Source organism: Dasypus novemcinctus, chromosome 12, assembly GCF_030445035.2.
Source record: "Dasypus novemcinctus isolate mDasNov1 chromosome 12, mDasNov1.1.hap2, whole genome shotgun sequence".
Lineage (NCBI taxonomy): Eukaryota > Metazoa > Chordata > Mammalia > Cingulata > Dasypodidae > Dasypus > Dasypus novemcinctus.
This window is the reverse complement of record NC_080684.1, coordinates 80,233,996-80,513,693: the sequence shown is the minus strand read 5'-3', so window position 1 is coordinate 80,513,693 and position 279,698 is coordinate 80,233,996. Positions and strand designations below refer to the sequence as shown.

General features: G+C 39.6%; 2 protein-coding genes across 6 annotated transcripts; one reads left to right on the top strand and one right to left on the bottom strand.

The window, feature by feature from the left end:
- The first annotated feature begins 60,131 nt into the window (after positions 1-60,131).
- Positions 60,132-157,818, top strand: CDK17 (cyclin dependent kinase 17). Of its 4 annotated transcripts, none has more exons than XM_058308569.1 (18): positions 60,157-60,729; positions 105,788-105,875; positions 106,209-106,355; positions 111,345-111,509; positions 120,111-120,244; positions 122,407-122,532; positions 137,001-137,057; positions 138,095-138,209; positions 138,831-138,925; positions 139,608-139,670; positions 141,800-141,923; positions 148,460-148,580; positions 149,962-150,059; positions 150,581-150,686; positions 152,617-152,659; positions 153,662-153,752; positions 155,514-155,591; positions 156,118-157,818. In XM_058308569.1, the coding sequence occupies exons 3-18, from the start codon at positions 106,238-106,240 to the stop codon at positions 156,153-156,155; spliced, it is 1,572 nt and encodes a 523-aa protein (XP_058164552.1). In that variant the 5' UTR covers positions 60,157-60,729; positions 105,788-105,875; positions 106,209-106,237; the 3' UTR covers positions 156,156-157,818. The 4 variants fall into 4 exon arrangements, with proteins under 4 accessions (XP_004464188.1, XP_058164552.1, XP_012382876.1 ...); XM_058308570.2 differs by lacking the exon at positions 60,157-60,729 and adding an exon at positions 60,989-61,060; XM_004464131.4 differs by lacking the exon at positions 105,788-105,875 and having other exon boundaries at positions 60,132-60,729.
- Positions 157,819-161,649: 3,831 nt separating this feature from the next.
- Positions 161,650-239,645, bottom strand: ELK3 (ETS transcription factor ELK3). Of its 2 annotated transcripts, XM_004464127.5 has the most exons (5): positions 239,234-239,645; positions 208,518-208,726; positions 182,055-182,849; positions 169,737-169,859; positions 161,650-164,211 (listed from the first exon to the last, which is right to left on the bottom strand). In XM_004464127.5, exons 2-5 carry the CDS (start codon positions 208,722-208,724, stop codon positions 164,113-164,115), a joined length of 1,224 nt encoding a protein of 407 aa, XP_004464184.2. In that variant the 5' UTR covers positions 208,725-208,726; positions 239,234-239,645; the 3' UTR covers positions 161,650-164,112. The 2 variants fall into 2 exon arrangements, with proteins under 2 accessions (XP_004464184.2, XP_004464186.2); XM_004464129.5 differs by lacking the exon at positions 169,737-169,859 and having other exon boundaries at positions 239,234-239,606.
- Between the last annotated feature and the right edge of the window lie 40,053 nt (positions 239,646-279,698).

Here is a 279,698-nt window from a genome sequence, read left to right as displayed (position 1 = left end):
TCTCTGCCTGAATTTCATTCTGCTCATAAAGGAGTCCAGTAATAGGATCAAGACCCACCCTGATTGGGCTGGGCCAGGCATTAACCGAAGAAACCTCATCAAAAGTTCCTACTTACAATGGTTCACACCCACAGGAATGGATTAAGTTTAAGAATATGTTTTTCTGGGGTACATACAGCTCCAAACCGCCATATTATATCTCAGATACATCTGAATTTCCCTCCCCAAATGTGTCAGTTTATATTAGCCTCAAAATACATGAGAGTGACCCTTTTCCCATACATTATGTATGAAGTCTAGTGGAGAAAGATGGAGAGGTAGATAAATGATTATGAAAATATTCTCCTATATTTTCTTATGGTACCATGGTCCTTATGATACCATAAGGACTCCAAGGACCTAAGGTGGGGCCAGAGTGACAGAATAGAAAATCCTTGGTTCCCAAAATGATTCCAAAATGACCAGAAATTCTTGCATTGACCTTTGAGGTTAGAGAGAAATAACCCCTTTATTCTATTAAACCACTAAAGTTTGGTGATCTGTTATTTTAGGTAATATAGAGATGCTGTATCACTAAAATCCAGTTAGGATTTTAATTGGGATCACATTTGATTTATAGATTAGCTTAAGAAGAACTGACACTTTAACAATAGTAAGTTTTCATATCTGGGAGAAATCACATCTTTCCTTTTATCCTAATCTTTTTTATATTCTACAATAAAAATTTGGTGTTTTCTTTATGTAGATTCGAACATTTCTTGTTAAGCTTATTCCATTATATTTTACACTTTTATTGTAGCAGCAATCCTTTTTCTGTTACATTTTCTATTTGCTTATTATAGATAAAACATTCATTTTTATAAGTTGGTTTTCTTTCACCTTACAGAATCTTATTATTAGGACCCATTATTTCATTTGTTTCATTTCTTGAATTATTTCTATCAAATAATGACAGTTTTGCCTCTTCCTTTCCAATATTGATAACTTAGTTCTTCTTATGTTATTACATTAGCTAGAATCTTGAAAATAATATTGAAAAATGAGTGATAGTATCCTTTACCTGTTCCTCCCTTTAAATAAAACTCTTTATTAGTTAATCATTAAATATATTTCATATTAATGCCTTTTATCAAGTTATGAAAATTACCTTCTATTGCTACCTTTAAAAAGTTAAAAATGTAAGAATTGGACTATAGTTAGTAGTAATATTTTGACAATGCTCTTTCATAATTTGTAACAAATATTTCACAACAATGCAAGGTATTGGTGGTGGGTGGTAAATGGGAGAACTGCATGATATTACACATGTTTGTTTTGTAAGTTTATAAATTTTATTGTATACTTACTGTTTATGTATGTTCATGTATAAATTATATACTTCAACAAAAGTTTTTTAAAATTAAAAAAAAAGTTGAGTTTTTTTCACCAGGGTGGATTTTAAATTTTATCCAAATGTCTTTCTTCTCTCTAATTAGTTTACATAGTTTATTTTCTTTCTTTCTTTTATATTGTTCACCATATTAAGATATTTTCTAAATATTAAAACACATTTGCATTTTTATGGAACCCCTCCTTGGTTATGCTATATATCCTTAATGTATAGCATAATTCAATTGTTAGTTAATTTGCACCTACATTGATATCAGAGATTGGTTAATAATTGTGTACATATGCCTGTACAATTTTTGTTAAGTTTTATCATCAGGAATAGTCTACCCTGTAGAACAAAGTTTGAAGATTCCATCTTTTTTTTTTTAAGGACCTATAAAGTTAAATATGAGCTCTTCCCTGACGATTTGAAAAACTCACTTGCAAAATCATCTAAGAAGAGTATCTTTTGGTGGAGAAAGCTCTTCTTTATTTTCCATTTTTTCTAAAGTTACTGAACTATCTAAATTTTCTACCTCTTTTTGAAGTTTTTACAACAGTTTTTACTTTCCCAGAAAAGTATACTTTCCATTTATATTTTCAAGCCTTTCCTTTTTAGAGAAAGCTATATGAATAATCTCTTTTCATTGTTCAAAGTTTCTTCCACTTCTATGACTATGACCTTTTCATATTTTTAACATTGCTTCTCTGAATCTTCTTTCTCCTTTCCTGATTTGATAGTACAAAGTTTGTCTATTTTATTGGTCTTTAAAAAAAAAAATCAGCTATCTGTCCTAAAGTTCAAAAAGTGTGAAAACACAGGAAAAATCATGTACTCATGATTCATTGTGTTAAATTTGGAGGTGCAGCACCTGGAAAAGTGTCTGGAGTTCAAAGAAACAGATACTGAACACCTTAATTGAAGTTTATCTTATGTGCATAATTTTATCCTGTGTGTCTAACTGTTTGGGCATTCTGTATATTAGAGTTTCTGGATTTATTTATTTGAATCTTCCAAGCGCTTATTTTTGGTTGCTTTACAAGCTAGTTTTGGAGAGTTATGTTTAAAAATTCTCCCCATTATTTAGTTTCTTCAAATTCAAAGACCAAAATGGACTCTGCAAATTAATTTTTTTTTATATTCCAGAAAGGAAAAGACTGTATTTGACCAAAGATTCACATTGCAAAAAAGTAACCACTGTTAATTAAAGATAACTTTGCATCAGTACAAATGCTCTGAAAATTAGCCAATGAGCAAGAGTCTTAATCTAGTAACTAGGCTTCTTTTTTTTTTATTTTTATTATTTTTATTATTTTATTTAATTCCCTCCCTTCCCCCGGTTGTCTGTTCTCTGTGTCTATTTGCTGCGTCTTGTTTCTTTGTCCGCTTCTGTTGTCGTCAGCGGCATGGGAAGTGTGGGCGGCTCCATTCCTGGGCAGGCTGCACTTTCTTTCGCGCTGGGCGGCTCTCCTTACGGGGAGCACTCCTTGCGCGTGGGGCTCCCCGACGCGGGGGACACCCCTGCGTGGGGGAGGCACTCCTTGCGCGCATCAGCACTGCACATGGCCAGGTCCACACGGGTCAAGGAGGCCCGGGGCTTGAACCGCGGACCTCCCATGTGGTAGACTGGAAGTCCTAACCACTGGGCCAAGTCCGTTTCCCTCCACTGGGCCAAGTCCGTTTCCCTATGCTTCCGAAAGCAATTCAACAGATCAGTGACAATTCCACTCTTCTACACAACAGCCAGTTAGTAAGTGCCTCATTCCAGTGACCAAGTTTCTGAAAATCAGCCGGTCAACAGCAGCCTTCCACCAAATGACCACAGAAAAATAGGCAGTCCCAAAGTTCTCCTGCTTCTGAAATCCACCAGTCTGTGAACACCAGGCTTCCCAAAACCTATGTAAGGTCAAATTTAGCTTTATTGGGGGAGACTTTATTTATGCCTGTCTAGCAAAATTCTCCTTTGAAGGAAAACCAGAAGGTCCCCTTTTTTTTGCATTAGCTCTGAAGGCCAATGTATTATTAGTTCACAAATTCACAACCCTTTCAACAGTTCAACCCATAGTTACATGAGGCACTTGAGGCACATGTAAGATTATCAAGTTCAATATTTTCAATTCTTACAATGGTTCCTATTACCTTTTTTTAATTCATCTTGTGCATGTTGGTGCAAACCCAAGTGTAAGTTTGTGATGAATTTCTGATCAAATATCCTTTTGAAACAGTCTGTAATTGTTCACTCAATAAGACAAATACTGGAAAGGCAGATAGAAACCAGTATATATGAACAACTAAACATAGAAATTTATCATTTCCTCAACTATTACCAAGGAAAGTGATAAAATAACAATTTTTTATTTGAAGAGATAAAGAAGATATAATAATTGCAGCATGAATATTCAATAGTGAGCTTCCATAATGTATGTCAGTGTCAGTCAGCTCAAACGACTGAGCTGAGGTACCCCATTACTTAAAGGAAATTGTTGAATTGTGTTAAAGAAATAATCAATGAAATACTTATCCCTTTAAGTGTCAAGGCTCTTCTTAAAAAGGACAGCATTACTTATTGACAGGAAAAAGAAATTCTACCTTGAAGAGGATAATTATTACAGTACTCAATATGACTATCTTTTGAAATGGATTTCATCCCTTGAAGAACTCTTCTTTTTCATGGCTGTTACTAAATACCCTTCCTCATGGGAACCAGTGGAATCATCATTGTGTAGTATCTGAGGGGAAAAAAAGGAAATAAAAGTGATGGCAATGCATTTTTTGTCAGTGGACAATGTTTTAAAACGTCATTGATCAAGAGATCACAAAGTAATCTTGAAGAATGGAAAAGCAGTTATACTGTGAATTATGGTATTATGTGCTCCAACATATCAAATTTGAAGAGCAATTCTCAGAGTTTTTAACTTTATGCCAGTACATGTTCAGGATACCCACTTATAATGCTAATGTGGAATGTACTTTTTAATTAATGAAAGTTCAATGGACAACAGAATGAAATAAGTTGGATGTCACCACAGGAGAAGCTATGCTATGAAATAGAATTTTATAAACCTAACTACAAGGAATTTTATATGCAAATTCTGCAAAACAAAGAACTCTTAGGGAGAACCAAGGCATCAAGGAAGTATAAAGAAAGAGGTATATAATTTAGATATTAATAATGTATTTCAGATAAAGAATAAATAAGTTTTTAGTGTATGTTCCATGCAATATTTATCTTCTATCTGCATGTACATATGCATAAGCAATTTGAAATAATTAAAATTTAATTGGGTGTCCTTTATTTTTATTTGTGAAATCTGGCAAACCTAAGGGAGGGACAATTATTTTTTTAATTTCCTAGAACTTAGATTGCTTCTTTTAAAAATAGCAACCTATTCTTATTTTATGGAAATAATAAATCCATTTGGGTCTCTCTGCTTCCTTTCTTTTTCCTCACAGGAACTATCTTTTGTTTCTATAGTGTTGTGTCACTCATGCTATTGGTTTTCCTCAAATGTTTGGGGATTCTCTTATCTATTCACATTTATGAATTCAGGCTTCAATTGATCCATTTAGGTAGCCGGAGCATTTAAGCTTATGAAACAACTTGTTTTCTTGATAATCACTAGGATGTCTCAGTAGAGGAGAAAGATTGTGTGGCCAAGTGGGCTTTCTTATAGGGGGCATGTATAGCTTGCTTTCTGTGAACAGGTGCTCTCTCTCCCTTATGGCCAGGGAACCAAGGTCCTGGTTTGCCTGGACCTGTCCCAAATGGCACCATTGTCCTGACATAATTACTAATAGTGCTCATTCACACTCAAGAATATTCCCGTTTAGGTAATAAATTGCGTGTTCATCCTTCTTATGACAGATGGAAGTTAGTTGGGATGCAGTCTCATTTTTTTCTGTAAGCCCCAGCACTCACCTTGGGATCCCCTGACAGCAGATATTTCAGTTAATTTAGGGAGCAGAACTCATGGCTTTAACCTGGAGGGCAAGTGTTGCTACAAGCACCTGAAGAAGGAAAAACTGATACAATTATTCCATGGAACTATAATTAATGACTCAACTAAGTGCCCCATCTCTGCCCCTATTAGTTAGGATCTTGGGTTTCTTTTCCAGGGGTCATCAGAGCTGTTATATTTCATCTAAATCTGATTGTAGGGTTCTCATCCCTGGTGGATGTCCATCATCCATGACCCACCTCATCTGTTTTAACATTCAAGAATAAGCCTATAATAGGACCTATAATATCATACCAAAGTATTATCACATAACAGCAAAATAACAATAATTCTAGGTGATATGTGAAAATGTATTACATGAGGTACTATTCAAAGTACTTCACTTGTATTAATCCCCACAGCAAAACTATGAGGTAGGTACTATTGTCTCCATTTTCTGGATATGAAAACTGAGATATAGATAGGGTAAGTAACATCCTAAGACCCAAAGACCCAAAGAAAGTAAGTAACTGACCAAGAGTCCAGCAACTGGATTTCATGGCTTATGTTCTTTCTTACCACCTAAATCCTTCATGTCAGACAACAGCCTTCTTCCTGAATTTCTAGAGCTGCTTTGGATTTAGTATTTCTATATTTCTTCTGTCTTTTCAGTAATATTTTTGCGAGGAAAGGGAGATTAACTCATGAGCTCAATTAACTATTTTGAACCTGAAGCCTATCAAACTGTTCCATTCAAACTCGGGTGTTCTGCCCTAAAGAAGGGCTTCTGATCTAAGTGATTATTTGTTGTCATGTCACGTCTGACAAAACTTTCTATTAGCCAGGGCTTGTTAATATGCACAAACATTCACACACTATTTCCCACTGATTTAACAATCTAGAAAGCAGGATGAAGATACAACATGAAAGTGGGGAAGTTGCCATGGAGATTTCTACACAGCCTCTGCACCCTGGGCACATGATGGACCACCTCACAGTCATAGTAGGGGGTCCCTGTATAGCATAAAACCCCAAATCATATTATGCAAAATCAGAAAGGGTCAGTGACAAACTAGCCCATTCCCATCATTATGCAAATAAGAAAACTAATTCCCAAAGCGATCAAGTGACTTACCCATCATCTCACAGATAATTAGTGTAATTAGTGACAGGCCAGAACTACCACCCTGATGTGTCCTAATTAACCCTGAGTTCTTTTAATTCTGTCTCACTACCCCTTTCTTGGTTGCTTTGGGAACAGAAAGGGAAAATCATTGACTTCATGTTATTGCATGCCTAGAAATGACTTTTATATGTAGGTTTGAGCTAAATGCTTTGGACCTGTACTTTTGTATGAGAAAAAAAAGCTACTATCTCAAATTTGAGGGAAACCTTTAAAAATTGTTTCCACATCTGTCATAGCGCTCTACATTATTTTTGAGGTTTCTATGACATGCATGCTAGTACAGTATACCATGCTTCTTTTTACCCCCCAGAATAGCATTGACTCATATTTATTCAAATATGTTAATATTTTCATTTCAACTGATTCACTTGGCAAGAACAACAAGTTTTCAGGCCAATGCCTTGGATGACACATATCACCCCCTGTTGGATTAAAAAAAGAATATTATCGTACTTTGAAAAATGAAAGCTTTTCTTTTTCTTGTACTTCCTAAGAGCAGTTGCCTTTCTGGGTTACACATGCGTTACAGAAATTGCAGCATTAGAAAGATTAAAGGCGGGGGCACAGGATCTCTCAGAAAATACCAGCGACGCTGCAGAGGCCAGCGATCATCCTACTTTGGCAGCGCAAGCTGCCTCAGGAGCTATTCTGTAGCTGGAATTAGAGCTCCATTTCCCAAAAACAGGCGAGGAAGAAATGTTGAGCGCTGATTTCATCTACTGATTAGTAAATTCGGCTGGCTAAAGTATAAACTTAAGAAGAGCTAAAGTTTGAACCTCTCCGAGCAGGAAAGAGGCCCCAACTTTGACTCCACATCCAGCATAAGGGGAAACCGGGCTGACTGAAGATCACAGTGACAGCAAAGACCGGTTTCTTTCACCCAGGTTGGCTTACAGACCTAGCCTAGGCTTCAGTCCCACCTCTAGCAGGGAGGAAACTGGCGAGCCCTGCACCAGCCTCTCTGGATAATTTCAGGTATATTTGACTGGCACAGATTGAATAGTCAGATGTCTACTGGGGCAACTGCATCATCTCAGACCTGCATGATACAGATTGCTGCCCATACCTGCAACTCCACCCCCACCCCAGGTAGGAGAAAAAAGGATGTGACACTCATCAGTCTGTCTGAGTAACTACAGTCTAGGCCTGCATGACTTGGATTATTCCACACAGCTGTGGCACTGTCCCTACCCCTGGCAAAGGAGAAAGTTGGGTCAAGCTTCATCACTCCTTGGGGCAATGAGGGCAGCTTGAGTCTCCACAGCTTAGAATACCAACCACATTCTTGGCTCCTACTGCACAACCAGCGGGGAGAAAGGGCAGGAAGCCCTAAACTAAAGAGAAAACTGCACCCAGAATAAATACTCTAGTAAGCCAGATGCCATGACACCAACAAAAAATTACAATCCACATCAAGAAACAGGAAGATACGGCCCAGTTAAAGGAACAGGGTAAGTCTCCAGATGTTATAAAGGAGTTTAGACAATTAATCATAGATGTTCAAACAAATCTTAATAAATTCAATGAGATGGCTAAAGAGATTAAGGATATTAAGAAGACAATGGATGAGCACAAAGAAGAATTGAAAGCACACATAGAAATATAGCAGATCTTATGGGAATGAAAGGTGCAATATTTGAAATTAAAAATACACTGGAATCATATAATAGCAGATTTGAGGAGGCTGAAGACAGGATTGGTGAGCTTGAAGAAATGGTCTCTGAAAGCAATCATACAGAAGAACAGATGAAGAAAATAATGGAAAAATTGAACAAGGTCTCAGAAATCTAAACAACAGCAAGAGACATGGAAACATACATGTCATGGGTGTCCCAGAGGAGAAGCGAAGGGAAAAGGGGCAGAAGGAATATTTGAAGAAATAATGGTAGAAAATTTCCCAACCCTATTGGAGGACATATATATTCATGTCCAAGAAGCACAATGTGTTCCCATCCAAAGAGAGCTGAATAGACCAACTCTGAGACACATACTAATCAGAATGTCAAATGCCAGAGACAGAGAGAATCCTGAGAGCAGCAAGAGAAAAGCAATGCATAACATACAAGGGATACCCAATAGATTAAGTGCTGATTTCTCATCAAAATCCATGGAAGCAAGAAGACAGTGGTATGACATATTTAAGATGCTTCAAGAGAAAAAATTCCAGCCAAGAATCTTATATCCAGCAAGATTGCCTTTCAAAAATGAGAATGAGTTTAGAATAGTCACAGATAAACAGAAACCGAGTGAGTTTGTAACCAAAAGATCAGCTTTGCAGGAAATACTAAAAGGTATGCTACAATCTGAAAAGAAGAGACAGGAGAGAGAGGCCTGGAAGAGAGTCTAGAGATGAAGATTATATAAATAAAACTAACAGACAGTGTCAAAAGAGTGGTGAAGATAAAAAATGACAGATAAAATCCAAATATTCAGGAATAAACTTAACCAACGAAGTAAAGCACTTGTATTCAGAAAACTGTAACTCATTATTCAAAGAAATAAAAAAAGACCTATATTGTTGGAAGAACATTTCATGCTCACAGACTGGAAGACTAAATAGCAAGATATCGATTCTACCCAAACTAATACACAGATTCAATTCAATCCCAATAAAAATTCCACCAGCATTCTTTAAATAAATAGAAAACACAATTATCAAATTTATTTGGAAGGGTAAGTGGTCCTGAATAGGCAGAAACATCTTTAAAAGGAAAAACAAAGTTGGAGGACTCTCATTTCTGGACTCTAAATCATATTACTTAGCCACAGTGGAAAAACAGCATGGTACTGGCATAAAGACCGACACATAGACCAATCGAACCAAACTGATGGTTCAGAAAAAGACTCTCACGTATATAGTCAAATGGTTTTTGACTAGCCTGTCAAACCCACCTGGCTTGGGTGGAACAGTCCATTCAACAGATGGTCCTGAGGAACTAGAGATCCATAGCCAAAAGAAGGAAAGAGGACCTCACACCTTATACAATAATTAACTCAAAATGGATCCAAAACCTAAATATAAAAGCAAGAACCATAAAGCTTCTAGAAGAAAATGTAGGAAAGTATCTTCAAGATCTGGTGGTAGATGGTGGATTCTTAAAGGAGAGATGACTGGATAGACTACTGATGCTAAATGTACATAGAAGTTTTAATTAGCTTTACTGTAAAAGTGTACAAATGTATAGAGTTGATGGTAACACATTATAGTGAGTAACAGCTAGTTTATAAATGGGAATGTGACTAAAAATGCTGGTCTAGGGATGTAAATGCCAACTGACAGAAAGCTAGAGAATAATCTAGGGAATGAATAGCACAGTAAACCCAGAGGTGGATGAGAATTGTGGTTGATGACACAGATGCAAGAATGTCTTTGGTAAGCTAAAGCAGATGTACATCACTATTGCAGAGTGGTAAGAATGTGAAGAAGCATGGGAAAAATACAATTGGAGTGACCCATGAACTGTGATTAATAGGAATAATGTACAATTCATGCTTTTATGCCAAAGATGTACTGTTTTGATAATGCGGGAGTATGGAAAAAGTATGCCAAATGTATGCTATGGACCAGGTAATAATCTGATGATATTATCTCATAATCTGTAGCAAATGTTCCACCATGGTATGATTTGTGGATAGAGGGGTGTTGTTTGAGAATTCTACAAATGTGCATGATAGTTTTGTAAGTTTACAACTTCTGTCATAAAAATACATTTAAAAAATAATAATAGGGTGGGTTGGGGGGAAAACAGACCAAATATAAGATAAAGACTATAGTTAATAGTAAGATTTTGATGATATTCTTTCATAATTTCTAACAAATGTCTTACAACCATGCAAGGGATTGGTGGTGGGTTGATGTATGGCACTCCTGTATGTTATGCATGTTTGCTTTGTAAGTTTACAACTTTTACTATACATTTATTATTTATGTATGTTCATGTATAAATGATATAAAAATAATAATAGGTGGGTTGGGAAAAATATTTTGGTTAGCAGTAATATTTTGAGAATGCTCTTTAATCATTAGTTAAAAATGTTTCACAACAATGCAAGGTACTGGTTGTAGGGTGAAGTATGACAGCCCTGTATGATGTTATGTATGTTTGTTTTATAAATTCACAACTATTACTATACATTTATTTTTTATGTATGTTTATGTATGAGTGATATACTTCAATAAATTTTAAAAATAAATAAATAAATAAAAAGGGGGGACAGGAGGTAGGGAAAAGGGGAGATTAAGAGGTATTTCACATTTTGTCAGAGATTAATGTTTCATATTTGGAAAGAAAGAAAAATGGCCTTGTCCAGGACCAAAAGGAGATATTGTAGTAGGTAGGGAGAAAGTTAAAAAATAAAATAAGCTAAATTTTTTTTTATCTTGTCATAAGGGATAAATACCTACTGATACTTAATCTCTGTTTAGAAACAGAAACTAAGTTTTAAAAGTTTGTTGCTCGCAAGCCATAAATTAAGATAAAAAGCAATAATTCTTGTTAAAGTATACCTCTATCTTCTCTCCTTGGATTTTATCAGCTAAGAATGTAACAGCTGGAAAACCCACTACCACTATCTCCAGTTCTAGCAGGTTCCAGGAGATGCTGGTTGCTCATAATTCCTTGAGCAGATGCACTTCCTTGGAATCAGTAACCCCGTCCTCCCTTCCTTCCTAATTACCTGGTCTACCCTTCCTGTTAATACTAGCTAAAGCAGCTGCTTCCCTTGTTTTACTTTCTTGTTAGAACTTTTAACTATCCAAAATTGTCTTATCCATTTACTTAGGTGTTGTAGCAGTTTGATATTATTGATGAATTCCAAAAAGAAATATAGGATTATGTTTCCCTCTGGGCATATTAGATTATATTGGATTCAGACATTTGCTTGATTAAGTAATCATGTAAACCTCTTGTGCCAGTAGGGCATTGAGTTATGGGTGGGGACTCACAGATAAAAGGCATGGCAAAGGACAGAGTTGGGGACTTTGAATGTTGGAGTTTTGATGTTGGAGTTTGATGCTAACGCCTGAAACCAGAGCCCTGGGAAGCAAGCAACCCTGAACCCAGACAGAAGCAAGCCCCAGGGAGGGAGGAACCCAGGAAGCCTGAACCCTTGCTGACATCGGCCGCCATCTTGCTCCAACATGTGAAAATAGACTTTGGTGAGGGAAGTAACTTATGCTTTATGGCCTGGTATCTGTAAGCTACTAAGCCAACCAATTTCTGGTATTTTGCATCAGCACCCCTTTGGCTGACTAATACAGGTGTTGTACACATTGTCTGTCTCCTTTCTTTAGAGAGAATTTTGTCTATCTGTTTTATTCAACATGAAACTCGAGTTTCGAGAAAAGTACTTAGAAAATACTTTATAAATATCTGTTGAATGAATAATTCTATTTGGTTCCCTTAAAGCATTACCTCTCACAGCTCCACAGCTGAACTTAGTAAAAAAGTAGTTTATACCCACTAGCTGGATTTCACCATGTCCCATGCTCCCTCGACCTGGACACTCTGACATGTATGCTTAGCACTTCACCAAAACAGTGATCACCAAGGTCACCATCCCACAATATCGTTAGATTAAAAAAAAATAAATAAAGAAAAAGTCTAATGCCAAGTGTTGGTGAGAAAACTGGAACCTGCACTCCACTGGAGTGAAAACAGTGGTATAACCATTTTAGAAAAGAATTGACAATAGCCAGCTGATGAAAATATAAATTGCCAATAGCCTATTGCTTAGAGAAACTCTCCCACAGGGACACAAAAATGTCACAGCATTGAAATGTTTTGGAAATCACCTAACTGTCCATTGTGGTAGAGACTTCTAGTTTTCCCCCAAAATTCGCCTTTGCCTTCCTCCTCAGTAATAGAACAACTGCATTGTAGGCCTGGGGTCACCTAGAATAAAGAGTCCTTTCCCAGTCTCCCTTACTGCGGTGGCCATGTGATTAAATTCTAGCTTGTGATATGTAAACAAAATTGGGGAATGAAATTTCCCTTTCTTCCCTCTGTTGTAGAAATGGAGATATATTTACTAGAGCAGGGGAGGCCCCCTTGAGTTTTGATGTGGCCTGTCTGTAAAGGCCCTGCACAGTGGAGGAAGCCTGAGTCCCTGAACCTGTGGTACTCTATGCCATCCCTGGACAGCTACCAGTGGATTCTACACAAGAGAGAGGAAGAAACTAAACTTGTTTAGGATTCTTGGGGTTGGGGTTTTTAAATTTTGTGTTGTTTTGTTTTGTTTTTTGTTTTGTTTTGTTTTGCTTTGTTTAGGGGGGTCAACTTTAGCCAAACTTAATCCAAACTAATTAATCAAAACAATGTACTCATGAAGTGGACCCCAGTATAGCAGTAAATAAACAAATAAGCAAATGAGAAATCTATCGACATGGTTAAATCTCAGAAACATATATTGCAGAACAATACATACAAAAGGATGCATTTGTTTAAAACTAAAAATGGAAAACAATATATATTCTTCATAGGTTTGCATATATTTAATATAAAATACAAAACATATGTGGAAGTGATTCATACAACTTCAAGATAGAAGATCTTTAGAGCAGGCAATTTTTAAATTCTTCATTGATCCATCACCTGCATTGTTGATTACCTTATCAGCCAAGGCCATCAAAGTCAAATCAGTTAAGAGCAACTCATGTTGTCCTGTCCAGAGTTTTCAGGACTGATCTCCAACACCCCCCTTTCCCCCAAAACCATTGCCACTGAAATAAAGCCCTGCTCTTCAGGACTTAGGTCACTTCTGCATAACTAGGAGTGAGACATGCTGCTTCTAGGACCCAAATTTTTGAAAACTAAGCTAAGGAGAATATCCTGCCAAGTCTCTCTAAAACTGTAGCAGGAGAATATAAGAAAGAGTTTTGGCTAAGTGGCTGCTATGGATTAGTCACCATTCATTTATATTCATATTTATTCAATCACTCTTTCCCATCTCTCTGCTTAGTTAGGGTTATGAATATTGACCTTGCAAATTAATGAGAATGAAACAAGAGGTAATTATATTATTTTTTATATGCGGAGGAAACCTGAGCTTAAAATGAAGGGGAAAATCAAGAATTTAACTATTTTCAACTTTCTAATGATTAGAACAGTAACCACCATTTATCAAGCACTTACTATGTTCCTGATATATTTATGTATATATATATATATATATATATAGTCACTTATTTAAAATAATTGTCCCTATAACCCTAAGTGGTAGGAATTATGACTCAAATATAATAAACTTAAAAACTGAGAATTACGAATAACTAGTGGTCACATAGGTAGGCAAGGGTAGAAACTGGATTCTATTTAAAGAGAATATGATGTTAATATAGAATCCAAAGTCTATATTTTTTAATACTGTACTAAACATTTTTTACCACTAATAATATCTACTTTCATGGATCAATTTCATGCACAGATAAACCCATCAGTTATTATATTAAGCAATTAAAAACCATGAAGTGAGGATTGTGGGAAGATGACTGAGTAGAAAACTCCAGTAATCTGTCCCTCCACTGGAACAATTGTTGAACCGCCAGGAATTGTCTGAATCAACTATTTTGAAACTCTGGAGTGTAGTATAACACTGTGCAGCATCCAGGGAAGAGGGGGAGGAAGAGGCTGATAAATTGCAGTAAATATAGGTAGATCTCCCTCTCCATGCTGCCGCTACCATTCCTCAATCTTCCAGCCTCACAGCAGACAGTAGTGGGGTCCTCAGCTCCAGTTCCTGGTACATTTCCCTGGCTGCAGGGTGGGATATAAAGAACTAGTTCCCAAAAATGTGGGAGTGTAAAGTCTGATCACTGATCACCTTTTCTGATCAGCTACTTCAGATCCCTGCTGCCCAGCTCTAAGGACAGTCATTGTCCCAACTCACCTTGGGCAAAATTGGCAGAGGAGTCTTCAAAAACAGTATCTTTCCTCAAAACTATGAAAAACAGTAAAAGGGCTGCATTTACTGGGTGTCTTTGTTTGCCACAGGGCTGCCGAGGCGAAGTACCAGAAATGGGCTGGCTTTTACAATGGGAATTGTATTTAGGGTAAAAGCTTACAGTTCCCAGGCCATGAACTATCCAAATCAAGGTATCAGCAGAGATGATTTCTCACCAAAGTCAGCTTCTGGTGAGGTTGGGGTGCTACCAAAGCGGGATGGCCTCCGATCTCTGCTGGGGCCCCTGCCTTCCCCTCTAGAATCCACCATCTCCCAGAACTCAGCTGTGGGTAAGCAGGGATAGGGCTCATCTCTTCAGCCTTGAGCTGATCCATAGTCCCAGGCTCTTGGGAGCTTCGTGCTTAAGCTTTGGCTACTAGCAATCCTCGAGTCCTTTCTCACATGGGAGGAACAAAAATGGCAGTGCTCCCTTTTTCTGTCTCTCTCTTTCTCTCTGTGCCTCTATTTATATAAGACCCAGCAAGTGTGGGGACTCAACCTGACCAAGGATATCTCTCTTAGGACTTGCTCCACCCCAGAATTTGTCTTCCAGGGAAAAGCAGCTTGGGACAGCTAAAGAAGGGTAAGAAATAAGTAAGCTAAATAGCTTGGGGTAAAGACTTCCCTTCTTTAAGTCCAACAGTAAGGGTATCTGGGAGAGGGAGATGCTTCCTAGGGAGTAGAATGAGTGTTCAAATTCCTGTAAAGAGGGAACTCCTAAAGCCACTCGCAAGCACAAGCCCAGGATAGGACACAGGCTCAGAAAAGATGGGGAAAACCCTGAACTTGACATTTGCCTTGGGCTGACCTTCTTGTTAGGAGGGAGGAATTCTGAAGGAGAGCGCTGGCCAACGGAACGCCAATTTGAAAAGACGGCAAAAGTGTTTGGATTTGTTAGATCAGGCTGTGGACATACCATATGAAGCTTTAAAAAATGATCCTCAGTATGTTCAAGGAGATGATGGAAAACACAGAGAAAGAACTAAAGGATATCAGTAAAACACTGAATAACAATATGAGAGTCTTAATAAAGAAATAGAAATTTATAAAAGAGACCAAACAGAGCTACTGGAGTTGGAGATGACAGTAAATATAATACAAAATTTCTTAGAGGGCTGCAACAGAAGATTGGACTGGGCAGAAGAAAGACTCCATGAACTTGAAGAAAAGACACTGAAATGATTCAGCCTGAGTAGTAGAAGTAAAAAAGAATGAGAAAAGGGGAAGAGACCTGTGGGATACCATAAAGCCTACCAATATTCACATGACTGGAGTCCAGAATGAGAAGAAAGAATGAAAGGGGCAGAAGGAATATTCAAAGAAATAATGACAGAAAACTTCCCCAAACTTAGCAAAATGCATGAATACACATATCTAAGAAACTCACTGAAAACAAAACAGGATAAACTTGAAGGGAAATATGCTTAGACATAAAGTAGTCAAAATGCCAATGCTAAGTACAAGGAGAAATTTGAGATCTGCCAAAGAAAAGCAACATGTTATGTACAAGGGAGACCCAATTAGATTAAAAGCCAATTTCTGATTAGAAACCATGGAGGCAAGAAAGCAGTGGGATGAAAGACTTAACATGCTGAGAGAAAACGAATGCCAATGAAGAATTTTATATCCAGTGACCCTTTCTTTTTGAAAATAAAGGAGAGATTAAGACAGTCCCAGATAAGCAAAAGTCAAGGGAGTTTGTCACCACCAGAATTGCCCAACAAGCAATGCTAATGGGATTTCTTCAGAGTGAAAGGAAAAGATACTAGATAGTGGATAAAAGCAACATAAAGAAATAAAGAAATCCAGTAAAGGGAGCCATATGGATAATCATAAGTGCTAGTACTATTGTATTGTATTGTATTGTATTTTAGGTATGTAACTCTACTTCTCACTTCCTACAGATGCTAAAATGCAAATGAATAAAAGAAAAGATATATCTATGGTTTTGGATGTACATTGTACAGAGATATAATCTGTAACAAGTACAAAAAAAGGCAAGGGGACAAAGCAATATAGGACCAGTGTACATATCTGCTGTTGAAGTTAAGCTTGCATCAAATTGAATACGATTGTTATATATTTAAGATGCTAAATTTTAGCCCATGGTAACCACAAAGAAAGTATATGAAAAATATATCCATAAAGAAATGAGAAGGGACCCAATATGGTGTTATACAAAAAAAATCAAATAAATATGAAAGTAAGCATTAACAGAAGAACTGAGGAACAAAAAAGGTGTAAGATTTACAAAAACTAGATAGCAAACTGGCAGAAGAAAAGTCCTGCATTATCAGTGGTTACTTTAAATGAAAATGGATTAAATTGTCTAGTCTAAAGGCAGAGACTGGAAGATTGGATAAAATAATATCTTCCAACTATATGCAATTTAAAAGAGACTCCCTTAAGTTCAAAGACACACATAGATAAAAAGAAAAAGGATGGGAAAAAATGCATACCATGTAAGTAGTAACCAAAAGAGAGCTGGGGTAGCTAAATAAAATCAATAAAATAGACATTCAGTCAAAAGCTGTTACAGGAACAAAGAACATTATTATATATTGTTTTAGCCTGTTGAAGAAGGCTGCTGATAAAAAATACCAGAAATGGGATGCCTTTTTTTTTTTTTTTTTGCTTTGTTTTTGGGTTTGCTTTTATAATGGGAATTTATTTGGGGTAAAATCTTATAGTTCTGAGGCTGTGAAAATGTCCAAATCAAGGCATCATCAGAGATGCTGTCTTACCAAAGATCACCTGCTGGATCCTGGATTCCTGCCATGTGGCAAGGCAGTCTGCCAGTCTCTCTCTCTCCCTTATCTTCCAGGCTCACTTTCTCTGTGAGCTTTGAGCTGCTCCACTGGCCTAGCTGATAGGGGGCCTCATTGCATCAGCTTCTCCACTAATTCTAGCCTCCTGCCTCTCTCTCAGCCTCTTGGGGTTTCTCTGTCTTTCTGCAGCTTTAGGCAATCCTGGAGTCCTCTCTCACATGGAAGGGTAAAATGTCAGCTGTCTTTCTCTGTGTGTTTCTGCTTTTGTTCTCTGCCTATTTAAACTCCAGCAAGAGGACCAAGAACCAAACTGGGTCACACCTAACTGAATACGCCAGTCAAAGGCCCTAAAATGATCTAATCAAAAGGTCCCTTGGGAGCAGATATGGCTCAAGCAGTTAAGTGCCCACCTTCCACATGGGAGGTCCCAGGTTAGGTTCCTGGTGCCTCCTAAAGAAAACAAACAAACAATGAGTAGAGAACAAGCAAAAACAATGAGCAGACAATGAGCAAAAACAAATGAGCAGGGAGTAAATGTGACTCGAGCAGTTGAGCACCTGCCTCCCACATGGGAGGTCCTGGGTTGGTTTCTTGGTGCCTCCTAAAGAAAAAACAAACAGACAATGAGCAAAAACAACAAGCAGACATGAGCAAACAACAAGCAAACAGATGAGGGAGTCAAAAAATAAAAATAAAATTTAAAAAAAGTTCCCTGAACTGAATCTAATGTGATCAAAGGCTCCCACATTCACAGAAATGGATTAGTTCCAAGAACCTGATTGTTTCTGGAATTCACAAAAGCTTTAAACTGTCACATAAACTGATAAAGGGGTCAATTCAACAAGAAGATATAATGGGTATAAATATATATGCAGGAGAGCAGATGTAAGTCAAGTGGTTGAGCACCTGCTTCCCATGTACAAGGTTCCAGGTTCAATCTCTGGTACCTCCTAAAAACAAAAAAACAAACAAACAAACAGAATGAAAACACCAACTCTCATTGGGGAGCCGATGCAGCTACTTCCCATGTACAATGTCCTGGGTTCAATCCCTGGTACCTCCAAAAATATATATTATATATATATTATATGTATATATATACATTATATATATGCACCTAACAGCAGAGCCCCAAATTATATGAAGCAAATATTGACAGATTAGAAGGGAGAAATAGATGGTTCTACATTAATGGTAAGAGACTTCAATATACCACTTTCTATACTGGATAGAACATCTAGACAGAAGAGCAATAAGGAAATGGAAGACTTGAACAATACTCTAAACCAACTAGACCTAAGAGACATCTATAGAACATTTCACCCAACAGCAGCAGAATGCACATTCTTCTCTAATGTGCATGGAACATTTTCCAGGATAGACCATATATTCGGTCACAAAACAAATATCAATATTTTTAAAAATAATGAGTTCATATCATGTATCTTCTGACCATAATGGAATGACATTAGAAAACAGTAACAGGGAGAAAGAAAGAAAAATTTGGCCCAAGTCACAGTTTAAACCAGTACCACCCCACGTATCCACCAACTACCTTTATCTGATTTTGGACGGAAGGAAAAGAGAGGGCAAGTAAGTAGTTGGCTGGGTGGGTGCCAGGAGCATTCTGCCTCTGTTTGGGAGAGTGCCTGCTCAAATCACTAGAAGAGCTGGAGCTCTGATTTCTACTTCCTTTTTCCTTCAAGCCCATGATCTGAGGAGGCAGAAAGGGCTATTTTGATAATACAAAGAGAGGCTGCTGTGACAAGAGCCAGAAGCTTCATCTGATTCACTTTCCAGCCTCATCTCCTTCCCCCACAATATCCCCATCAAGGCACGCAAAGCTCTAGTGACAAGAAACCCCTGGGAGGATCTCATCTTCAAGCCAAAATCAAGCACCCTGTGGTCCTCACCCACTGGTCTCAGTTATTACCCCTGGAGCCTCTCCAAAGAAGGCAAATCTCTCCTGCTCAGAATCACCTTTCACGTATCTGAAAAGCCCTGATACTAATTTTAATTTTTAAAAAAAGACAACAGAAGAAAAATAATAACAATTTTAATAGCAAACACACATAGAGCACTATGTGCCAGGCACTATTCAATAGGCTTCACTTGTATTAGTTCATTTAACTTTAACAACAACACTAAGTACTATTAACGTTAGCCCCATTTTACAGATGAGAAAACTGAGGGGGATAGAGGTTAAGTAACTTTCTCTGCTCTCACAGTTAGTAGGAATACGAGCTAAGATGTGAGTCCTTTCACACAATCACTAGGCTACACAAATTTTTTTTAAGATTTGTTTTATTTATCTCCCCTTGCTGCTTGCTTGCTGTCTGCTCTCTGTGTCCATTCTCTGCGCGTTCTTCTGTGTCTGCTTGTCTCCCTTTATTGCGTCATCTTGATGCATCAGCTGTCCGCAGGCGTGGGCCGTCAGCTCTCCGCGGGCGCGGGCCAGCTTGCCTTCACAAGGAGGCCTTGGGACAGGAACCCAGGGCCTCCCATATGGTAGATGGGAGCCAAATCAATTGAGCCACATCCTCTTCCCTGTTACACAAATTTTCTTCCCTACTTCTCGCTTTCTCTTCAGCCCCTCTTCATATGAAATGATTCTTCATACTTTCACCCTTTCCTCTAACTCACACTCTAATTGGTCAGTGCTGTTTTTAAACGATATCACAGGTCGAGCTCATTGGGAAACAGGCTCTGAGACAAAGTTTATTAAGGAAGTTTATTAAGGAGCACCTGTGGAGCCAATACCTTGAAAGGTGAACAGGGTGGGGGTGGGAAAGTGCAGAGCAGATCTAAGAAAGTTTTATAATTTTTCTAGTCTTATTAAAGTGTATGTTGGGGAAGCAGACTTGGCCCAATGGATAGGGCGACCGCCTACCACACAGGAGGTTCGCGGCTCAAACCCCAGGCCTCCTTGACTGGTGTGGAGCTGGCCCATGTGCAGTGCTGATGTGTGCAAGGAGTGCCCTGCTACGCAGGGGTGTCCCCCATGTAGGGGAGCCCCACGCTCAAGGAGTGTGCCCCGTAAGGAGAGCCGCCCAGCATGAAAGAAAGTGCAGCCTGCCCAGGAATGGCGCCGCACACGTGGAGAGCTGACACAAGATGACGCGACAAAAAGAAACACAGATTCTCGATGCTGCTGATAAGAACAGAAGCTGTCACAGAAGAACACACAGCGAATGGACACAGAGAGCAGACAACTGGGGGGGTGAGGGGGGCGAGGAGGGGAGAGAAATAAATAAAAAATAAATCTTTAAAAAAAATAATAAAGTGTATGTCATAAAATACTCATAGATTACAATGAAAATGTAAAATATTTTCAGTTAACTGGATATAAGATCAAGTCGGTTGGAATTTTGCCTACATTAATTTAATCATATGCCCTATGCTTGCCCCAAATTTCACCTAGGCAGGTTCACCCAGAACCCAGTAATAAAATGGGATAGAATGGTGTTTATTAATGATGATAATGAAAACCATTTTACAGATTCAAGTTAATTAAGGAAAAGATTCTGGGTATATTCATTGCCTTAGAAACATGATTTATCTTTAAAAATAAAAAGTTACCTTTTCCTTTAAGTGTTAATACAAAATTTGCACCTTGTAAAGAAAACCTGCCTTGTTCTTCTGTGAAGACAAAAGGGTTCCCTGATAAAGATTACCACGTCTGTTATTTGTGTGCAAGTTCTTTTGTTTGTTTGTTAGTTTAATCTTGCTACTGCTGGTTGATCAGCCAAGTTGTTTTTAAGAAATCCACAGTATTTTAGCAAGTCTGCAGAGTAATAGATAATTAGTCCCTAGGGGGAAAAAAAAAAAGCAGTAAAATGCCACAGCCCCCGCAAATCTGTTACTTGTCTGATGCCTATTACTGTGGCTGCTCCAAAAGCTATTAAGTTTAAACCCTGGATTCTTACCTTATTTATTCTTATAGTCTGTTTATCAACTGTTCATATTTCAGCACTCCATACATTTGTATCATTGTTTTTATTATACTACCAATTTCAGCAGCCTTGACTTAGCTAGGGGAATTTGCACATTATAAATATTTAAAATTCTACAAATGCATATAAAAGGAAATTGTGGAAATATTATTTTAATAATAACTATGATATACAGAAATTAAGGAAATTTTCAAAGAGAAGTTACAAGCAGGTAATTCCTAAAATAACAGGAAGTAGAACGTGATGAAGAAAAATGGTCCAACTGCTAAATTTATATACTCTCATTCAATGTGAATTCCAATTCAGTATTGTTACTCCACATTGTTAAGTTCACTGAGAAGATAGTTTAAACGGGAACTCCCATTTTCAAGTTGAATTACTTCTATAAAGCAAGTCAGTCAGATTCCTCAGATGCCAGATTCTTAGTCATATATCTTTCGCAGGTTTTGGCGTTTCCCTCTCATACCCAGGAAAATTCAGGTTACCTGCTAAGACACAAGACATGATTTATTGTCCTTTGGAGTAGTCCAACTCGGTCTCTTTCACTATACTAACTGGGTTCCTTTGTTAAATTTGCATAGATGTTCTCCATGGAAACGGCTCCTTCTTAGTCATACTGAGAAAGGAGCAGAAGAGCTTGGCTACTGGATATATCAGTTGGAATTATGATTATGCTTTTTTATCCCCTTGAACTAATGAGTTTGGTAGACATCAAAAAAGAATAAAAACTTATCAAATAAACTGTTTTGTATGGGTAACTTTCCCATAAATGAACCCAACATTTCCTATAAAAATTACATACTATGTGTCACTCTCTTTGCCAAAAGTTCTTATCTTGACTATGATGTAAAGTGGAGCTGCAAGAGAGAAAGAGTTCAAGAGAAAGGTCAGTTAGAGGCCCTAAACCAACTTTATAGCTGCAAAGGGAAATTGACTAATCTTAGAAATTTGCTTTTCCTTCCTTGATCCAACTGGAGGAAACTGGTATTTCATGGTTTTCCTTTACAATAAGCTGTGAGCAAGATGCAGAGGAAACTAGTCGGGTCAGAGCAGAAAGGAAACTGCCTAGCACCTTCGTCAGCTTCCTGTTGCCTCTAACTGATAGCAGAAAAGAGAGGATGTGATGTTGTAGGTGCTGGCTGTGGAGTCCTAGATGCTGCTGATAAATGCCACCTCCGTTCATTCAGCAGCTAGTGATTCACTTTTCTAACGGACTTAATCTACATTCAGACTTCAAGCCTCCTAAGAATCCATTAACTGCCCAGGCCTTTAAAATATGTATGCTTTGTAAGATATAGAGTGCCAAAGTTAAAATAGTTTCTTTACCTTGCTCCAGAAATACACAAGGCCTATTTCCTTGAGACTTCGGTCAGTTCACCACAAACAGTTTTGTGGGGGGAATCAATGTCTTCAATTTAGTCAGAGGTAGGGGTGTGTTAGAAATATTTTGTTAGAAGCTATTTCCCAAATACTCCTAAGAGGGCACATGACTACGGTACTTCAAAAATGCCATTGACTTTCCCTTTGTTACAGGATAAAATTCTATTTTCTTTACAAAGAATTCAAAAGCTTTGCACAAGGTAGTCTGAACCAACCTTTCTGGACTTATCTCAAACTATCCCACTGTTACTTAAAAGAAAAAAGAGTCAACACGTGGTTCCCAAGCTTCACAGTTGGGCTTAGGCCAGGCTATCATCCAAAATATCCTCACCATTTCTGATCTCCTCAAGTGTTGTCCATGATTCAAGTTCAGTTCAAGTTGCTGCTTCTCCATCACATCTTCTGTTGACTACTCCAGGTACGAAGATGTTCCACAAATCTTATAAAATTGATTATCTCTGCTTCTCACTTGGCCATTCATCACTTCACTGATGGAGCATGTCTTGTGCTGTTTTTGTTGCTTCTTAATTGTTGCATTCCTGTCTAAGTTTTTGCATACTTCAGGGGGAAGATTATATGTTTTATTTCTTCACCATCCAAAATAGTGTCTTCAATTCAGTAATTCACATTTTAGATTAATGTATTGAAAGAGCCTGGTGTTAAGTGGGAGCTAAGCACAGTCACATGTAAACTTATGATCGCCATTGGTTTGGGGCATTTAAATTGGTTAGGTTTTACCTCTCAGATTTGTAGTTTTATAGCAAATACCTTGACTGTTTTAACAAACCAAACTATCAAATAAACAAAAGCAAAACAAACAAAAAGACCTTTTTGAGCACCTACTGTATTGAATCTACTTATGCATCACACCAAGGTGCTGAGCAATACCTGGTCCCCACCCTCAAACCTCGCCTTTCTTCTTTGTGATGGCTTATGTTGTTCCTTCAGTGGTAAAGCCCTGGCTTCTTCTGCTGCCACTACCACTGCCACCATCAGTGGGAAAGAGGAGTCCCTGTGTCCAGCATCTACTGACAAGGAGGGACTGCTGCACATTGGCTGAGCTGGACCCCCGGAGGCTGTGCCTTCAGCAGATGCTTCCTGGAGTGGCTGGAAAACAGGAGAACAAAGGAACCAATACCTCCACGGGTGGGCTTTAACCAGTGAGAGGAAGAGACGGGAGAACCCAACAGATAAATTGGCTTTCTTTCCGTCCTTGGATACACTTTCCTATGGCATCTCTGGACAGCAAACCATCAGTTATGTTTTGTTATGAAGCTGAATTTGCTCTCCTTTCTTCCCTGACTCACTCCCTTTTCCTCTTCATTCTTATTTCCCTGGGATTGCACCTCTCCCTAAAACAATGGTATGTAAGCTGTTGCCTCTGACTCTGTTTTCTAGGAAATCTGAACACCTATCAATTTCAAACACTGTGCTAAGTGTTAGGGAGAAGACATAGTGTTCTCTAGTTATAAATGCTCTTTTTTTATTTTGTTGTTTTGTTTTTTAAAAAAATAGGTATTGCATTTGCATGGTTCAAAACTGTAAAGATACAAGAGAATAAACAGTGAAAATCTCCCTCCCACACCTGTCCCTTACCCAGTAACATAACTTGGAAATTGTTTCATATCAGTATGTAAAAAGCAACCACAACATTTTTGGCTGCATAGCATTCCAACAAATGGAGGTACCATAATTTATTTAAGCATTCCACTATTGGTGAAACTTTAGGTTGTTTCACCTGTATTCTAATAAAAAACAATACAGAAATTAATAACATGGTGTGTTACTTGTTTTGTACATATACCTGCATATCTATAACTTTGAGAAATAATATTACTGAGTCAAAGGGCATGTGCATCTGTATGAGGGTGTCTCTTATTACATATCCTTGATATGTTATCAGAGTTTTTGCTTTTAGCCTATTTGGTTGGGGAAAAATGGTATCAGCATATTTTTTATTTGACTTATTATGCGTGAGGTTAAATATAATTTCAGATGTTCAAGAGTCATTTGTTTTCCCTTTTCTGTGAGCTGCTTGTTTTTGAAGAAGTCTTCACCAAGGGAACAAACCTCAGATGCTCTATTTTTAAAACCCTTTGTACCATGACTCAAAGCAGATTAAATCGAGGACTTTAACACAACTCTCACTATCACTGCTTGAGATACTGCAATTTATTTTCATCTCCAGGTTGCAAAGTCTAGTCTCCACATTCGAGGAGTTCACAGTCTAGCAGTAAAGAAAGACAGTGGGAAGAAGGGAGTAATCAGCCTAAAGATACCCAGCTGTCCCAATTATAATGCTAAGGAGGTATAACAGATTTGGCTGATGAGGGCTGATATTGGTACCCAAAGGTTCAATCTGGCGGGTGGGGACCCTGAAGCTGGGACCACTAGGCAGTATCAGGGCTGACACGGAGATTGATGGCAGCATCCTGGTTTTAAGAAGAACACTGTAGGTGAAGCTAGACTTTTAGCCAGCAGTGGGCATGGCTGGGTAGGAAGGATAGAGTCAACATTACAAGTACTAGAGGAAAGCTGTATGAGACTAAGGAGAATAGGAAGGGCTTAAATATTCTCATTAGGCAGGACACAAGGGAGGTCTAGAAAGGTCTCATGCTGAGATGACTTTTGAACAGGATTTTGAAGGATGTCAGGATAACCAGGCCACGATGGTCCTTCTAAGCACAGGGAATGTATTGAGCGAAGATGTGGAGATCAGAGGCCTTTTTTCCTTCTGTGTGTGATGACTTATCCAATGTGGCCAGAGAACATGAAGAGCATGTGTGTGTGTGTGTGCGCGTGTGTGTATAGGAGAGGGGTGGGTAAGATGGGCAGAATGAGAGAAAATGCAGTCACTCTTTAATTGAAAGCTTTTCTTCCTTATAGTTCTCAACTGAGCTCAAATTTTCTTATCAATTTTATTTTGCACAAAAGAAAAGTCCTGGTATAAATATGGCTAGGGATGATGCATAAACAACACATTTTAGGGAAAATAGAGGGAGAAGCCCACCAGGTCAGAGAGAGAGGTGACTCCTACTAATCACAGACCTTCTCATTCCTCAAAAATCAAAAATAAGTCCCAGGACATGAAAACTAACAGATATGTTTATAAGGACAGTGCGACACAGCACTGAGGGTGGAATAAAACAAATTCTTCTAAAAGAATAAAGAAATGTATATCCCTATTATATTTATGGTAATTAAAACTGTAGGAATAAGGAAAAATAAAAGGGCGGATGCAAAGAGAGGTCAGGGGAGTGAAATTAGCTACATTACAGCACTCCTATGATACACACTTACTATATGCCTAATAGATTTTACTAATGAACACTCCAGAGTTGTAACCACTTAGAAATCATCTTGGCTTTAGCAACAACAAAAAATACATGGTAATTATCTTTTCAAAGAGACGTTGCCAAGGTTTATCCATGCCAAAACGTTGAGGGAAATTTTAGTGTGAGATGAAGCACAGAAAAGAGATGATAATAAGCGAGAGGCTTACAAAGGCTTTGTTATCTGCAGACACATTGGCATTCTCCATTCTTTCAGCTTCTCCTAATCCTCGATGTTTATATTACCATGCCTTTAAAATCCAAAAACTTGACATATTCCAGGGATTAAAAACAAAAGAGCTAAATTCCCAAATCTTCACATATAAGGTAAAGCTAGTAACAGAGGTTCAAACAATCTTACTAATAACTGTAGTGTCATTCAGCCTACTAATATCTGTAGTGTCATTGCATACAGGCAATGGCCATATCCAGTCAATTCTTCTTTCATAATATCTACATCTTGCTTGTTTGAGAACTCAGGACTAATCAAGCCAGGAAACACCCATTGCAATGATAGGGAGTGGGCTGGACCCCATACAATTATGGACCCCATACAATTATGTTCTTAAGCTAACACATTCCTGTGCAGGTATACCTATTGTATGTGGGACCTTTGGTTAGTTTCAGTTAGATCACTTCAATTAAGGGCCTTTGATTAGATTGTGGGACCCAGGGTGTGTCCTAATCCTTTCTGACTCCTTTATAAATGGAGGACCAAACAGTCCTGGACAAAATAAAATAAAAAAGGGAGCAGATGTGGTTCAAGCAGCTGAGTGCCCACTTCCCACATGGGAGGTCCCAGGTTCAGTTCCTGGTGTGTCCTAAACAAACAAATAATGAGCAAAACAATGAGCAAACAATGGGCAGAACAACAAGCAAAACAGTGAACAAACAATAAGCAAACAGATGAGGGAGCCAACTCAGGGGAGCTGATGTGGTTCAGTGGTTGAGGACTGGCCTTCTATATATGAGGTCCTGGGTTCAATCCCTGGTCCTGGTACCTCAAAAAAAAAAAAAAAAAAGAATAAATTAATAAAAAAGAAAAGAAAGGGAAAATAACAATAAATATAAAAAGCCACAGACACACAGATGGAAAGCTGCAGAGGCAGAGAGAAGGAACCCAGGAGTTCAGAAAGGAACCCAGAAGAGAGGAAGCTACAGACAGAGCAGCCAAAAGCTGAAGCAATGAGACCTCCATGTGCTTGCCATCTGAAAGAGGAGTCCAGGACCAACAGCAGCCAACCTCTGGTGAGACAGCATCTCTGATGATGCCTTGATCTGGACACTTTGACAGCCTCAGAACAGTAAGCTTTTAACCTAATAAATTCCCATGATAAAAGTCAACCCATTTCTGGTATATTGTTCCCAACAGCTTTTGGCAAACAAAAACGAGGAGATAGATACAGTAAGGCTGGGAGTTCCAGGAGAAGTGATTGGTTACTCAAGGCAAACTGAGATAGGCTGAGGCTCTGCATTCATTAGGCGTGACAGTCACTCTGAGTTGCCTACTGAATTGCCTTTCCCCTTCTTGCCTGCCAACCAAGCCCCAACTTCATTCGGGAAAAAATTGAACATGTAGGATGAATGATGATTGGTCTAAACCAATCATAGTGAACCCATTCTTCCTTGCCAGTGATTGGTCTACAAGTGAGCACATGACCTAGACAACTGATGCAATGTAAGGAGAAGTTGCTGAGGGTTTCAGGAAATATTTTTTCTCTGACAAAAGAAAGGAAAGGGTGAAGAAACCCCTTTTGCCTGCCTTCTCTTGCTTCCAGCTTGAATCTGTTATGTGTGGAGAGTTTCTTAGACCAGCTGCAGCCATCTTGCAATCACAAGGGGAGACATTGCTGACTCATGAAGGGAGTAGGGCAGAATCACCTTCTTTTTTTTTTACATAGAATTTTTTTCTTTATTTTCTTTTAAATGTTACATTCAAAAAATATGAGGTCCCCATGTACCCTCCAACCCCCTCCCCCCACTCCTCCCACACCAACAACCTCCTCCATCATCGTGGTACATTCACTGCACCTAGAGAATCATCTTTTTTGACAACATGATTGAATTACCAAACTAACCTTGAGAAAGTCTATCTCCACGTTTCTGATTAAATAAACAATAAATGTCCTAATGGTCTTAGGGCACTATTTGTGAGGTTTTCTGTTTCTTATAGCTGGAAAACATCCTGTACATGGTAGATACCAAATTAATAACTAGGAAAGTCCAGGAGAGTGAATCCAAAGGGTGAAGTAAAGCACTAAATGGGAGGAGGGGATCAGGAGCATGTCAGAAGGCAGTGTGGGAAATAGGTTGGGAAAATGTTCAGAACTGAGAGTGTTCAGGCTGAGAGTCTCCCAAACCCAGTATTTCCTTACTTTTTTCATTTTCATAGCACAACTTAGCCTAGATCTCTGTTGCCTCATGCTTGGAATCTTTTCCTAGTTGGTCTCCTACCTTTGGTCTCTTCATCTTCCCACCTTCCTGAATATGGTGGGATTAATCATCAATCATGTGCAAAATTTGAAACCTTCAATGGCCCCTCATTTTAGAAAGCAAAAAATCCAATTTCCTGGGACTTATACTTTACCACCTTGCAAAGGCAAAGGAAATAGGTTCACCATGATTGACTTAGACCAATCATCATTCATCCCATATGCTGTGCATTTTTTCCTGAATGAAGTTGGGCCTTGGTTAGCAGGCAAGAAGGGGAATGGAAGTTGAGTAGGCAACTCAGAGTATCTCTCATGCCTGGTGAGTGCAGAGTCTCAACCTGCCTATCTCAGTTTGCCTTAAGTAATCAATTACTTCTCACCCAACTTCCTGGAAACCACAACCTTAGTGTATCTATCCCCTACCTTCTATACCTCTTTAATGGGCATTTCTTGGCCTAATTCCTCATGACTCCTCAAGCAAGTGAGACAGTAAGACAGCAAGTAGGCATTCCAAAAGAACGGACAGGAAGTGGCCATTGCCTGTGTCCACAGGGCAAGGCAGAATAACACTCTAGGATATTAGCAAGGTCATTTAAACCTCTGTTACTACTAGATGGTAGATTGTTCTTAGATTGTAGGAACACTACCCTTATGGTCAGTTCCATGTAATGATTTACATAGTGCTAAGAATAATTTATATGCAGTAATTATCAATAATTCTTTATTCATAGATAGATTTTTACCTTATTTCTTACCTTGTTCCTTATATATTTTAGAGAAGTCTGTAAATGATGGTTGGATAATATGACAGTATCTACTGATTATATCAATGAATCATTTTATAGATAAGCACTTAATAGTTGTTATTCTTATAAATTCTGTCTAGATTAACATTTTCCCATGCTAATCAACTGTTATTTGTATAGCCTTAAGAATTTTTCATGATAACAAACACCATTAAGAAATAGTTTCCAAAAAATGATCTTTTTGTGCTATAGTTTTTAATAAATTAGCTAATTTGGGTAACTATATTTTGAATTTAAGTTTCTTTGCTATAATTATTTTTAAACAACAATTTTAACTACCTTTATAATTTCATGGCCAGATTTTTTTTTAATTGCAGAAACAGAACTTTATTCCTCAGCAGCCTTCCTTTCCTTTTCCCTTGGCACTGTCATGGTTTATAGCATTATCATATCACACTTTGACCATTGCAATAACCCATTTAGTATTTTCATATCTTTTACATATTCTTGATTCCACCACTTTTGTTCTTCATCATTCTTCCCATCTACAGTGGTCTCTTGTCTTCTCTTAATTGAATCTTAAACATTCTTTAAAGTTAAGTTCAAGTTCCACATGTCATGCAAGGCCTTTCCTGATTACTGCAGTTCAAGTTTTTACTGCACTTAATGTCTACACTACTCATTATGCATTTCTCATATATTGTCTTGCACTGTTAAGTCTTCTTTTAAATGTACATGTAACCCAAATATTTCTAGGATCTCTACTCTTCCTTTTAGTACTAAATAGAATAAACCAAGCTCTTACTGCACATATTTCTGCTTTCCTGAGAACACTTGAACTTACTGAGTCTCACCTCTTATTGCAATCCTCTACTCCCTGTTCAATTCTTAAACCTTTTCACCATCTCACCTCTGCAAGTGTTGTCTTTTTAACCTTACTTTTCCCAAAGAAGGCACATGACTGCTTCTCCTCCATTTCTTAAGGTACTACTAACAAAAGCCTATTTCATGTAATGGATTTTTAGTAAATATTTGGAATAATAGACAATAATTGAGCATAGACCTAAAAATGACTAAAGTTCTATATCAGACATAATCAAAATAATTAACAATTATTGAACACTTATTATGTGCCAGATACTGTGCCAAGTATTTTACATGATTATTTCATTTAATGTTCACCACAACCCTATACCTACTATTATAAAGCTGGTAAGTTAGGGAGGCGTGATTCATAGCCAAGTCCTCCTGGCTCTAGAATCTGCAATAATCATCATCTCTCCTAAAGTTCATGGCCCTCAGAGAAGCCCTTACTGTGTGTAGAAGATTGTGTTTATTGTCTACCCATTGATGACTCCATTTTTCCTTTTTTCTTCTTACAGAAACTTGATTTGGTTCAGGAATTCACCCTCCTCCATGTAACCTTGTGCTCAGGCTGTACCCTGATTAGTCTTTGCAATTATTTGTCAGTGATTGGTTTAGGCATGGGCATATGATACAGTTTGACCAATTAAAATGTGAAAGGAAATCTAGGAAAGGTTTCTCCCTTCCCAAGAGAGAAAGAGATAATCTCTTCCTCTGAATATTGTTCTCTCCAGAGGTGATACATCTATCTTACAACCACAAGGGGCTTACCCTTGGGACAAAGACAACACAACAAAGAATACAAAAGGAAAAAATAGAACCTGGTCTTTATTATTACTTTTGTCTCACCAAAATACTTAGTCTTGCTATCTCTGGACTTGTGAATGATAGTTTTATCATTTATGCCACTGTGAGTTCAGTTTCCTGTTACTTAAAACCAATAACATCCTAATGGACATATTGGCTTCTTGTGCCTTAAACTCTGCCCTGCTTCCCTTGCAAGGACTCACTCTCCTAACTCTATAGCTTTTGTTAAATCCAAGGCTCCCTAAAAGTCAGAGAACAATTTCCAGAATCCTACTGCTTTATAATGAAGAACAATTTAATTTCCCTTTTCTCAAAACCTCTCCCATCTGACCTCCAGGGTCCCCATACTTACTTTCATTGCCAAAATGAAAAATGCCCTACTTGGTGAGTTTTCCTGAAGAATTCTTCCCCAGAGATAAGATACTGAAGACCTTAATTTTGAAGAATACTCTCTGAGTTTGAATCTCAGCTCCATTTCTTACAAGCTGTGTCACCTTTGATGAATGACTTGATTTTTGTAAGGCTCATTTTTGTCTTCCAAAAGGGAATAATAATCAGATGGTTGTTGTGAAAATTAAACAATGTCATCCACATAAAGTCTTTAAAACAGTATTCAAAAAAAACTACTGATTGGAAACAAAGGAATGATAGCCTAGCTGGATCACCAGGCCCAGAAAAGACAAGGACCAGAACAGCCCTAGGATCCAGAGAGCAAATAGGAAGTGAACTTTTTTTTCACTTGTTTGTTTGTTTCATTTTTCTTTTTTTTGGGGGGGGGGAGGTTGAGTGAACTTCTTTAGTCTTTTTGTTTCTCTGTTTGAGATTCAAATTCCTAGGATCAAGTATCTTATTGGCCTGACTTAGGCCACATGTCCACCTCTTGAGTTTGACTGACAAAATACAATTAAGTATACCAGCAGACTATCTCTAATAGTTCCCCAAAGCAAACTTGGAATACTATTACCAGAAGAAGGGACAATGCAAGGAAAATAATTTCACTACATTGGTTACTCTGTATTTGCTACATTACATTTATAGGACTAAGATTATGTTTTATCTACTACATTGTCTAGTATCTTAATACAACCATTATTAATATTCAAGGTTTGCTGGTTGGTTTTTCTTCTACAAACTGACTTGTAACACAAATCATTTGCATTTTTAAGGTTCAATCCCAAAGAAAACACGTTCCTTTTTTAATATTTTTAAGCTCAGCAAGTCTGTCAATGATACTTACAAAGAGATATAACAAGGCTATATTTGGAGGATGGGGGAAGCAGAGTAAGGGTGAAGTTGCTATGGACCAAAAAAAAAATTGATATTTAAAAAAAACAAGGAGAAAAATATGTAAAATTGAGGACTTAGTTGTCAACTTGTCTTCTCTACCCTTCCCTGAATTTTGTACAGATTTGACTAGTGGATGAAGTGAAAAGGGAAAAGAGATATCTGTAGGAAAACATCTCCATGGTTTCTAATTAGGGCTCTGTTTAATTTTCAGAGGCAGTCTTCTTTTGACCTCAAGTATTATCGAAAGATTGCATGTTGCATCCAAGGCAAAAACCTTACAGAAAGCATTAGCTATACTGTTTGTTACTTCTTTGCTCCCTATCTCTTCAAACACCAGTTTGTGCCAATTTTTCCTGATAAACATATTTTTCCTTCCAGTACATTCCTATCATTAAAGACAGCTTGGATTCCAATCACCTTGTGGCTGAACTGCCACCTCAGTCTGTCTCCCAATAGCTTGTCCTTCCTCCATTTTTTTCTGTGAAATCACAGCTCAAGTTAACTTCCTCCAGAATTATTTTGATCTCATGCCTTTCAAATCCTATTTAAACTCCTGATCCAGATGTAAGAGAAGTCTGGCTGAGACGTCTGTCGCCCCTTTGCTCACCAGCGTTGACTTTATTGTTCTATGGTGAGGAAGATATCCCCTTCCTTCCTCCCTGCTCCATGTGCATCCCTCTCCTCTGAAGCTGCACACGCAGAAACACTGGCATGAAAACAGAAGAGAGGCCATGGCTTGGGGTGAGATTGCCCAAGGAAAGAGGAGAGGGTAAGAGGAGAGGGAACAGGGACTAAGTTTAGGGAATGCTATCATTGAATGGGCACGTGAAGGCTGAGCCTGAACATAGCTGAGAAGTGGATACTGGGAGGTAGAATGAAAACCAGGAAAAAACGTGTTGTGGAAGCTGAGAGAAGAGGGTCTCAAAAATCAAAGAGGACACCAGAGTCAGATGCTGCTGAAAGCCTGAGTATCAAGAGGGCTGAATCTGTCCCTTGTGTTGAGAGCATCATGGAAACTACTGATGACAAGTACAAGAGGGATCCAGCCTACATTCTGGGTGACATATCCATTTGTATTTTCTGACTCATATCTGATTTTTGGTAAAAGTGAGTCACGATAGACTCAGACCATCTCTGGTTCTATAGCTAACCTCTTCTTCCTCTCCCTTTCTCACTTGATGCATTCCATTCTCCCTGCTCACTATATCCCACATATTTCACCATTTTCTAAAAAACAAAAAAACAAAAAAACCTCACTTAAAGGTCCTCTTTCCCTATCATGCCTATGCTTACTCTCTTCCAACTTTCATCTCCCCTGCTTCTAAACTGGTGAAACGTTCCCTTTCTCCAAGGCCCTTTCCTAGATAAACCTCATCTGGCTTCAATAATTCTTACTTACTATTATATTCTTCTCCATTATCTACATATAGACCACTGAATGATTTTTTCTTACAAAAAATGGTAGAAAGTCATTTGCCATCCAGCAACAACTGTTGGGATAATGTTCCATGAATATTTATAAAGCCTCTCCTATATATAGTAGGCACTGTGGCAATAACTAGATACACAGTTCCTGTCCTCAAGTAGCTCACAGTCTGGTGAAGGAAAATTTATCTTCTACTGGGTCTTATACCAAAAAGTTTTTGTCTTGAGATTAAATTTAAAAATTTAAATAGCCAAAGAAAAATATCCCTCTATAGAAACATTTTACAACTTTTTGGGAGAGGGCAATATAGTATTACAAACTCAGTAAGAAACTCTTGCCCATTGTTGGTGAAATTAAGTATTGCTTAAATCCACCACCCTGGCCCTGTTACATGCATACAGCAGAAATTCAACAACAGAACGTTCCAGCACTAGCTTCCTCACCTCCCTTAAACATAATCTTTGTTCCAATAAAACTAAGCTACTTTATTTCCCCTTGTCTAAAATGTAACTGATAATTATAAGACACACTATCAATTAAATAACATTATAGGGAAAAAAGAAACAACCATAGCACATTCAGATAGTGATTCTAAGACACATGCCATTACACCACTTGAGAAATGTCAAAATAGGGGAAGGAGAAGAAAGAGGGTAAAATGTGCATCTTAGATTCAAAGAAATACAGTGTTTGTTGCTCTCAGAAAAATGCTTTGCATTTCTTAGGCTCCAAACCTTTGATTATGCTTTTCTTTCTGTTTGGAACATTTATTATCCCTACCTCCAGGTCCAACCTATACTGATTTTAAGGTTCCCTTTTTCTCATTAAGCCTATACTAATCCCACCAACCGTTTGATTTTTGTTCATCTTTCATTCATTCAACAGATATATATCGATGCCTACTGTGGTGACTTGGAGTTATGTACCCCAGAAAATGTGTTCTTAATCTTACTCCATTCCTGTGGGAGTGAATCCATTGTAAGTAGGACCTTTTGATGAGGTTACTTCAGTTTAGGTATGGTCCAAATGAATCAGGACTGGTCTAAATCTTTTTTTTTTTTTTTAAGATTTATTTTATTTATTTCTCTCCCCTTCCCCGCCCACCCCACCCCCCACCCCCACCCCCACCCCCACTCCCCAGTTGTCTGTTCTCTGTCTGCTTCTGTTGTTGTCAGTGGCACGGGAATCTGTGTTTCTTTTTGTTGCCTCATCTTGTGTGTCAGCTCTCCGTGTGTGCGGCACCATTCCTGGGCAGGCTGAACTTTCTTTTGTGCTGGGCAGCTCTCCTTACGGGGCGCACTCCTTGCACATGGGGCTCCCCTATGCAGGGGGCACCCCTGCATGGCAGGGCACTCCTTGTGCGCATCAGCACTGTGCGTAGGCCAGCTCCACACGGGTCACGGAGGCCCGGGGTTTGAACCGCGGACCTCCCATGTGGTAGACGGATGCCCTAACCACTGGGCGACGTCTGCTTCCCTGGGCTAAATTTTATTACTGGAAACCTTATAGGGAAGACTACAGAAAGAGAAGCCATGGAAAAAGCAAGAGACTGGAAGTCAATAGAACCTGGAAGAGAAAGGAGAAGATGCCACCATGTATATTACCATGTGACAGAAAAGCCAAGGAACCTCAAAGATTGCTGGGCAGCCTGAAGATACTGACCCTGGGAGGAAGCAAGCCATCTAGGCCCTGAAACTGTGAGCCAATAAATTCCTGTTGCTAAGCCACCCCATTGTAAGGAATTTGTTTTAGCAGCTGAGATACTAATATACTGACCATGTGCTGGGCACTTTTCTAGGCATGAGGGATAAAATGGGAAACTGACATAGTACTGCTTTCATAGAGCCTATGTGCCATGTTGGGAAACTGATAAAAATCAAGTAAATGAACAAATAAAAGAAATAATTGTAAATTGTAATGAATAGTATGAAAACAAAACAAAACAAAATAACCCCAAGGGGTTGAGGTAGAGATTCATGGAGAGTAGTCTCATCTATGACAGTTAGGAATGTCAGTCAAGGGAGGTAAAACTAAGACCTGTAGGGAGAGAAATTAACCATGCAAAGTAGGGAGAACATTCCAAGCACTGGGAGCAGCATGTGCAAAAGCTATGAAGTAGGGCTGAGTTGATGTGTCTGAGGAATAGAGCTTTCCTTCCTTTGAGTTGCTCAAGCATCTTATATCTTTTTTGGGACTTACATTAGTTTACTTGATTGTAGTTCATGTTATCATTTTCTTATCCCCTTTTCCATTCCTTAGTAATTGGTAAGGCAACTTGAGGGCAAGGACTGCAGCTAATGCAACTATGTGTTCCTTTTCAGTGTCTATGACAATACCTGGCACAGACTAGATGCCTAATAACATTATTTTAATTTCCATAGGACTACAAATTAGGGCCATATTTACTTTTAGTCTGTTATATAATTTCTTATTGAGTTACATTTTAATGTTATACGTGGGGATTTTACGAAAGGTTGCTATAACAACTATATTAAATCCATTGCAGTACTTGCTATAAAATGTTATTGAAGACATTATTCAATACATTATTCAATGTACCCTCTGTGAGTTCCTTCTGGAATACAGTGCTAGCAAAATTTTAGTTCTGAACCGATATGCTTCATCCCTTCTAAACTCAAGATTTGAGATTGTATTTCAATTTCAATTACTGTTAAGGATGCTAAGAAACTCAATCAATTTGGCTCTGCAATGTGAACAATTAAAGCAACATGTTTTTCCACACGGTTATAATATTTGTATTTTTCTTTTTCCCAGATTCTGACTTTTCTTTGTATATTGTTTGACAGCAGTGTTTACAGATGGTGTGCCAAAAGCTCTACATGAATTATCTCATTTAATCCTCACAACAATCCTGAACTTTACAGATGAAAAAACCAAGCATAGAGTAAGAGCAAACAGAGAGTTTTGGGTCCAGGCTGTCTGACTGAGATATTTTAAGATCTCATCACGAAGGACATTATAAGTCTCTTAAAATAATTTGAGAAAAGAAAAGGAGAAAAATATATACATATGCTTACATATATATGTATATCTGCATTAAATTATTTGAATTAAAAATAAAATACAGTAGATGTTGAACTCTCTTTATCATTACATTTGGTGGCCTTAATGAAATATACCAAATATACTCTAACCCTTTGATGATTTAATACAGATAAGTAGGACTGAAGTGACAGTGTATTTCTATGCAGTTTTAATGCACAATTAAATCAAGGATGTAAGAAATTTTATTTTAAAATTCCATCAAGAATATGAATTTAGATAAGGAATCCCTCAAGTTTTTAAGTTCAAAATGTAGCCCTGCACACTGCAGTCAATTTCAAACCGTTCCCAGCTGCATTGCAGTAAAATTCCTTAAATAATATTTGTGATGTTCTAATATAAGATTGGCTCACAGTAGGGAATTGGATCAGTGGATTTCTGGCTTTTCTAACACTCCAGTTGAACTCATCAAGAGAATTTTATATTGTTTACCACTTAAATAACTGCATTCTCTGTCAACCAAGATTATTTCTGCATTTTTATAGGGACAATTTGTAGAGAGAAAGAAATTACTGGAATTTATTCCCAAAACAATTACTGTATGTTAAGGTTGTAGTTAAGCCTTTTGTTTTTGTTTTTGTTTTTATTCATGACTAGAGTTCTCACCAACATTATTAAGAAAATATGGCTATTAATATATGGAGAACTGAAAAACTTTCCAGCAATATTTATCTACCTTCACCAAAGCTACTGTGGTGAGAAGACTCAGTAGGAGAACCTGTTTCAGGAACAAACAAAGCCACAGAAGGAAATCCTCCCAGGGTATTCAGACCCAGTTAGTGAGAGCAATAGCTTTTCAGTTGCAGGAAGAACAGGTGTTTCCCCAGGAAAAAAAAACAACAAACACACACACAACAAAACCCTGCAGAGTCACCTTGCAGAGCCAACAGATGATTAGAAAATGGCAAAAGCTGGATTACTGAGGTGCAATTCTAGAGGAAGGTACAATATCTGCACATCTACAGCATAGTATCTTTTTCTTATTCATCGTTAAGATTAATGATACTATCATTGGGTATTAGGGAGGGGGAAGAAATTGTTTGCAACCAATAAGAAAATTTAGCTCTTTTATCTTTTATTTTAGAAGGAATTAATAGAAAAAGCACAAATTGACTGCAGCACATTATCAAAGTGATCAGAAATCAAATAAACAAATTACATTTGGCGATGTTTAGAATCTGTTGTCTCAATTTGCTGAGTCCTTCAGAATCTATTAAATAATTTTCCATTCAGCTGACATTTAGTGGGGGCTCACTAAGTGCTAAATTCTGTGCTAGGCTGGGGAGATGACGCAAAGGCTAATAAAACAAGAAATTCAGAAAAAGATCAGGTCTTAGAAAAATTGTGTCATACTGCTCAATCCCCCAAGAGGCTGTTTGACATGTAAGAGATCCGTTAGTTTACAATGGAAAATTTTAAGGATCTAGACTGTGAATTGGGACACCGTTCCTGATAAACATCCACTTGGGAGCCTAAATTGCAGATAATCCTGAATCGCATATGGAAAGACTCTTTGAGAGTACAAAGTTAGAACAAGTGGAGATGGGTTTGATTGAAACACGATTCTGCAAAGATGATTTTATTCATTTCTCTTTCATTCAATCCTGTCCCCGACCCCCACTAATATTCTGTATTTACCTTTAGTTAAGAATTCTGCTTTCTCTGCTTACACTGATTTTCTCACCTACACCTCTGATCCATTCCCATCAGTGAAGTAATTAAGAGCACAGGCTTTGGAGTCGAGGACCTGGGTACCATTTTGATTTAGTCACTAGCAGTTGCTTGTCTTTTCTGAGCCTCAAATTCCTCATCTGAAAAATGAGGACAATAATAGTACCACTTTTTTCATCTGCATGTCTCACTTTTACCAATATCCTATTTCATTTCAATAGGTAATTCATTTTTATTCTAAAAATAATATAATAGCATTATGGAAAAAAAATGGAAAATAGAGGAAAAGAAGGAGTAATTTTATCATTCTAACACAACAATTAAAAACATCTTGGTATATTTCAGTCTGATTTTTGGTAAGATTTATTAATTTATTCCCTCTTACCCACCCACCCCACCCCCCATTGTCTGCTCTCTGTGTACATTCTTCTGTGTCTGCTTATCTTCTTTTTAGGCAGCACCAGAACCCATCCTGGGACCTTCCAAAGTGGGAGAGAGGCGTTCAATCTCTTGCACCATCTCAGCTCCCTGGTCTGCTATATCTCTTATTATCTCTCCTCTGTGTCTCTTTTTGTTGCACCATTTTGCTGTGCCAGCTCTCTGCTCAGGCCAGCTTGCTGTGTGGACCAGCACTCCTGTGTGGGCCAGCACTCCACTCAGGCTAGTTCACAACATGGGCCAGTATTCCGCATGGGCCAGCTCTCTACTCGGGCCACCTCATGGCACAGATCAGCTTGCCTTCACCAGGAGGCCCTGGGAATTGAACCCTAGACCTCCCAATTAGTAGATGGGAGCCCAATTACTTGAGCCACATCTGCTTCCCTCCTTCCAATTTTCTGTAACAAACAATTTTTTTACATAGTTATATATTTATTTTTTAAACTTTATTTCATAAGGATTTTTCCCATTTCTGGTCCTGCTATATTGACTAGATAGCATATGGTAGGTGCTTAATAAATATTTCCTTAACTGAATCAATACATTTTCTTTTGAAAATTGCCTGTGTAAAGAATATTTTTGTGTAACAACTTAATTTAATAAGATAATTTAATAAGAATTTAATAAGATACATTTACAAATGAATAGTAGCATGGGCTGCTGACACGCACAAGAAATAATTATACATTGTAATAGCTCAAATAGTGCTGTGTTGATAAGAATTAAAGTTATTCCTGATATTACATTTATAGGTATATGTTTATATTGCATCAAGTTTAAATTGAAATAATAACAATAATAAAAATATGCTTCTAAGCTTAGGTATCCTTTGGTTTGAGATGCATTACTAGGAGGTAATGGGATGTGAAAGCCATTGCTTGCTGTGTGCAATGATTCTGACTCATGGCAGCAAGTAGGTAAATTGTTGAAGAAGCACCTTTATGTCTCTTTATCCTGAAACTATATGCATTAGTTTGGTGGTTTTTGTTATTGGTGTTTGGTTGGTTGGTTTTGTTTTGAGAAGAAGATTTAATTTGGAAAGGCTAGAATTTTCCAAAAGCTTGATTTGCCCCAACATTTCCTGTCTGAAGTCTATGACAAGGCTTCTAATTGCATTGCTAGGCCGAAGAAGCCACACACAAGCCTTGTGCTTTCCAAATGGTCAAGTTAGAGTATGGCTTAGAATAAAGAAATGGAATCAATGCCTTCACTAAATGACATATTTTACTCTGGATTTATTGACTGTCTATTTTTATTTTTTTACTTTTTTTATTACAGAAGTCATGAGTTTACAAAACAATCATGCATAGCACTCGAGGGTAATGTGTCATCTATTGTTTTGAATCAGAACATGGAGTAATTTGCAATTATGCCATTTCTCTTCACTGAAAATGTGTCATAGTTCAATGACTTGTTTTATGATTTTATCTGTCATATATGTACTAAAAACGTTTAAAAGTTTTATTTTGTCAGCTCCTTTTAGAAACTTCAAAGGCCTGAGATTCTTTGAAATGTAGGGTTTTTCTTCAAATAAAAGCTCCTATGGCAAACAAAACTTTGGAACTATGGTTTGCATGCAGTATTTGGCAACACATCTGGTTTTTCTGCTTTGATTAAGAAGGGAGCTCAACAGATCATCCTGAGTCACGGCTTTCTACATCACCTTGCATAAGCAACAAAGACCCTGCCAATTATCCTAAAAGAAGTTTTGCCTAATACTGTGAAAGTCATCAATTTCTCCAGATGAAGGGATTTGGCATTTAAAGAGATTTTGTCAAGAAAGGGAAGCAGAATATAAAGTCATTCACAGGAATTTCCTCCTAAAATAATTTCATAGGGAAAGTCATTTATGGTTTGATATATTTTATCACATGAAAAAGGTAAGGTGTTTTTTTGTTTTGTTTTGTTTTGATTCTCGTTTTCGGCTTAAGATCCTGAGGTTGCCATTTTGGAAAGTGACTGAAACAAACAAAAATTCCCTGAGGCCTTTTGGCCATGTTGTCACTGTGGGAGAGGAGATTGAGAACAAACAAATATGAACAACCTTTCCTACACTGGAGGTTATTCTTCTGGCTCCATTCAAAAGTGATGAAACTTGTCATTTCTTAAGAGGCAGACATTTACAGACACCTGGAAACACTGCAGAATTTCTCTAAAGATTATACTTGTTTGATCTTAAAATTGGACTGTGGATTATTTAAAAATGATCATCTCCATTCCCCCCATCCCCAGATGGCTCCTGCATTTGTTTCTCATTGTTTTTTGCTCATTGTTTGCGCTAATTGTCTGCTCATTATCTGTTTTTCTTTAGGAGGCACTGGGAACTGAACCTGGCACCTCCCATGTGAGAGGCAGGTGCCCAACTGCTTGAGTCACATCTGTTCCCTGCTCATTTGTTTTTGCTTATTGCCTGCTCATTGTTTTTTCTTGTTGTCTGCTTGATGTCTGCTTGCTGTTTGTTTGTCTTCTTTAGGAGCCCTGGGAACTGAACCAGGACTTCCCATGAGCGAGGAGAGCACTCATCTGCTTGAGCCACATCCACTACCTGGAATGTGTGTTTTTAACCATTTTCTCAGAGACTTATATGGCATTGATGGTGAAGACTTAGCAAGATGACCAGTTTCACTGATCTGAGGACAGAGGAAATGATGGAGCTGTATCAGCTTGAAGAATCCTATAGAAATCTAGGGTTCTTATCCATATGCTACAACACACTTTTGTTAACCAGGGTTTTCTTTCATGTGCTGCTATCAAAATTAAAAGTCAAAATTGATAGATGTCAAAAATGACATTGCCGGCAAGTGGATTTGGCCCAATGGATAGGGCGTCCACCTACCACATGGGAGGTCCAAGGTTCAGACCCAGGACTTCCTGACCCGTGTGATGAGCTGACCCATGTGAAGTGCTGATGCACGCAAAGAGTGCCGTGCCACGCAGGGGTGTCCGCAGCACAGGGGAGACCCACACACAAGGAGTGCACCCTGTAAGGAGAGCCGCCCAGCACAAAAAAATTTGCAGCCTGCCCAGGAATGGCACCACACACATGGAGAGCTGACACAGCAAGATGATGCAACAAAACGAGACACAGAGCTCAGGTGCCGCTGACAAGAATACAAGTGAACACAGAAGAACACACAGCAAATGGACACAGGGAACAGACAACTGGGGGTGGGAGGAAGGGGAAATAAATAAATAAATAATAAATCTTAAAAAAAAAAAAAGATATTGCCATATAAAGGCCACTCCATGGTTTCTTCCTCTTTAATTCTAACAATAGCAGCTTTTTCATTGAAAGAATAAAAGAGGAAAATTTTATGTAATTTATTTTCTATGTGAAGGAAATCAATTTCTAATGCAATAAAAAGTGTACCAAAATTTGAGAGGTGTTTATGTCCATTTTTGTGAGAGAATAACCCTCATCTTTCATCAGATCAAAAGACTGAATGACCACCCAGAAAAGGATCAAGAAACACTCATCTAATACAACCTTCTACTTTTACAGGTGAATAAGTGAAGACCCCAGAACATTGACTATTTGCCAAAGATCACATAGCTAATAAATGTTGAGACTGGAATTAGAGCCCAGTTCTTCTGCATCTGAGGCCACTGTATCATATTGCCATTACATTTCCTGAGTGGGGCATCCCACAGTCACATTAGAAAGTTCTTTGGAGCCAAACCAAACTAACAAACTTAAAAGACCTATAAAAATGAAGCCTTTTGTTTCAAATGTGGTACTATCAGACTTTTCCAGTCTTGATTCCCTACCTGTCTAGACCTGTGTGGATTTCCAGTTGCTTGTAAAATCCATCTCCCACCTACCCCATCTTGTTCCTGCCTGTTTTTCTTCTTTAATGACAGATGTCCCAGTTTCAAACCCACTTGCAGACTTAAGTATCTTGAATAACCAATACAGCTTTCACCTGGGTGTATACCTATTCTCCAAACCCAAACCTTGGCTCTCCTTGCTGTATTGTTTTGTCATTGCTTGAATTCTGTATAGAATACCTTATACTATAATTTAGTGAGTTCTGTAGTAAATTTCTTGTGACCATATGCTAAAATGCACCCTTTACTTTAAAAAGAAAGAGTGGAAAATAATTTTAAAGGTTTTTCATTTTTAAGTAAACAAAAATTTTATGTATTTTTCCCAGTTATTTCAATAAAGTGAAATGCTTTCTAAGCAAATATTTTTTTTAGTTCAAGAACGTTTCTTCATTTGCAAACACAAGCAACAAAACAGTTTGATTTTTTTACTTAGTCACTAGATCTTGTCTGCCATTTTGAAGAGGGGGTAGAGCATTTGAATTGTCTGCCTTTAATATATGAACAGTAGTAGCAGTATTAATTATTGGTATGGTACTGCCAGCTGTACAAGCTGGGAGCTGTACAAGCATGCCTCAGTCCGTACAACCACTCTGCCAAGTGGAAAATATCATCCCAATCTGTGGTAGCGGACAGACTGAGTGCAGCCTGCCACCTTTCCCTGTGCCCCACAAATAAACCCTGTGCTAGGGACTAGAAATCTTAGCCTGGTGCCTAAGGATGAAATGTGGGCTGCTCCCCTCTTGGCAGTGCCTTGAGGTGAAGCACATCACCAGCCTTTCTACCAAGCATATGTAAGCATCCAGTGCAGCAAGGTGTGCAGACTTAGCTTACCTGACAGGGGTAGAGAAGAGGAATCGGATGATTTATGTGGTAGCTAACTAGACAGGAATGCAAGTGAGACATCCTCCTCTACTCTCTCCCATTAGCAACTCCCAGGCACACTTTGGGGAAGACTTTGTTGAGAAATTGGACGGCTCATGAGACACTGGTCTCAGAGTATTAGGCAGTCAATAAATACAATAATCATGAAGACTATAGCAACAGGCAGAAGTGTCTATGATAATAAGTGAGAAATGTGATACAAAATAACCTGTACACTATGATTAAAACATATATGAAGGAAAGTGGATGTGTTCAAGAGATTGGGCCCCTGTCTACCATATGGGAGGCCCTGGGAACTGGACCTTGGTGAAGACAAGCTGGCCCATGCGGCAGAGAGCTGACAGCCCATGCCCACGGTGAGCTGGCACAGCAAGAAGACACAAGATGACGGAAGCGGATATGGCTCAACTGATAGAGTATCCGCCTACCATATAGGAGGCCCAGGGTTTGGGACCCAGGGCCTCCTTGGCCTGTGTGGTGAGCTGGCCCATGCACAGTGCTGCCGCGTGTAAGGAGTGCCATGCCACACAGGGGTGTCCCCCTGGAGGGGTTCCCCATGCCCAAGGAGTACACCCTGCAAGGAGAGCCACCCCATGTGGAAAAAGGGCAGCCCACCCAGGAGTGGTGCCACACACAAGGAGAACTGACACACCAAGTTGACGCAACAAAAAGAGACACAGATTCCCAGGGCTGCCTGACAAGAATGCAAGTGGACACAGAAGAATCCATAGCAAATGGACACACAGAGCAGATAATGGGGGGGGGGGGGGGGGGGGGAAGGGGAGAGAAATAAATAAAAGCAAATCTTTAAAAAAAAAAGATGACACAACAAAGAGGGACAAGGACCAGAAAAACACACAGCAAGTGGACACTGAGAGCAGACAGCAAGCACAAGCAGCAGGGTGGGAGGATGAATAAATAAATAAAATAAATCTTGAAAATAAAATATATATGGATATGAAGTAAAGACTAGAAAGAAATACTCCAAAATGATAAAAGTTATTGTGATGGGGTTGTGGATTAACAGGTAATTTTCTTTCATTTCTTTTCTAAACATTTTATTTCTTTCATTTCTTTTCTAAATATTGTTATATTATAATTTTTTAAAAATCTACCAAAAAAAGGTAAAAGGAGAAGAGAAAAAATTAGTCAGCACTTTGTAATCTATAAGAAAAATAGATATTTTAGATATTTCTTTTGTCCTTCCTCTGTCATGTTTTCAAAGTCTGCCCTCAAGTTGCTTCTCATTCCAATTCATTCCCTGCTTTAAATAAAACATTTTGCTCCCTCTCAGTCAAAATTATTACAGAGTCGATACCTGTTGTATGTTGCTGTTGGAAATATGTGACCTGTAGAAAAAAATCTGAGACATCTAGTTTGTTTGAATCAGATACAAAGGGACAGATACACACTGTCTCTCAAGTGAGCAAATTGGAAACTTAGATGCCAACTGAGAAGAAAGGTTGTTTTAGACTGGGTAACTGGAAATTGATTCTAGGGAGAGAAAGAGATCACTTCACATTTAATGGGCTTACAATAAACAAAAAATATATTTCTGAAGATTATTTAAAAATAAAGTTGCTAAGGATTTATAGTATGTCTCTGTGGTGAAATAAAGTGCTTAGCCTTCCTAAGAAAAGTTAGTACTCATCTTAATCTTGCCATGCATAAATAAACATTAGACAAAATTTGGGAGCAGATGTAACTCAAGTGGTTGAGTGCCTGCTACCCATGTTTGAGGTCCCGGGTTTGATTCCTGGTAACCCCTTAAAAAAACAAACAAACAAACAAAAAATGAAAAGATCCAAATTTTATATGATTGTATGGTCAAAACTTACATGTCATTGTGGTGGTTTTGAACTGCATGTGTCCCAAGAAATCCTGTTCTTAAAGTTAATCCATTCCTGGGGTGGTAAAACTATTGTAAATAAGATCTTTTGATAAAATTACTTTAGTTAAGGCATGGTCCAGGGTGGGTCTTAATCCTCTTACTGGAGTCCTTTATAAATGGGAGAAATACAGCAAAAGGGAGAGAGAACATCACAGAGGCAAGAAGCTGAAAGCAACAAAACCCAGAAGAGAAGAGAGAGACCAGCAGATGCTGGCATGTGCCTCACCACGTGACAGATTAGTCCAGGATGGCCAGCAGCCAGTCTTTGTGGAGAAAGCATCTCCTAATGATGCCTTGATTTGGACATTTTTCTTGGCCTTGAAAATGTAAGCTTTAAGCTAATAAATTGCCACTGTGAAGAGCCAACCCATTTAATGGTATCTTTTTCCACAGTCTAGCAAACTAAAACAGTCATTAACTCTTTAAAAACTATGGTCTAGTTGGTTACCAAATAACTACATTTTTAGTTTTCAAAATATTGTCATACAGCCAAGATTCATAATGACTGAAGTACCTCATGTACAATTTGGCAAAGGAATAAAGGTTACTTCAAAATGTCCTAATTTTCTTTATTTTTTTTCATTATCTATTTATCAAACCACTCACATGTCTCCCTATATAATATATTCCATGTTTTCTGAGACTGAATTACTCTTCATAACTGAACTACTATTAATAAATAACATCTGAAATAACTTAAATATATGAAAAGTTATAGAAAGAGTAGAGGTATCCTGTTTACCTTGCAAATAATCTGTGATGTTAGGATATTTGGTCAGACTGCATGCTGTGCATTCCAAAAGGCCAGGGATTATCACTTAAGTTGCTTCTGTATTCTCTACAACATTCAATGCTAGGATCCTAATTAGTCACCAATAAATACGTATTGACTTGTCTTATGTAGGCAGGCTACACTGCTTGAATCTCTTCTCCCAGCTAGAAGTCCTTCTTGTGCCCTGAGCAGCTTATATGAACTGTTACCATATGCCCTTAGCTTCTCCTACGGCCAGCCAGGCTATCATCTCCCCTGATAGACACTTTGGGGGCAGAGATACCACCCGCATCATTTTTCTTTTTCCATCAATGTTGGCATATTGCAGACACCAAACACATACTGTTTAGAGGAATATCTGAATGAAATGGTAGTTGAAAAGTAAATTTAAAAGATGGAAGACTGGAAGACTTCTAGCCCCCATCCTAAATTTGCTCAAGAATGTCTGATAAAAACAAATTGGGGTTGATAGTTTTACTTGTAAATAGAAGGTATGGAAAACAGATAAATAAGAATCTGTCCTCATGTATTTTGCTCCCCTTAGAGGAAAATCTTAGCCGATCATAAAATACAGGGTTTTTACATAATAGTTATTACTGACCCTTCACACTCTGAATGTTAAGTACTATGATGAATAATGTACTAAGATATAAATGTAGTTTTTCTAAATGGGACTGCTAATATTTCAACAAAAAAAATGTTTATTTTTCTTCATTCTATTTTTCTAAACATTGGTCCTCTTCTTATGAAACATTATTTCTCTTGAGCAATATAAACTTAGATCCTTGCCTTCTTTGATGGATTTTCATCAGAGAATTTTTCCATGACTTTTATAGGCATGGTGTGCAGGGAGTGGAAGAAAGGACACTAACATTTATTCATTGCCTGTTTTTTGCCAGATATTATGTTACACACTTTTCAGTTTGTTATCTCATTGAATCCTCTGAAAAGTCCATGATACATGCCCATTTTACATATGAAGAAACTGAAAGATCAGGAAGGTTAACTATCTTTCTGAATGTCACATCGTGAACAGTGGAGTCAAGATTCAAACCAAGGTTCATTTCACTTCAAATCCTTTAGTTTTTTCTACTGCATCATGCTAAAATTTTTGTGACCATTTATGCAAAATAAATGAGGACTGGAATATTTTACTACATCATGCCTCACAGTGGATAGAAAGTAGTGAGGAATAGAAGCATAATGACAAAGAGATTTACTGACTACCCTAACAGTGGGGCCATTTATAATGATATGAATTATTCAAATGTGTGAAATATCTTTAAATGTATTATATACTAAAATGTTTAATCAATATAAAAATTATCTTTTAAACAACAAAAGCAGTCTTTGGTAAAAAGTCTTTGCATTTCTTGGTGTATGAGAGGTTAATACTGAAATATTTAGCATTTCTGACACCTTCCACTCAAACTAGAATTTGAGGTTAGTTAATTGTTATGAGCCCTGGAAAACCTTTCCTTTATCTATATATCTATCCATTTACTTGTTGATGGGCATTTGGGTAGTTTTTAGTTTTTGCTATTGCAAATAAAGCTGCATGAACATTTGTATACTTTCCTTTGTGTATGCGTATGCTTTTCTTTGGGTAAATACCTGAGTTGAGTGGCTTAGTCATATTGTAGCTATAGGTTTAATTTTTTTTCTTTAAATATTTATTTTATTTATTTCTCTCCCCTTCCCCCCTCCCCCCATTGTCTGCTTTTTTGTGTCCATTCACTGTGTGTTCTTCTGTGTCAGCTTGCATTCTTGGCAGCACCAGGAATCTGTGTCTCTTTTTTTTGTTGCATCATCTTGCTGTGTCAGTTCTCCGTGTGTGTGGCGCCACTCCTGAGAAGGCTGTGCTTTTATCATATGGGGTGGCTCTCCTTGCAGGGCACGCTCCCTGTGCATGGGGCTCCCCTACGCAGAGGACACCCCTGCGTGGCATGCCACTCCTTGCACGTGACAGCACTGCGTGTCAGCCAGCTCACCACACTGGCCCTGGGTTTGAACTCTGGACCTCCTATATGGTAGGCAGATGCTCTATCAGTTGAGCCACATCCGCTTCCCTGGTTTAATATTTTAAGAAACTGGCAAACTATTTTCCAAAGTGGTTGCTGTACCATGTTACATTCTTACCATTAGGGCCCCATTCTTTTTTATTCATATTTTAATCTTGAAATGACTTTTAGGTGATCTGGATATTTACCTCTCTTGCTATTGAGAAAAGGAGAAATATTTCTATGCCCCAGTAGTCTTATCTTCAAAATGGGGATAATGATAGTGTGCCTTTTAAGGTTGTTTTGAGGATTAGTGAAGTAATGCATATAAAGGCACATATTTATTCAGAAACATTTTACTGAGGACCTGCTATGTGCCAGGCTCTGTTCTAGGTGCTGGGAATTTCTCAGCAAACAAAATACACATAATCCCTGCTCTCATGAAGCTTATGCTAAGTGTAGGAGATAGACAATGAGCAAATAAGCAAATAAATGTATCAAATGATGTCAGGTACTGACAAATAAAATAGGCCTGGGGAAAGAAAATGGAGTGTAGCACTATTTTAAAGAGGATAGACAATGAAATGTATTAGGTTTCAGTTCAACTGCAAATAATAGTAAATCCCAAAACAGGGATTTGTAAACAAGACAGAAGTTCATATATCTAAGTAAACATTCAGAGATAAGTAATCCATGGATGGTGCTTTGACTCAACTCCATGAAATGAAGGAAGAAACAACAACAAAAAAAGGGACCGAGGGCATGCATTTGTTATATCTTAAAGAACATTCCAGGAGGATGTTATATGAAACTTTTTTTTTTTAAAGATTTATTTATTTCTCTTCCTTCCCGCTCCCCGCCCCCCCCCCCCCAGTTGTCTGTGTCTATTTGCTGCGTCTTCTTTGTTGGCTTCTGTTGTTGTCAGCAGCACAGGAATCTGTGTTTTCTTTTTTGTTGCATCATCTTGTGGTGTCAGCTCTCCGTGTGTGCGGCGCCATTCCTGGGCAGGCTGCACTTTATTTCTCGCTGGGCGGCTCTCCTCATGGGGCGCACTCCTTGCGCGTGGGGCTCCCCTACTCATGGACACCCCTGCGTGGCAGGGCACTCCTTGCGTGCATCAGTACTGAGCATGGGCCTGCTGCACATGGGTCAAGGAGGCCCGGGGTTTGAACTGCGGACCTCCCATGTGGTAGACGGATGCCCTAACCACTGGGCCAAGTCCACCGCCCTGAAACTTAAGCTTATAGCCCATGTTTTTGTTTTCCAGACCTGCTATGACAAATACCACCATTTGGTTGGCTTAAATAATGGGAATTTATTGTCTTACGGTTTCAAAGACTAGAAGGCTTGCATTCTATGCTAACTGCTGCAATCCCTGGGGTTCCTTGGCCATGTCCTTTTCTTTCTCTTCTGGATTCCTAATGACTTCTGGCTTTTCCCTGTGGCCTTCTCTGACCCTGGTCTCTGGTTTCTTCTCTTTGTAAGACCTCCAGTACTCCAGATTAATACTCACTCTGCTTCAGTTGGCCAAACCTTAAATAAAATTAACAGCTTCAGGAGGTCCTATTTACAATGGCTAAATTGGGATAATTCAATCTACTACAGTCTATTAGCCAGAACTTCGGCACATGACCATGCCTGTCTACAAAGACAGCCATGTTCCAAGAAACAGAAAAATAGTAGATTGAACATTGGATACAATTAGCCATCGTTGTCTCTTGGAAGAAATGACATGTGAAAATGGGCCTGAATGAAATGAGGTAGCAAGTTATATTGTCATCAGGAAGATCAGCATTTCAAGTAGAAAAACAGCAAGGTTAAGGGCCCTAAAATGGGAATCTACCTTACATGTGTAAGCAATAGCCAAAAGGTTAGCTTGGATAGACTGGAATACAAGAGGGTAAGAGTGAAAAATGAGATTGACAAGATAGTCAAGGCTCAGACATTATGGCCTTCCAGGTCAAAGTACGATTTGCATGGTTAAAAAACAATTGACTACTAAAGGAAAACAACTTAAAGGGAACAATAGTAAAAACAGGAAGATCATTTAGAAGGTTATTTTAGTGATCTAGACTAGAGAGGACAGTGTCTTGGACTGAGGTAGTAGCAACAGAGGAGTGAGAATAGCTGAATTCTACAAATATTTTGAATATTGAACCATTAAGACTTGGTGATAGGTTGGATATGGGGTATAGAAAGAAATCAAGGATAACGCATAGGTTTCTGACCTGATCAATTATGTGATTGATAATGCCATTTATTGAGAAGGAGAACACTGAAAGAAAAGGAGTAGATTAGGAAGTACGGAACTGAATCAGGAGGTTGCTTTTAGGCATATAAGTTTGAAATACCTATAAACATCCAAGTGGAGATGTCAGGTAAGCAAATGGGTAAGGAATTCTGGAAGGAGGTTCGTGAGATAAAAGTCTGAGAACCATCAATGGATGGTATTTAAAGCCACTAACTGGATGAATTCACTAGGTAATGAAGAAAGACAAAGGCTTGAGCACTGAGACACTTACAATAGGTAGAAGGAAGAGGGTCTAGTCAAGAAAAGAAAGTGCAGTCATTGAGAAGGGAGGAAGATCAGGAGTGTGTGGCATCTGGGAAGTGAAAGTGTTTTGAGAGGAGGGACTGACTGATAGTGTTGAATGTTTTTCAGAAATGAAGTGAGAAAAGAGTACATATTGACTATTGAGTTGGGCAACATGGAGGTCATTGGTGACTATAAGAAAAGGAGTTTTAGTGGTGTAGTATGGACCAAAGTCTAATTGGAATGGGTTTAATAAAGAATGAGAGGTAGGGAAGGTGAGCCCATGAGTATGATTAGGCAACCCTTTTGAAGAAATGTGTCATAAAGTGGAACAGGGAAGTTGGACAATAATAGAGACATTGGAGGGGAATGTGAAGTCTAGGAGCATGCTGTTACTGTTGTTTTATATGATGGAAGATATTTGCATATAGCCAGAAATGAAAGATATGGATGAGAGGGTGGTAATTACAAGGGTGGAAATAGGATCAAATTCACAAGGAAGGGCTGACTTTGAACAGATGAATTTATTCATTTTACAAGAAAGAAAGTAAAATGTATTAGTACCAATGCAAGTGGATTGATTATTTGGAGCTAGGAAGATGAGGGTTGGCACATATAAGCATTACACATAGTAAATGCCCAATAAATATTAACTGCTGTTATTATCATTTAATATTTCATTATCATTCTTCATATGAGAATGGTAGTATAATAAGGTTTTTGAGGTCACAGTTTTCAGAGTCAGATACTGGCTCAATTCCCAGTCCTGACTCTTATCATTTTAAACTGATACATGGTAATTAATTTCACCAAGCTTTTGTTTTATAATAGGGTTATTGTGAGGATTAAATGGAGTAATAAATACACAAAATTTAATAAAGCCCTTAATAACAATTAAGTCTATTAAATATATAAATATATATGTACACACACAGGGAAAGAGAGAAAGAATGAGCATGATGTAGGGGAATATTTTGCAACAAACTGAACCTTGGCAGGGTCATTTGGGATGCTACTTTGCTCAAAACCACCTGTTTGATGTATTCATAGTTTAGATTCTTTTTTTAAAAAAATGGCAATAGTGAGTGAATTCTGCCTTGACACACTATTCATGCCAACATCTTCTTGGCTATATGTTATGGTAGAGGACTCTGAGGACTTGATTAATCATTAATTAATTCAAGCACTAAAAAGACCCAGAATTCTTTTCTGAAAACACTTTGCCTATGGATACTCTCCTGATGGATCTCCGACTGTTAGACAATGATCTTGAAGAAAAAAGGGGCCTTGTCCAACTTGTTTACCTCTGTACCACTAATGCCCATAATAGACACTTATTAAATATTTACTGAATGAAATGAAGGAAAAAATCCATCCAGCCAAGAATCTTGGATAGACAACTTAAATTTCCACAAATGGTAGTCAACTTTGCCACTTGTTCCCTTTACTCAGGGAGAGTTAAACTTACTTCATAATCAATAATGTAGAATTTTCTACCTAGATCCCTTGTCAGAGTGCATAACCTCAAATTATTTGCAGACTACTTTTCTTTTTTAGGAAAAGTGATACCTCCAGAGGATCATTTGAAAAGTATCCAGTTCATCCATCCCTTTATATACTGTTTGGTCTATGTATTAGGTCATACTCCTAAAAAGTTTTTCATATGCATAATATCTTGCTCTCTTCTTGGTTCTCCTGCCCTCCTTACCAAAATTACTTTCTCTTTTTCACAATTTCTGATTATACCCTTGACATTTATCCAGGTTTAGTGGACATCTGCTGTTTTTGGCTGCCTAGCATCCCTTCCCTAGTTCTTCTAATAGCAACCTCCTGTCCTCTGGACAATTGCATCTTCCATATTCCACATGGTTCTAGTGGGACCCTTTTGATGAGATGCTGGGCAACTATGACCCAGTTCAAAAGTCTTTCCTTAGAATGTCCTGCATTAACCTCCTTTCCCTTTAGGAACCTGAGGTTGTGATTCTAGAGCATCCAGTCAACTTGAAAAGGTGCCAGAAAGAATGAGATTGAAGCCCAGATCAGAGATGGAGCAAACATGCTCTGAGGCTGAATTCCTGGGTCCCGCTGAAGATGAATCCAGCTGAGTCCTGGTTTTCTACATTTAAGTTAAGTGAGCCAATAATCAATCTCAATCTCTCTCTCAGCTCTCACTATTTTGTTTGTTTGTTTTGGTAACTTGAGAAATAGCTGTACAAAATCCATTACTGTTTTTGTGGCTAGGATGCTGCTGACAACACTGCTCACTGCAACTCTCAGGGTCCATTACATAACGATACTTGGTGTGAAACTTTTCTCTTAGATCCAAATGTTAGGAAAATCCTTGCTTCATTGGTGTGACTAGTTTGTTGTTGCTGTTGTTGCTTTGCCTTATGGATGTTGGGAACTAAGGATCTAATTGTATTTTCCTTTTCCTTTTAGAGATTCCAGTCATTTTTTTCCAACAATAGTAAGTGTATAGGGTGTCAAGGCCTCCATATCTCCTTTCCCTCCATTAATATTGACCTAGTATTTTAATTTTTACCCACTAAACTGATAGTATATATTTTATTTCTTCTTATTTTTTACTGTTTTAGTCTAGGTATTTCATTAAATACCTTACAAATCCCTGTAGAATAATTTTGAGATATAAAAATAAAATAAAACTTGTCAGTAAAATCATGGATAAAATAAACTTATATGCCTATGGTAGGCATTTTTTTTTTAAGTTGGCACTGGGGATTGAACCCTGGACTTCATACAAGGAAGCAGGCGCTCAACCACTGAGCTACATTCACTTCCCAATGAAAGCTGTATTGGTTTTTTTTTTTTCCTGTTTGTTTGTTTGTCTTTAGGAGGTATCGGGGATCGAACCCGGAAGCACGGAAGGAAGAAAGCTCTCATCCACCTGAGCTACATCCACTGCCCTATGGTAGGCATTTTAAACCTCTTTACAGAGAGGTAAACAAATAATTATCTCCACAAATTTACTCAAATAGATATATAACTAAAGACATGAATAATATCATCATTAAACATTTCTGGAGTACTACAAACCATGCACTGCGCATTGTGGTGGACCTTGATTTTTCTGCCCTGTAATCATTACCCTACTTGTGGTAAATGTGCCTCCATTTTGTTTTGAGGGAACCCATGTGATTTGGGTGAAGGCGACTGCACCCTGGCTTCAGGGATAGAACACATCTCCAGCCTTTAGTCAATCACTCAACCGCCTTGGCACAGTGCCAGTTCAGTGATTCAAGTCAGGCTAATCAGAGCTACTGTTTGGGATACTGGGGATATGGGCTCCCTCTTTTCAGAAGTACTTGAAACTGAAGCCACCTTTTGACCTAATGGCAGATGAACCAAGTCTGCCAAAGGCAGAGCCAAAGGAAGGAGAAAGAGAAACTAGGTTCTGATGACATCAGGTGGGCTGTTGGCTAAGGTAGCCCTGAAGCCTGTGATTCCTCTGGACTTTACAGTTATGTAAACAATAAAATCCCCTTTTTGTATAAAGTAATTTGAGGCTGGGGTTTGTGACACTTGCAACAGAAAAAGTTGTGCTGCAAGTGTTTTATATTCACTATCTCATTTAATTCTTAAACTTGGCAGGTTTAAGGATTTTTACAACTTTACATATGAGGAAATTCACCCTTAAGTGCCCAAATCTCAAAGTAGCAAAGCTAGGACTCCCATCCATTTCAACTGATTACAAAGCTCACTCAGTAGGAATACTACTTGAGGGTCAGAATCTTTACCTTCTTAGCTTGGTGTTTTTATATTTTATTGCATGAAGTTTAACATTATTAACAACTGAAGCTTTCTTATTGCCAAAATAAAAAGATATTTATAAGGTTTAATTCTCCTTTTCCTTCTCTTCCTCTTTCTTTTCCATTGCTTACCTTTTGTTTTAGTTCGCTTAAGGCTGCCAATGCAAAATATTAGAAATGTGTTGGTTTTTATAATGGGCATTTATTGGGGTGAAAGCTTGTAGTTTCAAGGCTACAGAAATGTCCAAATCAAGGCATTGTCAGAGATGCTTTCTCACCAAAGGTCAGCTATTCGTTGGATCCTGGGCTCCTGCCACATGGCAAGCAAAATGGCTGCCTCTGTCTGAGTCTCTGCTTTCTCCTCCAGGCTGCTTTCTCTTAGAGCTCAACTATGGGTGATCAAACCATGACAGGGCTCTCTCTTCAGCTTTGAAGTGCTCTGTTGGTCTAGCTTCTTGGGGGCCCTTTTTCCATGTGTCTGTGCCCTGCTAATTTACAGCATAACTGCTCCTGACCTCTGGGCCTTCAGTTTCTCAGAGCTCATTTGTCTTCCTGCGATTCTACAGGCGATTCTCTCTCATGTGGCAGGGTCAAAATAGTGGCTTTCTTTCTTTGTGTGTTTCTACTTCTAGTTTTCAATTTATAAAAGACCCCAGCAAGAGGGTGGAGACCCACCTTGGGTCATACATCACTGAAGTAGTCCAATCAAAAGCCCTAATGTGATCTAATCAAAGTGATCTGGGAAGCGATGTGGCTTAAGCGACTGGGCTCCTGTCTACCATATAGGAGGTCCAGGGCTCCATTCCCAGGGCCTCCTGGTGAAGGCAAGTTGGCCATGCAGTGAGCTGGCCTGAACGGAGAGCTGGCCTACACAAGAGTGCTGGCCTGCACAGAAGTGCTGGCCCACATGGAATACTGGCCTGTGTGGAGAGCTGTTGCAGCAAGGTGACACAACAAAAAGAGACACAGAGAAGAGACACAGCAGACCAGGGAGCTGAGGTGGTGCAAAAGATTAAGCACTTCTCTCCCACTCCAGAAGGTCCCAGGATTGGTTCTCGGTGCTGACTAAAAAGAAGACAAGCAGACACAGAAGAACACAGTGAATGGATACAGAAAGCAGAGAGCAAGGGCAAAAACAATGGTTTGCAGGGAATAAATAAATCTTTTTTAAAAAGTGATTTAATTAAAGTTCCCTTAACTGAATTTAATCAAAAGGTCCCATCTACACTGTGTTTATAGGCACAGGAATGGGTTAGCTTAAGAATATAATATTTTGGAGATCACAAAGAGAAATTAAGACACCTTTCTTGCCCATTTTCTTCCCTTTTTCATTTAATTTTCTTTTAAATTTTTGCACTTTTCAAGTATCTAAATGACAAACATTTGCTCTAGTCCCCATTCTCAAATGGTCCTGGAATTCAGTGTTGGCTTGGGCAAGGCAAATTAGTTTATTGAAAACTTTCCCTTCTGAACTAATAGTTAAATGACTAGAAGGAATAGATCTATAAATCAGTCTGATCAACATCTCTAAAAGCAAATCAGTGGGCCAGATATCAAAGATGACTAAACCATAAAGTCACTGCTACTGCTTCCCTTCTCTCATGCTTTAAAAGGGTGAAAAATGTTGATGGGCCACTAGGCCCTGGGAAAATGGCCAGTTGCCATGTCTTCCTTAACATGTTTAAGATGGAATACCCCTTACTGTTCTAGCTCCCTCTTTCAATGTTTAAGAAAAAAAAAAAAAAAGGAGGAATGTGTTAAATCTTAAAGGTGGCTTCATGTTGTGCTTAAATTTTTAGGAAACTCAGATAAGTTTAAATCTATTTTATGTGATTAAGAGCCCACCTCTGTCTTTTCCCAATTTAGTTAAGAGCAGTTATCATCCCAATATTTAAGAAAGAAAGGAGATAAAAACTTTTTAATTCCTTCTTAGTTACTTAATAGAACCTTGTTTGTAATCTTACTGAAAGCCTGGAAACTAATACTCTTTAAGCATTTTGTCAACAATGAGGGAACAATTTCATTTTCAAATAAAATATTTGAAAATTAACTCCTCTTCAATTGCCAAATTGAATGTGGTTCCTGGATTCATTTTCTTTGAAAGGACTTATGACATTGCTCTCCTGAAAAATTTTTATAATGCTCTGTACACTGTGTCAAATATGTTGGATGCTATCAGACCTCTACAGTTAAGCCCAATATCCTGAATCTGAACTTTTATATATAAACAGGGAAGAAATTTCTCTTCCTAAATTTTTAACTTCTAAGTCTATAGAGATATGCTTATGATAATTTTAAATAGAGCGGGTTCTGTAAAATCTCTACATGATGGTCTACGTAATGGTATAAAGTTGTTTTGCAAATGGAGGGATGGTACAAGCCATTTATGAAAAATAAATGTTAGGGTGAGGCTAGACATTTTGTTTTCAAAGCAGGTAAATAAAACCCTTGACAATGCTATTTTCTCACCTATAGTTTCATTTTTACAAAATATAACATTATTCTGAACAAGTGATATTAGGAGGAAGACAGTTGATTGCTGCCCTTTGTATTCTAGTTGAAAAAAGACCTTATATGGTACAGTCTAGTAAAACAAGGAATGGAGTCAGATAGAAAGTATTGTTAAATTAACTACTGAAATTTCTTTGAGAACTTTTTACAATTACTAATAATTATAAATGGCTCAGAACTTTAGGCATGTGGAAAAATTGTTTTGTAAATAGATAAATCTACGTATTGATGTTATACAGAGCAGTGGTTCTCAAACTTTAGTGTGCAGCAGAATCCTCCAAGACTTGCTAAAATACATTTTTCTGGACCCCACCCCAGAGTTTTTCTGATACAGTTGGTATATGGGGTGGGGACTGATAATTTGCATTTCTAAGAAATGCCCAGGTTATATTGCTGTTGCTAGTTTAGGACCACAATTTGAGAACTACTGATAGAGAGCAACTGAACACCAGCTGAAGTGTTTCTTTTCTGTTTGTAAGTGTATCTTATCTGGATATGTATCACATTTGTTTCCCGGCTGTGCCACTCTCAAAGTGTGACTCACAGTAAAGGTTTTCTGGCCCCATCCCCTTAAACTCTGTTCCAAGTTCAAAGGCTTTCAAATTCTCCCCTTGTTCAAGGACTCTCTCTGCCCCAAGCTGGAAGATTAAACGCCTGATGCCACAAGAAAGCAGTTTCCGAGACTTTATTTCTCAAAACGCTGTCGTCCCAATATTTTCACACATGTTCTTTGATAAACCTATTCTATGGTCAAAACATTTTGGGATACATTGATTTAATAAGAAAGAAAACGATTTTTAATCCCATAATTTCTCAAGATTTTAATATATAAATATGCATTGTAAATTTCCAAAAGAGAGATAAAGAATATGGCATTTCTCCTGTGGATTTGATTTTGGAACCATTCCTCAGCCCCTCCTCCCATCCTTTACCATAGTGCTAGAAAGTATCTATTAACTTCAGTTTGGGAAATGCTCTAAGTAAGTAATTGTTATAACTTGACTTGATTTTGCAAGGTAAAAAAGGACCATATTATGACCTAGGAGAAAAGGCCAATTAACATGCCACAAATACTATGTGTGATGTTTAAATTAATTTAGGGAACACATTAAATAAATGCATACAATCATGCTTTTGATTGCTATATGATCTTTTCTTGAGAAAAATAATAAATGACTGAGTTATATAAAGGAAGACCCATGGCTCCTTACCTCTGTTCAACATCAGGCCTTTCCTTACCTCACCACCTAAAGTACCCCGGCCCTCTTCCAATTTCTTTGGCATTACTATTTCATATTCTTCATAACATTTTTCATGAGTATAAATTATCTTAGGAAGTCTTTAAATTTATTTACCTGCTTATTACTTGTTTTCACCACTAGAATACAAGTTCCATGAGGGCAATACCTTGTCAGTCTTTTCACTTCTCTATCTTCAGTGTCTAGAACAGTACTTGGCAAATAACATACAGTCAGCAAATATTTTTCAAATGAAAGACTAACTAGATCAATAAAATAATCACTAATTTCTATGAAATTTATTACAGTAATAAAAGATGGAGGAACAGGAGAGGGTGCTCTAGCAGCTTTTGCTGGAGAAATGAGTACAATCATATGGTATAAAGGGGAAATTGTTGCTGCTGACACTCAGGATGCCATTTTGTAGACTCACTTTTATGATTTTTATCATACAATTTTAAGCACATTTTTCAAAATAAGTTAAGCATGAGAAAATTCTTGGCCCATAAATAGACTTTGTATAAATATAATTTTTTCTTTCATTCTAACTCTAAAAGAATCCTGAAAATGTTGCTGCTTCTTGCAGTAATATAAATTTCTTTGACTTAGAAAAATATAAAAAATATCATTAACAATGCTTTTTTAAAAAAGCACATTTTTTCTAAAGGAAAGCTTGTTATATATATTTGTATTCCTGTATGAGAAACCAGTGTTAAATATGTGTTAGAGCAGGGGTTCTTAACCTTTTTTTTCCATGGACCCCTTTACCAGTCAGGTGAAAACCACGGACCCCTTCCTAATTCCACACTATTGTGTGTATCATTTTATAAATATACCACACCTACACCAACCTGTCCCCACAAGAATGATGTTTTTTAGAAGTTCAGTTCAAGCTCACAGACCCCTGGTTAGAACAAATCTCTTGTGTAGAGCATAAACGTTGCTATCGCACAGTAATTTTAGAGGCATGGAAGAAGTCTGATTGACATGTATCATTGCTGGACATTATAGCAGATACGTTAAATTCTGCCCAACAAAAAAAGGGAAATAAGTCAGCAGGCTGTATTTTTAGGAGGAAAGGGTTCATTCAGGAATCCAAGATGACAATTGTCAAAAGTCCTTAGTTCACATGATTTGAAACTGCACTATTAATGTATTAATTTTACTCTTGGGTATTAAAATGGAAAAATATTTATAGCTCACATCACCAGGCCTTTTATGTGGTTTTAAATTTTTCTCTTGTTTAGGTTGCCTACATCCGGTCCCCATTCTCTTCTTTAAATTCTCTCATTATCTTCCTCTAGGGGTTGATGGTTGTTTTTTACTTTGTTTTTATCCTTAATAGTGGGGAAAAAAACAGGCTAGTATTACTTCAGTTTGTCTTCACTTTCACCGTGCTGTTCATTACTGAACTAGCTTTTAGCCCCTGGAAAAGAAGAAAAAAGTAAAAACATTTGCAGAAACTGGGCCAACCTCTCGGGGAGAGTCCCCCTCCTTCAAGAAAGCAAAACTTAACCTACTGCAACTGTAGTTCCTCTCTGTTCTCACAGTATCTTGTTTCCACTCTCATAACGCTCAGTATTTTATTATAATTGTTGAATGCCTTTCAGCCCAGCTAGACTCTAGTTCTTCGAGGACCTAGCATGTTGCCTCGTATATAACAATATTTAAAATTTGTAGTGTAAATGAATAAATGATGCACGCATGAGTGACTGTAATGCACTAATACCCAGCCACACAAGAAGAAAAGTTGCGGCAATCAACATGTTTAAGTGCGGACCCTTTGATATCAATTCTCTAGAAAGCCAGAAGACTGCGGCATTGATACCTTGTACAATAATTACTTGGATACTTTGAGGAAGAGTTTTAGTTTTGTTTGGGCGGAGGGGGGGTGCCGAGAAAGGGGCTGCATTACTTAGGTCATTTTTTCCCCAGTCGCTGTGGACCGGCAATGCCTAACCTCACGCCGGAAGGGTCTCCTCACCCCTCCCGCCACTCTCCCACCCCTCGGGGAGCGAGGCCGGGTCCTCCAGGCTGGGGGTTTCCCGGGGATCCCCCGCCCGGCCCCGCCCCGGGCCCGCCGGCCCCGCCCCCCGCCGCCGCCAGCAGGGGTCGCGCTGCCCCCGGCGAACCGCGCAGGCGGGGGTGGGGGACGCTCCCGCGGCTCGGTCGCCTTTCTCCGCCGCTGCTGGTTGGGTCGTTTCAATAAGTCTTTTTTCTCGTTCGCTCGCTCGCTCGCTCTCCTCCGGGAAACAGGCGGAGGCGTCGCTCCGCAGCCGCCGAGTGCGAAAGCGACGCACACGCAGGGAGCGAAAGCGGCCGCCTGCGGTCTGAGCTCCCCACGGTCCGGCGCCAGAGCCCGGCGAGAAGAAGGCGCCCGCCTCAGCCCGCCGTCGGCGCCTCCCTGCGCGCCTCGTCGCCGCCCGGACTGGTGCGAGGGGATTAGTGGGCCGCCCTCGCGGCTCGGCGGTCCGGGAGCCATGTTGTCCAGGGGGCTTGGTAACGCGTGAGGGACCCGCGGCCCCTCCCGGCGGCCCTGGGCTCTCGCCGAGGGCCGGAAGGCGGCGGCGGCGGCGGCGGCCTGCGCCTCGGAGCACCTCGGTCTGCCGGCCGCTGGGACCCGGACCTGCATCCGGTCGCCGCGGGCGTCGGCAGAGCGGCTTTCCCTCCGCCCCTCGCCTCGGGACGCGGCCCCCGCACTTGCTGGTGAGTTCGGGGCCGGCCACCGCGCGGGGCTCGCCGCTGCTGCCGGGCGATCCCAGACCGAGAGGGGCAGGGGCGTGCGTGGGAGGACGGGCCGGGGAAGGGGCTGGGGGGGCCCCGGAGGGGCACAGGCCCGGCCGGGAAGTTGAGAGAGGGACGTGAGGCGCGGGGGTTTCGCGAGTGTCTGTCGCCCTGCGGGTCGCATTTCCGGGGGTGGGAGGGGTGTGGGTGTCTGACGGGCGTGTTCCCTGCGGGCGCCTCCGGCCGCCGCCGCCGCCTCCGGTGCTTGCCGCCGTTTTGGTCTCCAGGGGAAGGCCGGTCTCCCTGCGAGGAGGTGAGGGGGAAGAGGCAGCAAGTCCCCAGAGACGTCCACAAAGGTCCCCTCGGCGGGGGTGGCGACGGAGGTGGGGCTGCGCCACCCCCGCCGCGCCCCGGAGGGGAAGGAAGGGGCGCCGGTCTGCGGGAGGTGGGCGAGGAGGCGGCGGCCGCGGCGCTACCGGCTCCTTGGAGACGCCGCGGCTCTGCGCGGGCGGGGAGCGCGGGGGAGGCGGAGGCGGAGGCGAGGAGGCGGCGGCGGAGGAGGAGCCCTCGCGTGGGGAGCGCGCGGAGACAAAGATCAGGGCAGCTTCCCGCGGGCGGGTCACGCCCCTGAGTGTTGGTCAAGAGCAGAGGTGGAGGGAATGTGGGAAACCGAAGACGCGATGAGGAGGGGAGAATTGGGGACTGCCAAGTATTGTCTCTGTCGCAGTTGCTTTTCTCAGCGTTTTTGTGTTGGATGCTTTTGCTCCCCAACTCAGCTGGATAGCTCCACATTCCCTCCCTCTGATCACTCCCACACTGCCACATTGACTCTCCGGTGGTTTACCCCTCGTTTTCCCCCTACTTTTCACCCACTCCTTTTCGGGGAAGCAGTATTTTGCTTTCAGCTTGAGGAACGTTTGCTAATGACAGGATGCCTGAGCTTGTTTTGACCCTGAACTGCCTTGAACTCCTCTTTCTTCCTCCCACCCTTTCCTTTCTGGGATCTATAGTGTCACGTGGCCATTAACAATTAGCTTTTCTTCTGCAAACATGGTAAAAGCATTTGACTGAAATCCCTGGCGCTCCTCCTTTATATCAATATGTCCACCGAAGACACGTCGTTGGTCCTGTTTTATCATCTCTTTACCTAGTCAGATTAATTTTCTAGGTACAAAAATGGGAAATTATGTATTTTTGGCTGCCAGATCTTCTTTTCATTTACCAGGAAATGCTTGACTTAAAGATAGACAGTTCTTCCTTCAAACTTGGCTTTTTCTAAGTCTTTGTTAAAAAATTTTTTTTTTCCAAAAAAAGGTGCTTGGATAAGAAAGTCTCAAAGTAACAAACCTGTGTTATTGTATTTTAGACTTAATTTGTTAACCATTGGGTAGAAGGAAATAAATGGGTTTTTAAGACCTTCGCTGTGCCTTGAGTAGATCAAAGCCTTTCTGGAAGCTAGAAATAAGGTTAAAACATATTTTAAGATTCCCAACAAAAGACTATGGTACTTTCTTTGGTTTTTTGTTCTTTTATGAGTCGAAGGAGTTGACTTATTTATTAAATGTTGGAGTACCACTTCGTTAATGAAGTCTAGTCTTTGTAATTCTAACATCTTCATACTTCCATAAACAGTAAGGTGGAACAAAAGGCACAAAATTTGGTTATATTAAAGAAATATTCTTTATATCCCCTTTTTTTGAAATTAGGAGAGAGAATTTTGGAAGATAAAGAGTACTTTCCTTTTATCTACTCAACCAACTCATGACTGCAGGGCTTCAAAGAAAATTGCCAAGTCTTAATCTACTTTGAAATTGCTATGCAAATATACTTTATCATTATTATTTGAGAAACTGAAATATGAATGGAAAGAAAAAAAAACATTAAAAAGCAGTTTGTTGTACGGACCTCAATGTTGATATGACTGTAACAACAGTCATATCTTGGTGCTTGTATCATTAACATTTGACACAAAAAATTATTTGTGACAGGGATTTCAATTTAGGGATCAGTCTTTGAATTATGGTACTCCCTACCACATCTTTTAGAGATCTTCCACCTACCACATCTTCCACCTACCACATCTTTTAGAGATCTTTGTGAAACTAACAGGTCATATTATTAGTAATAGATGTTTTATATAACAGTTGAAAGACTATCATATTAAAGTACATTGATTCTTCCCTCCCAAACCCCCTCACTCCTGTATTTGTTAGTGTCTAATTAGATCATCAAAATTTAAGTCTCACTAGCAGAAAATCTACCATATGTTAATAAACGTTTTTGGATGGTGACATTTATAGGTGTTTAAAAACTACATTTCTTCATTTTACAAATTTTCACATTCCTTTTACAATCAGAAAAAAAAAGTAAATATTAAATTAAAGTCTTGTTAATGTCTTAATTTGCCCATTATTTTTAAAAGCTTCTATAGAACGTATAATTTATTCTCATTCTTGGATTCAGGCCTAATAAAATAACTTTTGGTGTTATGTATTTAAAGAAGTACAGTCTGCTATATGTTACCAGAAAGAAAGAGAGAAACATAGTAGGAAAAAATGAAATCGGAAGAATGGATGAAATTAGAGGAATGGGTTCAGTGAATGGCAGCTTTGCACACCAGCATCTTGTTCTAATAAATTATTAGGTTTACAAAAAAAAATAGAAATGTTAAATTTTCTTTTGTCTGTAGCACAGGATTCTCTACATTAACTAAGCAGATTTTAATGTATATATTTGTTCATAAGTTTAGGTTTCAGTATTGGTTCAGTCCTAAAATTATGGTGGAAAGAAATGACATAAAATTGTTTTTATTCCTTTAAAGCTTTTGTTTTTTCCCTTTTCAGCAATATTTGTTTCTCTCTGCCTTCATTGGTGAAACAGTACTAACTGAGAAACAGTGCAGATATTTTATTAGGAACAATGGAAGCTATAATAGCAAATGAGGTAGATATTGAAGTAATGCTCCCTAATATTTAAAAAATTACCTGTGAACCTGAAGTTTTTGCTCTACTGTTTTCTTTGTTACTGTCTAATAGTGCTGAATATTTATGCGACATTACATTTTCAGTCTTTGTTTCTGGTCCCTGGCCTTTATATATAAGACTATTCCCTAGACTTTATATGTAATTATAGCACCATGTCCTGGCATTCTTTTTCATAGTTTTTATTCTTCCATGGTGGATAATTATTTAGTGAATATATTGCTGTACTGTAAAAAAGTATAAATGCTAAACCCAGCTATAAAACTATTCTATTGAGTATTTCATCTATTTTAAAAATTGTCTTTTGTATATGCAAAGGAAGAATAGTTTTAGGTGTTCTTGAATTTTGAATGGATAGTTTTTGCTTCAACTTTTTACTAGGAGATAGTTATTTAAAGTACACTATAATGTTATAGCAATTTGTATTTTAAATGCTGAAAATCAGCAATCGGCTTATGACATTTAGAAGCGTGCTTGATAAAGTGTTTGTGAGGTAAAAACTGCCTTCAGTAGAAAACCTGGTATAGTGGATTAACATTGAACCTACCATGTAAGCAATTTCTTCAGAGTGGTGGAAAGAGTACTTATTAGAGGGGGGTTTGTTTGTTTGTTTAATTGCTATGCTATATTTACAATATTACACCAGTAATGTCATTAGTGGGTTCTTTATTTTTTCTTAGCTGGTGGTTACTTTTTAATATCTGCACAATATTCATCTGGAAAGAGAAATTGCCAAGGGCCAGAAAAATGTATTGAATATACTGGAGTGTAGTTTACCTTTCCTATTTCCTAGCCTGTTTCGTTTCCTATTGGCAAACTTGGAAAATGCGTAGACATCTACTAGTAAATCTAATAGGTGGGGTGCCTATTGTAAATAAATAATGTTATGTTCTACAGTAACATGTACATAATATGTATACATATTGAATACTGTGTACAAGAAGCTAGAGGTACAGATCTTTGGCATTTTGGAATGAGGTGAAAATTTAATTGCACTCCAAATTCCTTTTTAAAATGTATTTTTAAATGTAAGCTATATGAAAGAAATTAACCTTAAATAATTACTCCTCTGCCAGGCACTATGCTAAATGTTATTTTTGTTTAATCCTCAAAATAAGCTTGTGATATAGGTATTGTGCCTTTTTTAAAAATGAGGAAACAGAGGCCTTACTAATTATCTCCAGGGTCCTATCACTGTGGTGAAGCTGAGATTCCAGCTTAGACATTTAAACCACTATGGTACACTGCCTCTATGATGATGGAATTTGTAAACAGTCAATGTTAACCTCTGCTGTATAAACAGTGGTAAATTGGAAAAGCTCATCAAACTTAGATTTAAATTCCATTAATGTTTTAGAGAATGGTTTTGCTACATAAAAAATAGAATTATTTAATGGCGTAAGATAGGACATATTTATTACTCAAAACTAAAAAGATACTTAAAATATTTGTGAATTTATTTTTACTCCTTGATTTATCAAAGTTTTGTGTGCATAAAATAGAAGTCAATATGGGTCCAGAAAGCAAAACAAAAAATTATACTTGATGTTGTGATGCAAGTACATTTACTTTCATTTTTACATACTTATTTATTTTGATTATACACGTGTTAGAATTAGTTTGCATTATTTGAGTATATGCTATCATAGCTCATGTAGCTGTGTCAATTGCTTTAGTATTGGCTGAAAGTTTTGCCTTAAGGTAAATATATATATATATTTCTTTATAAATTCTCCCTATAGAGATCTATAGCTAAATAAGTTAATATATATAAAATTAATTGAAAATTGCCTATTGGACATTGGTATTGGTATTGCTTGCTTTTAATTAAGTGTAAAATTTAATGTATTTTTATTTTATATGGCTGTATATCACTGTACAATGGTCAGATCAGGATTGTACTCTTTTGTAATAACTTTATATTGAAAACTGACCCTTATAGATATAAAAATCACAAATTATTATTGTTAATATATATCTTATCTTCCGTTTGGATTTAAAGAATAGAAAATATTATTGACTTTTTTACCTGAAGGTGGTCCATTAAAGTGAAAAACGATGCTTTATTTCTTTTGTTTCCATAAGGTTAATTAAAAAGTTTTTAATTGCACATTTTTGTTTCTTTTCATGCACTTGCTAGTGTAAATACTTGAAAGAATACCCTAAATTTTGTGTGCTTCTTTTGTAAACAATGGGAGAAAAGGGCCCAAGGATAGTTTTTCTTTGGCTGTATCCTACATTAGTCACTCACTTTGGTTTTCTCAAGTCGTATATTTAATCCTGTTCTTAAAATGATGGCTGATATTTGTTATTAGTATATGCAAATAATGTTCTATAATACAAACAAAGGTTGGTTAAAATTGATTCTATTATTTCTGTAAATGATCAGGTAATAAAGAAAGCTCTTATTCCCAATTTAGGGGCATTCTCCTTTAAGTTAGTTAATACGTATTTTTACTCTTATTTTTAAGGTAAACTTTTCATCGAGGTATAACAGTTTCAGCTTTTAATATTTTATATTACTGACTTGTATTGTTTTTTTTTCTTGTACAAAGGCAGCCTGTCATTGACTCTGAGGTAAATTTTGGATTCCTTCCTTAAGCAGAGTTTAATCCTTTGAGCACATCCTATTTAATGAATTATTTTAAAGAAGTGATCCTTTCTTTATGGCTTTTATTTTACTTAATAAGTTTTATCTTTTAATTAATTTAGGGATATAATCAGTAAGTACTTTTAAAACATTTGTTAAATCCTCAGCATTGTATTAATATTAGGCATTGTATGTTTATAAAAATATAATTTAATGTAGCCTCTGCCCTCAGCAGGTTTAGTTGTCCGGGTACTACATTGTAGCACGTGAAATAATAGCAACATTGCTTGTCTGGAATGTTCTGTCCACCATTCTCTTTTGTTTTCCATGTTTCCTGTGCAATCTCAACCCATTTAGGGCTTTGTTTTCATCACCTATATGCTGATTACCGTCACATCTTTCTTTCTAATCCAGACCTTTCTTTCTGAATTCAATTTTTGTTTACCAGAAGTTGCCTCTTATTGGCCCCTTACCTAAACTGAACTCTTATTATTCCCTACTACTGTTCCCAGTCACGGTGAATTAATGGAATCACGTCAGCCTTATCAGTCCAGAATTCTTCCCAAAACTTTGGCACCTTCTTCTATTTTTTTATTATGTGTGTGCCCCCCCCTTAAGTCACTTCTCACCACATCCTGTCTATTTTACTTGCTAAATATCTTTTAGACTTATCTTTTTCTGTTGTCACTTTATTATGTAAAGATTTTAGAATGTCTTATTTGTTTATTACCTCCAATATTGGCCCATTTTAATCTAACCCTTTCTCCCTTTCTCTCTCTCTCTTTCTCTGATTCATTTTCTCTCTTTCCTCCTGTCTCTCCCTGGCTCACTTACTCCTGTTCTTTCTTCCCTACCTCTTTCCTCTCTTCACCCACTGTTTGAGTGCCTGCCTACTCTTTACTGGGCATGTGCTAGATTAGGCAACCATGATGAGGAAACCTGATACTACAAGGCTGTGATGTTTACATGAAGAGAAATTTCGCATGTTTAAGGCCAAACATCACTTACTCTGACATCTTCAATCCATTCTTACAGAGTTGTGGTGTTATATGGTCCTAAAACATTAAAATATTTCATACCAGTTAAAACTTTAAGGTCATGATTTATTTACTTACAGTTTATCATTTCAGAAACAGTAGAGTCAGCATTGTATTTTGCAATAATTTTTGCCTGCAAGTTTGTGAACATGGATTTTTGTTTTCCTTCCCCATCTCTAAATGCTCATATTTAAATTTCCATCTTAACCCTTTTCATCCCAGGAAGCTATAAAATGGATGAAATATTTTTAATTTTAAGTACTATTTTTGGTTAAAAAAAACACCTTCAACCCTATGTTGTATTTTTTAATCCTTTTCTTGTTTTGTTTTTTAACTTAGCATTTATTGTATACCTTTGAATACTGAAAAATTTTATCCCCTTTTTTTTTTTTTTTAAATATATTTTTTATTTATTTCAACCTCCCCCTGGTTGTTTGCACTCATCGTCTGCTCCCTGGCCTGTTCGTTTGTGCTTGTCTTTTTTTTTTTTAGGAGGGCACTGGAAATCGAACCCAGTACCTCCCATGTGGGAGGGACATGCCCAACCACTTGGGCCACCTCAGATGAGTCACCTCCATTCCTCTACCTGCTGCATCTCTCATTGTGTTTTCCTCCTTGTGTCTTTTTCTTGTGTCATCTTGCTGCACCAGCTCACTGTCTTGCTGGTCTTCTTTAGGAGACACTGGGAACCAAATCCGGTACCTCCCATGTTGTAGGCGGGTGCCCAACTGCTTGAGCCACACCTGCTTTCCCCCCCCCCACTTTTTTTCTTATTTTTTTGGAGGTATCAGTTATTAAACCCAGGACCTTGTACATGCAAGGCAGGTGTTCAACCGTGGAGCTTCGCCTGCTCCCTACCCTTTCTTTTTTAGTGCTAAGGTTTTCTTCCCCCCTCCCTCTCTTCCTCTTTCAACAGTTCCATGGTCTTAAAAAAAATTTTTTTTTTCCTTTAGCGTATATACTACAACCCAAAATTTCCCCTTTTGATTGCCTTCAAATATACAATTAAGTGGTGTTAACATTCATATGCTGTTACCAGCATCCATTACCCAAACTTTCCAACACCCCAAAAAGAAACCCTTTACCTAGTAAGCAATAACTCCTCATTCCCTACCCATACCATGGGCCTTGGTAACCTGTATTGTACGTTCTGACTCCTTATGAATTTGCATATTCTAATTATTTCATATCAGTGAGATCATATGATATTTGTCCTTTTTTTCCTGGCTTATTTCAGTCAATATTACATCTTCAAAAGTTCATCCATGTTGTAGCGTGCTTCAGAACTTCATTCCTTTTTACAGCCTAATATTATTCCATTGTATGTAAATATCGCATTTTGTTTATCCATTCATCTGTTGATGGACCTATCGGTTACTTCCATCTTTTGATAATTGTGAATAATGCCTCAGTGAACACCAGTTTGCAAATATTTGTTCAGGCCTCTGCTCTTTAATTCTGTTGGGTATATACTAAGAAATGGGATTTCCAGGTTATATGGCAATTCAATACTTTTCCTTAGCTGCTACATCATTTTACATTCTCATCAACAATAAATGAGTACTTCTGTTTCTCCACATCTTCTTCAACACTTGCTATTTTCTTTTTTTTTCCCCCAAGAGTATCCATTCTAGTGGGTATAAATTATCATCTCATGGTTTTGATTTGCATTTCCCTAATGGCTAATGATGGTGAGTATCTTTTCATGTGCTTATTGACCATTTTATATTGTTTTTGGAGAAATGTCTACTCAAGTCTTTTGGCCACTTATTTTGTTAGGTTTGTCTTTTTGTTGTTGAGTTGTAAGATTTCTTTATATATTCTCGATATTAAACCATTATCGGGTATGTGGTTTTCAAATATTTCCTTCCATTCTGTAGGTAAGTCTTTTTATTTTCATGATGAAGTCCTTTGCATAAAAATTTTTAATTTTGATAACGACCCATAATTAATTTTTTCTTTTGTTGTAAAGTCTAAGAAACCGTTGCTTAATAATGTCTTGAAGATGCTTCCCTGTTTTTTCCTCTTAGGGGTTTTATATTTTTAGTTCTTACATTTAAGTTTGGTCCATTTTGAGTTAATTTTTGTTGATGGTGTGAAGTAGGGGTCCACCTTCATTCTTTTGCTGGGTGTTAAAAAAGGGAAGGGTGAGTCTTCAACTTTGTTCTTTTTCAAGTTTTTTTTTTAATTTTAAATTTTTAGTTTATTGCTTATAACAAAACAAAAGAGTACCCTACCTTTATAGAGTCTTGGTAATATCTAGATGGGTTGGGGAGTGAGGAGAGGGAAGGAGGAGTAAAGTGGTACGCAAAGTTGAGATATTATGAGGGTTTGGAGTCTGTTTTAAGGCAGTATTTCTGTAGGGAGGTCTTGATTGGAATTAGATATGGATCATAATATAATACTTTAGGGTTGATGGAGGCAATAAATCTCATCTCAAGGGGTTTGAGTTGAGATTTTCAGTGAGTAAACAATCATTTGCTACCATTTATTTAAAAAGCTTGAATAGTATAATGTTCATTTATATGGAATTTTTGGTAAGTTCCCGAAGTGAACAATGAGGTTATTTTCAACTTTTATCTATCTGGGCAAGAGTTTCCTGGAATAGTAAAGTCTTGTGGAGCAAGACAGCTGAACAGTCATATTAATATAGAGTATAAACTATGGGTGTAGATGGTTTCAGTTCTCATTGCCCATTCAGAGCCACAGTAAACTTGAAAATGTTTTTATGAAAACTCTAATTCTTAGGTTCATCTCTGGAGATTTACATTCTCTTGGGCTTTGATTTTGAACTTCCTTCCTTGAAGAACAAGGCCTAACTTCAAGGTGTCTTTGAGAAGCCCATGTAGGCAGTTAGATTTATGAGACTGTAGCCCAGAAAAGAGTTCAGGATCAGAGATAGAAATTTGAGAGTTACTGAATAGATGCTGTTGAAGCCATGGACAAGGACTCATAACAGTAAGAAGGAAAATGCTTGGACCTTAAATGTTCTAGTAGTTAATGGCCTTCCTGAGGTAGAAGGGGATAGGGAGAAGGATAAACCTGCAAAGGAGTGGCCAGAGAGATTGGATGAAAACCAGGATATTGTTATGTCAGGGAAGCAAAGGAGAATGTTTTTACAATGGTGAGAACTGTTGAAACTCAGCGTAATAGGGAAGGAGAGGTGAAGATATTGGTATAGGGACATTGAGGAAATTTTCACCTGAAGGCTTCTGTTCTTTCCTTGAAGTGGGGGAAAGGAGGGGAAAGAGAGGCTGTAGTGGTGGTATGTCAGGGAAGCAGTCATGTAATTGTAGATAGTGGAGAGTGTTTGAAATACGATTTTGGGGAGAGTGGGAGGCCAAACTCAACAGAGAACTATATTAGGATTGTTAACCTGTCGTGAGGCCTATGTAGGTTTACTTATCAAAACTGCTTTGTGGCGTATCTTTGTTCCATAGTACTGATAAGAACTTGGGTGCAGATATGGAGAAAACCTTAGGTAGATCAGGGTTGAGATGCATAATCATGTATTTATTTATACATAGAAATAGACCCAAGTATATATACCGTCTTGCTCTCTGCCTTGGAGCTCCTGCAGCTCTAGGTTGCTTTGCTGTGCTCCTTCGTTTCTTTCTCATGAGTGTCCTCTCATGTCCTTCTCACCTGTCCATTAGCTTCTTTTGTGTTTAGCCCCTCTGAACTAACTTATTTTGACTTTTATGGACAAATAAAATAGTCCCCTCCTCTCCTTTCTTTTCCCTGGGTCTTGACCCTTGGTAATCTTCCTGGGAAGGACCAATTTTAAAGGGGAGTTGTAAGAGTTTGCCAAGAGGACAGGGGCTAGAGTGGAGAGGGTTAGGAGCTAGGTTGTTCCTGGTAGAGGCATGTGTAAAGCAAAGAGACCTGAGCAAAACATTTTAAGTGAATAGAAATTACAAATAATTTAGTCAAGGAAATGATGCACGCACTAGGAGTGATCTCTGGAGCTGTGGCTGAAGAGTAGCGGGGTGAGAACATGAAGCTGTAGAAGCCCAGGTAGAGAAAGAGCTGTCAACCCCAGTGATGAATTTTCACTTAACAGTTTTTCTGTGTGTACAAAATATAAGCTGTGCACAGAACTATTCAATCTGTCATGACATTCTTCACACAAGCATTGTCTATTGGGAATTTGTTTGCAGGGTAATTATTTGAAATTGAAAATATTTTCTTAGAAATAATTTAGCAGTTTGGCTGCCATGTTTCCTCATAAAGTTATTTAACCTCTTATTTTGGCTGGTTGGGAAAAGGGGTCAGTGGGTATAGCCTATAATTTTAAAATATACTATAAATGAAAAAATATATATATATTATAGTACCTACACCGTAATTTGGAAGTGCACACCAGGTAAACTGATATCTTTTGAGTTGAATATCTACTCTGTGCTTGGCACTGTACAGACATTGTAATTTGGATCTCATATCCTTTTGAGGTAGTCATTAGTTATTCCTTTTTTCCAAAGAAGAAACAGGTTGCTGTTGCACTCTCAGCCTTCTTATTGGAGGAATCAGGATTTGAAGCTAGGTTAGGTTTACTAAATTCTTAGTCTCAGTTTCTGTTACACAAAGTGGATTTTCCTGTATACTGTAAGCTCCTCATCACTACAGCCAAAATTGCATATAATTAACATTTCCCCACAGGTGTTAATTAAATGTAGGAGTTTGCTACCTCAGCTTTTGAGGATCATGACTGAACAAGTAGTGCACAATAATGAAGCAAAGAGAAGATAATCTAGGCGCAGAGAGTCAATCTTTGATTAACTAGAATCTGTTTAATTCCAGTTAATGGAGAATTCAGGTAGCCAGCACAATATAGTGTTTGTCAGAATCTTGTTAATTCAGGGATTACTGTTTTCACATGTTTCTTTATCCTCTTAGGAGACCTTTCTTTGAATATTTAAAGAAATAATAGTCTCGTTTGTAATGTGTATGCATATTTTACCTTTTTCTCCATTTCGTGTTAATTTAAGTTAGTACTTTAATTTTTCTAATATATGCTGAAGTTTCCTGAATAAGTAGATTTACTAGAACAGAAAAGGCTAGAAATAAAATTTAAACCTTTGGAATGAAGAGTTGGCTATGTAGTTTAGTCAGGTACAAATTTTCTTTTTAATCTTTGGTTGAAATTCTTTATTCTGATTCAACTATAGCTCTTGTAAAGTATGCTTATTAATTGACTCTTTGTTATGCTTCTCTATTTTAGGATTGGTATGTGAGCAGTTTCTAATTTTCTATTTGGCAAGTAATATGATGGAAGATTAGGGCTTTTTTTTTCCTCCAAAACTGAAAAGCTTTTCTAAAGGTGATGATAGTTTTAAAGTTTTTAGATCAACTATAACAGTATATGATTCAGCCATGGGAAGACATTTCCAATATTCCAAACTGTCAGACCATGTAAAAGAATGATCTTTTTCTTAAACAGTTCCTCCCTTCCCAAAGAAAACCTTTACTAGGAGGTTGAAGAGTCTTGGCATTTTTAATATGTTGCCAGTTCTTCCATGGTAGGAAATTTGGCCACTAGCCAGTAGAATTTGTCTTATAAAGTCTTGAATTAAATATTAGTTTTTAAAATGTAATAAACAGTTATTTCACAAATTACAGAATAACGAAATAGCACAGTTCAGATGTCTTTGGAGAGAAAAGCTAGAAAATTACCTGCACATTCTCTTTTTTAAACATGATGAGCAAATTCCTATTTACCTTGTACCAAGTATGCTAAGAACATTCTCATTGAAACCACATGAATATTTAGAAAGTAGGAGATTCTATGAGTCTTGTACTTTAAAAATATATAAAAGACAAGTGTAATATGGTATTTTGTAATTTGAGAATGTGTCATGTGATATAGGATTGAAATATATTTGAAAGGAATTAAAGTTGCTTAGTAATCATAAGAGTGTACCCTTTAAAATATACTCTAAATGTATATTTTTACATAGTTGTTTCTATTAAAAAGAGGTCTCTAAATTTTTATTTCTTACTGTTGTAGTTAGGAGGTGGTTTAAAGAGTGAATAAGAGTTTAGCTGGGCCTCTGTATATCTTAAGATATACATAAAGATAGTATATCTTTATGTCAATGGGGTTGTCGTGTTACCAGGTGGACAGGTTTGATCTCAGCTTTGTAGTTTGACACTTAATATCATTTGATGTGATGTGGTACTGTAGAATCTTTTAGCTGATTAGAGGGCAAAGTGGTGTTTTAATTTAGATACAATGAAAGATGATCTTGCTTGATTTAACAGTTGTTTTTTGGATGTGAGTGATGTGATGGGGATAGGGTGGGACACAAATATTTTTAAAAAATTTTTGTTCTTGAGGAATTTATAATGTGAAACCCAGGAATTTGTTCATTTACCTGACCCACTTTATTCTGGTTAGTAAATCAGTTTAGAAGACAAGATTTTAGATTTGAGGATTAGTTGAGAATAGTTTTAGAGCAGCAGTTTCCAATCTTTTTGGTCTCAGGATCTCTTTATACTTTTAAAAATTATTGAGGACTCTAAAGAGCTTTTGTTTATATGGGCTGTATCTATATTTACTGTATTGTAAATTTCAAAGTAACTTAAATTATTAACTTAAAAATAACATAAACATTACATGTTAACCTAAATAACATATTTTTGGAATGAAAAATTACTACTTTAAAAAAATAAATGATAGTAGCATTGTTTTGCATATTCAGAAATTTCTTTAATGGTCCAGCTTAATAGAAGATGTTAGAGATGTTAGAGTCTCACATCTACCTTGCATTTGAATCTGGTGAAGAACTGGAGAGTAGTTTTTAGCCAGATTTTAACTCCTCAAGTGTCTAAGTTTCTTTGTAGGTAAATTGGGGATAATTTTAGTAACCTTACAGGTTATTGTGATGGTTAGTAAATTAATTAATATAAATTGCTAGAATAGATTGTCATATGATACTCTTATATTAACTACTTTTCCTACATAAAGTACATATTAAAAGAAAATCACACTTCCTTGAGAATATTAACTTCTAGCAGTCTCACAGTGATCTTGTTATATTTAAAAATGAATACTGAAAAATATATAATGTGAAAAAGTTAATTTTGTGTTTTTTGTTATTGCTATTTAAAGCACATTACGTTACTTTGACTTACACAATAGTAGAAAATCAATAAAGACCAGATCTTTTAATAGCTAGGATATATATGACCTAAAATCATATTAATGATTTTTAAAGTATTTTTTCCCATGAATTTATATGATGTTTCTAGCAAGCAAGTTAACATAATTTAAATCTAGGGACACATTAGAATCTTCTGACCTCAGGATAACCTCTCATTTCCTACCTTTGAAAGAGGGACTAGTTCCAATCACTTCCTACTTCTGACTACAAAAGTGTGTGGGGACATATAGCCACATCTAAATATTATGACCCCTTGACTTTCTTTATCCTTTTATACAGATTGATTCAGATAAAGCTCTTTGGTTTTCCTTTGGAGTAAAAAGAACTATAATCTTCTTAACATATTGTGCCATGTTGAATAGAGAAATAATTCCCACCACCCCTGCATACTCATTTTTTCCTTTTGAAATCTTCCTAGAACATTCCTATACATGCAGCATAGATGAGATAGACCTGAGATTGTTTGTAAACTAACACTTTTCCTAAAAAAAAATCAATGTGACAGCTCTTATCTGTGTTAGATAGTACATCAGTGTTTCTTAATAAAATATACTGTTTTGATAAATCTAGACCTCCCACTATTCTTTGAATATCTCTACCAGTTACTAAAAAGGTTTTTGTTGAGCTTTATTTTCAGAAGATTTCATCTTTTTCTGCTGTGACTCATATGATTGGCTTGATGAGTTCAAATATGAGAAACTGTAAGGTACTATATATATATATATATGAGAGACTGAGAGTTGTGAGCAATTTTCAAATCTAAGCTGTAAATCCACTTCTCCCATTTGAGAAGGCATCTTAGTGAGAGTAATTTATTAAATGAATAACCCCAAATCAGCTTGAATTCATTAAATATAATTCACATATTTCTTACTTTAACTGTTAGCAACAAATTCAAATGCTCCCAGTGTGAGCAAAAAGTATTGGTTGAATGAATTAACTGCAGAGTTGAGAACTACTGTTTTACTATATAAGTCTTCTTGGTACCAAAGTCTATACCACCATGCTAGAAGTTTCTGTGCTTTATACTTTGGAAGATATTTTGAGTTAGAGCGAAATGAGAAAGAAGAGCAGAACTTGTTACAAATGTCATGAAATGAGGAAAGAAATGAAATGAGGCAAAAAAAAAAAAATACTGCTTGGGTGTTTTGTTAGTAATGAACCTTTGTTGATTTATGTAGTTAATACCCTTCTAATTAGGAAAAAGAAAAGGACTCAGATCTAAGCAAGGTCACATATTCTTGAGTTGTGTTCCTTCCTGATAATTGATGTCCTTCTGAGTCTTACATAATCTTGGCAAAATCTTCGCAAGACTACTAGTATGTATTTACCATTTTGGATTGTCCCAAGTTACAGGGAAGAGAAATATCCAACTCCAGCCCCTCTGGTATTCATGCCTCATGTAAGGGGTTAAAAAGAGAGAGAGAAACACTTGTGAAGTTACAGACTAGAGGCCCAAGTTCACTAAAAGACCAAGACCTAAACAGGATTGTAGAACTCTTTCTCTTCCTCTACATCTTACAGCCACATCAATAGGGCTACAGTATAGGGAATTGCAAAAGAAAATAACTGTAACACTCAGACTATATATAAGAAGGAATCTCTAAGGAAACCCAAAGACAAAAGGGAAAAGAAAAACAAGGACACCAGAATAATTTTGCTGCTGTCACCTTCAGCTATAGCAAATAGTAAATTCAGCCTAACTTTAGCTAGATAAACATAAAACCCCACACTAAAGGCCTGCTTACTTTAATTCTTTTTACCAGATACATGTCTGCTTTCAACAGAAAATTGCAAGGCGTGCTAAAAGACAAAAAAACTGTAGTCTGAAGAGTTTGGGTAAGCATCAGAATCAGACTCATGTTACAGAGATTAACTATGAAGACTGTGCTAATGGCTCAAATGGTAAAAGCAGACAGCAAAAACAGGTGGGTCCATGTCAGTTGGCCCTACTTTGGAGTTTGTGGTCCTGAGTGTGATGGAGTTGAACTCAGGTGTGATCTTTGTTCACAAGCCTCTTCTGTCACTTTTACCAGACCTGTGGTTGGTGCTCGGGTTTAATGTATACTCAGGGGACTGAATCTCTGGGTTGTCCATGTGATAGCCAGGCCCTAAGCCTCAACAGACTTGCAACTCCTACCCTCTGGTTTATTGGACTTACTTCAGCCAGCTAACAGGGAGGCGAAGGTCAACCACCACACCAGAGATCCAAGAGTGCCTACAACTGCAAACAGGAGAATTGCATCCATCATCCAAGTGGAATCAAAGCACCTTCTCGATACAGAGGTGGAGCGGACATAACCATCCCAAGGTTCACAGAATGGAGGAATAGAGTATAGATTAGAATGGACTTACCGATACTCTGTTCTGGAACTAATGTGATTAGTAATGGAAGTAAATGTAGCACTGAGATGGAGAAAGTGGACATAGTAGCTGCTGAGGGTGGGAATGGGAAGAAGAGATGTGATGTGAGGGCATTTTCAGGATTTGGGGTTGTCCTGGGTGGTACTGCAGGCAGTTACTGGACATTGTATGGCCCACTGGGTGGACTGGGGGAGAGTGTAAACTGTAATGTGGACCGTTGACCATGTGGTGCAGCAGTGGTCAGAGATGTATTCACCAAGTGCAATGAATGTGCCATGATGATGGAGGAGGTTGTGGCTATGGGAGGAGGGGGTTGAGGGGGATGTGGGGTATATGGGGACCTCATTTTTTTTTTAATGTAACATTAAAAATAAATTTGAAAAAACAGGTGGGTAATGTAATGGAAACTCTTAAGAAACAATCAAAAGGAAATGCTAGAAATAAAAAACACTAACAGAAATGAAGAATGCCTTTGGGCTCATTAGTAGACTGGACACAGCTGAGGAAAGAATCAGTGTGCTTGAAGATATATCACTAGAAACTTCCCAAACTGAAAACCAAAAAGAGAAAATTGACTGGGGAAAAAAAAGCATAGTATCCAAGAATTGTGGGACTATTGCAAAAGTTGTAAACCAAGTGTAACGGGAATATGAAAAGGAATTGGAGAGAAAGGAACAGATGAAATATTTCAAATAATAATGGTTGAAAATTTTCCAAAGTTGATGGTAGACACCAAACCACAAATCCAGGAAACCCAGAGAATGCCAAGCAGGGTAAATACCAAAAATACCTAAACCTAGGTATATCATATTCAAAATGAAGAAAATCAAAGACAAAATTTTCAAAGAAGCCAGAGGGGAAAAAACACCTTAAATGGAAACCAAGAATAAATAATATATTGGACTTCTCTTCAGAAACAATGCAAGCAAGAGGAGAGTAAAGTGAAATACTTCAAGTGCTGAAAGAACAAAAACCAATTTAGAATTCTGTAACCAGTGAAATTATCCTTCAAAAGTGAAAAAGGAATAAAGACTTTGTGAGACAATATTTGAGGGCATTTGTCACCAGTAGACCTGCCTTGTAAGAAATGTTTTAAAAAAAAAGGTTATATTCAGAAAGAAAGAAAATTATATTCAGAAAGAAAGAAAATTATAAGGGGCAAAACTTGAGTCTACATAAAGAAAGGAAGAGATTCCGAGAGTGAATAAAGGTAAAATAAATTCTTTTATTTATTGTTTGCTGCTTTAACAGGTGATAGTTTGTCCACAATAATGATAGCAACAATATATTAGATGAATGTAGCTTATGGTTAAGTAAAATGGATGACAGCAGTGTTACAAGAATGGGAGGGAAGAACTGGGAATATGTAAGATAACCGCACTATCTGTGAAGTGGTATACTGTAGACTTAGAGTAGTTGTAAATATATATTGCAAATTCAAGGGTAACCACTAAAATAATTTTTAAAAATATGTGTAGTTGATATGTTAATAAGGGAGATAAAATGGAATTATATAAAATGCTCAATTACAACAAAAGAAAGCAGAAAAAGAGTAGAAGACCAAAAAGTAGGGCATTGAATAGAAAACAGTTGCAAATGTGGTAGATATTAATCCACTCTTATTAGTCTTCTCTTTAAATGTCTAAATACACCAATTAAAAGACAATACACCAGCACTGAGCAATCTGAAAAGGAAATCAAGAAAACAATTCCATTTACAGTAGCAACTAAAAGAATAAAATATCTAGGAATAAATTAAATCAAGGATGTAAATGCCTTGTATGGAGAAAACCACAGCTCATTCCTGAAAAAAATTAAAGACCTATATAAATGGAAAGATATTTTGAGCTCATGGATTGGAAAAGTTAGTATTTTTAAGATGTCAACCCAGGTGATTTACAGATTTACTGCAACCCCAGCTGTATTAGTGTCTGCTAAAGGGTTGCTGATACAAGTGACCAGAAATCTGTTGGCTTTTATAAAGGGTATTTATTTGGAGTAAAAGCTTACAGTTACAAGGCTCTTAAAAAGTCCAACTCAAGGTTGCTTTCTCACCATAGTCATTTGCCATGTATTGAAGCAAGATGGTCGCTGATCTCTGGCTGGTCTCTGCCTTCCCCTCTTGTCTTCCTCGTCCTCTTGAGGCTTGGTGGGCCTAGCCTCTTGAGGCCTTGTACTTCAGTGATCCTGTAGTCCTCTCTCTCTTGACATAGGGTTTGTTACTTTCCGAGCTTCCTATATCAGTCTTGGTTGGATTGCTTTAGTCCCAGTCTCAGCTGTAAGCTATCAGGCAAAATGTCTCATTACTCCCTAGGGCTTCAGTTCTTTGAGCTGTCTTCTTTCTGTCACATAGCAAGATAAAAAATGACAGAGCTCTTCCTTCCTGTGTGAATGTCAGTACATAAATATCTATCCATGTCCCTACTTTCAGTTCTTTTGGGGATATACCTAGAAGTAGGATTGCCAGGTCATATGGTGGTTCTTTGTTTACTGTTTTGAGGACTACCAAACTGTTTGCCACAGCACCTATGTCCATTTTACACTCTTACCAACAATGTAGTAAGGTTCCTATTTCCCTGCATCCTCACCAGCACTTGATATTTTCTGTATTTTAAATAATAGCCATTCTAGCAGGTGTGTGATGATACCTCATTGTTGTTTTGATTTGCATTTCCCTTAAGGGGAGGGATGTTGAGCATCTTTTCATGTTCTTATTGGCCATTTGCATATCTTCTTTTGAGAAATGTCTATTCAAGTCCTTTGTCCATTTTTTTTTAATTGGGTTGACTTTTTCTTGTTGAGTTGCAGTACTTCTTTATATATTCTAAATATTAGGCCCTTATCAGATATATGACTTCCAAATATTTCGTCCCATTCTTCTGGTTGTCTTTTCCTTGATAATGCCCTTTGATAAAAGTTAATTTTGATGAAGTCTAGTTTATCTTATTTTTTGTGTGTTCATACTTTCACTGTAAAGTCTTTAGGAATCTATTGCCTAATACAAGGTCCTAAAGATATTTCCTGTGTTTTCTTCTAAGAGTTTTATAGTTTTAGCTCTTATATTTAGGATATTAATCCATTCGGATTAATTTTTTTGTGTGTATTGAGTGAGGGAGGGGTCCACTTTCATTCATTTGCATATGAATATTCAGTCATCCCAGCAAAATTTGTTGAAAAGGCTTTCCTTTACCCATTGAGAAGACTTGTCAAATTCAATTGGCCATTAATGTGGAGGTTTATTTTGGTGCTCTCAATTTGATCCATTGATCTAGAGATCTGTCCTTGTGCCAGAACTGCACTGTTTTAATTACTTTTGCATTGTAATATAAGTTTTGAAATTATGATGTGTGAGTCCTGCAACTTTGTTCTTCTTTTTCAAGATAGTTCTATTTGGCGTCTCTTACATGATAATGAGCTTTTCCATTTTTACAAAGAAGGTTGTTAGAATTTGTCAGGGGTAAAGAAGAGCATTATGATATTAGGGTTTGTTATTCAGGAAGACATAATCTTGATTGTATATAAACCTAACAACAAAGCCTCAAAGTATGTGAGTCAAAGCTGATAGAACTCCAAGGAGAAATAGATTAATCCACTTTTATATTTGGAGACTTCAGCACTTCTCTTTTAAGTTATTGATGGATATAGTAGAAAACCAGTAAGGATATAGTTGAACTGAATAGCACCATCAGTCAGCTAGCTAATTTATAGATTACTTCCATCCAACAAAAGAAAATACACATTCTTACCAAGCTCATATGGAACATTTACGTAAACTACATCCTAAACCATAAAACACACCTTACTAAGTTTAAAAGCACAGAACTCAGATTCTCTCAGAACACAATGGAATTAAAGAGAAATCAATAACAGAAAGATAGCTAGGAAATACCAAAATGTTTAGAGATTAAACAACACACTGTATAGATCAAAGAAGTCTCAAGAGAAATTAAAAAATATTTCGGACTTAAATTCAAGTTGTCAAATTTTGTGGAATACAGCCAAAGTAGTCTTGAGAGAGAAATTTGTAACATTGAATGCATAGATTAGAAAAGGATAAAATATAAAATCAATAATCTAAGATTCCACCTTAGGAAATGCAAAAAAGAAGAGTAAATTAAATGCATTTAAGCAAAAGAAAAGAAATAGTAAAAATTAGAGCCGAAATCAATGAAATTGAATAGAGGAAATTAATAGAGAAAATCAGTGAAACCAAAGGGTGATTCTTTGAAAACATCTACAAAATTGACAGACTGTTAGCCAACCTAACCAAGAAAAAAAGGGGAAATACAAATTACTAGTATCAGAAATGAGAGGCCACCATACCTTAATCTCATTATTATTAAAAGAATAGTAATTGAATATTACTAAAAACTCTATGCCCACAAATTTTATTACTTAGCTAAAATGGATCAATTCCTTGAACGACACAATTTGTCAATACTCAAAAAAGGAGAGATAATTTGCATAGTTTTATGTCTACTGAAAAAATAGAATCTTCCAACACGGAAAGTACCAGGACCATATAAGTTCAATAGTGCATTATACCAAACATTTAAAGAAATGATGCCAATTCTCTACAGTCTCTCCAGGGAAATAGAAACAGAGGGAACACTATGAGGTCAGCATTACCCTAATACCAAAACCAGGCGAAGATATTCCTAAGAAGGAGCTCTGCAGGCCAATGTCTCTTGTGAACAAAGATACAAAAATCCTCAACAAAATTTTGCAAATTAAGTTTAATAGCTTATAAAAAGAATTGCTAAATCTAGAGAGAGAGCTTTTTAAATAAGTATTAAAAATCCACACAAGAATGCTTTAGGTCATAATTTAATTTACAGCATTTTTTCCTTAATGGTTTGTACAATAATGTTTTCTATAATTGATGGCATCTTAGATTCGATGAAATGTTAGAAATAATGTATTAGTATGTCACCTATTAAAAAGAAACTCAGAACATTTCAGGTAATAAACATATTAAAATGAATCACCAGGAAAAGATTTGATCTTAACTAAGGAAAATGCTACTTATGTTTGAAAGTAATGAAATAGCAGTCAGCTAAAATCTTAGCAATTCAGACCTTTCACTAATCCACATTAATCTTTTCTTCTCATGGTTTTTGAATAGGTGAGAGTTAAAGTTTTCGTACTGACAACAAATTTGATCCTTAAGATGTTTTCCAACTTTTAAGATTCCCGTTTTGTTTTGTATAATAAGATCTGTAGATTGTCTGATTTGTGTTCTTTCAAAGTCTGGAGTATTAAAATAGGGACCCTTATTCTGTTATTGGGTTTTATATAATTTCCTTAGAAGTCCTGAGAATAATCAAACAATCCAGTTTAAGTAGAGTTTTGTAACTAAGTATTTTAGAATATACCTTACACATTTAGATTAGGAAAAAAATCATACTTGGCTGTTGAGCTATTTATCTTTTACATTCAAACCCACTTTTGAACTTTACTATGTTGTATAGGAGCTGGGACCCTACAAACTAAATTTTTCTTGCTCCCTGTTATGTTCTGCCAGTAGGAGCAGAAGATGGCAAAGAAAGAAGAGGAACTTTGTTTCCTCTTCTTGTCAGTATCTCCATAGCAACAGGACTTCATTCTAGCATGAACAGTTGATTCTAGGAGTGACAAATAGTTTCAATTTGCAGTTTTTCTAGGAAGCATTCTCTTGTCCCTTTAGAGATATCAACATCACTTGGCAATTTCCTCTCCCTCAGACTTTGCAGGACCCCTCCTCAAGCTCTTGGCACTTGGTGTCCTCTTCAGCAGAGGTCTGAGTTCCAGTTTCATAGTTTTTTGTTTTCTTTTTCCTAAGTTTCTGTGTTTTAATAATTATTCTCTCAGGAAATGGCTACTTCCTACAGTTACTATCTGCTTTATGACCTCTATCAACCTTTTGCCTTTTCAGTTCTCCATTCTTGGTTAACAGTTGATACTAAATTCTCTCTGTTAAAATTGCTGGTGTCGTTTCTGTCTTTCAACTCAACTGCAACTAACACTTGTCAGTATGGCCTTTGCAAACCAAAGTCTTGGAGATGACCAAGAGCCAGTCTTCATTTAGTCATTATTAAACCTCTGCAATTTGGTGGGCCTTTCCCTGTTTTCTTTCTCCTTTGTCAGATGCCCTTTTTTGTGGTCCCAGACCTGTTTGAGCTTTACATTAATACCCTGCTATATTATTATTGTTTGCTTTTCTGTATTTCTCATCTCAAGGCCAGGGATGGTGTCTTTTGCCTCTCTATCCGGAGTTCCTAATATAAGGTTTTTATATACTAGGTGCTTACTGAGTTTTTGAATTAATGACTGTGCTCATAGAGATTGGTTGAAAATGGCAGAGGTCATTATTAAAATGATCTGATGAAGGGGGAAGAATCTTACTTTGATAATTTTTGGCATCTGAATTTCCTCCAATTTTGAGATGTTTAAAGCAGATTTTACTATGGCATCAGAGTTTTGTTTTTTTTTAGATTTGTTTATTTGTTTATTTCTCTCCCCGCCCCGCCCCAGTTGTCTGTTCTGTGTGTCTGTATGCTTCTCTATTCTTCTTTGTCCGCTTCTGTTGTTGTCAGCGGCACGGGAATCTGTATTTCTTTCTGTTGCATCATGTTGTGTCAGCTCTCCGTGTGGGCGGTGCCATGTTTAGGCAGGCTGCACTTTCTTTTGCGCTGGGCAGCTTTCCTTACGGGGCGCACTCCTTGCCCCTGGGGCTCCCCTACGCCCCTAACCGGGGGACACCCCTGAGTGGCAGGGCACTCCTTGTGCGCGTCAGTACTGTGCATGGGCCAGCTCCACATGGGTCAGGGAGGCCCGGGGTTTGAACTGCGGACCTCCCATGTGGTAAATGGACACCTTAATCACTGGGCCAAGTCCGCTTCCTGGCATCAGAGATTATATGGTACCCGTCCAAAAATCACACACCTGAGCTTGATTGGACCTTTCAGGTTCAATTGTTCCTATATACTCTGAGATTGAATAAGCCTCTTTTTCACCAGCCCATCCTCCTTGTCAGCTCTTGTAAGACTGTTTCAGGGAACAATCTATATCTATAATGATACTGTTCAAATTATCAGACCTCTACCTATCATACCTTACTTTTAGGTAAGCCTTTAAGCTGCTCTTTCCATTCCACCTCTAATGTGCCCATAGAACAGACTCTATTTTCTTCAGTGTGTTTTCATCACTGGTACTTAAGTGTATGTCAGATGCGGGTTCATCCAGAGGGTTTTCAAGTCATCTAGTTATGTTGATTGCTTTAGACTTTTCTCTTCAATATTTAGTAGCATCACCTTGGCCAGTATCTCTCCTGTAATCATGGTACACCATGTCATGCCTATTGTAATATCCTTTAGCACAAGCTGCCTCCCTCTCAGCATATTAAATAAATAATTTCAATATGTAATTATTATTTTCTAAAACCAGACATTTGGGGACATCTTTCTATTCCTACCTTATTACCCTGTAGTGGAACATCTTTTTGTCACATAAGTATGAGTAACTTAAATGTCTTAGTCTAAGAAAATGGGATTTTAGGGGGAAAGTAAATTTTTCCTTGAAATTTCTTTATATTTGTTGAGGAGTGTGTCTTATTTGTATTCTTATTTTTCAGAGTTTTGATGGGGATTTAGTTTACATTTGACCTTTTCTTTATTTCTTTATTTGAGTTTTTATGGTGTTAAATCTCTTAAAAACCATGTGTTAATTATTTTCTAATCTTAAATTTTTAATATATCAAAGTTTGTTAACATTTTATTGGTTCTTTTTCTCATATTAAAACATCATGGAATTGTGAAAATTATTCATGTATGTTCTGTGTTTTAAGTTATGAAGAAAATCTTGTGGAATAATTAGCTAGATGCTTTATTTGTGGGTAAAATAGTGGCAAGTATTAGATTTATTGGTGGGCTAGGAAAAGAAGGGAAACCAAGGACAGAATGATACATCTTCCAAAAAAAGGTCAAATTTAGTATCTGATAACATTAAATATAGGCTATTTGTTTTAGGAGGGGAAAAAAGGTCAGTTGTAGAAACTCATTGGTAAAGTGACTTGACTTAGATTATTTAGCTACTTTGTGGAAGACTGGAAGAAGTAATCAGTCCTTTTGGCTTCTAACTCTGTTCTTTTATTATTTAACAGGTTTCACTTATTCTTTTAAGATTTTTCAATCCACACTGTATCTTTTCATTCTTAATGCTGTTTTTGTTTTCTAAACTTAACATTTTTCACCAATTTGCAAAGAATTGTGTTAATCATAATTCTTGGCTCATGATAGAGTATCCTCACTAGTCCAGGCATGGTCTACTTATCTGTATGTGCATGTATTTATATATCAGTAAAATAATTAACACCGGTGAATCCAATTTCTTAAACACTGACAGTAACTTAATGTCTACCAATACATTCTTGCTTCTCCCTGAATGATTACCAACGTCCTGAATATTGAATTTTAGTCCTTTGAGTTTTACGAAAGTTGTATTACATTTATATATACATACCTAAATAATATTTTGCTTGCTTTTTTCTTGTTTTTGTTTTAATAAAGAGAATATCATATTATAGATGTCTTTTTACATTTTTTTAATTTAAAAATTCTTTTTGAGTTAATTTTTTATTTTAAAAGAAGCTTTTTAGATTACATAAATGTTACATAAAAAATATAGAGGATTCCCATATACCCTTCCCCCCCACTTTCCCCCATTAACAACATCTTTCATTAGTGTGGTATGTTTGTTACAATTGATGAACACATATAGAAGTATTGCTACTAACCATGGTCTATAATTTACAGTATGTTTTACTCTTTGCACCACACAATTTTATAGGTTTTTACGTAATGTAATGACTTGTATTCATCATTGCAGTATCATGCAGAACAATTCCAATGTCCCAAAAATGTGCCATGTTACAATGATTCTTCCCTCTCCCTTCCCTGAGACCTTCTGGTAACTACTGTCTTTATATCAATGTTACATATTCTTCCATAACTAGAATAATAAGCCTACTTTAGCCCATATTCATTCCTCTACCTTGAGGATTTGGGGATGGTAATGCCCACTCTGCTTCCAATTGAGAAGGGGCTTAGATCCCATGGGGCAGATGGATGGGACTGTTTTGCTTGTAGTTGTAGATACTCTGTTTTTTGGAATGGGCGTTGTCCATCATCCTCCTCTTGTTAGTTATCCTGGGTGAATCTGATGAACAGGAGAATAGGTGTTGGCTGCAACTTTGCTGAGACTCAGAGCTCACCTGGCAAAGAACATCTGGAAGATTTAAATCCCTGGGGGGACAAATATTTATGGGTATAGTCCTGTTATAGGCCCAAATAAATGGGGCTAAAGAACCATGTGTAGGAAGATTATAGATGGAGTCTAACTCTGATACGTTGAGGAAGATGGGTTTTATATATTCCAAGGTAAGGCAAGGCCCACTGATGGGATGCCAATTTCCTGGGGTTGTCTGCCCTGCCCATTATGTCTAGATGTCTCTAGAACCCTCAGGAGCACCCTTATTTGAGGCACTGTTTACTGTGGCAGTCAGTGAGATCCTCCTGAGACATGCGTAAGCATAACCTCTGGAATGACCTCCCAACTCACTTTGAAATCTCTTATCTATAAAAACTCATTTAATATTCCCCCCTTTTGGGTTGGATCTTTTTCCAAATGCATTTAGTTGGTGCTTGGTATTGATCTCTTGGTGCCACGGAGGCTCATCCCCAGGACTCATGTCCCACGTCGGGGTGAAGGTAGTGAATTTATATGTTGGCTTTCACTTTGAGAGTGGCTATATTTGAACAACAAGGATACTTTCCAAGAGGTAACTCTTCAGCAATATTTATTACTGACTAAGTTTAGATTCACAATTTCATAAGAAGGTACTCTAGAGATCCTTGCTGCTCTATTAGAGAATGTAGCAGGACTCCCCAGGATGGAAATTCAGTTTTCTGTGGGTTATTCCATAGGTCTCCATCCACCAAGACAGTACCCCATGACCATATGAACACATTCATATTCTGTGGAGGCATGCCCCCAGTGTACCCGTCCCCACACATCCCCTCACCACCAATATACTAGACCAGTGATCCTCTCCTGCCACAGTTGCAACCCTTCTGCAATTTAAAAGCTCCCCCAAAACACAGCCAAGAACAATAATGATAAAATTAAAATTAAAAATTAAAAAATATTTTTTGCATTGTGCCTTTCATCACCATAAGATCTCTTATCTCTTTGTATATTGACAATTTCTTCTGTATGTTCCCCAGTTCCCACAGTTTCTGGAGGAGCATTGCCACTTGCCATTTCCTATTCTGCCATCTTGGAGCTCTAAATGTAGTTTTCTGAGACATGCTTTTTTGATTAACTATTATGTTACTAATATTCTTCCTTGCATATGGTTATAGTTCTTTCATTCTTTACCATTATGAGGGTAATTTGCTGAACAGCAAATTTACCATAATTTATTATGCTATTTATAGACATTTGGTTGTTTCCAGCAGTATGCTGTGACAAACATGTTACCATGTACATTTCTTTTCTTATATCTTGGTAAACATCTGTTAAAGTTTCTCTTGGATATGTGTCCAGGATTGGAATTTCAGAATCATTGGGTATGCAGTGTTCACCTTTACAAGATAGTACCTAACTAATTCCACTGTGGTTATAATAATACTGTTCATTTATGTGGGTTTTCCCCTTGATCAGGATTGAGAGAGGTTTGTCAATTTTATTAATCTACTGAAAGAACCAGGAAGACTAATTACTACTTGTTGCAGTAATTCAGATAATATATTATCATGACTTAAACTAAGGCCTTGCAGTAGAGATAGACTATGATGGGATTGAGAAATATGAGGAATGTGGTAGCAACAGGATTTGACTTGATGACACTTCAAAGTTTCTGGCCTATAGATGAGTTAGGGTTGTAAATATAGTCACTTTTTCTGGCCTTGCAATTGAAAATCGCCCAGATTGGTTTTGTTTTGTTTTTCTCCTTTCCTTCTGTGCCATTATTTTCTGATTTAAAAATAAAGCATTACTAATGATAGTGGAATACTGTTTTTCTCTACTAATGCTTGGGAAACATAAACTGCTTTACCTTCCTCAAGAAGAATCTGAAACTATTGTCTGAATATTAATATTATTGCTAGTTTGCATTTCACCAAATAAAATAAGCTGGATTACTCTCAAAGAGCTATCATGGATCCATTTAAAGTTCAAAGTTGTAAAAATGCTAGTTTTTAAGGGACTAAGTTAAGCAGTTTGAAGCCTAATATTAGCTTTCCTATAGTTATACTTTGAGAAATATAGTATTTGTGTGTAAGTCTATGATTGGAAAAAAGAAAGTATTATCAATTACCTGAGATGAAGAATGATAATTTGAATTGACTTTGTTGCTTTTGAATTACAGTGAAGGAATTTAGATTTTATAGAGTAGCGATGTTTCACTAGCCACCAGCAATGATTGATTTTTCAAGTATAGGAGATAATTGTCAGAGCAACTGTTTTAAAAACAGCTGTTTGTATTCTTACTGAACTGTGGTTTTCACAATTTAAAGCTTTTATTTTTAAAATCAGACAAAAATTAGTCCAGCTAAATTTCTTTTACCAAACTCTTTTAAGTGTTTGATCCAGTTTACAAAAGAATAGGTAAAAATTAATGGCCTGACATATGTTTTTCAGATACCATTTTGTTTTCCAAATCTTTGCTTTTTTGTTACGAGGATTTCTTTTTCCTTTTGTATATAACCATTTGCGTATCAAAATGAAGCATTGCCTCGAGTGGTGACAGTTGCTCTCTCGGTTCTGCTCTGAGTGAGACCATTATTATCAATAGCATCAGATGACATCTCTAATGGAAGACTGTCTGAATTCACTGAAGCTGAACAGCTGTTTCAAACAAATGCTCTTTCTGTAGAACTGCAAATCAATTGATGAAATCATAACAAAAGTATCCACATTTTGGGTGATTTTTTAAATTAGATTTTTGTCATATTTTGAAATTTAACTTATTGCCTAACATATATGCAAAAATACAAAATAATTAAAATAATTTTTAGTGGGAAAATATTATTTTCTAAAAACCAGAATATTTGGAGGGTTATTTATACCAATGAATGTGTGGAGAAATAACATTTAATATGCCTTTTAGTGGCTTTGGTAATTGGTTTAGGTTTTAGTTAAATTCTTGTTGAATCCAAGGGATGGTGGGTGGATGTCATTTCATGTACTGTAGGGGTTCCAGGGTAGTGAAATATGTGTCTTGATCCCTACAGGCTTAATAAAGTTAGCCAAATTAAATTTTCCTTGTTATTAAGTCGGTGAAACAAAATTACAATATGAACATTATATTTATTTGTTATATGAATTGCTTGGCCTTTGTAAGAATTATAAAACAAATGTTGACTGACCTATTATATTAACCTGGAGTAATACTCATTGACATTATTATAATTTCATTATTCTGGAAATGATATAACATCTTCCCAGGACTAAGTTTCTTGTGGACAGAGTTCGTATCTGTTTATTTTCCTTCCCTCATTACGTCCTCTTATATTGCCTGGGACATGGTAGGGCCTTATTTTGAATGTTTGCTCAGTAAGTAAGACTTTTTAAGCTTCTAGGGATAACTTAAGCAGAGCAGTCAGAAGGACACAGTAATCTAAAAATTTGCCAATTAATAGATTAATCTTGACAAGAGAAAATTCAGATTATAGAAGATGAGTAATCTCTAATATTTACTATCGTTCATTCATTTAACAAGATATGAGTGCTAGATATTGAATGAGTGGTGGGTAGTATTGTAAATGCTGGGGCTACGGCAGTGAACAAAACTACCTCAGGAGATTACATTCTAGTGGAGGAATCACCCACCAGTAAACCAATATTTTCTTCTTGATGTATGTCCCTGATTCCAGATATAGGGGAAAGATTTGCTTCCTAACTCTGGAAATTTAGTACCATGGAAAGAAAAGTGAGTTGGGATCTCTAAAGTAGAATTTTAAGACCTGACTCTCTGACTTTGAGAGACTTAACCAATTATTTCTTTTCTTTTTTTTTTTTTTTAACCTCTTTGAACTCTGTTTCCTTAACCATAAAATGAATTGTTGCCCTAGATGACATGTCTGTAAGGTCCCTTGTGTTGTTACAATTTGTGTTTCTTTCCATTTTTTTTCAGAGTTGCTCTGGTGACTTCTTCAGCCACTTGTTAATTATAGGCATTCCTCAAGTTTCTGACTTTCCATCTTATTATTATATGTTCTCTTAGTTTGTATAGTATAGCTCTCAAATCCGCACTGTAAATTGACTTTTTTCTAAGCTTTAGATTTGTTTAAATCTAAGCTTTAGATTTGTTCCCATAGGTTCAATCCTGAATCCTTTTTTCCTCTTAAGTTTGCTTCTATGCTCAGCAATTGGTAGCTATGTTAAGTATGATTATTACTGTTATTATTAGCTGGCTATTATTAACCTTTTTTTTTTTAAGGTGAAGTCTGCTCTTTTTTTTTTTCTTTAAAGATTTATTTCTACCCTCTCACCACCCCCTCCCTACTGTTGTCTGCTATCTGTGTCCATTCACTGTGTGTTCTTCTGTGCCTGCTGCTATTCTCATTAGGTGACTCTGGGAACTGAACTGACCCTGGAACCTTCTGGAGTGGGAGAGAGGCTGTCATTCTTTTTCACACCTCAGCTGCCTGATCTGCTGTGTCTTACTATCTCTTCTCTGTGTCTCTTTTGTTGCTTCTTTTCTGTGCCTATTCTCCACATGGGCCAGCACTCCTGCGCGGGGCAGTACGCTGCGCAGGTTAACACTCCATGTGGGCCACCTCGCCTTCATCAGAGACCCTGGACATCGAACCCTGAACCTCCTGTATGGTATGCGGGAGTCCAGTTGCTTGAGCCACATCCGTTTCCCTTAACCTTCTTAATGAATTATAATAAGGGTGTACAGTTTACTAAGATGGGTTAATTAAAATTAAGTTGGGAAACTAACCTAGCAGATCTTTAAGTGTGATCTGTGACCATGGGAAGCTCTCAGGCGGCCCTCCTTTAAAGGTTAAAACTTAATTTTCTTAACAATAAAACATTTTTTGCCTATTTAAAAAAAATTTTTTTTTACTGTGTTGACATTTGCTCTGATGGTGCATATACAGTGTGATATATAACTTGTTCTTTCTTTTGAACTATGGTGGCCTCAAAAAATGTACTCCAAATCATTAAATTTTTCACTTACATGTACTTGTAGGGGAAAAGACCCAGAAAGTTTCACTTAAGAATATTCTTGATGAAGCAGTAAATTGTATTATTTTATCAAATTTTAATCCTTCTGTACATATCTTTCTAATATTTTGTGTGATGAAATTGGAAGCATAAAAAACATTTCTGCTGCACGGTCAGCTATACAGTGAAGTATTAAACATCCATTTAAAAGGATTATGTATAGCTACATTCATTTATATAAATTAATCTCCATAACATGGGGAAAAGCTGAAATTTAATATTTGATGGGAAAAAAGCATATGAAAGAGCATGTATGGCTGGTTCAGTTTTTATGAATTTGTGTATGTTTTATAGAACGTGAATGTTTTGTAAAGTGATAATTGTTGATGTATGAACAGATACATTTGGAGTGTCAGTACTCATTAGTATATTAAGTCTGCAAAGTTTCACAGTTTTTTATTTTTAGCTTTTTTTTTTGTGTGTGTGTGTGTGTGAAGAACATATTTTAGTATCTTAAAAGACACATTCCATAGATAATTGCATGAACAACACTGATACAAAGAAAGATGAGTATTTTGTTGACCAAACTGTTTTAATAGAGGTGGGTTAGGTGGTGATTTTACTTTCTTCTACTTTCTCTTGTTTGAATTTTGTTCATCCCTTATGATATCTTTTTAAATGGAAAAACAAAAGTACTCATTACCAAAAAGCTGTGCCTAATCCAATTAGGTTATTCTATAAATTCTCATGCTTAAAAAGTATTATCTGTCATGAACTGTAACAGATGTACAATACTAATACATAGTGTTAATAATAGGGGGTATATGGAAAAAATATGCTAAGTATATTCTATGGATCATAATTAGTGGGAATATTCTGATCATGTTCTTTCATAATCTGTAACAAATGTTCCATGACAATGTGAGGTATTCATGGAGGGGTGATGTATGGGACACAAAAATTAGGCATGATTATTTTATAAGTTCACAACTTCTCTAATTAAAAAAATTAAAAGTTTCATCTGTTTGGGTAGCAAAACAAAAGCCATCATTTGAAACTTACTACATCTTTGCTCTTGATTATGGTTCACATTTCCTGATGGTAGGTATGCCTTATTTTTCCTTGTATGGCAGATATCACATATAAAGCATACTATAGACTGAAATATTCTGTCATATCACTAGTGTTGGAGGCTGAGTTGATCTAATTTAGATTGGGGCTCTAATGTGACTTGTTTAGATTTAGTTCACCACTGTTATCAAATGTTTTTGAGGGTACAACCAGGACTCTTCCTTCATCGGGCTTGGAATCTGAGCACCAGTGAGACACAGGAAATCTCTCCATGCTCTATGGCCCCGCTAACAGCTTGCTGGACTGTGGGAGAGTGCTCTCTGTTTTATAGCCCAGTTGTTTGGCATTTTGAGCAGCTGTAATACTGTTCCCCCCCTCCCCCAGATGGCTCCTCCTCTGCTCGTTATCTCTGCTCATTGTCTTTTTTAGGAGGCGCTGGGATCCGATCCTAGGACCTCCATGTGGGAGGCAGATGCTCAACTGCTTGAGTCACATTTGCTGTTTTCTTTTTTTCCCCTCCATCAACATCCCTTGGCCATTCTCATCTCTCAGTGGAGGTGCCTTCCTGTGGTGGGCATTGCCTTGCACTTGCTGAAGGCCCTGTATCCCATGGGCAGGGTTTTCTTTCAGCTCTCCTGTCCTGAATCCCCACACACACTGGTGCATTTGTGTGTGGGGGAGTGGGGGGGCAAATGAGGGGGGTTCATCTGATAACTTTCCTGTTCCGTCTTTAGCATTAATGTATTGCTGCAATACTTGGAAAGGGCTCTTTAGGGAAGCTTTGGCCAGTGAATGCAAATTTGCTCCGTGAATGAGACTGGTCAGGATTTCAGTCAGTTCTGCCAGCATCTCCCCCCACATTCACCCCATAAAAATTTGTTGAAAGCTGAGCTAGTTTCCCCTTTCTACTGCACTTCACTTTTCCTTTTACCATGAACCCTACCATGAAAACAGCTGTAAGACTTTCCTTTCCCAGAAAGGACTTGCTCTAATTGTTCTCATTGTTAAGGTGGTAATAACAACAGTTTCTACCTCCTAACCAGAAGCAGTAGTCCTAAAATCTTGTTCAACGTATTTGATATAGGTTGGCCACTCATACTGAAATTTTTTAGCCAGTTGTTTCAGCAGAGTTCTACTAGAATGGGCTATTGTCTCTGTAGGCTTGATGAAAAACTGACATTAAGGCTTGCTGACACAGTAGTCTTATATTTCCTTTCTGAAGTTGGTATTTATGAATAGAGGAAAACCCTTTATAGGTTTGTTTTTTCTGATTTTTGTGATGAGTATCCATACTATCAAAAGAAAAAAATCAGCCTCAGATACGAGTGCACAAACAATTAAGATTTTAAAGGTTTTGGATAAAAAACAAACCCTATAAGCATGATTGAAATTTTAATTCTGTGCGTCCTCATTATTTTGTCAATCTCTTTGTTTTATACAAATAACAAAATGTCTTTGAAAGAAACTTAATTTTTAAATGTTATTCCTCATTTTATAGTATTAGTCTTATTTATCATTATTTAATCACTGTGGAAAAATAATAGAAAGCTAAGAGACCAGTTAAGTGTGAATGAGTTCACCTCATTTCCTACACTATAGGTTTTATTTAAAGCCAAAATCATTGCAGAAAATGTTTTAAGCAATAAATAGAGCTATCTTTAGTGTGAAGTCATATTCTACTTGATATTTAGGAAAGATTGACAATAGCAAGATAAAATAAAAAAAACGTTCTCCATCTCAGTTTTAGATTTTAATCTTAACTTTAAAATTCTAGATTTGTACTACATGTACATTTTGCTTCTTTACATAAATTAAAAATCATTTCAGCATTGGGAAAAAAACAAGTTTTAGCCTTTCTTCAACTTTTTCTGTAATTATTAGCAAAAATTTGTCTTAAGAATGTGTCAAGGGAAGCAGATTTGGCTTTACTGATAGAGTGTCCACCTACACATGGGAGGTCCAGGGTTCAAACCCAGGGCCTCCTGACCCGTGTGGTGAGCTGGCCCATGTGCAGTGAGCCCGGGAAGGAGAGCCGCCCCGTGTGAAAAATTGCAGCCTGCTGAGAAATGGCACCACACAAACGGAGAGCTGATGCAACAAGATGATGCAACAAAAAGAGACACAGATTCCCAGTGCCACTGACAAGAATCCAAGCAGACACAGAACAACACACAGCAAGTGGACACACAGAGCAGACAATGGGGGGAGGGAAATAAAAAAAATAAATAAATCTAAAAAAAAAAAAAAATATGTCAAAGCCATAAGCAGAGGACCATAAACAGCCATAATCATTCTTAGTATCTTCTCCCTTCCTTTTTCCTTTTTAAATTTAATCTAGCTATGACAAAAAGCTAGAAGTCTTTTTGACATGTAAAAAAATGTAAAAATTATTTTGCATCATATGTACATATATACAATTATATGTATATCTATGCATGTATTCATGTATATTTATATATCAAAAGTTGAGTTCACACGATCTGATCTGCCTCCTTTTCTCCACGGTACTAACATGTTATTTGTGAAGTGCATGAGGATAGGGGTTATGTAGTAAAAGTTGGTGAGATTACTAATGACATAGCTCACAGAATTAGTATTTAGAGTATTATTGATAGACTGGTATATTAGGTCAACCAACACATATTAAAATTCAGCAAAAATTTATAATTCAGACTGTAAAAATCAATTACTCAAGTGTAGACTAGATGAAACCTGGCTTAAAAAAGCCATTTATGAGCTAGAAGGGCTGATGTTAGGCATTATATATAAATTGACTGCTACAAAAAAAGTAAAATGAATGCAGTCAGACTGAATAATGTATAATAATAGCATTTGGTACTGCTAATGACCTTTGAATTTATTTACAATTATAGTTAAACGACTAGTTCCAGATGCAACATGTTAAGAGAAATACTGCAAGTTTGGGTCTCAGAAGATAAAATAAGCTAATATTAAAACAAGGTCTAGAAGTCAAAACCCACCAGGAGGGTTAAAAACCAAATTTGCTGAATTAGCATAATTGAAGAATTGAGTAAGATATGGTGGTTTCACATAGGTAGGAAAGGTCACAATATATCATTCCTGAAGATTGAAACATTAGGGTAACAGTTGAAGAGGCAGCCTCTGACTTTGAGTCTGGCTTTTAATGCTGACTAGACCTAGCCAACAGTGGAGATGTTGTACCATAAACTTGTTCTCTTCTATTTAAAATATTTTAAGCTAACAGATTATTATCTGTAAGACAATGTTATAAAAGTAAGATTTTGTTGTTTTGGAAGTTATATTAGGTGACCTCCAGTTTCCTTTTAACTAGTTTTATAAAATAGTCTCACAGCATGACCAGGATCTGAGGACTTTGGATCCTCTAAGATTATGTCATTGTCCTTTTGACATTAAATTGTAGAAGACAGACAATAAATAACAGTACTGTGCTGGGAACTGATAAGTGTTACGAATAAAAATTATGTGGTATAAAGGGGTAGAGTCAGGGAAAGGCCCTCTGAAGAGTAGAGTAACATTATGTCAAACCTGAGTACTTAAAATAGTTTACTATATAGTTAAGTCTTTAAAATATTAAATCAGTCGTGGAGTTCATTTTAAATTATTTATTTTTATGGTAAAATAGCTATTTTCTGTAGCACAAATTAAAGATAAAACTAATTAAAAATTTATTCATAGTGTCAATCGGTCTGCATGTTCATGAAAATGATAGTGTGAAGATCCTAAAAATCCCAAAGAGGATTTTTTTCAGTAAACTACGTAAAATGTTTTATCCAGACGCTTAGAAGATTTTGATTTTAGGAAATCAATAATTTAGCATTGCTTTATTACAGGAAACAATATAAAGCTAATGTAAACAATTTTTCTTCTGTAAAGGTGTTTTTATTTTAGCATTGTATGTTTTTGTCTTGTCCTTAGCAGCTGAAGAAAAAAGTTGATATGTATAATCCTACTTAACTAGAAATGTCAAGGAGTCTATTAAATTTGGGTTATTTTTTCATTAAAATGATTTTGGCTGTGGTAATTATTTTAACATCTGTGTTTACTAGTCATTATGACTTAATTAAAATGTTGGAGTTATATCACTGAAGATAAAAAAAAATAGGGCCCTTTTGAACATGTGATTTTAATTGAAAATTTTGTAGTAAGGCTTAGCTTTATAAAGAAGTATCTTTTTCTCTTGTTGTTTTGAATTAAAAATGTCTTTCTTATTCCTGAAACAATTGAGAAAAAGTATGGTTAAAATTATTTTATAATCCAGAATTTTCTTCATTCTTAGATACTAAAATAAATGTAATTTGTACCATTTTGAGTTATAAGCTCTCCTAAATGCTGTCCAAATCCACTGTATGAAGGAATAGTTAAGGTTTGCGTGATTATTATTTTTTTCTTAACCACTTAATACCACCAAGATCAATACTTGCATTCACTGGTAAAAATATAATGTAGAGACATCTATTTCTTCCTTCAGCTTTGCCAGTGTGTGCTGCATGTATCTTAGGGCACTGAGGTTAGGTGCATAAATATTTAGAATAGTTATTTCTATTTAAAATAGCTCTTTTTGATTACTATTTGCATGGAGTATCTTTTTCCAACCTTTTACTTTGTTTTTTGTGTTTTTTTTAAGGATTTATTTATTTTTTTACTTATTCCCCCCTTTCTCCCCGGTTGTCTGCTCTCTGTGTCCATTTGCTGTGTGTCCTTCTGTGTCCCCTTGCATTCTTGTCAGGTGGCACTGGGAATCTATTTCTCTTTTTGTTGTGTCATCTTGCTGCATCAGCCCTCCATGTGTGTGGCGCCACTCCTGGGCAAGCTGCACTTTTTTCTCACGGGTGGCTCTCCTTGGGGGGCACACTCCTTGCGTGGGGGACACCCCTGTATGGCATGGCACTCCTTGCTTGTGGCAGCACTGCCTGTGGGCCAGCTCACCACAAGTCCCAGGAGGCCCCAGGTACTGAACCCTGGACATCCTATATGGTACGCAGATACTCTGGCAGTTGAGCCACATCTGCTTCTCTCCAACCTTTTACTTTTAACTTAGTTGTTTCCTTACGTCTGAGGTTGTGTCTCTTGTAGACAACATATAGATGGCTCATATTTTTTAATCCATTCTTTCAGTCTGTGTCTTTTGATTAGGGAGTTCAAGCCCTATTATTAACTAAATATATTATGTGAAATATAGATATGTGAAATATGAATATGAATAAGATTGCATATATAAGACTGTTTTTCTTTGAAGCTGAACAAATATAATAGTACAAAATGTTAATATCAGACCAAAAAAAACATTATACTAAGTGAAGGAAAGCAGCCACAGAATACTAAATAATGTATGATTCCATTTATATAAAATATAAACAAAAATGAATTTATAAAGATGAAAGGAAATTAGTGGTTAGATAGGTCTGAGGAAGGAATGCTAAGGGCTGTGGAGTGTTTTTGGAGTAATGAAATTGTTGCTAAAATATGTGAGATGATGAACGTGTAACATTGTGATTATACTAAAAGCCATTATTGATACACTTTGGGTAGAATAGCCAGAAACAGCAGCCCTGTACAGTGGGGAAACATAGAGGATTGAAAGATGAGGGAAGCAGACTTGGCCCAATGGATAGGGCGTCCACTTAACCACAGGGGAGGTCTGAGGTTCAAACTCTGGGTCTCCTTGACCCGTGTGGAGCTGACCCACACGCAGTGCTGATGCGTGCAAGAAGTGCCGTGCCATTCAGGGGTGTCCCCCACGTAGGGGAGCCCCATGTGCAAGGAGTGCACCCCGTAAGGAGAGCCGCCCAGAGCGAAGAAAAGTGCAACCTGCCCAAGAATGGCACCGCACACACGGAGAGCTGACACAACAAGATGATGCAACAAAAAGAAACACAGATTCCCGGTGCCGCTGATAAGGATAGAAGTGGTCACGGAAGAATGCACAGTGCATGGACACAAAGAGCAGACAACTGGTGGGGGGGGGGGAATAAATAAAAAATACATCTTTTTTAAAAAAAAAGAAAGATGAGGAATTTTCTTGTTTGTTTTTTATTATTATATTGAAATAATGAAAATGCTCTAATGATGATTGAAGTGATGCATGCACAACTATGTGATTATATTAATAGCAAATACCATTGATTGTACACTTTGGATGAATTGTATGCTTTATTAATATGTATCAAATTGATTTGTTTAAAATGTATATAGCGTAAGCCACATATGTAATTAAAAAACATTTTGTAGCCATGTTTTATTTAAAAGTAAAAGAAACAGGTGTAATCAACTTTAGAATATATTTTATTTAACCCAATATATCAAAAATATTGTTTCAATATGTTATCAGTCATTTTAATTATTTGGATATTTATCCATTCTTTTTGTCATGCTAAGTCTTCCAAATCCAGTGTGTAAATTAAATTAACATTTACAGTATATCTCAGTTTAGAACTCTTTTCAGGTGCTTACTAGCCACATGTTACCATTGGCTCCTGTTTTTGGAGAGCTCAATTTTGTACTGCACTTGATACTGAATCCATATATGTTGTATCTGTGTTACAAATATTACTGTTATATGAATTAATTCTGTAGTAGCATTTCTCTTCTACTTTATTTTCTCCTTATGTGTTATTTAAAACAATAGACAGGTACCATGATTAGCAGATGTTCAAGAACCGCTTGCCAGGATTCTTAAGTGGTGATGTCTATATTGTTGGATAGATATTGGTGACCATATGATTGTGTTGGAGAAAGTTGGAGTCTGAAAAGTTGGTAGTCAGCTACCAGCTCTTTGGAGTTTTGGTTTGGTTTAAAGGGCTGTGGTTTGAGGAGAGTGGTTCTCTAGGACCGTTGTCAGTTCAGTGATTTGCTAAAAGGGCTCTCAGAATTAAGAAAAACTATTGTATTGACAGGTAACAATTTATTGCAATGAAAGCTACAAATTAAAAACATAAAAGGGAAAAAGGCCACTAGGCTGAGTCCTAGAAACCAGGTAAAAACCTCCAGTTGTGCTCCGCCTGAGTTGCAGACGGCACTTAATAACAGCAACTGTGTGACATATGCAAAGTGTTGCCAGCCAATGAAACTTCTGAGCATTGGTGTCCAGGGTTTTTATTGGGGGGTCAGTCATTAGGCATGCAGTGACTTAGCAATTGCTCAGTGTCCAGCCTTCTCTTCTTCAAAGGTCAGACTGATAGAGTGTGACTCTGAGACCCAGGCATACAGAAACAGGTGTTTACCATAAATTACAATGTTAGCATAAACTGTCTGGCTGGCCCAAGGCCTCAGGTATCAAAGGTAGTCTTATCAGGCAGGATAGTCCCTGGGTTCAGAGGTTATCTCCCAGGAGCTGCTTAAAGAGACCTTTCTTTATACAGAGTGAATCTGGTACCTTATAAAGTGGGTGTCTCTATTGTAATGTCTTACAGAAACAAAAGGATAGATGAGATTGGCAGTAGCTCAGTTCACTATAAATATCTAACAGTTTATTAACAAAAATATTAAATGGTTTTGATTACTATCAAGCTAGAGTTATATAAAAACTGACTATGAGAAGTGAATAGTCTAGTATGTGAGATAGCCCTACAGTTAACAGGTTTCTTAGTTGGAGTCAACTCTTAATAGTTTATTTACTGCCTCCTATAAATTCATCTTGCTTGGTGAAATATGTGTATTGTCTCTTCTAACTCATCAGAACCTCCATTTCTACCTATGATGGAGGAATTTGTAGCAGAATAAAGCTCCTGCTGAGAAAAACTAGATAGAGAAGGGGAAGAAAATCAGTTTGAAGGCATTAGAGTCAGTTCTAAGGCAGCCATGACTTGAGCCAAGATTCAAGAGAGAGGGGAGTGGATGTGGACACACAGTTGAGCACCTGCCTCCCACATGGATGGCCTGCATTTTGTTCCCCATGCCTCCTGAAAAAACAAACAGTAAGCAAAACAAACAAAAAACCCAACTCAGGGAAGCAGTGTGGCTCAGTGATTGAGTGCCTGCTTCCCACATGCTAGGTCCCAGGTTTAATCTCTAGTACCTAAAAAAAAAGAAAAGGAAAGGAAAGGAAAGAAAAAGATTCAGAAGAGAAGGGAGTGAGGCATGTTCTGTACTGGGTTTCTTTTTGAGGGGTTTTCCAATTCTTAAACTTTGTTGGACACAGGAACAAACGGTGAGCATGCAAAGAGGCTAAGTGAGGAGTCAAAGAAGTTGAAGTAGTTGTATATATATATATATTTTATTTATTTTTAAAAGATACTTAGATTACATAAAATGTTACATTAAAAAAACAAGGGATTCCCATATATCCCAATTCCCACACCTCTCACTTTTCCCCACATTAACAACTACTTTCATTAGTGTGGTACATTCATTGCAATTGATGAACACATTTTAGAGCATTGCCACTAAGCATGATTATATTTCACACTGTAATTTACACTCTCTCCCACTCAATTCTGTAGGTTATGGCAGGATATATAATGGCCTATATCTGTCATTGCAGTATCATTCAGAACAATCCCAAGCCTTGAAAAATCCCCCCATATTATACCTTGTATTGAAATTTCAATAGACATTTTGGTTCTGGCCCTAAATTCACAAATGAATTCCTTGTGAGGCCATACCTTAGAGTGGAGACAAACCAGAGATAAGCCTGTCTTTACAGTGTGACCCAGTCTTTGATTAGATTGAGGTGTTCTGCTCCTTCTCTGACTACCTGTCAGAAAATGAAATCTCTGGAGAAAGGTAACGTTATCCAGAGCTTCTACATTTTTCATACTTCTTTTCATATAGTTATTTGCGAACAGTGTTTGTCATTCAATCAAAAATTTGGCTTTTCAACAGGATCAAGAGAAAAGGAATAAAAAAGATTTTGTAGTTATAGACAAAAGCTTTAATGTAAATAACATGTTCATTAAAATTGATGCCAAGTTGGAGAACTGGAATCTATAGAAAAGAATCAAATGAAAATTCTAGAACTAAAAAATATAGTAACTAAAATTAAGAAGATAATAGATGAGCTTAACTGCAGATTGGAAAGAGGAAAAAGAGGTTTAGTGAACTGAAAGATAAGTTAGAAAATATATAGCAGCATGGATTTGTCTTTTTGGTATTATGACCAAATCAATCTAAAGAATAAGAGCTTTTATCTGTAATAGTTGATCCCAACAAAGCACATCTCTTATTTTAGAATTTATGGGTTAAAAGAGTCCTTATTAGAGGGTATTTGCCCCCTTGCTATTTTAATGTGTTGATTCTTTTTTTTTTTTTAAAGATTTATTTTATTTATTTATTTCCCCCCCCCTTTGCTTGTTCTTCTGTGTCTACTTCTCCCCTTTGTTGCATCATCTTGCTGCGCCAGCTCTCCCGGGGTGTGGGCCTTCAGCTCTCCGTGGGTGTGGGCCAGCCTGTCTTCACAAGGAGGCCCTGGGAAGTGAACCCAGGGCCTCCCATAGGTTAGACGGGAGTCCAGTCAGTTGAGCCACATCCATTTCCTGTGGTGATTCATTTTTAAATATAGTGAGCATATAATAGAAGTGGTAAGATATTAAATTGCGATTACTTATAAATTTCTACTCAATACTCATCCCTGACCTTTGAGCAAACAAAAATTCCTAACTAATGCCTTATGCAGAGGTCACTTTTTCAGCAAATTCACGCCACTTAGGAAAGAGCCTTAAAATGAGAAAATAAGCAAAATACTTATTATAGATACAAAATAGATATCCCAGAGCTGAATAATAAAATTTATGCATTTTACCTCTATCATAGGGGAGCCATAAAGCCCTTACACTTAGTTGGGCTAATAGTTATGATATGCTTGTTGATATGATAAGAGTTTACAGCGAACCAAAAACAGTGAATTAGAAGGGAAGTTATGGGTAAATTGTTGAAAAATTGGTTTTGGCAGCAAGTATCTTGTTTCATAAAGTCTAAGACTCCATTGAGTTGTATGAGTAACATAATTTCAGACTTTACAGGAGTTGCAAAAATAACACAAACCTTATGCAGAGAACTCCAATATACTTCCACCCTCGCAGACACCAAGATCCACCAGTTTTAAAATTTTGACATATTTTTGGCATTTGACAGTTTGAATATAATTTGTCATGGTATGGATCTATTTGGTTTTATTCTATTTTTTTTCCCTCTTCCTTTTCCCTCCTCCATTGTCTGCTCTCTGTGTCCATTTGCTGTGTGTTCTTCTGTGTCTGCTTGTATTCTTGTCAGTGGCACCAGGAATCTGTGTTTCTTTTTTGTTGTGTCATCTTGCTGCGTCAGCTTTCTGTGTGTGCGGTGCCACTCCTGGGCAGGCTGTGCTTTTTTCACGTGGGGCGGCTCTCCTTCTAGGGTATACTCCTTGCATGTGGGGCTCCCCTGTGCAGGGAACACCCCTGCGTGGCATGGCACTCCTTGCACGCATCAGTACTGCACGTGAGCCAGCTCACCACACGGGTCAGGAGGCCCTGGGTTTGAACCTTGGACCTCCCATGTGGTAGGCAGAAGCTCTGTCTGTTGAGCCAAATCCACTTCCCTGGGTTTATTCTATTTGAAGTTCGTTGAACATCTTGGATGTGTCTATTCATGGTTTTTTTGCCCTTAAGTTTGGGAAATTTTCAGATACTCTTCCCCTTTCTCTCTTTGTTCTCTTTGTGTGACTCCCACAATGCATATATTGGTACACTTGCTAGTATCCCACACATTCTGAATTGCTGTTGAATCCCCCTAGGGAATTTTAAAATTTCTGTTACTGTGGTTTTTAGCTCTGTTTGGTTCCTTTTCATAATTTCTCTCTGCTGATTATCTGTTTTCCTCTGTTGTTTTAATAATGGCTCTTAGTTTTTTGTTGATATTTTCCTTTAGCTCTTTGAGTATTTTTAGGGCCATTTTTAAAAAGTCTTTGTCTGCTCTGTCCCAAATATGATTTCCTCATTTTCATTTGCTAGTACTTTAATAGTCTCCTTTGTATTAGCCATTGCCTTCTTTTTTTTTTTTTGTATGTTTTTTTATCTTTTGTTGAAACCTGAATATTTTGATACCTAATGTGTTATTGCTGAAATTTAGACCCTGTTCCTTAAGGTGGTATACAGTAAGTGTTGTAGCAGAGATTTCCTTGAATGCCGGGAGTTAAAAAAAAAAAAAAAATAGAAGGAGAAGAAAACACCTTTCCCAATCTTCAAAGATTGGCCTTTGCAAATGCTCTCCTTCGGGCTTGTTTCACCATACAGTGAATTTGAAGAATAGCTTCAGGCAAAGCATGGGGTCTTTCCTGGTCCTTTCTGTGTATGTATTTTGTTTTGGGCAAGCACTTGTGGCCCTTGGAATTCCCTTGTTTACATCGATATGAATGTCCTCTTTTCCCTAGGAAACAACATCTCCTTATAGTCCCAGGAACTGCACTTTATGCCCCCATCTTGCTGGTCCTTGTCAGAGGCCTCCACGATTTGATTGCTCTCCCACAGTATTCTGTAGGAGAACTCTGTGAGCTACCTCTACACACATGGCAAGTTCTGGGATGGCAAGCCTGCCATCAGTGTGCTGGGTCAGTCCGTCAGGCTGCCACCAGACAGAATGGGCCAGACATACAAGCTCCCAGTATGTGCAGAGAGTTGCCTTGCTCCTTCCAGAACTGGAACCAGGGACTTGTACTGGGAATGCTGGCTGACTCTGAGGCAAGCCAGTGGAGGTGGGGGAAGGGCCAGCCATAGATCTATGAGATTCTACAGTTTATTGCAGGGATTCTCAACCAGGAGTCCACAGACCCAAAAATTTCAGGGGGTCTATGCGCCTGAATTGAAAATATTCAACTCGATTAGATGTCTAACATGATAATGTGTGTTGTCTTGTCAAATAATACATCACAGTTTGATGTTCTTATTCAAGATAAACAGCAGCAGTTTGCACATTGACATGTCTTTAAAAAATGAAATTTAGCTTTAACTTGCCTATATTTTTTATATATTGGATTCTTATTATGTTAAGAAGCAAGCACATATATATAGTATTATATCACTTTTTTTAAGATTTATTTTTATTTATTTAAACCCCCCCACCCCCCACCATCCCCATTTTCTGCTCTCTCTGTCCATTCGCTGTATGTTCTTTGTCTGCTTCTATTCTCAATAGGTGGCTCCAGGAACCGATCCTGGGGCCTTTTTAGAGTAGAAGAGAGGCGCTCATTCTCTTGTGCCACCTCACCTCCCTGGTCTGCCGCATCTCTTATTGTCTCTCCTCTGTGTCTCTTTTTGTTGCGTCATCTTGCTGTACCACCTCTTCATGTGGGCCAGCACTCTGTGCGGGGCAGCACTCCTGCACGGGCCAGCATTCCGCATGGGCCAGCTCTTAGCTTGGGCCAGTTTGCCTTCACCAGGAGGCCCTGGGTATCAAACCTTGACCCCTATATGGTAGACAGGAGCCCAATTGCATGAGCCACATCCACTTCCCTATACCATATGTTTTTTATTTTAGTAGTTCTTTTTCAATATAAGTAACTGATAACCTTTGTAATTTTATTCTATACATTTAGAAACATTCTTGTGGGGATGTTTTGGTGTAGGTGTGATATATTTATTAAACAATACACAGTATAGTATGGACTTAGTATGATTTTTATTTTGATTAGCATGTTCTGAGTGCAGTAGATAACTGCCTGAAAAAAGGTTGGTAACGCTGTCAGAGATGGTTTTACAGCGCTGTGAGAAAACTCAAATTTCTAAATGTTTGGTGAAAATGACCAGTTGAACAGATGTTGAACTGTGTTAGGTTAGCAGGTATTGAAATTATGGGAGTCATAAAACGTAATTTTGAATAATCTTAAAATTTAATTTAAAGACATGCTGATGTTGCGTGTCAAACCCATCTGCCACTAGTCTGAGAAGGAGTCTGTGGGGAAAAAAAATGTTAACAACCCCTGCTTTATAAGATGCCTTTTCCTTGATTTGGCACATACCCTGTTACTGCAATCCTTTAACTGTTTTCTGGAGCCTTGAGAAAATTTTTTCTCTAATTTCTTGTTGCTTGTTCAAATCTGTGGAGTGACAGAACCCTGGAGTATCTCATTGTGCCATCTTGATTGGGGCCACAGTTACATCTTGACACCCCATTAATTGTAAGATGCATCCTAGTTTCAGAGATGTTCAAGTGTGTGTGTGAGGGGGGAGGTAATATAGTAATTTGTTTCAAATCTCAATTCTATCATTTATTATTTGTTTGACTTGGGTCATGTAACTTCTGATCTTCTGTTTCCTCCATTGTGAAAATGGAGATAGTATAAAGTTAAGAAGACAAAATGAATTAGATCTGAAAGTGTCTGGAATTGGATCAGCATTTGATATTTGCCAATTTGGCTTTCTTTTCTTCCTTCTAAAACTTGGCACTGTTAAGATAACAGGAAGAGATCCCTGACAGTCTTCCAAGGAAATAAATAAAACAAAACCCCATATCCCGTTTATCAGCTATATGAGAACTTAAAAAAAAAAAGTCCTGGTTGGAGCTGTTTAATAAAGTATCAAACATCATCTTCATTTTCCCACTCCCTTACATGGTTTTTTTTTTTTTTTTTTTTTTTAAGATTTCTTTCTTTCTTCTCACACACCTTGTTGTTTGCATTTGCTGTCTGCTCTCTGTTTATCTTCTTTTTAGGAGGCACCAGAAACTAACCTGGGACCTCCCATTTCGAAGGAAGGCACCCAATTACTTGAGCTACCTCTGTTCCTGCACTCCTTATATTGTAAGATAACACTGACTGGTTTCAATGTGATGAGTAATAGTGATGGAAATTAAGCATTAAAATAATGTATTTTCACTATATTGGTTTTTTTAAAAGTACCTTAATTTAGGAAAATTTCCAAATCTTTCTTATGTTGTGATGCTTTAGATATCAATCTTTAGTTATGATGATGCCATATAAATATAGCATTAATCAGAGAAGGTGGGTCTTTTTAATGAAGAGGTTGGATTTTGTGATATTTGGCAGAATTGAGGATTCCTCATTATATCCCTATTTTTTCTTGAGAATTAAAATATAATAACTTTAATTTGTGTTCATTTTGTTCTCTTTCAGAATTTTTCAAGTCACATTAAATTGATAGGATGAAAAAATTTAAGAGAAGGCTATCGCTGACGCTTCGAGGAAGTCAGACTATTGATGAATCATTGTCTGAATTGGCTGAACAAATGACGATTGAAGAAAGCAGCAGCAAGGATAATGGTAAATACTCAGGGGAGGGGGAGATTCCCCCCCTTTAATTACTTTATAAATAGAATTTACTTTCCAGATAAGTCCATAATAGCTTCCTTCTGTTTATTTCTCTTTCTCATTCCCTGGTTTCTAAGGAAACAGAAGACTGTATTATTTTTGCTTGCTTACTTACTAGAATATTCCATTCTTACTCCTAACAGTGTTACTGTACCTGGTCTCCAACCCTGATGAATTCTCCTATCTCATTTATCTTTCCTTTTTTCAGTATTTCTTAAGTAAAAAAGAATACATTGCATACTAACTATATAATATTATCCTAATTGTTAATAACTATTTAAAAATTAACATTTAAGTATCATTGTTATTCTTAAAACTTCAGCTTAAAAGTACATAAAAAGTTTGTGAAATTCCTGTTTCTGGCTTCATCATAGTTTTATAGAATTCTATATGCATTTTGACTATCCATATAGATGGTAAGTTTCATCACATGGGTGAATCTTATTTTATATTTACTATAGAGGTCTATCCATAATATTAAGTTCACTTATAGTAGACAGGCATGTAATGTTTTACGTATTTGAAAGTATTTTTTACAATGTACAGTAGTAGGGCAGCACATGTTAATATAAAATAAAAAGTACTTGTAAAATCGAATGGATTAAAAATCCTGATGAAATTTATAGAACAAGTCTACATATGCAAAACTAAATAGCCCTTGGAATGTCATAATAATAGCGAAGAAGGAGCTTACAGGAATGATTGTCAGTCTCTTAAAATGTCCAGATTATCTGGCAAGCCTTCTTGTTTGTGCCTAAAATTCTGCTGTTAGAGATTTGTCTTGCCTAAAATTAGGAACATCCCCAACCCCTCCCACTGAATGCAAATGCCTCAGGTATGAGAGAGGAAAAGGTATAGTGGAAAGGACTCTGGACTTGCAGTTAAAAGTCACGGGTTAGGATTTGAGCTCTGCAAGCTGCTAACTGTATGGCTCTGTTGAGTCATTTATTCTACCTGAGCTTTAATTTCCTTATCTTTTCCTCAGAAGGGTCATGATTCAAGTTTACTTGGCTGTTTGTTATCAGAGCCAGTATGTTAGAACCCAAGTTTCTTTATATCTAAGTCCCAAGTTTATTTCAAAGTCTACAGCATTACATCTTCTCTGCTATACCCTCTTCTTTTGTTAAGGTTATGTACAATTGTTTTGTGTCTTTTTTTAAACATTGGTGAAAGAGAGATAGACCCAGAAGGAAATTTAATTGAATATGACTTAGTTATATAAAGGAGGGAAGAAAACTGCATTTGGGCCAAGTCTCAAAATGATTTTTGTAATGTCTTAACTTACTTTTTATTCCTCTTGTCAGAGGATCTCTGCAAGATAACATGGGGCAAAATCCTTAATTCTCTCTTGTTACTCATCTCTCCTCCTTGAATTCTTGGGCTTAATTAAGCCCAGCATGCCCATTCTTATGATAAAAGAGGCTTGCCAGTATGTTTGCCCAGGGTATTCAGGGATAAAAATAAGTACAGTATACATATTAATGAATGGCTTCTGGAATGTGTTTTTAATGGGTATTTGACTGCAAAACAAACCTCTCCTTTAAAAATAAAAGAACATGAATCAAAATAAATATACTTTTTAGGGAGCTAATTAATATTTTAGATTAATTACATATTTTCTGAAATATTTTAGTATTAACTATCTTAAAACCACTTAATTTGGGAGGATTTTTCAAGTAGTATATATCATTTGCTTTATTAAATTTCCTTTTATTATAGTAATAACTTAGACAGCAGGAGAAAATAAGAGTTCTGTTGAGTTTCCTCTTGACCTGAGTTACTTGAAATAATACTTAAAGAAGTCATAAGAGACTTTGATTACTTTTGTGTTGCAGAGATTGCTGGTAACATAGACTACCTCTGAGTTAAAATCAGCTTTTGTTTATTCCTTTTGTGAACAGCACATGGATTTAACCAACAGCTTTGACAGAGATTCTGTACCTTTTTGGATTCCTATCAGTGTCTTATAGTTGTTTCCAACATACTCTTTCCTTACAGAGTTTATTTTAGAGCATCAAAAGCTCCTAAGTTAGGTATATAAATAGTCGAAGTCTATTTGTTACCTAACCATATGGTTTAATGAATGGGGAATGATAGACTTTAATTTTTGAATGATCGTCTCACACACAATATAACCAGTTTATTAAGCAAAAGTCATCTTTGCTAATAGCCAAGTAATGACAATGCTAACCTAAGGAGTAGGAGTAATAAAGTTTATAATTTCCCTAAGTAAACTGCCTTTGAACCAATTTTTGGTCTTCCATCTCTTGTTCAGTCACAAGCATGAGCACCTTATAGAAGTGATGATTGTACAACAGTGTGAATGTACTAAATGCCATTCAGTTGTGCACTTTAAAGCAGTTAATTTTATGTTACATGAATTTCCCCTCAATAAAAAAAAAGATTAGTTCATCTGAGAAATTATACCTTTCCTTCATAGACTTCATTTGCTTATTGAAAATCTTAATACTATTTTAGACACAGCATAGAAAGTTAATATATTTCAGAATCTTGTCTTTAAAGTAGTTGACCTGGAACTTATTTTTCCTGAATGAGATTATTGAATTTGATGGGGAAGATAGGTGACAATATAAGTCTGAAGGAGAGACTGGAGAAAGGCAAAAACAAGGTTTTGTTTATATACTATTTGGGGCTTCCAGGTGCAACTACAGTAAAAGTTACTATTGTGACAGAACTGAAATTCTTCAGCTAATAAAGTGAACTGAAAGTTTTCAGGAGGTATGATAGAACAAATTTAACAGAATATCAATTCTTACGATTATTTAGGATTGGAAGTAACTATGAAAGGCAGATTGAAGTGATCAGATTTTCCAGAGATTCCAATTTTTTGTCCTTGTTCTTCATTTTGTATACTGGGGCAGTTCCCCATGTTGCTTGGAATCAACAAATCCCAGCATTGTAGATATCATGAACCTTTGTCTTAGTCCCAGGTTTCTTCTTTTCTTCTACTAATCTGATACATTGTAGCAGTGCTGGATAGTTTTTGACAATAGTGGATAACACAGGGTTTGCAAGTAGTGCTGGATCCTACATATAGCACAAGGACTGTAAGAGCTTGAGATTGACAGTATTAACTTCATTGCATGTATTTGGGGTCTGGAATTGTATCAGATTAGTAGTGATATTTGAAAGAGCAGAATTGGGAGCAGGGAATGGGTAAGGTGGCCAAGAAGTTTCATGATCCTGATCATAGAAGCATGGGTAATCTGAAGATCCTGAGAAATAAGATGTCAAATAACATTTCTCAGTAGAATTATAATGATTTCTGAGTTATGGTGTCAAAAACCATCGAAAAACCTTACTTGAAAGTAAGTGCTTTGTAGAATAAGAAAGATCTATACTTTTTCTATAGGTTTCCATTGCTTTATAAAATACGTAGTAGTATCATCTTATTGAACTGGCTAGTTAATTGCTGTCGTAATCTTGAAATGTTAGAGTCTAATTTTTGAATATCATGGGCCACATTCTTTTCTTTTTCATTCCCCTTGTATGACTTCATCCAAACCTATGAATTTCAGCTATCTCCTCATCAATCTATATATCCTGTTAAGTGCTTTGTCTGATATCCACATATTTATATCTAAACACCTACTTGGCTTCTCCACAGAGATGTCTAATAGGTATCTCACACTTTTTTTGTTGTTACTTAGGTTTCTGCAGTCATTTCCTTCTTTTGCTGTTGATTCCAATAATATATTCTCCAACAGTAACCAGAGTGATTTTTTAAAATGTTATTTTCAATTATTATAGATTGAAGGGAAATTGAACATGATAGTACAGAGTGGTCCGTCAGGCAAATGTTCTCTGCTACTGTTATAATAGGTATTTGCCCATACCTTCAGTCTGGTGTTTTACTCTTATTAGATGGATTAAACCTTGTGTGAGCACTGAGTACCCTTTTGTCTCCTCCTTCCTTCCATTTTTGGCAGCCAGTCAGTAGAGGTTGCAGGCCAAGTGACCTTCTTGGCCATTTTTCCTAGACCCATATCTTCGTCTTGTACTGTGGGTCTTAACATTTACTGGGCAGGAGAAGCCTTCTTATTTAAAGCTTAGAGCCACTTCCTCCCTGCCAGTTTTGCTTTTGTGCCTGATAAACCTTTGAGGGATTCCTGTGATCAGGAGGTAACATTAAGCCTAATTGGTGTATATGAGTTTTACAGGAGAAAAGTTTGCTCTGTTTAGAGGAGAAGGTATTCAGAACAGCCAAGTTCTTTTAAAAATTCCTTGACTACTACCAGTAAAAACTTAATTCTAATACAAAGGACTAATTGTGTATCACAGAAGACTTCATGTCCTTAATGTATATTAGAGTTCTTTATTTGAAGGTGGAAAGGAATCATGAGAGTTTCTGTAAATATTAGAAAATAAGGAAATTTTCCCTCTTTATAAATCCCAAATTGAGGGGAATAAATTTCAGAACCTCTATATTCTGTACTTAAATACTTCTGTTTTATTCACCACTTGACATAACCTTTTGAATGACTGGCAAATAGGGATATGTGCTCCCTATTTTCATGTCTTCTTTTATATTACAGTATGCCTCATCATAGAGGTAGGCACATAGTAGGAAGTCAGTAAATATGGAACTAGTATGGAAACAACACTGAAGATAAAATAAGCAAATTGATTAAAACTCTTTGGGTTATATTTTTAGTTTTATGATTACTAACAATTTTGATTATATGAGAGATGTATAATTAAGTTATTAGACCAACTTCAGCTATTTTAAAATGTTTTATTTTGTGTTTTTTCTTAGAAATTATTTTAATGCTGATACTTTGCACAGATAACTGAAGAAATGAGGTTACTGTAATGCTCTCCATTATAACGTTTTGCTTTGTTTTGTTTTCTCAATCCTTCTCATATGATCCTGGATCTTGGACTATTATTGGAATGGTGTTTGGATACCGTGAATCACAGAGCCTATTGTGAAGAATGGCAGGCCTCCAACATCTCACAGTATGCATTCCTTCCTCCACCAGTACACAGGGTCTTTTAAGAAGCCCCCATTGAGGAGACCACACAGTGTTATTGGAGGAAGCCTTGGCTCCTTTATGGCAATGCCCAGAAATGGAAGCAGATTAGGTAATTTGCTTGTCTTTTTTATTTAACTTTCTGATCATTGGTCATTTATATAGTTAGGTTTTGGTTGTATAGAAGTCATCCAATTTTATTATCTTATTTCTCTTGTCAGATAAAAATCAAGTTGAAAATAGGATGGATAACAGAAAGAGGAGGTAGTTCTAAAGAGTAGTAGTGCTGACACTACAGAGAAATAATATTTGGAAACCTATTCACCTGAAGGAAACAAAAACCTGTAAGAGATAGGTGGGAGATTTCAAGATCAATGGCAGCTTGGGATGGTGTTTAATTTAGTGTCATACCTTTGTACCCCTTCACAGCATCACCATGTTATAGCCCAGTACAATAATTGGGGCACATTATTATCCCCTGAGTTGTTATTCCTGTGTCATTATGTGCTTTTAAATATCCAAGAAAAATAATTATTTGCAAGTTTCTGTTTATCTCTCTGTTCTTTTTTTTTTATGGTGTCTTATTTATAATGCTTTCATTTTTTAAATAATTTTAAACATAATTATTTTACTCATTAGATAATTTCATTTCTTGAAATTCCTGTGGGTTTTATTCTGCTTTTTGCTTTGTCTGCTTACTCTTGATTTAGTAAATTATTTTCTCATGTGTTTCATAATTTTGAGTGTGAGCTTATTTTCACTAAGGATTTAGCAATGGGAAACCTACATTGTTTGTATCCTTACAGGTTTAACCCTAGAAGAATAGTGCGCTGGAGTTGGCTCAAACTGGTTTGTGAGAGACAGTTATTAAATTTTCAGGAATTTTTCAAGCTGGTAATTAAATGTAGTGATTATTAACATTTAAATTCTATAAACTTACAATTAAGTTAAATTGAAAACATAAGTTACTCAAAACTCACTTCCTAGGGAGCAGATGTAGCATAAGTGGTGGAGTATCTGCCTCCCATGTATGAGGTCCCAGGTTCAATCCCTGGTACTTCCTAAAACAAATGAAAATACCAGGGAAGTAGACTTGGCCCAACGGATAGGGCATGGGAGGTGGGTGGTCCAAACCCCAGACCTCCTAGACCCATGTGGAGCTGGCCCATGCGCAGTGCTGGTGCACGCAAGGAGTACTGTGCCACGCAGGGGTGTCCCCTGTGTAGGGGAGCCCCATGCACAGGGAGTGCGCACCGTAAGGAGAGCTGCCCAGCGCGAAAGAAGATGCAGCCTGCCCAGGAATGGCGCCGCACACATGGAGAGCTGATAGAACAACAAGATGACGCAACAAGAAGAAACACAGATTCCTGGTGCCGCTGATAAGGATAGAAACAGTCACAGAAGAACACACAGTGAATGGACACAGAGAGCAGACAACTGGGTGGGGAGGAGAGAGAAATAAAAAATAAATCTTAAAAAAAGAAAAAAGAAAAAAAATACCAACTCTCATTGGGGAGTGGTTGTAGCTCAGTGGTTGAGCACCTGCTTCCCATGTCCGAGGTCCTGGGTTCAATCCCTGATACCTCCTAATAAACAAAAATAAAACTCACTTCCTAATTATTTTACTATATTTATTGTTATCTGTAATCTTGGTGTTATTTCAATTGTATCTGTTAAAATACTGTGTAATGGTGTGTTCTTGTACATTTATTCCCTACTACATGTTCAGTGATGTCATGTTGGTAGGTAGAAATTGGCCATGGATGGAGTATGTACAATACAAAAATCAGAAAACACTACAGATCAGGGCACAACCTATTGTTTATCGATGGTCTAGACCCAATGTTGGCAAACTTTTTCTGGCAAGGGCCAAATAGTTAATATTTTAGACTTTGTGGGTCACATATGGTCTCTGTTGCATATTCTGCTATATATTTTATTCACTTAACCTTTTGAAAATGCAAAACACATTTTTAGTTCATACAAATGTAGTTCATTTAGTTCTTACAAAATTTAGTTCATTTTTAGTTCTTACAGAAACAGGCCACATTTACCATCCCTGGTATAGACTTACAAAAGTGATATTGAGAATATTAGTAGTGCAGATTAAATTTAAAAGTGTCTGTCAGAATGTGGTTAATAGTCCATATCACAATTGTCCTTTTTGCATGAGATTTGGCAATGTAAACTGCTATTCATAGCTTGGGTAAGTTCCAAATTGCTGTAACAACTAATGAATCAGCTACGTGGTGTTATCTTAGGTGCAAGTTGTAAAGCAAAATATCTGTATTCTGCTTGGTTAACAAATGTATAATTGTAGTCCTTTCATGCAGTAGAATTGATGAATGATGTTTTAACTTAAGCCTTCATTGTTTTACTTTCGTCTTGTTAATGGAAATGAAAATATCAACCAATAGTCGTGTTGGAACTAATACTACTAATACTTGTTTGATAATGACATAAACTGTTTCTTATTTGAATCAGAATACATTCAACTATTTATTCATAGTGTGAGATTAATAGATTAATAAACTGCCTTCTTTGTGCAGTAGGGCAGACATATATATGTATGTACATACATATATATGTGTGTGTGTGTATATATATACATATATAAATTATGCCCTTTATTGAAAATGTAGCTCTTCGAGAGCAGTGCCTTTATATGGGAGGGTCTCATTTCCTTACCCTGTTAAAGGCTACATCTGTTACCCCAGTTGTGGCTGCTAAGCCCAAACACCTTCTTAGCAAGATCACAACTCCCCCCAAAAAAGTGACAGAGTCCATTTCTATGTAACAGTTTTGGGTTTTCCGTTCTCACTTTGTTTTTGCCTTTTGGGGGATTACCCACACTTTGTTGCAAATTCTCCAATTCACTTGAAAATACTAATTTTATCGAACATTTCCTTGAGGAAGGAAGATTTTCAGATTTTGCTAGAAAATGGACATGGTTAAATTATCTTTAACATTTTAAAAGTGTGGCCAAAAAAAGAATACATGGCCTCACATGTATTTTTATTTATATATATATACACACACACCAAATTTTAACAGGTGAGGAATCAGTCACAAACTTACTTTCACTGGCTAGTTAATTTTTTGCTCCAGTCTAAGCGTAACATTTCTCCAGAAATCTGCTTAATTGAAGTGTATTCATTTTCTATATTGAGCGATTGAAAAACATTCCCATTAGCAACTACTTATCACTGTAAATAAGAATTTTCTTAGTATTAGTTTACCAGGACAAAATAGAGAAATTTGAATTCTGAGTCTGATTTAATATGGACCCTTGAGTTCAATTTTTTGTTAACTAAATAGTTCTCATTTTGTTTTTATACATAAATGTTCATTGAAAGTTTAAGTTTGTACACATAAAATATGAGTATTTTCATTTTTTATATACTGATATTTCATATAACATCTCACTTGAAAAAGGGGTCCAGTCTAGTCCATTTTTTAAAATTTTAGTTAATGTTCAGTTCATTAGAATATTTGTTGAGCACCTTCAAAGTGCCAGGCACTTTGATAAGTTCTGGTAATGTAAAAATGAATAATGGACAACCAGCAAGATGGTGGCAGAGTAAGGAGCTCCTGGAGTCAGCTTGTGCTACAGGGCAGTTGGTAATCACCCTGAGCTATCTGAAGCACCTGTTTGGACGCTCCAGGAGACCAACAGAGCATCCTGCAACATCTTTGAAAGAATGCAAGGAGGAGACTGCCCATCAGCATGGAAGATTCATAAGTAGAGCGATCCAAGCCATGGAGGCCAGTGCCCATCTTCCATTGGAGGCACAAGCTGCCTCGGAAGCTATTCCTCCCCCAAAAACAGGAAAGGAAGAGACAGCTGGGCACCAACTTCAACTACTGATGAGTAAATTCGACAGGTTAAAGTATAATCCTAAGAACAGCTTAAGTTTGAACCTGTTCAAGTCAGAAAGAGGCCAGTTGCTGCCATCTTAACTCCACACCTGGTACATGGGGAGGTGGGGCAGACTGAAAATTACAGTGCTGGTAGGGACTGGCTTCTTTCCATCTAGATCAGATTGCAGCTCTAGCATAAGCCCCAGCCCTACCTCCAGCAGGGAGAAAGCTGGGGGGACCTGCGCCAGCCTCTCCAGGACTCTACAGGCCTGAGGAGACTGGTGATCATCTTACTCTGGCAGCGCAAACTTCTCCAGGAGCTATTCTGTGGCTGGAATTGGATGCTCCATTTCTCAAAAATAGAGGAGGAAGAGACAGTTGGTCACCAGTTTCAGATGCTGATTAGTAAATTCGACTGGCTAAAGTATAACCCTAAGAACAACTGAAGTTTGAACCGGGTACAAGTTGGAAAGAGGCTAGTAGCTGCAATTTTGACTCCACCTCCAAAATGAGGGGAAGCCAGGCTGACTGAAAATCACAGTGATGGTAGAGAACGGTTTCTTTCGCCCAGATTGGCCTGCAGCCCTAGCCCAGGCTTCAGCCCCACCTCTAGCAGGGAGGAAACTGGTGGGCTGTGTAGCAGTTTATCCAGGTAATTGCAGGTGCATTTGGCTGGCACAGACTGAGTAATTGGAAGTCTACTAGGGCAACTGTGGTCATCTTGGACCCACGCTGCATAGATTGCTACCCACACCTGCAGCTCCACCCCCACTGGGATAAAGGTGTGAAGCGTCATCAGTCTCTCTGGGTAACTGCAGTCTAGGCATGCATGGCTCGGATTATTCCACACAGCTGTGTCTCTGTCCCTATTCCTGGCAAAGGAGAAAGTTGGGAGAAGCTTCATTAGTCCCTGGTGCAATGAGGGCAGCTTGAGCCTCCACAGCTTATAATACCAACTACCTTAGCTCCTACTGCCAACCAACAAGGAAGAAAGGGTTGGAAGCACTAAACTAAAGAGAAAAACTGTACCCAGAATAAGTACTCTAACAAGCCAGATACCAAGATACCAACAAAAAATTATAATCTACACCAAGAAACAGGAAGATATGGCTGAATTAAAGGGATAAGATAAGCCTCCAGGCGACATAAAGGAGTTGAGACAACTAATCATAGATGTTCAAACAAATCTCCTTAATAAATTCAATGAGATGGCAAAAGAGATTAAGAATATTAAGACATTGGATGAGCACAAAGAAGAATTTGAAAACAATACATAGAAAAATAGCAGATCTTACGGGAATGAAAGGTGCAATATTTGAAATTAAAAATATACTGAGATCATATAACAGCAGATTTGAGGAGGAAGAAGAATTTGTAAACTTGAAGAAATGGCCTCTGAAAGCAAACATCAAAAAGAATGAGAAAAATTCAAGATCTCAGAGAACTAAACAACAGCAAGAGACGTGCATACATATGTGACATGGGTGTCCCAGAAGGAGAAGACTAGGGAAAAGGAGCAGAAGGAATATTTGAAGAAATAATGGTAGGAAATTCCCAACCCTGTTGGAGGACATAGATATCCATGTCCAAGAAGCATAATGTGTTCCCATCCAAAGGGAGCTGAATTGACCAACTCTGAGACACAATGCCAAATGCCAAAGACAGAATTCTGAGAGCAATGCATAACATAGAAGGGATACCCAACAAGATTAAGTGCCTATTTCTCACCAGAAACCATGGAGGCAAGAAGACAGTGGTATGATATAGTTAAGATACTGCAAGAAAAAAACTTCCAGCCAAGAATCTTACATGTGGCAAGATTGTCTTCCAAAAATGAGGGTGAGTTTAAAATATTCACAAACAAACAGAAAGTGAGGAAGTTTGTAAACAAGAGACAAGCTTTGCAGGAAGTACTAAAGGGAACACTACAGCCTGACTATAAAAGACAGGAGAGCAAGGCCTGGAAGAGTCTAGAAAAGAAGATTATATCAATAAAAGTAACTAAAAGTGTCAAAAGAGTGGTGAAAATAAAATATGAAAGATAAAACCCAAATATTCAGAAATAATGATGTAAAGCACTTTTATTCAGAAAACTATAGCTCATTGTTAAAAGAAATTTTAAAAAGACTTGAAAGAACATTCCATATCACAGATTGGAAAACTACATATGTCATTTCTACTCAAATTGATAAACAGATTCAATCCAATCCTGATAAAAATTCTACCAGCATTTTTTAAATAAATGGAAAATATGATTTATCAAATTTATTTGGAAGTATAAGATGTCCTGAATAGCCAGAAACATCTTAAAAGGAAAAGCAAAGTTGGAGGACTGTTGTTTCCAGACTATATCATATTACCTAGCCACCATGGTACTATGCCAGCATAGTACTGGCATAAAGACAGACATGTAGACCAATGGAACTGAACAGATGGTTCAGAAACAGAATCTCATATGTATGGTCAAGTGATTTTTGACTAGCCTGTCAAACCCACCCAGCTTGGGCAGAACAGTCCATTCAACAGATGCTGCTAAGGAACTGGATATCCATAGCCAAAAGAAGGAAAGAGGTCCCCTTTCTCACACCTTATACAGAAGTTAACTCAGAATGAATGAAAAGCCTAAATATAAAAGCAAGAACCATAAAACTTCTAGAAGAAAAAATGTAGGACATTATCTTCAAGCCCTGGTGGTAGTTGGTGGACTCTTAAAGGAGATAAGAGGAGAACTAAGATGGAATACTGATGTTTAACATTTGTAGACGTTTTAATAGCTTTACTATAAAAGTGTGGAAATGTATAGAGTTGATGATATCACATTATAGTGAGTAACAGCTGGTTTATCAATTGGGATATGGCTGAAAATGGTAGTCTAGGGATGTAAATGCAAATTGGTAAAATGCTGGAGAATAATCAGCAGACTGAATAGCACAGGAAACGCAGAGATCAATGAGTATTGTGGTTGATGGTACAGATGCAGGAGTGTCCTTTGCGATCTAGAGCACATGTCCATCGCTATTGCAGGCTTGTGGGAATGTGGAGAAGCATGGGAAAAATACAACTGGAGTGACTTATGTACTGTGGTTAACAGTAATAATGTAATATTTCATCTATGCCAAAAATGTACTGTATAGATAATGGGGGAATATGGAAAATATGTGCCAAATGTATGCTATGGATCTGGTAATAATTGGATGATATTATCTCATAATTTCTAACAATGTTCCACCACGTTGTGGTGTGTTGATAGAGGGGTGGTGTTTGGGAATTCTGTAGTTTACAACTTCTGTCATGAAAATATTAATAGGGTGGGTTGGGGGAAAAATACACCAAATTTAAGATAAGGACTATCATTAGTAGTAGGATTTTGACAATATTTTTTCATGCTTTGTAGCAAATGTCTCTGGACAATGCAAGGTGTTAGTGGAGGGTTGATGTATGGGATTCCTATATGATGTTTTGCATGTTTCCTTTGTAAGTTCACAACATTTACTGTATACTGACTGCTTATGTTCACGTATAAATGATATAAAAATAATAATAATAGGGTGGGTTGGGGGAAAAATACCTTGGTTAGTAGTAATATGTTGAGGATGCTCTTTAACATGAGTTAAAAATGTTTAACAGCAATGCAAGGTATTAGTAATAGGGTGAAGTATGAGAGCCCTGTATGATGTTATATATGTTTGTTGTGTAAGTTCTCAACTATTACTATATACTTACTGTTATTATATGTTCATGTATGAGTGATATACTTCACTTAATTTAAAAAAAAAAAGCTAGGTCCTGCCCCCAAGGATTTCATAATGCAGTGTAGAATCACATGGACCAAAACATGCTCTTTACTACAGCAGGTACATGCACAAAGCACCTGTGTCTAAGATTAGAAAACGCTTCATGAAGTGATGATACACAGCATAGTTTTAAAGAATGAGTTTGCCAGGCTGATAAAAAATGAGGAAGGGCATCTCTTATGGATAGAAAGAGAGTGTTTTAAAGTACTGCAACATGAAACAACATGATGCTTTGGGGAATGAATACTTGTATATAACATATACAGAGAAATAGTGACAAGAGATCTGTTATAAATCTAGCATTTGTTTCTGGTGTACTATTATTAGATGAATTAGAGAATGAGTCACAAATGCAAACATATTAGCACCTACAAGTATACAAGTTTGTTAATTGTTAGGAATTTTTTTAACACTTTGGAGTGGGGAGAAAAAAGCATTAACAGCTTAAAATTTTTTCAAAGAATATTCAAACAACTGATGCCAATTGGTGTGTAGAAGCAATGGTACATTATTTAGTAGAAGGAATACTAAACTAACTAAATAAGAGTCAGAAAAGACTAGATTTCTATTCCAGTTCTGCTTCTAAAAAGTTATTTGACTGAGAGCTGGTATAGCTCAGTGGTTGAGTGCCTGCATCTCATGTACAATGTCCTGGGTTTAGTTCCTAGTGCCTCCTTAAAAAAATGTATTTGACCTCTTAAGATCTTAGTTCTCAGATCTGGTAAAATGAAGAATTGACTAAATAATCCTCAAATATTATCTTCAGTCTGCTTTTTTATTCAACTCTTGATAATTACTTAAATGCCAGTGTTTTTCCCATAGTTTTTCATAATCTTGTGTGGAAGGATTTCCTACTACTGTTGTAAGACACGTGCATTATATTTTGATCTTTTAACTGCACATTTATGACACCCAGAATGTAAAAGATAAAAGACTCTTCTATGCTATGATTTTTACATGTCAACTGTCTAGATCTTATGTGAAGTCATAATAAATTATGTGGTTAGTAAGATATATACGTTTTTTTTTTAAGGTAAATGTTTTGTTTTCTGATACAGATATTGTTCATGAGAATCTAAAAATGGGATCAGATGGTGAGAGTGACCAAGCTTCTGGGACATCATCTGATGAAGTCCAGTCCCCTACAGGTGTTTGTCTGAGAAATCGTATACATAGACGGATCTCAATTGAAGTAAGCATTTAAAAATAAATATGCATATGTATGTGTGTGTTTGTGTGTTTAAATAAACACATTATATATCAACTAGAGTAAATGCCCATGAAGGCAAATAACACTTCCAAGAGAGATGTTTCTTTGTATTAATGAATTGTAGTCTGTAAATACTTACTTTTTTTCTAATTATCAGCTGTCCCAAGGCAAGAATACATTAATTATGTTTGTTTATATTCTATAAAATACAATTTAGGTTCTCTATAAAGAAAATACGAATTTTAAAAACTGCAAAAGTCTAGAATGCTGTATTAGCAAAATCTTTTCAGAATGTAAGATTTTAATTCTATTTTGGAGATTCATCTGGGTATTTCATATTGGTTTTACTTCAGATTTTAAAATGTAAAAATAAACACCACTTCCCCCCCACCTTGTTTTAAAAATGAGTATAATTTTCTCTGAATCATTGTTACCTATTTATCCCTATAACCCATGTAACTTATTTCTCCATGTAAAAAATGAAAGTTCATTTCCTTTTCCTTTTTAATGTTATAATAAAACCTCAAGAATAGAAGTTGATTATGAATGTCACCATTTCGTTATCATTTCAGTCTATGCTGTAAATTCTCTTCTCAAAAAAAAAATTGAACGTGTTTTGAAAGACAAGTATTGTTATTTTTCCAGTACTCCTAAGTTGGGTCTGTGATGATCAGAGAATCTGTCCTATTGAATGATTGCATTTTCATAATTAAAATTTGATTCTTACTCAGTTATGGAAAATAATCAGTTTTCTAAATGATAAATTAACATTTCAACTCTTGAGATGAGTTCTTACCACTGTGTATTAATTATGTCACAATAATGATAAACAATAAAACTAATATTCTTTATTCTTCATACCGTGGTTGTAATTTTCTTTATCATGTTTAAAAGTTTCATTTAATTAGAGTCTATATCTGGACTTTCTCATTCTTTTATTGAACTCTTCTTGTTTCTCTCCCCCCACCCCCAGGTGATTTTTTTTTGTTTTTGTTGTTGTTGTTTTTAAAGATGTATTTTTATTTATACCCCCCCTTGCCGCTTGCTTGCTGTCTGCTCTCTGTGTCCATTCGCTGCACTTTCTTCTGTGTCTGCTTGTCTCCCTTTGTTGTGTCATCTTGCTGTGCCAGCTCTACCCTGGCGCGGGCTGTCAGCTCTCCCCCAGCGCAGGCCGGCTTGCCTTTACAAGGAGGCCCTGGGAAGTGAACTCAGGGCCTCCCATATGGTAGATGGGAGCCTGATCAATTGAGTGACATCCGCTTCCTGATTATTTTCTTTTAATCTTTTAATAGCAAATTTTAATATCTGGGAAGAATTCCCCCCTTTGTACACACATATACTCTTATTCATTTTAGAATGTTCTTTGATAATGTTTTCCTATTTATTTTTCTAGATAGATTTTAGACATTTTGTTTCATTCCAAGAATAATGATAGTGGGATTTGTTTAGGGTTATGTAAAATATAAAACTAATATGAGGAGAACTAGTGTTTTCAATATTTAGTCCTACCATTAGGGAACATGGTATGTTTCTATACTTGTCTTATATTGCTCAGTAAGTATTTATACTGTTCCTATACATCTCTATTATGTTTAATTATTTGATTACTATTATGAATGGGAGGGAATTCTTTTTATAGGATTTATATTTCTTGAAGTGGTGATATGGGTAAGGTTGCCTTTCATGTTTATCCCAGCTCAGTATAATGAAATAGAAATACCTTTTACTTCTTTCCATTGACATAACAGTGACTCAAGAATAAAGTATTTCAATTCTCTTTTCACTGCATTGCATACAAAATGTTACAGTATCTCTTTGCTTAGTTATTTAAACTGTGTTTTTTGGTAGTTTTTACTTATTCCTGCTGTATGGTATAATAATGTCAAAGTAAATTAGAAGTTGGATTTACCAAGAGAAGAACTCAGAAATAACTGGGTTGGAGAGGACTGTTTTTGTATTACATGCCTTTGCTTTTAGTAAATATTTTTGCATTCTGTATATTACATATAATCAACATAGTTAACTTTGTAACTGCAGTAACACTTTTCAGTTACTTGTCACTTAATAATGAGAGATCCCATAAATTCAAAAGACAAATGCCTTTTCGTTTCTATTTGTAATTATGTATAAATCTATTTTTTCAGGATTTAAATAAGCGGTTATCACTGCCTGCAGATATCAGAATACCTGATGGATATCTCGAGAAGTTGCAGATAAACAGTCCACCATTTGATCAGCCAATGAGCCGACGATCTCGTAGAGCTTCCTTAGTAAGTTTTTAGTCCCCTCTACCTATACCATGAAATCTGCTTATTTGATTTTCTAGGTATAAACATTTTTAGTTAATTAAGAAACAGTTGTTTTTATTAGAGAAGTTGTGGGTTTACAGAGCAATCATGCATAAAATACAGGATTCCCACTTACCCCCCCCAACACTTTTCATTGGTGTGGAACAGTTGTTGCAATTGATGATAGCACTTTTTTATAATTGTACTAATATTTTTTGGCAGTAGTTACCTTTGTTATAGTTGATAAAAAATTATTAAAATAGTGCTATTAGCTATCATCCATGGTTTACATTAGGTGTATTTTTTTTCTGTATATCACCCTATTATTAACACCTTTTATTAGTTTCACACATTTATTACAATTCATGAAAGAAAATTTTTGTATTTTTACTTAAACTATTGTCAGTTATCTGCAGTAGAGTTCACTGTGTTATTCAGTCCTTTGCTTTATCTTTTTTTTTATTCTAGTAACATGAACAACCTAAAGTTTCCCCTTTTAACTATATTCATCTATATAAGTCAGTGCTGTTAATTATACTCACAGTAATGTGCAACCATCACCACCATCCATTTCCAAACCCATACAATTGACATAAATAGAAATTTTGTACAAATAAGCATCAACTCCCTATTCTCTAAACTAAGTCTATCCCCTAGTAACCTATATTCTAGATTCTAACTCTCTGAGTTTGCTTATTATAATTAGTTCATGTCAGTGACATTATACAATATTTCTCCTTTTATGTCTGGCTTATTTAACTCAGCATAATGTCTTCAGGGTTCATCCATGTTGTCACATGCATCAAGATTTCATTCCTTTTTATGGCTGAATAATATTGCATTGTATATATATCACATTTTGTTTATCCGTTCATCTGTTGATGGACACTTGGATTGTTTCCCTTTAAGTTAATTTTTATATTTAACTCTCAAATAAGTAAATTTTATTACATTGCCTTCTGAATTTGATAATTTTTCACCTTTAAGTGTTTAAACATATATTTTTGGGGTAAATTTTATTGATAGATGCTAAATGTACAGAATATATACTAGATATTTAAACATTTATTAATTTATACTAGATAGACAAAAAAGTGTGCAAACCATAATTGTATAGCTCATTGAACTTTGCAACATTAACATACCTATATAACCAGTACTCCAGTTGTTAAAAGAACATTCCCAAAATTTTGGAACCATTAAATACTCCTGCCACTTTTCTATTCACTCTCCTCCTACTTCATCAACTGTAGCCATTATCCCTCCCTTCTAATGCCATAGTTTAGTTTTACCCATGTGTCACACATTTAGATATTATTTTTATAGTATGTTTTAATATCTGGAAAGACTTTTTATCCTCATTCATATACACATTCTTATTTATTTTAAAAATGCTTTTTTAATATTCTTTTCTATTATTAAACTTTTTGAACTTTACATAATTGTGGTATATAAATACATTAAAATGCATTTTATACAGATATGTATTTATATAAATTATCTGTCTAATACAGTATGTATGCCAAAATATATACAATACATGTTCTTTTTACAGTTGGCTTCTTTTCCTCATTGTTTTTGTGAGTTTCATCCATGTTATTGTATTTCGTTTGTTCTCATTATTGCAGAGTATTCCATTGTATGAATGTACTATACTTTATCCCCCCTGTTGTTAAGCATTGGGGTTATCAGTTTTTGGCTTTCAAATAGTACTTCTATCCCTATTCTTGTACATGTCTTTTGGTTAACATGTGTAATCATTTCTGTTGGGTGTTAGGAGAAGAATTGTTGGATAATATGCTCTGTGTATGTTCAGCTTACTTAGATACTGTCAAACAGTTTTCCAAAGGGATTGTACCAGTTTACACTCCTGTCAGAAATGTATGATAGTTCTTCTTGCTCCTCTTGCCAATTCTTGATACTGTTGCCTTTTTAAAATTTGTATTTTAACTTTCCTGGTGAGTGTGTACTGGTATCTCATCATGGTTTTATTTTGCATCCCTGGTGGCTGAGTTGAACACCCTTTTATATGTTTATTAACCATTTAAATAGCCTCTTTAGTGAAGGAACTTTTCAAGTCTTTTACCTATTTTCTATTGGATTGTATGTCTTTTTTCTTATTGATTTATGGGAATTCTTTATACATTCTGGATAAAGGCCCTTTGTCAGTTATATATCTTGGAAACATCTTCTGGTATATAGCAGTTGACCCAGTACCATTTATTGAAAGGACAACTTTCTCTTTTCCAGTGTCACCTTTGACATACAATCAGGTCATTACAAATGCAAGGATTTTTTTTATTGGACTCTATTTTTTCTGTTACTCAGTTCTTTTTTTTTTTTTTTTTTTACCAATACCACACCTTATTTTTTAGAACTTTATAATAGGTCTTAATATCTGATGGTTTAAATCTTCTATCTTTTCTTCTTTAAGATTGTCATGACTGTTCTTGGCCTTTTCCATTTCTTTGTAAATTTTAGGAGTAGATTTTTTATTTCCACAAAAGCACCACATGGTACTTTGATTGGGTTGTATTTACATCTATTTCATCAACTTAGAATTATTGCTTTGCAATATCAAGTCTTCATCCCATGTGTAACTCTTCCATTTGAGAGGAATCTCCTTTGATTTCTCTCAGTAATATTATGTAGTCTTTAGTGTAAAGGCTTATACATCTTTTAAACCTTTTTGCTTTTTAATGGTATTTTAAATTATATCATTCTTAAAATTTCACTATAATTTTTGATGATGACATGAAATATAGTTTATTTTTCATAATGACCTTTATTGAACAACCTTGTTATATTCATGTGCTAAGTCTAATAGCTGTCTATAAGAATTTTGATTTTCAATAAAAATGATCAAATCATCTGCCACTTTTGGATTGGCATCTTGAATTTTCACATCTATATTAGTGAGAGACTTTAATGAGTTTAATTTATAACTTACAGTTAATGTTTTTAGGAATAGTTCAGTTTCTTTAATATTTGATTATTCATATTTTCTTTTTCTTCTATGGTTTTGGTAAATTGTTTAATGTCACATAGTTAATAGTTGGCATGGCTTGGATTTGAATTTAGAGCTGTTCCCAAATCTGTGCTCTTCTATCCCAAATAGACTCTGCTTTCAAGGATTTAAAGCTTTAGACAAGGAGACATGTAAGAAATAAATACAGTATAGTAGAATTACTATAGTCCTGTAGTAGAGGTACATACAAAGTACTGTGGGACAATAAAAGAGGCTGGATAGGAATTTGTTAGGCTGACATTGTGTAAAAGGGTGTTCTAAGAAGGGAAAGTTTCGTGTATTAAAATCCAGAGGTATGAATGTAAATGTTTTATTGGGGAAATTATAACTGATGTAAAAGATAAATGTGTATTAATATAAAAAATAGGGCTGGAAAGAATAGGGTGGATCCAGACTGAAAATGCTTCAGAGGACCAAGGCCAAGGAGTCTGGACTTCATCTGAAGTGGTGGGAGGATATCAAAGGTATTTATTTTAACAAGGGCCAACATGATCATATTTTTGTTTCATAACAGTATCTTTAGGAAAGGTGTAAACATTGAGTCAGAGGAGAGAAAGATTAGTGACAAGGAGATGAATTAGGAATTTATTAAAAATGAGGGATGACCAAGTCAATTATGGTGGAAATGGAAAATAGAATATAGACCCTAGAATATAGATCCTAGGATTAAATACATAAACAGATCTTTTCCTAGCTGGAAGTTGTATCTGAGGTAGAAGCTTTTTGATGATGACTCTGATGTTACTATCAGGATAGGATATATAAAAATAGGATATTTTTCATATCATGGATATTTTTATTCACCAAAACCTCTATTTTGGTTAGTTAATCTAAAGAATTGTTATTTGATATTCACTAATACGTAATATAGTAAAAGTGTAATAGCAACTTGATTTTAGTATAACTTTAAGATCATATTTTTGGATTACTTCTTAAGACATTTTTATTGGAATTATTTTTTCTTTTGTCCAGTTAAAATATTCCTTGCCTATCAATTTTTATCAAGGATGATAAGATGTGGAGTTATTAAATGTTTAGAGCGAGACTAAAAGTATGATTTAATCTCCATGTAATTCTTAAAGTTATCATTAAAGAGCTGTGTTTCGCAGTCTGTATGAAATTAAGGAAAACAGTGCCCTCTAATGAATGTTTTATGATTGAAGTTTTTTGTTGTGGTTGGGTGTTCCTCCCAACCTCTCCAGTTTTTTGACTCTAAAATGACCTACAGATTTCAGATTAATTAGGCCAACTGTGTTTTGGTTTCCATTGATTCCATTATTCATTACCTTTTCATATTCATTACCTTACCAAACACATTTTCTTTTGAAATGCTTTAGAAAACTTCTTCAAAGTAGAAATCTGTATTTATCAAAAAAGTTTATATTCGAAAGTGACTGGAGATCTCCATAGATAATATATTTTTATTTATCTAAACATTTTTTTCAAGAAACTCAAATATAAAATTTTAGCCTTGTCTTTCTAAAAGTCTAAACTTATGTTGTTTTTCTATTTTCAAGTAGTAATATGTAATAAGTAGTTAAAATAACATAAAAGCTTCCATTGAGTAGGATCTAAGAAACAAGTCACAGAATTTATTTATGTTGGAGAAAGGCATACATTAGGGGTGACTGACACTACTAGAAATTCATGATCATCAGCCTCAAATGGACCCTCAGTACTGTACTATCACTTATAGCCATTCTGTTCTTTCCTTCTTTTAATATTGAGAAGTTGTCCTTCTGTCCCATCTTCTTGGGATACTTAGAATACCTTATATCTCTATACGCTCATATACTATAGCAGTCTCCCTCTCAACTCAATCCTTCCATTAACTTATTTAAATAGACCTTTTATTTTAGAGTAATTTTTATTTGTTTGTTTTGTTTTTGAGGTTCCAGAACTAGGGATTGAACCCAGGTCCTCTTATTTGGGAAGCCAGCACTTTACCACTGAGCCACATCAGCTCCCTAGAATAGTTTTTAGATTTGCAGAATAATTGTAGAGATGTAGAAAGATGTCCTATATAATACATAGTCCATTTTCCCCATTGTTAATGTCTTATACTACTTTATACATTTGTCACAACTAAGGAACTGACATTGGTTCACTACTGTTTGCTAAACTCCGCACTGTCTCTTTCATTAGTTTTTTGCTAATGTCCTTTTCTTGTCCCAGGAACACATCCAGATGCCACATTATATTTAGTTGCCATATCTCATATTAAAAAATATTGGTTGTTGGATTGGTTAAGTGTGCTTTCTTATTCATTTATAGTTGATAAGAAATGTTCTAACTCTAAATGTGAAAAGAATTTCAATTATTTAGTTAAAATTTAGACTAAGAGAAAAGACCACGTGCAGATATAGTCAGTATTCACTAGGGCTTTGTTACATTTAAAATCATGACACACCCAGCGGATGTTATGAGAGAAGGTTAAATGCAACTATAATAAAATGAAAGTGTGTGTGTGTGTGTATATATATATGTATGTATGTATGAAAATTTGTCTCATAATTACAAGCGATGTACGTTTTAAGAGTCTGTTCCTTTTTAAACAATAAGAGTTAGATTCCCTCATTCATGTCTTTATCAGGAGAGATCATTTGTAGTCCTTTCTTATTTCTAGCAGTAGGTGAGAGAATAGGGTATCAAGTCTCTTAGAAATAATAAATACATTATGGAGTGTGGAAGTTAGGTTTGAGGTCCACCTATAACTTAATTTAATACTGATATATACAGGGTTAAGGTAGTGTCAGGATGATAATTTTTGTAAGACAAAATGAGTAGAATAGAGATACTCAATCTCTTTTCTGCCTCTCTGCCTCTGCATCCCGACCTCAACGTATCTAAAGGATAAAACACATTTTTAATCAATAACAGTAACCCAGTAATTCTCAAGAGAGAAATGGATGTTTAAAAACTTCTCTATGGCCCCAGTCCTTTATATATACACACACACTTCTACAAAGACATTTATAGAATCTCTTCACATATTTCATTTGTTTTGAAGCTCAATTAAAACTGCATTGCCAGCATGTTTTTAGCACAGCTTTATAACGGTGATAAACAAATGCAAAGTTAAGATGTCTCCGTAGCTCTTGATACCAGTTACAAGTTACTGAATTATAGGAAAGTTGTTACAAATTAAGATTTTTTTGTTTGTTTTTAAATTTCTATAAGGTTATGCTGAAAGAGAGTCATCTGAACAGGAATTTACTAGGGACTGTCAATAAATCAGGTATTCTCTTGGAACAGTGAAGTATCAGAAAAAAAATTACCTTTATTTGTCTAGAAAGCATAATTAGGTTAAATTAAGGGACTTTATTAAAATATGAAGCTTATTGTGCCACTTATTTAGCTGTTATTTCTGTTTATATAAAGCTTTCAAACTTTTAAAATATTCCAAAATAATCTAAGATGGAGCCCACTCTAGATTGTGAGTTCATGAAAGCAGGAATCATTTCTGTCTTCTTTGCTGTATCCCTAGCCACCTATCATTGGGTTTGGTAAATGTTGAACAATGGCTTTGTCCTTTGTCCTCTGAATAATTTCTGTAGGAGAGTATGTCAACAAGCTAGTCATTATATCTATTGTTAATCTTGTCGTGTTCAGCATATAAAATGCAAGGAAAATTTTGTAAAAGTTCCATTTAAAGATCCAGTAGGTAACGTTTGGATGTAATTAATTATTAAATCCTTAAGTTTGGAAATTATTAAATCAGGGAGTAGGAGAGTGTACTTTACTCATTGAACTAGGTTATGATAGATGGTTTACTTACTTAACTATGCCTTTTGTCTGAATTCTCTGTCTGCCGGCATGGGTAGACTTCAGTAGCACTGTTTATTTTATAGACTGATTATTCAAATTTAAATTTAATTTCATCATTATACTACAGTATTCTCCTTTTTTAAGAATAGACTTTCAGAATATTCTTACAATGTTAGTAAATTTCACTGTCTGAAAAATGTTTATATTAAATTTTTTATAACCGTTATATACTTTATCTCATATAGTACAATAATCTATAACATTTTTATCTCTACAGTCTTTAATTTGTAGTCCATCTGCATACTCTTTATGGCAAGCATTTTTGTCAGCCACAAAAGTGTATTTGATGTCTTCAGGGCATACTTCACTCACAATAAAGAGATTATTAAGAAAATTTGCTTACTGCTAAAAAGAAAAAGTTCCAATTATACAGTCATATTTTCCCATGTTCTTCCCATTATTATGAATTATGACATTTTCATTTTTAGGGGTTATTCTTTTGTTCATACTGGCTTCTTTCCATTCTTAGTATAGTTTTTTCCCTCCATAAAAGATATGACCTAAGACTTAAAAATCATGGCAAAATTGCAATAGTCCCATATTTGCGAATTTAAGCACCTGAATTCCAGGTAGTTTGAGAAAATACATGCACGGTATCATTATTCTTGTGACTTTGTCAAATTATCCTTTTTATTTATTTATTTCAATTTTTTTGTTTTTGTTTTTTGATTTTTGGGTATTTTTAAAGATTTGTTTTTTATTTATTTCTCTCCCCTTCCTCCCCCCCACCCAGGTGTCTGCTCTCTGTGTCCATTCCCTGTGTGTTTTTCCGTGACTGCTTCTATCCTTATCAGTGGCACCGGGAAACTGTTTCTTTTTGTTGCGTCATCTTGTTGTGTCAGCTCTCCGTGTGTGTGTGTGTGGTGCCATTCTTGGGCACGCTGCACTTTCTTTTGCACTGGGCGGCTCTCCTTACGGGGCGCACTCCTTGCACGTGGGGCTCCCCTACGCGGGGGACGTGGCAGGGCACTCCTTGCGCACATCAGCACTGCGCAGGGACCAGCTCCACACGGGTCAAGGAAGTCCGGGGTTTGAACCGCAGACCTCCCACGTGGTAGGCGGACGTCCTATCCATTGGGCCAAGTCTGCTTCCCAAATTAGCCTTTTTAAAAGGTATTTATTTATTTAAGAAAATATGTATGTGAAACATAAACTAAAACTTTATTTAGAATCAAGCGATCATGTATCAGAAAGTAAGTTTGCCACATTTTCCCTACTTCGATTGTATTTGGAAAATATTATCTATTATAGTTTAACTTTGCTATTCTCCATAGTTATTAATGACAATAGATGGTGTGTGCTTATTCCAAAACTTAATTTTTCCATTTTTTGTGAAAAAAATCGTGTATAGAAAAAGTCATGCAATACAAAAAGAAGCAGATGATCTCTAGTCATTCAATAATAACACCTGTGACCAAAGTTTTTATTTCTTTAGCAAAATCATAGCAAGTAGTGTTGGATATGCAATTCTCCAAATAGTGCTTTTTTTTTTTCTTTCTTAAGGAAGTATAAGTTTTGAACCTGGGACCTTATACATGGGAAGCAGGCTCTGAACCACTGAGCTACACCCACTCCCTCCATATGGCTTTTTTTTTTTAAATTGAAGTATATCATTCATACATGAACACACATAAACAATAAGTGTATAGTAAAGATTGTGAACTTGCAAAATAAACATACATAACATCACACAGGGGTCTCATACATTACCCCTCCACCAAATCTTTGCATTGGTGTGAAACATTTGTTGCAAACTATGCAAGAGCATCGTCAAAATATTACTTCCAACTATATTCCTTGTCTTACATTTGGTGTATTTTCTCCCCAACCCATACTATTTTTTTTTTAATGTATTTTTGTTGCAGATATTGTGAACTTGCAAAACAATCATACAGATATGTCGATTTCCCATACAACTCCAGACCCTGGTGGAACTTTTGTTATAGATTGTGAGATAATATCAAACTGTTACCACCAGTCATGGTCCATAGCATACATTTGGCACACTTTTTCCATATACCTCCATTATCAACACAGTATAGCTTGGCATTAATGCAAGAATATTATAGTACTGCTGTTAACCACAGTCTGTAGGTCACCCAGTTGTAGTTTTCCCATGTTTCTCCATATCCCCATCACCCTGCAATAGTGATGTACATCTGCTCTAGCTCACAGAAGTTCTTTCTTGCATTTGTCCCCTTAACCACAATTCTCAACCACCTCTGGTTTCACTGTGTTATTCAGTCCCTAAATTATTCTTTAGCTTTCTTTCTGTTGACATTTACTTCCCCAGACTACCTTTTTCAGTCACAATCCCATTTATAAACCAGTTGTTACTCAATATAATGTTACTATCAACTCTATCCATCTCCACACTTTTACAGTCAAGTTAATTAAAACTTCTATGTACGTTAAGCATCCATAGTTCTTTTCAACCCTTCCCTTATCTCCTTATAACCTATACTCTAGGTTCTAATTCCATGTGTTTATTATTTGTATTTAGTTCATATTAATGAGACCATGCAATATTTGTCCTTTTGTGTCTGGCTTACTTAGCTTAGTATAATGTCTTCAAGCCTCATCCCTGTTATCACATATGTCCCAATTTCATTTCTTATTGCAGCATAGTATTCCATTGTACGTATATACCACATTTTGTTTATCCATTCTTTGGTGGATGGACACTTGGGTTTTTTCCATCTTTTGGCATTTGTGAACAACGCCACAATGAACATTGGTGTGCAGATGTCTGTTCGTGTCTCTGTTTTTAGTTCTTTTGGATGTATTCCTAGTAGAGGAATTGCTGGATCATATGGCAGTTCTATATTTGGCTTCCTGAGGAACCGCCAAACTGTCTTCCACAGAGGCTGCACCATTTTCCACTCCAACCAACAATGAAGGAGTGTTCCTGTTTCTCCACATCCTCTCCAGCACTTATTGTTGTCTGTTTTTTTTTAATAGTGGCCATTCTATGTGGTGTTACATGATATCTCATTGTTGTTTTAATTTGCATTTCCTTAATAGCTAGTGATATGGAACATTTTTTCATGTGCTTTTTGGTCATTTATATTTCCTCTTTGGAGAAATGTCTATTTAAATCTTTTGCCCATTTTTAAATTGGATTGCTTGTGCTTTTATTGTTGAGTTGTATGATCTCTTTATATAGAATGGAAATCAAACCTTTCTTGGATAAGTGGTTTCCAAATATTTTCTCCCATTGACTGGGCTGCTTCTTCACCTTTTTGATGAAGTCCTTTGAATCACAGAAATGTTTAAGTTTGAGGAATTCCTCTTTATCCATGTTTTCTTTTGTTGCTCGTGCTTTTGGTGTAAGGTTTAAGAATCCACCGCCTACCACCAGGTCTTGAAGATGTTTCCCTATATTTTCTTCTAGGAGCTTTCTTGTACTTCCTTTTATATTTAGGTCTTTGGTCCATTTTGAATTAATTTTTGTATAAGGTTTGAGGTAGGGGTTTTCTTTCTTTCTTTTGGCTATGGATATCCAGCTTTCCCAACATCATTTGTTGAATAAACTGTTCTACACCAACAGGGAAGTCTTGACAGGCTTGTCAAAAATCACTTGGCCGTAGATGTGAGGGTCTGTTTCTGAACCATCAGTTTGGTTCTTTTGGTCTGTGTGTCGTTTTATGCCAGTACCATGCTGTTTTTACCACTGTAGCTAGGTAATATGATTTGAAGTCTGGAAGTGAGAGTCCTCCAACTTCACTTTTCCTTTTTAAGATGTTTCTGGCTATCCAGGGCCTCTTACTCTTCCAGATACATTTGATAATTGTGTTTTCCATTTGCTTAAAAAATGCTGGTGGAATTTTTATTGGGATTGCATTGAATCTCTATATCACTTTGGGTAGAATTGACATCTTAATGATAGTCATCTAATCCATAAGCATGGAATGTTCTTCCAATTATTTAGGTCTACTTTGATTTCTTTTAGCAATGCATTATAGTTTTCTGAGTATTAGTGCTTTGCATCCTTGGTTAAGTTTATTCCTAAATATTTGATTCTTTTAGTTGCTATTGTAAATGAAATTTTTTTCCTGACTTTCTCCTCAGATTGTGCATTATTACTGTATAGAAACACCAGTGATTTTTGTGTATTGATCTTGTATCCTGACACTCTACTGAAATAATTTATTAGCTCTAGCAGCTTTGTTGTAGATTTCTTGGGATTTTTTTAGATATACAATCATATCATCTGCGCATAGTGAAAGTTTTAATTCTTCCTTTCCTATTTGGATGCCTTTTATTTCTTTTTCTTGCCTGATTGCTCTAGCTAGAACCTCTAGCACTATATTGAACAAGAGTGGTGACAGTGGGCAGTCTTGTCTTGTCCCTGATCTCAATGGGAAAGCTTTTAGTTTTTCACCATTGAGTACAATGTTAGCTGTGGGTTTTTCATATATGGCCTTCATCATGTTGAGAAAATTTCCTTTAATTCCTAGTTTTTGTAGTATTTTTAGCAAGATAGGATGCTGTATTTTGTCACGTGCCTTTTCTGCATCAATTGATAAGATCATGTGATTTTTCTTCTTTGATTTATTAATGTGGTGTATTATGCTGATTGATTTTCTTGTGTTGAACCAGCCTTGCATGCCTGGTATAAAACCCACTTTATCATGATGGATAATTTTTTTAATGTGTTCTTGAATTCAGTTAGCAAGTATTTTATTGAGGATTTTTGTATCTGTATTCATTAGAAAAATGGGTCTGTAATTTTCTTTTTTTGTAATATCTTTAACTGGTTTGGTATTAGGGTGGTATTGGCTTCATAGAATGTTTTGGTTGCATTCCTTGTTGAATTTTTTGGAAGAGCTTGAGTAAGATTGGTATTAAATCTTTTTAGAATGTGTGGTAGAACTCAGCTGTGAAACTGTCTGGTCCTGGGCTTTTCATTTTAGGGAGCTATTTGATGACTGTTTCAATTTCTTTACTTGTGATTGGTTTGTTGAGGTCTTCTGTTTCTTCTAGTATCAGTGTAGGTTGATTGTACATTACTAGGAAGTTTTCCATTTCATCTACATTGCCTAGTTTTTTTGCATAAAGTTGTTCATAGTATCCTCTTATGATCTCCCTTATTTCTGTGGGGTCAGTAGTAAGGTTCCCTTTTTAATTTTTTATTTCATTTATTTTCATCTTCTCTTTTTCTTAGTCTAGCTAAGGGTTTGTCGATTTTGTTTATCTTCTCGAAGAACCAGCTTTTGGTTTTGTTAATTTTCTCTATTGTTTTTCTGTTCTCAACTTCATTTATTTCTGCCCTGATCTTTGTTATTTCATTCCTTCTACTTGCTTGAGGATTAGTTTGCTGTTCTTTTTCTAATTCCTCCAGCTGTATAGGTAGGTCATTGATTTTAGCTCTTTCTTCTTTTTTAATGTAAGCATTGAGGGCTATAAATTTTCCTCTCAACGCTGCCTTTGCAGCATCCCATAGGTTCTGATATGTTGTATTCTCATTGTCATTTGTCTTGAGATATTTACTGATTTCTCTTGAAATTTCTTCTTTGACCCACTGATTACGTAAGAGTGTATTGTTTAATCTCCATATATATATGAATTTTCCCTTTATTTGCCACTTGTTGATTTCCAACCTTACTCCCTTATGATCAAAGAAAGTGCTTTGTATAATTTCAATTTTGTTGAATTTATCCACTGCTTGTGGGAACTGGAGCTTCCAGCTCCAGCCATGAAATAGCTCCTGAGGCGGCTTGCACCCCTAGAGTAGGATGGGCACCAGCCTCTGCGGTGTGGCTTACAGCTTCTCAAAGAGGTGGTGCAGGTCCCCCTAGCTTCCTCCCCGCTGGAGGTGGGACTGGGCTTTAGGCTAAACCTGCAATCCAACCTGGGTGGAAGGAAGCCAGTCCATACAAGCACTGATTGTCAGTCAGCGCTGCTTCCTCTCCTGCCTGGGGCAGAGTCAGAATGGCAGCCACCGGCTTACCTCTGACCTGGACATGGCTCAAGATTTAGTTGCTCCTAGGATTCTGCTTCAGCCCACCAAATTCACTAATCAGTAGCTGAAGTCAGTGCCACACCGTATTTTCCTCCCATTTCTATTGGGGGACGTGGAACTTCCAACTCCAACCACAGAATAACTCCCGAAGTGGCTTGCACACCACATGCACTGACCTCCGTGGCGTGGAGTGCTCTACTCACGATTTCTCTGTGCAGAGGGGTAGTCTCTTCCTTCCACACCATCAAGGATGTTGCAGGGTACTCCTCTGGTCTCCTGGGTCCTCCAAAAGGTGCTTTTGGTAGCTCTGGTTGACCACCAACTACCCTGTTTCAGGAGCTGTCTCCAGGAGCTCTTTACTCTGACACCATTTTGGCTCTGCCCCTCCCTGTGGCTTTTAATATGACATATGTCACAGTAACAAAAGAATAAAAATACCTTTTGAGGAACTTGTGCTTCTTTCAGTCATTCAACTTGGGACATTTTATCCTTATTGTTCAAAGTGGTAAGCGATGCAGGGTCAAATATCATTTTCATTTTATTCAACATCTCTAGAAAAATTGCATAAATGGACCTCCATAGTTTGACTAAAAACAGTATTTAATGATCTAGCATAATTTATTCAGCTTTGTAAACTTAGGTTATATATAAAAGAACTTTATTGCCTTTCACTGGCTTCTTTTTATTTAAGGGCACCAGCACCACGCTAAGCAAAAAGTGAGTTATTTCTCTGGATTATTATGCTTTTATCAGTATCTAGAAAGGGGTACCAGAAAGCAAATTTTAAGGAAATTCTTATTTCCCTCTTCTGTTTGCTTACCTTTTTTCTATTTTTGTTCTCTGTCCCTTACTTTCCTTATGTTTGCTTTTTCCTTTTCTGAAATCTTTTGTGTTAGAATTTTTGTTTTGTATTACTTGATTTTAGTTTTTAAAATTGACTTTGCATTATGTATTTAGCTGTATTCCACATTCCACCTACCTCATTCATAGACACTATACAAAATACGCAAACAAGGTCAAGGTTTAAAAGCAATGAATTTGAGAACTCATTTTACCACAGAATTAGACCTGGATTGCTTCTTCCTGGTTTGCCATTTTCTGTACCATAGCAAAGTGTGACCATCAGCTGTCTTCCTCATTACGTTTGTTTTTTGTTTTTTGTGGGTTTTTTTCCATCATATTTTGTTTGGAAAACCTGAAACATAGTATTTCGTTGCTTGCATGCCTTCCTAGGGAATTTTAGGATTGGTGAAGAACAATATGTAGGGAAATTATTTTGCAGTTATGTTAAAAAAGAAAAAAGTCATTTTTCATAAGATTCTTTGGTATCTTAAAATGCTTATGGTGTCTTTATAAGTTCAGGGTCTTAAGTTTTTTTTTTCATGGCAGAATGTTAACCAATCTATATAAAAATTAAGATGGATTGATAGTAAAAAATTGTTGAACTCTGATGTTTTTGAACGTTTGAATGTTCTAAGATAGATATATTTTAAAACTTGACAAATATTCAAAATTTTTATTATAATCAGATTTTTCTATTCTAACACACTTTTTAGAAAAAGAGTGTTTTAGATATTGAGGAAGAGATGAATTGAATTTGAGAAAAATGTTAATTTGCTTTCTTTATAGTCAGAAATTGGGTTTGGGAAAATGGAAACCTACATCAAATTGGAAAAACTTGGAGAGGTAAGTGAATACTTTTTTTAAGTAAGAATTTTTTTCCTTGTTCATTATCTAAATTCCTCTGTTAAGCCCCAATTTTTGGCAATCTAAATAAAGTATGCATTATTTTCTGAAAGCTTATTATTTGGAAAAGGCAACAACCAGATAGAAGGGGGAAGTAGGGAGACCCTCCAGTTCTTGAAGTTATCCCATCAGTTTGAAAGGAAATGTGTTTTTTATTAGCCTTGCATTGAAGTATTAAGGTATTGTGCTTTCTTGATTGCGAAATAAGCATCTATTTAAGTTCCTGTCAGTCTGCTTTTTGTGCTACCATATGCGAAATAACATGAATTCAAACCTGTGAAAAATCAAAATACTATTCTTTAAAGACAAGAGCACATCTCAAAGAATGTTAAGGAACTTCTTGGCTGATAAGGCCTTGGTTTCCTTTAACTTGCTAGTAGTTCTGACTGATTTTGAAATAGCCTAATTCCCAGGGTGAGAACAGGTGAAGAAAATAATAATAGAATTAGTTAATAGACAGACTGTAAGCTTAAGAGATTGTGGGCAAAGATAGATGAGACCTTCTGTAGAATAGTTTGTTTTTAATGGAATGTGTGTACAAAGATTCTGGGAATATAGGTAGAATTTTTATTATGAAAAAATACACTGGTTATATTTTCAGTAGTCAAATACTTTACTCAGTAAATTTCTTCCAATCTCCACACACCACTGCAGGTAAAATATCTTTGTATTTAAAGATGTTGATTCAGTTGTTTATCTGAAATATAGTATAAGAGTAAATAAAATATTCCCCCTATGTTTCTATACTTTCGAGGTTGTTCTGCAGAGTTATAAGAACATGGAAGTTGTGCATATGGAACTGAAAGTTCTCTTAACTCCAGGACAACCTAGATTTATCATTGTGGAGCTTTTTTTGCAAGATGGAATTCAACATATGCTTAGAAATTAGAAATTCAGTTAGGATTCTTTATTGTATAAATTGTATAGGTAGATGCTTATGATGCTTTGGATGTGTTTTTCAAAAATATATTTTATAGGGTACATATGCAACAGTATATAAAGGAAGAAGTAAATTGACTGAGAATTTAGTGGCATTAAAAGAGATCCGACTGGAACATGAAGAGGGTGCACCTTGCACAGCTATAAGAGAAGGTATAATTTCATCTTTTGTGAGGAAAATGTATTCTGAAATTTTATCTGGAACATTTTAAAATCAAAGGTACATAAAAGAGTTCAATTTTTGTAAACAAAAGAGGTCAGATATAGAAATAATAGATGACGTTATATTTAAACCTTAAGGATACTTTCTAAAACTGAGATATCCAACAGAAAGGATGTAGTTAAATATATTATTGATGAATTTATAACGAAGTACTATGAAGTCATTAAAAATCACTGTTGAAGACAAATATTTGACATAAATGTTATATATTGATGCTTGGAGAAAAAGGTAACTATAAATCAATGTATACAAATTAATGTGTTTATATCATGATGCCATTTTATGAAGAAAAGATGGATTACTCAGAAGATAGCTTGAGAAAACTGGTTAGCAATTTAGATGAAATAAAAAGTACCTCGCACTTTACATCTAAATAAAGCCCAAAGTCTCAAAAGTTAACATTTAGGGAAAACAGAAGAAAATAATGGAGGGCATTGTTGTAATTAAGAGAGTCTTAAACTCAGTCAGATCATATGTTAAACTTATTCAGGCTTTTATAAAGACTGGCCACCACACAGATTGAATAATTGATTTTCTTTTCTATTTTGCAGTTTCACTATTGAAGGATCTAAAACATGCAAATATAGTTACATTACATGACATTGTTCACACCGATAAATCTTTGACACTGGTATTTGAATATCTGGTAAGTATTTTATAAATAATCAGTATTTAATTTTGCTTTTAAAAATATAGTAAGAGGGAGGTGGATGTGGCTCTACTGATAGAGCATCCTTATGGAGGGTCCAGGGTTCTATACCCAGGGCCTCCTGACCCGTGTGGTGAGCTAGCCTACCTACAGTCCTGCCATATGCAAGGAGCACCATGCCATGCAGGTGCACCCCCGCATAGGGGAGCCCCATGTGCAAGGAGTGTGTCCCACAGTGAGAGTCACCCCGCATGAAAAAAGTACAGCCTGCTTAGGAGTGGCGCCTCACACACAGAGTGCTAACACTCTCGACACAACAGTAAAGAGATGACACAACAGAAGAGAGATGCAGTTTCCCAGTGCCACCTGACATTGCAGGCAGACACAGAAGAACACACAGCAAATGGACACAGAAAGCAGACAAGGTGGGGAAGGGGAGAGAAATAAATAAAATAAATCTTTAAAAATATATATATATATATAGCAAGAAATTGAACTTTTTAATGTCCCTAGAGAGATATTATTGTTTAGATTTTGGGATTTGATTAAATTAAATGTGTGTCCATCCAATATCTTTACTTGAAAAACATCTTACTTCTGAAAAGTAAATACTGTTAAGTGAATTAGCTATGCATTCTGAAAATTATGTCACATAATAAAAGGTCTGTGTTTTTTTCAGGATAAAGATCTAAAACAGTACATGGATGACTGTGGAAATATCATGAGTATGCACAATGTAAAGGTATGTTTTAGGGGGTAATTTCAAATTTTGTTTAAAGCATAGATGAACACTACATAATCAAATGTACCAGCTTCCCAACTGTTTTGTTTCAGAATTTTCTATTTGGCCTTTTAAATAGGTTATTGAGAACATATTTTCTCAGAATCTCTGTTTAACTACATTATAGCATTTCTTAGGAGCAGACCTTTCTGTCTAACATCTTCATCATTTTGTAGAATTTGTCTTTTTAAAAATACTTTTGACACTCCCTTTTACATTATAACATGGATTTTCTTAGGCATAGAATGTCTTCATAAGTATATTCTGCTTTAAAAAAACAAGTCTGTGATATCAAAATCCAGATGTTCAAAATAAATACAAATGATAAGTGTGTTTTGCAAAAGGCCTCCTTTAAATGAATTCCCCTATAAAAATATTATTTACTGAAAAAACAACAGCTTTTCATGGTACTAATCTAATGAATAAAGGCAGGGACATGTATAGGTATTGTGAGTACTAGACTGGTCATACCAATCTCAGAAATAAAAATAAGATAATCATTTTATTTTCTCATCTGTGTATCTGGAAATGCAAGTAGTGCCAGAAAAGTTTGACATAATATCAGTGCCAGATGAAACTCTACATAAACTAATGAATCGAGTAAAAAAGCATTTGATACAGTTGTGTTTTTAAAGAAGGGTTTTTTGTTTTTGTTTTTTTTACCTGAGTGGTATATTCCAAATTTAGCAAAGTCAACAGTTTGTGAGAACCTATTCTAGAAATAGGTTGTCCCAGCTGTGAATCTGAGACATTCCCAGTTCTGTAGATAGTAACTTGAAACTTAGATCTTTTAAAATAGTAAGTTTTGTGAGTACAGAGGAGAGTCAGTATTTGTTACTAAAAGACTACTCAGAACACATGAATAATCTAAGAATTTTAGATTAGGGCTTTAAATATAAGTTTATTTCTACATATATTCTATGAAGATTATTTTCATCGTTTTTTACATTTCTTTTTGAAAAGTTCTGTGAATCTCAGTTGTATATGTACATTTTGTGAGCTTTAGTTTGTTTTCCCTGCTTTCACATTAACAATAATTTGGAAAGAAAGTAAAGTGCTTAATTATCATAATTTAACAAAGGTTTGAGAAATTTTTGTTTTTTTAAGCAAGGTCTACAAGGCTGGCTTAAGATAAAAAGCATTTTGTTAATTTTAATTTTTTTCATTTTTTTAAAATATTACATTCAAAAAATATGACATTTTGTTTATTTTTGTTTAAATAGTCCTCATATTTTCCAAACATTAAAAGTAATGTGAATATATGAAAATAGCAATTCCAGAATTTTCAGAATACTTAAACATGAAGAGGGCCGAGACTCTGCTGCTTAAAATTTATTCAGGTACACAGTTGAATCCTCCATAGTTGAGTTGTTTTTTTATTTGCTGGCCCCAAAGAATCAAAGACCTTCTGTGTTCCACATCCCTTTTTCCATCAGATATCGGGACAAAAAGCCTACCATTAGCCCTACAGGAATTACTTCCCTCAGAGTCATTCAGAGTTCTACAAAATCATAGATGATTTTGAAGGCTGAGGAGGCGTGCTTAAAGTACGCAGGAGGTGGGTGATAGAAACTGGTTTAGGTTATTTTTATAGCATGTAATTTGCCAGAGCTATGTAGTGCCATTCTCATTGGATCTCAGAATTTTCCTATCACCATTCCCAATGCTTTATGTTAAAGACACTACCCCAGATGAGATTTTTGTCTGTCTGGTTGGTTGTGTTGCCAGAATTTCATAAGCAAACTATAAGCCTTAGGAGCCCTGTTAGTTTATGATGATATATTTCTTTTAAATCCTTTCCTGTTACAAATGAACCACTGCTACTAAGACAAAGTTTCATTTCATGGTATTTTCATTTCTGAAAATAAATACTGTTAGACTAAAAAAATGGGCGATGCTTCCAGTAGAATGATAAGCTTCAAAACTCAGAAAACAATAACATAAGGAAAAGGCATTGTGCCTAATTATGTGGTTGTTATTTTTCCTTTACTATTCTATGCCAGTTTCTTCTCTATTTACCCTAACTTATGCTTAAACCAAAGTATTTCTCTTTATCTGTAAAACTAATTCTTAATTATTTTTTTCTGTAGCTGTTTTTATACCAAATTCTACGTGGTTTGGCATATTGCCACAGAAGAAAGGTGTTGCACCGAGACTTGAAACCACAGAACCTCCTCATTAATGAAAAAGGAGAATTAAAGCTAGCAGATTTTGGTATGGAATGTATGAGATATATGTAATTATTTCCAGGGTGGTTAAGTTTAAAAGAATAACCGTTGTCACAGTTTGTCATCATTTTTAATGTGGGTATAAAAATATTGTCCGTAACCAACAGAGTAAGTAATTTGACAGGATCTTGGTGGATGGAGTATGTTTGTGCTCATAAGTTTATTAGCAGGAAATACTAAAAAGCCCTTGTTTTCAAGGTGTGGTCCATAGTCTCCTAGGGGTCCTGAGACCCTTACAGGGGTCTCCAAGATAAAATATAGTTATACTAAGACATTATTTGCCCCTTTTCACTATGTTAATATTTGACTATATTCCCAAAGCAATAAGAGGTAAAGCTACTGGTACCTATACTTAGTAAAGTCACTGAATTCTTCACCCATTCACATGTATAAGGAAAAGGCACTGCTTACTTTTAAAAAGATCCTTGATGAAGGAGTAATAATTATTAATTTAATAATTCTCCCTCTGTGAGTATGTCTTTTTAGTATTCTGTGATGAAATGGGAAGTATACATAAACACCTTTGTTCTCCACAGAAGTATTATAGTTATTTCAAAGAAAATTGCTTGTATGATTATTTGAGTGTAGGCTGAACAAGTCCTTTTTTTCATGGAATATAATGTTTACTTTACAAAATAACATAGATGGCAGAGTGAAAAGCTTCAGGACTCTGTCTCCCTATAGATGCTTGGAGGAAAGATGGAAGAAACATCTTTTTTAAAGCTCCAGAAAACAGTTAAAAGGAGTACAGTAATAGGATAAACACCAAATCAAGAAAAAGTCCACTTAAAAGTGAGGAGGATCTCCTGGCACCCTGGCCAGCACCTCCCTCCATCCCCTCTCCGGTTGTGTGTGGAGCTGGCCACACTGGGAGTACAGCTCCCTGGTCCCAATTCTCCAGAGGGAGCAAAGTAACCTCATGCACAAACTAGGAGAGTATATGTCTGGTCCAGTTTGTTTGTAGGTGACCTAAGGAAGTTGCTGCCCCAGAACTTGGCTCTGGTGTAGAAGGTGACTCAGAGAGCTCTCCTACCAAATACTGTGGAAAACAGTCAATTGGCTCCCTGGGGCAAGGGATTGCTTCCTGTAGGATATATAATGCACTGCCTAGATGGTGAGGAAACTGTTTCTAGGGAAGTAGGAATATTCATTTCTTTGTAAAGGGGGAATTCCTAGGGCCAAACAGCAAATACCCATGACAAGCTGCATGCACAGAAAGGACCAGGAAGGAGGCTGTGCTTTGGCTTAGAGCTATTCTCTAAACTCATTGTATGAATAAACTCTGAAGAAGTTCAGTCTGACCCTGAATGTCAATCTGTAAAGACTGGGAAAGGGGGTTTTTTTGGTTATCTCCTGACATTTAAGAAATCTCTGTCATAATACTAGCTGGATACAAGCTTTAGGGACATAAGCCTCAGAATCTAAATTCCAGTGATTACACCTTAAAATATCAAAATATCCAAGTTTCAATAAAAATTACAAAACATGCAGAGAAACAGGAAATAATGACCAAGGAAAGACAAAGAAACCATGAGTGAGCAGGATCAGATCTGGGATATTCTAGACAAAAGCTTTTAAAAAATGGTCCTAGGTATGCCCAACGAGCTAAAGGAAAACATGGAAAAAGAACTAAAGGAAATCAGGAAAACAATAGATGAAAACAGAGAAATATCATTAGTGAGATGGAAATTATGAAAAGGAACCAAACAGCTGAAAAAACCAGTTACTGGAAATTAAAAATTCCAGTGAGGGGCTCAATAGCAGAATTAAAAATCAGTGAACTTAAAGACAAGGTAATTGAAATCATTCAGTCTGAGTAGCAAAAAGGAGAAAATGAAAAATGAACAGAGTCTGAGTAACCAGTGGGATACTATCAAGCATACCAATATAGGCATTGTAGGAATCCCAGAAAGAGAAAAGGGTAAAACAAATAAAAAAGAAATAATGGCTGAAAATGTCCCCAGATTTAATGAAAGATGTGAATATACACATCCAAGGGACTCAGCCAACTCCAAACAGAATAAATAGACCCATACCACACCATGTTAAAATGAAACTATTGAATACCGAAGATAAAAGATAGAATTCTGGAAGCCACAAGAGAGGGGAGCCTCAATAAGATTAAGTACCTATTTCTCATCAGAAACCATGGAGGTAAAAGGCAGGGGAAGACATTTTTGTCTGAAAGCAAAAAATTGACCACAAACATGTCTTTCACAATGAGGGTGGGAATAAGAGATTCCCACATAAACAAAAGCTGAGGGAGACCATCACCACAAGAATGGCCCTATAAGAAATGCTAATGGGAGTTATGAGGGTTGAAAAGAAAAGACATTAGATAATTGATTGGAAACCATATGAACAAATAATGATCTCTGATAAAGATAATGATGATATGGGTAATTTTATATGCCAGTACTATTGTATTTTTTATTTGTAACTCCACTTTTTACTTCCTACAGGATATAAAAGGCAAATGCATAAAATGCAATGATAAATCAATGATTTTAAACTGATGTATAATATGTAATTTATGACAAGAAATTGTCACAAATTGGGAAGGCTGAGGGGTATAGGAGCATAGTTTATATATGCTATTGAAGTTAAGTAGGTATCAAACCAACCAGGACTGTTAAAGATTTAGGATGTTAAATTTAAGCCACATGGTAATCACAAAGAAAATATTAGAGAATGTGGAAACTCGTAGAGATAGAGAGTATATGTTACCAGAGCTAATGGCAGTTACATGCAATACATGATCTTGGATGGGAACTAAGTATAGTGAAGAAAAAAGCTCAAAAGGACATTGTTTTGGAACATATGAAAAAATTGGAATGTAGAATATAAGCTTTATATCATTGTTAAATTTCTTGGACTTGGTTAACTGCACTTAAGGTGATTATGTAAGTAATATCCCTTGTTCTTAGGAATTGTTCATGTTAAGTGTTATGTGTTCAAGGAGTATGATATGTGCAGCCTGCTTTCACATGGTCAGAAGATAGGTAGGTAGGTAGATAAAATTGGTGGATATGCGGGAAGCAGATGTGGTTCAATCAACTGGGCTCCTGTCTACCATATGGGAAACCCAGGGTTTGCTTACCAGGGCCTCCTTGTGAAGGCAAGCTGGCCCACACCCGTGGAGAGCTGACAACCCATGCCCGTGGAGAACTGGTGCAGCAAGATGAAGCAACGAAGAGAGACGAGCAGACACAGAAGAACATGCAGCGAATGGACACAGAGAGCAGACAGCAAGCAAACGGCAAGGGGGGTGGGGGATAAACAAATAAAAAATAAATCTTAAAAAAAAAATGAGTGGGGCTCCCTCTGCCTAGGGGACTCACACCAAATATATATATATATATATATAAAAAAATTGGTGGATATGGGTATCTGGGGGTGAGTGGGAGTATGTTGGAATTCTCTACATGGGGTTCGTGTTATTTTTGCATCTTTTCTTTGAGTTTGAAATTATTTCAAAATAGTTTAAAAAATGACCAACAAACTATAGTTTCTAAGAATTGGGTATTTGACAGCTGTTTTCATAAAAATGAAATAAGCCTTTCATTTCTGGGAAACAACTGAAAGTTTTTCTTGCCAATAGTAAAAGTTTATAGTTTTCAAGCAAAATTTTGATTTTGGAAATATGAATCTCCCACTTTGAGCTTGATAGTTTCCCAGGACTCAAAGACTTTTCTGATGAGATCAGTCTTAGCAAATGTGATTTTTTTTTATATTCTGAGGAAATGTGAAAATATTTAGGACATCAGCATAACTCAGGGATATAGTATTTTCCAAATGACCAGTGTATTATATTATAAAATCATGCATAGATAAAATATCCATTTAAGTGCAAGATAGACTATTGGGTTTTAATGTAACAGTATGAAAAATTCATTGATAAGTTTCACGTAGGTCACCGTTAAGAAACTAATTCTTTTCAAGTTGTGATGTGTCAATGAAGAAAGAGTATCAACAATTATCAGAAAAGCATTTTAAAATTTTGCTTTTCCTCATTACAATTTATATCTTGGAGGGTGATTTTTTTCCCCCATATACTCCAACCAAAGCAATACATTAGACTGACTGCAGCAGATGTGAGACTTCCAACTGTCTTTGTTAAGCTAGACAATGAAGAGTTTTGCAAGAATGTAAAACACTAATTTTTGTTTTGGAAAAAGTATTTCTCATAAAATACGTTATTAATGTTAGCATGTAATGGATGATGTTTTGAATGAGTATTTTAAATGTATTTCAATTTCAGGTTTAATTTCTAATATGCTAAATATCAATAAATATAATCCACATAAACAGAAGCAAAGGGCCCCGAGACCAAATTAAGAAGCCAGTACTGAAAGGGATTCCCTTAATATGCTTGTACCATGACTATATCTATATGCCCAGTCATTTAATTGGTAGCTCTTTATCTGTATCCCTTTAGCTAAGAAGATTTTAAGAAATTAGGAAGTAAAATGAACTTACAAGTTCTCTTTTCTTATAGGAAAATTAAAATTTTTTGTCCATATGGAATAAGATCCAAAAGATTTTATTTTTTAATGTTATTGGAAGTGTGCCAAAGAATAGTAAACTACTTCTTTATTGAATAACTTTGCATGGAAGCTTTGAATTTTTATGTTCCACACTCTTAAGAATTTTAATACTCTAATAGAACTTCGTTTTTAAAAGCCCATGCTTTAGCAGTTTTCCACTTTTATCATTTATTAGTTTTCTGTAAATGATCATGGTAATTTTACTTTTGGAGTTTTTTAATTCAATTTAATAAAATGAGTGGCATGTATTTCTTAGCAACAGATTGAAAATTCACTGTTAATGAAGATAAGTTTGTTCTGGAAATTCTTATGTTTTTGCTCATTTAACACTATGTGATTTGTTTGAAAGGTAAGGTTGCTATTTATATTTTCTCCCTTAAAAAGGAAATGGGTGGGCTACATGTTTTTAAACAAGTTATTTGCATATGCTTACATGGATTATACAGTTTCTTCTCCAGCATAAGTTTATATTGTTTGTTTCCCTTACAATTGTTACTCTATCTCCCTCTTTCATTCTGTCTTTTTGTGCCAAATTCCTTTTTACTGCTCCTTATTCCTTAAGCCCAAAATGAATGGCTGTGATAGAGAAACCTTGTGTGGCTATTGGAAATGCAAAATATATGGCAAGGGCCATCAAAAGTCTACTTTTATCAGGGAGTGCTCTGAGTACTTTAAATTCAGAGGTGGAGGAAGCACTAATATAGGTAGACATTTTCATTAGTAATAGAAAGTGGCTTATGCAATAATGTTACCTCACAATTAATTTGATTTGAGAGAGATTATTGTTTTTTGTTTCATGCCAATACTGAAATTCTAATTATGAGTCAGCAATCTGTTTGAACAAGCACTGTACTTCATAACAGAAGAGTAAGGATATGAAGAAACTGTAACTAGCCTTGATTCTATAGGCTGGAGGAGAACTAGTTTATGACTGTCTTTTGCCCCATATAACCCATGATTAATATCAGGAGGAGATTAGAATATTGCCCCATCTTGCTACCTACCAAAAATAGTAGGAAAATAATTTGTTGGGCTTATTTCACCAAGTTGGGATGGTAGAGTAAAAATGGCAATTAAACAAAATAGCATTACCATTGTGTCAGTTTTACACCCTTTGGCATAATACTGAACTAAAATAGTGTGAGCCCTGCCTGTTTCTTTAAATTCCTGATATTATTTGTGTGACTTTATCCAGTTTAATAAAGTATTAAATTATCCTTTATGACTAATATTTTATTCAGAGATATATATAGCAGAAATCTCAGCCTAAAAATGAATTATTCTTTTTTATTCAACAAAAGATATATATTAAATTTATAAAATTGTCTTACTTGGGCCATCTTTTAAAATTGCTCCTTCCCCAGGTGATTAGGAATTGAAGGCTTAGAGGTAGTTAAAACAACTCTCTAATGCCAGTGGCTTACGATTAAGTTAATTCTAATACCTTTTTTTTGGATAGTAAGTGAATTCCACATTACAATGGCAAAGGAATGGCACATGTCTTACATTGTGTACAACAGTTAATATCAGGAAAAGTGAGGTCCATCTTATTCTAATTAGCATCATGATTCATGGAGAAAAGGAAAATGTCTTATTTACTTTAATAAGAATGTATTTACCAGGTACATTCACATGCATAAAAGTAAGCATAGCCTCTGGTTGTAGGATTATTATTTAGTTTAATTATTTAAGAATTTGCTGGCTCAAGACTATGGGCACTCAAAAAAATGTTCATGGAAACAATTTTGTTGAATCCGGAAACTTTAAAGTATATATATTTGTAATTTCTTTCATTAAAAATGTTGTTTATGCTAACCTGTAACAGATTTATTATTTTTTTAAATGAATTAATTTTTTTTTCTAAAGCTGTATAGGAGCAATCTCAAACATCCCCTTGTCTGAACTTTTGGTGAGGATTGGGCTGTGAAATCCATTATAGCTGTTTTTAAATCTTTATTTTCTTTTGCCTATGAAGGACTAGCCAGAGCCAAGTCAGTTCCCACAAAGACCTACTCAAATGAAGTTGTTACGCTATGGTACCGGCCACCCGATGTGCTCCTTGGTTCCTCAGAGTACTCAACACAGATTGACATGTGGTAAATATAAGCAGATACTATTGCCATTTTATTTAGAACTGTTAATGCGGGGCATACTAATAGATATTTAACTACTCTAATATGAGGCTTGTCTATAGATAATGTTAAGACTAAATGACCAAATACATATAAAGCATTTAAAAGAGTGTCTGGTACATAGTAATTTAAAACAAAATTACCATTTTTAGCATCATTTAATATTCACAAAATCTGCCTGCTATAAATTGATGTAAAAACAGTAATCAAAATATTGGTAGCCATCTTTCTCACACACCCCTTTGATCATGACATTCCACTCAGACGCTGTTGTTTCCTCCTCATTCATTACTTACTGAATAAGGGACAGTTCCTCAATGTGGTACTTTTGAGCTCCATAAGATGTTCCTAAACACCTTTTCCAACGCATTTCAGACTATTCTCTATACAAATATTCTTTTAGCCAAACAGGCTACAGTGTCCCTCAGAAATAACCTGGACTTTCCCACCTTTGCTCTTAGATCCACACCAGTCCACTCTTCTGGAATGCCTGCTTTGCTTCTCTGATGGTGACCTGTGCCTAGTAACCTTCAAAACAGCTCTTCATAAATCCTTTCCTAAACATACCTTAGCCTCAGGAAGTAATTCTCTGAATTTGCATTTATTGTCTGTATTCTTTGTTTAGTGATAAGTCATACTTCCTTCTGTTGTTGTCTTGAATAATTATATAAAATCTTTTTTATTTTAATATGTAAAAAGTAAATTGTGTTAATACAAACACATGCTAGATTGTGAACCCTTTAATGGAAGGACTATATCTTAAATTTATGTGTATTCACACAGTTCCTAAAAGACAGTATCTGTTCACTGAACCTTTGTCCCTTTCTCTTCCCTTAAACACCCATATCCCTACCTCCCTATCTAACCCTGCTTCCTATGTAAAAACTCTTAAATCATTTGCTTCTCTCCATCCCTGTTGCCTACTACCTTAGTTCAGGGCACTGTATCTCCTAGATTCCCGTAACAATCTCTTTCATTGGTTTTCCTTTCTCCAAGCCATGATCCACAGTATAGCTTATATAAGAATTCAATAAGGTAGTGATTAAGGCACTTAAAAGTTCCTAGTGCATAGTAAGCTTTCATTCATTAATTAGCTATTATTAGTAGTATTCTTCAAGGATCATGAAGAAGAGAATGAACATTTTAAGTAGAAAAACTGGATAAAAATATGGAAGTTGAGACAAATAGGGAAAATACAGATTCGTTGAGTTGGATCTGAAAAATCTCTGCAGGAAGTTTTTAAGTAGATGAGTATGAAATGCCAATCTTAAGGAAAAGGTTCTGATCCTTCATAGTGTTTAATGGTTTACTCACTGTGGGTTTTTTTTTCTGGTATATTTTAAAGGGGTGTTGGCTGCATTTTCTTTGAAATGGCTTCTGGAAGACCTCTATTTCCAGGATCAACTGTAGAAGATGAACTACACCTAATTTTCCGACTGCTAGGTAACAGAAGAAATCTTTTCCCAGTGATCTTGTACCAATAGTTGATCAGTCTTTATCTCTAAAAAATTTATTTAAAATTTTTATTCTGAGACTAACTTAAATAGCTATTATTTATAAAAATTTATAGTTAGCTTGATTATTATAAAGATAGACCTTTCCAGGTAACTTCATTTATTGAGATCTACTTTTGCAATAAAGATTTTATGAAAGAACAGAAAAAAGAAATGCTCTTGAAACTTGACCTTTAGCATATTTTTAGGAAATATTTTTAGTTTAGGTGTTAACTACATAGAGGGCCAGGCATCATCATTTTTATGGCTTTATTGTATAGTCCAAAAAAAAAAAATTCCATATATGTTTAGTATTTTCACCACTTTGATTTCAGTTGAAATACAGTTAAATATCTAGTAAGTGTAAATTGCTCTCTAAGGCACTTTCTTAATACTTCTGTCTCATATGTATATAATTTATATGTATGCATTTAAACTTTCATATATGTTTGTTTGTTTTTTTAAATTCAGGAACTCCATCTCAGGAGACTTGGCCAGGAGTTTCTTCAAATGATGAGTTCAAGAACTATAACTTTCCAAAATATAAACCACAGCCTCTAATTAACCATGCACCTAGGTATATATATATATTTTTTTTTTTTTCTTTTTTTTAAGTGAAAGGGGAAATCTACTTGATTCTTTTCAATTTCTTAAAGCTTTAACCGCAGTAAGGATTGAGGAAACAATATATAACATACACACAATTCTTAAGTATGCTAATTTAATTAAAATTTCTTCCTTTGTCAGATTTATTTTTTAATTCAGTGATCAGGAATCACCAGAGTATGTAAATATAATTGAGTTATAAATAAAATATGGAATTTACATATTAGAATTCCAGAGTTTACATAAATAGTTCCTTTTCCCATAAAGAAGACATTGATTGATGCCTTCTTCAATACTACTGTGACCATGATGCAATTTTCATCTTACTTTTTACAGAATTATTCTGTTTGCTTACAAAAACTTAAAAATGTGGTTTAAGGAAAATCTAGACCCTGTCATGAGATGATGACCAATCAGTACTTATATCAATATTAATGACATAATTTATATTTGAAAATTATAACCTCTTTCTGACCCCTCAGCAAAATATAATATTCTGAATGTTGAAAATTATTTAGTTTCTTCTGAAGCCTACCCCAGATCAATCTAAAGACTCCCATTAAATTAGAATCAGAACATTTCTACTTTTGGAATGTATTACATTTTCACTAAGTAACATAGAATAGCTAACCCCTTTGACTACATTTCTGTCTTTCCTCTAAAAAAAATAAAAAAGTGAAAAAGATACTAAGGTACCAAATAAGGCCATCTTCTGTTTTAATCAAAAGGCATTCACATTGCTTACAACATAACATACTTGCTCTGCTTCCGTTTATTCTCAAGCTAGGGTAGAACAAAACAGTTCTGACACCAAAAATATTTTTAATGTATTTTTATGAATTGATGTCCTTATTGTTACCATAGAAACTGATATCATTGTAACTAAACTTTCTTAGGAAGAAAAATACATGCTGGGCTTTTTTGGGTGTCTCTCCCAAGTAGTATCAATCCTGTTTTTGTCGTTTATATATTGGTTGCTGTTTGTAATGTTCATTGTAGAAGGTTGAAAACTCTTCTTTGAAGCACATTCTCCATGACTTTAGGTACTAACTTGTCTGAGCCCAGGGAGCTCTGGATACGTGCCAGAATGGCAAAACAACAGAGGATTAGAAGAGTCTGGAGAATGTCTAGGATGCAGTATCCACTGTACTTACCAAGCACTTTCAGGGAAAATATTTCTTATTCCTAACTGCATTTGTCAGTGAAAGGCACTTAAGACAGAAGGTGTGATTTCTGATCCAGAGATTATCCCATTTTATAAAATGGGATAAAATACTTCCTATTTTGTTAGTTTCTCCACTGAATTCTCTTTATTGGCTGTGTCATTGGTATTGTAACCCTTATTAATTAAGTTTTATGAAGTTATTGTAGCATATTTAAACTGAACTTTCTACCTTTCAGTACCCACTGATAGGTATACTACAGTCTAAAGTCTAAAAATTTGTTGAATGACTTAAATCTCTGTTTATCCTGAACCATGGTGATATATTTTGCAGTCACTTATTTCTGTGTTTTCACCTATATAATAGGAAAATAATTCCTCTCTACTCTTGCCTTCAGTGGGACAATCTGAAAATTGAATTTATTTAAACTTCAATATAAAAGAGATTCTTTTCAGACAGAATGGTGATTTTTTTTAAATTTCTATAGTTTTAATGCAGTTTTCCTCTTGAATATTAAAAATTTGAATTGAAGCCCCATTAATTATGGTTTCTTCTTAAACAAGTAGCAAGAGAAGTCTTAAAGAATGAAACATCTGAGTCTTATTTGAAGGCAATACGTGGCTATGTTAGAGCACTTAAATTCAGTAGATTACAATACTTAGAAAACAGTTTTATCTCAAAGTCTTCTATCAGTTAAGATAAAAGAGAATAAATTGTCATGTGTTTTGTTGTTTCTAGATTAGATTCTGAAGGAATTGAGTTGATAACGAAATTTCTTCAGGTAAGTTGCATCTTATTTTGTAATTGTTCAATAGGTAGCTGATTTCTCTAACCCTCAGTTGCCTCATCTGTAAAATGGGATCAAAAATACCTCTCCTGTATTTCCTGTGATAATGATTTAAGATTATTTATGGTAATATCTAGTATTTTCAAGACAAGTCCTTAGGTTAAAAAATATCATAGTTGCTCTTTATGTTTATTGTGACCTCGAACAGTCTGAGGTGTAGTCATCTGGCATTGGGAAACTATGTCAAGGCCATGTCCTCTGCAGTTTGTGTTCTCTGCCTTTTTCTTGTACTTACTGCCTTACAGGCTGCTGAGCCTCCAAGTATCATTCATATATTTTTTCAAAGCAGGAAGAAAAGGGAGAATACGGTCAGATGCCAACCACATTATTCTTCTTTTATATGGAAAGCAAAAGCTCTTCCAGAAACCCTTCCCTAAGTCTCCTTGGGCAGAGCATTAGTTCTAAGAGAAGCTGGCAATTGGAGAAGCAGGACTGTCATAATGAGCTTAGACTTAGAACAGCCATACACGATCCATCTATTGAAGGTGGAAGTGTTGACACCTTGAACAAATCCAGGTTCTTTCATCAAGGGAAAAGAGGTAACTGGAAATTGGTTAGGTAATTAATAAGGTCTGCCATAAAGCTATGGGGTATATTTCCATTAGTTTCACACCAAAGTTCAGGCATTTTAATTTTTCATCACTTCAGAAGATACAGGGAACCCAAACTTTTTGTAAAGATCCAACCTTAACTTGGAAATTTGGAACTGAGATCCAGTTTACTTTATCTCAGCATCAACTGAAATTGGAGAATATCTGGAGTACTACAAATTGGTGCTTGAAAAATAGTCATTACATTAACTAAACAACATAAATTTTATATATATATATATATATATAAAAAAACAATGTCATACTGAATGCAAATTTGCCCTTTTTTTCCTCTTTACACTAATTAGAGAAAAATTTAATGAAGCAGTTCTTTGCTTTTTCACAGTATGAATCTAAGAAAAGGGTTTCAGCAGAAGAGGCCATGAAACATGTATACTTTCGAAGTCTGGGACCAAGAATACATGCTTTACCTGAAAGTAAGAGAAATTTTAAAGTGCTTTTTCCCCCTCATGATCATTTGTCCAGAGTTAGGAAATGGAGTGGATTAGGGGTTTAGGAAGAAATAGTTTTTGGTTTTTAAGCCTAAATTAGATCAGAATTGCATTAAGTATGTGCTTTATTTGTGTTTTAATTTATTCCTTATTAACACTGAGCACATTGCCACTACTCTGTAAGAAATCACTAGGACTTTGGAATGGGTCATTCATCTTACTGGAATTCAGCTGGAAAATGTCATCTGTTGATAGACATTGTCATCAGGCCCTATCTACCTTTGATTCAGAGTTGCTAAAATTGAATTTCAAAATATAATAAAGCACAACCAAATCATAAGATTGTTTTCTTGTGGAAGTAGATTTCCTTCTTAAGATGTAAGAATCATTTTCCTGTATCGTGGTCTGACTTTACTATCCATGATAGTGGTTAACATATTGTCAGAGTCACTAAAATAGCAAATTTCCCATGCCTAAGGTAATTGTTTGCTTTTACTCATGATATTCCTTTTTTATTACCTCAGTATTTTACTTGAAAAACAAGGGTAAGGTTAATGGGGAATTAGGAAAATATTTGGGAACTGAGCTGCTGAAAGCTTTCATTAATTTCCCATCCCATTTACTGGGCATTACTAACTCATCAAGATTTATGTAGCAGTTGGTGACAAAGCTAACTGGAATGAAAAATCCTTCAGACTTTTCAACTAGAAGTTACTGGATATATTTAAATGAAAGTCTACCTTTCTGAGACAGATTGGAAATGAGAGATGAATTACATATGATAATAGTTTGAGGTAGGCAGTTATTGTACAAACCTATTCCTGTTTCTCTCGAAAAGCCTGAAGATTTTTATTTTGAGGGTCTGTTATCATAATACCTTCATGTTATTATAAGGAGGCAGAGATAAAGAATAGAGAGTAAGAACTGAGTAGTACATTTGATTACATTTTTATCTCTTACCCCCAGTCAGTTCTAGAACAGACATAGTATATTCTCCTAGATTTCCAGGGTACTATGACAGATACCACACAATGGTTTGGCTTAACCAACAGGAATTTTTAGCTTATAGTTTTGAGGCTAGGAGAAGACTAAAATGAGGTGTCAGCCCGACAGTGTTTTCTCTCCAAAGTCTGTAATATTCTGGTGCTAGCTGCTGATGATCTTTGGGATTCCTTGGCTTTGTTTCCCTGCCTTCTGTCACATGGTGATGTCCTCTCCTTTCTCCGGGTTCAGTTCACTTCCTACTTCTGGCTTCTGGCTCCTCCCCATGGCCTTTTGTGACTGACTATATGGAATTTCTTCTGCTTATAAAGGACTCCAGTAATCGGGATTAAGGCCCATCCTTCTTAAATGCACTCCTTAAATAAAGATAACATCTTTAAAAGATCCTATATATGATGGGTTCACACCCACAGGAATGTGGATTAAGAACATGTTTTTTTTTTTGTGGGGGGTGGTTCATAATGCAATCTATCATATTCTCCTTAGAGAAACACACACTTGCAGCATGTTTTAAAGCAGAGATGAGGGAAGTTAGGTTCTAAAGGAAAACTTTGTTTGATTTTCTTCTCAAAACATTGGCACATAAGGGTAATATTTAAGCAGGGGCTTCAGGCATGTAAATGGTAGTATAAATGTTTAATGCTGAATCAGTATATACTTTTTAAAAATATTGCCTATAGTTGGATTGTATTTTTTAAAATAATTTTAGACCTTAACCTGATAATATTTGTCTATATATTTCAGGTGTATCAATATTCAGTTTGAAAGAGATTCAGTTGCAAAAGGACCCTGGTTTTCGAAATTCTTCTTATCCAGAGACAGGTGTGTTTGTCATAAACCATTTCACGTGTCGATCATGAATTTTTTACTGGAACCAAGTTTTTGGTTTATAAGTTGGTTGGTAAAATTATTGATGTAAAAACCAATGTACAGTGCATTCCGCAACTGTCTATGTTTAGCATTGCACGTACTCACTTTTCTGTATGATGTGGGCAGCTCAGTAAATCTTCAGAGAGAAATCTGACTCAGTCAAGTCAGGGATCCTGAAAGCTGCAGATGGCACAGAAACCTTTTGCAAGTGACCTGGCTTGATCACTGAACACACCATCCCTGGTACCTGAGGCAGAAGACACATCTTGTGCTTCCCTAGTCATCAGGTTCATCACTTCGAAGCATAGAAGCTATAGACTGACCCCATCAACAAAAGGGTCACTTAAGACAGTGCTGATCACGCTTACTGTGGAATATTAGCTTTTGGTGGGAACATTAGCTTCCTAGAGTCACCAAATACTGTATGTGGGATAAAACTGAACCTTGAACTGCCTCATAAAATGACTTTATATTTTAGGACATGGGAAGAACAGAAGACAGAGCATGCTCTTTTAAGTCTGATAACATGATTTCAAGCCCAGCCCCCCCAGCCTTTCTTATCAATCAAGGACTCAAATCTGAAGGCAATTATTTCTTTTGGTGGACTTGGAATCTCCGTTTGTCTACACTGTCCTCTTCACAGTGGAGTCTTTTTATTTCAGACCTACAGATTGTTTTTATATTTGTTGTCACAGTGTGACAATTTTTTTGTACAGTCGGTTTTAAGGTTTCCTCTGCCAGTAGAGCCAGTAGGTAACAGCTGTTGATGTAACTGTAGCTGCAGTTTTTGTGCAGGACTGAGAAACACAGTGCATTATTTATTGCGGAATCATTGCTGCTAAATAACTACTGTCTGTTTATTTAACACAACAGTTGAATGCCTGAAGTTGCAGTGGCTTTACTATATGTGAATGCATCTGTTTCTCCTCACGAATTGTTTTACTGCTGCATTTTTGTTTGTTTTTAAAATTAAACTGCAGTGTTTCCTGGAATGTAAATTTAGCTTTGCTTAACAGTAAAATAAATGAGCCATCTTGAACACTTAAGTTCATGATAATGTAATTTCTTATTGAACATTGGCAAATAGAGTAGCTCAGAGATTGATAAGCACATTATGTTTGGGAAAGCATGTGATGCAGAAGTTGTGAATACCTGACATTTTGGGGATCCCTACATTAGACACCAGTAAGTTAAAATACCCAAATAATTTATTTTTATCTATTGCATATTACTGGATATATGTATAGTAATATACTTGCCTAATTTTACATTGTGCTTTAATTCAGTTAAAATTAAACCATACAAGTCCAGTCAACATGAAAGGTCTTGCTTTTGTTTGTTTTAATTACATTTCTTTTATTAAAAAGAATACTTCATTGGGAAACAATTTACCTTTCATTTGGGTGCTGTGTATGTTTTAACATTCATTTGGAATCAGTGGAAAATTATAATATGTCTTTGTAATGAGCCATTAGGAACTTCAAATGAAAGAAATGAGAACTTAGAGGATTGTTTTAAAGGATTACTATAGGTATTACCTCTTTACCAGAGATAGTAAATATTGCAGTTTGATTATGGATCTCTTTGGGCATCATAAACACACTTTGGTGTTGGTAACAGTGTTTTAAGATTTGTGTTCACTTTTAAAGACTATTTGTTTAGTGCATCTTCTAAACTATAAATCTTAACTGGTATATTTTGAAATGGTCATGTAAATTTTTGGCTTAAATATCATGAAAATAGTCATAACTTAATTTTTTTTCCCTGACATTCACTGTAAAACATTCAGGGGTCCTACCATTTCCCTTCAGGAATTCTTGTAGTTTATTGTTATTTAACAGTATTAAGTGAATTTTTGTATATTTCATTTTAACTTTATTTGTGAATAGTGATTGTGGCATGTTTGGGGTTGTTTTAATATTTCATGTACTGAAATTCTAATTTTTTAAAAAAAATTTTCTGGAAGAAACAGATTCATGTGTAATGGTGAATATTGGACCACTACTGCTTTTCACATTTGTAAATTGGTTTTATGTTAAACCCTGTAGCCTAACAAACTGCTGTTATTTCTAACTGACAGATATGTATTAATATTGTACTTTGAAGGTTATAAATATTATGTGGAAATTCTTCCATTTTGTTTTGAAATTTATAATAACAAAATCTCCATGTTGCTAAATTGTGGTTTTCTTGAGTCACAGTTCTTTCTTGGGGAAGAAGGCTGTGCAGAATGGAATCATTTTCTTGTTATGGGTCTCATTCTTAAGATAATGAAGTTTCATTGTGCCAGTAGAATATCAGATTTATATTTGTGATGGCCATTTGTTCAGTAATCTCTGCTGTGATTTTATAGGATAGCACTCTTTAATTATAAAGTATCAGGTTATTTATCATATATACATTAGGATATGTATATATAACATATTGTTGTGTTGCAAATTTGACATACGTTTATCCATAAGTTTGATTCTTGCATATGAAAGTAAAAAAATATATTCAGTAGATATAAAAATTCTGCTTCCTAGGAAATCCCAGGGATGCTTCTTTATCTTATTAAGGAATTTAGTACACAAACAAGGGGTTCTTGACACTTGTAAGCACCATTCAGGTCCTGAAAATTTTGTAGTAAAGAAAATTTAAATTCAGATATTTTGATCCTTGAACACTTAGGATTCATCTCAAACTGACAAGGTTTCTAAGTCATAGTGGTAACACACATTGTGTCATTCTAGATGTTCAGAAGTGCCTGCATTCTGTTTAGTGCTTTAGCAGCTTAGGACTGAAGACTACTTGTTAATATGTTATGATGGTCTGTCTTTTAGACAATGTAAGTCACATGGTTTTAAAAATTTTACATTGAAATGTAATCCGTTTGAAATTATTTTTAATGTGAGTGGTTTTATTTTTTAAATATTCTAATATAGTCTCTTACATTGGTTCCCTTCTTTTTGATTGATGAGTTCATCCTTATCAGAATGTTAAGTGGGAACTGAAGCCAGGCTGCTGAAAAATTTGCATACATTTGTGTGCACCAAACTTGAAATCTTCAGAGCATTCAGTGTATTGCTTAAGACTCAAGAAAAGGCAGTATTTTTTCCCCTTGTTCAGTTGCAAAACTGGAACTTATTTTCTAATATCAAGCTCAGATTCTGGATTTAGAGATTTCCTCAATTATCATAAGTCCTAGCTGAACTTAATCACTTCCACCAGTGATCCAGAGAAGACCACAGAAGTCACCAATTTTCTGTTAGAAGATTAAAACAAGAGGAAAGTGACCAAAGTGACTGAATACCACTTAAGATCAGAGCCTGTAAACTAAACCTCTGTTGAGCAGAATGAATGTGCATGTGGTAAGAGTGAGACAGCAAGAGAGGAAAACAGACTGAACTAGAGTAGGAATCACGGAGACTGCTTCTGCTGCTTTCTTTCACCTGAGCCCTTACTGCTATAGTGATGCAGAGGTACCTGGGCTAGAGATCGTAAAGCTGAGCATGATGAAGTAGCTGATGCTGCTGGTTAAGATGAAGCACTTGTTTTGGACGTGGGAAAGCTCAGCATCTGCCAAGGTCTTGTGTGTTTACTTACAAAAGGATGGCTCCACTGGGCTCTGGTTCAGATATGGAATATCATTGAATATAGACTTGGGACTTATGCAACAGACTCTCTCTGGATTCTCTTGAGCCCTTCCGAGAACAGTGCAGTGAAAACACTGCTGTAAAAGCTTTAGCCATTTTCCAGCTGTATTGGCAATAGTTCTACATTCTCACATCCAAAATAGGTCATAGGTATCATCGTCATGTTATTTTCTCTCTCAAGAATGGGTGAGGCTGAAGTGATTGGTTAATGAAAGGGTGATGTGGTGCAGTTTAGGGACATAAAACTCACATTGAAAATCACCAAAAGATGGCTTTGGGGGCCCAGTCCTGCCATTGTGCTCCTCACAGAATTCTAGCTTATCACCCTTTCATGAAGTCCCTTCCAGTCTTTTAAATTTAGCATTTAGATTCTATTGCTACTAGTTTATCACTATCTTATATGATGATGAACCATAGGCTTTGTTCTCGATGGGGGTAAATCTAACTATACTGATCTTCAAGTTCCTCAAATGATTTCTCTTGTCTGACCTCCTCAAAGCATCTTTTTTTCTCTACCTGGAACACTCTTCTCTCCCTTTTCTCTTTGCTACCCTTACTCATTCTTCAGGTCTCAATTATTATTTCTTCTAGAAAGCCTTTCCTAACACGCCCTCCTGCCCCCAATCCATGCTTCCCACATGCTAACTATCATTAGACAAGTTAGGTGCCCTGCTATCTAACTGCCTACTTTTCCTAAAGCATCTTGGAAATTAACGCTTTTAACAGCACATAGCCACACTTTTGTTTGCCCTTGCTACACCATAACCTCTGTGAAGGAAAAGACTTTCCTGTTCACCTCTGTATCAACAGTGCTTGGTACATTTAATTTAATACTTGATTTAATTAAAACATACATACATGAAGCCCTCATCCTTGTCTCACTCATCTCTGAATGAATCAAAGACAAATTCAGCAGTCAAAGGTGATAGAAAAGAACCTTTTTCTTCCTAGCAGGCTAAAATATGTGACTCTTCAGAAACTTAAGAACTAACATAAAATCAAGAGGTTCTCAACATACACCCCAGCTGGGGGTTGAATGGGTAGGATGGGACTGGGAATAAAGTCAATACTTGAAAAATCTAGGTAGGGCCAGTTGTACAATGACTAAGAATCTGCTCTCTCAGAAAACAATAATAGTAGCAAGCATGTTTTTTAATGTTTATGTGTGAAGATGTATAGACTTGCTAGTTTAAATTCTTTTGAGGTACTATAGATTATGATCATTGCCTCTAGTATCAAAATCCTGGGTTTGAAATCTGGCTAGCTCCATGACATTGAGCAAATTATTTAGCCTCCCTAGGTCCCAATTTCCTCATCTGTAAAATAGGATATAGTAATACTTTCCTCATAGAGTTTTTGGGAGGACTGAATAAGTAATCCATTTAATATCCTTAGAACAGTGACTGGCATGTAATAGGGGCTTATAAATTGTTGCTATTATTAACTGAAATTGTATCACTTATTGATGAAATCATAAATAAAAATATTACTTAGAGGCCTGACTCATCTTGGAGTGGGTAAGCAGACGTAGTGTATTCTGTGCTGTCTTCCAGGCAGCACCATACAGTCTTAGATAACATCACAGAAGGGAGTATGGGCATGTATTAGAGATACCTATGTATATTTAAGCATAAAAGGGCATTTTACAAAACTAATGTCGTTGAATTCTGACGTACAGGTCTGTTACCTAGAGCTAACAGTAGCAAACAGGGACCAGGTTTCCTTCTTCCATTTCTGAAATGGTACCTGGTTTGTAGTTGGTTCTCAAATGTTTCTTCAATAAATTGTTTTCTACTACTACCTGCAAGTTTGGTATACCATATGGTGCTGTGAATTATCTGTGATCTTTTGGCTCCTTAGCTGTGATACTGAAGGTGTTTCAGGGCCTCCATTAGTCCAGTTTCTCCCTGACCTTCCCCTCCTTACCATCCAGTCAGACACACAGCAGTCTCTATCAAATACAAGAGGGAGATAGCATTGCATTCACCCAGGAAGACCAGGTCAACTGGAGGTGACACCAGGAGGAACAATAACTGTCATCAGCAAGCCTAGCAGATTACATTACCCTGTATCAAAACAAATGGCTTAAAGAATAAATGATAATTTGTTTTTTTCCTTTTTCCTCACGACCCCTGTCTCATTATAGAGATTTAAAAGATCAAGGGAACGCTTTTCAAACCTCCTGTTTTCTTCACCCTAAGTCATCCTCATTTAATTATATTTGTTTCCTTAAATATCTGCATTTAAAGTAGATTTTATCCACACACCAGGTCTTGATGTTCCATGTCTGATGTGAGGCGACAAGACTTATTTTCCAGCTTATACCTGTACGGTGAAAAAGTAAATGGAAGTAAAGTCAATTCACTTTCCTTCTCAAGCCTTTATCACAAAGTATTTATTGAACAAAATATAACAGTAAAAATGATACATATATGAAAGTGAATGAAGATTGCAGTCATAAAAAAGATGTGTACAGAGAGACCAACATTCAGATTATAGTCCTATCAAACTTCAGCCAAAGCAGTTTAAACACTGACCAAGCAGGCATATTAAAAAAAATTATTTAATATGTTCTTGAAACCTTTCAACTAATACTTTCTTTAAAAAAACACACACACACACACAAAACAGTGGGGCAGAGTTATAAAAGTTGTGTACTTCAATACCTGCAGTTATTTATATGTAGTTACAGCTTTTTAATCCATCAAAAATTATGGTATTTTCCCATTTCTAATAAATGGTTCAAAAATATACATTCAATCACAGTATTTAGAGGAAGAAAAAACAAAAACCAGATATATAGTCATTTGAATATTTCCAGTCAGCATTTACATTAAAGATTATATTAGAATTTTTAAAAATGAGATTTTACATGTTAACTTTCTTAAGTTAATATGTAATCTGGATATGTTATCTGAGGAAACTTTTTTTTTTAATGCTCTATCTTGATCTGATTTTTCTATCTAAGATACAGTTTGGGGCCAGTAGTTACTCATAGCTGGGCATTGGGAAACAACTGGACTTAGCACCACTCCTTGTACCTTCAGTTGGCTGTGTGGCCTGAGGCAACTCCCAGTTTCGCCTGTGTACTTGTCCTCATCTGTAAGGAGATGGTGGGAAATATTCTGAGAGGCCTCTATCGCTAACATTTTGTGTTTGTTGAATATCGGATCCCTGGGCCAGTTCTTCTTAATGCAGAATTGTCCTGAGTCTATGAGGAGGTGACAGTATTATCTGTGGATTTGGGGACCATTTCCATTACTCTGTAGTCAGAGATGCATAATAAGAGTTTGGCTTTTTCCCCTCAATAAGGGCACACATCTTCACAGATGTCATTTCCAATTGGAAGTCTCAGAATTTACATGTATAACAGAATTTTAGACTTTTTTGAAAATTCAAGAAATGTGTTGTCACAAGCTTTACTTTTTAACCTTTCGTACACCTTGCCATTTAATATGGTATGCCAGTGGACCAGTTATTTACCTGCATTTCAAATTGGTTGTTATCACTTGTAGTTAAGATTATAATTAACCTAACATTGAATTTAAAGCACTGTGTACTTTCCATTGTGAGCTTGCTTTAGAACTTTCCTGCCTTATATATGGAATGGTGCCTGCTGATTTTTTGAAAGTATAGAAACCATGTCTGTTATCACTGCTCTAAAGTATACTTACACAAAAGAATTTACCCCAGTGTTCCAAATTTGCATAAACAGCTGGTTCAGTTCCACAAGGAGGTTCCTAAAGAAGTTTTCTTTTATCAGATTTCCTTCATCCCTACCACAAATTTAGTAATATATAAAGCAGATATCGTATACTGTCAGTTTCCATAAGCAAGGTTATACCCACAGCGAGGTACTGGCATTACAGAATTCTTGCTTGCTTGCTTGTATTCATCATCAGCCTTTGAGCCTCTCCCAAAGCATTAGATCTGTTCCAGGAGTTTAGAAAAACCCTAACTCATATCAGACAGTTTGATTCTCTGTGGAAAACGGGATACTAGGGCTACCTGAAATAAGAATGTGCTAACCTAGGAAATGTTTTAGGGGCATGTAAAGAGTGACTTGATGTAGCTTTTCCATCTCAGGTTTTTGTTGGGAGGAGTCTTAGAAGATACTATAAACAGCTAGGAGGCTAACCTTTCAAAAGTTCATTTTTTAAAAAATGCACTTCAGAACAGTTTCTTTCATGAATGTTTATTGTCTAAATATAGCTTAGTTTATTCTTATAAAAACATTACTTGGACATTACATTTATTGAATTTCTGTTCAAAAGAAGTTCTAAGGCAATTTGTATACAGTTGAAAGCACAAAAAGAAGAGTAATGTATGCTTTCATATTGCCTACTTGTGAAAAATAGTGAAATTCTACTAGAGAGCTGTTTGATACCAATTTTTGTCTTTCAAACATTTTCCCTTAATACTAAAAAATATATAAATCATTTACATAAAACTAAATGCAAAGAAAGGCACAGCCGGTTATAGTGTATATAAGCACAGTCAGCATATGCAGAATTAAAGGGAAGACAAGCTTCACATCCTTATTAGTTACATGAAATCCATTTTAAGAAAAGTTCTTCACTGTCAACAGTGTTCAACACTTAAGAGCTAAGAAGAAATTTTTAAAAAAACATTAAAATTCATTTAATGCAAAACAGATGTTCATATATACTTGAATATAAAAAAACAGTTTTTAAAATGCTAACATAAATCTAGACTATCCATGTTATGAAAAGTGCAAACCAAATAACAGAGGGTTTCACAATGTCCTTCTCATGACACAGGTAAACTAGCCCATGGGGATGATCTGTTAATGAGTCCTTAAGTGTGGCCAGACATCATCAGGATTTCTGAGAGTTCGAAGAAAGCAGTACTGGAGAAGCAGCTCTGTCCAGACTGGGGATTGGCACTGGCATGTGGCCGTTAAGCAGTGTTGGGAACTGTAGGGGACAAAATATTTTTAATTATTGCAAATCCATTGGGAAGAACAAGGGCTCTTTACATATTCTGTTCTATAGAATGAGTAATCAAAGGTGGTAGCAAGATCAAGATTACACAGAGCATAAAGTATAAGGTCTAGAAAATGCCCCAATATAATATGCATAGGCTACTAGAAAATATATGTACTTCACATATTGTTAAAGCATGTTTTAATACTATTAAGTATAAAACTACAAAGAATGTTTATTTGCTTCAAATGTTAAGAGAAAAATGAATTTTGAAAACCACAGCTGACAACTCTACATGTGAGTTGGTAGTTTCTAATATTGTGTTTTGAAATTTGCCGTCAGTTTTCCAGAGTATCACAAAGATGCTTTTGAGTGTTAAAATGAGAATGTTTTCATCTTAAATAATTTATAATACCAGCAATATTTTTATTTTGAAGCTGAGAAAGTATTCTTTCTAATTAAATGGATAAAGTTTTTACTCCTAAGTGACAAAACTCCGAGTAAATTTCTGCATTGTTGATAACTAAGTTCATAAGTAACAGCATTAAGGTACATGCTTTGGTAATGAATTTTAGTCTGAAACAAAGTCAGTTATATACTCCACTGAAAAGAATGATTAAATGCCTCCTTTTAGTACATGACTATTCACAACTAGATTTTCATTGTCTGTTGTGGTATGTTTAAAAAATATCTGGGGTGTCTTCTAGTTTTATTCATACTTAGTACAGATAAGTAAAATATTAAACTTTACTTAAACATTAAATATCAAATTTAGAAGATGTTAAAAGTATAATAAACATCTGTGGAACAAGTAAATGTATTTTTGCAGTTTTGAAGTTACTTCAGTAACTGTTGTGTGTCTAGGACCTTAGAGTTTAATAGGGTGTGTCATATCATTTATATCTAGAGCCTACAAAGTAAGTACTGTTATCCTGTTTTAAAGATGATGGAACAGTTCCAATAAGTTCTGATTGGCTAAAGGTCACAGTTAATAAGCAGTGAAGCCAAGTTTTAAACTCTAACTAAAAGGTACTACACTTTCTGTAACAAATGTCCAACTTAAATTTTTGGGGGGAGAAGTCTTTAATTATTGCTTCAATTTCATCATCATTGGCATATCAAGGTTTTTGTTTCTTTTCTGCCCCTATTTTTTCTAGAATTTTACCCATTTCAACTGAGTTACCAAATCTATTTGTATATAGCTTGTATTCTTTTATTATCTTTTAATATTGTCTGTAGGGCCCATGCTCCTAACCCCTATTCCTATTGACTTAAAACACTGACAGAAGAGCAAGTTTTGAATTTTCATGCTTTTAGTTTATTGGCATTGTCTCTCCTTTGGTTTTAATCCATCTTATTGGTGTTTACTAAAGAACCAGCTTCTGTTTTTATTAATCTTTTCCTGTTTTTAAAATATATTGATTTCAGCCCTCTATTTCTATATTCAGTTGTCAGAGTTTCTTGTGGTTAGCCTGGCTTTACTGGCATGCGTCTTAGTCATCATTACTGGCTCTTTCCCTACCACAGTCTTTTTTTAAAACACAACATTCCCAACCTTTTGTCCTCAGCCTTCCTTTCTTGTATATTATGCCCTGCACCCAATTATTTCCTGTCAGTTAGTTATCCCCCACCAGTACTTCTTCCCCACAAAGCCTGCTCTTTCTGGGCTCATCTAAACATATTGAATCAGGGCTCTGCCACTTCCTAGCATGTGATCTCGGGTATATTGAGCAAACTCTTTGGGCCTTAGTTTCCTCATTTTTAAGACAGAAATATTGAAAGTATTAAACGAGAAGCCATGAAAAATGCTTATTAGAACAATGACATACAATAGCCCTCACCTCAATAGATGTTAACTTTTATTAGTAGCATTTCCAGTCTTTTAATCCCTAGTAATGAATCTTTGCTTCTTTCTAAATTTGACTACTACTTAGTCCTCAAATCCAATTAAGTCTTCACTGAAATGTCTTCTAAATCTATCTCTATTTCCACTTGTCTAATCTAAATGATGGTTCCTCAGGATTTGAAGTAGTGTAATAATTTTCTCATATCTTTCCACCCCTGTCTCTTCAGTTCTCATCTTTTAAAAATAGAGGTCTCATTATGTCATCTCCAGCTTAAAAATACTCCTGTGGTTCTCACTACCCACAGATTATAAAGTGGAAACTCTCAAGTGTGCTATATAAGGTATCTAAACTGCTTTTCCAATCTGATCTCCTGTTACCGAGATTATGTACTTTCATATCAGAATCATGTAGATCTATGACTCTAGAATGTGCTTTACTGCCTGTTTACCAAAATCCTGCCCCTTTTTCTCAATTCAGCTCAGGTACTTCTCCCTTGAAGCCTGTGCTCACTCTCCAGTTGGAAAGAACTACTTCTGTTCGTTCCTACAGCGTTTTGTTTACACATCTATTATTCACATACTGTACATCCCCTACAATTCTTACCTCAGAGCATCACAAATATTTGCTGAAATTAAAAACTATGGAAAGCATTTTCAATTGAAAATTTAATTGACTCCGCCTTGTTTGAAAATATGTCTATACAAACTAGGTGTATTGCAAATTTGTTCAAAATCTGTTTCAAAAGTTGTGGTGAAACAGACATCCTCATAGACAAGCTCAAAATGCCAAGTTGTCCAGTTGAAATGGAAATTTCACTTTACTTGGTAAATAAAAGTTCTATATGTTTAGCACAAATATCTTTTCCACCCTCTCTGTATTAAAACATCTCAATTATAAAACATACTTCTTCCAGAAAGGCTGATGTCTTCCCCGCCCCCCCTCACCTTCCGTTAAATTCTTCAATATCTGCTATAACCTGCTATAATCATGTCAGGGGATCTTGTCTACCAAAACCCCCTAGCACTGTCAACTATCACCCTAAGGATTCTGATCTCCTTTTCTCTTCTGTTCATCAGAACAAGAAACTTAACATCATTTAAAATTTATTGTAGGCCAAGTCTGTTTTCTCTTCCTCTAACACATATGTGAAAGAAGTTTGTTGCTATTTTGAAAGAATTAGTGTAAAAGGGGCACTGTTAATAGTAATCTGAATTTCAAAAACCCATCACTGGTAATGTCTAGTTTTAAAAATCAGTTATTCTTCTTCTTACCATGTTTTGTTGTTTTCCAATTTGAAAATTACTACTTTCAACTTTACCCACATGTTCATAGGAAGAGCAGTAATATTTTAAAATGTAAAAACTTTTTTCCTTAGTCTGATGGATTCAACCACCAAAAGAGGGCTCCTGGCCATCTTAACCTGGCACCAATTCACACAGGGTTTTATTTTTTCCCCAGGGTTGTATTTTGAATGGTTCCAGGAGAAAGCACAGGTCCACGTGGTGAAATTAAAATTCAGATTCTGAGCAAATAGCCTTTAAAGGCCGCAATCTCCTATGCAGATTTCTAAATGTAAATTAGGAATAACTGGTCTGCAGTGGTTCTCAAAGTATGGTTCCTGACCAGCAGCAGCAACATCACCTGAGAACTTGAAAAAAACACCATCATCAGGCCCCAGCCCAGAAGCACCACGTCAGAAACTGGTGAGATGGGGCCCAGCAACTTGTATTTTAACACATCCTCAAGGTGGATTCTGTTTCATACTAACTTTGAGAAGCACCGGTGCCAGGTGGGGGTGGGGGTGGGGGTGGGGGTAGGGGTACACACGCCCCAACCTACAGAGATCATGATGATGTTCAGAATCACTGTGGATATGGAGAATTGTTACTGCTGGGAATATTCCTCACCTGTGATGGGCTGGAAGCTGTTAGTATCTAAGGCAAAGAACTCCCTACCAATAGTTCTCAGTGGCTTAGCTGAGAGCTCGCCAAGCCCTGCATCATCAGGTGGCAAAATTCCCAGTAAGGGGTAATTATTCACAAACATCTTCTGAATTCCTATATCCCTACTATGCACCAGACCCTGTGTTATATTCTGGGGTTAGAGTAGTAATGCCATCCCTTCCCTCCTGGAGCTTACTGTAGCCATACAACTTTCCTGCTGTATTCAGGAGCTCCAGTACCAGAACACTGCTGCCCCAATCTTGAGACTTTAAGGAAATGAAGCATTTCAGCTTCCCACAAGAAGATTAGTAGTCCTAATCTAAAACAAAACTGTAGTTTTTGTTTCCCTGCCCGAGTTGTTAAAATGGTTAGGAATCAACATATTGGTTATCCATGACCACGATTTAGTTTCTTGTGATGAGAACAAGAGCCAGGAAAGAGAAAGAAACCTAATTATTTCAGGAATACAGTCACATCATAATAGCCTACCCCAACTCCACTAGGAAACGAGACGCAAGACAGCAGTCAAAACATCCTTAACTCTACCTTTCTTCCAAACAAGACGTTAAATCCCAGCATATAAAGCTCTGGCACCAAGTAGGTACTCAGCAGATATTAACCTTGATAGGCAAAATGTCCACTCAGAAAAGCATGGCGACTTTTTTTTTTTTTTAACACTTAAACATTCCTTAGACATCTCTATAGATTCTTGGGAATCTCTTCATTTATTTAGTCAACAATGACTGCATCATTTAGTGTGCCAAGCAATGTGCAAGACAATGAGGGATGCCTCAGTGAACATGATGCAGTTCTAGTTTCTTGAGGGCCCAACAGTCTAGTGGGGGAGATTACCAGATGAAGAGGCAATCATAGTACAAAGTGGTAAATGCTAGGAGCAAAAGAACTACGACTAGCTTGGGATAAGCCACACTGGGGGGGCGTAGGATTCAGGATGGAAGAGACTAGGCTAGAGTTAGGTTAGTAAAAAGGGACCAGATGATGATGGGTCTTGGCTAAGGAGTTTATACTTTAACTAGCACTTTTCATTCCTGTCCCTAGGATCCTTTCTACCTATACTCACATACACAAATGAGTAACAACTTGGTCTTTGAGTAACAATCTTTGGATCTCAAAAAGGAAATACCGACTTCCACATGATAGGAAATGATGCTACACAAGATTCTGGTGTATGAATGAATAATTAATGTGATCACCTAGTACAGAGAGTTCTATAAGATTAAAGGAGCTAAACTGTAGTTATTTTTTAAACCAACTGCCCTGTAGGTTCCTTTTTCTCTAGGAGCACTTGATTATGATTATGTAGATAACTTTTCTATCATAAAATGGATAAATTGTTCACTATTTTTATTTTTTATTTCAATTGGTAATCTGACAATATTTTAAAGTCTTACGAACTTTTATAAAAAATTTTTTGAGACTTTTTCCTTTTCCTCAATACATTGACAGCTTTCATAGTCAATGAAAGTATCTAAAACTCTTCAAGAACTAATTTCATTTGCAGGATTCCTGATATGAGTACGCCATTTTTGCCTTAATGAAGATTTCTGCCTTCACAGGGTCTTCAAACCTCATTAATGTGAACTTTCTTTGGAAACGATGTTTTAACCAAACATAGGGCAGAACTGACGGTTACCTTTGCAGTATTTATAGAGAAAAATATCCCTTAGAAGTTCCATATTTAAAATGTTCATTTCCAAATGCTCACCTGGAACAGCGTATTTGGTCCTTGCAGTCTGGCAGGACTTAGTGGAGCAACTGGACTAAGGCTGCTCCAGAAATGTATGCTGGATAGCAGTGGACTCGGGGTCAAAAGCAGTCCATTTGGTGTCTGGGGGAAAAAAGCAAATAAATAGTTCTTGATATAGGTATTGCCTGACTCCAGCCATGACCAACAATGTAGCAAAAAGGTTATGTGTGATGGAGATGGACCTTCAAGCCTCACCATCTTAGGAAAATCTGTTAACTTCATTTCTGCAAAGCTGTAGCCAGTTTAATTTTCCTAAATTCTAATTTTTCCAGCAATTTTTTCAAAGAGAGAGGTACTGAGAAGTTACCTTCCTTAAACACTCTAGTGGAAAACTCAGGTTTGTAGCAATTTAGGTCTGGATATTTCTTCAACCTGCTCCCTTCTCTGCTATACCTCTGTATTAGTCAGCCAAAGGGGTGCTGATGCAAAATACCAGAAATCCGTTGGCTTTACAAAAGCCAACAGATTTCTCGTATTTTATTTATTTGGGGTAGGAGCTTACAGTTACCAGGCCATAAAGCATAAGTTACTTCCTTCACCAAAGTCTATTTCCACTTGTTGGAGCAAGATGGCTGCCAACGTCTGTGAGGGTTCAGGCTTCCTGGGTTTCTCTGGGCTCAGCTCCTCTGTTTTCTCCACAAGGTCAGCTATAGACTCTAAGCCTCTCTAGACTTTGCCTCTCTCCACAAGGTCAGGTGAATGGCCCTGCCTCTCTCCCTGGGGTTTTTGCCGTGTCTAAGGAGCCATCTCTATTCCTCTGTGTTCTTCTCCTGGCTAGGTCCTGTCTTTCTGGGACTTGCTTTCTTTCCTCTGTGTGCTTACTTCCTGGGGCTCTAGCATAAGACTTCAGCATCAAACTCCAACATCAGAAACCCTTGCATCAAAAGCTCCAACTTGTCCTTTGCCATGCCTTTTATCTGTGAGTCCCCACCGGGTGGGGACTCAACACCTTAATGACGTGGCCCAATCAAAGCCCTAATCATAACTCAATCATGCCCAGCAACAGATCAGATTACAAACATTATCCAACATCTGTTTTTGGAATTCATAACTATATCAAACTGCTACAACCTCCCAGATTAAATAAGAGGATTTAGTGTACACGTATGGCTTTATTCTTATCTATATTTTCTCTTTTCTACAGTGACTATCCATTATCTGGAATATGAGCATACACATGCATATACATACTTTCTATGACCTCCCAACCTTCACTTTCTCTAAAATCAACTAGCTCTTTAAATATATATCAGAGCTGCTGTTAAAATGCCCCAGAGCAAGGGGTACTTGAGCTTGAATTTAAATTAAAAAAAAAATTCTTGTGGGGACGTGTTGGTGTAGGTGAGATATATTTATTACAAATACACAATATAGTGTGGACTTAGTAAGGGGTCTGTGGTTTTCACCTGACTGGCAAAAGGGTTCGTGGAACAAAAAATGTTAAGAACCTCTAGAGTGCCTTCTTCAGAAGCTCAGCTGAGGTTCCCAGATTTCACTCATGGGATTGAAGAGAATTCATCTCCCTGGCAATAGTTTGGGAGAAAAAAATCCTTTCTTATCAGATTGAAAAGCCAACATTCTGGATTCCCCAGGAGAATACCAAAGATTGCACTTGCATGCATACACACAGCAGGAGCCCTGGCCTGGAAGCCAGCTAAAGGGCCGAAGAAATAACCTGCCCCAGCTGGTGAATCTGCATGGCTTTTATTCTCGGTGGAGGCAAGCTCCCTGGCCCGCGTGATTCTGCACCTTTGGTGACTGAAAGGAGCCCCTCAGTGGTGGTGTGATGTCAATAAGGTGCTTTGTGTAACCACAGCAAAGGCGCCAGCCTTTCACATTCCATCACGCTGGATGCTAAAGTGTTATTTTTTCCCAGAATTGGCCTTAGCAGCTGCATTAATTATCCTGAGCATTTCGCTTAAACCTAAATTGAAAGGTCTGCTCTGTTCACCAGAATGGAGACAAACATCCAAAGGTTCTCAAACTGTGAGTCTGCTGAAAGGTAAACTACACGAAATTATCTGAGTCTCTGGTTGCATGGCATCTCCTACATAATGATGACCTATGAAGTTACTAGGATAAATACATGTTTTGAATAGGCTTCACATTTGTTCTAGGCCAAGGCATTAATTCCTCAAATGTGTCCGGCCATGTGGCATAACAAGACTTAACCACTAAGCATAGGCTCTGCCAGGATTCCAAATTTGGGATGATTACCTACTAGCTAGATTACCTCGGGCAAATTACCTAATCTCAGTTTCTAATCTGTAAAATGGGAAGAACAAATATGCCTCCATTATAGGGTCGTCAGGAAGATTAAATAAAGTGATCTATGTAGAGCTCTTAATACAGTGCCTGGCACACAGCAAATGCTCAGCAAATGTTAGATATATTTTAACTGTGCTATGTGCTTAATAAATATGTTTAAATGTAATAAATTAAAATTCTGCTGGACATACTAATCTCAAATGTGTAGAGAAAAGTACCTATACTCTGAAACTCAGTCCAGTCAGTCCTTTAAGGCTTCTCAGTTTGAGGCTCAAGTTCACAAACTCAAGTGATCTGAAGGCTAATATTTGCATGTTACCCTGGAGCCAGGTTTCAACCACAATATGCCATATTAACATTTAATAACCGGTGTGTTCCCAGCCTCCTAGGTTACCCATCAGTGGAGGTCTCAAAGCTCTAAAGAGACAATGGGTCTCCTAAACCATGAAAACACAGCTATCTTTCCCTCATCCACAGGCACAAATATATACCCATTCCTTTTAATCCTCTGAGCAATATATAAGGTGTAGAATTTATACTTTTATAATCTAAAATTTGTACCCATGCCTGGTTTGAGATGTTTGCACATTTTGTTTCTAAGGAAGACAGGATGTACTTAGTATACAGTAGCCTTCTGTTTCTCATGTTCAGTATGTTTGAAATGTCTTCTATAATATATGCAAATAAATATTGTGAAATGATTTCATTCACTCCTCTCCCTCCCCATCTCTGTTCTTCCTGAAGATCCTGTGGCTTTTTAAGGAAAGTTCCTATAAAGCCTGGCCTGGGGTGTCTCCTCTACAGCCTCTCACCGCAGACCCCTGGAGTCAGGCAGGGTGGGGTGGCCTCAGGTGCTAAGATTAAAGAAGCTACAGGCAAAATATGACCTTCCTCTTCCTTCACCAAAGAAGGTCTCAGCTGGAAGTCTCGGCCAATGGGCCCTTCTGAATGGCAGACAAGGAGCTCCTGGTTCCTTCAACCACCAGGGAAGGAGATGCCCAAGGGCCCAAGGGCTGGGCTTTCGTTTTCCAGGGGAAGTACCTTCCTACCAGGATCTCACTTGGATCTTCCTTCTGGCTTATTTCTTCCCCTTATTACTGAGTCTCCTAAAAAGCTTGCACAGTTGAGCTAAACCAAGTGAGCTGGTGTAGCCCAAACATGCTTCTGTGCTCTTGTTCCTGCCTCTCTCAATCGTGCCCTCCGACCTCCTCCTCTCTTCCTCTCCATTTCTTCCTGCTTCCCTCTGAGTATCAAAATGCCACTTCCTCAAAGGAGACTTTTCTGATCCCCACTCAACCAGAAGGGATTTCTCTTTTTTTTCTGAATCCTCATAATACTTTATAAGTACTTTTTTTCTTAATATTTAACATGTTCTGCCTCCTGCTATGGTAATTTGCTTATTTTTCTTAAGCTTCCTTCTGCACCTTTAAGGAATCTTGCCACTTTTTTTTTTTAACAATGGCTTTTTTCCCTCCCCGCCTTCCATGCTGTTTTGCTGTCTGTGTCCATTTTGTGATCTTCTGTATCTGTTTCTTTTTGTCTTCTCCTATCGTTTTTCTCCTCCCAGGGACCTCTGATGTGCAAGAAGGCTTCCTGTCGCTTGCACCACCTCAATTCCTGGTTTCTGTTGCGTCTTGCCTTGACTCTCCCCTGTGTCTCTCTTTTGTTGCATCATCATCTTGCTGCATTGCTCACCTCGTGGGCACTGGCTCCTTTACCAGGAGGCCCTGGGGATCAAACCTTCCATATGGTAGATGGAAGCCCAATCACTTGAGCCACATCTTCTTCCCTAATCTTGCCATCTTTATTCCTCCTGTAGCATTCAGCTCATAAATACTTGATGAGCTGAAGTGAACTACAACTCTAGGTCGTACCATAATTAGCACCTAATGGACACCTACATTTAATACTTGAACTCATCACTTCTTTTCACATCTAGTTTTTCTGCGGACTCCTTCATTTCTGTCTGTAGTACAACGGTGCATCTATTCTCTCAACAAATAGTGAATGCATTATATGTATTAGGGGCCTGAGACACGAAGATAAAACAAGATGATTCCTATGCCCACAGTTGGTCTGCAGCTCAGCATGAAGTGCCGGTCACCAAGATGCAAAATACCTTCCACCTTACCACAACTTCTGGCAAGGACCCGTGGACTCTTCCTTGAAATGACGCCTCTTTAAACCCTCATTTCCAGTCCAGCTGTACCCACCCTATCACCTCACCTACGGCATTCTATAATAGCCACCTAAACCCATCCACTGGCCTCTGGTCTCTCCCACTCTGTTCTGCACACTGCCACCAAATCAATCACCTAAAGACTCTGTGGTCAGTCAAACTTCTTTCATTTCAGAAAAATAAGTACACCCTCCTTAGCTACATTCTGGCCTCATACATCCCCTAATTTCCTACTTCCCTTGATGTGTCCTGAGCTTATCTAACATAAAGAGAACCAAAGAACTCCAACCTAGCAGGCTTTGACATGCATTTCAGAACTTCCCTGATGACTCAACTCACAGCTCCTCAGAACAGACCCTCTGAACAAGTGATCTCATCATTTCTGTGGTTTTAACCACCACTTACATGTTGACAACTCCCATACTTTATCTGCAATCCCATTAGCTCCAGTAGCAGCTGGACGTGTCCACCTGAATGTCCTACAGGGCTCTTCAAACTCAGCATGGCCCCATCTGAGCTTGTAACCTTTTCCCTAAGAGCTTATTCTACCTCCCATACTCCTCATACTCATCTTTTGGCTTGACCCCCTAACTCCCAATTAATTACCAAGTCCTGTTGATGGTAATCCCTAAATCACTCTCAGATCCATCCCCTTTTGATTCCATCCCTCTCTCACGGACTTAGATCCTTAGTGTCTTTCGCCTGGAATATTACAATAGTCTAACTGGTTCCAGCCTTACCCCTTCCCAATTCATGCCATCAGGGTGATTTCTGAAACCCAGTCCTGACCATGTCACTCATGCCCCTTCAACGCTGCCTACTGCCTCATCTCCCACTACTTCCTTTACCTTTGAAATGTATCCTCCAGCCTTACTGAACTTCCGTATTTCCCTTAATAATACAAAAGATACTTCACATCTCTATGCTCAAACTGCTCCCTCCACCTACCATGCCCTTTTCACCCTGTGACCAGATAAAGTCTTACTGATTTTTTAACACCCTGCCCAAGTGAAATCACCCCCTCCATGAAGCCCTCTCAACATTGTGCCCCATTCCCAGCACAGTTAATACCTTCTTCCTTAGTACTACTTTTGTACCTCAGTATTACTTGTGTGTTGCATCTGTTACGAGATTAATTTAAGGTAAATGATGAGCCCTATCATAACTTAAGGGATTATCTTATGCTTGTAGCTCCAGCACCAAGCCCAGCAGCTTATACATGGTAAGTGCTCATCTCATGTTTGGTGAGGTGAACTAAATGACCACCGCTCCACCCCAACCCACCCCCTGCCTCAAGCTCCTACAGTACCTGTTCCCGCTGCATATTTGAGTCTTCTATATACTGTCTTGTGTGTGCATGTGCCTTGTCATGGCCAGTTCCCAAGGTTATAAAGACAGGGACTTATATTTCTGTTTTCCTTTCCATGTCTTACAAATAATTAATGTTCAATAATTATTTGTGGATGGATTCCAATGGGAATTTTTTTTTCATTTGATTTCTGCCTCTAGCAAGTGTTAATCTCCCATCCAGACAAGTCTAAATTTCTCAACCAGCTTTCAGGGTCCTCTGTAAGTACACACTGTCCTAAATTCTATATTATCCTATATTATTTACCTGCTGGACAGCAAGTTTTATGTTCATGAGAGCAGTACTTTATCTGTCTTACTCAAGTCTGTATCTCCAAATGCCTACCAAGTACCTTGCAGTAAGTATGCACTATCTCCTAAATGAATTAATTAAAAATGGTAGATAGTCATTACTTGAATGACTAAAAAGATATGGATAAGCTGCTCAACAAAAGAAATAGCTGCTGATTACTTGGTTTGGTAAATGAGATACTGGTACTCATTCAGGCCTTCAGTACAATTAGGATATCCATTCAGCAGGTTGTACTAACAAACATCTCTAAATCTTAATTTCCCAACATAATGCCAACAGAACACAATACAATACCACCTCTGGGTTTAAAAAAAAAATCTTCAAATAAAAGGTGACCAAATCTTTGGAAACTCCTGGAGTTGTCTGAATACAAATGAAAACAAATGGTTTTAAGGAGAAGAGGAGAAGAACCCTACATAAATTGTGTAGTGCTGAATGTCCTGATCTGAAAGAAAGGGGAACAAAATGGAGAAATCCATATGGCCCAGGCCAGAGGAGGGGTTGCAAATGGTAGGAGGGGGAAAAACGTGGAACAAGGGCAGAAACAGATGAGGGGGCAGAACCATGAAGGACCAACAGAAAAGGCCAGGAAGAAGGAAGAGGAGATGGACCCCAGGATGGGGAGAAGGGGCTACTGCAGTTTGTTTATCCCAGGCAACCCAGAGTTTGGGGAACAAAGAACCTCCAGCTGGAGTGTCAACAAAATCTCATGAAATTCTACCAGTGGATTATTCTGCTACAAAGAGCCCCTTAAAGGACATTCTCTCCCCTGTAGTGATGGTCAGTGTGGAGAGAGCTGCATGCTGAACTGGGAAGAATTATAGTGGGAGGAAAATTGGGTTACTCTTAGAAGGAGGAAAAACCCCTAACTTTTTCCCTTTGGTGATTATGGAAAAAGAGACGATAAGGTGAGAAATCACCCCAGAGCTGGGATAGGATGCAATATACCCCCTTTGCTTCCCACCACACGTTATCTATTCCATTCCAAATTCCCACTCTATGTTATTGGCTTAAAGGTGTTACATCAACCAGTAAATGAAAGAAGGAGGTTATAGCATTTCATTTCTCAACCAAGCTGTCTCCACTCAATTAGTGCCAGTCCAAGACCACTGCTAGTAAAACATCTTGAGGCATGCACACTCACACCGATGGTGAGTTTGTGACCCACATGGCACATATCTGAGGTTAGCATCCTAAACATCACCTGTGAGATGAGCAGAGGTCTTGGCGTAAATAAACGGAATGCAATGTGCCAGCCTCAGATTCTGAATTCACTTCATGTTGTTAAGAGGTAGGAGCAAGAGACTGAACAGAAGGGACAAATGGAGGGAAGAAGGACAGATGATACCAGTGTGCCAAAGACACAGAGTACCAGAAGTTCCAGCTGGCACCTTTTGGGCTTCCACGGTGCCTGGCTAGGAACCAAGAGGGTTTCACAGCCTGGCTCCACCACTTCTGTCCCAATTTCTGTAGCTCATGCTATCAGACAGAACATCCTTGCTTTTCTAGCAAGTGTCAAACCTGACTTCAGTGGCTGAGTATAACTGCCTTACTCTTTCGTACCTAGCTGGCTGGTTTTTTCTAGTTTTTCAGTTTCTCATCCAATTGTTGAAGGTTCTTTGGGTGATCATCTTGTCTACCTACAATAGTCATCTTTGCTTATGAATTAAAAACATCTCTGAAACAATTATCTCTCTCAAATTCACTTCATACATGTAGGTCCCAGCAAATGCAACACAAATATTTTTGGTGCGAGAGGCAATGATGGCGGTTGGGGGAGTGGGCGAGCCTGGTGATTTTGTAAGCACAGCTTGTTGTAGATCTAAATTTCGGATATGAATTTGGGCCTACACAAGGTATGTGGTTTAACAAGGTTTCCAGCGGAAATTGTAACCACATCACATCGTGGCCATAACAAGACTTAATTCTACCCCATTTCCTGCCATGTTTCCAGCTGAAGATAACTGCTCTTGGGAGTTTCATTTTCAGGGTATTGAGTTATTACATTACACCTCCAGTAACCAAATGTTTATGTGCAAACATTATCACACTGCAACAGCACACCCCACAGAGGAACTGGAGTTTCTGTGACGGAAGAAAGTGCTAAGGCAGGAGGGAAACAAATGAGCTGTGGCAGAGGATTCCCTGTTGCCTGTGGGAAAAGCCCCCGCTCCCCTTCAGCAGGGAGAGAACCCCCAGAGTTGGCCTTTTGTTTCTATCCCTGGGGATGATTTTGGGGAGATGGGCTCATCCCTCAGGCTGAGGCCCAGGGAATTCAGTAGAATGACAGGCTGTTGACCCAGGTGGCACTCTTCAAAGTCCATGCTATTTGGACTGTCCGCCAGTGAGAGAACTGTGGGGCTGGTAGGTCCACGTCTGCTCCCTGGCCCCCAAAACAGCTCCTGGGGAAGGGAATCTCTGGGAATCCAAATGCTATGCTGACTCCAGGCCTACCCTAATCCTAAACCACCAGAGGCTCTAGGCCGAGATCAAGATAAAACAGCCTGGCCGTCCTGCTGGATTTCAGGGAACGCGTGTCGGGAAAACAGGTCTTGGCTTTGAATACACACCCCCGTCCTGCCCTCAGCTTTCTCTTACCTCCTTTTCTCCTTCCCTGTGTGCCACCCACCTCCAGGGCTGACACTCCTGGAACGTGAGTGAGTTTCAAGGTGGGATTTGAACCCTGAGATACCAGCATCTCAAAAGCAACTCGTTTCACTTGAAAGGGGGCTCACTAGTGCCTCCCTCCTCCTTTGACCCGAAAGCCCTCTCTCGGCCTGGGCCTCCCTACTTCCACTTGCCTGTCCTGTGTTCTGACAGTGCTTGGCCTTCCGCCCTGTGGGAAGCCTAGGCACATTTCTTGAACTTCCTGATATTAACCCAAACTTCAGGCCTGCCTCAACTTGGCTAAGGACAGTTTTCTCTCACCTGCCTAAGGCACAGGTTCTCTATGCAAGCATCCTGGCTTTCTTATGCTTTCCCCTCCTTGGTTTTAAGCCATTCTAGAATGTTCCTTCTCCCGGGCTTGAGCTTTGCATCAATTCGTTTTTCTTGGCCCTCTATCCTTATCTCATGTCAAACTGCCCCCTCACCTACTCCAGCCACCCCAACCCTCAGCCTCACTGAGGGAAGTCGCTCTTAAATTCTCATATCTAGGTCCCAAACCATAGAGCCAGCCTGATCCCATTTCCTCAGAACAATTGTGAAGCTAGCATCTGTCCCAGAGAAGGTGATACAGGCTGAGAGAAAAAGCAGATCTGAAATCAGAGTTGGCTTTGGCCTGGCTTCAGATTTTTAAAAACTCTATGGTTGTAAATGCAAGAGAGGATGGGAAAGGAGTTCCTGAGACTCTCTACCCCAGCCCAGTTGCTCAGGTTACTCTTTGAGCTACTTCAGGACCCACCGTTTTTCAGGACCCATCATTTCAGAGCCATTTTACTTGGCAGTCCTTAGTTGATGACAGTTTGCTTTGCTAGAAAGTGCCGACTCAAGAGCACATATGCTCAGCTGACCTGTAACTGAGCTCTCAGCCCTCTTCTTGGTGGCGGCATGGATGTGGCCACTAGCTCCCAAGCTGTCACAAAATCCTTGGACCCTGATCAACCTGGGGACACCATAGGAAGAAAAATGGCAAAGAGCTGCATGTGGTTGCTTTGCAGACCTAATTCTCCAGGAACCCTGAACTGCCCTCACAATTAGGGTCACCAGGGCACTTTCCCAGGGGAATGCAAAGGGCAGTCTTGACTTTTACCTAAGAGCAAGGACTCTGGAGGCAGACTAATTGGATTCAAATTTATTTCTACCACCTTGGCTGTGCAACTTAGGGCAAATGACTACTTCTGAGCCTCATTTTCCTCAGCTGGCAAGTGGGATAATAATAGTATCTACTTTACAGGGCCGCTATGAAAAATAAATAAGGCAATGCATGTTGAGGTGGTTTAGAGCTGTATGTACCCCAGAAAAACATGTTCTTAAACTGAATCCATTCCTGAGGTTATGAACCCAAGGAATTAGGACCTTTTGATGAGGTTACTTCAGTTAAGGTATGGCCCAACCCAATCAAGATGGGTCTTAATCCCATGACTTGAGTTCTTCATAAGCAGAATGAGATTCAGATAGGGAGAGAAAGCCACAGAGGGAGCAGCCAGAAGCTGAACATAATGGAATCTGGAAGAGAAAGAGACCAGGAGATGCCACCCTGTGCCATGTGCCTTGTCATGTGACAAGCTAAGGACTAAATTTCACCAGCAGCCAACCCCAGAATGCCAGCCTTCGGGAAGAAAGCATTACCCTGATGACCCCTTGATGTGGATTTTCTCTCTCTCTCTTTTTTTTAATACATTTTTCTTCCACTCCCCCACCCCCACCCTTCTGTTTTTGCTGTCTGTGTCCATTCACTGTGTGATCTGTATCTATTTCTCTTTTTGTCTTCTTGTCTCGTTTTTCTCCTCTAGGATTCACAGGGATTCGATCATCCAGACTTCCAATGCGGAGAGAGTTCCCTGTCACTTGTACCACCTCAGTTCCTGGTCTCTGCTGCGCTTCACCTTGACTCTCCCCTTGATCTCTCTTTTTGTTGCATCATCATCTTGCTGCATGACTCACTTACACTGGCACTGGCTCACCAGGTGGGCTCTCGGCTTGCTGCACAGGCACTCGGCTCACCATGTGGGCACTGGTTCGCTGTGTGGGCACTGGCTTACCAGTGTCAGGCTTATGAGTCAGGTACTCGGCTCACCATGTGGGCACTTGGCTCACTGCGTGGGCACTCAGCTCACTGCGTGGGCACTCAGCTCGCCGCATGGGCACCCACATGGGCACTCAGATTGCCGCAGAGGTACTCGGCTCACCCTGTGGGCCTTTAGCTCGCTGCGCAGGCACCTGGCTCACCGTGCAGGCACTCAGCTCACCACGTGGGCACTGGCTTGCCGCATAGGCATACTTTCTCTTCTTTTTTACCAGGGGGCCCCAGGGATCGAAGCCCGATCCTCGCATATGGTAGGCAGAGGCCTTATCACTTGAGCCACATCTGCTTCCCTGGAATTTCTCTTAACCTCAAAACTGTGAGCTAATAAATTCCCATTGTTTAAGCAACCCCATTGCATGGTATTTGCTTGAGCAGTCCAGGAAACTAAAACACAGGCAATTGCTTAGACTAGTGCCTGACACAAATGAAGAGCTCAATATATGATGATGACAAGGACGATGATGATGATGGCTACAGAGGCAGGGATGAAGAGAGTCCCTACCTGCTTAAAGCACACCCCCACATTGGTGCCACACATGATAACAGTACCTACTGGTAGTTCATTTGCCATGGCCATTATCGCATTTAATCCTTACAAAAATCCACTTTGCACATGTGCAAACGGGCTCAGCAAGCAATTGCCCACAGTCACTACTGCTTCTGCTAAGTGGTATAGCCAGGAATTGAATCCAGATCTGTAACCCCAAAACCAATGCTCTCAGCCCCTGCCACTAAATCGCATCCACGTTTTCAAGGGGAAGCAAAAATACAGTTTACTGGCACCTACTTTATGTTTGTCCTGCAATAGCCATCTGGACGAGAATACTTATCTGTGTATTTTACTTAAAGGAAAAGGCCACTTTCTCATTGGGGTAAATAACAATGAGAACTTTCTTCCTCTGTGTTTGCTTCCCTCTCCCACGTGGTGAGGATCTGGGTTTTCTCCGAGATGCAAAGGACCTCTTCCTCACTGTTTGGAATGACCCTCACATTTCTTATTCAAGACCTACAGAACCACCACAGCCCCAGGATGATGCCTTCAACGGCAGTATCAGCAAACACCTACATTCTTGCTAACAGAAAACAAATGGCTGTTTATTAAGTGTCCCCAGAGAGGAATCTGCCAAAAATATTTCATAAAGCCCAAATGTCTTCTGAAATGTAAACTGGCCTGCTCCACCTTTCCTAGGAGATAATTATTCAGCCAATGAGCACATTCCATCTTATGGTCACTCGAGGCCACTAAAAGCTAGAAACCCACCCGGCCTCTCACGGTAACCCACACACAATTTTCCCGTGTGGAGGCAAAGCAATTGCCCTTCACAGTGACACAGTGGTTTGGGGTCTGGGGGTTGTCCTGTGACGGACAGAAGGAAGCTGCCTTGAGAGCCCCTTCTCCCTTCCGGTGGGGTCAGCGCTTACCTGTGCGGTGAAGAAGGCTGGGGTGAGGGATCCCGACGGCAGGGCTGGGCTGTTGAGGGCGATGGAGCCGATATCGGTGCCCGAGAGCACCAGTGGGGGCGCGGAGATTTCCAAGCCTTTGGGTTTTTTGGCCTTTGGGGGTAGAGACGGAGACTTGGTCTTGGAGCCTGATGACAGGTTCAGCGGCTCCAGGGAATCTGAGTCCTGGCAGCCGGCCTCCAGGAAGAGGCTTCTGTGTTCAGAGGGCAGTGGCGAGTTGGGGGACAGGGAAGGGGACCGAGAGGAGGAGGGCGAAGCGGACGAGATGCTGGCAGCGTTGGGCAACATTAAGGAGGAGATCTTGGCGGAGACGGAGGAGGCCAGGAAGGCAGATGCCGCCGCGGCCTCGGACGTGGACGGCAGGGACACCACGGGCCTGGTGACGTGCTTGTCGGTTTTGTTGGTCACGAACCGGATGACGGTCGTGACCTCTTCCACGGGAGGGCTGCCCTCGGGCTGCTCGTCCAGCTTCTCCGTCTTAATCGCCTTGAAAGCGTCGGGTGGGTTCTGCAGGGAGTTGATGGTGAAGGACGAGTAGAGGCCCGAGTGGATGTACTCGTTGCGGCTGGTGCTTTTGAGAGCGGACAGGCCGTGTCTGTGCGCCTCGCGGCCCTCGGGGGGCGCCTTACAGTCACTGTCCTGCAGCAAAAGGCTCTCCCGGCTGATCTCCACCGCGTGAGGATCCATTTTCAGGATCTCTGGGAAAGAGACAAACTTGTACACAAACTTCTGCCCAATCACCTTCTTGATGATGTTCTGCGAACACAAAAGTAGACGGTTTTCAAATATTAATGCACCGGAGAAACTGAGAGCGTCATCCTAAAGGCGGGCTCTGCCAGCAGAAGCTCCAGAGGCTTCCTGATTGACACCTCTTTGCTAACACCCAGTGGAAAGAGGGATAAAGGTAGAGACCAAAAAACTGGATGTGTGTTCCGGTTCTGCCAAGGAGCAGCAGCGCGCTCTCCGGCAACCTGTCATTTTCAGTGCCCACATCTGTAAAGTGAGGATTATTAAAGTAACAGAATTAACAGCTGCTATTACTATGTATTATTCATACATTATCCCATAGAATCTCTATATCAATCCCAAGAGGAAGGTCCTATTATTCCCATTTTAATTAGGAAAAATAAGCTTAGGGCACTTAAATAACCCAGACAGCCTTACCGCGTGGTAGTAAGTGGTAGAGGCAGCATTTCCTTAACCATAATACGGTATTGTTTTACCTACCTCTGGGAGTTGTGAGAATTCAATGAAATAATACTGTGAAAGCATTCTGTGAGCTGGAAATCATTACAGAAATGTAAGTCATTATCACCAAACACCACAAACGTTTCTTAAATCATGTTGCCATTTCTTTCCCTTTTTAACTTTCCGCCAAGAAAGCCACCGGAGGGGGGAAAAAATGCCTACTTGGATATTTACAGCATGAATGCAGTACTTTAAGTTGGTAGTATCTCTTTCTGGCTCTTTGGTTTATGGTTCTCCTCCTCAAACATTCAGATGTGAATGGAAAACAAGAATTATTGCTAATGTTTTCGCACCCCTTGGAAAGAAGAGGCTTTACCTTAAAGGCTCTCCTGCTCTTGTGTTAAATTGACACATTAGCAAATATCTAGCAAATGCTTGCTGGGCTCGCCCTGTGTTTCACTGAGACAGAGATGGTCTCCCTCAAACACAATCCTGCAGGAAAGGTCTCAGAACGTTTCCTTATAACCTATTCCTCCTTAAAGCTTGGGGGTAAAAAAAAAAAAATCAATTCAGGGAAAAGAGCTTTAGAAAGAGCATTTTGGAGCACCTCTTCTGTGCCCGGTGTTCCAAGGAAGCCATCTCAGAATCCTCAGCTAGCCTCTTGTGGGGTGGGTGGCAGCATCCTTGGGACATGAACCAGTTTCTGAGACAGGGAGTAATCTGCCCAAGAACCACCAAGACGTCATCTCTTCCAAAGCCTAAGCCTTTTCACGTGTCCACCCAAATCTGGGGGGAGAGAATCAAAGAACCCCCAAGTAGAGAAAACATTTACTCAAAATTTGACGTTCCTTTTTGTGATCATAGTTTGGGGCTCATACATATATTATGCTCTTGCCTGCCCTCCTGATTGATTACAGCCTTTCTGATTTGCTTCCCCCCATGCCCCCAAATGAATCATCGACCCCTAGAAGTGACTGTATTAATATCTAGCCATTGGAAGGGACACGCTGACCACGTCACTGAGATTGTCAAGGAGGAATTCCTCGGGGCAGGCATCTAAGGTCTGGACACACAAAGTTCCCATTCAGCACGAGACTCCCAGGGAATCCCTGGTCAGTGCCGGAACACAGGAGGCTCACCCCGCCTCAGGACTGGGGGTACACGGGAGGCTCGCCCGGCCGCAGGACTGGGGGCACACGGGAGGCTCGCCCCGCCGCGGGACCGGGGGCACACGGGAGGCTCGACCCGCTGCAGGAATGGGGGCTCAGGGCCCAGAAGTTTCAGAGCTGAGCGGTTCCCCTGCCCAGCTGCCCAGGAGCACTGGTCTGCAGGTTAACTGAAGCCCCCTCCCTCCATCTGACCTCATTCTCGCATCCGGGCCGGCAAAACTGAAAACCACTTCCAAAGTTGCAGAGAAATTTGTGAAATTTCAAAGCTCCACTGGGAAATAGAGGCTGGCAGTTGAAAAGTTAAACAGAGAATTACCATGTGGCCTGGCAATCTCCCACTCCTAGAAATATACCCCAAAAGAACTGAAAGCAGGGACTCAGGCACTGGTACACCAATATTCAGGGCAGCATTATTCAATAGCCCAAGGGCGGAAACAACCCAAGTGTCTATGGACAGATGAATGGATAAAGAAAAGGTTCTGTTTATTCCACTGCACAGGCTGGACACTTGTCAGCCATAGAAAGGAATGAGGTTCTGATACCTGCTACGATGTGGATGAACCATGAACACAAATGCTAAATGAAAGAAGCCAGGCGCAAAAGGACAAATAGTATATGACTCCCTCATAGGAAATATCAAGAATAAATAAATCCATAGAGACAGAAAGTAGATAAAGGTTACCAAGGGCTGCTGAAAGGGTCAAGAGTTTCTGTTTGGGGAGATGGCCAAGTTTGGGTAATGGAAAGTGGTGATGATAGCACAGCATTGTCTATGTAATTATACCAGTGAATTGTACACTTTAAAATGGTTAAGGTGGCAAATTTTATGAGATATTTTATGGTATATATTAACCACAATTGAAAAAAAAAAAAAGTGCCATCTGGCCCTTCCTGGCAGAGCCTCTGCTGGTAAGCATCAGGCCTGGGGAGAGCATGCTTGGAAAACTGAACTCCCAGCAGGAAAAAATTAAAGTTGTTGCTGAACCCACCTGACTCACGGAGTCCCTATAAAAAAGAAAGCTGCTCGCCTGGTGTGTTAATGCTGCCTCTTCTAAAATTTTCAGGTGTTTTTGCTTTTAGCTCATAATATTTTCTCCCTAGGGGAAAACTTAATTTTATCCTCAGTCAGTTTGGGAAAGCTCATCTAAATGGAGTGAGTTTTTAGAACCTAAGTATTCCACAGAAGAGAAAAAAAGGAACCTGTATGATCAGAATCATTTCTTCTAGTAAGTTTTCAAAAACCCAACTGTGACAACAACAACAAAACAACTTTTAGTTTTGTTCTTGCTATTTAGAGTATGTTTGAGCAGGGGTTACCCTCATGAGTAAACCAAGAAGGAATCTGGGATTCTTCAAACAATGGTGGGGGACTGAAAGGCAATCTCAGATAAGAGTGCTGGGCCTTCATGTGTGTCCTGAGTGATATGGCAGGGACAGATGCAGGACATTCTATATCCTGCCATAACCCACTGAATGGACTGGGGAAGAGTGTAAACTACAATGCAAACTATAATCCATGCTGTGTAGCAGTGCTCCAAGATGTACTCATCCAATGTAATGAATGTGCCACACTGATGAAAAAGGTTATTGATGTGGGAGTAGTGAGGTGGGGATCGGGAGTCAAATATATGAAAACCTTTCATAGTTCTTAATGTAACATTTTGTGTGATCTGTGTATCTTTTAAAAAAAAAAGAGAGAGAACATGAGGAATAACCTACCCATCATCAGCTGATGAACGAGTAAATAAAATGTGGCATATCCATACAATGGAACATTATTTGGCAATAAAAAGAAATTAAGCACTGATCTATACTGCTATAAAAATGAACCCTGAGTGCATGGTAATGTTTGGATATACTCATAGTGGCAACAATTAAAAACCACAGTAGGGGGGGTACTGGGTTCCTGGTCAGTGGTGCTCTGTCGTGGTCCCTAGGGGAGCAGCGACAGTCTCCCAGGTACAGTGGTGGGGACCGGGAGGGAGTGAGGGTTCAACAGTGAGCCCCAGATGCTAATGACTATGCTTGTGAGCTGATAAACCCAAAATAAGAACAAGGCCTAGAGCAACTTTGTGCCTGGGAATTTCCTTCTGTCAGCCTTCATGTTACTCAAATGTGGCCAGTCTCGAAGCCAAACTCAGCATGTAAATGCAATGCCTTCCCCCCAGCGCGGGACATGACACCCGGGGATGAGCCTCCCTGGCAACGAGGGACCACTATCAACTACCAACTGATGATGCAACTGGAAAATGACCTTATACGGAAGGTTCAATGCGGATCAGCAGAATATCCATGTCTACATAAAATACCATGACTTTAAAATGCTGTTTGACCTAAAGTAAGGGGGAAATGGAAAGGAGAAATGAGTTTATATGGCTACGAGTTTCTAAAAAAGAGTCTGGAGGCTGGCAGAAGGTTTGCCCTCATGCACAACTGAGCAGAGTCAGAGAGACAGATAAAGCAGATACAACCCCCAGATATTGGTTCCTTTGAGGGCTAAAGAGACCCATGGGAGTTATGGTCATGGCCGATGGGGTTAACTACCAGGGCAGATGGCCCCTCTTTGGAAATGGTGTTTATGTGTGATGAATCTGGACTCAGATGGGATCTCCCTTCATAAGACTTTCATGCTAATGTGCTGGAGGTGCAGTTAATGTTGGGGTTTAAGATATATTTAGGGGATTTGAATCTCTGGACTGACAATGTGATAGCCAGATCCTGAGCCTCAACAGACTCCAGCACCTACAATCTGATTTATTGGACTTACCACACTCAGCTAAGATGGAGTTGAAGAAGGACAACCACCACACCATGGAGCCTAGAGTGATTACAACTGAAAATGGGAGGACTGCATCCAGCATCCAGGTGGAATCTGAGCCTCCTCTTGACATAGAGGTGCAATGGACACAACCAATCCAATGTCCACATAGAAGAGGTGGCATTGGATTGGGAAAAGTGGACATAATGGACAAAGGGTATGGGGAAAGGCAGGAAGAGATGAGAGGTGGAGGCGTCTTCGGGACATGGAGCTGCCCTGGATGGTGCTTCAGAGGTAATCACCGGACATTGTAAATCCTCACAGGGCCCACTTGATGGAATAGAGGAGAGTATGGGCCATGATGTGAACCAATGTATATGAGGTGCAGAGGTGCCCAAAGATGTACTTACCAAATCCAATGGATGTGTCATGATGATGGGAACGAGTGTTGTTGGGGGGGGGGGGGGGGGGTTGAATGGGACCTCACATATATATTTTTAATGTAATATTATTACAAAGTCAATAAAAAATAAAAAAATTTAAAAAAAAAAAAAAAAAATGAACCCTGAAAGCATTATGCTAAAACAAAGAAGACGAATACAAAATATCACTTATTGTCTGGTTCCACTTATATAAACGTCCAGAATAGGGATAGCCATAGACACAGAAAGTAGATTTGTGATTTCCTAGGGCTGGGAGTGGGGTAGGTTTCTTTTTTGGGAGGGACGATAATGTTCTAAAATTAACTTTGTGATGATGGATGCACAACTCTGTGCATATGCTCAAAGCCATAAAATTACACACTTTCAATGGCTAAAGTGTATGGTATGCAAATGATATCGCAATAAAGCTGTTGGGAAAAAGCACGTGAGAAATCCTAAGTATTTTACACGTTTAAATGGAAGGTTGTGAGAACTTTTACAGTTGGATGGTGACTGCCATAACATGCTAAACCCTACTCTGCATACAAAAGTGGTGCCCACAGGATGGGCACTGAACTCAGCCAGAGCAAGCAGTCACCTTGAGTAGCTGCTGCCACTGCAGGCAGAGTCGCTGGACACTTTTTAAAGGAAACATGACACAGCACAGTGACTGGGATGGAGACAATTTAATGAGCTCACCAAAAGGAGGAGGCACTGTCGTGGAGACAGTGGCCACGGAACTGCTGAGGGCAGGGAGAGGGAAGAGGAGGTGTGATATTGGGGCATTTTCGGGACTTGGAGTTGTCCTCAATGATATTGCAGGGACAGATGCAGGACATTATACATCCTGCCATAACCCATTGAATGGACTGGGAGAGAGTGTAAACTACAATGTAAACTATAATTCATGCGGTGTAGCAGTGCTGCAAAATGTACTCATCAAATGGAATGAATGTACCACACTAATGAAAGAAGTTGTCAATGTGGAAGGAGTGTGAGGGGCGTGGGAGTGGGGTATATGGGAACCTCTTAAATTTTTTAATGTAATATTTTGTGTGATCTATGCATCTTTTTTTAAAAAAGAAGATAATGAAAAAAAAAAGGAGAAGGCAGCAGTCTTGGGAAAGACGGATTAGATCCAGCTACCAAGGCAATTCGAAATGTCTGCAAGGGCTAAAGGCTTCCAGTGGAACTGGGTGGTAAGAGGGTAGGGCCTGGTAGATGAAGGTCAAGGCAATGCAGCCCAGGTTTTGGAAGGGCCTCCCCCTTCCAGGATACCATGCCTGGAGAATTAGGAACGCAGTCGAGCTGAAAGCCCCTTCTTGCTGAGCTTCCAGGACAGACCCTGGGAGCACAGTGACGGCACAGGCATTTTAGGACTTTTCTGTGGTCTCTGAAGAGAAGTTTCCTTCCAAGAATTTGCCCCTGTGAGGGGTGTGCAGGGAAGACTCAGTGTGAGGGAATAATAATTGGTAGGATTTGCTGAGCACATATTATGCGTCATGCTCTGTACTAGGAACTTGATAACCATCAGCTCCTGATGATCATCCCCATTTAAGGGAGTTGAAGGCATGCTGGTCACAAGCTGGTCTGCCTCCCGAGCTCCTGGCCACGATGGGGGGTGGGTGAGGACTTGGGCCACCTCACACAGCCCTGTACACAAGAGTGCTTGGGGAGGGGCTCTTATTATGAACGGTGACGAGGCCATTTGGCAAAGTCTAGTTTTCACCCCTTCAATCTCCAGCTCATGAGCATTTGTTGCTTCCAGTTACCGGGCAGCCTGACAAATGCTTGTGTGTCTGGCTGAGCTAAGTGATTTTCCAGAGAGGTTTGAGAGAGACAGATGCACCCTTGATACGCTCTGCTTGCCTTGCCATACCCTGGACCAGCTTCTTTGCAATTTGCCATTAAATGTGTTTTTTCAAAAAGGGGTGCACACCTATGTTCACAGCAGCATTATTCACAATTGCCAAAAGTCGGGAACAACCCAGGTGTCCATCAACTGATGAACGGATAAACTGTGGTGTATTCACATGATGGAATTATGTAGCAGTTTGGTATTATTTACAATTTCCAAAAACAGATACTGGATTATGTTTGTAAACTGGTCTGTTCCTCTGGGCATATTAGATTGTATTGGATTCAGAAGTTTCACTTTCACTTGATTAAACTATGATTAAGGCTTTGATTGGGCCACGTCAATAGGGTGCCCTCGGTGGGTGGGGACTCACAGAGAAAACGACACGGCAGAGGAGTTAGTGGGAGTTTTGGATGCTGGAGCCCAAGGAAGTAAACACACAGGAGAAGAACACAGAGGAAGAGAGAAGGCTCCATAGACACGGCAGAGGCCCCGGGAAGAGAGAGCCTGATAGTCTACAGCTGACCTTGTGGAGAGAACAGAGCAGCTAAGCCCAGAGAGGAATGAGCCCTGGGAGAGAGACTAGACTTACCCCAGCCTACAGCTGACATTGGAAGAAGCTGGGACCATGGAGTCTTTAGAGGAAGAGGAAGCCTGAATCCCTGCAGATGTCGGCAGCCATCTTGCTCCAACACGTGGCAACAGACTTAGGTGAGGAAGTAACTTATGCTTTATGGCCTGATAACTGTCAGCTTCTACCCCAAATAAATACCCTTTATAAAAGCCAACAGATTTCTAGTACTTTGCATCAGCACCCCTTTAGCTGACTAATACAGAATACTATGCAGCTGTAAGAAGAAATGAAGTTGTAAAGCATATGACATGGATGAACCTGGAGGACATTATGTTGAGCGAAGCAAGCCAGACACAAAATGACAAAATACCGTATGATTGTGTTACTATGAACCAAATGTATTGTGCAACAAATTTTATGATTCAAAAAAAATTTTGTATGTATCCAGTACATTTAATTGAGAAATGTATGTTTTTATTCAACTGTATTTTCATTTTTCAATTATTGTTTATATTTTCAATTATTAAATATACAAAATAACATTTTTGTATATCAAACATCACCTGGCAATCTGTGTGAGGCCACAGGGCGCAAGGATGGGAGAGACTTCTGGGGGCAGGAAGCAACATCCATCTAAATATATCCCAGGTGGCAGTTCTAGGCGAAAGTGGAAGGTCAGGTATCAAAATTAATCCCACTATCACCACAATGAAGTCGGTACCTTCAGAACACAGGAGCCTAAAGGGCAAGCAGCCTTTTTGGAGATGACAACATGCAGACTTGTATACAGAAGCCCTTCCCAACCCATCAGCCACTGCTGCCCACCAAGTGACCCCAGGACAGTATCCCTCAGTTCTTTCACCTAACGGGACAGAAAACGCCAAGAGAGCAGGTGGTACTTCCATTTCCCTCGGTGCTCTATGCTGCCCCCACAGGTTACAGACTTAATAAAGGTGTGTCCATGAGTGTGACTGCTTGAAGTTCTTTTATGTATCCCCAAAAAAGAAAGATTATGTTTTTGAACCAATCCATTCCTGTGGGTGTGAGACACTTTCGGTGGACCACAGCAGTAAGGTGTGACTCAGATAGAGACTCCACCCTCTGTCTGGGTATGATGTAACCAGAGACACAGAGAACCACTCAGGAAAAGGAAACTGCCATATCTGATCCTGCGATGTGAGAGCAAGGACCATAGGGAAGCACAGAAACCCCAAGAGGCTGAGAGAGGCCGGGAGTCTGGAACCAACAGAACACAGAGGACAGAAAGGCGCCCCTGAGGGGCTGAGCCCAGGGAACAGCCCACGGCTGAGGAGCCAAGCCCTGTGCCTGGCTGCCCACAGCTGAGCTCCAGAAGCTCCAGGTAGATGCCAGAGGGGAAGGCAGAGTCCTCACAGGGATCGGCGGCCATCTTGATTTACCACATGGCAGCTGACTTTGGTAAGAAAGCATCTCAGATGGTGCCTTGATTCGGATGGAGCCTCGAAACTGTAAGCTTTTACCCCAAATAAATCCCCTTTATGAAAGCCAACCCACTTCCGATACTTTCTATTAACAGACTTTGGCAAACTAAAACAGTGGATATATTTAAATATGTACACACAGTCAACTTTACCAGCTCCTCCCTTGGAAGAGGAAGTAGTAGAACCCGTGTGCGAGAAATTCCAAATAGTGGATAAATTAGAAATATTTCTTTTAAGTACTGTGGTCTTTTACAAAAAGATAATTATATACAGTGCAGTGCTGGGTAAAGAGATGCTTATTGAATTGAATTTGCCTTCTTAAATTCTGATTTTTTTAAAGAATATTATTAATAAAATAAATGAACTAATTATTTGTTGAATGAAAGACTCTAACTGTAGGGAAGACTACCTAGGCATGAAGCCAGGGGCTTACCCTCAGTGAAGGAGGCAGATCCTCTGTGGCCAACCCCCAGGCTGGTCCTTCCCCAGTGTATGCATCCCATACATAAAACTTGTATGTGCTTTTGTGTTGGCAATTTTAAACTGAAAGCTCCAGTGAGGGTTTAATAATTTCAATTACCCATCAGTTATTTGCTCAGCAAGTATTTGCTGCATATGGCTACTCTGGTCCATCACCTGATTTTGATCTAACTCATTGTGCAGCTTTCATATGTTTGGACTTGTTATCAGATCTCCCATTTTTCACCATTCCTTCCCTCCCCATCCCAGCTCTGGGAAGAGCCAGACCTGTGATGGGTTTCCCAGTTATGGCTCTGGCCCCCTTGGTTCTCCACTATTAGGGGGCTCCCTAGAGCTCCAGGACCCCTGCTCTCTGATTTTACAACTTCCCTTCCTGTTCTCAAAACCGAGAGATGTCAACAGCTCACCCAAAAAGAAGGAAACGTTGTGTGGAAGATGCTTCCTAACAGATAGCCCAGGCTTTTTCTTCCCCTGGCCACAGAGGTGGGCAAGGAAGACAAAGTAGAGAGTATTTTGTCAATAAATAACCACTTCGTCCTAGCAGAAAGGCTACCACCAGGGTTTAAAGTTGGGGTTCGGAGTCACTGCCTGAGTTCAAATGCCAGCCCCATCCCTCTACTAGCCAGGTACCTCAGTATCCTCATCTATAAAATGGGAACAAACCTACAACAACTGCCCACTTCATGAAATCCATATAAAGATTACAGCAGAAGGCCCAACACATCCACACATGATAATACATGCTGGCTATTAAAATGATCATCATTATTTGTACAACCCATTAAGTAAAAACAACAGAAAACAACAACAACAAAAAAAACTACGCTCTGTCAACCCCAACGACAAAGTCACAAATTCAACCTTTTAAAAGGATCTGCAAGGTTTTGGGTAACATGTTCAGCTGTACAGCAGACAGAATTACATCTGGTTTATGTATCTCAACTGCGCAGGGGAAACACGATGTTTTATTTAGTCAATTCAGATAAGAAATAGATGCAAAGCTCACGTCTACTGTGAAGAAAACCCCATACAATCTAATTAGCGCAGGGGCGGGCAGGGAGCGGCAGATGTGAACCATCGTGCACTCCCCGCCTTCTGCTTCGATTGCCATGGCAGCCTGAACAGGGACGCCAGGCCCTCCGAGGTGGGGGAGACGCTAACCAGACACCCGCGGATCTCCACAGTTCTCAGGCGCCGCTCAGATGCCGCTCAGAGCAGGAAACACACAGCCCGGCCGGGGAGGGTGCAGCCCCGCTGCACAGCGCCTGCTCTGCCCAGGGCTCCTGCCAGCTCTGAGGGTCTGTCACCAAGACGCCTGGGGCAGGGGAGCCAGGAGCTATAGCTCAGGTCCTAAGCTGACACCCTGGACGGGAGACTTACCCTGGCATCTTCATATCATCATCGCTGATAGCCTAAGTGGAAGGGATGTGTGGGGAGGCAGGGCAGAGGGAAGGAGCAAGAACCCTGGCTACCCCCTGCTCTCCCTGTTTTAAAGAGGAAGAAGGGAAGTGGATGTGGCCCAATGGATAGAGCGCCCGCCTACCACATGGGAGGTCCGGGGTTCAAACCCCAGGCCTCATGACCCATGTGGTGAGCTGGCCCATGCGCAGTGCTGATGCGCACAAGGAGTGCTATGCCATGCAGGGGTGTCCCCCTCAGAGGGGTGCCCCACACGCAAGGAGTGCGCCCCATCAGGAGAGCCACCCCATGCGAGAAAAGTGCAGCCTGTCCAGGAGTAGTGCCGCACACACGGAGAGCTGCAGCAAGATGGTGCAACAAAAAGAGACACAGATTCCTGGTGCCGCTGACAAGAATACAAGCGAACACAGAACACACAGCGCATGGACAGAGGGAGCAGACAACTCGGGGTGGCGGGGAGAAGGGGAGAGAAATAAATAAATAATAAATAAATAAAGAGGAAGAAGTTGAGGCTGTTGGTTGGACAGTGAGGGTCTTCCCAAGTTTTGACCATAGAGGGGTGGGTAAAACATTGAGAGAGTCAAACAATCCTCCCATGTCTTTAAAGATATATTAGGTGAAAAGAAGAGTAGCATGCGTGAAAAGATTCCATTCTTTTAACACAACAATTATATATTTAAATAAAAGGAGAAAGAAGAAACAATTCTGAAAGATGTATTAATATAATAAAACTTAGTGGTAGAATTACCAGTGATTTTGGATTTTTTGCTTATCTGTACTTTCAAATTTAACTATATGCATCTACTAAATGTATTAAGCCTGTTTTTTTTTTTTAAGAGAAATAAGTTTTAAAAGTTTACCCCAAGCGTAGCCCAAGATCACACAGGTGGAGCTGAGGTTTGAACCCAATCTGTTTAAAGTCCAAGCCGAGGCCTTGTCTGTTCTACACCACACCCTCTCCCAGAAAAGCAGCTGCAGGCGGCCCAGAGGCTGCTCCTAAAATTAATCCATCGGGACCAAGGGGCTCTGCATTCCAGAATGATTGGGGGGTTAAGCGCAGAGTGCCTGGGAAATCCAGCTTCACTTCTGTGGAAGCACGGTCCTCGCTAGATCCTTGTGAGGAAGACACCCCCTTTCCCTCAGGTTCTCCTTTAACTAGAAATAGAACTGCCTCTGCCCCCACAGGGTAGAGGGGCCGAATGCCCTGGCAGGAGGCTCCGGGTAACGCGGTGTTGGCAAAGCCCGCCTCTAGGTCACGATGCCTCCAAGAGACGAGGGTGACGGGAAGACAGCAGGAAGCTGGGAGCCGGGAGCCACGAGCCACGAGCCACAGGCCACGGGCCACGAGCCACGGCCTGGTCAGGCCCCTCGGAGCAGCGAGGGCCGGGTGCTAGAGTGGGCGGAGCTCCGGCGTGGGCAGGCCTAGGTTCCGATCCCAGCCTCCCTACTCACTGTGACCTTAGGAAAGTGACTCGACTTCTCCAGGCCTCAGCTTGAGAATAAAAAGTCCTCACAGGGCTGTTTTTTCCTAAAGGATCTATGTGTAGACCCATTCATGGGGCTCCTCAAACATGCCCTCTCACGCAGAGGTATTTGGCTTGACAAGCGATGATCTAATTGTATCGAAGGCTCATTACATCCCACTGTCTTTTCATTGTATTCTGCCTTCAGAGTCACAGAAATCCCTTACAGGGGTACCTCCCTTTCCCACTTTCCGGAGGGCTTTCGCCTTGTCTCGTGGAAGCCGCACAACACTGTGAGGCAGGGAGGGCCCCGACCCCCATTTGGTACACAAGCTCCCTGGGCCCCGAGTGCTGCGTTCACGCAGCTGGTAAAGCAGCAGAGGCCAGTCCCCAGGCCACCGGCTTCCGGACAACACCCTCTCTTCAGCGCCTTGTTTTGGGTTCCCTTCCCGACCACGGCCTGACTCACTCTTTCCTGACACAAAACCTGAACTGTCCTCTCTCCAAAGTCAGAACAAGTCATCACTGTAAGAGTCATGCTCAAAAATGTTAAAATAGGTGGATGTGGGTATCTGGTGGGGGAGTTTGCAACTGTCCTGTAAGTTGGAAAGTATTTCAAAATAAAACATTTTTTAAAAAGTCAAAACCCTTCCCTTCAATACAGACGTTCTTCCAACAACTATTTAAGAGACACTTTCCTATGGAAGGCTCCGTGCTTGGCTATGAGGAACAGAAAGAGAAGCGCATTGGCCTTTGTCCTTGAGGCGTCCTTGCTCGGATGGTCAGTGGCAGACCCCGGCCCACGCTCTGCCATCTGAGCTGGAGGGGGCGCTGCGCAGTTGGCTGGCCGTGCTGCGTCTGCGGCAAAATGGTTTGGGGCAGCTTCACCTCACACCTGCCACCCTAAGGAAGCAGTTAGGGAAGGGCCTGTGATGGTTCATTTTAATGTTGTTGTTATTGTTTTTTAAAGATTTATTTCTTTCTTTCTCTTCCCTCTCCCCTCCCCGCCCCAGTTGTCTGTTCTCTGTGTCTATTTGCTACGTCGTCTTCTTTTGTCTGCTTCTGTAGTTGTCAGCAGCACAGGAATCTGTGTTTCTTTTTGTTGCATCATCTTGCTATGTCAGCTCTCCGTGTGTGTGGAACCATTCCTGGGCAGGCTGCACTTTCTTTCACACTGGGCGGCTCTCCTTACGGGGCACACTCCTTGTGCGTGGGGCTCCCCTACGCGGGGGACACCCCTGCATGGCGCGGCACTCCTTGCGCGCATGGGCCAGCTCCACATGGGTCAAGGAGGCCCAGGATTTGAACCACGGACCTCCCATGTGGTAGACGGACGCCTTAACCACTAGGCCAAGTCTGCTTCCCATGATGGTTTATTTTATGTGTCCACTTGGCTTGGCTTGGCTAGACAACATCTAGTCTAGATATTGCTGTGGGGGTTTTTTGCAGATGGGGTTAGCATCTAATACCAGCTGACTGGAGATTATCCTGGACAATGTGGGCAGGTCTCATCCTGTCAGCTGAAACTTTAAGAGCAAAAACCTGAGTTTTCCCAAGAAAGAAGGAATTCTGCCTAAAGACTACAGCATCAACTCGTCTGAGCTTCCAGCCCGCCAGTCTCTCCCACAGATTTCAGAGACTCAACACTGCACCATCAAATCTTGCCAGAGTTCCTTACTGCCAGCCTGCCCTATAGACTTATGAGCTCCCACAATCATATAAGCCAATTCCTTAAAATAAATCCCTTAATATATATACACGCATACTCAAGAGATATTGTGTGTTTGATTCCAGACCACAACAATAAAGCAAATATCGCAATACAGTGACTCACACGATTTTTTGGGTTTCCCAGTCCTTGTAAAAGTTATGTTGATACTACACTGTAATTTATTATGTGTGCAACAGCATCATGTCTAAAAAGACAATGTACATATCTTAATTTAAAAATACTTTATTGCTAAAAAATGCTAACCATCATCTGAGCCTTCAGCAAGTGGTCATCATTTTTGCTGGTGGAGAGCCTCGATGTTGAAGGCTGCTAACCCATCACGGTGGCAGATGCTCAAAGTTGGGGTGGCTGACAACAATGAAGTGTGCCACATCAACTGACTCTTCCTTCCACAAAACATTTTTCTGTAGCATGTTATACTGTTTGATAGCATTTTACCCACAGAAGGACTTCTTTCAAAATTGGAGTCAGTCCTCTCAAACCTTACTGCTGCTTTATCAACAAAGCTGACATAATACTCTAACACCTGTGTTGATGTTTCAACAATGTTCACAGCCTCTTCATCAGGAGTAGATTCCATCTCAAGAAACCACTTTCTTTGCTCATCCAGAAAGGAGCAAGTTCTCATCTGCTCACGTTTTATCATGAGATTGCAGCAATTCAGTCACATCTTCATGCTCCACTTCCAGTTCTAGTTCTCTTGCTATTTCTACCACATCAGCAGTTATCGCCTCCACTCAAAGTCATCCATGAGGATTCAAATCAATTTCTTCCAAACTCCTGCTAATGTTGGTATTTTGACCTCCTCCCATGAATCACAAATGTTCTTAATGGCATCTGGAGTGGTGAATCCTTTTCAGAAGGTTTTCATTTGACTTTGCCCAGATCCATCTATGGCAGCTATAGCCTTATTAATAATTAAATAATAAGACTTGAAAGTCTAAATGACTTCCTGATCCATGGGCTCCAGAATGGATGTTGCGTTAGCAGGCATGATAACAACATAAATCTCAATGTATATCTCCATCAGAGCTCTTGGGTGCAGTGTCTTCATCAGCCAAGTGTACTGTCAATGAGCAGTAATATTTTGAAAGAAATCTTTTTTTCTGAGCAGCAGGTCTCAGCAGTAGGCTTAAAATATTCAGTAATCCATGCTGTAAACAGATGTGCTTTCATCCAGGCTTTGTTGTTCCATTTATAGAGCACAGGCAAAGTAGATTTAACATAATTCTTAAGGGCCCTAGGCTTGTGGGAATGGTAAATGGGCACAGGCTTCAATTGAAACTCATCAGCTGCATTAGTCCCTAACTAGAGATTCACCCTGTCCTTTAAAGTTTTGAAGCCAGGCACGGACTTCTCCTCTCTACCTATGAAAATCCCAGATGGCATCTTCTTCCAATAGAAGGCTGTTTCATCTATATTGAAAATCTGTGGTTTACTGTAGCCACCTTCATCAATGATCTTAGCTAGATCTTCTGGATAACTCGCTGCAGCTTCTGCATCGGCACTTGCTGATTCAACTTGCACTTTGATGTTATGGAGATGGCTCCTTTCCTTCAACTTCATGAGCCAACTTCTGCTGGCTTCAGACTACTCCTCTGCAGCCTCAACACCTCTTTCAGCCTTTACAGAACTGAAGTGTGTTAGGGCCTTGTTCTGGATTAGGCTTTGACTTAAAGGAATGTTGTGGCTGGTTTGATCTTCTTTCCAGCCTAAAACTTTCTCCATATCAGCAATAAAGCTGCTTCACTTTCTTATCATTCATGCATTCACTGAAGTATCACTTTTAATTTCCTTCAAGAACTTCTTTGCATTCACAACTTGGCTAACTGCTTGGCACAAGCTTTCACCGTGCCTTCACTTTTGACATGCCTTCCTCACTAAGCTTCATCACTTGTAGCTTTTGATTTAAAATGAGAAACGAGTGATTCTTTCTTTCACTTGAATACTTAGAGGCCATTGTAGGGTTACCAATTGGCCTAATTTTCAATACTATTGTGTCTCGGGAAATGGGAAGCCTGAGGAGAGGAAGCGAGATGGAACATAGTTGGTCAGTGAAGCTGTCAGAACACACACAACTTTTATTGATTAAGTCCATCATCTTATAAGGGTGCAGTTCCTGGTGCCCCAAAACCATTGCACGAGTAATACCAAAGATCACTGACCCCAGATCACTGTAACAGAGATAATAATAATGAAAAAGTCTGAAATACTGTGAGAGGTACCAAAATGTGACACAGAGACATGAAGCAAGCACCCAGTGCTGGAAAAATAACATTGATAGATTTGCTCAATGCAGAGTTGCCACAAATCTTCAATTAGTCAAAACAAACTACCTGCAAAGCACAATAAAGAGAGCACAATAAAACCAGGTATGCCTGTACATATATCCCGTTGGTTCTGTTTCTCTGGAGAACCAACTTGGACCCTCCCCCTGAGCTGGTTCTAACTGGGGCAGCCTGCCACTTGTCCCACGCCCTTCCCCTGGGTGAAGCCATCTCCACTCAGGGCAGGAAGGCAACGGGAACAAAGCGCTCTCCACAAACAGCAGCCTGCCCTTCCTGCTGTTGCCTGCTGTCCCAGGCCTGGGGTTGGGTGAAGCCCTCTGTCCAAAGCTGAGGTTTGGAGCACGCACACTCAACATACACACCCACGCACACTCCATTTCAAACTTCGAAGAGTAACATGCTGTCAGTCAACAGCTCTTACTCTGCCTCCAAATTGGCCAACTCAACCAACTCCCAGGGGGTTTTCTTGGGGTTAGTGTTGCGATCTCTTTATTCTCTGGCACCGATAAACTGCATTGTAAATTCTCTTGCCAAATTTGGATGGCCTGGAATCAGAGGGCTCCTCACACGTGCCGCCTTGAGTAACTGCGGTATCAGGGGGGCGCTGTCAGAGAGAAGACCTGTCTTGCTGGCCTGGCAGACTGGCCTAGCCTCCCATGGGACTTGAGCAGCGTTGATTCCACCTCCCTTCCTGGCTTGCTGCTGCAAATCACTGCACTGGGGGGCCCTGCCTCCCTCCTGGCTCTCTTTAAACACTCAAGGGTAATTTTTATTACTAAAATAAAAGACAAAACAATTCCCCCAATGCAAATCTTCCCCCAGTTTCCCCGCCAGGTGGGGGAGGGGCTCCCATTGACCCTCCCACGTCCAGGGGCACCTCCAGCAGGTGGCAGGTGCTGTGGGGGTGTCAGGAGCAAAAGGGGGTGCATCGTCCTGGTTCTGCCATCAATTTACTTGCAAAGTCACCTCACCTCTTGGGGCCTCGGTTTTCTCACCCGCCAAAGGAGGGGGTGGGACGGGACAAGATGGTTTCTCCGGCCCTTTCCAGAGCTGATGCCCCAAGATGGCGGGCTTCCTGCTAGTCTGTGTAGAAGCGTGTTTGTCAGTTTCTTACTCATTCGTTCCCCATTTACTCTGCACCACCGCGCTCCGGGGACTTCAGAGATACTGGGACTGGTGAGGAGGAGGAGCTCCCGGCAATGACAGCAGGAGAAACACGTCCCCTGGGCGAGGACGCCGTCAGTGGTTAGCAGGACAAGGTGAAGCTGAAGATGAGTTGAAGGACGGCCTGGAGGGGGCCAGGCAGAGAGGCGCCGCGGGCCCAGCCGAACAGGACAGGGCGTCCAGGGAACAATGAGGTCTGCGTCAACGCCGGCGAGGATGGGGACGGGGAGGCACAGGAGACAGGTTGGGGCCAGATGGCGAAGGGGGTCTGAGTCTTTCCCGGGGCCGAGAGGAGCTGGGGAGGCTCACGAGCAGAGGAGAACGTGTCTGGCTTTTTAAAGGAAGTGCCGTTAGCAAATGTGAAGGGCTCCAGGGTCTCAGGGGCAGGCCATGGGGCTCCCGACGGGACCGCCCAGCCCACCAGGACCACCACCTCACATTCCAGCCAGCTTCGTGGCTCAGAGAAACCCACCAGCAGTTTTTAACCTCGCCGACGAATGCTGGGGGCTCGTCTTTTCTCTCTGCCCGCCCTTGGGGTAATCATCATCATCAACACTGGAATACAGAATTCCAGTTTGGGCCCATGGCTCTGCTTCTGAAGGGTCCTTCAGCGTCGTAATCCTCAGCACGGACCCTGGGGTCAAGCCACCGAGGCTACAGTACCATTATCAAAATGTGTTTCCACCAATTGTAACAAAGGTATTGCACCAATGCAAGGTGTTAGTAATAGCATGAATATGGGAACCCCATCTTTTACGTGCAATTTTTCAGTAAACCTGTAACTTCTCTAATTAAAAAAAAAAAAAAAAAGACATGCAGGCTGGAAGTTTCCCACTTATTAGCTGCTTTATCGTGGGTCCAGTGCTTAACTTCTGAGACTTAGTATCCCCACCTCTAAAATGGGCCCAAACCTCACTATGAGGACAGAGGTCTCACAGTTAGAAGCGTAAATATAAAAAATACCTAGCACAGTGCCTAGCTTAAAACAAATGCTCAGTAAATGTTAGCTTCCCCACCTTATGTCATAAACTGGGGCAGGAGCTCAGAGAAGCCGATGGAGCACAGGCAGGAGGTGGAGAAGAGGCCAAAAGAGGAGCAGCTGGGCGGCAGGCGGATGGTGGGTGGCATGATGTGACTGTTAGGGTTTTTGTCAGTTTGCCTCCACCACCGCTGAATTTTCCTGCAGCTCAGAGCCCAGAAGCAGGAGTGTTCGTGCTGGCAAACCTGGATGAGGTGCGGGCCTAGCAACAGCCTGACGTAAGTGGATCTGGCAAGGCTGTCAGCACTTTGGCAGGGGAGCAACGCATGAAGCCGCATCCGCATCAACACAGGCTCGTGGGCTCCCGAGACTCTGGGCTCATCCCTGTTTCTTAGCAACTGCCCTATTTGGGGGAACACTGAGCGCCACAGGGAGGCTGGCTCAGAAGCGTGCGCAAGCCGGGCTGCATCCCCAGTCAACACAGGGTGCCCCCCGACCTACCCGCAGACAGCCACGGAGCACTTCCCCCATTCTGGCCCCCTTAGGCCCCTGCTACCTCCTGGGGCGATGCAAGCAGATTGGAAGACCTCCACAAGGCAACTGGCATACTCCCCAGGTCTCCAGGCTGCGTCCAGGACCAGAAGCCTGCAGGGAAGGCCCTGGTTGTCCCCTCAGCTCCCAGGCAAAAGCCCTGTGCCATCTGTTGTAGCTCAAGCCATCTGAGTCACTGATGTGACACAAAGGGCAAAAGACACTCAACAACACACACCAGGCCGAGGGCTAGGCACAGAGGCCGCCTTTGATACATAAAACACCCAGATGGAGTCCACAGTAGATAGGCCTTCTGCGGAATTCTGCAACAAATAAAGGTTCTAGAAAGTTCTGGAATACAAACGCTTGCTGTATTTTTGTTCCTGCACCACTCTGGCAATACACCATTTTAATTTCACAAAACTTATTTTGGAGAATTAAAGAATTCCACCATGGCCAGGCTTCTTGGCAGAGGCGGTTGATCTCAGATATGTATTAATACTAACATTTTTGTGTCCTGATTGCACACCCAATTTAAAATGAATTATCCAATTAAGTTAAGAAGGTGATACCTTCTACTTCCAGGAGTAAGCTGCCGATACCTTTGTCCTGACTGTTGTTCTCGCCTAAACCCTCCCCAGTTAAGTAAAGGCTGTTCCATGCACTGCAAAGATAAGCCAGGATGTTGCTGTGGAGACAGGAGGATTTTTTCATCATATCACCATTTTCATCTCTTGATGAGAAGGGAGCTGGCAGAGCTTTCGGCCTCCTCCTGAGATGAATGTTCACCGCCAACAACAGCAAGGACAAAAGCTCTGGCGGATGGAGAAAGGAGCAGGGATCATGTGAGCTTCCAGGCCTCTTTTTGCAGGAACCTGGAGAGTCCACAGCTTTGGCTTCTCTTCCTATGAGCAGAAGACAGCTGCCCAGCTTACACTAAAGCCAGACTCGACCATTTTCCTCCTCCGCCCCCAGGCAGTCCCAGAGAGGGGCAGGCACAGATGCTGCCGATGTGGCAGGGCCAACTCACCCAGCAGAGAGGATCGGATTCACGGAAGCTGGGAGAAAAAGATCAGGTAGGGTCACGGCGTAAAATAATCACTGCCATGGTGAAGAATGCAAGGAGCCAGAATATTTTTTTTATTTCTAGGATGCCTACCTGATCATGGCACATTCTTGCATACAACCTTTGACTGGCTCAGCCATGAAGTTTCAGCTCTTTAGCATCATATACAAGGCCCTGTGCTCCACACATCCACTAACACAGGGGCTGGTGTCTTCGATCTGCCTGTACCAATCATCCATATTACTCATCACTCACATTTCCAACCTCAACTCTCTCTCATCTTCTAAACTAATATTCCCCATGGCCCATCCATGCATGAAAAAGTCTCTTTCACATGTCCCTGACTTTGCAAAGGCTGTTCCCTTTCCCTATCCCTTCCTAGCTTGTCTCCACCTGGTAAACTCGGCTCAAGGATCTTGTCCTTGGAAGCCTTCTCTGAGCCTCTACTTGCCTTCCCTTCTGTCCTGGAAGGTCCAGTCCTTGTGGTCGAGCCAGCACTTTACGCAGTGTACCGTATTATTACTGGATTGCAGGTATGTACCCCCGAGCAGCTGCTGAGCTACTCAATGGGATGGGGGCATTATGTTTTCAAAGGAATGGCTCATTGAAGAAACAGCAGAGGTGAAAGAAAGGGCCATGCCAATAAGGAAGAGATATATAACATATTAGGAGGGAAATCTAGAACTTATTCGAGGAATGAATAAATGCTGTGAATGGCAGCCGCTCTTCACGTCACTCAACCTGGGTCAGTAGGATGAGTAAGCCACTGTCAGGGCCAGCCGCTCTCTTCTCCACCCGAAGATGAAAGATTTAAAAAGCTAAGTCTGTCTGACCTGGTGAAGCAGTGAAAGGAGTTGCTAAACCTGTTAATAAATCTCAGAAAGAAGCAAAGACAACCTTTATTACAACATCAGGTTGTAAAAGTTCTTTCTAGAAGACTCCGTTTAAGCCTAAGGGTGAAAAAAAAACTTAACCAAAAATTCAAACCATTTTAAACTATATTTAATAAACTCAGCTCTTAGAGACTGAGGAAAATAAGGTGTTTGGTAGAGGGTGATTCTGAAATGCCCAGGCACAAACTAACTGCCCTGTTCTCTAACAGGTCTCTAACGGGCTCCGGTTTCCACCAGTCCCAGGCTCAGAGAAAGGCATCCAGCCATTACCTGCCTGAGTCCATGCTGAAGAGGGGCCCTTCCATCCATGCCTGGGGGAATAAAACATCCAGCTTCCTGGACTGAGCATCACTCCTTTCCTGGAATCCTAATTGGGTTTACTCAGCAGGCTCTTCAAAGCTGTAAGTGGGGGAGCCAGGTCCTTGGCAGTGCTTGTTTGTAAAACCCTGTCCCTCCAGCCTTCCCCAAAGCACATGTAATGGGCCAGCCCTGGCTCTGTCCCATCCTCACCCAGGACTGGAGACCCCAGGGTCGGCTTACCTTCCCATTTAAGCCATTTATTAAAATCGTTTGCTCTTCCAGGCCAGGGAACTACTGGATTCCCAGCAACTCTGAATCTCTCCAAGACAGAACTCTTTCTCTTCATCTTTGCCTCCACCCTGGGAACGCAGTGCAGTGCTGGGCACACGGTGGCCCACTGTGGCATACCTGGGATTGCACAAGTTTCATACCTGCCATGGAATCTAGCTGCTGAGCATATGAGAGGGCGCAGCTTTCCTTTAGGACTGCTGACTCCACTCTTTATCTCTCTTAACATGTAATTTTGAAAATCTAAATGAAAGCCAAGCAGCATCTGAAATTTATGTCCAATAATCAAAAGCAGTGCCTTTCTATTTGAAGTTTTAGCACCAATAGGATGTCAACTTCCATTAAATAAGTGATTTGTAGTTGGGTAATGGGCATTTACTTAACATTTAACATTTCCTGAACAATTAATATATGCCAGACCCTGTACAAGGTACCAGCACAACAAAAGCAGTTAAGCCAGGAGACCACAATGAGTTTTGTACAGAAGACAGCTATGTAAACAGACAATTATAAATTGTTTTATAAATACAAATTTTTTTTAAAAAAGCATTTATTTCCCAGGTGCCTGATATTGTGCTTAAGCATCTTAAGACATCATCTCATTTAAGCTTCACAACAGTCCTATAAGGGAAGGCACTATTATTATTCCCACTTTCTCATGGGCAAACTGAGACACAGAGCCTGAGTGAGAGCTGGGCTCTAACCTTAACAGCTACAGCCCATGTGTCAAAGCCCATGCCGTCCCCAAAAGGAAGATGGAAACTTGTTCCGGGTGGGGGTGCACAGCTTGGATTCAAAGAGGGCAAGGCACAGCCATTTAAACACTAAAGCATCTTGGTAGTTAAAATTTCAGAACCACCTAAATATATAAAAATAGCCACCTGGATAAAGAAATTACGGCCACGCATCTTCAATTGTTAAAAGCACGGCAAAGTACTCCTGTATTCAGTACACACAAACAGCTGTAATGCCTAGCACCTGCCTCCCACCCCTCTCCCCTGGTCTGCTTACACGGGAAGACTGTACCTTTTTAATTGTCTTCCTCACATGTCTGATTTCGGTTTTCCCTAATTTGTAATTTACATAGTACCTGCTGTGTCTGGGGCACTGTTCTAACCTCGGCATGTGAGTTAACTCAGCTACTCCTGCCTTGACCTCCCCGTGTAGACGCCATTATTATACCCATTTTTTAGATAAGGAAGCTGAGATCAGGGAGATTAGACCCAAGGTCATGCAGCTGGATTCGAATCCAGATATCTGGCCTCACAGCCCTGCTGATAACCACCTTGCCATTGTAATCAGAAAAAATACAGCATTTTCTTGAGGAGCAAACCATTCAAGCACCTAATCCCAAACTGACGCCAACAGCCCCAACATTATTTCCCTTCAATGTTTTCTGCAAAGTTTAGCACACAGTTTTCACTTTTTTTTTTCCCCCTCCTTGCCCATTTTTAAATCCTGGAGTGGACTAAAAATATCGCATATAACATAAAAATAAAGATATTCTCGGATTTATCTACTCAGGCAGGAAAATTTCCCTATTAGGACAAACCCAGGCATGTGCCAAGAGTGGAGAGATGCTAGTTAGCAGAGGGAGAAAAGGCAGCAGGAAACGAACCGGGTGCCAAGGCCCAGGGAACTGTGTTAGGGAGTTACCTAATTTATGCCACTAAGGGGCGGGCTCTGGATCTCTGGGTAAGTGTGTGTAGGGAGAGGAGAGGAGGGGAGGAAAAGGACACTGCAGGGCAGAGGGGGCCAGACTGAGTCCTGAGTAAACAGACAAAACACACGCGTGTGCCCATGTGGCCCAGAGCTTCAGACTCACAAATTAGCCCCTCAGTGAGAGGCTGAACCATATAAAATTGCCATTTTTGTGGATCAAAAATGTTCAGACGGTGGCCATTTCCTATGGTTCGACTTCTACAGTCACACACTTACACTAGCACAATTGAAAGAAGTATTCCCCATAAGATGGAAAATACTGTGATTTTTGTAACTCTCTTTGGACATCTCCTCCTCCTCCCCCTTCTGTCTCCCAACCTCTTCCCTCCCGCCCCCACCAGCCCCTCTCCTTCCTCTCTTTCTCAGCTCCCCCCTTTCCTCTTCAGGTCTTCTTTTCCTTTTAAAATATACTAGGTACCTAAGGATCCATCGTATTCACCACGCACCTGCCAGGGAAGGCTGTGGAAGCTCTTAGCCAGCAAGTGAAGCTGCCCATTAGCTGCCGCCTGCTGCTCCACAGTCATGTGGCCAGTCCCCACGCTCAGCGCCGGCAGGAAGGAGGCAAGCGGGGCAAGCAAGCCACGCCGGCCACCTGGATCCCTGAGCTTGGGCTCGACCTGCTGCTCAGCGTTTGCTGCGATTTTTCAGTACTAAGGTTCTGGATAATAAGCAAGACTTTCTTTGGCTGAAATAGCCTTTGCACTGCCTGCTTGGTTGCCTACCTGGACCCCAGACATTCAGAAGCAAAAGAAATGAATGGCCCAGAAGGGAGGGATGGCGGCCGTTTGGGCTACGTATGTGGGTGGGTGAGCTGGGTTCAAATCCCGCCTCCACTACTTACTGGCAGCATGAGCTTGGCAGGTTTCTTAATCAAAGCCTCCATGCCCTCCTTGTAAAATGAGGCTGAGGAGAGCAGTACCTGTCTCATGGAGTTGCTGTAAAGTTGAAAGGAGATGAAAAGTAGGAAGTGTCCGGCACAGGCCTGTGACACAGAGAGGATGGAAAACACTCGAATGACGGCTATACACCTGCTTTCTCCATAGATCTAAAAATATCTGCCCAGGGACGATCAGGTGTAGCCCAAACAGCAATGTTTTTTTTTTTCTCTAAGTTTTCCGTTGTGATGGTGGTTATTTTGATAATCTTTTGAGGAGTCATTCCTAGCCCATGATTTTCCTTCATGCTGAAGAGATATAATTATTCAGTCCTGAGCTCAAGTCAGGTGAAGATACAGACAAGGAAGCAAGACTTCTTTTCTTTGACACCTTGATTTAAAACAATGACATTACTATTATTATTTTGTCTCAAAGCTGTGCTTTTAGGCACCCTGCCAGCAGGTAAGGTGACTGTTTTCCTTCTGAGGGCCCTAATTCCCATTGTGTAACTTAGAACCTGGGTAAAAATGCAAAACAATAAACCATCTGCGAGACTTTCAGACTGTGCAATTTACAAGAAGTGCTTTTTACATTTTAGTAGGAGTCTGCATTAAGTTAGGATTAATTAATTGCTACATTAAAAGGAAAGCACCCAATGCCAGGTATTAATAATAGAGTGGTATATGGGAATCCTGTATTTTATGCATGATTGTTCTATAACTACACAACTTGTCTAATTAAAAAGAAAAAAAAGGAAAGCACCTTTAGCATTTCAGTGACACAATAATTAACGATATCTCCACTTCCTGAAATGTGTAATCCTTATGTCTTGAATTCCTAAGAGGCTGGCGGGTGGAGGGGACTAAAATAGATCAGGGACTAATATTTAAATCAGTTTTTAATTCATCTTTCAATATGAACAGTAAAACTGGAACAAAAACCTACCATCATTGTGGCTCTTTATGTCTGCGAGGCTAAATAGTCAGCAACAACAGGTTCAAACAGAAATGGTCAAAAATTACAGACTTTAAATGGTTATCCCTAAATAGCAATTTTGCCCTTGCAGCACATTAACTGCTTTCCCAGAAATGCACTGAAACTCACCCCAACTGTCCCGGGTTTGGCAACTATATTCTATTACTACTTTAATAAATCACTCTATCTCATTCCTGTGACTTAAAAACAAAAAGCGTTTTCCTTTAATTAGGAAAATTTCCCAGGAAGGTGCAAACACTTTGCTGCCAAGCATGGTTCTAAGCACTTAACAAGGTACAGGCTCATTGAGACTTTACAACCATCCTGAGTCACTATTATCATTCCCATTTTATAAGTGAGGACAGTGAGGTGAGGATTTGTAGAATAACTTGCCCGAAGCGCCACGCCATTCCCCAGGAAAGGCCAGTCTGTGTGAACTACAAACCAGACGGGATAAATACAGACCGTCTAGATTTTAACATTCATTCTGTCACTCAAACAACTAAACATTAGCGAAGTCCACAAAGCTCCCTATATCTAATTTCTATTGTTAGCAAAGTCCTTCAGCAACTGCAGCTGAACATGCAGAGGGAACAAAATTTGACCCACAGAAACACCCAAAGAAAGGGCCTCCAGAAAAAGAAAAAAGAAAAAAAAAAATCCCTACAGCACCATTTCTCTCCAAAGAGTAACTGCACAAACTGCCTCTACTTGGTTTTTCCAATTCGGATTCCAAGCACAGTCTATTTACTTTCATCAACATAGTATGAAATGGGTATCCCCCCTACCAAGATGGTCTCAGACAGGGTCAGGGGTTTACCTTGTCATAATAGTATCGCAGGGCTCTGCTCAGTTTATCATAGTTCATATTTGTTTTGTTTTTTCGGAGTCCCCACAGTTTGGCCACTTCTTCTGCTTTGAGGAGCTTGAATTCACCATCGTTGGAGGTCCAGCAGATCAAATGCTCATGTTTCTGGTCAAGCAGCAACTGCAACAGGAACTGCCAGAGTGTGATTGCACTCTCCATACCTGTGGGTGGAGGGGGGAACAGGCCAGGTCAGAAGCTGCAGTCTGGATTCCAATCAGCAGTTGGGGAGGAGGGAGAGGAAGGGGTACATCGGGACTGAAAAACACACCCAAGGCGATTGATTCAACACTGAGAGCCACTGAGGTACAGAGATGCAGCTCCTCCGATCCCCTTCCCCAGCAAACCTAATAAAAAATGGCACCCCCCCCCTTTTTTTTTGAAGTACTGGAGCAGGGTACTGAACCCACGACCTTGTACATGGGAAGCAGGCGCTCAGCCACTTGAGCTACATCTGCTCCTGACAAGCCATTCCTAACCAGGTGCTTTATGGTGGCATCCTGGTTAGCAGCCTCCACTCAGAAGTACGCGGAAGTGTATCCATGACTCACAGCCCCACATGCCGCACACCACAGGGTTGCATTGGAATAATGTGAATTGACTGCTTGTAAAATTATTGCCCATTCACACTATTCCCCACTTAACACTCGTGTCTATTCCTGCCCGTCCCATCACCCTTGTCGGTCAGTCCCCGGCCCGTTATTGGCTATAAAACACTGGACCCCACGGTTCACACACTTATATAAGGGCCTGGAGGAATGAAGGTGTATGTCGGTGTAATTGTCTCTTCCTAACAAATGATGAGCTTCATGGAGAAAGGGCTTTGTTGCATTTGCCTTTTTTTCCTCAGCACCAAGCCCGGATGCAGCAGGTGCTGTCAACAGACGTCTGGAACAGAAGAACGGCTCACCGCTATCTGAAGAGCCCTTCGCTTTCCCAGGTGTTTGCTCATCATGTTGCAGGTCAAATCCCATTTTCACCTGTGCAGAGATGCAGACCATCTCTTTCACTAGGACAAGAAGGCCTAGAAAATGTTATCCTTGTTCCTTTGACTCTGGGGCTGACTGTATGTGCTGTTCCTTCTGCTGAAAATGTTGTTCCCTAATCTTGGCACCTGGTGAGCTCCTACCCAGCCATCATGACCCAGCTCAAATGGAGCCTTCTCAAGGAAAAATTTTCCCACCCCACCAGTTTCTCACCTTCAGTCATTTGAGGACTTCCATGACAACTCAAAAAAGAAAAATCATCCTTTTGTGTTTATCAACATTCATTAAATTAGGAAGGGAAAGTGTCACCGTGGGCCAACTGTAGCTATCGGACATGTGCAGTGTCCTGAGTTTTGAACTGGGCAGGATAGGGGTAAGATCCCAGGGCTGAGCTGGTGAAGCCAGAGCCGGCCAGAGGGTGGGAAAGCTCAGGGCTGGAGGGAAAACTGCATCTGCAATGGAGGGAAGCTCCCAAGTCAAGCTGTAAGGCAGGGTCAAGTCTGGAGAGAGACAACGAAGTTCTAGGGCACAGCCAGGGGTGACGGGAACAGGCAGGCAGGCAGGGAGAAGAAAGATGCAGGACCGGGGTGGAGACCTGGAAGCTGGAATAATTGCCTCGGAAAGGGTCATTTGTATCACTATTTTTATCACCACCACACCTCCTCTCCCCCATTCCTCTTAAAGGGGCAACTGTCAGATTCTGACAATTATTTTTCTCCTTTTCCACATGAGAAAAGATGCAAAAATAAAGATGCTGGACATGATATATCCTGCCATAACCCACTGACTGGACTGGGGAAGAGTGTAAACTACAATGTAAACTATAATCCATGCGGTTCAGGGGTGTTCCAAAATGTATTCGCCATATGCACTGAATGTGTCACATTGATGAAAGAGGTTGTTGATGTGGGAGGAGTGGGGTGAGGGGGGTGGGGGGGTGTATGGGGACCTCTTATATTTTTTAATGTAACATTTTTTGTGATCTACATATCTTTAAAAAAAAAAGACAATTTAAAATAAAAAAAAAAAATACTTAGCCTTCCAGTAAGTATTCGCTTCCTCATTTCCTTTCACATGTTTAGCCAGAAGAAACCACTGTATTGCTGCTTCTTCCAGCAATGTGAATCTCTCAGTTAAAGAAAAGCAGATTAGGAAAGCTCTCAAAATACCCTCAGGGCATTTTATTTATGGCTCTTTAAAGGAGACATTCTTTATAGAAATTAATATTCACCACAATGGTCACACAGTCTGTGGGACAGATGTGTTCCATGTTGGATCAAAACCCTCTTTGCACCTCCTGAGTGTTGCAAGTACAACTGCTGGTATACACAGCAGCTTACAGGCACTAACTCCTGGCGTGAGCCACCCTCCAATTATTTGAAGATGAGCCACAAACGTTCTTCTCCTCATTGGCACTAAGAATTGCTCACAGCTGTCTCAAATTCTTGGTGATTTCTTGGCCAAACACTTCAGATAGGAAGCATTAAAATAACTCTGAAAGTCTAAGTGGATGCTCAGAAGAACCTGCTCCAAAGGGCAGAAAGATGCCAGTGGGTTTGGACATCTGCATGGAAGGAACTACGGGGCCTTTGGCTCATGTCCCAGGTAGGAAAGTGGTCAATGTCCCTCCACCCAGTAACTGACATACACTATCATGTGCCAAATGGGACATGAGGACACTGGGAACGTACATCCTTGGATGGCACACTGAGTGCATGCATCCTCCAGGGCCCCTCGGAGCTTCTTGTGCTTCCTGGAATTACTTTCCATGGAATTCCAACCCCATGTGCCAGAGACTACATTATCTGGGTATTAACTTCTGAGCTTCCCTTTGGTAGACTTCTCCACACTTTCCCTCGTCCGAGGGGTTCAGGCAGCAGTGCACCAGAGTGGGTGCAGTAGTTTTCCCCACCCCACTTCCATTTTGGCGTGGCCATCTGACATGATTTGGCCAATGGGTTGCTGAGTAGAAGTGACAGGTGCCAATTCTGAGCCGAGATCCTAAGAGGTACTGCACGTTTGCACTTTCCCTCTTCTGCTCCTCTGCTGCTTCCCTTTCTCCCCAGGCCCGGAGTGAGTGATGTGAAGGTGACCTGGACCCGACTAAAGCCTGGAGCCAAGTCCTACCAACTCACAACCTGAAAAAGCATCCTTGAAATAGACCCATCAGCAAGAAAAAGAAATTATAAATGCTTATTGTAGCAAGCAATGAATCTTGGGACAATTTGTTATGCAGCACCACTGCAGCAAAAGCTGACTAATAACACCCAACATCTTAGTTCCTTCTCTGTGGTGCCAATATCTACACCGCAGAGCTTACATGCACGTCATGAGGCATGGCTAAACATGAACAAGGCTACCTGATACTGAGGGACTATCGTGAACTCAGGTGGCCATACCACAAGGGGTGGCCATGAGTGACAAGGCTTAAGACAAAGGGATAGAAGGAAAGGGGAAAAGAAACAAAGAAAGATGTAAAAGAGGAGCGCAAGGAAAGGCACAGGAGCAAATGGTGGGTGGTGCAGCTTCAGGGACCTCCCAGGTTTCTGGAATGGAGGAACTGGGCTGAGGGAAGACAATGAGCTATGAGCTGTCTTGACAAACAGCCCACAGCAGAGCTCCCGGGGCAGCTGGGTGCCCTGGGGTAACATTTCCCTCCTTCTGCCTCATTCTTCCACAATGAGGAGTCATAGCCAGGCTAGAAGGGAGGATTAGAGGGATAGTGGGAAGGGTGAATTGTGACAAACACCTCACCACCAGAGGTGATGGGCCTCTTTGGTTTTAAGCATGTCTCGGTTTTAAGCATGTCGAGTGAGCACTGAAGGCCTTCATCCCCTTCTCTTCCAGCTATCTTCAGTCCCTCCTTCACCCTATTGGATCACCAGTCTTAAAGACTGTCCAGTCACATAACTCTGCTGTTTGAAATCCCAGTTACAGATGACTCAGAACTCAGTCTCCAAAATATTTTCCTGAGCTTATAAGCCCATCTACAAAGACCCGTGGCTCCCCTCCCACACTTGACAGAAGTCCAGGATAGAATGGAGTCCCAAGGCAGCTCTGAACCCCACCACCATCTCGGGCCAGAGCCATGAGCCTGAATAAAATGTGTAGGTGTAAGAGGGGAGGCCAGGACCTAGGGGTGCAGGCTGGCAGGGAGCCACCTCTGGCAGCACTGCTGTGGTTCTCTCCATCTGAGCACTTGGATTTGAGCTTCCACCTTAACTTATTCCAAATATTATTTCAGTATTGCTACCAATCAAATGCAACTCTAAGTTGAGTTTCATAACTTACATAGCTCTTTTCACATACAATGGTGTTGTACCACATCTCATCAGCTACAAATCTCCCCACCCCCTTGCCCGTGTCATTGGGAGAAAAATGGGTTCTACTGTTTGACTGGAGAACATGGCCTTTCAATAACAACTAATACTGTACATATGTCTCTAGCAAATTCATCTAAATGACTATTTCTCTGCACCCCCCAATTTAATGCCAGGTTTTCCTTAAATTAACTCCCTGATAGAATCCTTGATGAAGTACTATATCTTAACATGGGAGTGCAATCAGGTCCAATTTATCTGGCCGCCATTATATGGACTGTTAGTAATTCAGACAGTAAATTATCCTTATCAAATAAAAAGTTCAAGAAAGTGTTGATACTTGAGATTCATGTCTGATACATTATTATGCAAACAAAGGCCTGCTTTAAGTTAAATTGCTTCATCAGCCCAACCTCCTTTAGCTGATTTCCCACAACTCCTAGCTTAAAATATGTAGAACACATGAAAGAATTGCTATAAATCTTTCAAAAATATTCCCCAAGTCAAATTGTGCTCATTAGAAAATGCTTAGCTGTCTCCTTCCCCTGACCAGAACTTATTTTGAATGTATGAAACCTTATCAGGTGTTTTAATGCCCTTCCTCAAAATCAAACTCTGCCCTTTCCTATTTAGGAGATCAGTCCACTGTGAAATGCACCACTGCTCTTGAACGGGAAGAGGGTGTCCTGGTAACACTTATGCCTCTGACTTCACCTTACCCTCCCCTGCAGGGCCTCCTTTCAGCCTCTAGATGGGTTTCTCCCCCAATTCACTGGAGCTGACCAAAGACATGGGTCACAGCAGCTGGCCTAGTGGGACTTCCAGGCCTGTTAGAACCATGCTACCTGCTATTTGCCCAAGGGCTCCTCTTCCTCTAATCTATTAATCTATAGCCTTGATTTTGCCACAGTTGACTACAGTTAGATCGTTTAAGAACAGTTTGTCAAATCTGAATGATATACATTCCCTCCTAAAGGAGCAAAAAAAATTAATGGGTTCTCAGGGTTCTCAGTATTGTCTTTTTTCTTCTTCTTTTTTTTTTTTTTGGAGGCACCAGGAGCTGGGGGTTGAACCTAGGACCTTGCATGTGGGAAGCTGGCACTCAACCACTGAGCCATATCCACTTCCCTGAGTTGGTTTTTTTGTTTGTTTTGCTTGTTGTTTGTTTCTCTCTTTTCACGAAACACCAGGAACCAAACCTGGGATTTCCCATGTGGGAGGCGGGCACTCTACTGCTTGAGCCACATCCATTCCTGTAACAAATTATTTTTATTCTACTCCATTTAAACGTATGCCAACAAAATTGGGCATAAGCTCCTCAAGGTTTATAATGTGTACATAACGATAAAATGCAATTAACAGATAAAATATGAAACTACACTCCTCCCCCAATTCAAACTAACAAGTTTACATAGGACAGATGATGTTTTATTGAAACTCAACTGCCACTCACAAAAAGGTTCTGTAGCAACATAGGTTCTTTTAAGTATGGTGTGTTTATACTACTATACTTTGTAACAACTCAATCCTCTTCCCACTTCTTCCAACAAATATTTTTTGAGCACCTCTCATGCCAAGACACTGTGGGCATTTGGGATACATCAGTGAATGGAAGAGACAAAAACTTCTGCCCTCATGAAAGTTACATTCCAGTGGGAGAGGACAGACCATAAACAACACACATAACGAATTACATTATATGGTATATTGGAAGATAAGTGCTATGGAAAAATGAAACTGGGGTGTGGGGAGTGAGGCAAGTCGCGGTATTACAAAAGGGTCATGGAAGGTATTGTGGAGAAGGTGAGAGTTGAAAAATTGCTTTGCTAAAAAAGGATTTTCAAAAAAGGATTAAAAAAATGAAATGTTTAAACGCAAAGTAAAATGAGAGTGCTCACACAGATATAAATATGAACACATTAAAGATTTTTATTTTACACTATTCAATGAGGGAATCAGACAGATGAACTGGTTTAGAAAGAAGTGAAAGAACAGAAGTATTTGTAGGTTGAGAATATTGAAATGAATGAGCAAATGGAGTCAGAACTGGTGTTTTTCCAGGCCTGGGCAGTGGAGTCATTTGAGAGTCTGAAGAACAGGACAGACTGGTCATATTGATAGCCACGAATTATTTTGCTATCAGTTATCTTTAATTAACAAGGCTGCCAAAGAACTTCTATAAAATTGGAATCAATCTGGAAAGTTCTCCTCTAGAGTCTAGACAATGCAGTTTTTCACTGAAGCATAATTTTTTTCTACAACTCGAACCCCTATTTGGAAAGCAGCACAGCCTAGTGGGTTAAGAGCAGATTTGGGGATAAAATGCAAGCACTAGTCCTTTTTGGCCAAAGGATATGGAATAAATAACTCTCAGTATCCTCATGGGTAATGGGGATGATGATAATAAAATTATCTCCTTTACAGGGATGTTGTCAGGATTACATGAGTTACTAATAATGTACTTGTACATTACAATGTACTATACCTGGGACAAGGGAAACCCCTTCGAGAGCATGTTGCAATGTCATCTGACCTTCACCTGGCTCAAAGGCCTCCTTTACAAATTGTGGCCACCTCGGTTCTTGTTTCATTAGGCAATGACCCTGGTTTGGGCACTGAACTCCTGGGAGAGTCTTCAGTTGTATGGTGATTATTATTTATTTTTATTAAGTAACTTAGAATATGCTTATGGGTCTTTTTTTCCAGAATATCATTAAAAAAGTGGCTCGTGTGGTTGAGCACCCACCTCCCATATGGGAGGTCTCAGGTTTGGTTCCCAGTGCCTCCAAAAGAAAAATGAGCCAACACAGGGGAGCCCACGTGGCTCAGTGGTTGAGCACTGGCTTCCCATATACGAGATCCCAGGTTCAATCCCTGACCCTGGTACCTCAAAATAAATAAATAAATGAAAACATAGAACTTTAAAAATTCTTGCAGAAAACTCAGACTCCTGAGCACATATTCTCTCACCCCACCTTAAGAAACGCTGGTTTAAAATGCTTAGTCTGAGGCCTCCCAGCAGACTTGCCCTTGGATATCTACCCTTTCTTTGGGCTCCTTTCTGTCTTGTGCCCCAGGACACGGAATGTCCAGTAGATGAGGGCTGTTGGGTCAGAAAAAAAGGGAAATGTTCTAAAAATGACAACCCAACGGACACTGTTTATGATTGCTGTGGGCCAGCCAGGGTCACAGATGCCGAGAAGAGGCTCGGTGTTTTCAACTCTTTTTTTAAGGATGCAATAATATGAAAATAGTTTTGTGCTCTTGAACCTTTTTTCTTTTTAAATCTGTGATTCATTCTTTAATTTGGATGGAGCCTCAAAAAGGAGGATGCTTTAGACTAAATACAACCATTATCCCTGATCACCAGACCCCCATCTACGTGAGCACTCGGGCCACATGTCTGTCACAGCTGCATGTGCCACACATTCTTTTCTGTCAGGTAAAGGGGTACTAGGCACATCTCTTCTGATGACATCCCAAGGAACACCCTGCACAAAAGAGAAAGCTGCTCCCTCCCCCGGGATGGAAAACAGAACCAACACCCACGAAACCGCTGTCCAGATGATGAATCGGGAGGCTCGGATAATAAGTACAGCAAGCAGGACAGAGATCAAAAGAGCACCCCGGATCCCTCTGAACGGATTCTCCCCCACACGTGCACACGTGCGCTGCAGGTGTGACCACTTAACCACAGACGGTCTCACAGTGTTATTCATTCATTAACCTGAATTCCCAATTGTAAGGGCCTTCTCTTTGTTTTCTCTGTACGTGTTGGGTATTATTTATTAAGCTCTTGCCATAAACCATTTACCTGTATGACCTCATTTAATTCTCACAAGAGCCCTTATGGATTAGGTACAATTATTACTCCCACTTTATAAATAAGAGGAAGAACAGGGGCCTTCTAGAACAGTCTATTCAGCATATGGCCAACAAACCATTGCACACTATTGGTCACCAGGCCATGATGAGCTAAATCTAGAAATGGAGAGAAAGTATACAGAAAAATAAAATTAAAATGAAAATAAAGTATATAGACTTCTACTGCTTTGAGACAGTGGTGGTGACATCCAAGTGAGTGGTCAGTGGGCTGGTCTTTTGAACCAGTGGCATGAGATGTGGACCAGTCACACGCAGTAGGACCATGTAAAAACGTGTGATACTCTAAGGTTAGTTTTTCAACTGTAACCCTAAAGTGTGTAAAAACCTGGAATCCATTTATTTCATTAAAAGATGACTCAGGGAAACGGACTTGGCCCAGTGGTTAGGGCGTCCGTCTACCACATGGGAGGTCCGCGGTTCAAACCCCGGGCCTCCTTGACCCGTGTGGAGCTGGCCCACGTGCAGTGCTGATGCGCGCAAGGAGTGCCGTGCCACGCAGGGGTGACCCCCGCGTAGGGGAGCCCCACGTGGCAGGACCGTAAGGAGAGCCGCCCAGCGGGAAAGAAAGTGCAGCCTGCCCAGGAATGGCGCCGCCCACACTTCCCGAGCAGCTGATGACAACAGAAGCGGACAAAGAAACAAGATGCAGCAAATAGACACAGAGAACAGACAACCGGGGAGAGGGGGGAAATTAAATAAATAAATAAATCTTTTAAAAAAAGATGACTCAAATCTAACTATGACTTTACAGAATAAATTCTGGGAACTGGCAACTGATGGAAGGATTGAAGATGAATTTTTAAAATACAAGAATACTTGCTTCATTTGAGATGACAGTTAAAAATGGATATCCTGATTTGTTGAAGGTTTTAAAATCTTCTTCCCTTCCCCCCATCAACACACTTCTGTGAGAGTGGCTTGTTTTATGAGTGTTATTAAAACAAAACATAGAAATAGTTTATATACTTCATCCCCTGTAACTGTCATGTCCAACCTAGATTAAATAAGGAGCAAGAAGCAAACTCAACATTAAAAGCAATACATTGATAATTGTGATATTTTATTTAAATTGTGTTTATAGACACAACTGAGTTTCTAGTTCACTTTTTCCATTTGGTTAAAATTACAGAATGACAAAAAGTAACAAGTACTCATCTATATTAAGTGCCTTTACAGGCATTTTCAATGAACCCATACAGTTTTGTAATTATTTTCCCCATTATGTTTATTCTGATTTTATTTACATTTGTTAAAACATGTCTGTTCTCAATGAGACATAATTTTATGTCTAAGCTAAATAAAAAATTGGTCTTTGTACTGCTGTTTTTTATTTCATTGTCCTAGTCATTTGCTTTTATTGTATTTTACAAAATTATAAGTCTATAATGTGTTGGCAATTTAAAAACGGGTCCCTTTCCACAGACGGTTTGAGAAGCGCTGCTCTTAAATGGTAATTCTGTAAGTGCCTTTGCTTTGCTGCTGATGTATCATCTAAGTGCTGGGGTCAAAGTAGGTACGCAGTAAACCCCTGCCAAATGAACGAACGAACGAATGAATGAACTGAATGAATGAAAGAAACTGAGATTAGTATATCCCATAGTTTAACCCCCTAACCACTCTGCAAATAGCGCGTTAACACCAAAGGCAAGGAACTTGAACTGATCAGGATCAGGCTGCGGGGAGGAGGCCTCATCGAGGAGGAGTGCGCTTGAGCACCGGCCTAAGCCAGAGGCCGGCGGGGCCAGGCAGCCCGGGGAGCAGTCAGCTCCGGGACCTGGAATTCACGCAGGGACAACCCCCAACCTCGGCCTAGAAAGCGAAAACCCACCCCGTGGCAAGCTGGTGGAGGCTAGTGAGCTCCTTCAAACTAGAAGGACCAACCTCCGGGGGCTGCCCAGGAGACAGGAGAGTTCGCTCTAAACAGGACTGCAGCAACCCCTCGTCACCTGCGCCCTGACGGGGATTCCTATCCTAGCGAAGCAATTAGAAGGGACCGTCCGTTTGCACAAGCCCTTTCCCTGGCCCTGGAGGGGCCCTAGAAATTTTTTATTTGCAATTGTACATGTTTTTCTTACAAATAGGGTTCCCCCGAATTGCTTAAAGCCCCAAGTCCCACACACCTGGCCCTGCCTCTGCCCCTCGGCAGGCGCCTCCTTCCTCCCGGAAGCGCTTTCCTCTCCTTGGAGGGGCGCCTGCTTTCTGTCTGCCACAAGGGGGCGCCGGACGTCGTAATGTGAGTTGCGCGCCGCCCAGGATCCTTTCGCAAAGTAGGTATTTGCTTCCATTCTTAGAAGTTTAAATGCCCACTGATTTTTTCTTCTTTCTATTAACGGCAACCTAGAACTTCTCTGTGCATGTTTCTGGTTTCGTTTTTAAAGTTACACTGAGGAAGGGGGGCAGAATTATCATCTTTGCTTTCCTTAGTTTATAGATTAAATGTTGTGGGAACTTGTTGAAAACAGAAATGAAAGCCCAAGGAAAAGAGAAAACTCCTGTTTAAGACATAAATACAGTATCACTGGTAAGTGTCTATTTGTTAAAACTTGCATCCTTGGAGAAAGGAGAATGAATCTGAACACTTCTTACCGTAAACTCTACACTTTCAAAATGCAATTTGTCTAAGTGTTGGGCAATTGACTGTTTTTGTGCCAGTATAATATATGATCATTATCCAAGAGAAAGAGCAGAAACTATTTCACTATATAAAATAAACCCCGTACTTTGGTCGAAGAATTGGAAAATAACTTTTTGTATTATTTGGGGTCTGCCATAACTCAGCCAAAATAATATTAAGGTATTAAAGTACATAAAAATAACATTTGGTGAACAGGCAGACATATATCAATTCTGATGTCATTATTTTGTGAGGTGGAAATAAGATTAAAATTTATTTTCAAAAGACATTTTAAATATTGTCAGTCACTGCATGTAAATAAATGTTAATCTGTGAGGCCAAGTTCATGCCCCCAAAGTCCTTTATATCTATTAACAAATGTTTGTACACACTCATCTATCCTGTGAGCATCTACAGATCACCCATTTTCGAAAGAATAAAGTGAACAGGAAAAGAGAGTTAAAGGATGTATTGCTAAGCATATTTATTTACCCTTTAAAATTTGCTATGTGTTTCAAATAACTTCAATCTGAAGAAAGACAAAGACCTTTGGTGGGAAACCACTGGTGACCATGAAAATAATAACATATGCTGTTTACTGTGCATATGAACCACCCTTCTCCTTCCTTCTGAAACTGTGGTCTTTCAGGTAAGTTAGAAGATAACTTAATAGGTTCACAGGTAACTTTTATATGGGTAAGTTTTCTTTTGGAAAGTAAATGCACAGCTACATTAATTCTGGCTGAGAAAAACATCCTTGAGCCGTTCTACTTCCACATTTGTATATTCATGCCATTTCCCACCCCACCCCACCATCCCACAACTCGGCCCTATTTTATCCCACATTTTCAGACTAGGCCCACACGGAGATGCGAAAGGGCCTCTTCTCTCTCTAGGCTGCCTCCCATGGGTGCCTCTTTGATCTCTAACTTGGCACCTTTCCAACTCTTCCTCCTGTTCCTGGTACAGATTTTGTTCTTCCTGGATTCAGAAAAGAGGTGGTCTAGAATAACTGGTTGCCCTAGAAGCGCACCCCTATTTTTCTGTACATCCAAGAAGCAAGAGATGGTGTATAGAAAAGGCTCCGTACAGCATAACCCTACAACAAAGAGAGCTATTTATTATTAACCATTATTTCTTCACTGTCACCCAGCAACTAGTACACAATAGGCACTCAATGTGTGCGATGACTCTCAATGTCAATGGATTTCAACTGCTTTCCCCTTAAGGTGGGGACTGTAATAGCTGACTTCACAGACTCTTGTAAAGCTGGCTGAAAAGTCTAGACAGAGAATTTTTCTTCTTTCATTTTTTTCCCTCACCAAAAGATGGACTCGTCCACATCTCCAGTGTCTTTTGACTGCCTGAGCCTGGCTCACCAGGTAATAACCGCACTGAGCATGCGGTCCGTAGTCTTCACTATACACATCTCTAATCCCTTCTTTGAAAACAGCAGACAAAAATTTTATTGGGCGGTTAAAGGAACACAAGCCTGCTAGATCAAAGCAGCCAACTGGTCACCCAGTTTTCCCCAAGCAAAGCTGTAGTTCATTAGAGCCGCCTCCATCATATCCTCATGTATCAACACACCCATGAAACAGATTCCGAAGTCCTGGGCACTCAGCGAAAAGCGTTTCAGGTAACCAAATTTTTTTTAAAAGACAGGAAGACGAGGATGGCTATAAAAACCTGATGTTCTGACAACCTGGCACACTCGCCAGGGCCCCCCACCCACCCACCCACATCGAATCTCATAACACATTCCACTAACAATGCTTTTCCTTTAAACAGATGGATTGTTCCTTTCCAGACATTTCTGGACTAAAACTCAAACGTTCACTTTCTTTGTGATTGTTTTTGTGTTCCGTGTTGTGCAACCTGTATCTTAATTCTGGCCTGAAGCACGTTCCCCTTCAGTTCTCAGGCTTGGTAACACTCGGCTTCCTCTTCTTCTGCAGGTTGCAGGCAGGAAACTGGAAAATGGGCCACAGGAAACCTGGCCTCCTACATCTGTCCCACTTTGTAATTGCAGCTCCGGTTTCATTTTGCCTTGTGTGTCAGGTCTGTTTTAACCCTCAATACGACGGCTGAACAGAAAGAACACTGCTCTTCTTATTTCCCAAGAAAACTCTTTGAGACTTTTTCTCCCCCAGTAATTAACTATGATTTCAACAGAGAACAAATACTATGCAGATTCCCCAAAAGTAGTCATTTGGATCAGAAAACTGGGGAACTCAAAAAGTGATTAATTAGATGTGGTAGCACTACCAAGAAGTACCCAGGCAGTGAAAACTCGAGACTACTTTGTTATACTGAACACAGAAATTGGTATTTTGGATAAATAAGATTACCAATGGTCCAAGGTTGCCTGAAGAATCTTAATATGATAAACTTTGATAAATAACATATGAGCATAAGCTATAATTGTACTTTATTATATCTATTGTTATAATGCTGTTTCGACTCATGTTTCCTAAAAATATCACAACTATTAGGTTAAACCATACAAAATTGCCGCTTTCAAAGGTCAAAAACAATCAAATACCACCAATACATAGGGACAGCACAATACATATACATAGAATAGATACACACAAACATAATCACATCCTCAGGGAAATGTGTTCTTCATTTATTTGCTCGTGGAATCTAAAATTCCCAGGAAGAAAAAAAATTCACACAAAATACAAGTAAATTCAACAGAATCTTTAAAACTCTAAAGGAAATATTACCTATACCCTCCATTATGAGCAATACAGAGATTCCATGGAATTCCAAAAAAATAACCCATTACTTCTCTTAACAGGAGCTTTTTTTTCCTTTTCAATGCTAACATTGGATGAGCACTTACTGTGGACCAGGCATTGTGCCGAGGGCTTGGAACACACTAATTTATTACTCTCAGTTCGCTATTCCCATGAGGAAGTTGTGGCTTAAAAAGTGAAATAAGACCCTCATGGCCACGGGCGATACAGCTGAAGAGACTCATATCCAGAGGCATCTGGCTCCAAAGTCCAGGTTCCATGGGCACACATACTTGCCCAAGTAGAGGCTTCATTTCTTACCTGCACACCTCACTGCTGGTAAGAGAAAAGTCTGTAAATTTGGAGGGCCCACTAGGAATCAACTAAGGAAGTGTCCTTGTTCATTACTGGTATTGCCTCATCTCCAGTTCGGCTCTGTTTCAAGAAAGAATCTTTGAACCCATCCCCCAACTAGCTTTGTTTTGTTGTTTTAACCAGTTTCCTTTTTTAAAAAGATCTGTACATTGCTTTAGATATGCTCCAGGTTCATCCAATGGTAAATAATCGAGTTTGTAAATTATGTAAACAGGACATTAGGAGCTGTGCATCCTGTACAACTTAGCTCCTACACGTACACTGTCTTCCCACTCTTGGACATGTGTATACTGGACAATGGAACAAGAGGAAATGAGGGGGATCTAGCCTGGACCCAGAGCGAGACCCGAAACACGCATGCACTTCACGTAACTATGAAATAGTGAGAAACCCTTCAAGTGCAAATAGAGAAATCCATGAACAATTGGCCTAGTACATACTACCTAGCAGGTACTCAAAAACTCTTCTTTGAAAGGAAAGTCCTCCAGGGAAGCCCTATTTCAGGTTCTAAGAAAACAGTACTTGGGATTTCTAGGAGAAACGCAATACGCATACATAAAATGATGCTGTTTTCATTTGGTAAAACTTATTTAAAATCTTGCAAATTGTCCTTAGACTTGAGCTTCAAATTAATGAGTTCCCTATTATCCAGGGGGCATTCCCCCTCAACATTTATTCTTTTTTAATATAATAAACTTCATTTTTAAAGAGGTTTTAGATTATAGAAACATTACATTAAAAGTATAAGGGATTCCCATATACCCCACCTCTTCCCCCTTCCTCTTCCCCAATTATTAACATCTTACAAGTGTGTGGTACATTTGTTACAACTGATGAATAAATACTGAGGCATTGCTACTAACCAAGGTCTATAGTTTATACTGTGGTTTACACTTAATTCCAATGCCCTAAAAATGCCCTATGTTCTACCTATTATTCCCTCCTCCTCCCCTCAGAACCTTTGGTGACTTCTATCTTTATGACAATGTCACATGTTCTTCCATTACAATATTAATAAGTTTACTTTGCCCATGGTTGCATTCCCCCCTTATGTTTGTTCATTCCTCAACCTTGAGGATTTGGGGATGGTGATGCTCACTCTGCCTCAGATTAAGAGAGGTCTTAGATTTTATGGAGCAGATGGAAGGAACTGTTTTGCTTACAGTTGCAGATAATCTGTTTTTTTGGATTGGGCATTGTCCAACATCATTTTGTTAGTTGTCCTGGGAGAATCCAATGAACTGGAGAGTAGGTGTTGGCCACAACTCTGCTGAGATGCAGCGCTCAACCAGCATATGCACAGACTGAAGATTTAAGTCTCTGAGAGTATATTTAATGGGTATAGTGCTAATTATAGGCTCAAATAAAAGGAATAGAAGAATCATGTGTAGGGAAATTTTAAGTTGTATAACTTATATTGGGAAAATAGGTTGTCATATATTTCAAGGTAAGGCTCACAAACAGGGTTCTTATTTCAAAGGATGCTGTGCTTTGCCTATAGAGTCTGGATGGCTCTAAAACCCTCAGGAGCACCCCTATTTGAGGCTTTGTTCACAGTGGCAGATAGTGAGAACTGCCTGAAACATACATAAGTATAACCTCTGGAATGACCTCCCGACTGATTTTGAAATCTCTTAGCCATTAAAAACTCTTTTGTATTTGATGTTTCCTCCTTTTGGTCAAGGTATATTTTCAAATGCATCACTGGTTGGTGCTTGGTATTAATCCCTCAGTGCCAGGGAGGCTTATCCCAGGAGCCATGTCCCATGCCAGGGGGCAGTGGGTGGGGGGAGGAGGAGGGAATACATTTATTTGCTGAGTTTGGCTTAGAAAGAGGCCATATTTGAGTAAAAAGGGGGTTTTCTGGAGGTAGCGCTTAGGCAATAGCTATTATTAGGCTAAGCTTCAATTTTACAGGAATAAGGTTCATAGTTTTACATGCATTAATATTGAGGCCTTGACATATTGGTCTTTTTTTTTTTTTCCATAAGGTACTGATCTAAGACCTTGTATGGGGAAAGCCAGCGATCAGCCACTGAGCCACACGGGTGCCTCTGATTTGTTTTTTTCATTTGTTTGCTTGTTGTTCTGTTTTTAAGAGGCATCAGGAACCAAACCTGGGACCTCCCATGTGGGCAGCAGGTGCTCAACCACTTGAGCCACATCCACAATCCTGTTTTCTGTTATTAGACACTGCCTATATATTTGAGAGATTCTTGCTCCTCTATTTGAGAATGTGGCAGGATGGGAGTTTAATATTTTGTTGTTTCCAATATTTATTCTTGATTCTTATATTTCAGAGGCCTTTTCTTGAAAGGAAAATCTTTCACCTAAATTTTCATAGTATTCTAATTAATAAAATTCGATCCTGTGCTTAGGGGAAAAGTTGGAAGTCAGAACATGTATTCTTGTCACAATCCAGGCCATAAAAGGTTGTGCGATCACAGACAGAGGTTAAGTTCTCTGTGTTTCAACCTCATCATCTGTAAAACAGGGATAAACAAGCCAGCCTTAGTTCCTTCCTCACATGAAAGCTACCAAAGTAAAATAACTTTAGATTAAAAGTATTTTGAAAGTAAAAATATAAGCTACCTTTTGATCAATACATTATATAAATTTTTAGGCCTTCAAAATATATAAAAATAAGATAATGGCTTATGGTTCAAATAAAGCCTTAGAAGATATTTTTTAATTTTGTGATTGTTTTAATGTTAGAAAATGTTTATTTAGATAATGTTAAGATGGTTTACAAATATCAAAATACAGGAAATCTTACACACCACTTCCACTAAAATGAAAAACATAATCTTTCAGATAAATGTGAAAGCTTTTCCATGCTAAATAAGTTGGTAAAAGCCAAAAGTATATAAAAGTATATATTCGGTGAACTGAGAACACTTTTGCCTGATACAAAATGATGTTGGTTTTTCCACATCCAGAAACTGAAACATTTCCTGCCAGAGCATCCTCCAAACTCTTCTATTGTGTTGAAACTGTAAAATCTTTCTAAATCAGGACTTCCTCTTATTATGCTCTAGAGGCCTCTTTCTGGGAAGGGTAGATCCAAGGCAAAAGGTAGGAATTCCTGCAGCACCACCCAGTGGAAACATTAGAAAAAAAAAAACCCAGCAGGATAAAATGTTTAATAAAAGAAAAAAAACTTCATGCTTTAACTCTTCTAATTAAAAATTTGGACACTGCTCTTTTTCCACCAACGGCAACAAACAATATGGTTGGCTTACCTCCATCCATCCAAATGGCCCTCCACATCACGCCTGCCTTGTCCCTCCCTTACAAATGCGCCCCACCAGGGACCCACAAGGCGGGAGAAATGAGAGCACACCAGGGCCAGGGAGGAAGGGGCAACCCTGGGAAGGCAGGAGCCGGGTCAGGTGTGAGCTGCAACACCATCCCTTCCTCTCAAAAGGATCCCCAAGGGAAGCTGGGACCAGGAAGTCTCGCAGCTGTACCTCAGCATCCCAGTGCTGACGCCAGCGTGGGGCGCTTCCTGGCAAAAAGGTAACCATCTGTGCACCTTCCCCTTCCCCTGCCCTGCAGGCACCCGGCTTGGGAGCCCTCCAACATCTGCACAGCAATTCTCCTCCCTATTTCGGTCCTGGGGAAAGTTACAACAGAGTCTCTTCCTCCCTGTGTGTGGCTCTGCCATCTCTCTGGTCCCACAGACTGTCCAGCATGAACACTATTTCTGCTTCCCTGTCTCACCAGGGTCCCTGCAGGTCCCCCAGCCTCCCCACAGTCATTTCGGTTCGTCTGCACTTCAATTGCTGCTATCATCAAAACATATCTACTAGTCACGGCTTCTCCTGCACACATGATACGTATTCTAATGTTTCCCCCTTTCTGGAATAAATCCATGAAAACCATTTAAAGTTCTTTTTTAAATGGTATACAAAGATAGAAAATGACATTAGTTAGCTGACCTTAACATAACTGAGAAGGATACGATCAGTGTTAAAACTTTATAATGTAGCATACTTGAACTAATAATTTACAAAGGGCTGTAAGTATTAGAAATCTTGTTTTTCTTTTTCTGAAATGATATTTGCCAAAATGTGTTGGTTTTCTGATAATGTCAAGATTTAGCTGGATAATCCTGACATTAGCTAGTCTTTGGGTCCTACTATATATAGTATCCTTGCAAAAATAGTTACAAGTTACAGGCATTTGTGACTAAACACTACCAGTGACAACTTAAGAAACTTTTAAGGGGCACAAAGAGCTACCTAATAGGGGAAGTTACTAAAATCAAGGAACTGGACTCGTCCAGGCTTCTAGATTCAGGCTTCACTGCTTTTCTTTGGTGTTCTTCTCCGCAAAGCTATTTCATGGTATAGGAAATGCAGACTCAACGCACAAACATTTGTACATAAATCTGGTATGATAATATATTCACTTTGGAAGACATCTATAAAAAAATGGGAAACTGCAGTCTTCAAAATATCACCACCTGCTCATGTGGTGGACATCTGTGCGGGCTGTTAGCCACATCTAAACTCATGGAGGTAGGAACTGCCCCTTCTAGAGCTTTAGCTCTCTTCCTGCATGCATGTTTCTCTCACATTGTTGTCCATGGATATCAAGTCTAGCTATATATGGAGTTATGGTACCAAAGGAGGAGGGTTCCTTCTAAATTTAACTAACTTCTATTTAAAACTCTTTTTAACATGAAGTAAATATATAATGGTGTTCAGGTAAAACTGTTGGCCAGGGGTATCTCATTTTGCAGTGAGTGTCTATTTAAAATCAAGTCTGAATTACAGATAAACTACAATGAGTGGAACTCGAAATATCTTGGTGTTCCTTGTGGGCATGGTTATTTCTAAGAAAACAGTTGTAAAAATAAAGAATGAGTGATTTCAAAACCAAATAATCTCCCAACAGCTCATGCTTAAAAACTACTTTTATTTTTTTTATTAACCCACAAGATGTATGGAGTAAATGAAACTTGAGCATTACTGCTGTCACAGAGGAGCCAAGCAACAGTTCATTCATTTGTGCCAGGCTAATGTTAAACTTCTTCAGGTGTTTTCTCCACCAAACGCACCCAAGAGACCAGTGGTTGGTGGCACCCACAGCACTCTTGCTGCCCATAATTCTCATTTAGGAATCTGTCACCCACTTACCTAGGCCCTTTTGAAGTGTCTCAGACACCTTGTTACTCAACTTACTCTTCCAACTTACTCTTGCAACAGTACTAGAGTAACTATGCAAAATAACACTCAGATCCTCTGTAGATGATATTTTATCCCTTGTTTAAAAAAAAATCACACTTCCTATTTAGGTAAAATATGTTATTCACCTGGTGCATGTATGATCTTCTACATCAAAATCTTAACGTTTCTACTTTATTAAAGGCAAATTCCCAGGTCTTAATATTTAGGTTAAAGAAAAACAAAAGATGTGGCAAAGGCTGAAGTGGGGTGCTGTCCTGTGGTTGAGCTCTGATTTAAATCAAAGCAGAGCACTGCTTTGGCATTTGTGACTGAGGGACTCCCAGTGACAACTTTTTCAGAGATTTTTAAGAGGTTCTGTTGAGCGCAGAGACTCCCAATCAGCTAAGAACCCTGGAATGCCTGGGTCATTTTGTTTGGTTCAAGACATCTTCCCAAGGCATATACTTTTGTAATTAGAATAATACACTTAATTTTGTTTTCAGAAATTTTTAACCCTCTTCAAAAGTCCTTCCTTCATCCAAACAGTAAAAATGCAGAGTTGAGAATCAGAGCTAAAGAAACTTGGGAGAGGAATTGTTTTTGTCTCAATTTTCAAAGCTGGAGTTGGTCCACCAACAGGCATTCCAGCACTCTGCTATAAGCTCAGAACAGATACAACATCCTGTCTCTGGAGTTTAACAGGGTCTAACACTGACTCAGAACGTCAATCAGAGAATATGTAAGTATTTGTTCTAAATTGCTTTAAAAAAAAAAAAAGGGGGGGGGCAATGTTACACCATCCAACATGCTCTCTCTAAGTGGTTAGCAAAGGAAGATTGGAGAATAGAGACATTAGCAAAAATCACTTCCCAACCAACACTCATAACTTCTAGACTCCAGAGGACTTCAAAATTCAAGCACTTGCAAGAAAATTGAGGTTTACTGTATTTCACAATCTTCCAAATATTACTAAATGATTTGGTCTCTTCTTTGTCGGTTCATAATGGGACTTGCTGAAATTATCAGAAATCTCAGCATTCTCCTCTCCTGAAAACATATAAAGCCAGGTTGTCCCCTGATCTCACAGTGAGTCAATGAGTCTTCAGGGTGGAGCAATTTGGTAAGCATTCCATTATGCTGCCACTCTCCATTCAGAACCAGGGCTTCAGTTCCAGAAGAGCAAAGCGACTCCTTGCAAAGGAGGAACAAAAGCTGAGATCACCCGTTGACCCCTCTCTTAGGCTCACGCATCCCTCTTGCCGCCTACATTCACGCAAGCACGCAGAGATACACAGAGAGACACAAACGCTCACGCTCATCTTCCAACGCTTATTTTCAAATGAACTCCGACAAACAGGCCTTGTATGTTAGCCGCGAAAGGCAAACTTTCCAAACTCCCATAAAAAGTGGGGAATTTGCATTTCTGGTTCAGTGAGTACTAACCAGAGACATGTTCTTAACTTTTAGTGTTAGAAAATCATCCCTACAGTCCCATTACTTGTTTTAATTAATAGAGTCATAGGCATCTCTGTGGGCCTCCCAATTATCATTCTGAAGATGCTGAGAAATCACAGGTGCAGGTGGTGCAGGACAATTCGCCTGACTCAACAATTAGCCAGGAATAAATCCTGACGCTTGTTTGGTTGTTGTAGTTTCTTTTCTGACAATTAAGTGCCAGGAAGAAAACCTGCTTAATCATCCATCCCAAGGTTTATCTATCAACAAATTGCTCCTTGGCAAAACCCAGACGAAATTAACAGCAGATTTATCCCCCTTCATTAAAAAACAAAACGAAACTGAGGTGCTGAGTCCTCTATCTCCTCACAATCATACAGGACTGAGTTTGTTATTTTAAAACTCAATCCAACATGTTAATTACAAAAAGTTATGAACAAAAACTCCACACGTGGCTTTAGTCTAGGTGAGGAAGGAATTTTAACTGAACACATGGAACTCAAAACCAGGTAGCCGAGGGAACTATGAAAACTTGGTCAGCTGAAGTCTTTCATGGAGGACTAATGTTGATTATTCTAGAATGATTAATCAAAATATGGAAAGAACTTTACATTCAGACTCTTTCATGCTGTACTATCTTATGAATTCTTAACTGTTATCCAGGAACAGTATAATATCAGTATAACAACTCTGATATCAACAATAGGACTAAGGTTTTGTTCTCTCAGGTATCAACTAACCCTGATTTCTGTACATTCCACTTTTCTTGCAAGACTGGACAAAAACTATGGACACTTTATGATTTACCAAGCGATCTGCCCACTGTTAATTCCAGGGGATTTACTGCCCAGGTAAGAGTTGGATTTATGCACAGCACCAAAGTGCCCCAGTAAGTTCAATGGCAAAATGGTGGCTATGGGGTATCTTGACAAGTTTCGCCCCCCTTAGATTGTTTTTAATTCACTGAGGGCCAGGTATTGTGCAAAGTGCGAGATAAATACAAGGATGAGGAAGACAGATCCAGGCTCAGAGGAAGCTTACAGGCTGATGGGCAGGACAAGATGTGAAATGCTTCATGAAATGCACACACACACAGGTATGCCTCGCTCTCCGAACTTACTGGCTTCAAGAACTTGGGCGATGACTTCAGATAGTGATGGCTATCATGCTATCAAATCTACATAGTCCCTGAGTTCGGGGTAAAGAGTACTAATATATACATATTTTTTCTAAGTATTTTATTTATTTTTTTAATGTTACATTCAAAAAATATGAGGTCCCCAAATACCCCCCACCCCTTTCACCCTACTCCCCCCACAACAACCACCTCCTCCATCATCATGGGACATTCATGGCACTTGGTGAATACATCTCTGAGCACCGCAGCACAACATGGTCAATGGTCCACACTACAGTTTACACTCTCGCCCAGTCCACCCAGTGGGCCATGGGAGGACATACAATGTCCAGTAACTGTCCCTGCAGCACCACTCAGGACAACTCCAAGTCCTGAAAATGCCCCCACATCACATCTCTTCTTCCCTCTCCCTACCATCAGCAGCTACTGTGGCCACTTTCTCCACATCAATGCTACATTTATTTCCATTACTAATCACAATAGTTCCAGAATAGAGTATCAGTAAATCTAATCCAAACTCTATTCCTCCATTCTGTGTATTTTTAATATTAATGATATGAGGGACACCAGCCCTATCTCCAGAAATATGTCTTTGAAACTATTCAATGCTTGGGTTTGGATAGCAAACATTTGGAAAGGGAGAATACAGGTAATGAGGAAATTTGTAGTTAAAACCTGTGGCGAGGTTTCAAATGCCAAAACAGGCAACTGTAGCTTGCCTGGGGGACCAAGAGGACTTCCCTGGGGAAGTGATGGTTGGGTTGAGATCTGAAGGATATCTGAGTTAGACAAAATGGGGTGAGAAAAATGGATGGGAGTGGGGGGCAGGAGAGAGAATTCCCAGAACAGGGAATAGCACCTGCAAAGGCCCAGTGGCCAGAGGGCAAAGTAAGCTTTTCAGGAATTAAGGTAAAGCCAGTGTGGGCTGCCCAAATCACAGGGTTGGGGATTGTATAAGGATTTGGAATTTTATCCTAAACTCAAGCCCCTAGAAGATTTTAAGCAGAGGAGTGACACAGTTAGATCTGTGTTTTTAAGGGACTGCTCTCTTTCTGGATGCAAAAGATACTGAAGGCGGTAAGAGGGCATGTGGGAGCCCTCAAATACTTTAGTGGTAGATAGAGAGCATTTTCAAAGATAATCAGAAGGAAGGTGTCACAATCCTGTCGAGTCTACTCAGCATCCAAATCAGGAGTAGTACCAAGAATGAGGAAGCTATGGTTCATTAGAAGTGAGTGCTACCTGCTACAAATCTCAAAAGACCAGGAAGAACTACTAACCTTCCACTGGGTTGTTCCTTATTCAGTAAGGGGCCAAAACGGGATTGGAGAGGAAACTTTTAGGGAACCACATTTCCCACCGCAAAATAGCCGAATTTGTTTAAACTGCTGTACAAGTCTGAAAGTTGGCTATTTTGGGAATACAGCAAAAATTCACTTCACACTTAGACAGCTCATAGAAGAGTTCAACTTATTTACTCAAAAAAAATTAATATACTAATAAAATTTTTTATCTGGTAGGAATTATCTCAGCTTCTCTCCTTCAACCATTTGAGGAAACTAAGGCCCAAGGAGATTAAGACCCTCTCAACACAAATAGTTTTAAGGGGATATGTTTTTTTCCTACTGTATTTCTATTATTTGTGCCTAGTTTAAATGAGATTAAGTAATGTAGAAGGAATTTTATCTCTTCTTATATGATGAGGAAATTCACACATCCTAATGATTTACTTTTTACCAAGCAGATTAAATAAAACACTGCAGTTTTTATCAAGCTGTTCTAGAGTTTAACAGTCTACATGGTAGAATCATGAAATCGCCAAAATGAAATAAAAGAGGGCCAGGGAGTGTTTTGGGGTGATGGAGATATTCTCTTTTTTGGACTAGGGGTTATAAGGTTATATACAACACCTAGGATCTTACATTTTAATGTATATAAATTATACCTTCATATAAAAAAAATTAAAGACACCAAGATTTGTAGATTCTTTTTTCTATTGATTAAAGGATCCCTAACCTCACTACAAAGCTATGGGAAGGCATTCAGATATATCCACCCCATCACTCTCATATAAAACATAGATAATTATGAATTGTTCATAAGTATGATAACTTTAAAAATATTTATAATACTAAGTGCTTTAGAACCTTTTGAGTGTCAAAGTAAATTCATCTTGGCCCAATTCAAATTAGAATGCATTAGTAAAACCATCTCTTAATTTGTTTAAAAATATGCATATAAATCTCATAGCCAAGTTATAAAATAATTCCATTTGATTATTAGAATAATTTAGTAATCATTTTCCAGGGAATTTAAATTAATCCACATCAATAGTTGGTGCCTTCATTCCTGGTGGCAATTCAAATCAAGTTACAATTTACTGAAAAGACAAACTCAAAGTTTTTGTTTAAAATGCTGACATATATGTAAGTTTCCAGTAATGGATGAAAGGCCATTTTTATTTTGGTTGTAGGTGGAAATCATGGGAAGTCAAATTTCTGAATAGAATAGTTACTTAAAAGCGTGAATGAAGTTTTTAGGATTTGTTAACAAAGGTTAACCACCAGCACCCCCATAATTCAGTTTACCAGGGCTGCCCTTTAAGTGGCAAAACCAGAGTTTTCAAGGTCTGAAAGCCATGGTTTCAATGAGAAAGCTGAATGACCTCAATTCAAGCTGGCCACAGGCAAGAGTAATCGAGCTAAAAATCTAAAACACCAGTTTCAAAGTTTGGGAAATCTACAGACACAAAATGAAGTAATAAATATGAGTTGTCTAAGCATCCATGGTGTATTTTCCTTCCCCCTTTTCAGTCAGATAAATTCAAGGTGTCTTTTCAGTTTAACCTAGTTTCTCTTCTTTCGTCATTCATTAACATTCTATTTTGATGTGTAGTGCCCTGGACTTCCTGTTACTACATCTTGATATTCTGCTGCAAATCATGAGTCATTCTTAAATCATAGAGAAACTCATCAAAATCCCAAATTTCACAGCACATATGAATTCAGTCTTTCAAGAGGGCAGCATTCTTAGAATATTACTTGAGGCACAGAGGACAAAAACTCTGTACAAGTCTGTGCAGAAATTATGTCAATCCATTGTTGAGTCAACACATTTATTAGATTAATAAATGCAAGCTCTCTGTGTGGTAATTTTGGTCATGGTACCAGTTATTAAAATGGGTTACATGATATGTGAAGTGAAAATAAGTTACAAAACAGTATGTATAGTTGAATCCAATTAAAAACTAGAAGCCTGCAATTATAAAAACTGGAAAGATATATAACAAAATGTTAACAGTGGGAGTATAGGAGGTGTTAATTTTTTTCTTTGTGGCTTTCTGTATCTCCATAAGGTGATTCATGTCAATACTCTACAACACACACATAAAGGTAACCTTTAAAAATACTGTTGTGGGAAGCAGACTTGGCCCAATGGATAGGGCGTTTGCCTACCGCATGGGAGGTCCGCGGTTCAAGCCCTGGGCCTCCTTGACCCGTGTGGAGCTGGCCCATGTGCAGTGCTGATGTGCGCAAGGAGTGCCCTGCCACGCAGGGGTGTCCCCCATGTGGGGGAGCCCCATGTGCAAGGAGTGCGCCCCGTAAGGAGAGCCGCCCAGCGTGAAAGAAAGTGCAGCCTGCCCATGAAGGGCGCCGCCCACACGGAGAGCTGACACAGCAAGATGATGCAACAAAAAGAAGCACAGATTCCTGGTGCCTCTGATAAGGATAGAAGCGGTCACAGAAGAACACACAGCGAATGGACACAGAGAGCAGACAACTGGTGGGGGGGAAGGGGAAAGAAATAAATTTTAAAATCTTTAAAAAAAAATTTTTTTTTAATAAATAAAAATACTGTTGCGTTAGGGTGATCTCAAGTATGTTATAAATCAATGAATGGAAGCAAAGAGGAACTGTGGATAATCAAGGATATAAAAAAGAAATTGTCTTAAAAAACACAGAAAAATTAGATAGAAGGGTGTCCTCCATTCAAATTTCCTGTGTGAGCTCCACATCTCAGCAGGGATGTGAAGGAGCAGGCCCTGAAGAAGGTTCCACCAGCCAACAGCCTGGGCTTTCCAACCAGGGCAACGCTAGAGTGGACAAGGAGCCCATTTCTAAGTTCAATGAGGACCCCAGGTGTGGGAAATATGGAGAAGACTGTCGTTCCCTAGGACTGGGAGGGAGCTAAGCCACCAATTAGTAAGCAGTATCTCACCATCAGCAAAAGACGACTCTACTCCAGGAAGTCATACAGAGCCTTGGATAATTTTTTATGAAGTGTTTTGGATTTGTCAACATGTAACGTTTTACTATGTTTTACAGCACTGTATTGGTTCTTTGAATCAGACAGATAAATATAATTGGACAGGACACACAAAATCCAATCGCTGACAGCTAAGAAAAGAATATTTTCTCTCGCCTTTGGACCCCTGTTCCTGCCCTCTGCATCCTGCTCTCGCCATTTTTCCTCTGCCATGGTGACCACACAAGAAAATTCTGGGGATTTAAAATCTATAATGGCAAATTGTAGTCTGTCAATCAGCACACTTTATCACTTTTCAGCCCCTTCTTCTTCACCTGGGACCCTGCAATATCATTGGTCTGTTATTTTCTCCCATTTCTCTTTTCTCCCTACCTGAATAAATTACAGGCCTAACTCAAAAGAAAAAAGAAAGGAATATTTTTAATTTATGTATACTGCCTGGAAGTCCTTTAAAATGGATTTCAGGAAAAGGTTGTATTTCCAAAGTTATTACACATATAAATTTTAGTATATGAATAAATGATCTCAGATTTACAATTACAGCATATTAGCAGTTTTAAATTATTTAATTGTTTTTAAATAAGAAAAAGAGAACATCTTAAGTGTTTAGGAAACTGCAAAATTCAAATGCAGCAGAAAAATGGCTGCTCTCCCCTATCTGGACCATTACCATTCTGGTCTAAAATGGCTGAGAGACTTCAAAATGAGTCAGGAGGTCATCAGAGGGGTCGTGCTTATGCACATCTCAGCAGGAACTCAGACAGATGCAACCCTACGTAGTGGTGCTCCTGAGGGCTATGGAGACACCCAGGTTCTATGGTCATGGCAGATGGCTCTGGAGTTCGGTGCCTTGCCAGTGGGCTCTACTTTGGAATTTGCGCCCCTGCGTGTGATGGAGCTGGACTCAGATGTGACTTCTCTACACATGCCTCTTCTGTCACTTTTACTGAACCTGTGGTTGGTGCTGGGGTTCGTATATGCTCAGGAGACTTGAATCTCTGGACCATCCATGTGTCAGCTGGGCCCTGAGCCTCAGTAGAGTTGCAACACCTACTCTCCGGTTCATTGGACTTACCTAGGTCAGCTAACAGGAGGTGAGGATGGTCAACCACCATACCAGGGAACCCAGAGAGTCTACAGCTGCAAGCAGGATAATCCCATCCATCAGTTGAGTGGGATCTAAGCCCCCTCTCAATCGAGAGGTGGAATGGGCACTGCCATCCCAGAATACTCAGGATGGAGGAATAAAATACGGATTAGAGTAGACCTACTGGTATTCTACTATAGAATTACTGTTACTCCAGCAATGGAAGAAACTATGTCATTGATGAGACAGTGGCCAGGGGAGATGCTGAAGGCAGGGAGAGGGTAGAAGAGGTGTGATATTGGGGCATTTTCGGGACTTGGAGTTGTCCACAATGATAGTGCAGAACAGATGCAGGACATTATATATCCTGCCATAACCCATGAATGGACTGGGAGAGTGTGTAAATTACAACATAAACTATAATCCATGATGTGTAGCAGTGCTCCAAAATGTAGTCATCAAATGCAATGAATGTACCACACTAAGAAAAGAAGTTGTTGATGTGGGAAGAGTGGGAGGTGTGGGGAATGGGGTATATGGGAACCTCTTATATTTGTTAATGTAATATTTTGTGTGATTTACATATCTTTAAAAGAAAAGATTAAAAAAAAAAAACCATAAAAGCCTATGTACCAAGTGAGTGCCTATGGAGGCTCAGAGATGGTCTAATTTAGCTCACAAAGGATATACCATCGCAATGTCATCAATCCATTCAACTGCATATTACTGACCAGAGAGGGAAATTCATGTATATGGTGCAGGAAAAAAAGTGCAACTGATGACTTTTACACGCTCGATTACTTGAAAGAATGCATGTGAAAGAATTTTCTTCTTCATCGTTATCATTAATTTAAATCAAATTGTCTCAATCTGAGCACTACTGACATTTTGGGCCAGAAAATTCTTTGTTGTGGAAGAGGCTGTCCTGTTCACTGCAGGATGTTTAGCAGCACCCCTGGATTCTACCCATCAGATGCAAGCAGTCCCTTTCCAATTATGTCAACCAAAAATGTCTCAACCTCGTCAAATGTTTCCGGGGCAGCAAAACTGCCCCTGGTTGAGAACCACTGACTAAATAAGCCTTCAGGCATTCCAAATAACTTAATAGAACAAGGAATTCTAATTACCTCATTTTCCTTTTAAAGGAAATATACTCTTGAAAAGAGAATATTTATAACTCCCATCCTGAAGGAAGGCTCATGCAGAATGGTGTTAGTTTCTGAAAGCTCTTATTAGAGTAAGAAGTCTGGGGAGCCTATGTATCCTATGATCATAGTTTTCAATGCAACAATTTAATGAGCATTTACTGTGTGCCAGGCAGATGTTCTCACGTCCCCTGACTCATACCCTGGTTGGGCTGGTTGAGCTGTTTTAGGACCTGCTTTGCCACCCTAAAAGAAATGCCAACACCTTAGAAACCCTCAAGAGAGGCAATGTCAAAAAGGTGTTCCACAGTGGCAATCAGATACCGTAATTCTTGACCCTTTGTAGTAACTCTACACATTTCTAGACAACATGTAGAGGTTTTCTGGTTTGTTTGGCTTTGTTGTTATTATTGTTTAAGACCTTTTGCTATATTTAGCATAGAAAGGCCATCACTTCTCATACTCTGGGGCTTTTGCCCACAGGATCATTACTGGAAACTCTAAAAACACTTATGGACAGTCTTCTTAATTGTCTGACCCACATGCCCTGCTAACACAATTTGTAATTTCATAATCCTCATAAATTGAGACTCCATAACTGACCTTTCCCAAATAAACGTGTGCCAAAGAGAGAAAGAGAGTGAGATCAGAGGGTATTTTGTTTGGCAGTAAGTCTCAGAAATCGATTTAAGCTCGTTAATAGATGCCTGGAACATGTTTGGCTTCTCAACCTCCCCTCCCAACAAAGACTGAAGTACAGGCGGAGAAGATGGGTGTGTTTGAATTGCTTGGGCAACAAGTTTCACGCACACATAAACACCACACACCGCTGGGAAAGAAAAACCTGAACGTCCCTAATCCAAAATGGCCAAGAGCAACTTCAAAGTTTTCAAGATGCTGCCCTGAAAAGGCTCCTTGGGCGGCTGCACCTCTAAGTAAATGAAGCCGTAACTTGTCTCCCCCTCCAGCGCGGGGCTCCCGAGGCTGACAGTGGCTGCACAAAACCCCTCCTGTGTGGAGCAACGGAAACTCCTAATGAGATTAGTTGGTGTGTGTGCAGACATTACTTAGCAATGACTAAAGGGGCTCTCTCTTCCTGCAGCAGCCAGTGGAAAATTCAGGGAACTTTTTCCCCCTGCAGCAGCAGAGCAAGTCCCTCTAACCCTCTCCCCAGCCAACTCAAAAAACAACTCCCCCCGCCCAACCCCCCGGGCAGGGGAGTGGGGGAAGTTAGAGCCCGGCCAGGGGCTTTTAAAGGAGGGGATAGGGGTAGTGCGAGGGGGCGGCGGGGAAGGAGTGGGGGACCCCTCGAACACTACAAAGGAAACTGTAAAACGCACAAATATATAAACCTGAGAAGGAGCAAACCACAGTTTCTTTGTGAGCTCCTCCAGTGAGTCATTTTCAAGATGCTGTCTGCTGCCAGTTTCAAAGCGGAAGCGCATGGCAATTAGTCTTGCTGTTTCCAGACAAGCCAGAAACTCTCCCGACACTCGTTTTTTTTTTCCAAAAAGCCCCTTTTGCAGTTTCTGAAATAACATTTCTTGCCCCCACCCCACCCACCGCCTAATTGCAGCTTGTCCTCAGGAAGATTCGGCTCAGAAAACCAAAACGGGATCCTTTTTCTTTTCTTTTTTTTTTTACCATCTTTTTTTTTTTAATTCCGTCCCCTTCCCCCTTCAAAGTTACAGCCGTATAACAGGCCAACGTTCGGTTCGAAGCCGAACACCCCACCCCGCCCCCCACAAGGGCTGGGGCGCCAAGGCCATCTCTTGCCCGCTCCTTCTCCAAATCCGTGTGCAGTAAAGACTCCGCCGGCTTTTAAATGTCCGGCTGGGTGTAAAGCCTGGGACGATGACCCGGGCGGGGGTCACCTGTCGAGCGAGGACGGACGCAGCCTCCGGCTCCACGTCTTCAGTCCCCACGACCGCCCCCTCCCTCTCCACCCCCTTTCTCTCTCGGCGCACCCGCGCCCCGGTGCCCTCCGGCCACCCCGAGCCCCAGGCCCGGCTCGGAGGTCAGCGGTGGTCCAGCCTCCCAAGGCGCAGGCTGCTCTAGCCGCCGTTCCTCCCCGGGATCCGAGGTCTAACCCCCGCCGGCGCCCGCAGCTGGCCCCTCGGTGCCCTACCCCAGCTGCCCCGGGCGGCGCGCCCAGGCGACCCTCCTCCCGGCTCGCAGCACAGCCCCGGGGCGCGGTGCCGCGCAGGAGCCCCGGCAGCCCCTACCCGGGCGCACGAGCGCGGGGCGGGAGCTCGGGAGGTGCTGGCCGGCGGCGCGGGCGCAGGAGCATCCCGGCTGCGCCCCCTCCCCGCAATCCGCCCTCGATGCGGACGTTCCCCTCTGCCCGGCCCGCAGCCCACCCCGCGGCGCCCACCCGCCCCACCCCCACCGGGCCAAAGTAAAGAAAGAAAGAAAAAAAAAAAAAAACCCGAAACGAAACTTTGCAACTGTCCAAGCAACAGGCAGAAACCCTGTTACCTACCCAGATGTGGGGGAGCTTTCAAGATCCTTCTTCGGGGGAATTTCTAGGAGGAACCGGGCGAAACCCCCCGACTTTCCATGCTGACAGGCGTCTGCAGACGGTCTGTTGCTCTTGTAATGAGATCCTGATTTTTCCCCCCTTTTTTTTTCTTTCTCTCGCTCCTCTTTTTTTTTTTTTTTTTCCTCTGGTGTGTGTGAGAGCAGGAAGTTGGAGCAGTCAGGCCGAGCCGGCTCACTTCCTTTACTGCATTATTCCCCAGGCGGTGTGCAGTCTGTGTAAACAGGCTTTTCCGCCCCGCGCCGCGCGCCCCGGCCGCGGCTGTGCGCCGGGGCTGGCAGGCGAGGCCCGCGCATACTACGCCGGCCCGGGCCCCGCGCGCTCGTCCCGCACCGCGCCGCGCGCCCCCGCTCCCGGCCCTCCCCGCTTCCTGCTCGGCCACCCCAGGGGAGGAGCCTCCAAACCCGCTGCGACTTGGAGCAGCGGCGGCCCCTCCCCACTGGCCGGGAACCCAAAGAAGCTTCCCCTACAGGGCGCGGGCACCGACCCCCCGGATGCGGTGGGAACAGGGCCCCCTCCTCACGCCCTCGGGGGTCCCTGCGCTGGAGATGACGCTGGGGGACTGGGTGGCGTTGTCCCCTACCCAGCCGGCCTGGGAGGAGAGCCCCGAGGGGGGAAGTCCTCTCGACTGGCTGCTTTCTGTCAGCTTGGAGGGAAGAGTTGGGGGTCCTTGGGAGTGGGGATCAGGACTTGGTCGCTCTGGCCAAAGGACTGTTTTTATTGAGGGCGGAGGAGTATTGTTTAGGATGAGAATATGTTGGATGTGCAGAAAAGGAGGCACACTTCCTGTCTGGGGAAGGACACAGTTCCTGTCTGGGGTTTAGAAAAAAAAAAAAGCCAGTCCTCCGAGTGGGGGGCCCACTTTAGGGAAAGGATGAGGAGCCATAACTGGGAGCCAGGATTCTCCAATGAGAGACCTTTCTGGTCCTTCGCTATGGCCCACCACAGTCCCAGCCTTTCCTGCCTGCTGAGGAGCTCCGATGGAAACAGCAATGACCACGCAGCAGAGTGGCTGACGCCTTTGGAAGGAGGCTCTGGGCGCCTGGGACTGCACTGAACACCACAATGTCCGCCGTCCCACCCGACGCCTCGGCTTGTCCACTGCCCTGAGGGGAGACAAGGGAGAAGCATGACCATTGAAGGACCCCTTAGATCAGCCCTCTTCGCTACTTCCAACTGCTCACCTTCCAGAACTTTCTGGAACTCTCTGGTTTCATGCCTCCACTGCTTAGCACGACAGACCACTCGTTCTCGAAATTGAGCATGCACCCAGGTCACCTGGAGGGTTCCTTTAAACCCTGGCTGCAAGATCTCAGCCCAGGAGGTCCTGATTCAGTAGGTCTGGAGTAGGGTGGTGGGAATAGGCAGGTCTAACAAGTTCCCAGATGACACGAAGGCTGTTATTCCCAGGACCACACCGCCCTAGACCTGGCTAACATCAGAATCACCCGGGAGAATTTTCAAAACAGTGGAGCTTTATATTCAACCCAGACCCACTAAGTCAGAATCTCTAGCAGTAGGGCCTGCGCCTGGGTCCTTTCAAAAGAGCCACCTTCATTACATTTTTTGCAGTCTCTCCAAAAGAGTATTTAGGAATCTCTCATTACTAAAGAGCAAGGACTGTATTTTACATGGCACCCTCGCACCCCACTCCCAAGTGCCTATCGGAGTGCCTGGCTCAGAGGATGTTTTTTTTTCCACATTTGCTCGTGGTCTGTGTAGATACCTCAGGGAGAGGTGGGAGGAGGCTCAACAGACCTGTAAGAAGGTATGGTAAAGGGTGGGGTAGGGTAGAGGGGGGGCAAAGTAGGAGAATAGAGGGAGAAGAGACTGTGTGGGGAAGAGGGCTGCTTATCAACTTCTGAATTCCCACAGCTCATTTCCCACTTCAGGGATGATCATTTTAACCCCTAGTCAGTTTCTCCTGTCACTCAGCAGAGCTCACTCTGTGTCCCTGCACGATCCAGCTGTCTGTGGACTGAGAGAATGTAAACTTATTTTGCTATCCTTCTCAGGGAAAAGAGAAAAAAAAAAACTACCTCACACATACAAATAAGTTGCTTTATTTTAAAAAGTAGGACATACCCCAAAGTCAAACATAAGTGTATTTAAATCAGTGGCTTTCATACTTTTTATTTTTTCAAAACAAGTCTGTGTAGAAAAGTCATACATTTTCATCAGTTTAATTGTTTTGAAGAAATGTCTTGTCTGAAGCATGCCTAAAACACTTTTGTGTGCCCTAGGTTTGCCCAGTGCAGAAGTTTCTCTGGTGTTTCGGATTGTCCACACCAGTACCTCTAGCTCTTTATATGAATGAATAATTCAAAGCTGATTCACTCTCCCCTCAAAGTACAAAGAATAACTTTTACTTTCAAGTGCCTGCAGTTTCTGTCCTTTGCATTCTAAGCAAAAACTGAAGTTAGTTTTTCGTGCTTTTCTTCCAACTATCAAAAAGCAGTTAAGAGATATGGTAACTAGGATTACATGATATACAGTCCCCCTCTTATGCTTTTGTAGTAAAAAGAACAGTCAGGCTTGGACAGTCAGATTGTGTGGGTGGTTTATGTTTAAGATTTCTTCAGGAGCTCTTTATAATAGGTGACAGAGCGTAGAGTCATGTATTTCTGAGATTTTCTCAGCTTTGATAAGAACAGATGAGATCTCACCAGAGATAATGCCCAAAATCTTGCATGTTTGAGGAATGAGAGTTAGTCACTGTCCTGTGTTGGACGATGCATGATGGGAATGTCAGCCGGGTCAGCCCAAGTAAACTCTATGGCTGGAGAGCATGGGAGGGCTGGGTCCCCAAAAGAAAATCGAAGGCCTCATTCCAGTAGAAGGGGTGTATTAGTCAGCTTTTACTGGGATAACACTTTGTAACAAAAAAAAACCAAAAGTCAACAACTTACAACAGTAGATGAGTCTGGGTTGACTGGGCTTGGCTCCACACCACAGGCTGGACTCAGGTCTGCTTCACATGTCTTCTCATTTGGAGACACAGGCTGAAGGAACAGGCCCTACCTGAGACATACGGTTTTCAAAGAATGCAGGAGCTCAAGAGTGATTAGAAACACATGATGCCTTTTAAAACCTCCGGTTAGGACTAGCATAGTCTCACTTCTACTCACATTTCATTGGGTAAAGCAAATCATATGACTAGTCATATGGACTAGGATTCAAAAATGTTCATGAGCTTCATTAGAGGAGTATTTTAAAGAATTTTTTTTATAGGCATGCAGGCAGGTCCCTGTGTGGTCTGCATTCTCTGTTGTGTTGTCAGAGGTATTTCATGGAAGCTTTTGAGAGGTACTGATCTGTGCTATCTTCTTTGCCCTTAGATTAGCCATCTGTAGGTGAGAAGCTGGCAACCTGTAGGTCAAATCCAGCCTGCTGCCTCTGTTTGCATGAAATGTGAGCAAAGAGAAATGACCTCTGAAGAATCATGTTGACTAAAATAAGCCATTAGCAAAAGGTCTGGTATTATATGATTTTGTTTATATAAAATAACTAGAATATGCAAATTCATTGAGACAAAGTAGAGTACCAGTTACTAGGGCAGAGGGGAGGGAGAATGGGGAGTTAATGCACAAAGCATGGTTTCTGTTTGGGGTGATATAAAGTTTTGGTGATGGATAGTGGTAGTGGTAGCGCAACATTGTGAAGGTGATTAGTGCCACTGAATTGTGTACTTGGGAATGGTTGAGATGGGAAATTTTGTTATATATGTTACCACAGAAAAAAAAAGAAAAGGACAATTAAACTTAATACATGATCCCAGATTGGAGCTAATAATGGAGGAGGAAGTACTCAAAAGGAGATTACTGGGACAAGAGAAAAAAATTGGAATATAGACTGTATGCTTTATATCAATGTTAAATTTATGGAACATGGTAACTTTACTTAATGTAGTTACATAAGTGAATATCCTTGTTCTTAGGAAATATACGTGGAAATATCGAGTGTTAAAGGATGATGTTGTAGGCAATCTACTCTCAAATGTTTAGAAAGCTAGAGAGAATGATATAACAAATGTGGCAAAATGTTTCAAGTTGGTAAATCTGGGTATCTGGGTAGGGAGTATATTGGAGTTCTCTGTCTTTCATTTTATTTTTCAACTTTCCTGTAAGTTTCTTAAATTGCATTAAATTAAAATTTGTCTATAAATAAAGTTTTATTGGAACATAGCCATATTCATTCATTTATATATTGTCTATGGCTGCATTTGCCCCACAACAGCAGACCTGAGTAGTTTTGACAGAGACGGTACAGCCTGCAAAGCCAAAAATATTTCCTTCCTGCGCTTTGGTGGAAAGAGTTTGTGGATCCCTGGCATAAGCCATCTGAGGCAAATGAGATTCTGTCCTGTCTTTCTGGTTGTAAATGCATTTTCTTCATGGTTCCAGAGGCCCTTCCTTTCCATATCAGGGAAAACTTTAGTGTCTTTAAGAAGCTTCACATGCAGGACTTTCATCTTCAGAGGAGACTACATGCTTGTGCTTCATGAAGTCCTCCTAGTTGGCTTTCGGAAGAGGTGGAGACTCTGACCCACATTGTCCTGGCCCCTGACGTGGCCATCCCAGCCTTTCTCTGCTCCCCAGTGCCTGAGCACTCCTGGGCTCCTTCCAGCAGAGACCGGGAGCCTTTGTTTCTGCTGGGTCCCGCCGTGTTTACACATCAGATCCACACGTGCCAGGGCCTCGTCCTGAGAGGCTCTTGAGTCCAGGAATCCACATTTCTTCAAAGCTCCCAGGTTCGGAAATCCTGATGTTCTCTCTACCCATGAAACCCTTGTAGACATTTTACTCATCCTTTAGACTTGGCTCACCTCCCACCTCCTCCAGGAAGGTACCATGGTCCACCAGGGGAAGTGACTACCCTATTTCTCCCACCCTCCCACATATATTTGACTGTTATGGATTAGGGTTATGTATGTGTGTGTCCCTCCCCCAGCAACCCATTTCTGTACCCCGAATACCTAGCCTTAAATTGTTTTTATTGAATTAGTCAACCCATCGGTCAATAATAAAAGGAAAGATACACAACAACGTTTTATAAATGGTGTTTGTTGTATAGTGCCCAGTGAAATGTGAACAGTCTCTCACCAGGAGGGAGAATAACTGATGGAATTAAAACCGATTCCAAGTTTCAGATTTTTAAATTTCAAAATTGACTGAAATTCATGAACGCTTTATCCTCCACCCCCACCAAAAATCCACATTGTAACTGTAGCAGGAAAGGTAAAGTAAATATATAGTGTTAGGGTTTCACGACCCCAAAACTTGCCCATTGCTGCCATAATTCTAAGATGAATACAACTGAGAAACTGTCCTGATAAATTGCTGGTCAAAATCATTTCCTACGTGATACGAATTTGGTATGTCCAGAAAAGTGCAAATAAATGGTCTTGGGCATTTTCCCTTCTGGTGATGCCCAGAGTTGCTCTGTAAACGACTGCTTGGGATTTTAAATGCATAGATGAAGAAAAGGAGGTACTTGATCATTTGTTTTGATCCTAGAACATGTTGGACAAGGTTCTGTAGGAAACTGCAGGGTTCTTTATTATGCACCAGACAGTTACAGGAAGCTCAGGCAGGAGACCTGCTGTGCAGTGATGGCACAGATGAGGAAGGGGTAGCTAAGGGGTTTCGAGACCGACTCTGAGGTGGTGGAATAGCTAAGGACTTGAGGTTGATATCACATTTTAAAAATCCCTGAAACTAAAATGAGAGCAACAAAGGAAGGCCTTCATAGGCACACAGAGATGGCTGGAGAAGAGGGGTCTGTGGGAGGGAGTAGAAACTCCAACGAGTAGTCATGGTGCTTAAATTCTTTCTCCCAAGCATCTATTTGCATTGGGTTACTAGACTTTGGTTGGTTGGGGAGACTGGAGCCAAGGAGAAGTTTTGGTGCAAAATCAGAAGTTTCAGGTGAAATTTCAGGATCTTCTGAACATAAGCACTTCTCCTTGAGGCCCAGCACAGAGATGGGCAGAGGGCATTTTCCCCACGTTGGCCATGAGACTGGATTTACCTGGTCGTCACGAGGCGGCCTCTGAAAAAGGAAACCAGAGAAGAGAGAACGTGAGCAGACATGTTCCTGAGAAACTGTGTGTGTATGTGTGTGTGTGTGTGTGTGTGAGAGAGACACGTCTCATCCCCATCCGTGTTTCTGTTTGGAGGGAGTTCTCTGACTGGAAAGTTTAGAAGAAAATAGTCTCTGTGCTCCATGCTAAGGGGATGCCTCCAGTTTTCCAGCTCAGCTTTTGTGAGATAGATAAGCTTGAGCTGAGGATGAAAACCAGCAGCTAGCCCACTGCGTCCACAGACCTCCTATCTAGCTTTTATCAGTTGGAAGACTATCATTTTGATCCCCTTCTGTCTGCTGCGGTATGTATCACTCAGTTGATTCTGAAAGTGGACAGGGAAGAAGGGTGCTATTTATTGGACTTCCAAACCCCCTTGTGAGACAAAGAGATTCTGAGAAAAAGCTGGAGAAGACTGGGGTGGGAGGTTAGGTATGGAGTTCCCACAGGAGCAAAGAGAGGTTAAATAATGTCATAATTGGGGTGCACGGTCAAAGGGCCTCTTGAGTACCCACAGTGGGCAAGGCTACAGACACAACCTAAGATGGAGGAGGAGAGGCGTGCCATCCTGCCAGCTGCTGTGAGGGACCATTCACCATGATTTGGTGGTGAGGAAAGCAGGTGACATGTCACATGACTACAGTAGCTTAAATCAACCAACTTCTGTGGGCCCCTATGAGAACTCTGAGGACAGAAGCAGATGCTGGAATGAAATGAAGGAAAGAAGCATCCTCTTCCTGGAAAGTGTCATTGAATCTTCTCAAAACAGGGTGAGGATTGATAATATTACATTCATGCCTTTTTATCCATACCGCAATACGTATTTCTTGAATAAATGCCATAGATACTCAAAGAATGAATATAATCATTACTAGAAAACGTAGAAAATGCTTTGTATTCTAAAAAGTCCTGTTAAATAGATTTACTCAATTGATTCCTAATATTATTAATCCTATTTGACATTTGATACAACTGAGGAACCAAGATATTAAGTGATTTATGGACTGAAGGTCACACCATTAGCAAGTGCTGAGGTTGGGACTAAAATCCAGGTTTTCCTACTCAAATGCAAATCCTTCCACTATTCTGGCCTGTGTTACAATAGAGGACCACAGAAAATAAAAATAGAGTGTTGGAAGGGGAGTCAGGAAAGCTGCATTTGAGACCTGGTTCTAGCACTAACCTGCCATCACCTTTCTCAGATTCTACCTCTTTACCTGGAAAGCCATAAACTGAGAGGGTTGGACCAGAAAGTGTCTAAGACTTTGACATGCTGTGAGGGTCCTGGATGACTCTCAGAGTTAGCCCACTTCCCATCACAGTTATTCATACACAGTTTTGCTTAGGAAGCCCATGGACACAGAATCTGCTCCGTGGAAGGCTAGGGCATTTTAACCTGCTACCTTACGCAGTGGATTGAAAACTTTAACTCCAACCCACAGTGGGAGATGACGTTTATATCCAAACTCAGCACACACTATAGGTAACTGAAACAAAAGCTTCGCAAAACAGTAGGGCTTTTTTGTTTTTTATTTTTACTACATGTGATATATTCTGACATTTTTGCTTGTTTGGTTTTTTTAAAGAAAATACTGGTTGCAACCCACCAGTTTATTTCATGACCCATTAATGGCTCGAGAGGTACAATTTGAAAATCTGAAAATTGAGGGGTTAGCAGTGGGACAGAACATGGGAAGACAGGTAGAGGGGACCACAGAAGCCAGATGAAGGAAAATGGGAGAATTGGCCTGATTCTAAGTGGAGTAATATCTAACTGTGGGTATAAAAGTCAGTGCCCTTCTCAACACCCTTCCGCCTGGACACACACACATTTCCGCATTGTCTACCATCTCACAGGCACGTTCCCGACTCTGTCATGTAGCTGTCTTCCCAAAATGGAATGTTTAAAATATACTTTTGGATGCCCTAGCTTTGTTTATTATTGGCTTGATTTATCAGCCAGTCATCCAAGAAAGTTCTTGAGGAGTACTCACTGTGTATATAGCTGCTGTACATAAAATGCTGGGACATGTATATTTTAAGGGACACGCATAGCCAGGTCAGGGAGTCAGCATGGGAAGGCTGATTTGGCTGGTGACCCATGGACAGTTTCACCTTGATGATGATCTGAGCCTCAGCTGACAGGTTCAGAAAGTGGTGGGACCTACACCTCTGACCAGGGCTACCTGGCTACCTGGTTACCTGGCCACCTGTGATTGTGGTCATACAATCATAAGGCCTCATATTTAGATCTGACATTATCTCTAAATGCACTATACCTAGAACCTCAAAACGTGGTGGTGGCCTGTGCCTCTCTCAACTTGGAGAGGCCCCCCAACCAGGGACAACTGGATTCTTGGTGGCATGATTTTCTTGGAACATATGCATGTGAATTTGCTTGTAATGCAGAATGTTTGTTTCCAAAAGTGACCAAAATGCTTGGGTCTTCTGTCCAGACCCCCACCCCCACCTCAGGTAACCAGGAAGTCAAATTAACATTTGCGAGTTACTTGCTTGGTAATCAACACCAAAAGTACCATGAGGTGAATATCTTGCGGGCTGTCTTCTTCAGGCCATGATGAGGCTCAAGGAACCCATCACTTCTGTCCCATCACAGAAGGTCCAGTAATAAGAAAAACCCAATCTCCACTCACTCTACATCTGCTGGACAGCCAAGCCAAAGTTGGCCTTTCTCTTTGGATTCCATTTCTGACCATCCTGTTCTGTCAGACCATTCTTTCTTTAGACATTAAATTCCAGTCATATAGCCTTTCCAGGAGACCAATAAGATATCTATTTTTTCCCATCCCATGTGGGTTTGATTTGTTTTCATTCTCAGAGGATTTATTTCCAAGCCCCAGGTCAAACCTCCCTGTAGGTTTGACATGGTACAAAGCGACCATGACATGGTACAAAGTGGACACTATGCCTGACCTTGCAAAGCTTACCAATCTAAAATGGGAGGTTAAACCAAGAAATCTGTCCTAAACAGATAAATTGGAGGCAGAGTGGTGTGGTGGAAAGAATAGTGGATTTAAGACGCCCAGGCTCTCATCCCAGGCTTCTTTGGGAAAGACATTTAATTTCCTGCGTTGAAAATGGTGGCCTTGGGATGGGGACTGGTTCAGAAAATTCCTCATTAATTCATTTATTTATTCATTCATTAAATATATATTAGCACCTGCTGCATGCCAGAGGCTATACCATACACTTAAATGCAAGATGAGGAAGACATGGTTCCTGCCTTCCAGGAGCTTCCAATCTATAGCCTCCAGCTCTAAAATTTCATGATTCAAAATAGTGATAATAAAAAAAATGTACTAGCACAGGAGCGGGTCAACCATCTTTCTAAGGCTGTGTGCTGCATAGGAAGAGCCCCCACTATGTGGTAGGGGCCCAGGTTCAAATGCAACTCTGACCTTGGGCAAGTTCTTTATCCTTTCCTGTCTCTATTTCCTCTTCTGTAAAATGGGGATGATAAGAGCTACTCCGAAGTGTTGGGAGGATTACAGGTAAAATACACAAAGTACTCCAGGGATAGTCAGCATTCAATAAATCATCTCCCCAACTTCACTCTTGACCCCCTACCTCCATTCTCCACCCAAGCAGCCAGATTGATCTTTTAAAAATGTAAATTATGTTATTATCACTCAGAACCCCACCCTTCCCCTCCAATGTGCCATTCAAGTAAATAGATTTCCAGATCCTCTCTGTGGCCTGCTAGGCCCTGGGTGATCTGGCCCCTGCCTGCCTCCCCACTGCTCTTAGTTTCCTGCAGCTCCTCCGCCCACCAAATAAGCTATGTTTGTTCCTGCCTCGGACCTTTACACTCTCCTTTTCCTGGAGTCATTTCCCCAGGTATCAGCATGGATGGTTTCCTCACCAGTCAGGGCTCAGCTCAAATATGTCATCAAGAGGCCCTTTCAGAACTTACACCCCCAGCCCAGTAACTCTATATCCCATTATTCTGCTTTCTTCTTATAATACCAGTCTCTGATTATCTTATTTGTTTCCTTGTTTATTGTGTTCTCTACTTCCCTCAAGAACATAAATTCCTCACAGGTGGATTCCTTATCTGTCTTCTTCACTGTGTCCTCAAAATCTAGGCAATACCTCACATATAATAGGTAGGTCTTCAATGAATATTTTTAAAATTTTATGTTGTTGTTATTACTAGTATTATTTGAGGGTTGAAATTTAGCAGAAGAAAGATTCCCAAGATATCTGAACCTTGAACCAGAAGAGGAAAGTAGTTCCGTGCCTGAAATACAAAGCTGACGAGCTACTGGGAAGTCCAGGGATCACAGAAAGGAGGTTGTGGTCCCTGGAGGGGGCCGTTTTAGTGTAATATAAAAGCTCTGGACTTGGAGCTAAGAGGTCTGAATTCTCACCTAATTTTACCATGAACTACTTTTGTTCCTGAACGTCTCAGACCTGAGCTTCCTGATACGTATGATAAAACAGGTTGCACAACTGGGCCTTAAGAACTCCCCCAGCTCTGAAATTTCGTGACTGTAGGGCAGGCCACCTCTGAGGAAGCCCAGAAGTGTGTGTGAGAGAGAGATGCCAAGGGAAAGCTCTGTCCACATGGAACTGCTCAGCTTCTCAGTCACCCGTCCATTCCATAAGCCAAGCCTACCCTCAGCACATTGCTCTCTGTGCAGGGCCTCGCACAGAACGTCTGCTCAGGAGGCATCAGCAGAATAAATGAAGGCATGAATGTCCCTTGGCACCAGCAAAGGGGCGGGGGAGGGACTGACAACTCAGTGACTCAGAAAGAAGGACCCCTGTGTCACCCAGGCCACTTCCTGTCCTGCCCAGTGTCCTCCAGGCCAAGTCTAAGACGGTGGGAAAGTGTCAAAGAGCTGAAACTCTGGGGGGTCCAGATGCAATAATGGCTGAAGGAAAAAGCCTTCGGGGTCAAAGGTGGGGGAGAAAGAGAGGAAATGAAACAGCCTCTTAACATTTGTTTGAGTTCTCTGCAACAAACCCTAACGCACCAGAAAAATCATACCACCTGATTCCTCTTTAAGGGCAAGAAAATCAATTTCTAGAATGTTAGCTATGAAAGAGGCTGTGTCACCTATACTTTCTGGTAACAATCTACCACTTAATAAATTAAAACAACCACCATTTTATCTGCTCACAATTCTGTGGGAGCGGCGTTTTGGCTGGGCTCAGCTAAGAGGTTCTACTGATGGTGCCTGAGACCATTCATGTAACTGTGTTTATCTGGTGACCTAGCTATGGTTGGGCAATCTAAGACGGCCTTGCTCACATGCCTCAGGATTAGTGCTGGCTACTGGCCAAGGGTCTCTTCCCACTTGGTCCTTCCAGATCCTTAAGGAAGCTAACACAGGGTTGTTCACATGGCCATAGCATCATTCCAAGAGAGTAACAGCAGAAGCCACAAGGCCTCTTAGGGCTTAGACGCAAACACAACATTACTTCTACTGCATTCCATTGGTCAAAGCAAGCTGCAGGGCCATCCCAGATTCATTCCAGTCCAATGTTTTCACTCCTTCAAAGACCTCTTCCACCTGTTGTCTCTACCCTCCTTACCCAAACCCAGGGACAGAGCACCCATTTCTTTGGATTAGCTACTTGATGCACAGATTTAGGAACAGAGTGCAAGAGCCCTGTCTCCAAGGCAAGCGGCTGCTTTTTTGCTTTTATACGTCTCCTTAGTAGGAAAGGAGATTCCCCTCTACCTTCTGGTCCCGTGAGAACCTGCCAGGTTCCCAGGCATAGCTAGATTTGACAGTAAAATCTCAGTTCACTGGTTTCTATTATGGCCATTTAATAAAACAGTGCCTTGTAGTTGTTGTTGCTTTTAAAGCAGTATGTTTCTAGCATATCTTGGAAGGGTAGCTCTTCTAGCTTTGGAAAGTCTAGACCAAGGGTTCTTAACCAGGGGTCCATGAACCCCCAAGGGGTCTGTGGAAAGATTTAAGGGGATCCATGAGCTTGAATTGAAAAAAATCAACTTATTATCTTTATTTTCTCTCAACTCCTATGGTGAATGTCATAAAACTACCTGCGGCTACATTCTGAGAAGGGGTCCATGGTTTAGAACTCCTGGGTTAGAGTGAATAACAATTACCTACCATTTCTTTTTTTTATTGACTTTGTAATAACATTACATTAAAAATATATATGTGAGGTCCCATTCAACCCCACCCCCCCACCCCCCTCTCCCCCCCCCAACAACACTCGTTCCCATCATCATGACACATCCATTGGATTTGGTAAGTACATCTTTGGGCACCTCTGCACCTCATAGACAATGGTCCACATCATGGCCCATACTCTCCTCCATTCCATCCAGTGGGCCCTGTGAGGATTTACAATGTCCGGTGATTGCCTCTGAAGCACCATCCAGGGCAGCTCCATGTCCCGAAGACGCCTCCACCTCTCATCTCTTCCTGCCTTTCCCCATACCCTTTGTCCATTATGTCCACTTTTCCCAATCCAATGCCACCTCTTCTATGTGGACATTGGATTGGTTGTGTCCATTGCACCTCTATGTCAAGAGGAGGCTCAGATTCCACATGGATGCTGGATGCAATCCTCCCATTTTCAGTTGTAATCACTCTAGGCTCCATGGTGTGGTGGTTGTCCTTCTTCAACTCCATCTTAGCTGAGTGTGGTAAGTCCAATAGATCAGATTGTAGGTGCTGGAGCTCCATCTACATCCTGGCACTGAGCTAAGCATTGACATGTATTAGTCTCATTTAATTCTCATAACAACTATGTAACATAGGTATTACTGTTATCCCTGCTTTCCAGATGAGGACATTGAAGCTTAGAGAGAGCAGAGTTAGGCGAGCAGTGAAGCAAGGATGAGAGTCCAGGCGGTCAGGGTCTGGAATCTGGGCTCCTAACCACTGTCCAGTTCTGTAACGGTGGAGAGATGGGGAAAGGCAGAGGGCAGCTGGAGGAGCATTTATTGGCTGCCTGCTGCTATACGACAGATGTTCCAAATATTTGAGGTGATTTATTTTAGATAGTATTTAGGAACTTGAGTTCCGAGAAGCTCATAATTCTCCCAAGCTCTAGTACCAAGTAAGTGGCAGAGCCAAAACTTGAACCCAGATCTAACTCCAAATCCATACTTTGTCCGAGCATGTTATGGTGCTTTGGAAGAGGTAGGGGGGTGGACTGCTGCATCCTGCAAATTGGCCCTAAGGGAAGGGTGGGGTGGATGGGGTGGCATGAGGGCTCTGAGGAGATGCACCCAGGGGAGGTGGGGCACTGAGGGGAAACCTAGTGGGCCTCACATTTGTCCCATGCTCATTGCTCCACGAGGCTACTGGGGCAATGGCAGATTGTAAGAGAGAGCGGCAGTGTGGGCAGTGGGAAAACACAGTCTTTGAAGTCAAATATGAATTCTTTCATTTTTTTCCCCTTCACCTAAAGAAGTAATTTTCTTCCTTTCCAAGGCACACATGCTTTTTCTTTGACCTTGAACATGTTATTTGACTTCTTTGAATCTAGAAAGGCAGAAAAGAAAACCTCCCTGTTTGAAGATTGGAGGTACCATATATAAAGAACCTAGCCCAGAGAGGCATAAAACAAATAATGTCTTTAATACTATTATTACTTACACATGAGTGGGAGATGACCAGCTCTGCATTTTAGGAAACTCCTGCTGGAGGCAGAGAGCACATGAGGAGACTGCTGAGTGGGCCAGGGGGCTTGAACCAAGGCAGAAAGGATGGAGAAGACACAGACTGGCAGATGTTTGTTACACAGACCTGCAGTGCTTGGTGACTGATTGGAAGTAACACTCCAGGGAAGGAGGACTGAAGGATACTTCCAGGTTTCTAGTTTTAGGTGCTGGGATGGATGTAGAGGTGTTAATATGAACTCTTACTTCACTAAAGTCAAAGATGATATTTTGATTATTAAATATTCTACATACATTCGAAAAAAATATGATATTTTAATTCGTGTTTGAATTCTTGGTACTTCCTGAGCACATGGAAGATGCAGTATATGATAATCAACAAATAAATGTTTTTGAATGATGGAATGGATGGCTAAATACAGAGATTTATGAAAGAATAGCAAGTTTGATGGTAAGATGAGGACTGCAGGTTTAGACATGTACAATTCGAGGTGCTTGTGGGCTATCCAGACAAGCAGACATTTGGTGTGGGAGCTCAGGCTGGAGAAAGGCCCCTGCGAGCTCAGAGGGGTGCTTAGAGCTGGGCTGGGCATGGGTGGGTACAAGATACTGCCCAGGGAGAACATGTGGGGAGGAGGGCACAACTGGGAACCAGTGGATACTCACATGGAAGGCAGGTGGAGGAAGGGGCACCTGAGGGCAGGTTTCCAAGGCAGATCCAGAGAGGCGGGATGAAAACCTGGAGTGATGTCATGGCCACAAAGGAGTGAGAGAGCTGTAAGGAGGAGAGAGGGTTAACAGCTTTAGAGGATAGAGAGAGGGCAAGTAAAAGTAAGGATTAAAACTATCCATTGGATTTAGAGATTAGAAGGTTTTCCCTTATCTTGATGGGTTGAGGAGTGAGTCAGAGGTGAGGAACTAGAAACAATGTATACAGACTCTTATTTCAGGAAGCTTGGCAGAGAAGAAAAAGACATAGTGGTAAGTGTTTCCAATAGCCATTTGTAGAAATAGTGCTCCTAGCAGTAATACTATTAATAAATGTAGCACTGAAGGAAGGTTTACACTTGTGGGACACCTGAGCTGATACAGGTTGGGAAAATTACAGATAAGCAAATAACATAATTTGAATGGATCATCATTTTTAAAAAACGGAGGATTCGGTGAAATACACACTGCTAAAATTATAGCAGATAAAAGTTACTCATCAGGGAGAAGAGATGTGCCTCAAGAAGTTGAGTGCCTGCTTCCCACATGGGGGCTCCTGGATTCGGTTCCTGGTTCCTCCTAAAAACAAAACAAAACACAAACGAACAACAAGCAAACAAATGGGGGAAAAAAACCAACAACTCAGGGAAGCTGATGTGGGTCAGTGGCTGAGTGCCAACTTCCTGCATACGAGGGCCTGGGTTCAATCCCTGGCCCCCGTAAGTCAAAAAAAAGGTGACTCATTTGTTGATGATTTAAACATATTTGTCTCTCTCCCCAGAAAGGTATTTCTTACCTTGGACACTTTCATCAAGCCCTCAGTGACCCTCTTCCCCCTCCATATCCTTATTCCAATCCCAGCAGATGACCTTCTCTGCAAAGTAATGGAAATAAAGGCCAACAAGTCTACTTCTATCCACTTCCCACCCCGCAAATACACATCTGCATGCAGCTCTTCCTCTGCTCTCTCTTCCTGATATATAAAGAAGGGTCTGTCTTCCTCTCCCCAACTTGTGCTCTTGATTCTAACTACCTCCTCCAGATTCTCTACCATCACTTATTTCTTTTTTTTTCTCACAGCCTTCTCTCCATTTCCATCATTCCTTCCTCTTAGCCTTCAAACATATTGAAGTTTTCTCTAACATTAAAAAAAAAAAATACCTCCCCCTACTCCAGCTTTCCCACCAACTCTAATAATAGCGTTTTTCTTCTTTGGGAATATTATGGTTTTTATTTATCTTTTTTTTTACAGCATTAATAAAGAGATATAATTCACATATCATAAAATTCACCCTTGGTAAGTGTACAATTCATTCATTTCCAGCATATTTACAGAGTTGTGCATCTATCACCACTGTCTAAATTTAGGACATTTTCATTCCCTCAAAAAGAAACTCTATACCTATTTAACAGTCACTTCCCATCCTACACCCCACCTCTAGTCCTGGCAACCACTAATCTACTTTCTATCTTTATGGATTTGCCTATTCTAGACATTTCATGTAAGTGGAATCATACAATATGTGGTCTTTTGTGACTGGCTTCTGTCACTTACTATAATGTTTTCAAGGGTTATCCATGTTGTAACATGCACCAGTACCTCATTCCTTTTCATTGCTGAATAATACTCCATTGCATGAATATACTACATTTTGTTTATCCATTCTTTAGTAATGGACTTTTGGGTTGTTTCCACTTTTTTGGCTGTTATTGAATAATGGTGTTATGAATATTTGTGTTTGAGTTTTTGAATGGATATACATTTTCGTTTTTCTTAAGTATATTCCTAGGAGTGGTACTGCTGGGTTATATGATAATTCTATGTTCAACCTTTTGAGGAACCATCAGACTGTTTTCCAGAATGGCCGTACCTTTTTACATTCCCACTAGCCATATATGAGGGCTCATTTTCTCCACAGCCTCCATCAAAACTTATTATCTGTCTTTTTTAAAAAATTATAGCCATCCTAGTAGGTGTGATGTGGTATCTTATCATGTCGTGGTTTTGATTTACATTTTCCTAATGGCCTATGATGTTGAGCATCTTTTCATGTGCTTATTGGCCATTTGTATATCTTCTTGGGAAAAATGTCTATTCATTTCCTTTGCCCAGTTTTTTCATTGGGACCATTTGTCTTATTATTGTTGAGTTGTTTGAGTTCTTTGTATATTCAGAATACAAAGTCTTCATCAGATTTATGAGTTGCAAATCTTTTTCTCATTCTGTGGGTTGTCTTTTTTCTTTTTTGATGGTGTCCTTTGCAGCACAAAGTTTTTAATTTTGATGAAGTCCTATTTGTCTATTTTTCCCCTTCTGTTTCTTGGGCATTTGGTGTCATACCTAAGAAACCATTCCTATCCCAAGGTCATGAGATTTACACCTATGTTTTCTTCTAAAAGTTCTATAATTTTAACTCTTTCATTTTTGCCGAGGATTCATTCTAAGTTAATTTTTTTATATGGTATGGGATAGAGATCCAACTTCATTCTTTTGTGTGTGGATACCCACTTGCCCCAGAACTATTTGTTTAAAAGACTATTCTTTTCCCATTTGTTTTGACATTTGCTCAAAAATCAATTGTCCATAACTGTAAGGGTTTATTTCTGGACTCTCAGTTTTATTCCACTGGTCTATTTTTATGCCAGAACCATACTGTCTTGATTATTATGGCTTTGTAGTAGGTTTTGAATCAGAAAGTGTGAATTCTCTGGCATCATACTTGTTGTTGTTTTTTTTTAAAGATTTATTTATTTATTTCTCTTCCCTTCCCCCACCACCCTGGTTGTCTATAATCTGTGTCTATTTGCTGCGTCTTCTTTGTCTGCTTCTGCTGTTGTCAGTGGCATGGGAATCTGTGTTTCTTTTTGTTGTGTCATCTTGTTGTGTCAGCTCTCCGTGTGTGTAGTGCCATTCCTGGGCAGGCTGCACTTTCTTTCGGGCTGGGCAGCTCTCCTTATGGGGCGCACTCCTTGCGCATGGGGCTCCCCTATGCGGGGGATAGCCCTGCGTGGCAGGGCACTCCTTGTGCGCATCAGCACTGCACATGGGCCAGCTCCACCCGGGTCAAGGAGGCCCAGGTTTTGAACCGCAGACCTCCCATGTGGTAGACGGACGCCCTAACCACTGGGCCAAGTCTGCCACCCATACTTGTTTGTCAAGATTGTTTTGGTTAGTCCGGGTCCCTTACATTTCCATATGAATTTTAGGGTCAGTTGTCAATTTCTGTGAAATGGCAGCTGATATTTTGATAAGGATTCTGTTGAGTCTATAGATCAATTTGGGAATATTGCCATCTTAACAGTATTGGGGCTTCCAATCCATGAATAGGGATGTTTTCCCATTTAGTTAGATATTAATTTCTTTAAGGAATGCTTTATAGTTTTCAGTGTACAAGTCTTACATGTCTTTTGTTAAATTTATTTCTAAATATTTTATCCTTTTTTTTTTAGACAACACACTCTTTTTTATTTCAAACTATTTCACATACACTTGAATCACATTCTCCACCATTAGGAGTTAGTCAACTGTCCTATTCAAAATTTTTATACCTTTCCTGATGTTTGTCTCATGATTAATATATTGACTGAAATGTTTTTACTTAATGTCTTATAAATGGAATTGTTTTCTTAGTTTATTTTCAGATTGCTCACTGCTAGTGTATAAAAATACAACTGATTTGATCTTATATTCTGCAACCTTGCTGAACTTGTTTTTAGTTCTAATAATATGTGTGTGTATGTGTATATTCCTCAGGATTTTCTATATACAAGAATATGCCATTTGCAAATAAAGATTTACTGCTTACTTTCCAATCTGAATGCCTTTTATTTCTTACTCTTCATTTGTGTCTCTGGTTAGGTCCTCTTGTACAATGTTTTTTGTTCATTTGTTTGTTTTTGCCTATTATGCTTCTTTTTTTAAATGTTTTAAAAATTAAAGTTAATAGATCACAAGGAATGTTACATTAAAAAACATAAAAAAACAAGAAACATAAGGGGTTCCCATATAACCCACTCCCCACCCCCTACCACATCATTTCTGTAAATTGTATTTTTTGAAGATATATACAACACAAAAAAAAGTTACACTAAAAAATATAAGAGGTTTCTGTACACCCCCCACCCCCCACCCCCACCCCACTCCTCCCACACCAACAACCTCCCTCATCATTGCAGCACACTCATCACACTCGGTGAACACATTTTGGGGCACTGCTGAACTACACAGATAATAGTTTACCCTATAGTTCGTGCTCTCCCCCAGTACATTCAATGGGTTATGGCAGGATATATAAGGTCCAGCATCTGACCCTGCAATATCATTAAGGACAACTCAAAATCCCAAAAATGCCCCCACATCACATTTCTTCTACCCTCTCCCTGCCCTCAGCAACTACTGTGGCCACTTTCTCTATCTTGATACTAAAATTTCTTCTATTACTTGTCACAATAGTTTTATAGTAGAATATCAGTAAGTCCACAGTAGTCCATATTTTATTCCTCCATTCTGTGGACCCTGGGATGGCAATGTCCCCTCCACCTCTAGATGAAGAGGTGATTCCACATGGATGATGGATCCAATTCCTCTGCTTGCAGTTGTAGGCACTCTTGATTCCCTGGTGTGGATCTTCACCTCCCTGTTAGCTGACCTGGGTAAGACCAATGAACCAGAGAGTAGGAGTCACCACTCTGCCGAGGCTCAGGGCCCAGCTGGCACATGGGCAGTCCAGAGATTCAAGTCTCCTGAGTATGGACCATTGCTAGCACCAACCACAGGTTCAGTAAAAGTGACAGAAGAGGCATGTGTAGAAAAGTCACATCTGAGTCCAGCTCCGTCACATTCAGGAGCACAAATTCCAAAGTAGGGCCCTCTGACATGGCACAGAGCTCCAAATCCATCTGCCATTATTATATACCCTGTGGCTCTCTGTAGTCTTCAGAAGAACCAGTACCTAGGGTTATCTACTTTGGCTTTTTCTGGGGTCCTACTGAGGTGTGCGTAAGCGTGACCCCTCTGATGACCTCCCTTTTATTCAAGGTCCAAGAGCAGTTTTTAACACTTGATCCAACATATAGGCTGAGATATTCTACTGGTCTGAATTGACCTTTTTATTTGAGGTCTCTTTCTAGGTGCTTCTCCATTTAGTGGTTGGTAGTAATCCCTCGGTGCCAGGGAGGCTCATCCCCAGGAGTCATGTCCCACACTGGGGGGAAGGTAATGCATTTATATACTGAATTTGGCTTAGAGAGTGGCCACATTTGAGCAACATGGAGGCTCTCGGGAGGTAACTCTTATGCACCCTCCAGCTCTAGACCTAGTTCATATTTCAGGTACACAGGTTCATAAGCATAGCCATCAGTATCAAGGCCTCATTATTGGACCATCCTTCCTTGTTGACCCTTGCCATTGCACTTGGGGGAATATTGTTTTTCCTCTAGTACAATGTTGAATAGAAATGGTAATAGATGTCCTTGTCTTATTCCTGATCTTAAGGGGAAAGTACCTTTAGTTTTTCTCCATTAAAAATGATGTTAGCTGGGGAGTAGATGTAGCTCAAGTGTTTGAATACCTGCTTCTCATGTACAAGGTCCCAGGTTCAATCCCTGGTACCTCCTAAAAACAAACAAACAAATGAAAAAACAACTCTCATTGTGGAGCAGATCTAACTCAGTGGTTGAGTGTCTGCTTTCCATGCTCCCCCTAACCCCAATTATGTTAGCCATGGTTTAATTGTGGATGTTCTTTATCAGGTTGAAGAAGTTTCCTCCTATTCCTAGTTTGTTGAGTGTTTTGTTGTTGTTGTTACAATGAAAGAATGATAGATTTTGTTAAATACTTTTCCTGCATCCATTGAGATGATAATATGATTTTTTCCTTTATTCTATTAATAATGGTGTATTATATTGGTTGATTTTGGGATGCTAAACCTAACTTGCATTCCATGTGGTCATGGTTATAACACTTTTTATATGTTGCTGAGACAATTACTTCTTCAAAGAGAAACATAAAAGTGGGTGGGGGTATATGGGGACCTCATATTTTTTTACTGTAACATTAAAAAAATAAAGACAAAAAAAGAGTAACATAAAATAAACTGCCACTTCTACTTCCTCCTCCAAACACCCATGTGCAGTCTGGTTTCCTCTCTGATCCTACTCCTAAAACTGGTCTCTCAAATGTCACCTTTGTGCCCAGTTGCCAAATCTAAGGTCTTTTTCACAAGCTTTTACCTTTTCAACTCTCTGCATAATTCAGAAATGTTCTTTCATTCACCAGGTGACAGGACCTGGTCTAGGTATAGGGGATATAGGAGTAAATGAGTCAGAAACATTTCACACACCCTCCTTTCTAGGGGGATGGATAGACATTGAACAAGTAGCAGCCAACATGATGAGTGTTTTGAAGAGGAAACAGGGGAGCCCTTTGAGAAGATGAGTCTTTCTTCTCTTGGTTTCTGGGAGTTGACATTCTCCAGATTCTAGTTCCTGTTTCTCTGATCATTCCTTTGCTGATTCCTCTTTCTCCATGTGCCCTTTAAGTCCTGACATTCACCAACCAGTCTTTCTGCTTCAGCTATCACCTTTGGCTCCACACAGCATTTGGATTCTGTCTTCTTCCCTCTGGTTTTGTATACTTTTCTCTGATCCATGGCTTCAACACTTGCTGAGCATTCCCCAACCTTGCTCTCCCATCATGTCACATTTCCAGCTCCCTCCCGGCTATTACAATCAACATGTCCGGAATCACATTGGTCATTCATACCTCTTTGCTAATATTTTGAATTCTACCTTCATTTATCCTTGCTTTTCAGCCTGCTAAAACCCTACTCATCTCTGGGGTGCCTCTCACATGCCACCTCCTCTAGAACGTCTGCCCCACCCCTCTCCAGGGCCAGCCACTTCTTCTTCTGAACTCTTTTGCACCTTTTCCCTTGGCTACTCCCATCCTGATACTTACTGCCTAAGAAAATGATGCGCTCTTTTCGTGCCTGTCTCCCTGCCAGACTGTGTGTGCCTTGAAGGCAGGTGTGAGGCCTGGTTCCTCTCTGCAGTCACAACAGTAAATGCCTGTCTTGCTTTGCCAGGCCGCTATGACAAACACCACGTAGCGGGTGAGCTTAAACAACAGGCCCTTACTAGCTCCCGGTTTCGGAGGCCTGAAGTCCAAAATTGGTGTCAGCAGGGCCTGGCTTTCTCCCTGAAACCTGGAGCGTTCTGGTGTGGGCCTGCTGCAAGCCTTGGCGTTCCTCGGCTTTGCCTCCTGTCACCTGGTGATGTCCTTGATCGCCTCCTGTGCCTGCTCTTCCGGTTTCCGCTGACTTCCAGCTTCTTCCTCTGTGACTTTCTCTGACCGTGTCTGAATTTCTTCTGCTTACTAAGGACTGCAGCAGTATGGACTAAGGCCCACCCCGATTCATTTGGGCCCCACCTTAACTAAAAATTTTCAAAGGGCTCTATTATAAATGGGTTCACACCCACAGGAATGCAGATTAAGAATTTGTCTTTGTTGGGTAATAATTCAATCCACCACAATGGCCGAGTACTGTTTATTGAACTGTTGAACTAAATTTGGACCTAGAAAATGTTTTCAATCCCCCCAGTCAAAAGCAGCACTTTGTAATAGGAGTACAGCATTTCTTGTAGCGTTTCTCTTAGGGTTAGTTGATCGCACTGGTCTCATTATGAGTTTTTGCCTCTGTGGACACAAAGCCACATCTTACTAGTCTCTTATCCATCAGTGCTGCCCCCTTTCCCCACTACCACTTACATAATGGAAATGTTTAGTGTCCAAGGTCACTCCATGACCTTGGCCTATCCTTTCCAAAAGCCCCATCCATTAGTTCATTCACTTATTTAGGTATATATCTAACAAGTGCTTCTTGAGTGCCTTCTGTGTACCAGGAATTGTTAGAAGCACAGGCTCTCAAGGAATTTAAATTCTACAGAAGGACATAAACAATAGCCTAGCAAACAAATAAACAAGAATGCAGATTGATATGCACTGTGAAAGAAATAAACAGGGTACTGAGCTAGAGTGTGGCTGGGAGAGGTGCTATTTTACGTAGCATGGTCAGCAAAGACCCCCCGAGGAGGCCACATTTGGGCTGACACTTGGACAATGGAAGGAGCCCGGCACAAAGAGGCCCGGAAGAGATTCCGGAGAAAGAACAACAACAATAAAATAAATAAATAAAGGGCAACGGAAGAAAGTAGCATATCTGAGCAGCCGAAAAGAGTATAACGTGCCTGGAGTATAGAGCGAACAAGTGGAGGAAGACGGCATCCGAGAGGCAGGCAGGGCCTCGCCGCATGGGATCTTGAGGGTATATAAAGGCGTGACTTTACACTCAGTGACACGAGGTGCCATCAGAGGTTCTGCACAGAAGGGAGACATGAACTGATTTCTTTTTCTGTAAAAGGAGCTCTCTCAAAACAATGTCGGGAGGCGGAGTGGGAGCAGGAAGAACAGCTACGAGATTAGAGTCCAGGCAAGTGGGCCCAGAGCAGGGCCTTGTCGGCCAAGAAGGGGAGAAGACGGCAGCCGTCTACAGACGCCAGTCCTGATTCTGTCTGCTCTGGCGACTGTTCTGGTGGTCAACCCCGCCAGGCGCTCAGCGAGGCTACCGTGTGCCCGGCGCGCCGAGAAGTCCAGAAGCAGCAGGCGAAGAGTTACCCAGGCTTGGCCGGGAGCCCCTGTCCTCTTGTTTTTCACGGGCTCCTTGGGTCCATTTATTCCAGCTCAGCCCCACAAGCAGGAGAACCCCACTTTTGTGCCTGCCCTTCAGAGGTCTGGCGAGATTGGCAGGGGCACGGGAGTGCCTGAAAGCCAAGTCGGCCGCAGGATTTGGCAGAGAGGGGCCACCGTGGGGTGGTCTCAGCGCGGCTGGCTTAGCTGTAGAGCCCACGCGCTTTTCTTACCTCCTGTCCTACCTCTGCTTACCCCAAAAGCTTCAGTGTTGCCTTGACTGCCAAAACCATGGTTTGTGATTGTTGTGCTGTCATCGTTCCTGTTTACCTCACAAAATAGAGGAGCTTCTTTAAATCGGTTAAAATGAGTTGAAGCGCACAAGGAAACCCTTCAGGGAGCTGCCAAGTTCTGCATCACCTGGACTCACCCTACCTCTTCTCCTGCAGCCCCTCTCTCTGTCCTCCCTCAACACAATGTGCTGCCAACCTGGCATCTCCTCCCTGTCAGCGAACAAGCCTCCTTCCTCCTGGGGAGACACCCCAAAGTGCTCCCTGCTGCTTGTCGAACCCCTTCTTTAAGTCTCAGCTCTAATATCATTTCCTTCTAGAAGCCATCTCCGAGAGCCGCCTGCCAGTCTGCGGCATGTCTGTGTCCTGATTAAATGCATACAAAGCACTGGGGTGTTTTCTTCAAAGGACTCCTGAGAATTATAATTACATTCTTGCCCAGCAGGGTGGAAATGGACACTCTCTAGTTCAGGTTGTTGTTTTGTTTTGTTTTTAAGGCAGGTAAAATGTTTTAAAATTTTATTTTAAATAACTGGTCTCATCTGCTCCCATTCTTGCGGATGGTGGGGGCAGGGTGGAATAAAACTTACCAATGAAAGGTAACAGCCTCTTCCGGTTTAAAACAATCTGCTTCCCCCAAATAATCAGTTAATTCAATGTTGAAACTGCCTATCAGGGTTGTTTCCTGCCCTCTCAAGCGCTCTCCCTGCTCGTTCTTCCTTGCCAAGATGGGGTCTGTTGCGGGGAGGGGGGGGGGGTTAGGGGCCTTCAGCGCCATGGGCAGGGTCCAGGGCTGCTGCCACAGGCTGAGGGGACCCCTCCCTACCAGGGGCTCAGCTGCTGACCCCGGCCATGCCCAGATCCTGCCCCAGGAGAGCCCAGCCAGCTCCTCCTGCCGGCCACGCGTCCAGCGCAGTTCCTTGCTAGCCCCAGGCACCCCCAGGAGTGCTTGGAGCCACCACTGCATGCACCCCTGAATGTGGGGGGATCAGTTCTCCCTCCAGCAGAACTGGGGGCTTGGAGCCACACCTTAGCTTGCTATGGCACGCCCCTCTCCCCCAGGCCCACGTTCTCAGCTGCCTTGGGAGCACGTATTGGGGAATTCTGGGACCCCTACCTGGCACCTGCGTAGGCCGTGGGAAAGCAGGGGGCGCTTTCAGGCCCCTCTCTGCAGAAACACGCCCAGCACCATTTGGATTCCGCCGTGGCTGTCCCTGAATCCTGGGGTACCCTCAAAGAGAACTTCCTCTGCGTTCAAAGCAGAGAGCAGGGCCCACCCTTCTCTGCTCTGACCACCTCGGCCCAGCGGGACCATTCTCCATCCTGTTCTTGGTGCTTGCTCAAAGACGCTCTCCTCATCCCGGGCTTTCCTCACCCTCTGTCCATCTCCGGCTCTTTCTGCCGATGTGGGGAAGGCTCTTCCCTTCTTTTTCCTGCCTTGGAGGAGCGACCTTGTGATGAAGCCTCTATCAACTTACACATCACGCAAACAGAGCTGGGGAGCCGGGTTTGCCTCCGTGCGCTCAAGCCAGCTTTTGGAGTCACTCGTCTCCCCCACACACACATTCGCGTATCCTCTCTTCCCCTCTACCTCAAAGCTTGCCTTTTAAGACTCTTGGGCATTAAAAAATCTAATTTGACTCTTGACGCTGAGCTATTTCTCCTAGCTAGCATCTGCCTCTCCAAATCCATTCATTAGGGATTCAGTAGGAACTACAGGCAACGTGGTTTTTAGGAGGCAAAAACCACCTCAGCTTAATATTTTAAAACCTGTCTATTGTGGTAATCTGTGTGATTCTCTGCTTAAGGTCTGTCTATCTCTTTTGCTCAGTGCTATATCCTTGAGACGATACATGCAACTAATAGATAAAATTTGTTGCATGATTTAAGTGAGCTGCTTAACTTTCTAATAATGATAAAATGTCAAAATTGCCTGGGGCCATAGAAACCATTTAGTGTCTGGTCCCTTTATTTTAGAAGAAGGAACCTGAGACCTAGAGTGATTAAATTTAATGTTCGAAGTCACACAAATAATGGCAGTTGTGGGTCATGAGCCCCTAGTCTTCTTACTCCTAGTTTATTACTGTTTTCCAATGGCCCAACTGCCTTGATATGGAATTTCATCTGCCTGTGTCTCCTAAACCAACCCGATGTAGTTTCATAGAGGCCTAGGTGCCTTCATAGATTTGTTAATGGGACAGATCCTCTTTCTCTGTCTCATTTTCCTCATCTGGCAGATAGATATGTAGATATGCCATTTTCAGTATGGAAATAAGATTTTCTGATTACAAAAATAATATATTTTCATTGTAATGCAAAACTGCAAAGAAATCTTTATACCATATCCCTACCTTTTAATATAGTGCCTGATGAGCAATGAATTCTTATTGACTGAATATTAAATGAAGAAGATAAAAATCATTTGTAATCCTATTACCTGGAAAGAAATCATTTATATTTTAGTGTCTATGCTTTCTATTTGTACACATATACACATATTTTAGAAAAATAGAATTACGTATGTATTGTTCTTTAACTGATTTCTTAGACAAACACTCTAAAATAAGTATATTCAGATGAGTTGTTGCCCATTCAAGGCGGTCATCTAGCGAGATTATATTCTTATTCCAGTGGTGTTATTATTGCTAAAACATTTATGGGATTGCCTTCTGAGATTGTTGCTAATCATGTTACTCCCCATATGGATAAATATTCATCCTTTGAGGGCGGACTTTATTTTGAATCAGGAATATCATTTGGGTAAGGGTAAGTGTTAGTGTTCAGATCAAAAACAAGATATGAAGGTAAAACAAGAGGTTAACTTTTCCTATATGACCTGTGGTAGATTGAATCCTGTACCAACAGAGTCATGTCCCTATGGGTGTGGACCCATCGTAAATAGAACCTCTGGAAGGTATAGCTTTTACTTAAGGTTTGACTCAACTGAATGAGGGTGGGTCTTAACTCAGATTCCTGGAGGCCTTAGGAATGGGAAAGCCAGAGGAAGGAGTAAGGAGCTGGAAGTCAGCAGGAAGCCAGACAAGAAAGGAGGGGACCTAGTCACGTGACAAGACAACCAAGGAACCCCAAGGGTTGCCTGCAGCCAGCACCAGAATGCCAGTCTTTAGGGAGAAAGCAAGACTTGACAATATCTAGATTTGGGGCATCTAACCTCAAAACTGTGAGCCAATAAAGTCCTGTTGTTTAAGCCAAAACCAGTTTGTGGTATTTGGGATAGGAGTTCACGCAAACTGAGACATGGCTCATACATTGGTTCTGCAGGATTTAATCCAACAAGGAGTCCCAGAAATATTTCTTGCAGGAGCATCATGAGAAAAGGTATTCATCTTCTAATGACAGGTGAGGGTTTTCATCTGAATGCAAAAATTCCGGTAGATGAGTTTTAAAAGACAGTCATAGTGGTTTATAGTAATATTTTGTACCTTATACAGCATTTAGAGAAAATTGTTTTTAATTATAGAGAATTCTGCTTAATGATAAAATAATTTATTTTTGTTTTAAGTAGAAATTTTAGGTCTTGCAAGATTTGGGCTTAAGGGGATCAGGGATTTTCTTCCCCATTTTACAATCTTTCCCAGTGGTTGTTTGAATTTGTCTATCACTGCTCTGTTTCTCTCCTCATTATTCTTTACTTTTATGATACTTGGTAAAAATTCATGAGAACTGAGCCCTTCACTTACTTCTGGGCTTCCTGATATGTGTTATCAAAGCAGCAGTGGTAACTGTTCGCCTTCATTAAGGCAAAACAAATGTTATGGCAGTCCTCTGTCCTAGGTTTATACCATCTAACTTTGACCCTAAATGCATCCTGTCTTTAGAAAGAGTCTAATTGAGGAGTCAAAAATGTCTACTGGGTCCAGGCAGGTAACATAAATGAATGAAGAGGGACTGGTGGTAAGAAAAACAACAGTGTAAACTTGATAACAAATGCCAAATGTCTGTCAGCATCACTTCTGGAAGGCAATAGGGGATGGTGGAGACTGGAGTAAGTTAGAGAACACATCCCCATGTAAAGGGGGTTGACTTTTGTCAAGGGGGTGTGCAGGCTCAGGGTTATTTTTTTTTTTTTTTTTTAAGATTTATTTATTTATTTAATTTCCCCCCCCCTCCCCTGGTTGTCTGTTCTTGGTGTCTATTTGCTGCGTCTTGTTTATTTGTCCGCTTCTGTTGTCGTCAGCGGCACAGGAAGTGTGGGCGGCACCATTCCTGGGCAGGCTGCTCTTTCTTTTCACGCTGGGCGGCTTTCCTCACGGGCGTACTCCTTGCGCGTGGGGGCTCCCCCACACGGGGGACACCCCTGTGTGGCACGGCACTCCCTGCGTGCATCAGCGCTGCACATGGCCAGCTCCACACGGGTCAAGGAGGCCCGGGGTTTGAACCGCGGACCTCCCATGTGGTAGACGGACGCCCTAACCACTGGGCCAAAGTCCGTTTCCCTCAGGGTTATTATAGTTTCTGATTTTTCATTCAGATAAGCTGGAATTCTATCTTCCCTCTCTTGATTTTTAAGTGCCATCAAGTAATTCGAACATATCAGAGAGGCAGAGGTATATAATGGTGAAGAGCTTGTACTCTGTAGCCAAACTTCTCAGGTTCAAATTCTACCTCTACTATTTATTAATGGTTTTACCTCAGACAAATTATTCAACTTCTCTGCCTTTCTTCATGTGTAAAATGGAGATGGTCAATATAGTACCTACTTCCTAGGTTTGATGTGAGGAGTGGGTGAATTAAGACATACATGTGGGAAGGAGACTTGGCCCAGTGGCTAGAGCATCCGCCTACCACATGGGAGGTCCACGGTTCAAACCCCGGGCCTCCTTGACCCGTGTGGAGCTGGCCCATGCGCAGTGCTGATGCGTGCAAGGAGTGCCGTGCCACGCAGGGGTGTCCCCCACAGAGGGGAACCCCACAAGCAAGGAGTGCACCTCGTAAGGAGAGCTGCCCCACACGAAAGAAAGTGCAGCCTGCCCAGGAATGGCACCGCACACATGGAGAGTAGACGCAGCAAGATGATACAACAAAAAGAAACACAGATTCCCATGCCGCTGACAACAACAGAAGCAGACAAAGAACATGCAGCAAATAGACACAGAGAACAGACAACTGGGGCGGGGGAGGGGGGATGGAAGGGAGAGAAATAAATAAAAAAAGAAATCTTAAAGAAAAAAAGACATACTTGCAGATACATAAATGATATATACAAAGCTTCTACATTCTTAGCTTATAATTAGCGCTACATAAATGTTACCTTTTCTTTTTTAAAATAAGAAGTCACTGCACGGCTAAATAAAACTCATCCACAGGCTGAATCAGGGCCACAGGCTTCCAATTTGCGTGATATGAGCTAAAATCAGGAACAAAAGCTTTTGGTAAGCTAAGACAGTTGGTATAAAATTACAGTCACCATCCTGGCATACTTCACAGCATCCTACGGCTTTGGAAGAGGCTGTAAAGGTCAATCTGTCCCTTAGTAACACCCAACTCACTGATGAGCACAGCTCTTCCCCATAGCCACTCAGCTGAGCTGCAAAAAGGGCCGTTGCATTTCCCCTGGGCAGGGCTCCTTAGGTACTGCTGCAGGTTGCTGACGTGCCTCAGCACCTCCATCCTAGTGCATACTTAGATGCTCTTCTAGCCAACCCCACAGGTGACTTGGCTCGTCTCCCCACCCCAGGTTCCCCAGAGTGATCCTGGCCCTTCAAACTGCTTCACCTCCCTGTCTGGCGTCTTCTGGTTGACCAGCGCCCGCGCCTTACCAGTTGCTAACAACTGTATTTCAGATGCCTGCACCTCGGTGCTGCAAAGCCAAGTGCAGATCCACCCATTAAAAGAGGTTTTTCTCCTTCTAAAACGTATTTAACCTTTCCAAACTTTAGTTTCCTTTTCTCTAAAATGGTGATAACGTTAGTAACTACCTCTTGAGTTGTAGTGAGAAATGATAGAATCCATGTAAAATAGCACCGTGCATGAAACGTGGCAAACCTCCCAAAGATAGTAGCTACTATGGTATTAATTTAGGTACTCTAACGCCAGGTGAAGGTAGTGTCTTGAATTTTTTTTATCCTCACTTAGGCTTAATCTAGTTCAGATGGCTTTGCTACTCAAGGCCTAGGGATTTATAATTATATATGTTCCATGCTTTTTAACCATAAAAGAATTCTTTATTAGAACAATTAGTTATAAACAATATTATTTACATTACATTTTATTTATAATTATAGATCACAGAAGCATGGAGACACATTATAAATAATTTGGACAAGTAAAGGAAGTGCGAAAATCACCCAGCATCTTACCAAGTTGGAATACCAGCTTCTTGGTAGTATATTTAAATATGATTATTTAAGAAGAAACTTTAAAGTGAATTGAGTACAACATGACACCTTTGTATCATTTGACTGGTCCATTAGCCTTCTGAAGACAAAGTCATGCTATTTATTTTAGCTTCCTAGGCTGTTCATTTCATGCAAAGGAATGGCTTAAACAACAGGAATTTAATGGCTTGTGGTTTGGAGGCTAAAAACACATCCAAATCAAGACATCATTAAGGCGATGCTTTCTCCCCAGAGACTGTGGCATTCTGGGCTTGCCATCCTTGGTCCTTGGTTCCTCTGTCACATGACAATGCACAGGGCAGCCTCTCCTGGTTTTTCAGTTCTCTTCCAGTTTCCGATGAATTCCACATTTTCACTGCCAGTGGCTTTTGCTCCATCTGTCTGAATTTCATTCCACTTATAAAGGACTTCAATAGTAGGACTAAGACCCATCCGAATTGAAGTGGTCACACTTTAACCAAAGTAACCTTATCGAAAGGTCCTACTTGTAATTGGTTCACACCCACAGGAATGGATGAGGTTTAAGGACATGTTTTTCTGGGGAATGTACAGCTCCAAACCACCACACTATTTTAGTCGCTGCTGTATACACAGCACTGGCACAGTACCTGGCCATGGTTGGTGCTTGTTAAGTACTTATCGAATGAATGCATGAGTAATGAAAGCATGAAGGCAATGGAGCCTGGAGGGAAGGCAGCACAGAACAGCAGAGCTCAAGGGACACCAGGGCTAGTGCCTGCTCACCAGGAGTTGGCTGGCAGATATCATGGATCCAGAATTCAGCTTCTGTGAAGTTAGACTGAGGAAGAAAGATCAGGAATCAAAGTCCATGAGTCCACATGAGGAAAGAACAACACCAGATCTCCATATTAGGTGAGAAGCCCCAGCAATGAGACAAAAGTTTGAAAGTGAATCATCCTGCCACGCTTTTAGAGACCCCTTGCTCAGGGGTGCACCCTGCTGGTCCTGGGGTTTGGCCATTCTGATTCCAAGGCAGAAGCTGCACCCTTACTGGGCCATGTGGAAAACGGCATGGAGAGCCAGGGCACTGAGCATCAACTCACCTGCTTGCTCAAGCTCCACGTAAAAGCCTACCTTTGATTGGAAATGCTCTTCCTTGCTCGTGCTGCTTCTCTTCAGTGGGCATTAAGAACCTCTGGGAGCTTATGCAGGACTTTAGACTCAGGGCAGCTTGAAACTGAAAGACCCTGAAGCATATCTCTCTGTGACTAGCTCCTATCTAAGAGGAACAAGCCCTAGTGGGCTGGCTCCTGGAGATCAGGGACCATCCTTTGTACATCACAGCAGTCTGAGCTCTTATTCAGCTATTCTGCATCAGCAGAGCTGTAGTGGTTACTAAAATATTGAAATGTACCTGGCACACGGGTCGGGGACGGGGACCTCTAGCAGGAAGCATAGCGAGGTCCCCAGCATCCTTCCTACCTGGTTAATGCATATGTCTTGCTGTTGAATATGTTGAAAGCTATATCTGACTATATCCTTACAATGTAACCCAGTGCCTAGCACGTTATTGTATAAATGAAAAAATGAATGAGTGTATATAGTCAGCAACTGTTCAATCAACCTGGGTTGCATGAACAACTGTCTCCTGAAAATGCAAGTATACCTGAGATAAAGCAGAACCTTTTAAATACATCTTAAACAGCGTGTTAAACTGGTTTCAGAATTCAAGGTCAGCCTCTTCCTTTTTCTTGTTTTCTTGGGCTTTTATATAACACGTTTCAATCTTTCATCCGGGGCAACCATCAGAAAAGCTTTCTGTTGTGAGTAACACATCCGGAGCACAAGACATATTTTACTTTACATACTTAAACGAAGACTTGGTCCCTGAGTGTACGTAATGAAAGTCATTTGTTCTGGAAAAAGCAATTCAGAGACGATATCACCTAAAAACCTGTAGCAGTCCTCTCAGAACTCTCTCCTTTGATTGACTGTGAGAGGAATTGGACTTAAGATTTCTTGGGGTAGGAGGTGAGGATGCTTTAATTTCCCGTAATGGCAGCATCTAGGAAGTCTGTCTGTTAACTGTGACCATTGGCTCCTGAAATGTGTGGCTGACAAATAAAGAATGTTTCTTTTAGTGCCTGGCAGTCATTATCGTCACCCCCCCCCCCCATTAGAGTCATTTTGGAAGTGGCTTCCCAATTTTTAGCCAGAGTTGTAAGGTTTTTATTTTATTTATTTTTTTTAATTTTTTACAAGTTTTCTTGAATTTCTTTTTTTTTATTCATTTTTTAAAAAAATATTACATTAAAAAAAATGAGGTCCCCATTCACCCCCACCGCCCCCACCCCACCACTCCCCCCACAGTAACACTCTCCCCCATCATCATGACACATCCACTGCATTTGGTGAAGGCTTTTATTTTTTAATTAAAAAAATTTTTTTGAAGTGTATCATTCATACATGAACACGCATAAACAATAATGTATAGTAAAGATTGTGCACTTACAAGATGAACATACATAGCATCACACAGGGGTCTTATACATCACCCCATCCACCAACTCTTTGCATTGTTACGAAATATTTGTTACAAACTATGCAAGAGCATCATCAAAATATTACTACCAACTATAGTCCTTATCTTACATTTGGTGTATTTTCCCCCCAACCCATACTTTTTTTTTTTTTTTAATACATTGGTAAGGCTTTTAAGTGGGGAAAGTAGAGAAAAACTCCTTACACTCCAGAGGTTATATTTTCTTTTTTTTAAGATTTTATTTATTTCTCTCCCCCCCCCCCGGCCCCGTTATCTGTTCTCTGTGTGCATTTGCTGCGTGTTCTTCTTTGTCTGCTCCTGTTGTCAGTGGCATGGGAATCTCTTTTAGTTGCATCACCTTGTTATGTCAGCTCTCCGTGTGTGCTGCGCCATTCCTGGGCAGGCTGCACTTTCTTTCACACTGGGTGGCTCTCCTTATGGGGCACACTCCTTGCGTGTGGGGCTCCCCTACGAGGGGGGAAACCCCTGCGTGGCAGGGCACTCCTTGCCCACATCAGCACTGCGCATGGGCCAGCTCCACACGGGTCAAGGAGGCCCAGGGTCTGAACCGCGGACCTCCCATGTGGTAGACGGACGCCCTAACCACTGGGCCAAGTCCGCTTCTCCAGAGGGGACCTTTTAGACCACACCTCCCCTCCCTTCCTTCTTCCTTTTCTTCACCTATTGTGCAGCTTGAGGTGAAGGGGAGCCATTTTGGTTTAAGTACTAGGCATTGGGGGAGGGGATCCCCCAAAGCTACTCTCTTTTTCACCTTGGTTTTTTCCTTTCAGATTTAACCATGGAGTTAGGTCTCCCTGTTATAACCCTGGTTTTCATAATGCAACCCTAAAACCAGAGCCACGTGGCCTCAGGGCAGGTGGCAGAGATTCTTATGGCAGTTTCTACGCAACCCTGGTGGATAGGAGGACAGCCGGGAGGTAGGGTGGGAAAAGTCTAGCCCTCACCAGTCACTCCAGGGTGGAGCGGGGATACAACTCTTCTCCCACCCCTGATAAGTGAGTTTCTCAAGGCTCATTTCTAGCCAAAACACAGGAGCTGAACCCAAAGTCTGCCTGACTGTGGGAAGCAGTGATGTAGCCACGGTCAGCCTTTGTTCAAACCCTTGTAAAAGGGACCCGCCCTGTCCCGCCCGGGACTGCAGGGGAGCCCATGCCCGCCCCAGAGATGACAAATGGAAAAGACAGATTCCCGCCCGGCCAGAATACAGCTTCTGGAAAGAGGTTGTTTTGTCTCCAGTGCCATAGAAAACACATCCTCTTAACTTATTAAGTAGGGAAACGGCACAATCACGCACGCTGGAGGTTACCAAGGTGAACAGAATTCAAGATTAAAATCTGCCAGCCCAGTGGCTCAGGGAAGCATGGAAGGCCCAAAGAGGAAATTGAGTTCGCTGTTGGTAAATTTTTTTTGGATGCTGTTTATGTTTGAACTTTTCTCTGTTTTCCTGTAGAAACTTCCGTACCCTCTTCCTGCGTCCGTACAAAGGCCTGGACAATGCACGCAGTCCCAGCACTGCCCCAGAACATGGGCAGGGCTCACCTTCCTCCTTCCTGCAGGGATATCCTTTCCTATAGAAGAGGTAAGAATGCAAGGTTCATGTGAAAATGTTATTATACTCCTTATCTCAGTCATTTTGTTATTTGCTGTTTGGCGACAATAAGTCAGCCTGGCCACGTTCACCGTAGAGGTGGCCCCAGTTCCTAGTTTTGGCTTGTGCTGTTTTCTCAGCTGAAGAGGGCAAACGGCTGTGAAAAATGCTGCTTGTTTTCCAGGATCTTATCAAGAGTTCATGTCTAAGGCCAGAAAGAGAAGGGCGGACTCCCTTTTATTCTCTCTCTCCTCATTGTTTCCCACTGAATTGGCAGGAAATGGGAGTCCTCTACCTGTCCCTCTTGGGAGCAACATTGATTCCATTCCATTTTTCAGATGTATCCGCTACCACCAGAAGGCGGGGATATTTCTGCTCACCCCAAAACGAATGTGTCCTGTATTTACACAAAGGGCATCTTCCAGAATTGGAAATGAATCAAATTTAAATGGAGAGTTTTGGGACAGGTGATAGCCATGGACCCCCTCACAGGATTTCAGGTTTGTTTGATCATTCGCCCCTTTGTCAAGTGCCCCTTGGGGCTGTGGACCTTGATTGAATCCAAGTTTGTGTGAATGTGGTATGTGCATAAGTTTTGTGGTGTGTGTGGAGCATGTGTGTGCATAACGTGGGTGGTGTAGACACTCAGGGAACTGAAATCCTTCACCCAGGGTTTCACATAAACTAACAACGTTCACAGAAACAGCTGCCTCCTGGTACATGTTACAGGCAGATAACACAAGGTCCGGAAGAAGGTAAGTCCGTTGTTTCTCAAGAATCATAGTGTGCTCGTGGCTGGCCCGCTGTTCTCCAGTTTACCAGTTCAGCCAATTCATTCAATTCAGATAAGAATCTGAGCCAGTCTAGATGCTTCATCTCTTATCAACCCAGATGATTATATTTGAAAGGAATTGTTCTTTTTACTGCCTAAAGATAAAGCTTAAACAGGAATTATATAAGCCACAGCGTTCCATAAACTGAAGGACCCTCCTTTCAAAGTCAACACCTTGCCTTGAGCTTAGGCTCAAAATGTGGATGGGTTTTTAGTTGGAGTCACTAAACAGTTCGTTTCCAACTTGCCTGGAGATGCAAGTGTGAAAAAAATCCACTTGATTCCACTCTGCTGGGATCCACGTTTTCCTAGGTGGCATCATCCTCAAACCAGGGCCCTGCTCTGGCCTCCATCCAGCCTTGTTATAGGGGAGCAGCTCCTCAGGCCTGCTGTTCATGCTGGCAGCTCTCTATAGCTTTGCTTTGGCCAAGTTTGGGTATTTGCAGGCAGGGATACACTCTCCAGACCCCTTCTTCCCCAAGGGTCCTGGATGGCCCACAGGGTGGCACTACTCCCAGACATGTGTTTCCCGTGGCCCCCTCCCCCGCCCCCGGCTGTGTTTGATGTGAGCCACATCACCCCCTGTGCTCATTCTGGGGTACCCACTGCATGTTCCGGATGCAGAAGTCCACCAGATCTGCCAAGAGCCACCCCAGAGAGGAAGTTGTTCCATCTAAGTAAGTCAAATGACTTTAGATCAGCCACTTAGGAATTAGATCTGTGGAAGAAAAACGTTTTAACACCTCTGTATTATATTAACCAATGCTTCCCTTATCCCAATATTTCCTTCTCTCCTTGGTGCTTTGCCACCTCCCTCTTCCCTTTAAAGCAGTTGGCTCTTCTGTGCTGACTGCCAAAGAGAAAGGAAGTTACAATGGAAAACAGGGAGAGGAAGAGAGACTCTTCCTGACTTTTAAGTTTTAAAGGCTTAGGCCATCAGGGAAATGGAAAAGACCTGGAGAAAAGACAAAAGATTTGGGAGAAATATTGGAATAAGAGCAAAATTCCTCTTCAGCCCCACCAGCTCACTTGAGGACCTGGAAGAGCCAGATTGCCAAAGGAAAATCCATTGAGTTGGGACAAGACCAGATCTGAAGGGATCATGTGGACATGAGCACACTCAGCATCCACAGATCACCCAGCATCAATTCTCATGAGCCATGTGCATCTTCCACGCCCAAGGGCTACACTAGTTGCCTTGTCCTTTGGCACCCACTGAGGACTTCTCTTGGACATTTTGCTTAGTGACCAGTTAGCAGGAATAACACCTGTCTGTGCCCCCAAACTTGGATGTGTCCCAGTTTGACTCTTCCATGTGGCCAACCCAACATGCAGTATTTGAGGACACTCGTAAGTCCCAAGAAAGAATTTGAGACCCTTGGACACGTGGCAAAATAGTGCTATGGAAGGAAAAGTCCCTTGCTTTCTATAATTGGAGGCTGAATGGAACAAACTCAAGGTTTTCCCCAACAAAAACAGTGGCTAAATACCCAGGGTTAAACACACTCTCAATTAAATGACTTTCTGGTCTTATAAAGAGAGCCACATTGCTCTACCTTGTTGAAGAACTTTCAACTCTTCCCCACAGAGCTGATCCAGGAGTCCATTTAGGTGACTCCATCCTGTATCACCCTCCTTGTCTCTGACCTAATCTTGATCCTGACCTTGTTGACTGGTTTTCCAGTTTCTAATGCTCCTCATCACAGAGCCGTGCCGTCTCCAGGTCCAAGGCCGGGATTTATAGCAGCAGCCTTTATCTCTCCTTCACGGGGGTGTCAGTCCAGCCACCCTCCTTCTCGTGTCAGTCACATACCTAGAGGTATCTCCCGGCAACCCTTAAGACCCTTTCTCTCCTAAAATAGATGAGCTCTTTTGTGGGTGACAGGTAAAATGGCATTGTCAGAGCCATTCCCAGGAGGTGGAAGTTTGACCTGAAATGAGCCAAGGTGCTATGTTAATAGAACCAGCTTGGGCCAATGGCTGGCCTGGATCCCCTGTCATCAATATGGAGTCCCTTCTTCACACTCTTTCCTCCCATGTGGCTGGTGTGGTTGGACCACCCTGAGGACTTGCCAGCTCCCCACATCCACTAGGGGAAGGGTAGTGGAGGGTGGCTCAGGCAGACTCTGTTCCAGGCCCTCTAGAGGTAAAAGCCAGAGGATTGTGGGAGCAGACCTGGAGCAAGTGTCAAGAGCTGTGGCTTTAAATTAAAGAGGAAAGGGGGTGCACAGAAAACAGATCAGTCTCTCACCTGTAAAGTTCTCTGATCATGTCTAAATTGACAAGATGAAAATGGAAAACATAAAGTGGATGTATCTAAGTACTTGTCACATCCTTGGTATATTGTTCATTTTCATCTTTGTACCTTCCCCTCACCCTTCCCTGCTCCAAAGAGGCACTGTGAGACTTAATTAATGTCTATGAAGTGTTCTCCAGTCTCAGATGAAAATTATAAAAATACAGGAACAATCCTCATCACTGAATTCTCATTTGATGAGAAATTATTAAGCCTGGAGTCAAGTGAGTATTAACGGAATTTAAAGGTATAGGGAATGTTAGTTTGTGTTTCAAAATCTGCCATTACCTGTGGTGGGGGAGAAATGCACCATGAAAGGTACATGATAAAAGTATGTAGAATAAAAAAAGAAAAGGAAAGAAGCAAACGTCAAGGGACTGAGTGACCAAGAAAGCAGACAAGTAAGCAGATAAAAAGCAGGCCCTCAACTAAGGTGACATCATGACTAACTTTTATGTAAAGTTTTCAGGTCAAGTCCATTAACGGAATTTTTGGACCCATCAGCTTTCATTGTGATGCCGTTTTTCTAAATTGAATACTGGCTGAAATTAATGGGAATAGGATGTGGCTTGGAAGTTTTTATTAAAATACAGAGTTTTTTTTGGTAGTAAATTATGGAAGCTAAGTGTTGAGACTGGGGGAGGGAGGATGTTCTAGAACATTTCTTCTACCAATTTCCCTAGCACTCACCCAACTTGAGAATCTCACTCCTTGACTTCATATCCTGGATGACCATGGGGTGGGTTAGTTAACCTTTTTGTGCCTTAGTTTCCTAATTTGTAAAATGAAAATAGTGAAAGTGACTATCACGTAGGGTTGATGTGAGGATAAGTGAGTTTATATATGTGAAGCATTGGCATGTACGAACTATTATTGAAGAGTTTGCTGTTATTATTATGATGTTCATCATCATTGTTACTATATTTCGTCCTTGGAAAAACCTTGAATGGGGAACCTGCTGGAGCCTGCATGTGCCCCATATTAAGTCCCAGAGAAGGTCTAAAGACCCACCGGAGAGAAAATTGGGAATAGAGATAGATACCCAGTGGAAGGAGAATGGAGCTGCTATGAAGATTTTCTTGGACAAATTTTCACCTATTCCAAAAGCTTTCTCACACTATTCCACCTCACTGTACCTCAGTTTAAGCCATTATCAAAATAAGCTTTGACCCATAGAGCTTAGCTGTTTCCAAGTTTATTCAAGGTCTGTTTTTAGTCCAGTATTTTAAAGCAACATTGGATACAGCATTATTTGGCCCCTCTCTCTTAGTTGTCATGGGATTTTTCTGAGGATATTTTAGATAATGGAAAGGAGATACATAGTCATGCTGTTTGCCAGTTATGCCCAGCTCTCCTCCTGCTGGGCACAAGATGGAGTTACACTCCTGGCCCCCTCGTGGGGGGAACTGGGTGGGGTTGAGTGACTAGTTTCTAGCCAATGAGCTGTGAAAAGGCATGAAGCGTGCCACTTCTAGCCTGGAGCATTTAATTGCCAATGAGAAATCCACTGGTCCCCTGTTTCCCTCTGGCACAGAAGCCAGCAACATTGCAGACAACATTGCAGATGGTGGCTGTTCCAATCAGCCAGGGTCCTGTATGACTTTGATGAATGATGAACAAACCACTCCTACTTCCACTCCATTCCTAACCAATCCAATGGACAGGTATTATGCATGAGAAATAAACCTTCACTGTTTAAAATCAACACTTGGGGATGATTTTTACATTTTATTTATTTATTTATTTTTAAAATTTTACTTCTCCCCACCCCCTCATTGTTTGCATTTGCTGTGTCTTTTGTGTGCTGATCCTCTTTTTTTCAGGAGGTACCAGGAGCCAAACCGGGACCTCCGATATGGGAGGGAGGTACCTAATCACTTGAGCCACCTCTGCTCCCTGCTTTGTTGTATCTCTCATTATGTTTTGCTTGTGTCTCTTGTTGTGTCATCTTGATGAGTCAGCTTGTCATGCCTGCCTGTTGCATCAGCTCTGTCTTGCTCCTCTTCTTTAGGAAGAACTAGGAATTGAACCAGAGACCGCTAATGTGGTAGGTGGGAGCTCAGTAGCTTGAGCCACAACTGCTTCCCTGATTTTAAATTTAATATTGCTGCATTACCTAGTCTCTCCTAATGGACATACAGTACCTTTAGAGTAAGAAACTACTTGTGTATTGAAGTAGTAAATTATACAAGAGAAGTTTTTCCTAAATACTGCTTAAAATACCTCTTTTGTTTGTGATTCATTCTATGACCTGGTATATGGTCCCAGCTTCTTTTCTATTATGTCTCTCATGACTCCCATAAAGAAGTAGTCTCAAGTTAGTTTGGACTCTTCACTGGGGACTCTCAAAAAGCCTTATTTCTTTATACTCACATCCCAGAGTATTCCAATTGTTTCACTAACAAGAGCAAATCCTTCTACTATTTTCTACCTATTTAAGTCCTATCCTTTGAGTGTAGTTGTTACTACACTTCTGGAGAACAACAAGGAAACAACTAAGAAATTTTTTAAAGCATTATTATTGTGTTCATTAATTATCAAACATAGATGAACAAAGTACAAGAGGGTCATGCAAGGACCAATGATGAGATGAACCAAGGATTATGATTCTGTGCAGCTGAGTTTCTTGCACATCAATGCGAATGTCCTTTATGACCATAGTGTCTTATCCAGGACTTTATCCTACAGCTGCATTAGCCCAAGTGTGTGAAAATGCACATCCAAGATATTTACCACACAGTGTGTATAATGGTGAGACATTGAAAACACCTAAATGGCCACCAATATGGCACTGACTAAATTAATTATCATAGATCCACAAACTGAAATCCTAGGCAGGTGTTAAAAGGGATGACATGGAGTAGAGTATATTGATACAGACAGATAAACATGATATATGGTCATGTGAGAAAAGCAACATGCAGTACACTATATATGGTATGTGTTTTAGTTTGTGTATTAGTCAGCCAAAGGAGTGTTAATGCAAAATACCAGAAACTGGTTGGTTTTTATAAAGGGTATTCATTTGGGGTAGGAGCTTACAGACACCAGGCCATAAAGCATAAGGTACTTCCCTCACCAAAGTCTATTTTCACATGTTGGAGCAAGATGGCGGCCAATGGCTGTGAGGGTTCAGGCTTCCTGGGTTCCTCTCTTCCAAGGTCTTGCTTCTCTCTGGGTTCAGGGTTCTTCTCTTCCCAGGGCTTGCTTCTTCCTGGGCTCAAGGTTCCTCTCTTCCTGGGGCTTGCTTCTTTTTCCTCTGTGTGCTTACTTCCTGGGGCTCCAGCTTAAGACTTCAGCATCAAACTCCAACATCAAACCCCCCCCAACTCTGTCCTTTGCCTTGCCTTTTGTCAATGGCCTAATGACATGACCCAATCAAAGCCCTAATCATAACTTAATCATGCCCAGGT

What these genes read in the sequence shown, in the direction of transcription:
- CDK17 (XM_004464131.4), top strand. Translation starts at nt 106,238, where the DNA reads ATGAAAAAATTTAAGAGAAGGCTATCGCTGACGCTTCGAGGAAGTCAG. An exon ending in AATTGGAAAAACTTGGAGAG is followed by an intron (nt 137,058 to 138,094) that starts GTAAGTGAATAC and finishes TATATTTTATAG; the next exon opens with GGTACATATGCAACAGTATA. An exon ending in TCAACACAGATTGACATGTG is followed by an intron (nt 148,581 to 149,961) that starts GTAAATATAAGC and finishes TATATTTTAAAG; the next exon opens with GGGTGTTGGCTGCATTTTCT.
- ELK3 (XM_004464127.5), bottom strand. Translation starts at nt 208,724, where the DNA reads ATGGAGAGTGCAATCACACTCTGGCAGTTCCTGTTGCAGTTGCTGCTT. An exon ending in CAGCCTTCTTCACCGCACAG is followed by an intron (nt 169,860 to 182,054) that starts GTAAGCGCTGAC and finishes TTTTTCCCCCAG; the next exon opens with ACACCAAATGGACTGCTTTT. An exon ending in GACCAAATACGCTGTTCCAG is followed by an intron (nt 164,212 to 169,736) that starts GTGAGCATTTGG and finishes TGTCCCCTACAG; the next exon opens with TTCCCAACACTGCTTAACGG.